At 41.6% G+C, this 288,358-nt stretch overlaps 11 protein-coding genes and 4 non-coding genes across 18 annotated transcripts; 5 read left to right on the top strand and 10 right to left on the bottom strand.

The window, feature by feature from the left end:
* Positions 1–62,471: 62,471 nt before the first annotated feature.
* On the bottom strand, positions 62,472–64,839 carry nkx6.1 (NK6 homeobox 1). The gene is made up of 3 exons (XM_033646309.2): positions 63,963–64,839; positions 63,609–63,781; positions 62,472–63,206 (listed from the first exon to the last, which is right to left on the bottom strand). The coding sequence occupies exons 1-3, from the start codon at positions 64,528–64,530 to the stop codon at positions 62,961–62,963; spliced, it is 987 nt and encodes a 328-aa protein (XP_033502200.2). The 5' UTR covers positions 64,531–64,839; the 3' UTR covers positions 62,472–62,960.
* Positions 64,840–72,931: 8,092 nt separating this feature from the next.
* Positions 72,932–78,502, bottom strand: rpl17 (ribosomal protein L17). Its single transcript, XM_033646169.2, has 7 exons — positions 78,436–78,502; positions 77,934–77,983; positions 77,707–77,747; positions 75,637–75,771; positions 75,341–75,439; positions 73,207–73,398; positions 72,932–73,008 (listed from the first exon to the last, which is right to left on the bottom strand). Exons 2-7 carry the CDS (start codon positions 77,971–77,973, stop codon positions 72,961–72,963), a joined length of 555 nt encoding a protein of 184 aa, XP_033502060.1. The 5' UTR covers positions 77,974–77,983; positions 78,436–78,502; the 3' UTR covers positions 72,932–72,960.
* On the bottom strand, positions 73,076–73,143 carry LOC117270248 (small nucleolar RNA SNORD58). The gene has a single exon (XR_004502786.1). It is a non-coding gene; the product is annotated as a small nucleolar RNA SNORD58 (small nucleolar RNA).
* Positions 75,061–75,127, bottom strand: LOC117270252 (small nucleolar RNA SNORD58). Its single transcript, XR_004502789.1, has one exon. It is a non-coding gene; the product is annotated as a small nucleolar RNA SNORD58 (small nucleolar RNA).
* On the bottom strand, positions 75,531–75,597 carry LOC117270251 (small nucleolar RNA SNORD58). Its single transcript, XR_004502788.1, has one exon. It is a non-coding gene; the product is annotated as a small nucleolar RNA SNORD58 (small nucleolar RNA).
* Positions 77,827–77,894, bottom strand: LOC117270249 (small nucleolar RNA SNORD58). The gene has a single exon (XR_004502787.1). It is a non-coding gene; the product is annotated as a small nucleolar RNA SNORD58 (small nucleolar RNA).
* A 2,962-nt stretch (positions 78,503–81,464) lies between the features above and the next one.
* On the bottom strand, positions 81,465–116,259 carry mfhas1 (multifunctional ROCO family signaling regulator 1). Its single transcript, XM_033647077.2, has 3 exons — positions 113,168–116,259; positions 84,624–84,897; positions 81,465–82,794 (listed from the first exon to the last, which is right to left on the bottom strand). Exons 1-2 carry the CDS (start codon positions 116,118–116,120, stop codon positions 84,767–84,769), a joined length of 3,084 nt encoding a protein of 1,027 aa, XP_033502968.2. The 5' UTR covers positions 116,121–116,259; the 3' UTR covers positions 81,465–82,794; positions 84,624–84,766.
* Positions 116,260–124,185: 7,926 nt separating this feature from the next.
* On the bottom strand, positions 124,186–128,577 carry ppp1r3b (protein phosphatase 1, regulatory subunit 3B). 3 transcript variants are annotated; one of them, XM_078161905.1, is made up of 3 exons: positions 128,443–128,577; positions 128,367–128,402; positions 124,186–125,214 (listed from the first exon to the last, which is right to left on the bottom strand). In XM_078161905.1, exon 3 carries the CDS (start codon positions 125,181–125,183, stop codon positions 124,332–124,334), a length of 852 nt encoding a protein of 283 aa, XP_078018031.1. In that variant the 5' UTR covers positions 125,184–125,214; positions 128,367–128,402; positions 128,443–128,577; the 3' UTR covers positions 124,186–124,331. The 3 variants fall into 3 exon arrangements, with proteins under 3 accessions (XP_078018031.1, XP_078018032.1, XP_033503537.1); XM_078161906.1 differs by having other exon boundaries at positions 128,367–128,392; XM_033647646.2 differs by lacking the exons at positions 128,367–128,402; positions 128,443–128,577 and adding an exon at positions 127,985–128,358.
* Positions 128,578–139,916: 11,339 nt separating this feature from the next.
* lmbrd2b (LMBR1 domain containing 2b) lies at positions 139,917–156,683 on the top strand. The gene is made up of 18 exons (XM_033647410.2): positions 139,917–140,099; positions 145,020–145,227; positions 145,307–145,419; positions 145,629–145,727; positions 145,803–145,970; positions 146,619–146,829; positions 146,915–146,989; positions 147,073–147,186; positions 148,255–148,438; positions 148,836–149,017; positions 149,360–149,493; positions 151,427–151,532; positions 151,715–151,812; positions 152,265–152,368; positions 152,455–152,501; positions 153,484–153,598; positions 153,721–153,847; positions 154,561–156,683. The coding sequence occupies exons 2-18, from the start codon at positions 145,054–145,056 to the stop codon at positions 154,622–154,624; spliced, it is 2,115 nt and encodes a 704-aa protein (XP_033503301.1). The 5' UTR covers positions 139,917–140,099; positions 145,020–145,053; the 3' UTR covers positions 154,625–156,683.
* A 2,196-nt stretch (positions 156,684–158,879) lies between these two features.
* Positions 158,880–162,800, top strand: LOC117269812 (uncharacterized). The gene is made up of 3 exons (XM_033647145.2): positions 158,880–158,980; positions 159,635–159,692; positions 160,336–162,800. Exons 2-3 carry the CDS (start codon positions 159,685–159,687, stop codon positions 162,302–162,304), a joined length of 1,977 nt encoding a protein of 658 aa, XP_033503036.2. The 5' UTR covers positions 158,880–158,980; positions 159,635–159,684; the 3' UTR covers positions 162,305–162,800.
* Positions 162,801–167,321: 4,521 nt separating this feature from the next.
* Positions 167,322–176,382, bottom strand: actr1b (actin related protein 1B). Its single transcript, XM_033647146.2, has 11 exons — positions 176,189–176,382; positions 173,099–173,163; positions 172,589–172,664; positions 171,526–171,651; positions 171,298–171,422; positions 170,114–170,330; positions 169,936–170,028; positions 169,677–169,851; positions 169,519–169,580; positions 169,049–169,089; positions 167,322–168,956 (listed from the first exon to the last, which is right to left on the bottom strand). Exons 1-11 carry the CDS (start codon positions 176,234–176,236, stop codon positions 168,854–168,856), a joined length of 1,131 nt encoding a protein of 376 aa, XP_033503037.1. The 5' UTR covers positions 176,237–176,382; the 3' UTR covers positions 167,322–168,853.
* A 3,714-nt stretch (positions 176,383–180,096) lies between these two features.
* Positions 180,097–189,818, top strand: marchf5l (membrane-associated ring finger (C3HC4) 5, like). 2 transcript variants are annotated; one of them, XM_033646421.2, is made up of 7 exons: positions 180,097–180,250; positions 181,401–181,491; positions 182,149–182,351; positions 182,951–183,081; positions 183,169–183,340; positions 183,412–183,578; positions 185,368–189,818. In XM_033646421.2, the coding sequence occupies exons 2-7, from the start codon at positions 181,463–181,465 to the stop codon at positions 185,530–185,532; spliced, it is 867 nt and encodes a 288-aa protein (XP_033502312.1). In that variant the 5' UTR covers positions 180,097–180,250; positions 181,401–181,462; the 3' UTR covers positions 185,533–189,818. The 2 variants fall into 2 exon arrangements, with proteins under 2 accessions (XP_033502312.1, XP_078018059.1); XM_078161933.1 differs by having other exon boundaries at positions 180,120–180,250; positions 181,387–181,491.
* A 501-nt stretch (positions 189,819–190,319) lies between these two features.
* On the top strand, positions 190,320–196,156 carry LOC144458734 (BTB/POZ domain-containing protein KCTD9-like). Its single transcript, XM_078161970.1, has 12 exons — positions 190,320–190,483; positions 190,664–190,785; positions 192,302–192,345; positions 192,726–192,819; positions 193,267–193,325; positions 193,412–193,540; positions 193,624–193,691; positions 193,768–193,863; positions 193,946–194,095; positions 194,742–194,847; positions 194,972–195,105; positions 195,202–196,156. Exons 1-12 carry the CDS (start codon positions 190,436–190,438, stop codon positions 195,316–195,318), a joined length of 1,167 nt encoding a protein of 388 aa, XP_078018096.1. The 5' UTR covers positions 190,320–190,435; the 3' UTR covers positions 195,319–196,156.
* A 27,681-nt stretch (positions 196,157–223,837) lies between these two features.
* On the top strand, positions 223,838–253,406 carry LOC117269626 (fibroblast growth factor receptor 1-A-like). Its single transcript, XM_078161965.1, has 17 exons — positions 223,838–224,264; positions 235,310–235,464; positions 240,802–240,903; positions 240,987–241,165; positions 241,252–241,375; positions 241,563–241,753; positions 246,361–246,505; positions 246,587–246,777; positions 247,866–248,011; positions 248,471–248,592; positions 249,949–250,059; positions 250,141–250,331; positions 250,804–250,926; positions 251,011–251,081; positions 251,888–252,025; positions 252,120–252,225; positions 252,842–253,406. Exons 2-17 carry the CDS (start codon positions 235,341–235,343, stop codon positions 252,914–252,916), a joined length of 2,139 nt encoding a protein of 712 aa, XP_078018091.1. The 5' UTR covers positions 223,838–224,264; positions 235,310–235,340; the 3' UTR covers positions 252,917–253,406.
* Positions 253,407–261,509: 8,103 nt separating this feature from the next.
* Positions 261,510–264,741, bottom strand: LOC117269458 (stanniocalcin-like). Its single transcript, XM_033646480.2, has 5 exons — positions 264,510–264,741; positions 262,889–263,031; positions 262,697–262,804; positions 262,505–262,608; positions 261,510–262,293 (listed from the first exon to the last, which is right to left on the bottom strand). The coding sequence occupies exons 1-5, from the start codon at positions 264,724–264,726 to the stop codon at positions 261,999–262,001; spliced, it is 867 nt and encodes a 288-aa protein (XP_033502371.2). The 5' UTR covers positions 264,727–264,741; the 3' UTR covers positions 261,510–261,998.
* Positions 264,742–288,358: the final 23,617 nt, after the last annotated feature.

Below are 288,358 nucleotides of genomic sequence, written 5' to 3'. Positions count from 1 at the left end.
ATTAGTTGAAATATATATATATATTTAATTATTGATTTAAGAAAATAGAGCTACAACAAAATAAGTGATAGTTTTACAGTTTGCTTCAATCTTGAGAGCTTCAATATTAATAGTTCAACTAAATAATCAATGGTAAACTTTAGTTGCGTTTTGGCCAATCGTTTACACGACAGCAGCGTTTTGGGGCATGAAAACACAATGTTTTGAAAACGGGTTCCAGAGTACAATTTCTTTGGAAACAGCACCGTCTCCGTTGTCGTGTAAACTTGCAATATGCAGTCCCTCTGAAAACAAAGATTTTTCGCACATGCTATTACAGTTCCAGTCACTAGGCATGCACGAGAAAGTCGACTATCACAACAACAATGGTGGACTCCCGAGCTCTGTTTGTGCTGCTTCCCCAGCAAAGTGTAGATTTATTGTTGCAACTCCACCTCGTCATCCATCCAGACAAACGTTTGTGCGGTTGCCATTTTGTTTGTTTATACATTGCTGCTGTGTAGAAGGAAGCACATGTCTGTAAGCATGTGTGGTTTCACTACAAAGTCACACCGCCAACTACTGGCCTGGGTGGTGTACTACAGTGTTTTTGGTCATTTTTACAGATCTGTGTGCACAGTGAATGTTATCAAAACTTTTTTTAAACGAAAATGAGAAACGATTCAGTTTTCAGCGGATTGTTGTCGTGTAAACTCGGCCTCAGACTACAGACTGTACGTCCTCACTTTTTAATATTCATCACCACAGACACAAAGAGGATACAGAGTTCCTACAGCTTAAAGCTCCAGTGTGAAGGACTCAGGGGGATATATTGAACATAATATAATCAGACTGTTTTCTTTAGTGTATAATCACCTGAAATAAGAACCGTTGTGTTTTCGTTACCTTAAAATGAACCGTTTATATCCACACAGGGATATAAACGGCTGTGACATATCATCTTATTCACGATAGTACCACTTTAATTTTTAATATGATATAAAAACTTCATATCGTGATACTTGCGATATTTCAACTTGTTGACATATTGACGTCATACTGTTACCCACGGCAACAACAAACATGGCTGAAAGTGACATTATTAGCGACTCTGTGGTGGTTCCAAAAAGAGGAGGAGCTTCATTTATCATGACGGCCCTACAGCATATGGAGACATGAAATATGATACTTTTCAATTTATGATATTCATTCATTGTGTAAAATAAGAAAAAGCATGTTGGCTGATTCTGATTTATTTTAAAGCCGATGCCAATGATGTATTAATATTATCAGCATTTTGAGGTGATTCAGAGAGCTCTGCTCGTCATAGTTAACTAATTATTAATTATTATTATTATTATTATCATTATTAGTATTATTATTATCATAAACATTAATATTAACGTATTTATTTAGTTTATTATTTACTTTCATTTTTTATTCTGTGTTGTTTGATGGATTTCCTGTTTGTCTGTAAAACATTTCTGTGTTCTCTTTGTATTTAGTGTTTGTCAATAAAGTTTAAGTTAAACGCCTTCACTGATCCCCGACCAGCTGCAGGCTGCTGCTCTGTGACCTTTGACCCTTCTGTGGCGCTGAACAATTTACTTACTCCTTCTGGAGATGAATAATTAAAGTGATAAATTTAAATGTTTGTATCTTTTACCAGGAGCTCAGCTGATCTGATCTCTCAGACTCTTCTTCTGCTTTTTATTTTCTAACCTTCAGCGGTCTGGCTGCTAAAAGCTCAGCGCTCAGCTCTCTACACACGGCGGCGGCAGCGGCCGGCCCCCACAGCCGCGGATCAATGGGAAAAAAGTGGAATTAGTCATTCTAAATCATGCAGCTGTGGTCGAAGAGAGCTCCTCCAAAAATCATTAAACAATCATGTATTCCCATTGATTTATTCTAAATACCTGAGGAGGGAGCAGATTAAAGCAGGAAGAGGCGGCTAATGCAGATGAAGCAGCTGAAGGATGGCGGCTCCTCGGGGAACGCTTCTGTCCTAATCAGAAGGAAACAATACTGCTGCAATTACCAGCCTAAGCAGGTCTATTAAGGCTCCTTCACTTGACATATTTATGTATTTCAGATACTGCGGCCGCATTAAACCCACTTTATTCAGGCACTTTTACATTTGTGCAGTAAACAGCGGGTCCACCGGGGACGAGGTGAACCACCCATCTGCTCCTCAAACACATCAAACCACACGGCGAGGCTTTGTTTCACACACAATGACATCACAGCCGCCCACGACTCTTTGCTTTATCAATCAATCTGCTGATTATTGTCTCCGTTAATCAAATAACTGTTCCAGGAATTTTACTTTCACATCACAGAGGAAAAACGACTTTAATCAGAATAGCTGCTGATTTATTTCCTGTTAATCAGCTCTGTTTGTTTATGACCCTTTAAAAGGAAGCTTCGTCTGCTCGTGACTCCTCCTCCTCGTCACTGTTCAGCTGCAGCCTCATGTTCTGACCTCAGATCAGTTTCAGTTTGGTTCCACAGTCTGATGATAAACTCTATAAAAAAAAAAGAAAAAAGATGATGCTCCCTCGCAGCTCTTTAAGGTTCAGGTTCAGGTTTTAAAGATCAGACGCTACACGTGTGTGAAACAGCCTGTTAGAGCTGAGCTGATCGATTCGACCTCAAATCAATATCGCCATTAATTGAACAGGGTCGGAGCCTATTTTGGTCGTTTTTGAATACTTTTGATTTTGCCTTTATATGCTACATGAAAACTGTTTACCATACCCATGTTTGGTATCTTTTTCTTCAGCACAACTTCACCTATATGACCTGACAATTATTTTTTCACTTTAAACTACTTTATTAACATATTGGGCCCCAAAATACACCAAAACCATCAAATCCAAATTAAAACAATATGCTATTTATTACAATAAAAAGCACAAACATGCTCAACGAACTGTTTTACAGCTTGAAAAAGTAAACATGGGTTGCAAATGTGAACATATGAAGGTAAAACTGAAATACAGTAAAACTATATACAAATATTTCCCATAAAGAACATGTATATTTACCTTGACAGCTGCAACTCTTCAATACAAAATATGTGCAAAATGACACTCTCGCTGCTAACTCCCGCTGCAGTTGACTTCAGGTGCGCCGATTTTGGCCCCGCCCCCGATCCACATCCTCTCTGGTATATTCACCACGTAGATTAGAACCAGCTGATTCGACCACTTTTTTCCATTTTGTAAAATCACAAAAAATGACAAATATATCGAAAGAAATGCAACACCTGCCCGTCTCATTCCAATTTTGCGCACGGATAAATATTTTTGTTCTATCAAATTAAAGCTATCATATCTCTGGTTCTACATGGTCTATCAGCGTGAAACAAAAACTGAGAGAGCGTTTCAAATCTTTAGGACAGAATTTCATAAAGCACTAAACAAGATACTCAACACTGCTCTTCCTTTGCAGCTTTCTACATTATTTTTAGGATTTTAAGGCAAAGCGTTCTGACAAACACGTGTTTGGTGTTTAGATATCTGGCCTCACAAGGCGCTGGTTGCTTCCTGAAGCCCCCACATTAGAGGAGTGGGTAGATATTGTACGTGATATTTATGTTATGGAAAAGATTACTTCTTCTCTCCATCTTCAGTAAAATGTGTTCGTTAAATTCTGGGCGAAGTAGGGTAAATACGTGAGACCCTTACGACCTAACTTTGTGAAGGTATCGTACAAAGACGGCGATGTTTAGTCGAGCAAACCTCACCTTTTTTTCTTCTCTTTAATCGCTCCTCCTCAAGTCTCCCCGACACTATATCTTATATATACGTACACGTAATCTCTCCCACAACGTTCAACAAAGTTCTTAAATTGTGAAAAAATTTAAACAGCAGGAGAAATTACTTTGTTTATCATGATTTATGTTTTTCTTTGTAAACTGCTGTCGAGAAAAGCCCCAAAAAACTGAAATCCTGTTTGTCAGCCCGAAAACCAAAAGAACAATGCTGCTTAATAATCTGATAATTTAACTCTTTGGATTAAATATGAGGTGACGAGTCTTGGTGTGATCCTCGATTCAGATCTGAGTTTTAGGTCCCACATTAACAAGGTGATGACATCATCATGTTTGTCATCATGTGTTTCTAAATATAAAAGATGCAGAGAAATGATTCATGCCTCTATTTTAAGGCGACCCGAGGACTGTCACAAACTTTTTACTGAGAGACTTCAGCTCGTTTAAAACTCTGCAGCTCGACTATGAACCAGAACCAAGAGGAGAGAAAATCCTTCATGTGCAGATGTATTTGTTTTCTACTTTGCCAGAGTGTCAAACTCCGAATGGAGGACCGAAGCAGCACGAAAATGAACGACACTATGACATGAATATCTTGGAACAAACATTTCCCCATTAGTGTGGCTAAACTGACTTAATTTCGGCCCCTGATGGTGCATCTAAACAAATTTATTTTCCTTATTCGTTGTGTTTCTGTCAGTCGTTTGCGACGTGTTGATTACACATTTTATATCCCGACGATTAAAACAGGATTTACTGTTCAGCACAGGTATTAACTATTAATAAATCCATTACATCTCATAAACCTTCATTAAAAAGTAGCTCTGGTAGTTTTTAGAGGCAGGAGAAGAGAAAACTGTGGTGTTTGATAACAAAGACATGAAGTGTAACAGAATGAATGTAAATCATCTGCGGACCCCTCCGCTTCATCCTGTGACCCAGCGGGGGAGCTCGACCCTCAGGTTGAGACTCACTACATTAGACAAACAGCAGGCTGAGAATCATTTCATGACTCTCAGAGATTATCCCCAAAACCACTAAAGGTATTCATGACACTGGCTATATAGATGTAAAGTGATTAATTCGTCCATTGCAGCCAATTGTCTAATAAAATATAGATTAATAGAAAGTATCATTCAGAGGCATGAATATGACGGGAGGGCAGATCTCTCAAAGTATAAATTGCAAAGATTTAAATGAGTCTGACAAGTTGTTCCTTATGAGACTTTAAAGCCTTGTAACTTATTCCCTCAGAGGAAATATTAATCAGGGCAGATTAAGCGTTCAGCACATTTGCTTAATGTCTCTGAGGAGATGTTTGAAATTACACATCATGACAAAGCTTTTACATCTCAGCTGAAGTCAGGGAGCTTTAAATCCTGCCACAGAAATAATGAGCGAGATGCAGAACACTTTCAGGATTTACAGAGATTAAAACTGATTTAAGTGCCGCAGTCACACTCGCAGTGAACACTGAGCTTCTCACAAACACTGCATTCAAAAGTCGAGGTTTTTGTTTCCCTGTGTGGTCACTGTGGAGCGTACTGAGCTGTCGGTCTGTGGACGGCACGTTAACGCAAAGCGAGGGCTGAGCCAAGAGTCATTGTTACAGTGAGGAGACAATGTGTTGTTTAAACTGTTTAAACACTCTGCAACTCCTGCACTTCCTCTCAGGACTGAAGAGACAAATAATCACGTCTTTATTTGGCAACGGAGGAAAAAAGACTGTGAGGAAATGTCCTCAACAGCAATCCAGTCACCAGAACACATGTTGACACTGTACGTTTCTGTAAACCACACTCACGGTACATTTAAATGTTAAGTAGAGGATACGCTGAAACTTTTTTCCTCAATAACACTGTGGTTTAGGCACAAACACCACTTGAAATGATTGTGTTTCAGCTGAAAAGATTCAGTTTTGGTGCAACAATCACAGCTGGAAATTCCGCTATGTCTCGCTAAAGAACACCAAGTTTGGGTGGCACCATTACCGCAGGAAATGCCACAGACGGTTTGCTAAAAACATCCAGTTTTAGTTTCACAGTAGCTGTTGGACATACTGCAGATGTCACGTCAAAACACACCAAGTTATAGTGGCCAAACGAGGCTGGAAATGCTACTACAACATACTCAATACTGGTGGCAGCACTGATGCTGGAAATGCTGCTGGTGTCTCGTTAAAAACACCAAGTTTCGTTGGCACAACTTTTGCTTGAAATGCCATTAATAAACACCGTTTTTGGTGGCACAATCACTGCTGGAAATGTGCCACGTTTTGCTAAAAAACACCCAGTTTTGGTGGCACAGTCGCTGCTAGAAATTCTGCTGATGTTTTACTAAGAAACACCAAGTTTTGGTGGTGCAATGGCTGCTGGAAATGCCACTAAAATCAACCTGCTTATGGTGGCACTATTTTCGCTTGAAATTCCACTAAAAAACTACCTGTTCTTGGTGGCACCATCACTGCAGGAAATGCCACAGATGTCACATCAAAACACACCAAGTTATAGTGGCCAAACGAGGCTGGAAATGCTACTACAACATACTCAATACTGGTGGCAGCACTGATGCTGGAAATGCTGCTGGTGTCTCGTTAAAAACACCAAGTTTCGTTGGCACAACTTTTGCTTGAAATGCCATTAATAAACACCCGCTTTTGGTGGCACAATCACTGCTGGAAATGTGCCACATGTTTTGCTAAAAAACACCCAGTTTTGGTGACACAGTTGCTGCTAGAAATGCCACTAAAAACACCTGCTTTTGGTGGCATAATTGCTGTTGGTAATGCTGCTGATGTTTTAATAAAAAACACCTGGTTTTGGTGGCACAGTTGCCGCTGGGAATGTGCCACATATTTTGCTAAAAAACACCTGGTTTTGGTGGCACAGTTGCTGCTAGAAATGCCACTAAAAACATCAGTTTTTGGTGGCACAATCGCTGCTGGAAATGCCACTACAGAACATTCAGTTCTAGTGGTACTGTGCCTTTTAGAGATGCCACTAAAAAACACCTGCATTTGGTAGCAAAATTGCCACTGAGAATGCCACTAAAAACACCTGCTTTTGGCGCCCAATCAGTGCTAGAAATGTGAGTTAAAAACACCTTTTGGTGGCACAATTGCCACTGAAAATGCCCTTGCTTAACCATGCCATGCTTAAAGATTGGGGCAATTAATGCAGGGTAACTTATGTATTTTCTCAACCTGGAGCCTGTAGGGATCCTTTCATAATGCAGTCAGACACTTAGAATAACAATCTGAGCCTGTCAGTGACAAAAACAAACACTGTTAGTGGACGGACACTGACGGTGCACAAATGCTTATCAATGTTAAACTGCAGCCTGTTCTGTTGCTAAATGTCAGTGAAACACGACTTTGCCTGGCAGAACAATTACGATTCGTTGTCAATAAATTACGGCATTTTATTTGTTGTGTGTGTTTATTTTATTAAATGTTGTGCCTACCAACGTTCCTCAGCTGCTGTAAAATCTCTGTGAACCCCGGCCTCGTGTGGCTCACTGTTTACATCTACAGTGCAGGTGTGTATAGCAGGGCCGCCATGAAACGAGTATAAACCCGACTTAGATAATTATAGTTCTCAGATCAATATATTATGTAATCAGGTTCATTATGTTTCATCAGTTCAAACTCTCATCTCACAGTTCAACTCTGACAGGCTACAAGAAAACAAAAAGTCAATTCAACTTTGATGAAATCTCAGAGAAACTGTGTGTGTGTGTGTGTGTGTGTGTGTGTGTGTGTGTGTGTGTGTGCGCGCGCAGATCGACTGGCCTCAGACTTGTTGAGCCGCTCGATATTTCTTCAGCACAAACAGAGAAAATGAAAGCACTTTTAAAGGCTGAGGCGACTGTTCTGCCACAGCAATCTGCATCCAGCGCAGGATCGACTGCTGCAGCGGCTTTACTGTGTGTGGGATCAATGAGGGTAGGGGTTGGGATGTAATGATTAACTCTATATGGGGGGTTCCTTAGGCTGCCTGGAGGATGACCGCCGACACGCACAAGCCCAGGAAGACAAAAGATCCATACCTGCACATTAGTCACCATTTAACACATTATAATATTACTGTTGGGTGTGCAGCCTCCTCACAGCTGAACACACCTCACACTGAGCCAACCATGTTTATTATATGAGGATACACTCCTGCAGGTGGGCTGTGTCAGGGGCCGTACACATGCTGCGCTTTATGTACCATTAAATTGTAGACGCAAAAAATGTAGACGCACAGCAGGCGCTCAAATGTCACAGCGCCACTGTCACAGCGAGCACGACTTCCATAGCGCCTATTTTTCAGGGCTGTTTTTAAGTGTTCAAGCCTCCTACACACTGAGAGATTTTAGCAATCTAAGGTCCTGTTTATATGACAACGATTTCACCTGAAAACGGTAAACTTTAGTTGCGTTTTGGCCGATCGTTTACACGACAGCGGCGTTTTGGGTGCCTGAAAACGCAATGTTTTGAGAACAGGTTCCAGAGTGCATTTTTTGGAAATGGCACCATCTCCGTTGTCATGTAAACGCACATGCTCATTACACTTCCAGTCACTAGGCATGCACAAGAAAGTTGACCATCACAACAACAATGGTGGACTCCCGAGCTCTGCTTGTGCTGCTCACCCTGTTGAATTTATCAACGCTTCCCCATCATAGTGTAGATTTACTGTAGCAACTCCACCTCATCATCCGTCCAGACAAACATTCGTGCGGTTGCCATTTTGTTTGTTTATACATCACCGCTCTGTAGAAGGAAACGTAAGCATCACACCGCCGGCTACTGGCCTGGCATGTATACTGCAGCATTATTGGTCGTTTTTGTGGATCCGTGTGCACAGCGATTGTTATCAAAACGTTGTCGTCTAAACGCAGAACTTTCGAGAAACGATTCTGTTTTCAGTGGATCGTTTTCGTGTAAACATGGCCTAAGTTTAGTGCATCGACACTGTGTGACATGGATCTAATAAACTCGGGTACAACATCCAGTTTGATGTTTGCAGACTGTACGATGACAGCGCCTACTGAATCACAGGCTACGACGTACATCCATTGACGTCACACGCAAGAACAAAATGTCATCCTTCTACGCCGCTGTAGCGCTAAGAGAAAAAAGAAAACATGAATCAAGTCTGAGGAGGAGGAGAATGTGGACGTGGTCATGGCCGAGGAAGAGAGGCCAACTTGGCTAATTTCACAGCGAGAGCTCAAAGTGTATTTATTAGCATCTACTAGCATTTAGCATTGTCGCACTGATCATTTAATGCTGCATTTCTATTGGCTGGTTAGTAGACGTAGGTGGTGACAGCAGTCACACCGTCAATATTTTATCCCAGACTGTTGTTGATCGCAGACCGTGACATCGGCCACGACTACAGATATCGCCACGTTTCTTTACCGCTGGTCATCTTTTCTCTGGGACAGCCCACAATCGCACAGTGTCACCGGGCTTTATAGACCAAATGAGTCATCGAGACAATGCTCAGCAGATTAATCAATAATCAGTCGCTGTCCTGAAATATATTTTCAGTTTCTTTAGTGAAACGACTCAAATATTTGTCTGTCAGAACATTAAATCAGACCCAAGTACACTCAGAGACAGGTGAGGGAACAGAAACACAGGTATGCTGTATGATGGGATGTGAAGGTAACATTGAAATATGCAGCAGATATATATCTATGTGTGTGTGTGTGTGTGTGTGTGTGTGTGTGCAGCTATAATGTGTCTCTGGTGGCCTGGTGTTGACAAAAGCTAACTGATGAGCAGACACAGCGCTCGGCCATACTGTGGGGGGGGGGGTGCAGTGTTGACCCTGCTTAGATTGGATTTACCGCGCGGCTGGATCCAGCCACTGGTAGACATGATGGATTATTGTAATGGCCACCTCCATGGCCTCTTTGTCATGTTTAAATGGCAATACATTTTAGCCTGAAGGGGGGAATTTAACACGCCGAGGCTGAGGAGGCAAATGATGTGTTTGAGGTGTAAATAAAAATGTGTCACAGGTTGACTGTGCGCTGACGAGCTGCAGGTGGGACGACATGTTCGACCGCAGGTTATTGCTATTGATCCTGTTTCATTATGTGCATTAATCAGCAGCCATTAAAAGCCATTATTATATCTGGCTGGACCGGGGCCAGACTCCAGTTGCTCTGACGCTGGTGGCATTTTCTCAGCGTCCATCTCTCCAGCTGCTGCCACTTTAATTTAGTTTGGGTTATTGACAAATATATTTATGAAATACATCAGAACTTAGACAGTCAGGGGCAGAGCCATCGAGGGTAGATGATGCATATGAACAAAAACATGCATACACTGGGATATTATGACATATTGTGCCTGTGTGGGGCTCATGTATTGGCACAGCTCAGTGCACGCAGAATACAACGTCTGTAGAGTGATGCACGTAATGTGGAACCAAAGTTCACCTGCTCTGGTTCCACCTGGAAGCTTTTAAGTCTGGTACACGCTGGGCGACTTTGGGCTGTCCCAAACAAAAGATCAGCGGTAAAGAAATGTGGCGATATCTGTGGTGGAGGCTCTAAAACGACGGTCCTGCGTCACACAGTCAGAGAGGTTCAAGGATGGTCGTCGATGGTCTTGACACACCTGCTGAATCTGTGACATCACAGCTAGACTGGAGCCAATCAGGGTCCACATCTTGTGTCCAGATGTTCAACTTTAGAAATGAAGTCTGTTTGAGTATTTATAGACTCTGGAGTTTACGTGATTTGATTTTTTTAACTGTGTCAGTGAAGTTATTTCATGGGGAGAGAAACGTGCTTATTATTGGTATGTGTCTTTGAACGTGTCTTTAAGAGACAAAAGTTCAGTGTGAAACTAACGTGTTGACTTTACGCTGGACTTTTTCCACCATTGTCCCTCACGTCCACCAACCTTCATCAAGACAGAGACACACATTCAAACATTTAACTAGACAGCAGACGGCGAGGTGACGCTCGAGGCTCCTCCAGATAAGCCCGTGGTGAGAAACTGTGCACCTGTTGCTGGTGAAGACGCTGACAGAGTCTCTAACTGGTTTCCAGCTGCTTTATCTGCAGCCTCTTCTCAGCCACCAGTGATTAAGTGTGTGACTCTTTAAACTCTCAGGGCCGATCATTACACTGTTATCAGCAGCAGCAGCAGCAGCTCTGTGTGACGCTCTGTTCATCCAACACGGCTGCAACATGTGAACCGCCGTCTCCAACAGGCAGAGAGCTCTCACATTTGTTTGGAGTCTCGTTCTTTGGTATCAGGGATGTCTCTAACACACCCGACACACATTAAGCTCTAACTTGTTAAGAAGAAAAGCAAAAATGAGTGACAAACAAGAGGCCTGTGCTTTGAGTCCGGAGCTCCACTGACTGAATCATCGTCGACTAAATCTATGAAGGATAAAATGACTCAAATGTGACTAAAGCTAATAAACATTTTCGTCTCAAGACTGAAGGTCTTTGCACACTGAGTCCATTTTCTTTGTCAGACACCTCACGTTGTGTTAATCACGTTTGCACACTGAGTCCAAAACTTTCGTCTGTCATTAAAATTTTCATTACAGGTTTAATTTCTGCGTTTTTCACCTCCGTCAGAGCCTTTAGAGACATTTGACCAAGAATCAGTGAAGAAAATGTGGCGGTGGGACACAGCTGAGACAAGACAGAGGAACAATGTGCACAGAATCATATATTTATATGATCATATATTCAGATGGATGATGATGAAGAGGAGGAGGCTGTGGAGACGAGGACAGCTCCGCCCCTTCATGCAGCTGCGGTGCCAAATGAAGGACACAGGGAGGAAGTGATGTCAGTCAGATAGGTAACTCCAGTGGAGAGAAGCAGAGGAGGAAATGTGGCTTTTCTTTTTGTCACGTGTTGCGATTTTCCCAACGAACAGAAGAATAAAACGCATCAGAATCAGTGTGAGAGGTTTCTGTTTCTGGTGTAAGGCCCAATCCCAATACCCCCCTTGCCCACTACCCCTTGGCCCTCAAAATGAACAAGGAGTAGGGATAAAAATCTTTCCCTAGGAATTGGGACACCACTCACTACGTCACCGCGTTGGTTACATTCGCGCATACGTAACTATTTTAAACAGGAAGCTGCGAGCCATCTACATTTCCAACCGGCATCTACAATGGAGTCTCCGGTCAAGTTCATCCTACCGATCACATTTGCCGCATTCGTCATGCTTCGTTTGATGAACGACAGACGACAGGGGACTTCTGCTAGCTAGCTAACCAGCTAACATTACGAGGCAGCATAGGGGGTACTGGAACGGGCCCTTGATCTAAAAATAGCTGTCAAAATAACAGTTTTCTTGTTCCTTGTTTGTTCATTTTTTGTTTCTGCTGATTCATAAAGAGTTACAAGAATAATATGTGAACTAATCTCATCTCATTACGTCGATGACTGAGACCAAGATTTTACAAAGAAAGACATACTGCAGGTCCTGCTGCTGTCCCTCTACACTGCTATTCTTAAATATGTGGTTTTCTGTCTCTAACATTTCTTTTAATTTCTTCAAATTCTTTTGTTAATTTCATTTAATCTTATTTTATTATCATTTATTTGATTTAGTTTTTTATTGTCTGTTAATGTCCATGTTTTAGCTCCTTGGAGACGAGACGCTGCATCATACAGGACATTAAAACAAATAAAATAACACGTCTTTGTTTCTTTGAGCGACTCTGACTCATTTCAGGAGTGTGTGTGGAGGCGGCCTCCGCCCAGCAGAACAACCTGTGCTTTAACCAACAGGAGGGCCGTATGTGGAGCTTTGAGGAGTTTTCTTTGGAGGCGACATGACTGGATGACAGCGAAAAGGAGTGAGCAGGACAGGTTCATCTATTTGGAGATAGACAGAGCTCCCACGCTGGGGCAAACAGTCTATAACAGAATGTAAATGAAGTAGCCTGTGCCAACACAACACTACTTTCTCTCTATCATGAATAAATATTAGTGGTTCTCACTCTCCGGCCCGGCCCTGCTTGTTCTCCCACAAAGCCCCGTGTGTGGCGTCACATTCCTCGCTTCCTGTTGCTACACCGCGCGTCTTCATTGTCCTCGGCGGTGGAGACACGGAAGGAGGGGAAGGCCGGCGTGTTATCAAAGAGCCCGTTGGATGGTAAACACAAAGTCATTAACCTGCGACCCGGCTGGATGTTTGGAGAGCAGATTCCCTGGAGTCTCAGGGAGGTGTCAGGAGGAGATGGGCTCATCAAACTGGCTTTACCATCACAGTGATGATACCGAGGAGATCGCCATTCATGTCTATGATGTCCTCTGGAGACGCCGCTCTCAGGGTGAACACCTAGAAGAAGAATCAGGTCCTGTCTACACACATACGGACATTTGAGATATATTTTTCTCCTCTGTTGGAAAGGTAGAAACTGTCTCAGGCTGGGCGACGAAAATTCACGGGCGATACACGATATATATCCTGGGATATTTTTTTTTTTAAATGAAATGAGCTCCATCTTTTCAGTTCCAAGTCAGAGCCACATTTGAGATGTCACAAGCACTTTTATAAAAACAGACTGTGATCAAAATAAGATTTTTTTAAGCTGTTTGAAAATAAACAGCTGCACAACATGTAAACCAAAATCAAATTAAATAAACAGCAGGGCTGTACGTTAACTTTGTGCACACAGCACTGGAGCTACAGAGGTTTAATTTGCAGCACAAGACACTGAACTATAACATGACTGTAAAAGGATCAGGTAGGTTTGAAATAACTAAAAATCTTTGTGGGCGGAGTTAAAAAGTCAAGTTAGAATATTTGAGTCTTATTTCTGCACAGAGCATCAACAGAGAGGCCGAGGGAGGGACGGAGACAAGAGACACTTTGTCCTCCAAAGTCCTACTCCCCCCTCCTCCATTACGTCCTCATCATGTCTATGATAGACATAGGCGTTGGCATGGTAACGTTAGATACACGGAAGAGGAGAGCAAGTGTAACGTTACAAATGCAACCCCGAAATTTTAAAACTCAACCACAGTCAGTGATGACTGATGAGTTTTAGAATAAGGTTACAGTGCTAACGTTAGATAGTAGCCTTAATGTTACTAGTGAGTGGAAACACACAAGGAAAATAACATTAATGTTTCAGAGACTACGCTACAGTAGGCTAACGTTAGCCATTAGCAACTGGATGTTGTGTTGTCATTTAAGGTTATATGTTTGAAGCAACTAAACATAACGTTAGCTGTCCTGCACAGTCAAACGCAACCCCGGAGTTTTGAAACTTATGACTGATGAGTTTTAGAATAAGGTCAAGGTGCTAACGTTAGATAGTAGCGTTAACGTTACTAGTAAGTGGAAACGCACAAGGAGGATAACGTTAATGTTTCAGAGGCTACGCTACAGTAGGCTAACGTTAGATAGTAGCATTAACGTTACTAGTAAGTGGAAACGCACAAGGAGGATAACGTTAATGTTTCAGAGGCTACGCTACAGTAGGATAACGTTAGCCATTAGCAACTGGATGCTGTGTTGTCATATAACGTTATAAACATATAAACATAAACATAACGTTAGCTGTCCTGCACAGTCGAACGCAACCCCTGAGTTTTGAAACTTATGACTGATGAGTTTTATAATATAATGTAAACGCTAACGTTAGATAGCACTGGTGACTGGCAACAAACAAGGAAGATAATACTGAGGCTCAGGCTATGTTAGGCTACAGTAGGCTAACCGTTAGCAACTGGATGCTGTGTTGTCATATATAATGTTATAGCCTATGTTACATTAGAGGCAAACTAAAAATGCGTGTCCAGCAGAAACTCTGCGACCATCTCGTCCCTTTTTAGCTCAGGATGAAGCTGCATCAGTCTTTGCCATCACTCGAAAGCAGAGCCAAAGACCAAAGGGAAGAGATGTTACGCGAGCGGTTCCGTCAGTCGGAGGCCTCCAGTCCGTGTGGAAGACAGACAGGACGCTCGGCCAATCATTGTATTTGGTCCGAATCCAATGATTGGCCGGAGTTTTCTTAGAACCATATGAGAATTGTATAATTTTGAGTTTTTATCTCTGGTGGAATTCACTTACATTTCAGTGTGCCATCAGCTTATTAACAGCATTTTAACCTAAACAAAGACATTTCCAAAAAGTGTTGCCTTAAGTTTAACTTTCAAAATAACCCCACCAAAAAATGTCTTCCTTCCTCTGAACTTTTGTCAGTCGCACATCCTTCCGAAAGGAAATCCAACACTCGCCGCTGCAACAACATCAATCCATGTCGACTGCGTGAGTCTCACAGTTGATGCGTGACAGTTGTCCTCAAAAGCATAACGTCTGTACCAACGTACGTACACTAGAGTGCAGCTCAGGCCACATATTTCTGTCCACACCCAAAGCGAGCCCAACACAGTTACTGTAACGTCACTGAAGCACTGAGTTTGTACCTGTCACGTTATTATCGTTGCCATGGTGTGATTACACACATGCTAGCCTAGCCTAGGCCACAAGCCTATGTGTTGCATTCAGGTGTTGTCAGATAAATAACAAACATGGCACTGAACAGGAAGTAGCCCAACAATGACAGCAGCTCTGTCATTTTTAGTCCAAATCCAAGTATCATATGTAGCGATCTATCTGAACCTAGCCATCCGGTCAGGTCCCGTCGGGCTCAGGTATCCACACCTCAACATACACATAGAGCTAAGACTTACCTTCATGACTCAAATTTCCACTGCTGCAGAGCATGAGCACCGTGCCTGGGAGGACAGAATCACACACACAGTGACAGAGCTAACTGTTAGCATCACACAGCTAACATTATCCTACGTTTATCAACAGGTTTAACAACAGAGTCAAGCTGTTTTAGTGTCAGTGTGAGCTTCACGGCTCAGTGTCGGATGTTACCTGCTGCTGAGGGGCTTCGGCTCAAGCTGCAAGAAATGACGAGTAGGGACAAGATCACGTTGTGTTGTGTTAGCTCGCACTAGCTGGGCAGAGAGCGGGAGGAGAGAGGCTCAAGGAGTTGTCGGGAGTCACTGAATGCTCATGATAATTATCTTCGAATTTAAGACAGCATCACAACTATTTTTGCAATTTTTCTTTGCCCCCGAAATTCAACTTCAAAAACACCTGTAGACATCATAACATACATGCATAGAAAAGCTGATGTGAAATCAGACATTTCAGGTCGCAACGATCCAAAACCAGCTGGAGGGACTGATTGATGCTCAATGTGTTGTTCACAACACTACGCTCCAAAGCGAATATCAACCTAGCTTCAGAGTCTCGAGTCTGCTCGGACAACCACTCAGTTTTTAACTCGAGCATCAGTCAGGTTTTATATTCCCACATTTCCCAAACTCTAGAGCCTGACTTCCTTTGTAAATATTGCAGAGACGTTATCAATCCTCTGTAATCACAGCAGAGTGAGTGTTTGTCGTCCAGCAGCAGAAACTGAGAGGTCTCATGTTCCAGAGCTGCTGAAGCCACAGAGCCCAGAGGGACAAGACTTAAAGCCTCTGTGTGATGTCCGTCACATCTTTGATAGATTGGAAGTGTGACATTAAAATGGAAATGACTCAGGGGAGAGCTGACAGGGGGACGGAGGGTGACCTCTGACCTCTGGCTGAGACCACAGAGTGTGAAATCCCTCAGAGAGACGGAGTGACAGGACGGATGGAGAACAACTGATGTGTGATAATTATATCAACCTGTGGGCTTCAATCAAGAGCACGTCCCAAATATCCTGCTCCTCATCTCACTCATCAAACCTCACACTGACGGCTCTTTACCTGTAAATAAGGGTCAAGTTCTCCTGACTGCGCCCAAAACACCTGCAGCAATATTAACATCACATCATAAAAACATTTTCCTAATCTAGCATGGAGGTCACGTCACATCTCACTTCTTTCTCTTTCTCAAAAAATATTCGTTGCACCATTCATCCAAAAACAACACCAAAAATCTGGTACATGAAAATGTGTGTGTCTGAGCCCTGAGTCTCTTCTTCTTCTTCTTCTTCTTCTTCTTGTCTTTTATTCATCCATATTACATTAGTCACAGGTGTGTTTTATTCAACGTAAACTGCCGTAACTTTTGAATGCACTGTACAGCTGCAGCATGATCAGTTTGCACAACCTCAGCATGCGTCTGATCAGGTGTGTATTTTGATCTTGATAAAGACACAGAATTGAACTTTCCAGACATTTTATAACGGTGAACATACAGATGTAAAAGATAAACATCCTGTGGTGGTTTGAGTCTGCTTTTGGTAAAGTGTATTTTTTTTCTCTAGAAAAAAAAATGTATGTTTTTCTGGCTTCTTTGAGATGTGTTTTTTATGTGATTCTTCCTTGGTCAGGTTAGCAGAGCGGGATGGGTGTAATCTGTGTAATGGCAGCAACAGAAAGTTTGTTGATTCGGCGAGGAGTTTGGCTGACTGAACTTCAGTAGCAACGTGAGCAGCAGACGGTCCATCCTCAGACCGTCCGCTATTTTCTGCTTTTTCATTTCACTTCTTTGTTTTCCTGAAACAAACTTGCTGATTACCACAATAAAAGCAGCAACTCTTTTCCAGCTCCCCAGTGTAATTATTAGAACTGGAACGATTTGCTTATCTCCCGATTCAATACTATCAGTATACCTGTGTGCTGATTCAATATGTATTGTGATTTTTAGAGTGGTTTGGCTACTACACGTGTTGATTCAATATTTATTGAGATTTTTATTTGCTTTTTTAACACTCGATTCAGGCATTAAAAATTTGATTTCAAAAATCCTAAAAAAAAAAAAAATCGTGATACTTAAGTGAATCAATTTTTTGTTCCCACCCCCACTTCATCCTAAAATCACGCGGTTCATTGAGCTGCAGCGTCTTTATTCTCTGTCCTGTCTGCATGAAGACAACATGGATCACAATCAATATTTTCTCTTTTAAATGGTGAAAATTCTGATTGTAAAACTGACTCAGGGTCAGAATCAGCTCCACTGCTGTGACTTAATGATCAGTTTCATTTGAGAGGTTCAGACTGTTTCAGCTCTGGTGGCTTTATTCTGATTTGTTATTCCTCCAGCAACAAAGACGACGTCAGTTCTGATTTGTTATTGGTTGAATGTGTTGTGGATGTTTCACCTTTTTAAGACTCGGTTGTTCAGACGGAGGATGAATGAAGACAAGAAGCAGCTGAGGACTTAAAGTTCATTAGCTGAGAGGCAGGGAAAGAGACAGAATATAAAAGAGAGATAAAGAGCGTAAAGATGGAGCTGGAGATAGATTGTGGGACCAAGCAATTCCCTAAACTCTGATGATTCCTACTCTTACATCTGTCACAGGAGGAGAAGGAGGAGGAGGAGGAGGAGGAGGAGGAGGAGGAGGAGGAGGCGGCTCCTGGACCCTCCATACATAATTAATGACATCATTTCAACTACACTATTGACTAAACAAATGCATAAATCACAGCGGCCCGAGTCAATAGACGCGGAAACATTTAATCATGTTGTAAATAATGACTACTGTTCCCATAATGCCGTAATTATTGGGAGCTGTCAGAGGAGACGCGGAGCGGCAGCAAGCAGGAGGCCTCGCGGTGACGGACGGCCTCGCAGGAGGAGTGGCAGCTGAAAAGTGGCTGTCACAAAATGCACTGGATATTTGCTGTTTTGTTTATCAGCTGGCGGGCGCTGAATAAAAGTGGGGGAACATGTCGAGGCTGTCCGTCCGCCTTTTCATCTGCTGCCTAAATGGGTCTGGGGATTGGAGAGTGCAGTTTATCCCCTCCATTCTGCCCGACAGAGAAACCATTTAAAGCTCAGCGCCGAGGAGACAGCAGTCTGTCACCAGAGACACACTCAAATCAACTCTTCACATGCTGCTGCTCCAACTTTCTGCTTCCTGCCTCCACATCAGCCGCTTTAACCCCGTTTCTGCCCCGCAGAGCCCCTTCACACCTGCTGCTCCTCATCATCACCATCATCATCACCACCACCATCATCATCATCATCATCATCATCACACAAGGAAACACTTTCATCCAAGAGTCATAATCTGAGTGGAAATGCTGCTAATTTATTCTCTGATTTTGAGAGTTGGGACGTTCCGCGATAACTGCTAGTATCGCCATCCTGACAGCGTTGCTATGACAACACTGCGCCAACCATCCACTCGCCCAGGTGAGTCAGCAGCTATATTTTGAGCAGCAAAGCAGCTTGCATTGTTAGCTCCGTTAGCAGTGTCAGCACGGCTAATGGTGCTAACAATGCTAAAGAAGTATTAGCGCTCAAAATGAAGCCGCGTACTGTCTGAGGTGACCAGAGGGCGGCCATCATGTTTCTGTAGCAACGCCGTCAAGGTGGCGGGATGCACCAACCCAGTTGGGTGATGTGCAGTACAGGACAGCAGCTCGCTAACCAGTGGAGGTTAGTGGGCTGGGCTAAGTATCAGTACTGAGTACCTTTAAAGGTCCAGACGCACCAAACTGACTTCAGAGAACTAGTGCTGACGAAGACCCCGGTTGCGACACCCGACATTGCTGTGTCTCAGCCAAAAAGTTGCACATGAACACACCACAAAGACTATAGCTGACAGTCAACTAGCACATACGTTCTGCGCCATGGTTTGGGGGCATGCCCTCCGGGGAAGAAATCTTTTTAAGCTTTAAGATTTGGATTTCCAGTCATTTTCAGCAGAAGGCAATCAGGAAAAACTAGAATTAATGTAATCTTGGTGCTACTAAAGTAACGTAAGGGCGACATCAGTTCAGGGCACAGAGAGCACACAGCCACCTCCAATACTGTATTAAAGTACACTGTATGACATTGTAGCTGTAAAAATGTGTCTGGTTTTTGCTCTTCGCAGTCGTTTGTTCAGTTAAAGACAGAGCTTATATATGAAGTTTAGAAACTGATTTCACGACCACTACAACAAACAGAAAATCTGTCAGGAGGTCATTTCAGTTTAGCTTCTGTTGTTTCCAGTGAGCTCAACATTTGTCTCTTTTTTTGGCGACATAATTAAACTAAACATTCTGTTACACAAGTAACGCAGGTCCATTTGGCTAATTCTCAGCATTTTTTTATTTCTACTAGGGATGGACGTCTGTGAAATTCTGCACTGATACCGAAACAGATGTTTTTTGTGGTTGTTTATTTTGTTGTTATTTATTCCCCCTTTTGTGCCAGGACAACAAAGAAATTATTATCAAAAAAATAACTGAACTGTTTTAAGGTCATTCAGTCACATTACACCACCTTTGAGTGAGCACAAATCCAAATCAGACACATTAATGAAACAACCTTGAACATAAACTTTTATCACATAAAAACATGGTTTTTAATAACTGCTTCAAAAATCTTTTTACTATTTATAATATCTCATAACTCCCTCTCTAAGATCTACTTTATATGTCTGTGAAGACACAAAAATTTCTCCTTCAAACAGCTGACTAACCCAAAGCTACATTTTACAATATGACACAGGAACACAACGTGAGACTGTCATAATCAACCTTCACCCAATGATCATTTTTACTGAGTAGAGCCTGAATGCATCATGTAACTCAGTGTAACCTCAGTCAGTTAGATTGGGCCGACAGCTCCCAGCAGTTAACTGGCGCTCCTCCTGATGATGTCAGCACTGATTCATTGTTCACAATGTGACATCATCAGAGACAGTCACTGATTGGCTCTTTTGAAACTATTGAGAATGAGTATCTGTCAATAATCATCTGCAGCAAATTGATTGGAGCACCTTTATCCAGGGGTGTTGTATCTATAAACCGTGCTCGTGCCTGACTCTGGCTGCTTAAAGTGCAGATGGTAAGTTTTGTGTATGTGCAGATTTTATAGCAGCGGCGTGAGGGGAGACACTGACCAGCGTTCACTAATCAAAACAGCTCAACCCAGTCAGGCTAATTAACTGTCCCAGTCTGACACATCATCATATAAACCAAGTGAGGTTATCGTAACACTGCTGTAAGAGATTCTTACCTTAAGGCAGATAAAAACTGACCTCATTTAACGCTCCATGACTCACAGACCCAGACACCTCCCATCCGCCCTTTCAAAAAATCATCGGATCTACACGAATCTCACAGGTGACATATTTTGTTTTGAAAACGCAGCCTTTGCTTTACTTCACTCCACTTTTAAAACTCCAGTACGTTGGCAGGCCTACGCATCAGTGTGGACTCAACACTCATCTATACCACCTTTATGTACGAAAACAGATTCAAATGTTGTCAATGTCACTGTCCTCTATGTTGGCACAGATCCAGCCAATAGATGGCACCAGAGGGCAACAAACAAACAAGGCGATGGTGGAGGAGGTCGTAATATTGTTCCTTTAAACAGAGGCAGCGTTGAAAACGTGGTCTGTGAGATCATTTAATACATTGAGACACGTGGACGAAGAATTGACCTATGGCTAAGCCACGCCCCCTCCACTAACTCGGACAAACTATCAACATTCAGTGAGCGGCGCTATGGCAGGTGTCACAGTACACGGCATTTCACAGGAGGCAACTGATGATTTTTGGGGACATAACGATCAGATGTCATTGAGAAGTAACCAAAAGGGCCTAAACTACGCATTGGAGGGATATATTCATCATTTTATTGTTGAGAAGGTCGATGAAAAGCTTAAATTACAAGCCAACATTTACAGGTCACAGTGTACGCTTGTGAACCGCATCTGGTTGCCGTCACCATCAAAGACAACAAGTTAAAGTGCCACTGAAGTTAAGGTTTTTGGCTCAGAATATGAGAAAAGGATAACGGCCTTTTTACCATCTTTACCAAGAGTGTCTCTCCGTTAGTTTGGTGCTACAGTATTTACACTGAATCATTCAGCATAACGTTTGCCAACCTTTGTTATCTCTGCCATTACAGATAAGTTAATGAAGCTAAGCTCCAGAAGTTAACGTTAGCTTAACTAGAGCCCTTTGGACAACAGCTAACAATGATGTACGATCACCAAAGTACAAAACTAGAACAAAATAGGCTAATGAACTCCCAGCAAACAAGGTGACATGATGAACAACGCAGCTAGGAGCTAACGTTAGGCTAACTTTAGCTAACGTTAGCTAGAGATGTTAAAGATAACTTTATATTTCTTTCCAGCAAAGTGACAATATGTTGCCTCAAACACAATGTTGACTTACCTTAGAACAGATGTAGACATCATTGTTAATCTTATTCACATTGAGTTGATGTTGTGGTCTAACGTTACCACACAACTTTATCCAAAGGAGACACTTTTCTCGCTTGAGATGTGGTTTAAAGTGTAAAAAATACACCTGGTCGCCCAGCCTCTCAGGATACCTTGTGTCAGAGTTGCATGTACCCCATGCACACCGTTTGACCATTTTTAAACTTCAAATCTCCGAAAAAGGGACTTAGCCATAGGTCAGTTCTTTTCACTACATTGCTGATTCATTCTGTTTTGTCATTACGATGTCTTCGTCATCTCCTATGGTCGTATCTGACTTGAACTACGCTACACTGCCTCCACGACCTCCAGTGGTTCAGCTCCGTTTCGTCCGTATCCGTAAGCTTTCAGCAAACATGCACAAATACAGACGCAATGAACACAGAGTAGAAACAGGAGGCTCCATATGTCTCCGTCTCTGTATCTAATGTTGAGCATAAATGAGCCTTTAAATTGACGCTAGAGTCCGGCATTGGTCTCTTGTGATTGGTCAGGCTAAAGGTGGAAATAGAGCGCTAGATAGAATAGAGCGATATGGCGCAAATTATATAATTCAATAAAGTGTAGTGTAGTGTGGGATACATGATACAGTATAAGGTGTTACGTGTAGATAAACTGGAGTATATGTTCCCCCTGTGATGTTCACGTTAGACGATAAAATCTTTCTCACAATCACAGCAGTAATCTGTATTATTCTGTATCAAAGCTGTAAGGACTTTAGGAATACACAGTGTATATCTGTTCGTGTGTGTGTGTGTGTGTGTGTGTGTGTGTGTGTGTGTGTGTGTGTTGGGGGGTCACATGACTGTCTACCTGACCTGCTGACTGGAGATCTGTGGCCTCACACGCCATCACTCCTCCCTGTCAGTGTCTTAACATGTAATGTAGATCTTTCACAAACAGAATGATGTTTTCCACATTGTGAGAGATGGCTGGTTCCAGTCGCTGCGCTCCCCTCATGCCTGACTCGGGATATTAATGCGCTCCAGTAACTGTTAATTTCACTTTGGAGAAGTGATTTATGGGTAGACGGAGAGCAGAGGCAGAATCTAATTGAGATCAGAATGGCTGTTTCTCACACAGTCACGCCTGCACCTTCCAGATGGGGCACCATGATTAATGCATAATGAGCAAATAATCCATGAAATTAATAAAAAACTATTCTTCAGCTCTTCATGGAGACGATGAGAATAAATACAAATAGGAATCAAAGTGTTTCTGTTTTCTGAGGGGAGCGCAGCAGCACGATCAATCTGAGTCTGGACTGTCTGTCTTTATAAAGAGGACGAGCTCTCTGGATCATTAATGTCTCCATCCCTCAGATCATAGGACAGGACGGAGCACCGCACCACCAGCTGACGAACCAGAGCTCAGACGTGTTTGTTATCCACCGCTGTGACACGCTCGGGGCGTTACAAGAATCTGAGAAGGAAACTGGGGTTCGGAGGATCAATAAAGTAGGACGCATCAGGAAATTTTGGGAACCTGACCCACTCACAGCTCCTCGTCCTCTGCTAGTAAATACCAAAAAATGTCTGGTGATCACAAAGGAGTTCATTGTACAAGTGTGAACTCGTATAATTTATGGTTAATGAAATTGCAAACACGATGCTGGGTTCACACTGCACCAAATGTTTGTCCATTCTGACAGCCACATGTCACATTAGGAGATTGTCGAGTCATAAAATGTTGCCTGTTAACTGACAGAGATGGTCAACGACCAATCATCCCCGGTCGTCTTTCACGACATGTGTGTGATGTCATCAGGTTAGTCTTGTCCTATCTTTATTATTATTACTTCAGTCACTGTGTCAGTTCATGCCCCAGCTGTAGCTGTAGTAATGTAAAAAGTGTCACCAGGTGGGCAGAGCTACATTTGAAGTACCGTATGCAAACTATGACTGAAGTCACTGAATCCTCCGCAGGAAGTTCCTGCAAATGTTTCACAATAAAAGCCTTTTTAGAAAATGACTGAAATGAGAACAGGCTTTTAATTTGAAACAGAAACAGGAAGTGTTGAGTTTGATTAAACTCTTTATATCCTCCATCATGAAGAAAGAACATTCTTTGCTAGCTTGATGCTAATGGCAGTACTCAGCGGGTTGATAAAGTGCCTCTGCTGTTTCCTTTTTACTCTGTGTGCTAACATCCCTACAGGAAATATTTAAACGGCTGGGCTGCTTTTGTCATACAGTTTCCACGGCAACAGATCGCTCTGTGTTCCTATTGGTCAAAGTGACGGCTGTGACGGGAGAAGTCGTGAAAGACAAGAAGAAAATCAAACATGTTAGACTTTCTGTTGGGACGTTGTGAGGCGTCTCAGACGTGGCGTCAGTTGTCATCTACTGTGACACACTACAGGAGATGAAACAATGGATTATCACGTAGGACACTCGTTCACCACATCGTCAACATGTACGATGCTGAGTCAGGCTGTAATCGGAGTGATGTCATGTAGTCTGAGCCCTGCATGAAACAAAAATATATATATCAGAGTTCCCCTTTAAACCATTTGTTAAATAGTCAACTGTCGACAAAGTTCATGGATGACTTTTTTTTTAAATGGAGAGTTTAATTTATTAAGTTAAAAGGTTTTTCTGGATGCAGCTTCTAAAACATGAGGATCATCTACTTTTCTTCAGACAGAAGACTTTTGAAGACGTCACAATTTTAGTTTCTCTGATATTTCCCAGAACAGCTGATGAGCTGATTGAATGTAAACGGCCCTAAAAGTGCTCCTTCTAAGCATATGAAACTGCTTAGATCCCCTTGATCAGCAATAAAGCGCTGAGTGTGATTTAGACTCATCATTAGAATATCTAAGGAGAGCACATTAGCCATCTAAGTGTACTTGAGAAGATGGATGCTGCAGGAAAAGGGAAGATGGTGAAAGAAGTGGCCCGTTAATCGATTGACAGAACTATAACGTTTTCATCTTAAAACCAGCAGCTGCTTCTCTGCCACACAGATCCATAACACTAAAACACCTTTCTGCAGAAGCTCCTCTATTGATTTTTACATAAGAATTCATCTTTCTGTATTAGAACAAACTGCGCTGCACATCGGGAACAAAGACCAATCAGCTCTATTTATCAGGATTTGATTGATGCGTCATCGTTGAGCATGTCCGCGGGGTCAGAGTGTCTCCGCAGTAATGAACTATGTGTTTAATGTAGAGGTGAGGGGAGATATGACATCACGGTATTTATTTGCGTAGCATGACTCCGCGCCGCTCTGACCTGCATAGCTTACATTTCACACATAAGCCATTTACACAGCTGGAGCAGAGAGCTGTGAAGCTGTGAAGCTCCCATCGGCCGGCTGAGAGAAGGGCTCAAAGTCCGTCCTATCAGTCATGTGGGAAGTGTCCCACACCCTCACCAGGTTAACCCCCGCTCAGACACACAGGGCCGCAGTGTGGCGACACGTTTATCTGCACCCATCAGCTCAGGATGGAACCGACTATCTCCTGAAAATACTACTTTATATACAAATAATCTGCAGCTGAAACATGATCTGAGTTACATCTCTTAATGCGAGACGTTTCTGCTTTCATCAGTCTGTTACAGCTCTTCATCCACAGAGGGAGGCGGCACTAATGACACCAACGAAGAAGAGGAAGATGTGGAAAACAAACAAACAACACTTCACATTTGTACGTTTCATACGTATCATATCAGCGTTTCTGCTGAGCTGACTTTGTCAACAGGAGGATGGTGGATGGTGTGACACCTGCAGAGCTGCAGACCACTGCTCAGCACCAACCAACAATAACAACAGGTTGTGATTCAGCCGCTGTTTCTGATATGAATGATTAAATGATATATTTTGGTGGTTTGAGTTGAAGGTGTGAGAAAGAATAGTATCAGTAACATTGTTAACACTGCGCTAGGGTTGTGTCACATCATCTCGTTCACGATAATACAGGTAGATTATTAGTGGTAGATTTTATTTAGTTGATCTATTAATATTGTGACAGAATCTGAATCTCACTCTGAGTTACTGCTGTTGTTCACAAAGTAAAGAAATGAAACATCATTTGAGTTTTGTTAAATTAATTCTGTCTTCTTAAATTAAAAATAAAATATTTTCCACTAATTCGCAAAAATATCCTGAAATATTTTGATATTAATTCAGGGCCATATCGCCCACTCTTCACCCCCATTAAGTAGTAATATAAGCTAAAATTTTGAGTGTGTCAAACCACACATTTCAGTTAGTACACATCGATGTGGTACACTACATACTTCTGGCACGTTACAGTCATTTCAACAGAGTAGTGTTGTCTCAAATCACACACTGTTGTTTTGCACTTACCAGAAGTGACAACAGCTTTTTTTTTTTAGCTGCCTCTTCTTTGATATCTTATCTTACTATATAATGACGAAAACTCTGTGTGTGTGTGTTCCACGTTTTTCTCCTCACTGACTTGGTCAGTCCATGTGAAATTTGGCACAGTGGTAGAGGGTCATGGGAGGATGCCAATGAAGCAATATTACATCAATTGGCCAAAGGGGGGCGCTATAGCAACCCATTGAAATGTCAAACTTTGAATGGGCATATCTCATGCCCCGTATGTGGTAGAGACATGAAACTTTGCACAGAGATGCCTCTCCTCATGAGGAACACATTTGCCTCAAGAACCCATAACTTCCGCTTATATAGATTTTCCACCATTTTGAATTTTTTGAAAAACACTTCAAATGGATCTCTTCCTAGGAAGTTTGAGCGATCTGCATGAAACTGGGTGAACATAATCTAGGGACCAATATCTAAAGTTCCCTCTTGGCAAAAGTTGGAAAACTTACTAAAACTGAGCTTCTATAAGGCAATGAATATTGCGGAGGGCGTGGCTCATCACATAAAGGTGTATAACATCTCAAGGGTTTCACCCATCACCACGCAACTTTGTAGGCATATGACCACACATAATCTGAGGGGACCCCTCCATTATTGACCCCATCAAACAAAATGGGGGCGCTAGAGAGCTCATTTCTTATCTAGGCCTAACCGCCATATGGATTTTTACTAAACTTGGTAGATATGTAGAACAGGACGCCTCAAGGTGACTGGAGAAATTTAACTCTAATTGGCAACTGGGTGGCGCTATAACAACAGAAAAATGCTTAAAAATGGCTAAAATGCGACCGATCGCTGTGGCTCCCCCTGTGGACCAATGTTGGTGTTGTTTCTAATGTTTGGTATGACTAAGTCATGGTATGGTATGCTGTACATAATCACGGAAACTGTCAGTGTGTCATTCTGTCAGTCAGTCATTCTGTCTGTCCCACGTTTTTCTACTCACTGACGTGGTCAATCTATGTGAAACTGCACATAGGCATTGAGGACTGGCATAGGTAGAAGGTGACAAAGCTACCAGTGGGTATGGACTAGTCTTCTTTTTAAACGGCGAAATGCAAACAGACGGTGGAGCATTATTGCCAACATTTGACCGTCACTTCCGCTGGCAGAACAGCTAACTTCTGGTTTAGCGCTCTGCTAATTTAAATGGGAATAAAACAATTTAATCTTGTGGCTCTTTCAGACTTCCTAAATGTTATCGGGACCAGTGGGTCAAATCCTGATGCTTGGTTGTGACGTTTAAAAAACTGTGGAGCAGCATTAAAGCTTTACAGCCTCTGCAGGGTGCATGCGTAGCGGCATGACAGCTCTTTAAAAGTGAAGGCTGCTGTTTGTTTAGGAAGTGCTTGATATGATATGTAGTTTTCTATGAGTGTAGCACACATCTTAAAAATCAATACTGCAGATAATCATAAAATTCTGTTTCTGGATGAGAGGCTAAAACGTTGAGGAAAATATCTGTTTCTAAAAATATCTGTGCGTGGAGACAAGGCCTCAGTTACCCTCCTTCTCAGTAAGACATCTATAAGAGCATCACTCTCCATCACACAACTGTCAGAGGTGGAAGAGGTACTCAGATCTTTGACTTAAGTAAAAATACTAATACCAGAGCAGAAATACTGAGTTACGATTAAAAGTCCTGTATTCAAATTTAAGCACAAAAGTCTCAGCATTAAAATATATCTAAAGGTCAAAATGTCTGCCTCTGTCTGAGTTCTGCATGGACTGGGAGAGACGAACATATTTTGCAGAGTGAATTCCTTCAGAATATATTTGTCTCAATAACTGAGTAGTTTATAAAGCTGCTGTTACACATGCACATGTCTTTATAGACAGACTGAACTGTAATAAACTCATCAGCGATGGATAAATATGCTCATACTCCTCAGTAAATGTGCTGGAGTCCACTCGGGGTCTCTCAGTCCCCCCTCATGATGCTGGACCCGGGCTGAAATGAAGTCCCACGGGAGGGCAGCAATTTCAATTTACTTAGAGAGCGGGTGTGCACTTCTCTCTCAATAAATACCTGAGGATTGGATTGGACACACTTAAAGTCATTGGCTGTAAATGAGCGAGAGCGTGAGGTCACCAGACTTTATAGACCCATTATAATGTGCCTGGGAGCGACCCAGTGGACACAGTGCAGCGTTCAGCTTTAACACCGTAAACATGTTCAACCACACTGAATTATTCACACACGCTATCACATGCAGGAAACCAGCCGCCGCACCAAAACAGGCCGCTCTGAGCCGATCCAGCTCATCGATCCAACGATTGATTCTGAGTATCTGTGCGATCCCTCACAACGCTGACGCATCGACACCCCTCATGTGTTCGACTCTGGAGAAGAGACGGGTTAAATATCTCATTATTTCTCTGTCTGACTGTGTATGGAACGTGTTCATGTGTAAAAATGGGAATCACAAGACGGGTCATCTGTTAAAGGATCTGTGCAGTTTGTGAGCCAGACGCCAGAAAAAATGTTGGCGTTGTACATTTCTGCAAATCACAGATACGTTACCTCTGTGCATGTTCATTTAGTTAATGTGTCGTGGTTAGGTTTAGGCACAAAACCCACTTGGTTATGGTTCAGAATAAGACCATAATCTGGCTTAAAATACCTGGTTTTTGTGGCACTATCCCAGCAGGAAACACAGCAATGTCTCAGTAAAGCATTATTACCACCCTGCAGCTGTATGACTCCGCCCACCAGTCCACCCTGTGGTTGTATGACCCCGCCCACCAGTCCACCCTGTGGTTGTATGACTCCGCCCACCAGTCCAGTGTCTCTGACAGTCTCCATCCATGTCAGTGAAAACATGGATGCTTCACACACAGAAGAGCTATACAATCAGCACAGTTTCAAGATTAGAGTCACCAATTCAGTATCTGACCAAATGTCTCCCCTTCTGTTCCTGAGATATGATGTTAAAACATGATGATGTCACAGTCAAGCTGACCTTTGACCTTTTGACCTTCATTATTTTATCCTGTTAGACATTTGTGTCAAGTTTGGTCAGAATTAGTGAATGAATTCTTGAGTTATTTTTAATTTGATAATTAGTTGTTTTCCTTTGACTTTTGACCACAAAATACTAATCAGTTCATTCTTCGGTCCAAGTGGACGTTTGTGCCAAATTTAAAGAAATCTTATGTCTCTGGTTACATTCACATACAAATCAAATGTATATTCCCACATTAATATGCACCATAATTTAATTCACAAGCAGCTAAATAGTTCTCAGACACGTTAAAGGTGAGCAGTATCATGAACATGGTGTGCACTCTCTTTCAAAATTTTTGTTTAGTAAATAAATCAGAATATTTGATTCACTTCCTGTCATTTAATTTCCTGTGGAATGACTGTTGAATCAGCTCTGGTTGTAACTCTGACCTCAGTAATGCTACTGAAGCAGTGAGTTTGTGATTGGACCAGCAGACGGACGCCGACTGCTGCTGCCAGCTGATTCCCAGAGCCTCTTTGTTCCTCTGACCCCCCCACCAGTCTCTGACCCCCCCTCAGTCTCAGTCTCTGGTCCATGGAGACGCCCCAGCGGGGCCCCTTTGTAATCCTGTAAAGTGGAAAAATACCACTTTGTACCGATTTGTCTCACAGCAGTGTTTAATGTTCAAAGTGTGCTTTGCTCTCTTTAACAAGCCACCATGACAGTTACCCAGCATGCACCACTGCTGGACAGCTATATCAGTATCAGTGCTTGTGACCTGTTGTGACCACTGGGGTTGGAATGGTACGATGATAAATTCTCAGAATATATTGCACATTCATATTGCAGACTTATATAATATTATCATCAGTCAGAATGACCCTTGAAGAAAAGAAAACAGTTTTTTCAGTTTTCAGTGTTTAGTTTTTTCGGCTAAACAAATGTTTAATTACTATAAACTGAAATTTGAAATATTTTTTTAAATGGAAATATGTGTAAAAAGTCTCATTTTTTGACAATAACTAATATAAAAGTGAGATTCTCCATCCAGTTGCATTTTTTCTTCAATATCATAGATGAGCAAATGCACACAGTATGGTAACCATCAACTTTCATATCACAGTATACCTTAAAACCAGTATATCACTGCAAACCTAAGTGTGTCTGAATAAAATTAAACACTAAGAAAATCAGAGACTCGCTCCAAAACAAGAATTTATCAAGTCACAAGACGATTGAAGGATCTTGTGAAGTATTTTCAGTATTTTCATGATAAAATCCAGGAGGGAAAATTTACTCCCAAGTTTTGTAAAATTTAACACTTTGACCTAAGACTTTTTAAGAACTCAACAAATATAATTTAAGACCCAAACAATATTTTAAAAATTTCTTTGATAGAAGAGAGAGAAAATTTACTGAGTCCTGATTTGCACACTGAATTTACTGGATTAAAACATCTGCTGCCAAAAACAGATCTTCTATTTTCTATTTTTGGAGCAGGGCCGTTCATTAGGACACTTTTAGAATATGTATTATGTTTGGTTATCTATAGAACCACATAGACAGAGCTCAGCCTGTGCTGCATTCAAAGACCCACAAAAACCTCCAACTTTAGAGGGTGGGGGGGGGACAGACTGATACAAACGGACACACAGGGATTTAAAAGGAAAAAAAAGAAACAGAAGAAGATGAAAAAGAAAAAAGAACTAGTAGAAGAAGAAAAAACAGCAAAAGCAGAAGAGAAACACGGAAAGAAAAATAAGAGGAAGAAGAAAAACAAGTAAAAGAAAAAAAGAGTAAGAAAAATAATGCTTATCGGAAAACTGAAGATCAAATCAATGGTCACACAACGCTTGATTTTAAACACAATGTATTTCACCTAATGTTGGACATGTTTTGGTTACTTTATGCACAGAATTTAAACAACAGCCAAAACTATGGGGCGCAAATTGCTAGAATATCATATAAACCATTCTACAAAAATACGTTTAAAAAGTAGAAGAAGAAGAAGAAGGATCAGGAATGTCGCGCAAAAATAGACTTTCGCCCAGGATTTATTTTACTTTGAATCATTTTAAGGTATGTCCTCACCATATTTCTTTTCCTAAACCTAGCCACAGTAACTTTATGATAATTACGTAACCGAACATTAAGAACACATTGTCATTCGTAGGGTGCAAATTCATAGGATATCGTACGGACCGTTCTATGACAATACACTGAAATAGTAGAAGATGACAAAGAAAAAGAATCGGGTGTGTAACAAAAAATTGGACTTATGCCCGCAAGTTTGTGCTGGAGTCGCATTTTCAGACCCGTGTGAATTCTGAGTGAACTTTTAATCATTTCAAAATACATTCTCACCATGTATCTTTTCCTAATCCTAACCACAGTAACTATACTCATGTAAACCAAACACCCAACCATGTTTCTTCTCCTAAACATAACCTCCGTAACTTTACGATAATCACGTAACTGTGCTTTAAAGGAAATGGCCACTTTAGAGTGAAAATACAGACAGTACTTACTGACCCTCATGCCGACAAGAAGTCCAGTGTAGTTTCTGAATCCACAAAACTCGTTCGGGGTATCAGAGGATAACAGCTAGCTGGAATAACAGCTACACTTGAAGTGCACAGAACCCACATTTTGAAAATGTAAGAAAACTCCGCTAATGCATTTCAAAAACGTCAGAACAGCTCGTCATCGTCATCGTAATCCAAGTGTCCTGAAGCCGCGACAGGCAAAACTGACTTGAAAAGACGTAATTTACTCCACTTTTATAGCATCATTTCTCACCGTGGTCAGTTAGCCTGTCCTGCAGGAGTGCTGTGTTTACATGGCAACTCACGCGAGACTCGAGAACTAGCACCACCACTAGCCATCAGCTAGTCACGCGCTTGTTGCCATGTAAACACAGCATGTTATTCCAGCTAGCTGTTATCCTCTGATACTCCGAACAAGTTTTGTGGATTAAAAAACTACACTGGACTTCTTGTCGGCATGAGGGTCAGTAAGTACTGTCTGTACTTTCATTCTAAAGTGGACATTTCTTTTAAGGACGTACTGTCATTTTGGGCTGCAAATTCGTAGGATATCCTACGAATGTTTCTATGACAATACATTGAAAAAGTAGAAGATGAAAAAGAAAAAGACTTGGGCGTGTCACAAAAAAACAGACTTTCTGCTGGAGTCGCATTTTCAGATCTGTGTAAATTCGGAGGAAACTTTGAGTCATTTCAAGGTTCGTCCTCACCATGTTTTTTTCCTTAAACCTAACCTCCTTAACTTAACAATAATTACGTAACTGCGTGTTAAAGACGTAATGTTATTTGTGGGGTGCTAACTCGTAGGATATCATGCAAACTGTTTTATGAGAATATGTTGAAAAAAAGAAAAATATGGTGCGTCTCTTCAGACGTCTCTACTTAAACACCTGGAAACACAGAGTGTCACAGAGTCCCAGGTTTGTTTGTTGTGTGTTTGTGGAGCTCGACGGTCTGAATGTTGCGGCAGTGAATTCAGAGCAGCTCGGAGATATAAAACAGGTTAGAAGTCACAAAGAATAAAGAGTGAGATGTGGAGTGAACGGGGCAGGACTGCATTTGTAGGATTAGAAATCAGATTACCGAATCATCTTAAAGACAGATGAAGAATTTATAATTTAATGATAAACAAATTCTAATGATAATGGCTCCGGGAGCAACAAGACGGACATTCTTAAAGGAAACCATCATTGAATTAAATACTTAAAGATCGATCCATTTTCCCTCCAGAGGAGCCGCCATCAAACACACACACACACACACACATAAATATATATATTCCTTCTTTTTTATAAACACTGAACCAAAAATAAACTAAAGCAAAGTGATGTTTACAGTCAGGATTCTACAGACTTTATTAGAGGATAAGAAAATAAGAGTGATTCTGTATTTGTCTCATGTTTCTTCATCACACTGTAGTTTATTCAGTCCCACATACACCGTCCTGCTGACACACACACCCTCTAGACTTGAGTTTACAGAGAAGTATCTTGGGTTTTTCCTCGAGAAGAAAGAGATGAAAGAGCGTCCTTTATACATGACACTTCAGTCATAGCAGACTCTGCAACCAAAGCACTGGGAGGTGTGATGGGTAAAGTAAAAACACTGAAAGATAAAGGGCATTTGCCATCTTTCACACTGTATGAAACATGTGCATGTCCTGTTTTAGATGATGTGTCAGTATGTAATATGAGGTTACAAAAGTGTCTAGAATCAGGCAGCTCGATTCTTTTGAGATGTTGATGCCTTGTAGGAGACATGAGGTGGGACTGCTGTGAAGTAAGATGGAAGGTTCAGCATGTTGATCCTCTCGGACAGGCTGCTGCGTTAACCAACCAACAGGAAGGTTAGTGAAATATCTGATTGGCACCCGTCTGTTCGAGATGAATGAAATTATTTTGAGCAGCTTTCCAGTGCATGCTGGAGGTGACGGGGTTAACAGGATCCTTCAGCCCCTGAGCGAAGCGCCTCCTGAGCTGCTCAGGGTGACATAACTAAAGAGGCATTAACGCCCAGTTGCGACATCACTAAACAAACGGCGGGGCCTTGGCGAGCATGGGAAACCAGCATTATAGTCCTGCGGTGAATTGACCGAGAAAACAAGAAACAATTTGAGCCTTGTGCTGAGCGGCTCGTCTCCACCTCCATCTGCACGCAGCCGACAACTTTCTATCATGTATACCAACTTTCCCAGGCGGCGGCAACTCCATAAAAGGGCCTTTTCCTGCGCCGCACATCATAAATCACAGCAGCAGGGTCTCTCCCATAGACACAACATGTTGACACTGGTTCTTACACCTCTGCAGTGCGGAAACCACTCTGCTGCGTATCTGATCGGCTCAGAGACGCTCATTCACCGCCTCAAACCGATTTCACAAAAGATCTGAGCCGAGGAGAGCACGATGATCAGTGTTCACATTTATCAAAAACAATTCAACCGTCACAGCTCGACTGCTTCATAGGAAAATCACTTTCAATAAAGACTGTGGTTCATTTTTAATCAGTTCAACACAATATTTTTAGTCCTGAAAATGTCTACAGACAAAAAACTGTGAGGTGAGACAGAATCAGTGGTGTCAAACTCATTTTAGTTAGGGAGCCATAGATCGGTGCATACAGTATGCATATCATAAAGAAATACAACGAAAGGCTAAATACTGAAGAATAGAAAAATTACAATATTTTTAAAAACTTCTATGGAAACATTAACAAAATAACAAAAATATACAAGAGTAGAACATTCATGCTAACAACATTTTTTAAAAAAAAATACTACGGAAAATATAATAACAAATATTTACAATAATGGAAAATTACAAAAAAATATTTTTTTAAAATACTATGGGAAATATAATAATAATAACAATGTACAAGACTTGCACTAGAATTATTTTTTTTAAAGTACTATGGAAAATATAATAAAATGAATATGTACAATAATGAAAAAATACAATAAAATATATTTTTAAAGAATACAATGGAAAATATAATAAATGAGAAATAGGTACTAAAATAAAAAAAATAATAATAATAATTTACAAGACTTGCACTAGAATTATTTTTTAAATACTATGAAAAATGTAAAAAAAAATTATGTACAAGAATAAAAAAATACAAAAAACATTTTCAAAAAATACTATGGAAAACATGATAAAATAACAAAAATGTACAAGATTAGAAAAACTACAATCAAAATATTTTTTTAAAATACTATGGAAAATATAATGACAAATATGTACAACAATAGAATAATTATGATAACAAAATTAAAAAATACTATGAAAAATATGCTAAAATAATAAATATGTACTAGACTAGAAAAATGACAATAAAAATATTTTTAAAAGGTACTGTGGAAAATATAATAAAATAATATGTACAATAAAAAATACAATAAAAATATTTTCTAAAAAGTACTATGGAAAATATGATAAAATAAATATGTACAAGAAAAGAAAAAGTACAAAAAATATTTTTTTAAATGCTATGGAAAATATAATAATGAAACAAATATGTACAAGAATAGAAAAATCACAATAAAATATGAAAATGATAACTAAACTAAACTAAAGTAAAAATATTAGAATATAAAATTATTATTAGGAGTCATTTCAGCATAATGCTATACTGTATAGTTAACTGAATATGTGTACTTATACAAATATGGAGTTCTGATACTAAAAAAGCAGTACTCTTAAGACGGAAGTTTTTCTTGCAGGCTTGGGACAGGACAGGAATTTTTGTTTTGACCGTCATGGGTTGGGACAGGAGTGTGTCTCCCTCTAAAGACTGTTGACGCACCTGAGGAAAGATTCTGCGTCTGTTTCTGACCTCAGGTGGATCATTTCTCTGGATGTCTGTCTGTCAGTCCAGCACTGAAATATCTCTTCAATAGGCAGATTGATTACCATGACATTCATGATCACTGGCAGATGTATCAGGGCTCTACAGGTGAGTGAATTTACAGGTGTAAAACTCAGAGCAGCGTCACATTCATGGTCACAGCGGAGGCGTTTAATTCCTTACACCCATTAAAAGAAGCTGCTGACGCTCTGACGGACGGACGGCACCGCTGCCATTACCATCACAGATTTGGAGAGTTATCAATATCCACATGTATTGATGGGCGCTCTCAGTTTTAGTGCAGACGAGTCCAGGAGCATGAACTCATTCCACCCAGCGCTAATATCCCAAATGCTTCTTATGACCTACTTATGAAGTCAACCTCGGAGAATCTATTGATCCCAGAGCCGGGTGATTTGATGCGTCTGTGCCGAACCGGAGAGGACCCACAGCAGAGAGGGGCTAAGTGCATGGGGGTGTGTACCTCCCTTCACTCCCCTGATGACCAGACGCCCCCCCGGGTCAAAGCTCAGAGGTCATTCACCCACCCAAGGTCACAGCGCATTAACATTGCACCAGAGTTAATTCAATTTCCACACAACACAGCTTATACACAAAAATGAAATCCTTTTAAACAGCGGTTGATTGTGAGCGGCGGCGGGTTGAGGCTAATCGAATCAACGTCTGATTTAACTGCCAAAGTATTTTCCTCTGCGTATTTAATCAATACTTAAGACTCATAATGCCCCGGGTCAGCGGCGGAGACATTTCCATAATCGATGAGAAGAGGTTCTCAAGTTCAGCAGGTTATTGTGCTCTCCCTCCCTCCTCATCTTTCATACACTTATTTATTGTCAGGGTGTCTGTCAGAGGGTGGAGACAGAGCCGCAGCTCAGGGGGGACGCCGGCCCAGTCCAGTCCCTCCGTCTGAGGGACCTGGTCTGATCCCTGCTGGGGACTCTGGTGGATCTGCTATGACCTGACCCACATGTCAAATACTTTCACTTCCCTCTCACAGGGTTAGAGGGAGACATTATGGGTGAAAACAGGTTTTTCATGCTCTGCTCAGTATTGAGTTTTGGGCTATTTTGCTTCCATAACATGTCGTCTTTCAGGCCCTGTCTGCAGGTATACAGATATTTTGGTAACTGACATTTTGCCCTCAACTTTATGCTGCAAAAAGAATGAATGCTCTAACTCTTATTTTAGATCAATTCTAAACAGGATCATAAAAACAACAACCCTTCACGGCCGCCCGCCGCAGGTCTGAGTGTTAAGGGGCTGTATACATGCTGCGCATTTTGCTCACTCAAAACTATTGTTTTCAATGTAGACGCACAGCAGGTGCACTCAAGCCCCAGAGCAACGCATTCCCGAGCGCCTATTTTTTTAGGCTGGGCTCTGAGATAAACAGACTTCAACTTTTGGAACGCAGCAGCATGCATCGTATGTCACGTGACGAGGACCAACCAATCACAGCTGACAGATATCTTTCCCTTCATCTGTAAAGCTCAGTCTGTGCGAAATATGGAGAAGAAGTTGATCATGCATCACATCTGTCCCACAGACAATAGTTGGCCCAATACACACTTACAAAACAACGGCTGGAAGAAGATCAGCTCGATGAGTCCAGTGTCACTCCAAAGTCGTCGCAATCCGCCACTTAGACTGTGACTTGGGGTGTCAAATATCAATGAAAAAAGGCGTCCTTTAACGTCGGCACGACATGCAGCCAGTTGCCTTTATAGTTTAATGGTGCCCGGTGGCGTCAGGGGGAAACATGGTGGGACAGGGACGAAATTTAAGGCAGCAAAAGTCCAACTGGGTGTGGGTTAGAGAGGTGATGGATGGGTCCAACAAACACTGACTTTCACCTGACAGAGTGGCGTTCATGTCCCGTAAGATTCTAAAGCCAAACCCTGTTCTTTTTCCCTAAATCTAACCACGTGTGTTTGTTGTTGAAGGAAAAAAAACATCAGCTGGTGGTGTTGTACTGACGTAGTGCTTTTATTTTGAAAGAGACTGTATCAAACTGTACATTTCCTGTGAAAACAGAAGTGCATTTTGAAAACAGACAATGCATGTAACAGGCTGAAGTTGACACGGCGTCCCAGAACGTCAACAACCAACACACCCAGGGTACCTTGGACGTCATATGTGGACGTGGAAAGTCCATGACCAAACGTGGACATGTGACGAGGTCACAGTGAGGATGAGTTGGCTCTGATACGGTGCTGGTTATGGTCGGTTAGCAACCTCAGATGCAACCTGCCTCCGCACCTTTGAAAATTGGCATAGAGTAGGCACAAGAATAGCGCCCTGTGCCCGACCTCGCTTTTTCCAGGCGGTTAGAGATGTGGCATGTGTATGGCCCCTAAGACTTTTTAAAGATCAGCAGGAACGGTGAATAACAAAAAACAGAAAATAACCTTACAACAAAAAACATTCAAATTTCACCTCCTCTAAACGGACAGCACTTTGAAACGTGGCGCTGAAGTTCACTGAGTCAGTGGAGTGCCAGAGTTAAAGGAAAGGCCTCGTCTGTTTCACGTCATTTCACAATTCTTCTTAGAAAAGAAACTTAAACTTAAAAAAATTAAAAAAATAACTGGTTGGTTCCCAGTTAATGAGTATCCGAAACAGACATCCCTAATAAATACACCAAGTTGTGACAAACGTAACATTTGGTTGCGGTTATTGAAACTCACATAGCTCCACTCAGGAGGACAGGTATCAGCGGAGGTCTACAGGTAACCTCTGCAGCTTCACCACAGCTAACACTGCTCTGGTCTGTTTGTCTTGTTGTGTAATTACTTTAACGAGGATGAATAAGCACCACATATACACACCTTCTTCTAAATCCTCTCCTTGTTTGTGCTGAGCGCAGCCGGCTGCACGTCTGCTTTTCATTCGATTTCATTTTGTTTGATTTTACAGCTGCCAGTAAAACACGTTGTGATACCCCAGGCTGTTAAAGTGTAAAGAGCCTCGGCAAAACAACCCGTCACCGGCCTGCCAATAAAAAATGAAAACCCATTTAAGCCGATGGAGGTGCAGCAGTGTGTCTGCGGTCAGTCAATAAACCAAACAGCAGGCCGGCAGGTCGGATCAGGCTGAGCCAGCGTCCGTCCACTGGAGACGACAAGGTCACCGCAGAAACGTGAAGCTCCAACAGACACAAAGAACAATCGGATTTAAATATCAATACGCTCTGTGCTATTTGTTAAAGTTACAATCAGGACCTCTGATTGGCTCACTGCAAACGCGTGGACACAAAAACTTTGGACATACTTTGGATTTAAAGGCACAGTTCACCCAAATGACACAAAAACAATCATTTAAATTATAATGCTCCAGATTTTCACTTTTAATATTACTGAGATGTTTTTTTAACAGCCTTTTAATGTAATTTGAAAAGAGTCATATGAACCATATTCTCAGAATATTTATAATGCTGCAATGACTCATAGCCTTTAAGAAAACAGTTTAAATCTAATTAAACTCCAGTGTGCACCGGTCAGTCACTTACTTTCATTAACAGTAACCTCATGACATGTGCAGGACATTTTCTGTGCATCATGACTGTGGGCTGTTGTTCTGAGCACCTGTTTATATAAAGTGTTTGTGGATTTGGTCTAGGGCTGAACGATATGGAGAAAATTTCATATCTCGATATTTATGCCAGATATCTTGATACCGATATGATACGATATGACTATGGGTTCAGTGAAAACTAAGCATTCTTTATAAAAAATTAAAAAAAAAAAAAACGAGTCCGAACCATTTTCTGGAAGCCCTCTTTAGTGACTGAATACACGGGAATCATGTGTAGCAATATGGTACGTTATAGCATTTGTAATGTCTTTGTGCCTGCTGGACGTCAATTGGTATGGCATTATGCTACTGAATGCATCGGCAATCCGACCTTGCTTGGGCTTGACACAGGAGGACCCAGATGTCCCTGCCGTGTCTTTTAATGCAAGGCACTGTTCATACAGTCCTTGGTAGCGTTGTCACGGTACCAAAATTGGGACCCACGGTACGATACCAGTGAAAGTATCACGGTTCTGAGTAGTATCACGATACCACAGCCAAAATGAGGCAGATGTGCCTTCTGTCATTTATAAAAAGATAAATCACTTTTCTATAATACATCAATGATATTTCAATGGAATAAATTACTTATTGACTTATTCATACTTCAAAAACAGCATCAATCAGTGATTAACATAGGGGAGATCAAAATAAAATAAATAAATAAAATAAAATAAAAATCAACCAGCCACCCTCCTCCCCTGACAAGTAAAGAACAGTCCCTTCATAAGTAAAGAACAGTCCCTAAAGTGCGGTGAGGTTTGTGGAAATGTTAACGGCTCGTTTCTCCTCTGACACGTCACGTACCTGTGTGCCGCTACGGCTCGGCTGTTCCGGTACTACTGGGCAGTCATGACACCAACTTATTCACCTGGAGCCGGGCTTCTCGGTCGCCGGTAGCCTCGCGTCACCAGGCTCTTTACATACGGCGAAACGCCGGTAAACCACGTTATCTTGCGGCGGCCATAGCGCTCCGCCGTATTCCCATCTGTGACCCCTGTTCAACCCACAACCGGTAAGTTTCACCTTTCGTTTCTGCTGCTGGTTGAAATCTGTACTCACACAGCGTGCTGAATGATTTAATTTCCTCGAACAAAACTATTTTTAGTCGCAAATGTGTTGTGTGTACTAGCAAGTTGCTAGCAGCAGCACGTCTCCCTCGCTCAAGGGGATGTTTGTGATTGGCTGGCTTTGTTGTCGATCCAAGGCAAGCAGGAAATGAGGTTTGTGATTGGCTGGCCGTAGCTGTACATTTAGGGCAAGCGTAAAAAGGATGTTTGTGATTGGCTGAGCTGTACATGCAGGTCAAGCTGGGGAAACTCATGGGGAAATTATATCATCAATATCGTTGCCTTTTGGGATATTAATATCTTGCATGTTCATATCTCGGTATAGATACGATAACGATATATTGTTCAGCCCTAATTTGGTCCATGCAGCGCTGACTATCAGTGAGGCCACAGACGCTAAATAACGGAAACACAGTCTCAACACAAACTGAACACTCAAACCTTTATGGAGGATTAATGACAGGACTGTTGACCTGACATCAGTTTTAACTAGCTGTACCTAATAAACTGGACACTGTATGTATGGTGTTATTTTTGTAATACATGATATATACTTCAAAATATTAAAAGCCCCCTCAAACTACAATAGACAACTAAAATACATAACGACTAAATAAACTACTGTTACAGTAAAGTTAAATTAGGTACCGTTATAATAAAGTTAAAGGTCGTAAAGATACAATCAGAGTACTTTGCTCCACAACCCGGCCCTACCAGGCCTAAACAGCAGCTTTTAATCTTTACCGTTAATTATCCATTGTTTTGTATTTTATTGTAAATATGATATGACGTGTACTGACCTTACTGTGCTGCCTTCTTGACCACAGACATATTAATTATTTCAGTTAGTTTTATCTGGTTCAATAAATGATGAGCTGCATGTTGTAAAATGGTGCCAGATAATGCTGACCTGCTGCTTTATTACCATTAATAATCTATTTTCTTTTTGCTCATAAATTCTATCAGTAACTTTGTGATTTCAATCTTTATTCAGTTTTTAATGTGACCTTGTGACATCTGTTCAGACACATTTAACCTTACAGCATGTTTATTAACGCATTTTTTTTTTTCTCAACACACAACAGGTGGTTCAGTGATGCTAAAATATTATTTATCAGATTAATAAAATAATAATAAAATATTAAACTCACAGTTTGAGTGCAGGAGTCTGAGCTGGTGACGCAAAGGGAGCCGGAGCTGTTTCCGGTCAACAATGGCGCTGACTGTCATAACGCTGAACTTGTAGCATCTGAAAAGTCCAAATCTTCATCTTCATCTGTGAAGACCGTCACAGTTTCCACCGGGTCACCGGGAGGTCCGTCCGTCTGTCCGTGTGTCTGTCTGTCTGTCCGTGGACGCACCGTCCGGCCGGTTCACACAAGCTAACCTTAACTGCCGCTAGCCGATGATGCTAATAGCGGTTAGCATCCCGTTAGCTTAGCGGCTAACAAACAGAGTTTCATGAACAAGCTGCTGCTCTCTCACACACACACACACTCACACACACACACACACACCAGGATCCGGTAAAATTAACCGAAATTAAGACATAATAACGCGGTAGCTGCTCCACCGGCTGCTGCTTGTGTGTTCTCCGGTTACCGGAAGTTGAATCGGCTGGTCGGCCATGGTTGTTTCTCCCCGCCTCCTTCACCTGCAGCCAATCACAACACAGGAGGAATTAATATAATATATTTTTTATTTTAATTAAACGCAACTGTTCATTATTAAGAACTGCATTAGCATTTATTTAATATTAATTCACGAGATGTAATTATAATTTATTTTAATCCCTCATATCATATTTATGTCAAACTTTATGAGGTATCCAGCCTACAGATAAACAGGACTGTAACTAGGCTGAGTATATTCATCAGTTACTGTGCTTAAAGACAAATTTGACGTATTTTAGTTGAGTATTTCCATTTAATGCTGCTGGCTGCTTTAATGCAAATCTGCCCAAATCCCCCCTCTCATCTCACAAATAGCTCAGAGTCCTGCGCGGGTCCATTTATGAAAACCTGCACCCACCCGTACCCGTAAAGCTCAGTAGCAGAACTGACCTATTGCTCGCCATTATGTCTCAGTCCAAGCCACACCTGCTGATAAAAGTCCTGTGATTAAACCCACCCAGGCTCCAGTCCCTCGCATTAAGATGGGTTCTCTGTTCTTGAATTATAAATCCAGTGGCGGAGACGTCTCTTTCACTGGATGGTGAAAATTCTCTTCAGTGGCTTCAGCTTCAGCGATGGGTCAGATATAGACACTGAGGGGGAGACGGGCTGTTGAATTCATATGCCGAATTTATGCAAACAGATCATGACCTCCCCCTCAGCCCATTCTCATTCTGAAGTCGTTGAATACTGTCGCTTCGACAGTGATTTCAACGTCAGACACCTGACGCCAAAAGTCACCTTTTTGCAGCAGTATGTAACGCAGCCGAGTGATGTCAGTATGTAAGAGTGCGTCTTGAAGCGTCAACAGCAGATGCAGAAGGTTACCTAACACGTCATGTGTGAACGTAAAAGGCCGCTGACAAAGCAGTGGTATATGTACGCAAAAGGGTTTTTGATATGTAAAGCAGTCACTCTAGAGTATGGCAGGGCGTTCTAGTGGCAATGGAGTTTTATAAACGTCAATAACTTAGGAGGTGTTTTGATGACTGCACAGGAGACTGTCAATATGGTCTTAATATGGTCAATAAATGGTCAATACAACACATGATCCCACCTTCATAATCCTGACCGACCATAAAACACATTTTTTCACCTGCTGTTTCGCAAACATTGTAAAAATAATGATTGATTATTTCAACGGGTTACTGGTGACAGTATAGTTTTTCTAATCCTTTACTGTGAATATTTGTACATTCAGTCCTCTTTATTTCATATTTGACATTTTAAAGCAGGTATTTTTCATATTTTTAAATATATTTTACATGTTTTATATTTGTGATTCTTGACTTTCATAGTACTTTCTTCTCTACTATGTACCAAAGCATCAAGGTATGTAAAAACATATCTAACCTGGTTCTGAATATTAAACTCTCAGTGACTCAGTGACAGTTTGTCTTGTTTTTATCTGTGAGATGGTTAACAGAACAAATCATCTCTTTTATTTCAGCTAAAAACTAAAATGTTGTGTTTTTTTCAGCTGACTCGTGAACGTGGTGCAGACGCTCATGTTTCCTCTGATGGTTTTAATTTATCATTTACAGCAAAAGAACCCAAAGAACCAGTTTAACATGTTCACCTTTTCCTATAAACGCCTCTTAAATGTCACTTCCTCCTGCAACATAATGTGGCGTCCTGTGAAGGATGCTGAGCCCTGCGTCATTTTTCATCTCCGTACGTTATATTTAATGTTGTTTCCCCCCAGATGCTCGTCGATGGTCACATGTGTCAAACGGTCTCTGCAGTAAGTGAGCCCCTCTCTCTGTAATGGAGTGACGGACACCCCCTAAAACACATTTGGGTAATGTGAGGGGGCTCTCCCTGTTTATCATGTGATGCATTCAGTGGTGGGCTGGAGGAGGAGGAGGAGGAGGAAGCACATTGTGTGCATAATTCACCAGCTGCATTCGTCAAAACAGAGATCTGTGTGGAGGCTAATGATCCACAGGAAATTAATGACTCCATAAAATAGAAAAATCCACCGTTCACACGAGCGTGACAGGATCCTGTGACTTTGATAAACCGTCAAATGACAGATAATCAGGAGGGCGGGGGCTCATCAGTCCTGCTGCTGCACTTCACCAGTGTCTCTATGTGCTCAGCACAGGGAGGGTGTGTAACACCACAGGACCTCAACGACATACTGCCATATAATATGTTGCTCTGCCTTTATTATGGAGCCAAAGAAGAAGGATTCAAGTCTTTGATTTACAGGTTCAGATTTTGACTTTTTGTAGTTCCTAGCCTGGGGCTCAGGGCCCCATAAGAGGCCCCAAGATAAACCTGAGGGTCACAATATTTCTACTTTTCTACAAATCATAAATCAGTTTGTTTCAAGTGTTTTCAAAGTTGAATTTTTCTGTGAGCAGCAACCTGAAAGCAGCAAATCAGAACCAGCTCTGTCGGCCTGGTCTGTGTGCTCGTACAAGGAGTCTGACTCGCGCGAGAAAAAATCTTAGCATTGTGCGATTCTGCAAACCACAGATATGTTACATTAGCACAACATTATGCAGAGGATATGTTGGAACTTTATGTTTAAACAATGCTGTGGTAAACGTGTGGTTTGGTTTAGGCACAAAAACCACTTGGTTAAGAAAAGATCATGTTTTGGCTGAAAGTACCTGCTCTATAAACACAGCAATATCTCTCAAAGCCGCTGGAATAACAGCCACACGTCGCTAAAAACACCCTCATTTGCAAACTAAAAACTCTTATGTTTGGGGGCTAAAAAACACGCTGGAAACACAGCCAAGGGTCACTTATAAAACCAAAACCACCCATGTTATTGGACTAAAAGCCTACAGGAAACACAGCCGTGGGTTGCTGAAAAGCATTTACTTTAGGGGCTAAAAAGCAGCTGGGAAAACACACAGGTTGCTAAAAACACACAATTAGGGGCTGAAAGACCACTGCAAAAACAGCCATGGGTTGCAAAAAATGTACCCACATTTCGGGACCAGAAGCCGCTGGAAACACAGCCACAGGTTACTAAAAACACCTCCATTTGCAGGCTAAAAAGTTGCTGTAAAAACAGCCACATGTCAACAAAACACAAGTTTTGTTTTCTGTTGGATTTGAATAGTGGTCTGAAGCTTTGCAGCTGTCTCTCCTAGGTGTCACACCATCCACCATCCCCTCCACGTCTCAATGACAAAGTCAGCTCATATACTGCGTCAATTCGCCATCACTTGAAAGCAGAGCCGGAGACCGAAGGGAAGAGATGTTACGCGAGCAGTTACGTTAGTCAGAGGCCTCCACGTGTGGAAGACAGACAGGACGCTCGGCCAATCATTGTATTTGGTCTGAATGCAATGATTGGCCAGAGTTTTCTTAGAATCATATGAGAATGGTATAATTATGAGTTTTTATCTCTGGTGGAATTCACTTACATTTCAGTGTGCCATCAGCTTATTAATAGCATTTTAACCTAAACAAAGAAAAGCGTAAAATTTCCAGAGAGGTAAGTGTTGCTTTAAACAACCTCTTGAAAAAGTTCATTTTTATGGAAAACATTCAAACTCAAATGAGGATTTTAGGTTTAATCAGTGACTTAATGAGATGGAGATTCTGACTGCAAACACATAATCTGTGACGAGGGGTCGCCAGGTAGACATGGCTTTATTTCAAAGGGTCAGGTTAAGGCTGGGAACAGCTGTGCTGGAGCACCAATCTGCTCCCCAACAAATGCACTTCTTCCTCCTGTTTGATAAAAGCCACAAAAAATGTAGACAGAGAGTTATAATCCTGAAGATCTCAGTGAACGCGTCTACTACCTGATCTTTACTGCCGTTTGTTTTTTATTCTTATTTATTTGACATATTTAATGAGCATTGTTGGAGGGAGCCTAAGAGCTAACGATGCTTCTCTGTAACTGTGCTTATGGTGATAAATAAATACCTTTAAGTTTCTGTCAGAGCGTATTTTCTGTTTTAAATGAGCCGTATGTGTGACTGTAGGTAGATGTGGCGTCTTACAGTCCTGTCTGCTGTGAACACTGTTTCTGTTCGAGGGTCATGAAAACATAACTGCACATAACACCGCAGTATATTCACAGTGAGTTGTGTAACATACAGTAGAGCAGCCGCAGCACGTCTCCTCATCAGTGAATGAATCCGTCTCCATTGTTTTAATTTCATTAATGCAGTTTATTACCTTTTTAGTGTCGTCTCAATTTACGACACAGCAACACAGCGTGATGGCACTAATGCCAGCTCTGGAGAGGGTGGAGGAGGTGCAGGTGAGGTGAGGCGGGGGGGTATACCAGGGAGCCCCCACCCAAATGAATGTATAATCAGGCTTTGATTTCCAGCCTGAGCCCAATCTATTACTTCACTGCCATTTCCTAAGTGTTTGCTCCCCACCCTGACCCTGCCACTTTATCTGTTGCTTTTTATTTGCAGAGTGCATGCTGTCCATATGTTAGCCTAATAGTCGCTATAATTCTTGTGCAGCGGGGCTCGTGTTTTATAAGTCCTGAGCAGGAAGAGAGCGGGGACGGATGCATTTTAATAAAACCCCTGTAGCAACACACTAATGGGCTGACACCCACATATTTGCATAGAGATGAATTACGGCGGGCCGCCTTGACGTGACTTTTAAAATATGATTGAGGAGGTTATTATTGCTGCACTATGATACGTGTTAACAGGTTATTTTAGCGTGGCTAGTGCTAATAAAATTCAGAACAAAAGACTCGGGTGATGAGGGCAGGGTGTTTCATTGCCAGAGTCTACTGAAGGTGCTCATTTTGTCATTACTTAGCCCAGCCTCGCCACCAGCCCCCCCGCCTCCTCCTCACTCCCCAGCAGCAGAAATAACCGGCAGTATTTCACAGGCGTCCATCCTTCAGGAGGCCGCGACCGACCTCAGCCTTATAATTAATCACAACACTTTGTGTCTGTTTTATTCGGCGACACTGAAGCTTCAAACTGCTCGTCAGATGGTGGAACGGCGTTTTAATCCTGAAACTGATGGGGGGGGGGGGGCTGCAGTGTGCAACAGTTCCTCTAAGTTTCTGACATCACACCCACCTCACGTTGCGATTGGCCACAGAAAGTAGGCGGGGACAGAACAGACAGAATTTTGAACTCGTCACACTGTTTCCATCTTCAGTCTGACCCTGCGTCCACAAGGGGAGGAGAGATTTGATTTGATTTCATACTCACCTGAATCTTGCATCATTTTAAGTCCTCACTGATGCTTTGCCATGCAAACACACTGGTGTTGCCGGGGTTTTAAGAGTGGAGTGAAGTAAAAACAAACTACAGTGTTGGATATTTACGGACAAAACAATTCTGGGGAGCTCCTCCAGGAACTACACACCTTCAAGGACTTCTTTACCTGTTAACATTCACACCGCCAGCAGGAACCGTCTCGGTGCCAAAATTTGTATATGTCACTCATAATGATGAGCCAACAATTCATACATATCCTTCATATTTTGGAAAGCTGCGATCATGTGACCAATACATTGACGGGAGTAAAGAAGGAAGCAGTCCAGCGCGGTCCAGATAGGAGGCAGGTCGAGGCGGCAGATGGCTCCCAAAACACAGCCCCTCAAAGAACTATGATTGTTCCTTGTTCTTAGAGTGCAGACACTTTACAATAAGGCTGGTTTTTACAACTATGAAAAAATCCCTTTAGCCCGAAAACATCTATTGACAGACATGTCGATGTAGATCAGCCTCCATAGCAGCTTCTGTCTCATCTGTAGCGGCTAATTCGGATCTGTGAATTGTCAACCAAAAAAACAAAATCAGTCAACTGGGTTAAGTGGGCAGAGTCAAAGGTCTGAACCCAATGAAAGGCAGGGGTTGAACTTCTCTCAGAGCTTTCTTTTGCTAGTGTAGGAAAAAGTATTCAGATCCTTCACTGCAGTAAAAGTACTAATATCACCTTGTGAAAATACTCCATTACAAGTTAAAGTGCTGAATTCATCCTGTTTGTTCCTCTCTTCTCCTGTCTTTCTGCAGCTTTTATGTTTCAAAGACATGACTGCTCGCTGGACTTGTGATGCGCTCAGCTTGTCAGTCTTCACAGATTTCACACCTACACTAGCTACCAGACCTGACACGTGGTTAGGTTTAGGAGAAAAGAACAGGGTTTGGCTTAAAGGTACGGACACACCAAACTGACATCAAAGAACTAGCGGCGACGAAAGCCAACTGTCTACGTCGTCTACGTCGCCTCACGTCGCCCTGTGTCAGTTGCATTTGAACACGCTACACGGACTACATCCGACGGCCAAGTAGCACGTACGTTCTGCGCCTGCGTGAGAGAGAGCGGAGTGAGAGAGTGGTACATCCTGTCAGCCGAGGGGTTTCCTATCTGTGCAGCCGAGCACCGCAGCACCTCCACGGACTATTACATCCAGACGGTCCCGGTGTTTCCTCCGCAGGCTCCACTTCACTCAGCTGCCCGATAAACCCGCTGCTTCTTCCCACTTTAACCTGAATAACAAACCAGGGCTCGGTGCTCCGGTTGGATCCAAACGGAGAGCCGGGGCTAGCTCAGAGACTAGCGGAGGCTAACTGGCTGTGCTTCCCTCCGGTCATGCTGCGGCTAACGCTCCGCTAGCCGCTCCCAGCTAGCTCCGGTTTGTTATTCAGGTTAAAGTGTGAAGAAGCAGCGGGTCTGTGGGGCAGCTGAGTGAAGTGGAGCCTGAGGAGGAAGCACCGGTTAGCCCCGGTTTCACTACAGGCAGATTCACTCGCTACAGGGGCGAGGAAATAAAACCTGAACAGCCAATCAGAGTGATCTCTCTCACCGACAAGCTCCGCCGCCGATTCAACATGCTCAGTCGGCCGAAAAGACGCCGACGCTGAAGTGCCGACGGTGTGGGACACACTGCAAAAACTAGGGCGACAGACGCTCACCGATGGCCGACCGCCGACTTGGTGTGTCAGGGCCTTCACAGTCTTACAGGAAGCAAACAGTGGCCTCACGGGTGAAAGTCGGTGGTTGTCGGACCCGTCCGCCACCCCTTTCACCTGCCCTTTTTGATGACTTCAGAGTGAGAACAGGTTTCAGAGATGAGTTGCATTTTTTAGGGCACATAGCCAATAGCAAATGGCACCATTTTAGCGGCAGAAGGGGAGAGGTAAGGCAGGAGACACCTCTTTATAGGTGGGGTAGCCCCAAAGGTGAACGTAGGGGAACAGAAACTGAGGATCAGAGGTTTCACATACTGACTATGGAGGCCTGAGAGGGTCAGGTAATAACAACTGAAACAAATTTTGTGTCATTGTAATACTTAATATTACAAATGTACATTTGACTTTGTCACACGTTACTGCTGTATAATTGACCCTGTTATATTTACACCCTGGTGTAGAGAAAAACAGCCTGTTTTCAGCTCTGTGACGACGACTTTTTCACCTGATCCAACAGGAGAACTTTCTCACAAACATTCAACATCAACACATCTGGAGATTCATAGTTTTCACTGGACAGGAAGTAACTAAAGCTGTGAGACAAATGTTGTAAAAAGTTAATTTATCTCTGAGATGGAGGAGAAGGAGAAAGTTGCATAAAGTGGAAATAATCAAGGTGAGTACCTGGAGTTTGTACTTAAGCACAGTACTCTAGTAACACTGTGTAAGAGAGATGTTGGAGGGTGAAGCTGCGCTGTAATCATGCCGCACGCTGCCTGGATTATGTGTTAACGTGTCGTTCTTGTGTTTGTGATGCGAGGACACCTGTTCATAAGCCAGTGTACAGCAGACAGAGGGAGAGAGGTGAAACATCATTAAAGGAGATTATCTCTGAATAAATACCTGACTGAGGTGAGCACCCAGAGCTGATAACAGATTATATCTCCTCCATCAGATGATCCATGTGTTCAGACGGCAGCAGGTGAGCTCTTCCTCCACCTGCTTCAAAGCCCCACACAGCCTCCCTCAGTTAATGATTCACATAAGTTGTCATTAAGTTGCTCAAGCAGACAGAGCAATTAACACTGACTTTATTTCCGTACCCTATGGGCCGCTGATTATTGCACTCAGTGAGCAGCGCCATGCTGCAGGAATGAATTACATCCTGTCAGAAGGTGGTGCACAATGTTTCCACTCAACCATGAATGTGTGTGTAAAGCGAGGGCGGAGTTTCTTTTTTAACATTTAGGGGGAAACATATGAAGCAGGAGATCTGGGGTTTTATCCCAAGACATTAGTGCCAAACACTTAGTTTCCTGCATTCAGGTGAATTTGTATATATTAATTTATGGTGGAAATGTCGCTGTACGTCCTGCTTTAACTGTGCTCAGGTAATCGCTCCATGCTCTTCAGTTTCATGGCAGATTGTAACTGTTATTTTTGAGGTTTCATCCTGTCACCACCTACTTTACATTGCTGTGTCTGTAAGTCATGTCTTGCAGTTTGCCAAGAGAGTCCACTGCTACTGCAACATTGGGCAATATGGCCTGAAAATAATATGACAACATTGTAATACTGTGCTGTGATACACGATACATATCTCAATATTTTGAAATCCCCTCTACACGTCTTCAGACTACTAAAATATTAAAATATAAAGCACTGTTACAGTAAAGTTAAATAAAGTACAGTAATGAAAAAGTTATTGTATAATAAAGTTTAATAAAGTTCTGTTATAATAAAGTCAAAATAACATATAATAAAGATAAAGTACTGTTACAATAAAATGAATTAAATTACTGTTATAATAAACTTAAATAAATACTATCACAATAAAGTTGAAGTATTGTTATGACAATCTTAAATATAGTAATTTTATAATTAAGTTAAATGAAGCACTATTATAATAAAAATAAAGTACTATTACAATAAAATTAAATAAATTAGTGTTACAAGAAAGTTAGATAAAATACTATTAAAATAAAGTTAAATAAATATTATCACAGTTAAAGTACTGTTATGACAAACTTAATTCAAGTACTGGTATAATAAAGATAAAATACTGTTGCGATAGAATTAAATGAATTACTGTGATAATAAAGTTAGATACTACTACAATACAGTTGAATAAAGTACTGTCTCAATAAAGTTAAATAAAGTATAATACAGATAAATAAAAAATTAATTACTGTTAAATAATAAAGTTGAATAAATACTGTCAATATAAAGTTAAATAAAGTAGTTATAATAAAGTTTCATAAAGTAATGTTATGATAAAGTTAAATAAAGCACTGTTAAATAATAAAGTTAAACAAGTTACTGTTATAATAAAGCTGAATAAATTCTGTCAATATAAAGTTAAATAAAGTAATTATAATAAAGTTTCATAAAGTAATGTTATAATAAAGTTAAATAAAGCACTGTTAAATAATAAAGTTAAACAAGTTACTGTTATAATAAAGTTAAATAAATTCTGTCAATATAAAGTTAAATAAAGTAATTATAATAAAGTTTCATAAAGTAATGTTATAATAAAGTTAAATAAAGCACTGTTAAATAATAAAGTTAAACAAGTTACTGTTATAATAAAGTTAAATAAATTCTGTCAATATAAAGTTAAATAAAGTAATTATAATAAAGTTTCATAAAGTAATGTTATAATAAAGTTAAATAAAGCACTGTTAAATAATAAAGTTAAACAAGTTACTGTTAAATAATAAAGTTAAACCACTTGTGCTTTTATTTTTGGGCAGAAATGATTTGTGTTTGCTGTGAATTTCAAGCTTATAGTCAACAGTTAGCGTTAACGTGTTAATTTATTCTCTGTGAGCTGGAAACAAACTGACAGCTCTCCAGTTCATATATCAGTAATATCTGCAGGTCACAGTGGTGCTCCATGGTTGCAAAATGCCGCTAAACAGTCGCAGTCTGGAGCACTGCAGATACAAAAACACACACCTCGCCTGCTCACACACTGCGGCCTATAGGAGAGAGAGGTCTGGATGGACAGGTGAGTGTTTGTGACGTATCGGATTTATAAGTCTAATTTTTATTTTTGTGACTGTGAGAGGGGGAGAGCCGTCGGAGGGAGCAGAACTGAAAAGCCAAAATGAGTCTCATGTCGGAGGCTAACAAAAAAAAAATGACGTAACGTGTTTTTATTGAGGGGCAGAAATGCAAGTGATCTAAATACTGAGGTGCACGTGTGTCCCATATTGTCCCCAAAATCTACACCTATGTTTTGAAGGAAGAAAGCAGCGAGGAGGCGGAGGAGGAGGAGGCGGAGGAGGAGGAGGCTGCTGCTCCTTCTGCTGCTGCTGCTGCTGCTGCTGTGTGGCCCACTGGCTCCTCATAATGGAGGCTCCCAAGGCGCTCCTTATCAGAGGAGTCCAGGCGGGTTACTGGGAGATAAGACCACCATTCATGTCTGTGGGAGCCGCAGCCCCCCGTGACACATGTCCTTGTGTGTAATCTCTTGTAGTACACGGTCAACTGAGAGCCTGTCAATGGGCTCTTTATAACGCTGACACATTAGTCACAGCCAGCAAACAGGAACAGATTTAGTGTGGAGTCAACAGGTAGAGCCAGAGCTGCTAACAGGTGGGAGTCAGTTTGTGTTCGTCACAGCAGCGGCTGACACACAGCCGACTGAGGGCCGATCTTACACTGCTTCTCTTTTAAACTTCTACATAAACATCCCCTTCACTTTCACTCCGACATGCACTCTGCTGCTGTATCCTCATCTGTCACCTGCTAACTCACATCTGATGGGATGTTAAACCATTTCCCCTTTAATATTTATATATTTATTTAATTATATAAAGTATTTTATCTGATCGATTTTCCTAAACAAACACTTTTTAGTTCCATCCTCTCAAATCTGACAATTTGCTTCTTTTTCTGTGTTTTCTTAAACACAATATGATCTAGTTTTAATCACAACCTAACTTCATGTATTGATGTAAAACCACATCTCATTACATTTTATAAATAAAGCCAACATATTTCAAACCTCTGTAGGAGTAAAAGGGCCGATTCATGTTGACGCTTGTTTTCGTCCGAGCTCTATCTCTGTCTCTTTTAGCTTTCTTTGTTCTTTTTCTCTTCGTTGATCCCGACCCAGTATCAGCCATAACCACAAAACACACTGTCAAATATAAAATTCTCTGAATATATGACTCACTACTAAACTTTGCCTCAGAACATGGGAACGAATCAGGCTCCTCGGGTCTGTGTGGTGTAAATCGTTTAATTTGATTCAACCAATCATCAGAAAAATGTTGGCGTTATAGGTTTCTGCAAACCTTGGGTAAGTTACATTTCTATGTTATTATGTCGTGGATACTTTGACTGTTAATGTTTCCTTATGTTTCGGCAATGCTGTGGGTAAGGTGTGGTTAGGTTTACACACAAAAATCACTTGGTAATGGTGAGGAAAAGATCGCATTTCAGTTGAAACGAGCTGTTTTCCGTGGCGCTATCCTGGCAGGAAACGCAGCGATGTCTCTAAAAAAAACAGCCATTTTTCATGGAACTATCCTCGGCAGGAAACGTAGAGATGCCTGGGTAAAAACAACAGCTTCTTGTGGCACTATCCCAGCACTAAACACAGCAATGTCTCAATAAAACCAATCACTTTTCATGGCACTATCCTGGCAGGAAACGCAGCCATGTCTCAGTTAGAAAACTGCCACTTTTGAAACTTTATGTTTCTTTAGGTTTCAACAGTGCTGCGGTAACATGTGGTTGGGTTTAGGCACAAAAGTCACTTGGTGATGGTTGGGAAAAGATTGTGTTTCAGCTCAAACTTCCCTTTTATCGTGGCAAAGAGCTGGTTTTCGTGGCAGCCATGTCTCATTTTTCGTGACACTATTCCAGCAGGAAACACAGCAATGCTTTCATAAAAAAAACCAAACAGCTCAAACAGGGGTCTGCAGCTCAGCAGGTCCCTGTCTAGGTGTCAAAACATCCACCATCCTCTATAGATCCTGATGACAAAGTCAGCTCACATACTATGACGGTTTAGAAATGTTGACATGAAACAAATGAAACGTACAAATGTAACATTCGTGGTTTGCAGAGACGTACAATAAGAACAGGACCTGGAGACAGGCATCTATGGTGCTTATTTCGCTCATATCGAGACATCAGTATTTAACTGAGACTGGTTCAGAACCAGTTAAAAACTCTCTGTAGCTGCTTTAATCAGGTCATGTGACCCAGACTGTGATGTCATGTGAACACACCTGTCCTCCAGCTCTCTGCAGGACATCAGACCCCTCCATCCTCCTGCAGTAGCATCAGTATCTGGTGTTGAGAGCTGCACTGTGTCCAGATAACGGCAGTGCTGGGCGGTGTAGAGCGAGCTCAGGCTGGTGATGGCACAGGAAGTGAGTGAACAGATGCTGCAGTGGGTCCCTGAGGGATCAGGGCGGTGGGTGGGGGGGTGGGGTGCTACATGTTCACCACACCTGGAACACATAAAAGCAATGTTCCTCCATCCTCCAACACCTGGAGCCCACAGAGAGCTTGTTAACTCCACCTGGATCCTCACAGTGCTGACACCATCAAACTTCACTGTTAACCGTTAACTGTTAACCGTTAACGCTGACATCACCGCCCTCCTCCAAATATACAGCGACATAGGTCGTTTGTACAAGAAGCTTATTACGACCCATATTCATCTTTATTGTTCGCCGGCGACCTCTAGTGGTTTAGTTATTATGAGGGGAGCAAAGCAGTAAGTCCGGTCACGTAGTACGAAGAACGACAAAATCTGTGTACAGAGGTGGTCGGGTTGAATGGAAGGGTCAAACAAACTCAGGACTTTCACACAGTAGACTGCTGTTAATTTCACCTTCAGGAAAACAAAAGTCACCGATGACTTATTCAGATTTGTAATACTGTGTCGTTATGAAGTTCAGTAAGTAACGTAACAAACACACTTGACTGTGATCTATTTTTAAAACAAACCATGTAGTTTTGGTGTACCTCTCTACTTGCACGATGTAGTGTGACGTATCTGTTTTACAAACTGCACGTCTTTTTACAACTGTCAACTCTATACTTCCCTTTGCCTTCAACCTTAACACCGTCAGTTACTTTACTTTAGTTACCTTTGTACAGATTGTTAATAGTTTGTTTTTGATCATTTTAATTGCGAGGCTAGCCAGTCAGCTAGCCTAGCTGGCTAGTTAAATGTTAACGGGTTGGACGGGGTGGGTTTTAAAAAACCCTGACCTGCACGTCACTATTAGCTAGCCAGCTAGCCTAGTTGGCTACTAAGAAAAACACTGCCAAGTTTATGTGAAGGTGATCAGTAACAGACACTTAGTGTAAAACAAAACCATAGTGACCTTACGTTAGCTAAGCTCAGAAAGTCAGGCTAAGGCCCCGTTCAGATGTAGCGTATAAAAGCGCGTGGAAAACGCCAGCTGTGCCATTTCCATCCTTTTATCCAAGGCGCTTCGGAGGTTGCGCTACTGTCGCGCCTGCCGTTACTAAGCAACCAAAACCGCCTGTCACTCACAGGGGGAGTAAAAAGTGACACAGAAATAGCATAGCATCACGCTCACCAGTTATCCCAAGCTCCGAGCTGATAATTCTCGAGGCATTGTTCCTTCTGTTGGAGTCAAAGTAGTACGACTCTGGATATCCCTGGACAAGAATGATCAGTCGCTCCTCCGTTGCTTGCTGCCTTTCACACCACCGGATGTTGTGAAGTCCGGTGGATGGAAAGGAAGAAGCAGGTCCGTGGAGCTGATTGGTTAATTCTTATCACATGACATGCAGTGCGCTTGCTGCATTCGAAAAAGTTGAGATTTTTCCATTTCTGTGCGCCGCGGACGCACACGAAAAAACAGGCGTGTCGCACCAAATGCGCGCCGCTACGGCGTCGCTTTGGATTGTGAGCGCGCTTGACGCACGTCTACATTGAAACTAATGGATTTGTGCGCGCAAAAGACGCTACATCTGAACAGCCCCTAACAATGGTTCCACACCAAGTGACTAGCTAACTTTGCTAAAAGTGATCTGAGACACTGCATACTGACAAAAAGCTAACTTTAAAAAGTGAAGTAATTTACTTAAAGATGAAAAGCACTGGAGGTGAATTGAACGTTAGCCAACTTAGCTGACAGTTACTTAAATAAACAACACTTTTCACATTTAGCTTTGTACATATTAGTAATAGTAGTTAACATTCATTTTGTATGTAGTGTTTTTGATCATTTTAATAGTGAGGTTAGCCAGTTAGTTAGCTTAGCTGGCAACAACGGGAGCGTATCTATGTTTCCCGGGTTCTACGTTTTCCGGGTTCTATGTTCCCCGCTCAACCAAGCCGGAAACATAGAACCTTTTTTGGTTGAGCAGGGAACATAGAACCCGGGAAATGTAGAACCCGGGAAAACATAGGGGTGACCCCGCAACAAAGATGAAGTAACGTTAATGCACTGTCAAATTTATAAAGAGCGTGGTCAGCTCTATGGAGTTTTACTGATCACTTTCATAAGATGGTGTACATCAGCCACTTTAATTTTTGGCAGCAAAAACAATAGATATAGAAACATATCTAAGGTGAAAGAGAGCCATTGGGACCTAGCGTTAACTAAACTCTGAAAGCCAGGCTAACATTGGTGCTACACCGAGTGACTAGCTAACGTTAATAATTGTTATCTAAAACACTGAGGTGATTATCCAAATGCTCAAAACAGTATAAAAAGGTACGGTAAACTTTTAACAAAATGTGTCAAGCCCATTGTGAAAGGTGAAGAAACTAACTTAATCATAAGATAAACAGATGACAGTTTTGACAGTTAGCTTTGTAACGTTACATAGCCTATATTTACTGTTCATTTTTGTGTAGCAAAATGTTTTTGATCATTTTGATAATCACCTCAGTGTCTTAGATAACCGTTACGCTGCATTCACACTACAAGCAACACAGCAACAGGCTACAAATCAATTTTCAATGGAAGGTGGTGACATGAAGCTACTGATGGGCGTGGCGTACTAAAAACAAAAGTTGAGCTGGCCTCAACTTTCTCAGCGCTTCTGTGACGTGGTGAAGCGTCAATTAATCATATGGTTTGTTTTTCAGCAACTGTACTGTGTTAACTTGTGTTAGCTAACCCTATGCTAGCTTTCTGCACATTGCGGTGCACACAGGGATGCTGTGGGGTGGCGAAATGTGATGTTAAAATGGGGCTCAGACACTGATTGTAAGCACAGATATTTTAATAACCATATACAAACTTTAAATGACGTTCAGTTGAAATGTTTTGTGGCCAGTAGACACACATACAAGCCTGTGACGACGTAGCTATGGTAATGAGCACTTGGGCAGCACTTCATGGCCACTTAGCGAAAATGTCGCTGGTAACATTCTTGCTGTGTGTCTCATAGTGTGAACGCAACATTAGCAATGTTAGCTAGTCAGTGTAGAAACAATGTTAGCTTGATTTTTCGAGCTTAGCTAACGTTTATTTTTTACACTTTGTGCTTTGACGATCTTGCAGAAGTGAGCAGTAAAGCTTCATAGACCTGACCGCTCTCCTTATCAACTGAACAATGCTTTTCTTTGTTTTTAAAGCCAGCTAGGCTAGCTCTGGCTAATCTAAGCTATTGACAGTAACTGAGGTGATTATCAAAATGATCAAAAACACTTTATACAAAAGGAATGGTAAATACTATTAACAGCATACGTAGCTAACTGTGAAAAGTAAAGTAACTGTAGGATGAAATTAGCACTAGAATCTCGAGAAATAATCCAGAAGCAACATAAACGATGTTGTTCGCTAAGGTTGGAGGCCGAGGTAACGTTACTGTTGGGTTGACAGGAAGTAAACAAATATGCAGTTCATAAAACGAATAGCCTCTGCCACACTACATTGAGCAAGCAGTCAACTGCGACCGTTTCACAATGTTAACCACGTGTTTAACCTGCCACAGTTAACGGTCATATGAAACTTATGCTGTTTATACTCAAAGTTAGATGCAGACACGGACAGATCCCTCTGTTTGAACTCAAACAACCACTAACTTTGACCCAGGAGGTTGGTGTTCACTTCTAAAGCCAAACCCTGCTCTGTTTTCCTAAACCCAACCATGTGTCTTTATTGTTGAAGGAAAAAAAACGTCAATTCACAGTGTTGTACCGATGTAGTGCTTTTATTTTGAAAGAGACTGTATGCAAACTGTACATTTCCTGTGAAAACGGAAGTGTATTTTGAAAAGACCCAACGTCAATATGTGTGAGTGAGAATGTGTTGGCTGTTCTGTGAATATCAAGTCATGGATGGAGACAGTTCAGAGACAGGGGGCCCCTGAGCAGAGATATACAAAGGGTCCCACCAGCTCTCCTACACAGGAGCAAGACATATGGACTATGTGGTGGTTTGGGGTCTCTTTGTAGATATGTATCTTTGTGGTTTTGTGTTTCCTTGTTTTGCGTCTCTTTGGGGTGAGTTTGCGTCTCTTCCTGATCAGTATGTATTAATTCATTCTGCTCTCATGCACTGTTTGTACGTTTTCCTACGAAAAGTAATACATCAAAATCCTTACATACCCTCTGTAATGATGAAGCAGTAATTCATGCATAACCATTGTATTTTGGAAGGGTGCGATCATGTGACCAATGTGCTGATGGGAGTAAAGAAGGCAGTGGTCCAGTTAGTGGGCAGGTTGGGGTGGTGGAAGGGTCACAGAACAAGCCTGGTCTTACTCAGAAGTCATCAAAATCAGAAACGACGAAAAAGGCATCCTTTCACGTTGGCATGATATGCTGTCGGTTGCTGTTATGGTTTAACGGTGCCCCGCAGTGTCAGGGGGAAACATGACGGGACAAGGACGACAGCTAACGCGGCGAAGGATCGACAAAGGCAGGCGGCAGGAGAGGCAGATGGATCCAGTAACGACCAGCTTTCACCAAGTGGTGCTCGCGTCACATAAGGTTCTAAAGCCAAACCCTGTTCCTTTTTCCAATACTCAACCACAAAACATGAATTTGCGGTGTTGTACTGATGTAGTGCTTTTATTTTGAAAGAGACTGTATGCAAACTGTACATTTCCTGTGAAAACAGAAGTGTATTTTGAAAACAGACAATGCATGTAACAGGCTGAAGTTGACACGGCGTCCCAGAACGTCAACAACCAACACACCCAGGGTACCTTGGACGTCATATGTGGACGTGGAAAGTCCATGACCAAACGTGGACATGTGACGAGGTCACAGTGAGGATGTGCTGAGTGTTCAGAAACATTTGAACATTGAATCTTTTTTTTTTTCTTTTTTCAAACCAAACCTCCGTATCTTTACGTTAAGGACGGAGCATCATCCGTAGGACACTATTTTGTTGGACATGTTACGAACTGTAGGTTGGCATTTTTGCAGGATATCAGACGAACCATAGTGCGAGGACACATTGGTTAATTTGATGTTTGACATTTTACAAATGAAGGCCAGGGGCCCCCTGACACTTTGGGCCCCTGGGCTGATCCCCAGTAGACCTGTTCAGTAATCCATCCACGGCAGACACATAAACTTCACCAGATGTAATAATATGATACCGAACACTGTCAGACACGGTACTAAATATCAGAGGAAACTATCAGAGGACACAGGAGATACAGCTGTGTTTCGTTGGCAAAATATAAAATAGAATTTAAAATAATATATGTGATTAACCCAGCGACACACAGAGGCTCTGGCTCAGGGGCCCCTGACCTGTCGGGCCCTCTTAAGGCCGTGTCAGTAATCCATCCATGCTGCAGATAAACAAAGTCTTGGTTCAGGTTGTTAATAACTCGTTCACAGTGCAGGAGCTCAAAATGCTCAGCTAAGAGTGAAATAATGCAGAATAATCTGTATTATTGGATTATAATTATTGACGCATTCATTTTTTGTCCTGATGTTCTGATTTGTGATTTTATTGGTTTTATTCTTTCGACTGATTTCTCCTGTTTGTTTTTACATCATGACCTGATGGCCTCACTCTCACTGTGTCAAATATTTCTCATTAAATGTTTTTGTTTCTATAAAAAGGCAGAAGAAGGTGAAAACGTTTGTTATGAGTCTTCAGATGTCTCATTTTACCCTCAGACGTTCAGCTCACTGAGACAGACACCAGAGAAAATCACAGAATCAGCTCAATGTTTCACATTTCTGTCCGAAGGCTGACGGAGTGTAACGTGTGCAGAGCAGCCGAGATGAGGTGGTGAATCTCATAAAGGAGGACAGATTATTTTTTCATTCTAAGTCCTGTTGTGCCTAAATTCAAATAAATCAGTTAGGACCAACGACTGTCTTTCTAAATGTAATAAAACTATTTTTATCATCAACATTTAGAGCCCAACGTGACGTCTTCAGATGTCTCCTTCTGTCTGACAAAAAGATTTTCAGAGATTTAAAACAAAAAAAAGTTTTTTTCAGCTCTGTTTTATGATTTTTGGTTTTTCTTGGTGTCACTATATTTAAAATGAAAGAATAAATTTAACACATTTTTTGTTGTATTCCTCTATGCAGGACGAAGGTTCCCAACCTGAGGGTCAGGAGCCTGTGAGGGGCCACAGGATGACCCTCAGGGGTCGTCATGTTGCAGCTCCTCAGCTCTGAGACAATTATTCACATCTGAAAATCTACAGCGATGATGTCGAGGTGAAAACACTGTGAAGCAGCAGCAGATTATGTTCTCAGCTCAGACGGCTGCCTCTGACTCTGCTCTGCACGGCACACTAATAAAACAACTTAACTTTAAACCATCCTTTAAAAAAGCTGCTGTTTGATTTCAGCTCAAATAAAGAAGAAGAAAAACGTCGGGTCATAAACAAACTGCTGAGTCACAGTTTGAAGATGAAGCTTGAGGACGACAAGAAAATGTGCTTTAATTTAATTACTATTTAATTTGAATTCATTATTTAGATTAAATGAATTATAAATTGAATTAACAGGATTTACATGCTGCATGTGAAGGAATAATTTATATTATTCAACTGTCATGTTGGTCTGTTTTATCTCCTTTCTGTCTAAGCTGCATTTCTTGCATGAAGGGTGTTGTATATATTATTATTATTATTATTATTATTATTATTATTACATTGAGCCTGTAGCATGTTGTTTGTGTGTATGGTGAATTGTGGAATATTATTTCTGTTCACATTAACCTGATAATAAATGCCATTAAAAACATTTTAGAAAGACAATAAAATAAAAACCATGAAGGTCTAAATGTTTCGCAGCTTCAGAACAAAATAACAGCTGAATAAAACACGACTGAAATTCTAAATTATGAATTAATAAAAAAACAATCAGGCAGAATAAATCTTATGAACCCTGGTGTTCTTTAAAATATCAGAGAACAAATTCAGGATTTTGTTAATTTCATGACACATGATTTTACACGTCTTCTGTTTGAGTTAAATAAATCAAATATATCTGTGATAAATGTTTTAAGGCGACATTAAACCTCTAAAATCATGATTATATTTCTGTTAATACAACAGTTTGTGCATTAAAGGTGAGCGGGGAGGTTAGAAATGTCTCATTAAAACATATTTGTTCATATCAAACATGAGATATTTCGTTATTCTGTGTTATAATAAAAATATTTGTTTGTGTTTTGTGCAGTTTGAGTGAACAGTCATCACTTTGATTTCCGCATTTTGGGTTTTAGCGAAGCCAAGAAAAGAAAAAGATTTTTTTAAGAAGACAAATTATTTTTTCGATATTAATATTATTCCATCATCGTGGTGTGTGAGAGGAAACGCGTCACAAAGAGTTAAAACAGCCATCACGTGTCATCAATGTTTGATCGCAGCTGATAAAGTCTCCAGGTCATTAAAGCTCCAGACCCCGAGGAGAGGAGCTGATCGCAGCCGGCACAGAGGCGCCTGTTCCCGGCTCAGACAGCGCGCACACCCCGGTCTATCACAACCCAAATCATCCGCACATCATTTCATTTATAACTTTAATATCTTTCGTTCCTAAATATTATTTTCAGAGTGGTGTTGTGATGAGACACGTGACCCGCAGCAGCAGTTACATCCGGATCCACATGTGATGAATTAAAGATCAGCTGGCTGCAGGTCGCTTCACTGACTTTCAATTTGGGAGAAAACGAGCTGCTGATGAAACCGTGAAGCTTCACACCGACAACTTATTGGCTTTTTTTTTTTTTTTTTTACTCCTCCTCTTCTCAACATTTAATTTAAATTGTCGCGATTTTTATTTTTAAAATAAATAAAATCTGGATGTTTTTTCGTTTGAGCGCAAATTTCCGCTTTTTTAAAACCTGTGCTTTAAAGTCCTCTCAGCAATGTTTCAGAGTTTAAAAAATATCTGTAAAATAAATTAAAAAACAAAAAGAAAATTAAATAAAACAGAAAAGGCCTGACATGATCTCAGCAGCGAGTCCCATAATAATAATAATAATAATAATAACAATAATAATAATTAGATATGTGATGGCAGCATCGCGTAATAATCTAACGGGGGTTAAATAATTAATATTGATTAAAATATTCGATTAAAGCAGATGATTTATCGACCGCTCTGCCCGTTAAATGAATTCATTAATCAATGCCGTCATTAATGAATTAAACACGTGTATTAATTAAAATGTTCCGGCTGAAAACAACAAGCAAACATTTGAGTTTTTATTAAATAAAAGTGCATTACATTGACCCGCCATGATACACAGCTGCAGGCTTCACTCACAACTTCAGACATATAAATAAAAATGTGAGGAAATATTCGGCTGTATGTACAGGTGCGTGTGGTGCGTTCAGGGGCGGGTGAAGAGGCCTTCGCGGACCTGTCGAAGGTTTTTTTGTTTGTTTGTTTCTGTGAATACAAAACGAACTAAAAGTGTTTGTTTGTTTTCTTTAGCTGATCTGTACAAAATCTGTCTTTACACATGAATGATTCACAGCAGGATAATTTCTATCGGACACAACTCACGTTTCTATTTACAACTTTCTGACTTTCTCGTTTTGAAGGGGCCACAAAGTGTTCGTCCCGACAGGAAGTCCTCCGTCCGCGTGCACAAAAGGAAAAAGAGACAGAAAAAAAATCATCTTGAGCTGTGACTCCGGGAGTTCAGTGTCATTTCCCACAAACGGAAACCAAGAATTAGGAGCTGTCGTTCTCCGACGTGTGCAGCAGCAGCGCCGAGCCCGGCTTGTGTTTCTTCAGCAGCTGTGTGATCTTCTCGTCGTCCGAGTTCGGGTCCAGAGGTTTGTTGTAGTCGTCGTCTTCGTCCTCGTTGTCCGAGGTGCCCTTCAGCCGCTCGGTCTCAGAGTCCTGCTTCTTCTTGGCGGTGGCCATCTCCGCCGCGTGCTTTTTCCTCCACTTGGTCCGTCTGTTCTGGAACCAGACCTGCGACACACACCCGCAGAGCGCCGGTCACTTTCCACCTCAACAGACTCACACACACTCACACACACACCTTCATTTTATGTGTCAAGCTGCTGGGATTCACTCTGCGTTATGAAATAATTATAAATATTAACATGTTTTAAATGAAATGCTGCAGTGAATATGGAGCAGCTCGTGCACGCGGCCTCCTGCGTCACATTAGACCCTGAGAAATAAACTCAATCACATGCAGCAGAAAAATATCACACATAAATGTTTAAAAATAAAAAGCGTTCATTTGCATTTACACATTTATTTTTTCTAACGTGGAATTAAAACAGGTTTTAAAAAGGACACATGCACGCGGAGGGAAATTATAATTGATCATGTGTAATGTGTGTGTGTGTGTGTGTGCAGGTTTACCTTGACCTGGCTCTCGGTCATGCCCAGAGAGTAGGCCAGGCGCGCTCTCTCCGGCCCCGCCAGATATTTAGTTTGTTCAAAAGTCTTTTCCAGAGCGAATATCTGCTGCCCAGAGAACGTGGGTCGCGTGTGTTTCCGTTTCCCGTCTTTATCCAGTAACACGGAGTTCTGATCTGAAACAACACAAACACAGTTATTGATTAATGTTATTTATTAATGAGCAGATAAATTCAGATTATTGCGGCTCGGCCTCAGAGACGCTCCACACGGGCCTGACCTCGGCCCGCAGCGAGTCTCACTTTATTCTGCTTATTTTAATTATTGTGATTAAGACGTGTCCGCGCGCGCACTCACGGGGTGAACACGCGAATCTGGCGTCCCTCCAGTGCGGGCTCTGCATGACTCCCGGCCAGAAGATCGGCGTCCTGCCCGGGAGGTCCGCCAGGGGTTTCGGGTACCGGGCCACCGCCACCGCGGCGGCGCTGGGGCTGAAGTAAAGTCCGGGAGGCGGCGGCGGGCTGAGGCTGCTGAACCGGGGCAGCCCCGACAGGATCCCCGCCGAGGAGGAGGCGGCGGCGGCGGCGGCGGCCACAGCCACCGTGGCGCCGGTGCTGGCGGCGGTGGGCCGGCTCAGGATGTCGTTTATTCCGTGAGGGGTGGCGGAGGAGCACTGCTGCGGGGAGCCGAGCCCCGAGGACAGCCCCGTGGAGCTCTTGATCCCCGGGGAGGACACGGCCATGCCGCCCGGGTTCGGAGAGGTGGTGGCCGGTGAGGTAGAGGAGTTGGGGCCGGTGGAGGAGAGCGGGTACGCCGGGTACAGCGGGGTCTTCATCTCGGTCATGCTGTGCAGAGCTGCTAACGGAGGGGTGCTGAGGAGGAAGGCGCTCTGTCGGGACCCGTCCATCTGACCCACCGCTAACATCAGGACCACTTCTGTGCAGGATCCGGGGCCGGCTGGAGCAGGTCTCTGCGGGTCTTTGGGGCCCTGCGCACCTGACAGAGTCCAGACTACAACTAAAGCACGACCCGCTGCTCTCTGGAGTCACAGTCAAAGTCCATCTCAGGCTCGAGCTCACAGCAAAATCCAAAATCCTAACTTGCAGAAAGAAGCCCCGGGAAGAGGCGCGTGCACCGCGGGAGGAGCTGACAGAGATCCGGATCGGGTCCAGGTCCGGACCAGGAGCACAGAGAGACACTTTGTGTGCTGAGTTGAAGAAGTTGTGTGAGATAATAAAACATGATCATCTGTTGTGTCTATTAGCTCTCAGCCCAAACTTTAGAGGAGAGCAGAGCTGGGGGGGGTGTCTCTGCTCTCATTGGCTGAGCTGACCGTGACGTAGGGCCGTCTGGTTTTCGGAGAGGATCCTGATTGGCTCAGCAGCTCCGCTCCGGTTTACAGGATTAAATAATGTTTAATAAGGTTTTTATAAAAGAAGCTTTAAAAGTCAGCAGATGTTTTAAATTGTTATAACAAAGATAATAATTTATTTAATATATAATAGTGCTCATTAAGTATAATAAATAATTAGAAGTTAAAAGTAATTTGACACATTAATGTAGCTACTTTAAATGTTTTTGACAAAAAAATCATGCATTTTTTATAATTTAAAAGAAAAAAGTCTATTTGAATTTAATTTTCATTAATATTCAACCTGTAACATTAATCATCTTCAGTTTGATTTTCTTTCATTTCATCAAAATATGACAATCTTTATTTAAAAAAAAAAAAATCTGATGTTAAATTGACTTTTTTGTTTTTATAAAAGATTTAAAAGTCAGCAGATGTTTTTAAGTTGTTATAACCAAAACTATAATTAAAACGATATATATAATCAAGTGCTTATTGATGAGTAAAATAAATCATTAGAAGTTAAATGTAATTTAAATATTACTTTAATTAACTTTAATGAACTTTAGAGGTTTAAAATAAGATGAAAAAAATGCAATTTTTTATATTTTAAAGTAAAAAGTCTATTTATATTTAATTTTCATTTATACTCAATATGTAAATAATCAGTCATCATCTGCATACACGTTTATTTTCTGTCCTTTCATCAAATCATGACAAAATCTCTTTTTAAAAATAACAATATCTGTGTCTTTTATTATTTTTCACACATCAATAAAACTGCAGAGAAACACGTGACTATAACTGTGGCGCAGTTCATCTCCAGACCAGCAGGGGGCGTCCTGCTTTGCATTTAAAAGAAAAATCAGATTTTTAAAAAATAATTTTCCACGTGAAGTTGAATATTTACTTTTAGTTTCAAAAAGCTCGACAGCTTCGCGGTAAAATATTTGGGTACGACATGAGAAGAAATATAATCTACAAAAATTTACATCAGATCACACAGAACATTACACAGTGTACGTAAACACGTACGTGTATGTCGTCTGTCAGGTTTAATATTCTTGAGGTGTTTCACTTTTAATATCAGAGCAGATCATCTTGTTTACAAACAATCCTCTGGAGTAAAATTGGTTTAATAATTTCAGACATTTATTCTGAAACAGATCCTTTAAATGTGAAAACATACGGGGTCCTCAGGATGCCAAAAGTTCAAATGTTTATTATTGTTTTTAATTTTACCGTAGTAGCATCAAACGTAATTAATTAAATAATAACATCTGTCTGAAATTTTTTTTTGTCTCAAACATTATTGGATCCTCTGAAGAATGAAGTCTTTTTGTTACGATACGTCAGTAGTTTTTTGGAGCATCTGTACTTTACTTGAGTTTTTACATTTCTGTCAACTTTCATTTTTACTCCGGTACACTTCAACACATTTTGGTAAAAGTATTTACTCCATGTATTTCTATGTCGTAGGCATTTTCGTCATGTCGTTACAAATAAATTAAAAGGTTTGGCCGGTGGTGTAAGGAAGTTACGACTTGTTTTAGTGCACGCTACTGTGCACGTATTGTCTCAGAGATTTGACTTGTGACAACATCAACATGCCCTAAAACATCGATTAAAAGCTTCGTCCCATGAAACACCCAGTCCCTTTTACCGACCCGCTGCGGCTACACATTCAGACAAATTAAGGCCCGTCTCAAATAGAAGCCTGGTCTGGTTACCAAGCAGTTTGTTTTCTGTCGGAGCTCAATCAAATGAATAATTCATGATTGATTTATTATCTGAAGCCTTATTTTTCTACAGTAATATTCATATCAACAATTTGACTGTATGTCCTGATCTTTGCTGAGCAAGTGTTTTGTGTGAAAGGAATTAAAGGCCTGTCTCAAATATAGGCTCATCACTGCGTATCTGACAAACATATCAAAGAAAGTAAGAAATGAATCATTTAATTGTTCATTTTTATAGTATATTAATAGATTGTATAGCTTATGTAGAAAAAGCATATAGTTTTGTTTTATATAATTACTGACTATTTAAAAAAAGAAGACAGAAAGCCATGACACGGATTGGTTCGACTTTTTCAGGACATATATAGCAAATGTTTTTAAATGAATAATATATATATTTTATCATTTATCTTTGAACACAGGTTTATTTCCGAGGTGGCAATCTGGATCACTTGCAGGGGCCCGCTCTCTCTACGGGCCCCCCCACCCCAGGGGCCCCAGAGCAGTCGCACTGCCTGAACTGTCCTTATCTACGCCCCTGCGTCTGCCCAGTGTCTTTCTTCAGGTGTAGCATACGCTCCAGTCTTAAGGTGGTGGTCATGTTACAAAGAAAAACAAATAGTTTTTCAATACTTGATTGAATTTGATGTAATAAAAAGACTCTTAAGTGCAGTAAATATCAGACACTCAAGTAATACTCTAATACTTTCACCTGGAGGCCACCAAAGCCATTTCCTGGTGAGATATCTGTACTTGTACTCAAGTGTGGCGTTCAGGTGCTTCATCCACCGCTGGAAAAATGCACAAGGACTCACAAGACAAAGGTCATGTGACCGACAGACAGAGGCTAGTTTCAGTAGCTTCACCAGCTCGTGTGTTTGTTGAAGGTCCATCAGTAAAACCACAAGACAAATATGCAGTAAAGACATGTTTCCCATGTTCTTTGACTTGTTTCAAGTTTTGACAAATTGTGATATTAACAAAGCAAAAATGTGAAATATAAAAAAGAGAGAAAAATAACATTAACATCATTACATTTTTTAAATGTTCTGTCACTTCATGTTCAGGTTTGTCTCAGTGACCATCAGCTCTTATTCCAGCTCACTGTTTCTCTCTGTTGTCAGTTGTTTTCTGCTGTTAAACACGTGAGTCAGTCACAGTATATGTTTCAATTATTTAATAGTTTTTTCACTGTATTGTCTTTCAGGTAGTTTATTTCCCAGAGAGCACTGTGTATTTATAACAGATTTTTATTTACAGAGTGTTTCAGACAACACATCCTCACTGCGACCTCCTCACATATCCACACACACACACACATAGGCTATAGATATATCAGTATATATAAATGTATGAATGTAGGGAGTATATATATATATATATATATATATATATATAAAGGTAAAGGTAAAAAGTATTTGAATATATAAATATATAAAGGTGAGCAGTGTATATGTTGTGCCGTGCAGAGCTTGACTTTATTTGACATAAAGACATTAAAAGGCAGATCAGTTAAATAAGAAAAATGTTTGTGGTTAAAACTTCACAAATTTAAATTTAAAACTATTGAATGACGTTTAAGGCTGTTTATATTTACACAGTTTAATTCAAAGAGTATTTCAGGAGCTGTAAACACCCTGTTGGTTCCTTCTCATGATGTCAGGTAGTAATTAAAGATAACATGTTACTGTGACACACTACAGTGTAAATACCAGTGCAACCAGTCCAGGTGTGTCCTGAGTCACCTGAGGACAGGTAGAGCAGGAGGACGAGGCCTCCAGCTGGACATCTGAGTGTCTTTTAGAGTCTATATCCTGTCTGTGATGTGTGACACGTACAAACATGAGACATAAATAATCCATTCATTGATCGACAGGAAAATAGTCTCTGATAATTCTGATGATTTATAAATCAATTCATTTGTAATTCTCAGGTTTAATGTGAAGATTTTCTTTTTCATTTCAGACTGAATCTCTGAATTTATCTCCTGATGAGACGAAACAATTAATAAAAATAATGTCATAATAAAAATCATGAGAGAAACAGTCGTGAACACTCGACTCAAATGTTTCCAAACTAAATTTTAATTACTTTTTACACCTGTTGTCTTCAATGAAATAAAATAATTTCCTTTAACGCCAGACTTCAGCTACAATATTATATTTTCCATATAAATAAGTTTCTGTGTAAATATTTGACTTATTCTGCTGATATCCAGACCTGTCTGTGAACACAGTGGTGCAGCAGCGCCCCCTTGTGTCCATCATACATCACTACACTCAGATCAGCTGCTGCAGTTTGGACGGTTTGACTTAAATATTTGAAGTTTGATTCTCCACATTTACACACATCAGTTTGTCAAAGTAAAGTTTACTCCAATTACACAGAATAAAAATACTCCATTACAAGTTAAAGTCCTGCATTAAGGGAACAAGTCTCAGCTTAAAGTTTAATATTTACCATATTTACATTATTTCAGATTCACATTCAGATTCAGAATACTTTATTAATCCCCGGGGGGAAATTGTTTTTGTTCCAATGCTCCGTGCAAAGTAGAAATAGAAATACAGCATGAATGGAAACAAGAGATAAAGATGAAGATATAAATAAAATACTAAAATAGACAATGAAATAAATAAAATAAAATATTAAAGTAGACATTAAAATAAAATAAAATAAAATATTAAAGTAGACAATAAAATAAAAAAATAATAAAATAGTAGACAATCTGAAATATATACAATATACAATGAAATGGTTGTAGCGTTATAAATGAAATAAGAATGAGAAATTATATTGTGTGTTTTGTTTTATAAATAGCCAAATGAGTCTGATCATCATTTGACTGTTTAATATTAATCTAATACACCTAAACATTTAATGTTGCTGCGCCCACATAATAAATACAATTATTCTGTTGGGTAAAATATTTTTATTTGAAGCTCAGTCGAGAAAAAAGTTGAGTTTCCTGAAAACTTTCTTACAGAAAGAATTGTTGCTACAAACGTTTGTAAAGTTGCACAACAAAACATTAATGGGAGAAAATTTGCTCCAGTGAAAAGTGGAACTCTATATTAGTATTATTAACTTTATTTAGTTTACTATTAACTTATTTAAAATGCTGATTGTATGCTACTAAATTTATGTCTTTCCTTAAATCCACTCTGGTCTGTGAAAGTCTGACTTTTGTTTCTCTTTGTGAGACCTGAGTCATGTTGTGAAAACACTGCTGTAAATTCACTGACTGCATTACGTGCTATATTTAAATACATGTCAAGGTACTTTACTCACATATAAACAACAGGTGCACTTTGTGATTGTGACAGGGAAACTGTGGAGCGTGTGTTCATGTCACTTCTTTATTATAATTTAATATAAAATAACCTACTAACTATTGGAGTCAAATGTACCTCTTTCTCTTTCACTGAAATGTTTGAATAGCTCCAGAGATCAGGTCAAATGCAGGTAGATTTTATCAGACATAGCAAACATTTCTGGCATATATGAAAACACTAAGCTGTGTGATGTTTCATTATTGATTCTTACTCAGAGCAAACTACAACTCAGATTGGCTCTATCCTCCTGAGACCCTGTGTCCTCTTATGAGGACGTCATATTTTGGGTTTCCTGCACCTGACACTTCATTCTGCTCCACTCTGACCTGCTGTCATTTGTGGACACGTTAATGCTCAGTCTGCAGCTGATCCCAACATAAACGTCGACAAGTACAAAACCTGATCACATTCTGTGGTTGAAACTTCATCTGTGCTGAATAACGTCTGTAGTTTGATACGGCAACAAATTTGACCAATTTTAGTGACAGTAACGAGGTAAGACAGTTAACTAGGAGGTACTCGTTTGAGGACAATAGGACTTGTTAACTTTTGATTTTGCACAACGATGTTCAAGTATTTAAATAATTGGAACTATTTTGTAATTTATTACACACTTGAGATTATTAAAAATAAACCCATCGTCTCCATGTGAGGACATCTTTTTCCTCAAAGACAGTGTTTAGTTTTTAACTAGTCCATACCCACTGAGTGCACAGTTGCCCACATACAGTTTCACATGGTGTGTGTTTGGGATACAGGTCATAGGAAATTGCAGATTAAATAGTCAAATGAACCCATTAAGAAGAGCAATGTATTCAGACAGAGTGTTTGTGAATTTGATAGTACGATTGCTTTATTGAAAGTACAGTAGTACCATTGGCAATAGTGGGATAGTTAGTGGGCTAAAACTGTACATTAGTAGTTGAGGTAGCACGTTGAAAGGCAGATAGTTAAAGTGTTTATATGTTGTATTGACTTAAAAGTGGGGCGCACTGGTAGTTCACATGGGAAAGGTGCGGCTAGCCCTTGTTGCAGCAGCATACCATACCATGACTTAGTCATACCAAACATTAGAAAACAACACCAACATTGGTCCACAGGGGGAGCCACAGCGATCGGTCACATTTTAGCCATTTTGAAGCATTTTTCTGTTGTTATAGCGCCACCCAGTTGCCAATTAGAGTTAAATTTCTCCAGTCACCTTGAGGCGTCCTGTTCTACATATCTACCAAGTTTAGTAAAAATCCATATGGCGGTTAGGCCTAGATAAGAAATGAGCTCTCTAGCGCCCCCATTTTGTTTGATGGGCTCAATAATGGAGGGGTCCCCTCAGATTATGTGTGGTCATATGCCTACAAAGTTGCGTGGTGATGGGTGAAACCCTTGAGATGTTATACACCTTTATGTGATGAGCCACGCCCTCCGCAATATTCATTGCCTTATAGAAGCTCAGTTTTAGTAAGTTTTCCAACTTTTGCCAAGAGGGAACTTTAGATATTGGTCCCTAGATTATGTTCACCCAGTTTCATGCAGATCGCTCAAACTTCCTAGGAAGAGATCCATTTGAAGTGTTTTTCAAAAAATTCAAAATGGCGGAAAATCTATATAAGCGGAAGTTATGGGTTCTTGAGGCAAATGTGTTCCTCATGAGGAGAGGCATCTCTGTGCAAAGTTTCATGTCTCTACCACATACGGGGCATGAGATATGCCCATTCAAAGTTTGACATTTCAGTGGGTTGCTATAGCGCCCCCCTTTGGCCAATTGATGTAATATTGCTTCATTGGCATCCTCCCATGACCCTCTACCACTGTGCCAAATTTCACATGGATTGACCAAGTCAGTGAGGAGAAAAACGTGGAACACACACACACACACACAGTTTTCGTCATTATATAGTCAGATACTGATCAGGCTCAACTTTTCCAAACAGATCACAGAAATCACACCAAACTGATGCTTTTTGGATAAATTGTAAATTCTCTCTCGAGAAACAGTTTTGAAGAACAAAGGAGAAAATACTGAAAAAGAAAAACACACCTGTGACTCTGCTGAGTGAACCTGGAGACGCCACATGTGCGAAACACGCTCAATAAAATCAGTGTCTCAGGTCAGTGTGCCGTGGTTTGTGATTTTATCTATAAGTTGTATTTTCATACATTATTTGAGTAAATGTACTTAGTTACGTTCCACCACTGCAGCAGTATTATTGTGAAATGGGCCAGTCTGTGTGATGAAGTACCAAAAGTACTCAAGTACATGTTAATACTCAGAGTTCTGTACTTTTACTCAAACGCAGGATTTTTACTTGTAACAGTATTTATAAGACCGTTGTTTTAGTACTTCTTCCACTGCTGGTCTGTTCCCAGTTAGTTACTGGTGACAGACGTGTGAACATTTGAGTTTGATGGTACAAGTATAAACTGATCCCAGCAAGCAGTAGTCGTGATTTAAATGTATTGGCTATATTTAGCTCTGATTTAGTCTAGCCACATGTCACCCAAATCTAGCTGATTTAATTTTGAAATTGATTAAATGTAATTTTCGCCATTGCAGATGGCGTGCGGTATGATATTCAATCACATATAGAGAGTCAACAGTAATTAAAATATATGTTTATCTCCATTTTTTGGACGTGGTTTCTACATAGCTGTATAATTGATGACGTCTACACTTTGGCTATGGTTAGACGTCTACCAAATTTTCACTGACAGCCCAAATCAGTCGTGATTTAGCCTAGACGTCAGGTCTTCATGTAGACGGCTATTAGACGTTTTTTAAACCAAAAAATGCTTGCTGGGATATTAAGGGATGATGAAGTAAAAGTGAAACCTTCAGTCATTTGTTACAAACTGAAAATATGAACTCTGATGGAGTGAAAACAAAGACGACAGAGACTCAACTTATATAACGAGTTCAGTTTTATTCATATTCACTCCCGTGACATGAGCTTCTGCTTCTTCAGCTTCTTCTGTGAAACCTGCAGGACAAAACTCAGGGTTAGAAATGCGCCCGTCAAACAGGAAGTCAGCGTGTGTTAAAGGTCAGCTGCTCAGGTTGTAACAGTTTGTTTTCATGGTTCATCCAAAGGTGTCCTAAGATGTCATCACTGCAGCCATGCTGTATCACAGGGTGTGTGTGTGTGTGTGTGTGTGTGTGTGTGTGTGTGTGTGTGTACCTTCTTCTTCTGGGCCACTTCCTCCTCTGGTTTGGGGACGATCTGCTCCTTCTCAGTCAGGATCATCTCGATGTGGCAGGGGGAGCTCATGTAGGGGTTGATGCGGCCGTGGGCGCGGTAGGTGCGCCTCCTCATCTTGGGGGCCTTGTTGACCTGGATGTGCTCGATGACCAGAGAGTCCACGTCCAGACCCTGAGACCAGAACAGACCGGGAGACGGGTCAGAGACACCTGAACATGTCAGTCACTCAGTACACAGCTACAGTGATGAAACAACACCAGCATCAGATGGACTGTATTCGTAATTCATCAGTCAGTGAGAATGTGTGTGTGTGTGTGTGTGTGTGTGTGTGTGTGTGTGTGGGCGGGGCATAAGCACATACAGCCAGCAGCAGCAGCGACCCACCGTCTGACACCGGCACACTGTGAGAAACAGGGCTCTGTGGGGACGGAGCACCTGCTGCAGCAAGCCAACACGCCGTCTGTGGTCATTTTGACTTCACTACAAGCTGATCGGCTGTTGAAACAGGTGATGTGCTTTAAAACCAGCTGCCGCCCATTTGACCAGCTGAGTGTCAGGTGACGCCATCAGTTGGCTTGAGTTGAGCTCAGACCGGCCAGTTCACACCACTGACACTTTTCTCTGACGTTCTAAAACAGTTTCAAATCTTGGGTCTGAGCTGGGCTTGAACACAGAGACCACCGTCAGTCCTTCAGTGTCTCGTCCTCTGAACGCCACAGGATGGAGACCGCCATCATCTCACATCCTGTCTGCTGTTCACCTCACTTTGTTCTTTAACAGTCAGTCAGGTTATATTTACTGTTCATCACCTGTATGCAGTGTTACTGCCTCTGAATCTAAACGAGTGTGAGACTTGTTCGTCAGTGACAACGCTCTGACAACTGTTGTTCACTTGACAGTTAACTGTGACTCTTGCTAGCGTGACGTTAGCTTTCTGGCTAACAGCTGGGCAGAAAGTCACATCTAAAGTTCGTCCTATTTACTGGAGCAGTGCGTAACATTTCCACTGCAGAAGAATCCTGTGAGGTGACAGATTGTTCCAGGTGTTACTTAAACCCTCAGGTATTACCATGGAAACTTGACTTGTCAATAAAACGTCACATTTTGACTGCGAAACACATGAAAATCTAAATTAATCATCTTAATGTTTTTACTTTGAAAGTGACCAGTGTGAGCAAGATGGTGCCCAACACGAGGTGTTCAGGATCAGGAACTGATGTGTAATGGTTCACGCCTCCATGTCGGCCATCAATTCTGATCCTGAACACCTCGTGTCCTTTCGCTTCATGAGACCTTCCTGATGACGTGAGCTCGACATTGTGTTTCTCTCAGTGCCGCCCTAAACACCTTGAGCACTCGTCTTGACAAACTCCTTCAGCCAAGCAGCAGAACAAAACAACGGGAACATTTTTGTCACCAACGCAGCCAGATGTTCAAACTTGTGACAAATCCAGTCTGAAGAACAGTGAAACAACCTTTTCCTCAAAGAAACTCAGTGAGGTCGTTTTAGCAAAATATTACACATATAAAAATGATTTGTCTCAGAGGACGCTCCAATATGTTTTTAAAAGATACTGATTTTAAAAAACTTAAGTCAAAAACTATAAATCAGATTCACACATTTAATTTCTGGACTGTTTGAAACAGCAGTGAGTCCAGACTGACCTCACCTGTCACACTCAGTGTGTGTTCAGCAGAACTGTGTCACCTTCACTGCCGTCAGACACAGTATGAAATCTAACAACTAAACATTTGTGTATTGGTTATAAACACTGACGCAGGACGACACGAGCGTCACGTTCCTGACATTAAGTGTGACTCAGTGACGATCAGATCGCTCAGATTCAACGTTTTATTTTCATGGTTAATACAAAGGTGTCCTAAATGGTCATCACTGCGATCTGCATCACCTGAGTCACATGATCCAAATACAGGAAGTCCTTCGCTCTGCTGCTGCACGACCACACTTTGTTTTAGTCAGACCTCACAACCCTGCTTCATTATATCTGAACTGTCCCTTTAAGCTGTAACTGGAGGTGATGTAACAGGTGCAGACATCCGGCGTCTCAGCATCATGCAGAAACAGAGCTACATGAAGTCATGTGGAGCGTACCTTGAGCTCAGCGTTGCTCTCAGCGTTCTTGAGCATGTGCAGGAGGAACTCAGCACTCTTCTTGGGCCAGCGTCCCTGAGTCCAGCCGAACTGTTTGGCCTGTAAACAACAACAACAACAACAACAACAACAACAAGTCAGAAGAGGTGTTTCTCCCTCCAGATAAACTCCACTGAGTTCATGCATCAAAGCTGCTCAGATCAAAAGATTAGTTTCATCTTGAATCCAAAGGTGTCCTAAAATGGTCATCACGGCAGCTCTAAACACCAACGTGTGGCTCTGTGGTCACAGCTCACCTGGGCGCACCGTCCGACGCCTCCGTTGTAGCGACGGAAAGGGACACACTGGTGCTTGACGATGACGTCCCTCAGGTACTTGTTAGCCTTGCGGATGTGCATGCCCTTGATGGCCTGGGCTGTCTCACGGGTGTTCTGGTGACAAAAACAAGCACACACAAACCATCAGCACCCAGATAATAGTAGAGACACCTGAGACCCAAGTACTGCTCAAAGGTTCAAGGAAAACCTTTTAAAAACCGTATTTTGATGCGAAGATGCAAAATGACACGCAGCTCAAACTGTTCCACATGATGCATAATATGTCAGTGCACGTGAACAGGAACATTAGTGGAACAGTAATTTTCATTTGTGACGTTAACAGTTTAGTAGGAATTAGGGTTGACATGGTATGAGACTTTCATGGTTCGATAACCATCTCAAAATCTGTTTGATGGTGTCACAGTATTATTATCATTCAGAATTTAAACAAAAGGGTCATTTTTGATTAAACTTTTTATTCTTGTATTTGAAACTTGAAACAGTTTTTCTGACGAGTTGCATTTTCCCCCGGATCAGATACGCAAATGTACACAGTGCAATAACTGTCAATTTTAATTCCACAGTACTTCCAGTAATTAGCCAGACCCTTATTTCCTAAAGGTGCGGACACACCAAACCGACATCAAAGAACTAGTGGCGAAGAAAGCCAACTGTTGCGTCGTCTACGTCGCCTCACGTCGCCCTGTGTCAGTTGCATTTGAACACACTACACGGACTACATCCGACGGCCAAGTAGCACGTACGTTCTGCGCCTGCGTGAGAGAGAGCAGAGTGAGAGAGTGGTACATCCTGTCAGCCGAGGGGTTTCCTATCTGTGCAGCCGAGCACCGCAGCACCTCCACGGACTATTACATCCAGACGGTCCCGGTGTTTCCTCCTCAGGCTCCACTTCACTCAGCTGCCCGATAAACCCGCTGCTTCTTCCCACTTTAACCTGAATAACAAACCAGGGCTCGGTGCTCCGGTTGGATCCAAACGGAGAGCCGGGGCTAGCTCAGAGACTAGCGGAGGCTAACTGGCTGTGCTTCCCTCCGGTCATGCTGCGGCTAACGCTCCGCTAGCCGCTCCCAGCTAGCTCCGGTTTGTTATTCAGGTTAAAGTGTGAAGAAGCAGCGGGTCTGTGGGGCAGCTGAGTGAAGTGGAGCCTGAGGAGGAAGCACCGGTTAGCCCCGGTTTCACTACAGGCAGATTCACTCGCTACAGGGGCGAGGAAATAAAACCTGAACAGCCAATCAGAGTGATCTCTCTCACCGACAAGCTCCGCCGCAGATTCAACATGCTCAATCGGCTGAAAAGATGCCGACGCCAAAGTGCTGATGGACACCGCAAAAACTAGGGCGACAGACGCTCACTGACGGCCCGACTTTGGCCGACGGCCGACCGTCGGCTTGGTGTGTCAGGGCCTTAAAGGACACTGCATCAATGGATTTCAGCACCACAGTTAAAGAGTCTCCATCAGATCACTCATTTAAGTTAAGAAACGACTTGTTGTGAACACTGAGACATTATTCACCTGTAACATGTGACAGTAAGGTTTGTCTGTAACAGTATTATATGATGTGTCTGTTGCTGTAATATAATGTTTCAACTTGTTTTACACGATGTATTTTACTATATTTTTATTTTTCCAGAATGCTTTTAGCAGCTGGCAAAGGGAGTGCCGACGAAAACTTGCCTTTCAGCTCATTCTGGTGCATTTACATTTGTTAAAATGTCCTTTAATGCACACTGTACCTATTCTTATCAACCCTTATAAATATACTGCTTTCTCTGATTAAGGGCAAAAACTGAATATTTGGAGCGTGTAAATGTGGTCAGTGTCTTCAGATGTGAGAGGGCTTCACATGTTGATCTTTAAGTGTCACCAAAGTCTTCAAGTGTTAAAGTTTCTGACACTAACCTGAGCTGCAGTATGAAGCATCATAATTATAAAGACATGATTCTATCAGAGCAGCTGGTGCATTAATCTCCAGCCACATACGCTGGTCTGTTAGTGACACATGTGACAGTTTAATTCAGACTTCTTACCTTGAAGTGAACCCGGAGGTTGGAGCCCCTCGACTTGCATGCTGCAAACACAACACAGACCTCATTAATCTCAGATCCTTTAGATATAAATATATATATTGAATATATTGAATCAATGCAGCAGCTCAGATCTTTCTGAGTTATTTTCATGTGTAATCCAAAGGTGTCCTAAGAAGTCATCACAGCCGCCATGTTGTTCAACACCCAAACATTTCCATATTACTCACATTTAGTCGGGTTCTCGGGGTCGAGAGAGTAGCGGACCATTTTCAGATATCTGTGAAATCAGAAACACATTAAATTAATATAAAGTCAGTGACTTAAACCCCCCTCATGACTGCTGTTAGCATTAGCTCATGCTAGCTTCAGGTTCGGCTCTGATAACAGCCATTAATACTCCGATAATTACGACAAACTTCAGGTAACGCTATAAAACACACACGACACATGTTCTGTGGAGAAATGAGCGTTTTAACTCTGCAGTTTGGTGCAGTTATATTAACACACACAACCAACATGGCGGACCGCTTCAGTCACAGCGACCAAACCGGCATCCTCACTAACATTAGATTAACACAGAATTCCCGCCTCCAAACTCAGAAATCTAACTTCATCTGAAGTGTTTAAGGTTTGTTAATAAAGCGCAGCGAGTTATAAAAGCAGGATGGTGAAGTTTTAATTAAGATTTAAAGCAGATTGTTGTCTTCATATGCGGGACTGGTCTCCTACCTCTGAGGCCGCGGAAGGAAGAGGAAGAGCCGGGGCCAGAGCTCCTCTTCTTCTGCCTCTGCACAGGTTTACCGCCCCCTGCCGGTCAGGAGGAGGAGCTACATGAGTGCGTCACTGCGGTGATGCTGTGATCACACAGCAGGTGGCGCTGTTTCTACTTTTTGTTATTTTTTTAATATACTATGCTATACTTGTTCTTTTAAAATTTAATACATTTATCTATTTATTTTACTAAAACTATGCTGTACTAGTTTATTTATTTATTTATTTATTTTTACGAACAGCAGAATAAATGAAAATGTAAACATATATAATTCATACGAATAATACCTACATTTTTTCCTTCTTTTTTTCTACATTTACATGTATTTATTTATTTTATGATTAATTTTATTATTTATCATTGTATTTATTCGATTTTTTTATTTATTTTTTTTATCTATTTTATTATTTTTTATTTTTTAATGTAATGTCAACATGTAAACATTGTCCCACATTTTATTTAAGTTATTGATGTTATTTGTTATTGTTTATTTAAAAAATAATGAACAAATATAATAAGTCTGATAATATAATGAATGAATATTTGCTTCATATTCAAATAAAACATTATTACAACAGTTTCATTTAAATCCAGGTGTGTGCAGTGTGTGTCCATTATACTGTTGTGACACAGTGTTGATTCACAGAGTGACTGCAGGTGAACTGAGGACCTGACTGAAGCCTGAAGATGTCTCTAGTAATCTGTGTTAACAATATACAGTCTGTGCAGACTGATCTGTTAAACTACTGTTGCTGCAGTTAATATACAAGAAACAAACACACTTAAAGAGGCTTTATATTTAGATGATTAATAATTCATTATGTGTTTATATTAGAACTAAAAATCAATCAACAGAACATTAATTTCAAGACATTTTTAAAGCCAAAGCACCAAAAACTCTCCTGTTTTAACTTTTATAAATGTCTCAGGTTTTTTCTTTTTCCTGTTTTGATGGTTGGACAAACTTAGAAAATCCTAACAAAGTTCAGTGTTTTCTGACATTTTATAGGCTGTAAAATTAAAACTATCCTGGCAGGAAACACTGTGATATCTCAGTGGAAAAAAAAAAAATAATAAAAAAAATAAAATAAAATAAATAAATAAAATTAATGTTACATAGCACTATCCTGGCAGGAAACACAGTGTTACCTCAGTGAAAAAAAAAGAAATAAAATAAAATAATTTTGTCATGGCACTATCCTGGCAGGAAACACAGCCATATCTCTGTAAAATAAATAAATAAAAAAAAATATTATTATTATTTTATTTTTTTTAAATGAATGTTTCATAGCACTGTCGTGGCAGGAGACACAGCAATATCACTGTAAAATAAAAATAAAAAATTAAAATAAAAAAAATATAGCACTGTCCTGGCAGGAGACACAGTGATATCACCGTTAGAAAAAAAATAAATAAAAAATTAAAATAAAATAAATAAAAATAAAATAATTTTTTTCGTGGCACTATCCTGGCAGGAAACACAGTGTTACCTCAGTGAAAAAAAAAAGAAATAAAATAAAATAATTTTGTCATGGCACTATCCTGGCAGGAAACACAGCCATATCTCCGTAAAAAAAAAAAAAAAAAAATTATTATTATTTAATTTTTTTTTTAAATGAATGTTACATAGCACTGTCCTGGCAGGAGACACAGTGATATCACCGTAAAATAAAAATAAAAAATTAAAATAAAATAAATTTAAAATAAAATAAATTTGTCGTGGCACTATGCTGGCAGGAAACACAGCCGAATCACCATATACAAAAAAAGGAAAAAAAAATTAAAATAAATGTTTCATAACATTATCCTGGCAGGAGACACAGTGATAGCACCGTAAAAAATAAATAAATAAAATAATACAAAGTTTCCGTGGCACTGTCCTGGCATCGATGTTGTAAAAAAACAAACAAAAGAAAAACAAAAACCAAAAAACCCCAACTCTCTTCATGGCACTATCCTGGCAGGAAACGCAGCGATGTCTACATATAAAAACAACCACTTGTGTTGTTGGTGTTGACCAGCGGTCTGCAGCTTGGCAGGTGTCTCTCCTCGCTGTCACACCGTCCTCCATCACCTCCACCTCCTGATGACAGTCACTTTAGAAACATTGATGTATGAAACGTATGAAACGTACCTGTGTTTTACAGAGACGTATAGTGGCAACATTTCCATGTGTTCAGATGCACTTTGTAAAATAAAGACAGCAGAGTTCAGTGGTACTAAAGCCAGTTATTGGTTTATTTGGTATTTCATGTTGTCCTGTGAGATGTTGGAACCAGCTACATATAAAACCCCATGTGCACTCTCACAGTGAGTCATGCACAACATTGCACTGTAAATAAAGTCAAAGCTCAAAGAGTGGCGACACCTCGCGTCAACATACAAAAATAAAGATATTATTTACATCGGACAAAAAAAATCCCCTCGACACAGTTCAGTGAAAAAAACATCCAGAAATGAATCTGAAGAGACGGGGTGAGGTGAAGCTAACACCTGATGCTCTTTGCCTTCTCGTCCTTCTATGTACAGTTGATAGACCTGCGGGACGCTGTGGATAAATATCTGATCTCATCTCCACTCAGCTCCCACATCCTTGGCATTAAAGTTCATCTCATGCTCCACCAAACTTCTTCACAGAGAAGTGATTTTCTGCTGCAGGAACATCGCACCTCTCTCCTGTTATAATGGAGCTGGAGCTGTGTCACTTTGCATCTGGTTAGCTTAGCTCGGCTAAACAGCAGCTGTCTGTCTATGTTATTGTTTTATGTTTAATTTAGTTTAAATGTCCCCATTTTCTGTCTTTATGCTAAACTAAGCTAACCAGCTGCTGGCTGAAGAAAGTCACAAAACTCCCTTCAAAAAACTGGGATTTTAATTTTCCTCATTCTGTCTCAACATTACATATTGATACTGAAATGTCATTTTAACTCATTCACATTTGTCATTGTTTTATGTTTAATTCAGTTACACAGTCCCCCTGGGTCCAGTCTACATGCTAAGCTAAACTAAGCTAACCAGCTGCTGGCTGAAGAAAGTCACAAAACTCCCTTCAAAAATCTGTGATTTTAATTTTCCCCACTGTGTCTGGACATTACATATTGATACTGAACACTCATCTTAACTCATTCATATTTGTTATTGCTTTATGTTTAATTCGGCTAAACTTTCTCTGTTTCATGTCTTTATGCTAAGCTAACCAGCTGCTGGATGAAGAAATAGCAATACTCCCTTCAAAAATCTGCAATTTTAATTTTCCTCGCTGTCTCTGGACATTACACGATGATACTGAAATGTCATTTTAACTTATACATATTTGTTATTGTTTTATGTTTAATTGGGCTACAATTTGCCCTGGTTACAGTCTATATGCTAAGCCAAGCTAACCAGCTGCTGGCTGAAGAAAGTCACATATCTCCCTTTAAAAATGTGTGATTTTAATTTTCCTCGCTGTGTCTTCACATTAAACAATGACACTTAATCATCATTTTAACTTATTTATATTTGTTTACATTTCATGTTTAATTTGGCTACAGTTTCCCTCTGTTTACAGTCATTATGCTAAGCTAAGCTAATCACCTGCTGGCTGTAGCCTCATATTGACTGTACAGATGTGAAACTTAGAATCCCTTAAGCCAGTCACACTGTCTCTGGACATTACATATTGATACTGAAACCTTATCTTATTTATATGTGTCACATTTTGTGTTTAATTCGGCTAAAGTTTCCCTCTGTTTCCAGTCTTTATGCTAAGCTAAGCTAACCAGCTACTGGCTGTAGCTTCATATATAGCATGCAGACATTGGAGTGGTGTCTATCTGAACAGCTGGGATTTAAACCTCTCAATAAATCTGAAATCACAGCTAAGCTCCCGACACAGCCCCACCTCCAAACCTGAAATGTAGGCCCAGAGAAATATTTACACATCGTTGCAGTTCCTCTTCTTGCACTGAAATTCAACACATTTTCATGCTGTCACACTTTACACAAAGAGCCGGGGTCACACATTTAAACATACTGCAGATTATTTCAGTCCAGTAAAAAGCTCCGAGGTGACACTTGGCAGAAATCTGGCCCACGATTAAACAAGTTTCTCAGCGTTAAAAACAAGTTTGTACTTTTGCTTCATCGTGTAGAAATGATTCAAAGAGTCTTTTCAGAGTTCAAAATAAAAAATCATCTTATTGTCCAGAGACTGAGAGACGTGTGAACCATGGTGGGTCAGTAAAGGGACGAGGCCTCGCTGATGCTACAGTTTGTGCTCCTTAAATACTGTTCGATGTCCACGTGATGACACATCAGAGACACAGCCGAACAACCTGCAACATGAGAAGACATATTAAATTAATATACGAAGAAATTAACAGCACACAAGGTATTACACATAATCAGTCCCGCTGGAGATATTCAGGATTTCTCACAAATAAAATGACTATAAGTATGTAATTTTACATTTTACATTGTGTTCATAACATGACAACGTCCAACCATGTTTCTTTGACTAAACTTAACCAACGTAACTTTACATTACGTACATAACGTGATGACATCCAACCATGCCTCTTTTCCTAAAACTAACATACATAACTTTACCATGTACGTAACTTTATGTTCAGTATGTTACGTTATAATGTCCAACTATTTTCCCTTCCAAAATCTAGCCTATGTAACTTTATGTAAAGTACATAACGTAACGTTTTTTGCCTAAACTTAACCCACAAAACTTTTCTTTCCTGAACGTAACCTAACTTTACTTTCGTAAACCTAACTAAAGTATCTTTATGTTATGTTATTTCATGTTAAGTCCATAATGTGACAACATTCAACCGTTTTTCTTTTCCTAAACCGAAACTACGTAACTTTGCATTCAGAACATAATTTTAAGTGCGTAACATGATGATGTCCAACCATGTTTCTTTTCCAAAACCTAACCTCTGTAACTTTATGTTAAGTACGTAACTTTACATTACGTACATAATGTGATGACATCCAACCATGTTTCTTTTCCTAAACGTAACCTTGGTAACTTTACTTTTATAAATCTAACCTATGAAACCTTTCTTTCTTAAACCTAAGTAATTTTACGTTAAATATTAGATTTTATGTTACGTACAAAACATGATCGTGTCCAACCAATTTTTCGTTTCCGAAACCTAACCTACATAACTTTATGTTAAGTATGTAACTTTATGTTAAGTCCATAATGTGATGAGGTCTCACCATTTTTCTTTTCTGAAACCTAACCTATGTAAATTTACATTAAGTATGTAACTTCACATTAAGTACATAACTTTGCGTAAAGTACATAACATGACGATGCCCAGCCGGGTTTCTTTGCCTAAATTTAACCTGTGTAACTTTTCCTTTCGAAACCGAACCTACGTCACTTTCTGTTAAGTACGTAACTATGTTATGTACGCAACGTGATAGCGTCCAACCATGTTGCTTGTCCTAAACTAAACTACGTAACTTTACATGAAGAACATAATTTTAAGTTAAGTACATAACATGACGATGCTCAACCATGTTCCTTTGCCTAAACTTAACCTATGTAACTTTTCTTTCCTAAACCTTACCAACGTAACTTTATGTTAAGTATGTATCTTACGTTACATACGTAACATGTTAACGTCCAATCATATTTCTTTTCCTACACCTAAGCTATGTAACTTTATGTTAAGTACATAACGTGATAATGTCCAAGCATGTTTCTTTTCCTAACTCTTAACAGACTGGCAGGAGCACTAACCTGTGAGCTGCTAATCCATTAGCTATCATATGTCTGTATGTATGGGGATACACTGCAGATGTAGGTTAAATTCTTGTCTCTGATTGGCTGCACCTGCTCTGATATCTCATGTGATTAATCATGTGGTCACTCAGAGCTGCTGTTAAATGTGTCTGCATGAACTTGTCTCAAATATTTTAGTCCTCAGCTGCGTGTTTGCTGAGATTTGTCGTTCTCGTATGAATGACAAATATTTAAAAAGTATAAATAACATTTCTGTTTCTTTGTTTATATTATTATTATTGCCATTGTTATAATTTGTTATTCAGTTATTCCTCTAAGATAAGTGTGGATTATACCACATGTTCATCTGGCAGCAGAGTAAAAAGTTAAAGTGTGAATGTGTTACAGAGTACGTACATGTGAGGCAGTGATCCAGCGTGCTGCCTTCAGGAGGTTCAGTTCAGTGTGGTGGGGGCATGAAGCAGGCTGACAGAGGGGGGGTGCACAGGTGGAGGTGGAGGCTCTGGTGAAACAGTGAGATGAGCCGGCCCCCCCTTGGATCACTTGAGACAGGGGCTGAGCACGGTGGGTGTCGGAGGGTAAACCAGAGCCACGTTGACCCGCTCCGAGCCGTTCTTTGGACAGATGATCTCGGTCAGACCGTCGGGCCTCGGCTGGCTCAGCAGCTCACCTGGAACACAACCACACCAACAGGTCATCAGGATGTTTTACCATCTCAGCATCAGTGAACATGAACACTTCACTCTGACTTAGTGCTGCAGAGTCACAGGAGGCCCAGCAGGGGGCGCAGAGTCCTTCTGTTTAAACAACAGGGGTTTGGCTTCACCACAAAAAATAATACAGAGCAAATAATGAAATAAAGTCTAAATAATTTTATATTTATACAAAATAAAAGTGTTTATTTCTGTGTAACATACAATAACTGTTCTCAGAACGGGAAGAAAGTTTAATTGAAACCATTGTGAAGATGATGTGTATTTTAATTTGTGGGGTAAATTTAAGGAAAAGTTTAAAGAATTCAAACAAAAAAAAAAATTAAAAAAGGAGTAGTGATAAGGACGGGTTGGCAGAATGAACGTGAGGTAATTTGTCTTATTATTTAGGTTATATCTAAATAATATATATAACATTTTTATTTCATTTTTTAATTTAATTTCTTTTCTTTTTCTTTTTTATTTTTTGTTGTGTGGGCACATCATTATCTCATACTAGAATCTGTTTGTTTCCCTGGGGGTGAAAAAAAAAGTGTATACAGGTTTTCTTAAATGTGAAACTAATAAACAAGGTGGGAAAATAAATAAATACAATTAAAAAAAATATATATATATATAAAATAAACAAATAAAATAATATATAATTGTTTGTATCATAATATATTTTACAGGAAAATGATTTAAAATTAATAGTAAAATATATGAGATTGTAAAGAATGAGTAGGGCGATATGACTATTTCCTGCTCATATTCAGAGACATGTAAATATTAAATAATATTTAATTATGTTATTTATTACTAATAATAAAATAAAATGCTGTTAGAAGGAGGAGGAGGTGTGTTTAGGAAAAAGCCTAACTTAATCTTGCTGTCTGTAAAAGACTGTGTGATATTTTTAGCTTCCTGTTTAACACTGTTTCTGTACGTGTGTCTGTTTCCACCGTGTCCCTGCTGAGGTCATGTTTCAATGGGAAAATTTCACATACACACATTCACCAACACACCCTGAGTAACTGTGCACACAGCCGGGAAACACGCTAACCCTTTCATAGAGCCACAGCTAACACAGTCTCCAGGACTTAGACACCCCCAAAATCAGGAAATAGGCAAAGAAAATCAGTGCAGACCATCACACCCAGGACGTACAGAGTTTCATCTTCTCCACACTGGGAGGCGCTGACGAGTGAACGTCAACAAACCAGACTGAGAAAGATCTGAGATCAATAAAGTTCAAATTCATAGTTAAACTTTAGTTAGTAGTTATTCAACTGTTAACACATAATGTAAACCTATAAATAGTTGATCATTTGGGTGTAAACCATCTATTTTTTTTTAATGATTAACATTTTATTAAGTTTTTGGGAGACATGAAAATACCAACAAACAGAGAGCAAGAAATAAATTACAAATAAGCAAATCTGTAAAGGCCCCTAAACACTGCAACACCCCTCTGCATCCAATCCCTCCAATAAAAGGAGCATTTACCGATTTGAATGTGATTATAAAGCTGCAACTAATGCTTGTGATAATTATTTAATAATCAATCGTGTGTTCAAGTGTTCACACACCTACACCATCATTTACACCATCTCAGACACAACTGGATCACACAGACTGAACACCGGACACACTGATCTACAGCCTCGGGATTATCCTGCGTTTAATACCTCCTTTTATCAGATCAATAATACCCTGAATTTGTTTATTATCTCTGCAGATTTACACAGATTCAGATGATGAAATCAAATGTTGTTGTGGCAGCTGTTTATGGTGACCTGCCATATTTTGGAGTAGATCAATGCAGAGACTCCAAAGTAATTCTTTTATAATCTCACTGTGATCCCAGATTAACAGGCCACATGCTCATTTATAATATCACAAGTCTAATTTGTTATCAGGTATATTCAATTTGTTTTGTTGTGTCAACAACAATAATAATAATAATAATGACATGTGACTAAAAACAAATGTATCAGGCCTTAATAATAACCTGAATTCAGTTTTTAATTTCCATACACCAAAGCACGTTAGCTACCTAGCTACATATTTTGTCAAAATTGGGTTAATACAATAATCCGACTTTTAGGCATCTGTTATAAAAATATTAAACATTTTAAAATATTATACAAAGAACATTTCAATGGAAAAAGACTAAAATAATCGCAAACAGCTAAAGCAAGAGAGCTAGCATACATCAAGATAGTGTGAGTTAGCCTCGGCTAGCCTTAGCTAAAGCTAAAGCTAAAGCTAAATTTACTTGGTGATTTTCCCTCGCTGTTAAATGTAACTGAACCATTTTATAAATCAACATCTGCAGATGTTTCTTACACATAACTAAATTAGGCTAAATCAAGTTTTAATAGATAAAAAACCTCCTGCTAAACAAGTTCTGCTACAAGCTAATACTTAGCACAGCATCAGTAACAGCCATACTAGCTTTGGCGTTATTTGTGTAATTTGGTGGTTAAACTACCTTTAAATATTACATTTATTAATTAATATTGATTTTAATGTAGCTGTTGAGTTAGTCATGGCTAGCCTTAATTTTCATCTGCTTATATACGTAACTAAACAATTTTAATAAAACATCTACAGTTGGTTTTACGACTAAATTAGACAAAATTAAGTTAAAAGTGAAAAGAAAACTCCTGCTAAACTAGTTCTGCTACAAGCTAACGTTACTAGCTAAGCATTCTGTTTTTTTAGCTTAGCTTTGATGGTGTGATCTGGTGGTTAAGATAAAGTCAAACATTTAAATTTATTCAACTGTAGATTAATATTGATTTTAATATGAGTATTGTTAGATGCATTGACAGGCAGCTGAACAGAGTTATGTATAATCCCTATGAATTATAGGCCGTAATTCAGATTTTGTAGATTCTGTTTTATCCAGTGCAGTTTCTGTATTTAATATTTTATGTAGGTTTCACAGCAGTAAAAACTTTTTATTAATACATTATTAGCCTATCAGAGCCAAAAGGAGCCTGCGAGTAATGAATTCTGCATAGTGGGTTTTCTTCTTTTCTTTTTTGTTTGTAATGTGACAGATGATAGAAAACATTCTTGGCTTAATATGACTTAAATACATATGATTGCACATTGTCTTGTTCAGTAGAACCAAGGCTGTTTGAATGTGAAGGAACACTTGATGTGAATAAAGGTTTATGATGGATTATATCACCTACATGTGGAATAGTTGATGTTTGGCCCATCCATTCACTCCAATGGCAACATTAACGTTTTTTGGCAATTTACTGAAATGACAACGTTAAGATTTTTTTGGGAGGTCAGTCCCAATGGGCAGGTGACACCCAAACCTGATGCCTCATTTTGTTCGTAGAGACCAGGACTACTGATACGTTGACTTATCAGTGTGATACACAGCACATAAATACTTAAAACAGGTCAAAGAGTTGGACGTACTGCGCCTCTGTACACACTTAGAAGTGACGTCATCTGTTATTATCCTCTGAATAAAGACATTACTAAAGCCTTATCATCCTGTCGCTGTCATGTGACTCAGACAGGTGTTGCACAGGTCAAGAACCTGCTGTGAGAAATGTCTGACTGTTTGCTCTCTGCTAAACCAACAAGATAAGAAGCAGGTTTGTTTCAGGTGGGATAAATAAAGGCTCTCTTTCAGTCTGCAGCAGCTCTTAAACCATCAGGATTATGGATCCTCGCTGTTCTCTCTGCACGTCTGAGGTCTGTCTGTCACTGCATTACCTCAGGCTGATGATCAGCTCGTGCATCTTTAGAGGAGAACTTTTTGTGTCTAATATTTTCACCTGGGTGACTTTTTTCAGCCCTGAATAAGTACATGTAGGGATGTTTATTTTTACAATAGAATTTATAAGAAACTAATACTTTTACTTAAAAGTACAGAGTGACTTTTTTGACAACATTATGAAAGGATCCCTACAGAGATAGAGCTTTGTGTTAAAGAGTAAGATCCTTTTTGTTTAACCAGAAACAGCCCTGAAATCACCGTCACCAAACCCACCAGACTCCATAATGTCAGTGACAAAAACCTTTCATTGACGGTGTGAACGCGCCCTGAGTGGTTACGTTGCAGCCTGGTTCACTGATTTCTTGCTCAAATCTGGATCAATTTAAAAACTATTATTCTCATTAGTCACAAAGACACAAAAACATCAAATATGGTTCAGGTTGAAAAATACCAAAGTTGCCCTTTAAAGTATCTTTTGGCTCCAAATCTCTTGGACATCTTGATAAAAAGAAGATCAGCTTGTAAGAACTAAAAGAGTTTTAGATTAACTTTAAAGCCATAAAGAGCTGAGTTATGGTGCACATGTAACACTTAAAAGAGCACACTGACCATCTGAAATAAAGCAGGGTTTAAAATTGAAAGTTACAGAGTGTACCTTTAAGATTCTGAACGCAGCACTTTAAATTTTTACTTCCTATCAGAGTATTTTTAGACTGTTGTGAAATATGTGAATATTTCTTCCCCTGCTGGAAATCAGATGTGTTTTTCATTAGTGGAAGCAGCTGAGGGCTCAAACATCCAGCTGTGTGTCCTGAATTAGGTCAAAGCCTGATAACTCCTCCTCCTCCTCCTCCTCCTCCTCACGGTGACTGAAAGGAGTCGCACAGTAACCCACAATAACCTGACATCAGGAAGCAGGAATGTCCCCCCCCGTCCAGCACCATCAGCAGGTAGAGGAATCATTTACATTCCTGCTCCGCCGGCTCATTTCCCCGCCAACTAAAGGTCGTTCACACACGGCCATAAAAGGAAGCGACTCCTCTCTGGGAGCGGGAGAAGTTTTCCTGTCTCCAGGAAACTCTCGCTGAGCGTTCAGGCTCCGCTGCTCACAAACTGTTTCCAAACACAGCTCAGACATCCGACTTCACTTCCTGTTCTATTGTGAGCCTCAAATATGTGAACTGAGGAGGAACTGAGGGACTTTGAGGATTTCTGGGCACGAGCCAAGCGGGCTAGTAGGCTAACACGTATCCTGCTAGAGAAGCCATTAATCAACGAGTCAATAAACAGAACGTTGCAGCTGAGGGCAGAAATCTGGAGAAGGCAAAAAAAGAAACGTCAAAATCTGAAAGTGCCCCCCTCCTCCTGCAGCTCTTTCCTCTCTGTCCTAAGCCCCTCCCACCAGACGACCTTGGGCATGTGCACGGGTTTCATACAGTAACTCAGTGTTTCCATACAGTGATTTATTTGATCTTATTTCATTGGCTCAGCGCTTCCTCACCCTGCTCTCCCTATCTCTGTCTGTTTATCTGATCGCACCCCACGATCCCTCCGCTTTGCTCCCCGCCACTGTGGACTGTTTCCCCAGGAGGAGAGCGGCCAGCAGCTCTGGAGACAGAGCTTTGGTTGCTACAGCTGCTTCAATTTGGCTGGTACGCCTCCCCCAGCTCCAGGTGTCACAGCAGGCTGGTGGCCAGAAGCAGGGCTGTGTCTAACCTGTGTAAAGGCAGCAACAGAAAGTTTGCTGATCTGGTGGGAATCTGAGCTGTCCGTTCCCCCAAAGCTGGGGTCTGCATTTGCTGGATTTGGGTCGCTGCAGCGGCTAACAGTCTGTGGAGCTGCTGCCTGCTCTCCGTCCAGTGAGGTGGTCTATAGCGATCTTTGAGGCTCTAGCTAACGTTAGCTACATAAACACGAACTTAAAGCTGCAGCCATGAGCCTTTCACTCTGGTCAGCAGAAGGCTAAACTATTAGCAACATTTTGGAGCCTATCCCAGCTGACATTGGGCGAGAGGCAGGGTTCACCCTGGACAGGTCATCAGACTATCAGTGACGTACTCCGAGGGAAGCCGCGGCTGGTCAGTCCTTCGGTGATTCTCTCGTAAGTCGGCCCGTTCTTCACCGTCCCCGTCATCTGACGGTTAATGGCCTCTTCGTTTGCGAGGACAAGGAGGGCGCGCAATTCCTTGTCTCCCCAGTTGCTCATCTTTACAGTGTCTGTCAGGTTTGTGTTTCCCTCTTGCTACTAGCTGCTCGCTAATTCCTGCTATCAGCTGTTTCCTGTTTATTCACCGCCAGTGGCTCGCACGTGCAGCGTCATCAACAGCTCCTCCCACAAGTCATCAACAGCCCCTCCCGTTGCAGAAGGCATCCTCTGTCTGTTTAAACCAAAAGGTTCCGCCAATATGTCTACCCTATGAGGCGGAAAATTGGGCACCTCGGATCAACTCGCCAATCCGGCTCCGTGTGTCTAAACGCTCACAGCTTGCCGGCAAAACGGCCCAACATTTGCGGAAAATCTGGCAGTGTAAAAGGGAATTTAGAGACAGACAACCATTCATGTGGGAGGAGGAAGCTGGAGCACCTGGAGGAAACCCACGCTGACACAGGGAGAACATGCAAACTCCACACAGAGGGGCTCCCCCACTCTGGGTTTGAACCAGTAACCCTTTTGCTGTGAGGCGACAGTGCTAACCACTGCACCACCGTGCCGTATGCAATCATTATAATACAATAATGAGCATTGGGACACAGCACGCTGTACAGTTCTGTGTGTGTAATTATATGTTGTGAATAGTTTTGGAATCTTTATCATGAGTCCTTTAAAAGTTTAGAAATTTTTCCATGAAAACGTGTCGGGACTCTGTGGAGAAAATAATCAGCTGCAGCCTTCGATTCTTCATCTATCAAAGATTATATTTCCACTTCATGTCAACAACAGCGCTGATCAAACTTCAAGCACCACCTGATGAATCTGTCTGTTTAACAACACTTATTAGACGAGATCTGCCAACCTAATTCTGATTCCTGCCGTCCGTAATCACATAACTGTTCCTAATACGTAATAAAGCAAAGTAGCACGCTGCATGAAAACACAGAGAGTTCAGATTAACGACACAGAGACCGACAGTTATGAAAGTCCTGCTGTTTCACCAGTGAACCAGATTAAGGCCACAATCAGACCATCACACACACACACACACACATTCCTGATGGATGACTTTGTAACACGAGCGCTGTGTTTGTGTTTACCTCGAGGTCAACTGGACACAAGATAAAATACTCTGCGCCATAACAACTTTCCTGAGTTGTAAAATCCTGTCAGAGTTTTACAAACCTCTGCAGTGTCTTTAAAACTGTGACTGAACTTCCTGGATCATATTTCATCGTCTCACCTGTAACCTGAAACAGCATGTACACTGTAAAAAGTTCCACTACAGCACAATATTCTTTAACCCTCTGAGACCCACCATGGACACACTGTTGTCCTTTTTAAAGGGGGACGGGGACCTTTAGGAGGAGACAGCAGGTCAACAGTAGATGCCACGTGGAAGTGTACGGCCTTGATCACACTGCACTGCTTATTTTACTGAATGCCAGTCGTAGAAAAATGCTTGCTGCACCTTTTTATTGTTGCCAGGCAACCACCTCATAACCTCCTTACCTGGTTGAGGGTGAGAGGCTGTCAGCAGATAAACAGAGATCTGTGTGGGTACATGAGACCCTAAAAAAGAGGCTGGATCATGGGGAGTACCATCAGTTGGTCCAGGAGCTTCTCCTCCAAAACGCCAGGCTCCTAGAGCGCAGAAACACGCAGCATGTAGCAACGCAAAAACAGCGAGCAAAACGCTTCATTCTCATTAGAAACTTGCAGGTGACATCATCAGCCAACTTGAGTCCAGCTCAGACCAGCTCTGGCCAGTTCACACCGCTGACACTTTTCTCTGTGACATTCTAAAACAGTTTCATCTCATCACGAATGCGGGTTCAGGACCAGATTTAAGGATCGTTATCGAACATGTTTGTTTCTGTGTTTGTGTTAATCTGATGTTTTAAACTGAAACATTTATTCCTGTGAATATCATCAATAAAAAGCTGCTCGACTGTCATCATGTGTATCATGTCTTCCTCCTCCCTGTGTCACTCATCCTGCGCTCACTCCTGCTCTTTAAATATTTACGATCTCAAACCTAAAATAGAAATCTGTCTCCGTCCAGGAGCTGCACACGGAGCTGCGAGGAGACGACCAGGGAACGAGGAGGAGACAATCAAACCCCGTAATAACAGAGGCAGTGTTGTCATCAGTCTGCAGAGTCACTCTCGCTCCATATTTATGATGCTTCTCCTCATCACATGACCACACACACACACACACACACACACACACACACACACGGCTATAACCAGGTCACACTGAGGATTCAACAGAGAACAAAAGATCATATGTGAGCTGAAATCTGCTTAAAAACACGGACTAATCCACCTCAGCCGACCCACTGAGCGCTCTGCTGCTCCCATGATGCACTGGGCTGCAGACACTGGCGGCTGGTGGTCGACTTAGCCGAAAACATCTCTCTCTCACACACACACACACACACACACTCCTGGAATCAATAAATGAACATCCATAACCAAACACACTCCTGATAGTCATCATCATCATCATCATCATCATCATCGTGTTTCTTCAGCATCAACAGCTATTTCTCTCCTGTTTCCATGGTTACACTGCTAACAGCTAATTCAACCTGTCTCCCACAGCTGACTCCATGGCAACACTACACCCCAAAGCATTATGGGAACTGAAGTTTTGAAACAGTTTACCCCCAACAGAAGTCAGGAAGAGAAAAACAACACTGATTAACCCTTTAAACTGCAACAGAAATGCTCCACCAGTGCCTGTGCTGGTATGTTTGCTCGCTGTGATGTCATTTCCTGGAGTATCTTCAAATGCTTCATATCCCTAAAATCTGTACAACCTGAGCTCAAAGGTTATGTCAGTCAATAAAGCATAATAATTGATTAAAGTGTTGAAATTGTTGCATTAAAAAAAACAGATTTTACAAAATAAAAACACAAAACATTTTGATTCAAAAGATTTTTAAATGTAGAAACATAAACAAAATATTTTCTAACACTCTATAAGTTATTTTGAACTATGTTCATTATTTAGTTTTTGAGATAAGAACATTTTTATGAGCAGAGTGAAAAGACGTTCATCATTTATTTCTCAGGTGTCACCAAGTGTTTTCACATAACGTAGCCAAATGAGATGACTACACGCGTACAATGTGATGACATAAAGACAGAAGCCTTAGGTTTCTGCTGCAAAAAGAATGAATGCTGTTATAGTTTTTATTTTAAATTGATATATATATATATGTGTAGGATTATGCAAACAATCTTCTGCAGCCATTACGGGAAAATCCTGGTGTAATTTCAGCAAATTTATAGTTTGAATATTTCTGCTCTGTTCTTGAGAGTTAAAATAAAAACTGAACTTCAAACATCCAGAAGTGACGTTCTGACATATAGACAGTCATCTGCATATACGTCATCCACTACAACAGCTCAGCCTGTTCTACAGTGACGTAGTAAATGAGCTGAGTGTCATCAGGAGGTGGAGGGGATGGTGGATGGTGAGACACCTACAGTAGAGAGACGCCTGCCAAGCTGCAGAGCACTGCTCCACACCAACAAACAACAAAACTGCCTGTTTTTTAGAAAGTCATAGAAAGTCATAGAAAGTCAAAGATATAGTGCCACAAAACCAGTTGTTTTCTTACCAAGACATTGCTGCGTTTCCAGCTGGGTCAGTGTCACGAAAAGCGGACGTATTTTACAGACATTGCAGCATTGCCTTCCAGGAGAGTGCCACGAAAAGCAGTTGTTTTTTTTACTGTGACACAGATTTCCAGCAGGATTAAGCTATCAAAAGTGGTTGTTTTTTTACAGAGACATCACTGGGTTTCTAGCGGGAACCTTGCCACAAAAAGCAGTTGTTTTTGTACAGACTTGTTGCTGTGTTTCTAGCGGCTTTTTAGACAACAAACATGAGTGTTTTTAAGTGACCTGTCATTACTTTTCCTGCTCGAATAGCGCCACAAAAAGCGGATGTTTTTTACCATGACATTGCTGCATTTCCAACGCATATTTTGCTGTTTTTTACCGACTTGTTGCTGTGTTTCCAGCAGCTTTGTAACCACCAAATATGAGTGTTTCTTAGAGACCTGTAAGTTCTTCCTGCAGGGACAGTGCCACCAAAAGCAGGTATTTTAAGCAAAAACATTGTATAACCACACGTTGACCACAATGTTGAAATGTATAGAAATGTTCTGCCTTAGCAGTGCCACATAAAGTGTTTTCTTACCGAGACTATCCCTGCGTTTCCTGCCGGGACAGTGCCACAGAAAGGGGTTCTTTTCACCCAGATATCACTATTTTTCCAGCAGGGATTGTGCCTGAAAAAACAGGTACTTTAAGCCAAAAACTGATGTTTTCCTGACCGTAACCAAGTGTTTTTTGTGCCTACACCTCACCACACTGTGTGACCTTTCAACCAGGGTCTGACCAGATCTCTGTTCCACAAATACACCTCAGCTCAGGGTCCAGGTGACCCCACGCTGACTGAGGTGAAACTGAGAATCAGGAGCGTTTAAACGAGCTGATGAGCTTCATGATGCAGCAGACAGTGAGTCCAGTGTGGCAGGCAGTGAGCAGTGTGTGAATGAATCAGCTGAGAGGCCATCAGCTCAGCCCGAGGATTAACACTCCAACCACACACACACACACACACACACACACACACAGCTAACTCTGAAGACCAGAAAAAGACCAACACACTCAGTCCGTTCAGCTTCTTACATCATGAGTGTGTGTGTCGACGCGTGTACACAGACAGCTGGTGATCAGCTGTGTGTCGACTGATGAACAACAGGCCTGTGTTCACTTCACACTACAACACATCTGATGTGTGTCTGCAGACAACACAGAACAATAAACCACACCGGCTCCCTGCAGACGCTGCAGACTTCATCACACTCGCAGAGCTGCTGGAGATCTGCCGCCAGAGAAAAACCAGGATATGTGAAATGGAGCAGAATGAGCCGGCAGGATGAAGCTCAGAGACTCGGCCTCCGTCAGTGAATAACAGTCAGATATCGTGACCAGATCAGACTAATCCTGTGTGATCAGCAGCTGCACTGACAGAGAGATCCTCAGGAATGTGTGGCCTACTTCCACAGCAGAGGAAACACACTGAAAATAACTCTGCTCACTCAGCAGGCCTCAGGGACACAGTAGTCCTGGGTACCTGTGGTTTCAGATGGCTGCCGGCGTCTGGCACCATCCAAACTTTAATTCCAACAGAGGCGAGTGGATCTCTGCAGAATTACTCCTGGACAGATGGTCTGAGATACGCTGTGATTAAAAAACTATGAATCTGATTGGCTGCAGTCGGATGTGTGAGAGGACGCCTCTAAATGTCTGAAACGTCTCTGATGCTTTTAGGTTAGAGAACTGCTCTTATAAACAGATGACATTTAGCATGAAGGGATTGTTTTGTACAGCGAGAACAAAACGCTGCTCGATGCTTCAACCAGACTGACAGAGACAAAGATCGCTCTGAGCAACAGCCGAATAACAAGAGAAGAGAATCAGCCGTCGTTGGTAAAAGAGACTGAACGCTGAGCGTCAAAATGTGTGAAGATTTAAACAGGAACAACTTCCTGTTTCACTGTTAACTGCACAATAATGTCTGTGACAAGCTGGAATTACAGAAAATGTCACATGTTTGTACAAACCATCAATATAAGTAACATTTGCATGTTTTATATAAACATCACTGATGTGATGTAACTTGAGGTGGAGAGGATGGAAGATAGTGAGATACCTCGGTGAGACATCTGACCACCGTTAAAGATAGATCCTTTTTTTGCAACCTGTCACTGTGTTTCCAGCAGCGTTTCTGCCTTTAATGTGGATGTTTTTAAACCACCCATGGGTGTTTCCAGCAGCTTTTCAGACCTCAAACATGTGTGTTTTCTAGGGACTCATCACTGTGTTTCCAGCAGCTTTTCAGCCCATAAAAGTTGGTGTGTTCAACAGCCCCCAAATGTGTGGGTTTTTTAGGGACCCGTCACTGTGTTTGCAGCGTATTTTCCGCCCTCAAATGTGGGTGTCTGTTAGTGACTCACCACTGATTTCTGCTGCTTTTTAGCCCCAAAACATTGGTGGGTTTTTTTGCCCTGTCGCTGGTTTTCCAGGAGCTTTGTAGCCCCAAACTGTTGTCGTTTATAAGCTGCTCATCACTGTGTTTGCAGCAAGTTTTCTGCCCACAAATGTGGGTGTTCTTTAGGGACCCCAGGGCTCACATTTGCGACTAAAAATAGGTGTGTGCGAACTGTAAAAAATATTTAGGGGCACATGTGCGCATAAAAAAATCAGCCGAAGCAGCCTATATTTTTGTCAATAAAAAAATATGATAATCTAACCGCAAATGTTGGAGGAACTCCAGCCGCCTTCCCTCTTTCCTCTTCCTCATGTGACACAGTTATGGGCGGTGTTTCAAGCCACTGTCGGCACAATGAAAAGTCCCACTGTTGGCAGGGTGGAAATAAGTCAAAGTGTGGAGGAAGCGGCGGACCTACGTACGAGGAAGCCTGCTCCGTTCTCCCCGCACTTAGGGACCGTTCGCCACGGTACCGCTGCTGGGCAGGGTGGAAATAAAGCCCTTTTCACACAGAGCGCGTGAAGTGTCAAAAGTCGGCGCCTAGAAGTGGGCCTGTAGGCTCCCGACCTTGAACCTCTTGTCTCTTGTCAGTTGTCCTCAGATGTCGATTTTGATATCTTAGGTTCAGCTGGTAAATACTTAAAGAAACACTGGAAACAGGCAAAGTCCGATGCAATCAAGTTTAATGTGTCAACAGGCTTTAACACATACAACTTAGCGAGTCAGACTCCGGAGTGTGACTGAAAACCTGCTCTCAGAACCCTGGCTTATATGCTGGTGGAGATTCAAATGAGTCTCCACCTCTTTTTGCTAATCCTTCCCACTCAAGTCCAATTCTATTGGTGGAAAACTTTTCTTTGTGTCCAATTCTGATTGGGCCCATTTTTAATGGTGTAATGCAGCCTGGAATTTCCCAAATCTTCTACCCTTAGGTCTGGTTTCGCTTTCACTCTATTTTTAAAAAACGTGAATTTTGGGGACTTTTTATACAGTCCTCAGTGCTCTCATTCTTATACAAAGTGAACCTTTAGAATACAATATGTGAATGTGTGTGTATATTAAAACATTTGAGTATGTGTTTCATCATTAAACAAGACATAGTGTGTTCTTTCAGTAGGTGCATACAACATGATTCCATAGTCTGGTGCTATGAGTACTTTGACATATACAACAATGTTTTATCATATTCAGATGCAGATCAAGGAGTCTTATAATGCCTTGTACATGAAACATGATTATATGATCTTTTTGTCTCTTAATCAACTTATGTATCTTAACTTTGCTACTTGATTTGTTGAACACGAACTTTTACACTACACACGCAAAGCGCAGACCTCCGCCGACAAACCCATTCATTGTGTATGTGCTACCACGGCGCAAGAGCGCACCGCTCTGCTGCCGAGCTGAGCGGCACGCGCCGCCAGCCTGCACTCGAATTGAATTTTTTTTTTATTTCACCGCAACGTGCTGTGACGACACCTCGGCGCCGCGCGTCCAATAGCAGAGAAGAGCCTGAAGTAGACCCGGAAGCGGTCACCATGGAGCTGTAGCTCCTGAATGAGCCTGTACTCCCCCAAATCCTGTCCTCTGCGCCCTACCCCGCGGTGGGCGCCGCGAAAGCTCTGTGTGAAAGAGGCTTAAGCTTAAGTCCTGCAGAGTTTCAGAGGACCTGGAGAATGTTTTAGGATAGTAATAACATTATATAAGATAATCATATTGCAAAGATAATATATATATAAGATAATAACATTAAAGACAAAATTAAATTGCAATACTTTTTCAAAACTTGATGAGTTTACCTTTCTGTACATTTTGTATACAAATTCATTAAATAATTTTGCTTGTAAATGTCTATTTGCATCACGTTTATTACAGAAAACACATTATTTGATCAATTTACATTGTGCCCCTAAAGTTCTTTGTGCGCTCCTTACTTTTTCAACTTAGGAGCACATGTGCTCCTTGGGAAAAAGTTAGCGTCAAGCCCTGGACCCATTGCTGTGTTTCCAGCTGCTTTTTAGCCCCCCAAACACAGGTGTTTTTTTTTTGGGACCAATCACTGTTTTTTCATCATGTTTTCCGCCCTTGTCTTTTAGTGACTTGTCAGTGTGTTTCCAGTGGCTATTTAGCCTTCAAATGTGGGCATTTGTTAGCAACCCATTGCTGTGTTCTCTGGTGCTTTTTAGCCGTCAAACATGGGTGTTGTTTAGAGACCAATCACTGTATTTACTGTGGCTTTTCCTCGCCGCTGATAGTGCTCTGAAAAGCAGTGATTTTTTACAGAAACATAACACGTCAACATGTATTCTGGCGACTGGGTTGGGGATTAACAGGCTAAGTGTTGCTTTAGTAAAACTCTAATTCAAACTTCACAATAAGAACAGAGGCGCAGTCGTTCCGACTGTTTGAATATCAGCTGAACAGACTGAGGACTGACAAATCACAGTTTAAACCTCGTTAATCAAACCACTCAGCAGACGGCCCAAAGAAAACCAAATTTAAGAACTGAAACTGCTGATGATGACTGATCTCACTGTGGATCAAATTTTCACTTCTATTATTCAGAAAAGTCTGACTCACTCCTGACGTCTGCTGCTGATTCAAAGCTGCTGGGATTCCCCTGAAAACTGATGCTAATGTGTGTGTGTGTGTGTGTTCCAGCTGCTAACATCTGCAGTGTAATGAGATAAACCGCCCGCTGATCTTTTACACACTAAGACTGTCTGAGTACATTTACAGCAGAAACCCAAAAGCAGATCAAGTGAGGAAAAAGGCTGCGTTCATGTTAGTTTCACTGCTTCTGAAAATATGTTTTCATCATTAAACTTTTTATAACACTATTAAGTGTGTGTGTATGTGTGTGTGTGTGTGTGTGTGTGATGGTTTACATTCTCCAAATGGTTCATGAACAGTTTGGATCTGCTTTGGAGAGAGGTTTTAAAATAGAAAGTGGAAGTTGTGAGTCTGAAGGTCAAAGCCCTGCAGTGAGGGTCGCTGTAACTCTGACAATAACCAGAATGCATGAGTTATAATTATCAGCCTTATTTATGGTGATTAACGGCTGCTGGCTCACAGTTACACTGCTACTGTATCACATGACCAACGCGCTGTCGGGGATCTTCCTGCACGTATCTCTGTGATGTACTGACACACATTTCAACAGATGATCTCTGTGACAGCAGCTGGACCTTCAGTCCTGCTGACAGCGACAACTCGTCCTCACATTCACGCCGGCTCATGTTCACGATGGAAACTGTGTCAGTGTGACACGTCGGGGATATTTCAGTCTGAGGGACCACTAAAGATAAAGAGCAACTCAGGACGAGACCTTGAGCTTCCTACACCTGTACATGAGCCAAAGTTCTCCCTTCACAGAATGTGTGAGGCCTTTCCTTCCCAACACTGGGCCTAAAACAAAAAGATTCATATGCTCTTTGGTTTTTAATGTCATCTTTTTAGTGTTGGAAGTACATGGTGCATTTATGTGCAGCCATGTTAGAACAATAATTTCCCTTCGCAGTACGTGAATGTAACGTTTATGTTGGATTTATAAATAAAACTGTCACCTTATACAAATGACATCAACACAAACCACTAGCAGAGGGACGTGTTGCATTCAGGTACTACTGAAACATGAAATATGTAGTTTACAAACTGAAAAAAGATGAAGAAGAGGTTTGTCTGTATTTACGTTGTCTGATTGTGGATGTCCCTATTTAGCACCTTACTGTTAGCTTGTTTTTATATTTCGCACCTTATTGTTAGTTTGTTTTTATATTTCGCACCTTATTGTTAGCTAGTTTTTATATTTTGCACTCTACTGTTAGCTAGTTTTTATATTTCGCACCTTATTGTTAGCTAGTTTTTATATTTTGCACCTTATTGTTTGCTTGTTTTTATATTTTGCACCTTATTGTTAGCTAGTTTTTATATTTTGCACTCTACTGTTAGCTAGTTTTTATATTTTGCACCTTATTGTTAGCTTGTTTTTATATTTTGCACCTTATTGTTAGCTAGTTTTTATATTTTGCTCCTTACTGTTAGCTAGTTTTTATATTTTGCACCTTATTGTTAGCTAGTTTTTATATTTCGCACCTTATTGTTAGCTTGTTTTTATATTTTGCACCTTATTGTTAGCTAGTTTTTATATTTTGCTCCTTACTGTTAGCTAGTTTTTATATTTTGCACCTTATTGTTAGCTAGTTTTTATATTTTGCTCCTTACTGTTAGCTAGTTTTTATATTTTGCACCTTATTGTTAGCTAGTTTTTATATTTTGCTCCTTACTGTTAGCTAGTTTTTATATTTTGCACCTTATTGTTAGCTAGTTTTTATATTTCGCACCTTATTGTTAGCTTGTTTTTATATTTTGCACCTTATTGTTAGCTAGTTTTTATATTTTGCTCCTTACTGTTAGCTAGTTTTTATATTTTGCACCTTATTGTTAGCTAGTTTTTATATTTTGCACTCTACTGTTAGCTAGTTTTTATATTTCGCACCTTATTGTTAGCTAGTTTTTATATTTTGCTCCTTCCTGTTAGCTTTGTTTTTATATAAATTTCCACCTTATTGTTAGCTAGTTTTTATATTTTGCACTTTACTGTTAGCTAGTTTTTATATTTTGCACTCTGTTAGCTAGTTTTTATATTTTGCACCTTACTGTTAGCTAGTTTTTATATTTTGCACCTTACTGTTAGCTTTGTTTTTATATAAATTTCCACCTTATTGTTAGCTAGTTTTTATATTTTGCACCTTACTGTTAGCTAGTTTTTATATTTTGCACCTGTTAGCTAGTTTTTATATTTCGCACCTTATTGTTAGCTTGTTCTTATATTTCGCAACTTATTTTATACTTTTATATTACTTTTTATATTTTGAACATGTCATTAGCTAGTTTTTCATGCACCTTAAAGTTAGCTGGGGGGTTTTCCCCCGCACCTTTCTGTTGGCTAGTTTTATTTTTAGCTTATATTTTCTTTACATTTGCTTTTTCTGCTTAGTTTTTTTATCCTTGTATATTGCACGCTTTATATCTGCACTCCTCTACCTTTGTATTGTAACCCGCTGCACAGTAGTTCCATTCAGGATAAATGAAGTTCTATCTTATCTTATCTGTGTGGACACACATTGTAAAACAACATTTTAAAAAGATTCCAGTGTCACATACCCGTAGACGCAGCCTGCACACTGCTGTGTTATAAAGTGCAGAAGTGGATCTTTCTGCACTTGACAGGACGACTGAAGCCCTCACAGAACTTTGGGTCTGGCTTGAGGTTTTCATCCTGAAGCTGTTCACTACAATCATCTAACCACTCTGCAGACTCTCCAGAATCTAAAGGAAGATCTATTTAGAGTATGTGGAGTGAAGATAGTACGTCTGTCACAGGCTGTTGATTTACTGCGCTGTGTGCTGCTGACACTCTGTTGGCTGCTTGTGGTGAGCAGACATGCATTCAGCAGCCAAACAGCTCGTCGTGGTCTCTCTGCTGCCGTCTGGACTCAGAGCTCAGGAAACCTCCCGACTTTAAATTCAAATCCTGCTTGTGCAGTCAGGACGACACAAACACTTCCTGTTTTCAAGAAGACGGAGATTTGTGAGGAATTTTTCAGTATCTAAAGACATAAAGGAGCACACACACACACACACACACACACACACACGACTATTTCTTGTTTGGTTTGATCAGTTGAACATCCCTCGTTTCAGACAGTTGTCATTTTCACAGCCAGCGCCCAAGTTCATGTTGCCTAGGTAGCAAATGTGCTTGCACCCATCTGTGCGCCCATGGGTGTGTAGGTCTTAAAATGAGGTGCGGTCAGACACATTGTTGGCATGGTGCTATTCTGAGGCAGCAGAGAGCGACTGCACCATGAACCAATAAAAAGCTGCTCTAAAGTCAGAATGGCGAAGTATTTTCCTGCTATTTAAAGGGCGCATTATTCAGATAGTAGACGCGCGTACATAGGTGGGTTCACAACATGTGTGCACTCTGCTTGTTACACACACAGGGACGTGTGGATGGGTTGCGTGTGGGTGAAATAATACATCATTGGTGAGGAAAGTATGAATGACAGTCTGTAAAATGTGAACGTAGCAGAGATCAGAGCAGAGCTGCCGTCCCATAACTTTGAGCAGAAAACCCCATTTATGTTTTTAACTGTTAGCTCTGTTAGCGCCTTTGACAGTGTCAGTATTGCTAGTGGTGCTAACATAGCTAACAAATCAAAATCAAATCAAATCAACTTTATTTATATGGCACTTTTCATACAACAGTAACACAAAGTGCCTCACAGAGGTTAAAAACAACAAAGATCCAAACAGAAAACAAAAAGAAAAGAGAAAACCCAACCCTCCCACCCAACAAAAAGCTATTTAGCTCATAAAATTGAGTTAGTAGCTAGGTAAGAATGATCTAAAACAGAGACATAAAATGCATCAAAACTAAAACCTATAGGCTAACTAAAATAACAAAAGATAATGGTTAAATGAGATAAGAACGTAAAAAGAGGAAGGGTAAGAATACAAAAAATAAATAAAAAACAGATAATAGATGGATAAATCGGTTATAAGAGGAATTTAAAATAGATAAATAAAGAGATCAGTTAAAAGCCTGATTAAAAAGATGAGTCTTGAGCCTCTTTTTAAAAACATCAACAGTCTCTGCAGCTCTGAGGTTCTCCGGCAGGCTGTTCCACAACTGGGGGCCATAATAATGAAATGCCGCCCCCCCCCCCGTGTGTTTTAGTCCTAACTTGTGGTGTGGTTAAAAGGCCGGTGCCGGAGGACCTCAGGGTCCGCGAGGGTTGATATGGTAAAAGCAGGTAAGATAAATAAGAAGGCCCAAGACCGTTAAGACATTTAAAAACTAATAAAAGAACCTTAAAATCGATCCTGAAGCGCACGGGGAGCCAATGAAGCCATTTTAAAACTGGTGTAATGGCTAAAGGGGTTTTGCAACTCAAAATGAAGCTGCTTACTCACCGGGCGACGTGGGGTGGGGGGGCCAGAGGGTGAGCAGAATGTTTCCACAGCAATACTGTCTCTCTACCGAGATGGCGTTCCCAGTGGTAATCACCGAATGAGCAACAGAGCAGCTGACCAGATAAGACCGGAGGGCGGGCAGTGGGAACCATGTTTCCACTTGTTAACGCAGCTAGCTGTCTGTCTAGTTAAAAATCAGCTGGTTCGTTACCAGGTAATGTGTGTCGGGCTTTCGAAAGCATAATGAACCTAAGCTGACATCCCTACCTGAGATCCATCTGCTGTGATGTTTATTGTTTGTCAGCGTACACCATGTTTTGCTTTTGTTGATGTGTTCTTGAGGGTTTTAAGATGCTCTCAGCTTGAGTCCTGTGTGCGGTTGACTTAATTAAAATGACTGATTCACAAACCTGACCGGCACCCTGAACAACCAGTAATACCTCGACAGTATCTTGGTGAAATGAGCCAACAAAACTAACTTTGCATCCACAGTTTAAGTTGATCTCATCTGTGACCGAGTTTTAGTTTGAGTGTCAACATAAACCAGACGAGTGCGGAGCTGTCTTTTCCTTGTGACATCACGGCTGAGGATGTCCCCACAGACGTGTCCACATGTACCTGTATGCTGACGTGCCTCCACCACAGCGTTGGTCACATGTCTGAGATAATACAGCAGCTTACTGCAGGGTGATGTAACAGGATCGTCTTCCTGTCCAGCAGATTACTCACCGACACAACTCACTCACAACAACACAGAAACAATCACAGCTCCTCTTCGTCTCCACCATGTTTCTCATCATGTTGTCACTTCCTGTCTGAGGTGAGTCAAACTGAAGCAGCTCTGGTGGAATGACACAGACATGTTTCAACAGGCCGCTCAGCACTGACGGATTACTGACGGCTTTTAGTCAAACAAACACTCAGAGCCTGATTCAAACAATCTGTACTCCACTGTCTACACGGCATGGTGCACGTGCAGCAAAGGGCGTGTCCAGCTCCACTTTTACGAGGGAATGGCGCATAATCTGGGTGCAAAGTGAGGCGCAAGGTGCAAAAGAGTTGTAGTTGTAATATGAATTCATCCAATCAGACAGTCATCTACCATTTACTTGAAAAACCAGGTGCACCTCACACACTTTTATTTACATGGCAAAACCGACAAACAACAACAACAACAACAACAACAACAACAACAAAACCGGTTGTGATTTACAGAGCCGTCACTGTGTTTCCAGCAGATTTTTAGGCACCAAATGTGGGTGTTTTTTTAGTGAACCGCAGCTCTTTTTCCTACAGCTATTAAGCCCCCAATCATCTGTGATTTTGAGCACCCAGTGGCTCTTTTTTTTGCAGATTTTTAGGTACCAAATGTGGATGTTTTTTAGCAGTCTGTGGCTGTATTTCTAGCTGCTTTTCAGGTACCAAACGTGGACAATAGCTGTTTTTCCTGTGGCTTTTCAGCCCCTAATTGTAGCTGATTTTACTGACCTGCAGCTGCTTTTCCAGCAATGTTTTAGGTACCACACGAGATTTTTTTCCCTAAACTTGGGTGTTTTTCTAGAAACCTTTTCCTGCTTATTTTTCATCCTCAAACTTAGGTGTTTTTTAGTGACCCGTGGTTGTTTTCTGGTGGCGCTTTAGCCTCCCAGTGTAGGTTGTTTTTAGTGACTTGTGGCTGTTTTTCTAGCATTTTGTTAGCCCCAAACATGGGTGTTTTTTTTAGCAACCTGTCACCCTTTTTCAGGGGCTTTTTAGCCTCCCAGCTTGGTTTGGTTTTAGTGACTCCTGGCTGTTTTTCCAGTGCCTTTTAGCCCCCAAACGTGAGTGTTGTGGCTGTTTTTCTGAAGTTTTTTTAGCCCCAAAATGTGGGTGTTTTCTAACGACTTGTGGCTGTTTTTCTAGCATTTTGTTAGCCCTAAAATGTGGGCCTCCCAGTTTGGGTTGGTTTTAGAGACTCCTGGCTGTTAACATGAGCGTTTTTAGCAACCTGTGGATGTTTTCCAGCATTTTTCATCCCCCAAACATGGGTGTTTTTTAGCAATCTGTGTCTTTTTCCTGCTGCTTTTTGCCTCCAAATGTTGGTGTTTTTAACAACTTGTCACCACTTTAAGACTGCAGATAGTTCCACAAAAAATGTTTTGGTTTCTTTACCGAGACAAGGTTGTCATTGTGCCTTCTTTTCTGGTGATTGGGTTGATCAATAACATTCTTTAATCTAAAATACTAACTCAACAACCCACCAGCTACTCTCCTGAAGATAAATCTCTTCATGTTGAACTGCAGTGTGTCACTACGGGGCAGACAGCAGTAACCTGCCATAAAGAACTGATTTAATATTTGCTAAAGGTGCAATAAATGTCTGATAGACTGCTGCTCAGCTGACGGTTCAGTGTTAGAGTGAAGCTGGAGTCTTCAGGGTTACTTTGAGTCACGACATGTTCAAACTGATACCTTCATAATACAACTGCATGCAGAACAAATGTTGGCAGCAGCCGGAAGCCTGCAGGTAAAACTACAGGAAGTCAAAGAGACACCTGAGGGACAGGTGAGTCCACTCCTCTTCTTCTTTTATCAAATAAGCTGCGCTGCGTTTCACAGCCTCCCGCTTCATGTACTGAGTCTGTAACTTTAATCCCGACTTTAATCCTGTAACTGGATTAGGAGGAGCAGCAGGGAGTCAAACTGAGAGGAGATCCACAGCAAGAGTGAAAGTGCTGCGACGCTCCAGACTCAACTCAACCCCAACAACTACACAAGTTAATTCATATATTAGATGATCAACAGAAAATGAAGTGAGAATGTTTGCTTTGTCTTAACGTTAAAATAAACTGAATCTCTGTTGGTCCGGCAGCTTTTGATCCACCAAACACAATTATCCACCAAACACGGGTGTTTTTTAGCACCTGTTGCTGTTTATCCACCAGGAATAGTGCAGGTAATTTTTTACTGAGACGTCGCTGCGTTTCCTGTCGGGATATATCAGTGAAAGCAGTTGTTTTTAACCAAGATATTGCAGCGAGGGCAGGAAGGTTTGGGCAGGATTGGCACTGGATTTATTAATCTAATTATTAAGTTACTCAAGAGAACTATTGTTCAGTCACTCTAAGGCTGCAGCTTCTCCACATAAATAGTTTGTTTCATATCTCAGTGAATCTCAGAGTGTTGGTTGAAGACGTCACTTCAGAATCTTTGGACGTATTGATGGACATTTTTTTCACAAACCAAACGCTGAGTCAACTAATCAGGAAAGCAAGCAGCAGATTTATGAGTAATAAAAACAATCAGTGGTATCAGCATAAACAAATACTGAAGGTTATGTGTATTTCGAGCCTGGTCTCACTCCGAAGTCGCCAAAGTCCAGAGCTTGGCCAGTGACTTGTGGCGTCAGACAGCAACGAAAATAGGCGTCTTTAACTTCCCTAATGTCAGCATGACACGCAGCCTGTTGCTGTTATAGTTTAACGGTGCTCAGTGGCGTCAGGGGAAAATGGACGAAAGTTAAGGCAGCAAAAGTCCGGCACTGACTTTCACCCAGGAGAGCGGTGTTCACGTCCCGTAAGATTCTAAAGCTAAACACGTGTGCGTTTATTTTGAAAGAGACTCTATGTAAATGTGAATTTCCTGTGAAAACGGATGTGCAACAACCAACACACCCAGGGTACCTTGAACGTCATATGTGTACATGGAAAGTTCATGACCAAACGTGACACAGCGCGTCCGGAAAACTAAAGCTAATCAACACGTGTAACACAAAGTGACTCTGCGAACATCTCTCACTGACAAAAACCCTGAGTGTCTTTGTCTCTCCACTTTAAATCGGCAGATGACACCTTGGGCCACCGATTTTGGTTTTGCTCTAAGCTATGCAACTTCTGGTGCTTTTCACACATATACAACTGTGGTTATTACACCAGACGCACGCACTGCCACCCTGGGTGGAACCTGACATCTATCAGCTCTATCTCACCTGCAATATAGGACCAAACAATACGGCATGGTTGTGGTAAAAGGGGATATTTTAACTCTGGAAACTGAGGATGTTCCTTCTTTAAAGACCAACTTGTTGCACATGGACAGAGTTAGATTCAGCGTTTCCTTCAGCTCTGTAATCTCTGATAAAACATGGCGACCGTTCATGTCCTATTTATGGAGAATGGCCTGAAGTGTTTGCATGTGTGTACCGATACTTGTTCATAGCGGGTTGGACAAACAACATATGTGTACTTGTACTACATGCACACTATGAAATGGATCAATCAAAACGTGTCTCGACTCATCGGGAGAAGTCGTCATCATAACGTCTGCTGAGTGTGAAAATGAAGGAAGGTATTTAAATCTCTCTGAGTGACGAAGAACATGTTCACAGCCGACCTGCTGCTCCACACTGGAGAACCAACAACAGTCTGAACAATCGAACTGACTCCAGGTCGCGTCTCTAAAAACCTAAAACTGTGTTTAGTCTGCTCGGCTCTGCAGCCAGAGTCTCATGTCCATAAAAGGACAAACACAGAGCTCTGCGTGCAAAGGTGTGTGTGTGTGTGTGTGTGTGTACTCAAAGAAATAACACAAAGGATTACTGAGAGATGTGAGCGTACCTGCATGTCTTGTCTTGTGAACTCTGATATTAACCCTTTCTACCTTTGTCATATTTGTATTTTCAGATTCTTCTTCTGTGTGATAACTGGACCTGATTAAATGTGTGTTTGTGTTTGCAAACTCTCTCGTCACCGTGGGACGATATGATTTTGCCACACAAAAATATCACGATACTGTGCTGGATCGATTTTTCCCGCTCCTACAAACACTACAGTGGAGTGAAACTCAAGTTAAGGTCAAAATTTTACTTAAGTACAAAAGTATCAGCATCAAATGTACTTAAAGGACAAAAAGTAAAAGTATTCATTGTGCAGAATATATAACTATATATTCTATATTATAGTTATTGATGCATAAATGAGTTCTGGTAAAGATGGAGCTCGTTTTAATGACTTTATAAACTGCTGGGTAGATTCATCGATAAAAATATTAAGGCCGCCCCCTGACAGTCGACCAAATGTTAGTCGACCAGAAAGGTCATTAGTCGGCAAGATTTCATTGGTCGCTTAGTCGCAGAGAAAAAAACAAAACATGAAACTCTATCAGGAGCTGCTCCTCTTAAAAATAAATCCAAACCTATATGACTGGAGCATGTGTGACTTTACTTTGAAAGGACAGACACAGGAAGTGTCCTCGTCAGGTTAATTTCCAGGGCTGGTACCTGCGGTTATTCCACAGGCTAGTTAATAACATGTCGGGCAGGAAATCCAAAGTGTGGGATCATTTTGAGAAGGTGAAGGACGAACCCAAGGTGATATGTAAACTCATCTTCATTGGTCGACTACAAACATGACGTATCATCTGAAACATGGAAGTAGCTACATGCCCATTAGCCCACAGCGTCATTAACAGGCGGCTCGCTCAGTGTGTGACGTGCCCTAAAAAATACATCATCATTTATTAGTTGATTATATTTTGTGTTAATAATCTGAATCTGTACAGTAACTACAGATGAATGCGGTAACAAGTACAGTATAACCAAAAACCTCTCAAGTGCTTCTAAACATTTTCACTGGTGCGCCCGACATTTAACAGGTTTTTATTACTTTTGACTTGACTTAGAGTAAATCAATGCCAGGAGCCGTTGTACACTGAGAACTTCCATGCTTGACTTTCTAATCATCAACAAACCTTCTTCCTCCGACGCTCTGAACACTGAGCACGTTTCCTATCTCTGCAGTTTAAACTTCATTCTGGAAGTCGACGTTTCTAAACTCTGAGCGTCCGACTTCCATGAACACAGCGAGGAAACTCCTCCACAGCTGCAGCCTGGGAACAAAACCTGATAAGAATCTGTTTGCTTTCTTCGCCCCCTCCTGAGAGGAACAACAAAGTGCTTCCTGATCCTGCCGGAGCAGAGAGAGTTCCTCTGTTATCAGGCGGCAGATCTGAGTCCAGTTATAAAATGATTCATTACACATCGCGGCTGTTATCACACTCAGGCTATTTTATCACGTCGAGGGTCAGACGCCAACACAGTGACACGCTTTGCACCATTTTCTGCCTGGCACCAGAAACACCCCACATGTTGATGGTTTGAAAATAAGACATAAGATTGTTAGTTTAAGGCGAACAGAAATCAGCTCGAACATCCCTCATATGTTCGTTTTATCTCCAAAGGTGCATAAAAACTCCATCAGATCCCCGCAGAGCTCAGAGGCTGCTGCAGACTGACTCTGATGTTGTGTTATAGATTAGCTATCAGTGTAATCACATCAGCTCGCCACAATAAAAGCTCTTAAAAAACCTGAGTGCCTCGACAACGACTCTGCAGACAGGAAGTAACCCGCAGAGAGAGGACGGACGGAGACACTGTGTGGAACAAAAATACATCAACAGCAAAATAAAATTAATCAGAGGAATCCTGCAGAGAGCTCCGGAGCACTTTACTGAACTTTCACGACCTTCATCGTGTCATCATCTTCTTTTCTTCCTCTCTGAGAGTTCAGACTTATACCACTCTGCAGCTGGTTAGCTTAGCTTAGCATAAAGACTGCAAACAGATGGAAACTGCTAGCCTGGATCTGTCCAGAGGTGTTTTTATGTGTCCTAAAAAAAGGCTAAATGAGTGTACAAAATGTCCTCACGCCATCACGGCTTTACGGCCTCGTCGTGGAGACGTGAAGTCATGTGACCGTGGGGTTTATAACTTAATGTTAATTTTTTATTCTGGCATTTTCATCTCGACTTTAAAACTCATCAAACTGTGTTAGTGAAGATTATCTTGCAACAACTCACGTAACCTGAAGTTGCCTGAGCTGATCACTGTCGGGGAACATCAGTCGTTTTTTAAGGACGGTGAAAACAGCAGAAAACAGGCTGCTCTTGAAAAACTTTATGTTTACCACTGAGTTTATTTTCTGATCCAAAATGACGTGAAAAAATCATTTTGGATTTTTGACGAGGGAACCAGGGCGACGCCAACTTCCAGGTCAGCTGACAGATAAACGTCATCCCTGCAGCGCTCTGATGCATCACATGACATCATACTGTTACAGAGCACTTACACGTCCTCACTACTGTCTGAGACAAACAGTGAAAGCAGGTCAAGCTGCCATGACGACCTCATCCATCACAACCAGCACCGAGGATTATCTCTGTTTACTCCTGTATCATCCTCCTCCTCCTCCTCTTCCTCCTCCTCCTCCTCCTCCTCTTCCTCCACCCTGTCTGATCTCATATCAGCAGCAGCGGTCTTTGTTCAGCCTGCACACACACACTGACACTGACCGGGCTTCCCGGCAGAAGGACTCATCCTCTGCATCTTTTATGAACGCTTGTTTTGAGTCAGTGTGATTGGATCTGATCGATAAGAGCTGATGACGCTCGTTTCAACAGTCAAAACACAAACGTGGCTCAGAGTCACAACAGTCAGCTCATTTTAAGGAATTAAGATGCTTCTATACTTACGTCTGGTAGACATGACTAACACTCTGACGGTCATGTGCTGAGCTGTGTATGAACAGAGTTTACTCCCTATGTCTCACAAGGAAACTGGAAAATTTGATTTAAAATTCATAATAAAACTGCAACTTTTAAACGCACACACTGAAAAGAAGTTTTGAACAAAATACAAATGTTGATTTTGAGTATGCTGACATATTTTGTCATCAGGAGGTGGAGGGGATGGTGGATGGTATGACATCTTGGCGAGACGCCTGCCAAACTGCAGACCACTGGTCAACACCAAGAAACAACAAAAGCAGTTGGTTTTTAGCGACACATCATCACTGAGTTTCCAGCCAGGATTGTGCCACAAAAAGCAGCTGATTTTTACCGACTTGTTGCTGTGTTTCCAGCTGCTTTTCAGCCACCAAACATGAGTGTGTTTTAGCCACCTGTCTGTTTTTCCAGCCAGGACTGTACCAACAAAATCACAAAATTTCCTGCCCGGATAGTGTCATAAAAAATGTAATTTTTTTAGCCGAGACATTGCTGTATTTCCTGCTGGGACAGTGTCAAGAAAAGCTGTTGTATTTTACCGTGACATCGCTTGATTTCCAGCGGAGACTTTGCTACAAGAAGTGCTTGTTTTTTACCGACCTGTTGCTGTGTTTCCGGCGACTTTTTAGCCACCAAACATGAGTGTTTTTAGCAATCTGTTACTGTGTTTCCTGCAGGGATAGTGCCACGAAGAGCAGTTGTTTTTTACAAAGATATTGCTGCATTTCCTGACTGGATAGAACTACAGAAAGCAGTGTTTTTTTACTGTGACATAGCTGAATTTCTGGCGGATATGCTGACACAAAAAGTTAAAGAGACATCGCTGCATTTCTTGACAGAATTTTGCTACAAGAAGTGGTTGTTTTTTTACTGACTTGTTGCTGTGTTTGCAGCAGCTTTTTAGCAACCTGTCGCTGGTTTTCCTGCCTAGATAGTGCCATGAAAAGAAGTCATTGTTATGTTTCCAGCAGAAACATCACATAACTACACGTTAACCACAATGTTTCTGAAATGTATAGAAATGTAAAGTTACAACGTGTCTGCTACATAATGACGCACAGCTGTGACGTTTTGTTTCTGTGGTTTGCAGAAATGTACGATCAAACATTTGTTCTGGTCGGCTCATTTGCTCAGAGCAGAGCTGGACGAAGCTCCTCAGACGTCATAAATTACCTTCAGCACTAAACTGACGTTTGGGTACAAAACAGAGGTGTCACATTTTATATTTAACGAGTAAATCAAAGCGATGATACTGCAATGATTTCCTGTCGAGGGCTTTTGTCAAATTACAGTCATTACTCACACACACACACACACACACACACACACACACACACAGGTTCAGACCAGTGTGAGCTTCAATACCAGTTAATCAACTTTAAACTCTCCTCAACCAGTTTCAGGTTTCTTTATATTGTACACGGCGCGTTCATCCGTCATGTGACCTGCAGATCACCATAGATACAAACACACAAAACAACATCATCACCATCCTTCTTTAAAATCCACCTTCTCTGAGAGGAAACAAATATTCTGACAATTTATAGGCAAAATAATGAATCCAGAGAATAAAAATAGAAAATAATAATTAAAATCTTTCCTGTCAGATAGTTTGCACCCACAGAGCGTTGATGATTTGTTTTGTTTTGTGTTCTTGGTAAATTTATATTCAGTAAAGACCCAGCCTGATGAAGAGCAGACAGACAAAGCAGGAGATGGAGAAGAAGAAGAGTTAAAGGTGTTTTACCTGGAAAGGCGTGTGGGTTGGACGACCCTCTCTTCAGGCACTTGGAACAGAGAATATGTACAGAGTAGTGCAGGCCGGGCCACTCCTGCAGCAGCACGTTCAGCTCCTCCACCAGCGGAGTGATGGCCTGCCACGCCGTCCAGATGTTGGGCAGCGAGGCGTGGCTGGCGATGGACAGAGTCTCCACCTGCAGCTTCCCTTTGGAGGGCCGGTGGCTGATCACCACGGGGACTTTACCTCTGTAGGCGAAGATCTGATGCCTGCCGTCCGACCTCTGCACCACGTGGCTGTTTATCTGCACACTGAAGCGTGCAAACAGTCCGGGAGGAAACAGGAAGGGGAAGCTGTACTGGATGTGCAGCTGCTCCACGGAGAAGAAGTGACACAGCGGCAGAGAGCTCCCGCCGGCCAAGGCCTCCGCCCGGGGCTCCTCGCTGCTGACGTAGCTGGGGAACTTGTACCAGGCCGTGGCTCCGTTCAGGGGCTTGCTGCGGGGTTTGTTGATGCAGTAGCAGATCCCCATCTTCTCCAGCAGCTCCATGATGAGGTGGAGGTCCTGCTGGGTCTGGATGAGCGGCCTGAGGAGCAGGCGGATGACGTTGGAGGGCAGAAGGCCGTGTTGGAGGAAGCCCTCCACGTGGTGCTGCAGATGGGTCACCCTGAGGTTCTCTCCCTTCTCGTCCTCTATGACCAGACTCACCCTCCCTTTGTCCCCCCTCTCCCCCTCCGACAGGAGCCTGTCCAGCAGCGAGGACTCGTCCCTCTGGAAGAAGACGTTGAGAATTGCAATGAATCGTGGAAGATTGTGGAAAACATATTCCTTCAGAGTGATGCTGTCCTCAAAGTACAGCAGCTTCCCGCTCTCGTGCAGGTAGGATAAGGCGCTCTGCAGCCGGTCCTCCGTGAGCCCCGCCTGCAGGCCCAGACGGGCTGAGTCCCACCACGACAGCCACAGGTCTTTGGGCTTAAAGTGCAGCTCCTCCAGCATCTGCCAGGACTTTGGCAGCACGCGGTGGAGGTTGGGGAAGATGTCCCTGTGGTCAGCAACGGACATGAGCTTCTCCCTCAGCCTCTGGATGTTCCTCTGGGTCTCCGTGCAGCTGACGCTCAGCACAGGAGACAGGATCTGCAGCCGGTGGTTCAGCATGTACTGCAGCTGGGACTTCCTCCGCCTCAGGTTCCTGTCTGAGACGGCGTAGAAGAGGACGTGAGGGCTAAAGGAGCGGACGTTGTAGCCCTGCTCCAGCGCCTGGTCCACCTGCAGAGCCAGGCTCCTCAGGACCTGGATGTCCCTCTTCTCCTGCAGGCCGATCTGCCTGTGAATGTCCAGACTCTTCTCCTCCAGCTCCACCTCCCCACACAGGTCTGCATGCGTGCCCACCAAGCACACAACGGCGTGGGGTACTTTGGCACTGAGGAGGTGGAGGAAATACCCAACATGGGCGTAAAAGTTCTTGGGTGAGTATGCTTTGAGATTGATGACGAGGACGTAGAGAGCACCAGGGGAGAGAAAAAAGGGTTTGATGAGGTCGTAGTTTTGCTTCCCTGACAGATCATACACGAGAAACGTGAGACAGCGATCAGCGTCCGCCACCCAGTTAGTCACTTCGATTCCTTTGTTCCCCTGGACGCCTTTAGCGTCCTGCTGATTGCTCACCACGCTCTGCCTCAGCCGGGTCTTCCCAGCGTTTTTTGTCCCCATCAGGACCAGTTTCAACCGCGGCTTCACAGCGAGCTGCGAATGAGCCAGCTCCTTCTGATAGGCTGCGATGTACGGGATCCCCTTCATGCACACCTCGTACGGAGGCTGGATGAGAGGGTTGTCCTTCACCTTCCAAATGCTGACTTTGGACAGCTTCCCAAAGTTATCTGGAAGTATGGCTATTTGGTTACCCTGTAAAACGAGCTCCTCCAGCTTCTCCAGCTCCACGATGGAGTCAGGCAGGTAGTTGATGCTGTTGTTGTCCAGCCAGAGGTTGGCCAGCTTCACCAGCTGCCCCACTTCCTCTGGGATATGAGTCAGTTTGTTCCTGCTCAGGTAAATTTCCTCTAACCCTGTGATGCTCAAAATAACCTGGGGGAAGTTCTCAAACTCATTAGAGGACAAATTAATCATCTTGAGTCTCTGCAGGCGGCTGAAAGCAGCAGGCAGCGCCGTGAGCTCGTTCCCGTCCAGCATCAGGCTCTCCAGGTGCTGCAGCTGACAGAACGTGTCCGGTAACGTGGACATGTGAAGACTGCTGAGCCACAGGATCTTGATGGACTGCAGCTTCATGACGTCGGCTGGTAACACCTCAAACTTGTTCCCGGAGCAGTCCAGCTCCTCCAGCTCGCTGAGAGCCAGGATCTCAGGGGGGAACTGGTTCAGCTTGTTGTGATCCGCATCCAGAGTCCGCAGCTTGGTGAGGCTGGAGAAAGACCCGGGGAAGTCGTACAGGTCGTTGAAGCTGATGTCGAGCTCCTCCAGGACCTGAAGCGCCCCGATCTGAGCGGGCAGGCTCTGGATTTTATTGTGACTGATGCATAGCTTCTTGAGCCCCTTCAGCTGCCCCACACCCTCAGACAGGCTCCTCAGGCAGTTGTGGCTCATGTCCAGCTCCACCAGCTGCCCCAGCTCAAACACCACCCGCGGGACAGAGGTGAACTTGTTCCTGCGGAGGACGAGGATGCGCAGGTTGTTGAGGGAGGATCCCAGCCCGTCTGGCAGCTCCTGGAGGGAGTTGTTGCCCAGGTTGAGCACCTCTATCTCGGCTATATCCTCCGGCAGTATGATCTGGTTGTCTTTGGAGCAGAGGGTGAGCTGGCGCAGGTTGCTCCGCAGCTTCCTGGAGCGGAGGGCGGCATCCCTCCACAACCTGGCCGTCCTCAGATTGTTCTCCTTGTCCTCCATGGCGCTGCAGCCGGAACCCTCCTCCTCCTCCTCTTCCTCCCTGTTATCATGGAGAGTTTTCATGGAGACGGAGCGGGCAGCATGGTGGACGGTGTGCTTCACAAATCAGCGCGCTCCTCAGCAGCAGAGCCTCCGTCACAGAGGAGACAAAGGACAGTTTGTGTCGGGCAATAATGAATCTAGTCGACGGGAGCAGGAGGAGTGTCTGCGGCCGCGGAGGCATCCTTTTCTCCTGCGCCACTCTGCACACAATGACAACAAACCTCCGCGGTTACAGCTCCGGCTCCGTGCCCCGATCCGAGCTCCGGTGCCGCGGCTGCGCTCCGTGCCTCACCGGGGTCCTCATGGCCTCCACAGCCCGACCTCTGGAGCTCTGTGCCCGGGTTTATCCGAGTGTTTGTGGGAGCTTCCCGAGCCGCTGGGTCTCTTCCTGGGAGCGGGGAGTGGAAGTGAAGCAGCCGCTCACACTGCGTCAGATCTCTGAGCCCTCCTCCTCCCTTTCTCCTCCCTGTCTCCTCCCTGCTGCTGAGAGAGGAGGAGGAGGAGGAGGAGGAGGAGGAAGCACAGAGGGGAAAGTGATTGTTCTGACCAGGTCAAACTTGGTTTTTAAATCAGCAAAGAGATGCAGCAGTAAATTAAAGAAACACATTCATGGCTTTAAAGACTCTCTCATAGCGCCAGGTATTGATTTTATTAAAATATAAATATAACTTTAGACTTTAAAGAGGTTCAACATGTATAAACAAATGCTCCAGGTAAATTAAAGGGTTATTATAACCCGAGTTACACAGTAAAGAAAGAAAAATAAAAAACTAATGTGACTTATTTTTCTGTTTCTGCTCAGACACCAGAGAGAGGACTCTGTCTCCATCTGCAGGACGTGACGTGCAAATGAGCAGGAAGTCGAATAAATATATAAAAGATTTGATTTAAGTTTATTGGGCAGATTTAAAGAAACACGTTTAAGTAGTAAAAAGTACTAAAAAGGAAAAATACTAATAAATAGGAAAAAGAAAAAAGTACTATTAAAAATAATAAACAAGAAAAAATCCTAACAATAATGAGAATAAATTTAAAAAAAAGAAAAATAAATACTAAAAAATACGAAAAACCAAAAAATACTATTAAAATAATAATTGAGAAAATAGAAAGAAACTTCTAAAAAACAATGATGAATAAGAAAAAAGAAAAACAAATACTAAAAAATATGAAAAAGGAAAAAGTACTATTAAAACTAACAATAAACAAGAAAAATACTACTAAAAATAATAATAAATAAGAAACAATACTAATAAAATAACAATAAAAACGATAATAAAGGGAAGAAAGTCTATTAAACCTAATACTACCTTTACCCTGTTACCACTGATACCAAAAGTTAAATAATAATTAATAATAATAAATAATAAAGTCAGGGGGTCCATATCTCCAGAGAGTTACTGACAATATAATGATAATAATAATGCATTTTATTTATAGGCGCCTTTCAGGACACTCAAGGTCACCTTACAAGACACAGTAAACAAAACAAATAGCAATGTATCCATAGATCATAAAATCAAACAACTCAGTAATATACAAGAAAAGTTAATAAAATGACTCGACAAAATCATTGTTATAAACAGCAGGTATAGAATAATCATGATAGTACGCCAGCTTGAAAAGGTGTGTTTTCAGATGGGATTTGAAAGTGGAAAGGGAGTCAATACTGGGAATGTCCTGGGGGAGAGAGATCCAGAGGAGGGGAGCAGAGCGGCTGAAGGCTCTAGTACCCATGGTAGTCAGGCGGGCAGATGGTGATGTGGGTTGGAGCGCAGAAGAGGAGTTCAGACGGGTATGAAGGGGCTTGGAGGTGAGAAGCGGAATCTTGAAATCGATCCAATATTCAACAGGAAGCCAGTGAAGTTGCCAGAGAACAGGATGTGGGCCTCACAGGACAATGTACTGTCCAGGATGACTGGACTTTGGAGTTGTCAGTGGTTAGAGTGAAACTGTGCAGTTTAGCCAGAGTAGAGTTGGTACCCATAAGGAGAACCTCAGTTTTATCACTGTTAAGTTTGAGAAAGTTGCATGAAAGCCATGATTTAATATCCAGTAAGCAGTCAGAAAGTGATTTGGGGGGAGAGTGGAGGTAGGCCTGGTGGACAGGTAGAGCTGGGTGTCATCGGCATAACAGTGATATAATATATTGATTGTTGAAACACAAACGTTTCCCCAAACCTTTTACCGTCTGCCATGTGCCATGAGTTCTGTTACAACCTCCTCGGCTGCTGTAAGAAGTGTCTCTTTTTCCTGCTCGTCACAGTCTCTGGCCCCAACGATGGCCAACAGCTGGTCCCTGGGCTGAAATCCAAATGTTTTGTTGAGTAAATCACATACAGTGTCTTCCAAAAGGATTCATACCCCTTGAACTTTTCCACATTTTGTCACGTTACAAACACAAACTTAAATGTATTTTATTGGGATTTTATGTGAAAGACCAACACAAAGTAGCGCATGATTATGAAGTGGAAAGAAAATGATACGTGGTGGTATAAAAATCTGAATAGTGTGGAGTGCATATGTGCTCAGCCCCCCCTGAGTCAATACTTTGTCGAGCCACCTTTCGCTGTAATTACAGGTGCAAATCTTCTGGGGTATGTCTCTACCAGCTTTGCACAGCTAGAGACTGCAACCTTTGCCCATTCGTCTTTGCAAAACAGCTCCAGTTCAGTCAGATTGGATGAAGAGCGTGTGTGAACAGCAATTTTCAAGTCTTGCCACAGACTTTGACTGGGCCATTGCCTGATTCATGCTCTCCTTGCCTGGCCTGTCAGTTTAGGTGGATGGCCATGTCTTGGTAGGTTTGCAGTTGTGCCATACGCTTTCCATTTTCGGATGATTGACTGAGCAGTGCTCCGTGAGATGTTCAAAGCCTGGGATATGTTTTTATAACTTAACCCTGCTTTAAACTTCTCCACAACTGTATCTCTGACCTGTCTGGTGTGTTCCTTGGTCTGCATGATGCTGTTTGTTCACTAATGTTCTCTAACAAACCTCTGAGGCCTTCACACAACAGCTGTGTTTGTACTGAGAATGAAGGACACACAGGTGGACTCTAAATCTTGAACACCACGTATCATTTTCCTTCCACTTCACAATTGGTCTATCACATAAAATCCCAATAAGTTAAGTTTGTGCTTGTAACGTGACAAAATGTGGAAAAGTTCAAGGGGTATGAATTCTTTTGGAAGGCACTGTACCTCCCTCCAGAAATGATCTACAAGACGACACTTCCAAAATGCGTGTCCATGGTTTGCAGACTCCTCTCCACATTTCCTCATGCACTTGTTTGACTGATAACTATTTTAGAAAGGATGTGAGAGTTTCTTAAAATAAATCTGTTTGCGAGGTACAACTTCTGGATGGTTCTGGTGATCCATGGTTTTTGGCTGTGGGATAATTGAACTGTCCACAGATCCCGACCTCAACATGACGGCCGTATAGTCGTTCCTTCTGAACGGTGAAATGTTACAGCTGTTACCCACAGCAGGAACAGGACAGCACCTCACATTCCCGCTGACACACACCAGTCCTCATTCACCGTGCAGCACACTCCTCCTCTTCTGTCACCAAAGTGAAGGACAAGACCTGCACCTGTACCCTCACCTGCGCCGATCCAGGTGTACCTGTATGCCTGCACCTGCACCTGTAGCTATAGTTGTACCTATACCTGGTTCCCTTTACCTGCACCTGTACAGCTGTCCTGTTTCCCTGTACTTGTACCTGCAATGTTTCCTTTGTCCACACCTGTACGCCTCTACTTGCACCTGCACCTGTTTCCTTTACCTGCACCTGCACCTGTACACCCCCACCATGTACCTGCACCTCTACAGCTGCACCTGTACCTCTACCTGCTCTCTTGTCAGTTTTTGCATCACCATTTTACCCGTACGTCACTGCTGTCTGCCTGGTTTATCTGAATTCTGGTTCTTTTCCTTGTCGTCTTCTGTAATCGTACTGAAACATGGACGCCACTTTACACTTTAGATTTTACTGCTGTATACGACTGTTGTATTCATGAATCTCAGCACAAGTTCGATCAGGAGGACTCTCTGTCAGCTCTCATTCATTCACAAATATCCCTCTGGCTCCTACTGTCTCAGGTGAGTACTGAAAAAAAAAGAATTTGAACTTTGCAGCCTCGTTCTCACCTGCTTAGTAAATCAGAAAATATCAGATGCTGTTTTTCATAAAGTGTCTGAAAATACGTCTTAAATTTGATCATGTTTTTTTCCCCCCCAGATCCAGGATCAGATAGAGGAATATAGGAACTTCCTGTCAGCTCTGCTCACACAGCTCAGTCTGATTACATAAGTGAACCTGTTTAACCTGCAGAGCAAACACAGCAGCTTCAGAACCACGTTCACAGGAGACTGTCCTACTTTCTCAGGGTCATACAAGCGGAGGCATGCAGGGTAGACATGCAGGTTAAATACACAGACGACATGGTGACAGTGGGCTCGCTTATTGTGGAACAAGGAGAAACGGGAAAACAGCTAAACACATTACATCAGCAGCCCGGTCGCCACAACAAAATGTTAACATTGTACATTTGTGTAAACCACAGATTCGTCACATTTGCATGTTTATACGTGTCACATCAGCGTTTCTAAAGTGACGTCACATATGAGCTGATGAACGTTGAAACACGAGGTGAGGCGTTCGCAGAGCTGCAGACCGACCAACAAACCAGGTGTGATTTAGCGAGTCATTGATGTTTAAAGCAGCTTTTTAGACACCAAATATGTTTGTTTTTTTGGCAACCTGTCACTGATTATCCTGCCGGGATAGTGCCACGAAAAGTGGTCGCTCTTTAGAGGGACATCGCTGCGTTTCCTGCTGAAATAGTGCCAAGAAAAGTGGCTTGTTCACCAAGACATCACTGCGTTTTTTGCAGGTATAGTGTCACGAAATGTGGTTGATTTTTTACAGAGGCATCATTGGCAAGATAGTGGCAAGAAACAGTTTTCTTTACAAAGGCATCACCACGTTCCCTGCCGATATCAGGGCAAGAAAAGCGTTTTCTTTACCGTGAAATCGCCGCGTGAGATAGTGCCACAAAAAGTGGTTGCTTTTTATCAAGGGGCAGCTGTGACTCAGAGGTAAAGCAGGTCATCTACCAATCAGATGCTCAGCAGTTCGATCTGCATGTCAAAGCACCCGTGGGCAAGACACTGAACTCCAAATTATGCCCAATGGTGTGAATAGTTACTGAGTAGCAGGTGGCACCATGTATGGTAGCCTCGGCCACCAGTGTGTGTGAATGTGCCGTGTGTTGCAAAAGTACTTGGAGTGGTCCGATGACTAGAAAGGCGCAGTATAAGTGCTGCCCATTAACTGAGGCGTCGCTGTGTTTCCTGGGGAAATGGCGATTGTTCTTTACCAAGACATTGTTGCGCTTTCTGCAGGAACAGTGTCACGAAAAGTGGTTGTTTTTTACAGAGACATCGCTGCATTGCCCGCCAAGGTAGTGGCAGTTACAGCAGTTGTTCTTTACCAAGACATTTCTACATTCCCACTCAAGATTGCGCCATCAAAACCGGTATTTCAAGCCAAAATATGAACTTTTCCTCGTCATAACAAAGTGGTTTTTGAACATAAATGTAACCACACATTTAACAGTGTTGTTTAGACAGGAAGCAAATATAACAAACATTTGTTTAGCATATAAGTACAACGCCATCATTTATTCTGGCGATTGGGGTTGAAATAAAAGGACTATGAAACCCAAACCTTTTTCCTTTGGGGCCAAAATAAAGAGTTTGAAACCAAATAAAATGGTTTGTTTTCAGCTGTGAGATCCTTCATAAACACACAGAATGTTTACAGAATATTTATTTGTAAATACAATATGAATTTAAGTTTTAAATTATTTAATCAAAAGTAATCAATAAGCCCCTTTAAGACGTTTCTCCCATCCTCCTGTATATTTTCACTGTTGGTATTAATTTTGTTAAATTGTGCAAATGAACATAATAATGATCTTAGATTATAAAAATATGTAATTTTATTGTTTTTTTCGGACAGCAGATTGTACAGTTGAACAACACACAAACATTTAAAAACGTATAATGAGAACTTTAAATGTAAGAACTTTAAATGTAAGAACTTTAAATGTATGGCTTTACTGACCAGCATTTCTGAGATTACACCTACTTAAAAAATCCCATTCAGACACATTCGATCCCTCAACACTGATGTTAAAATACACACAAAAAGAAGTTTAAAACAAAAAAAATAATCAATGCTCTGGCTAAACTAATGTTTTACATGAGCAAACCTTGTTTCTCTTTAGTGTTCTCTTGTGCAAACAAAACCAGCACATCAGCTTGTTCAAATAAAAGCTGCTGAAGGTTCAACTTTAGAGTCGCTGCAGTGAAACATTCCTCAAAGTTCAGATCTCATTCAAATCAATAACATGATGCAGATTTAACCTGAGAATTCCACAGTGATTTCATGACGGTAAACATTTGTTTAAACGCCTTTAAAAAATAATCATACATTGACAGAAATTGCACATTTGATTCAAACTGGACTGAAACTCATTTGATGCATTTTATGGTGGAACAACTTCAGCTGTTGTGTTGAGAAACCACCTGAGACGACGAAGCAGCATCTTCCAGGGCTAAGAAATAAACTGCAGTTCCTCTAATGTCCACTAGAGGCTGGCTCCAAGAGCGAGTCAGTCCCCAGACTCACGTTAAAATGTCTTTACAGCAGAAATAAACATGTTTACAGCAGTTTAGATAATTTCAACATTCATTACAACTGTACAGAGGGTGAATTTTGATATAACTCTGTCGTTTAGATTTTATTACAGCTTAATGTCATGCATAATTAAGGACGTGGCCACTTTGATTTAGAGGTGGGTGCCATCCATTGCCAAGTCCCAACCACGGTTCGGGTGTAGCTGAAGCTAAATTTTTACTGTGACGTTTTGGTCACCTAAAAACACCTTGTTCAGCATTTGGTATAACTGAAAAATTCGGCTGTCGGCTGTTCTGTGTTTACATAAAGTGCATTTTGTTTCAATGGTTTTAAGCCTGTTTTTCAGTAGCAAAAATTAGCATCATTACTGTTAACCATAGCTTCAAAAGCACTGCGCTAACCAAGCTAGCAGCTATTATTAGGGTTGGCTATGGTCACTTCTAGCTCCAAAAATCCAAGATGGTGTCGGCCAAAATGCCAAACTTGAGGCTTAAAAATCGGAGTCCACAAACCAATGGCTGATGTCACAGTGGCTACATCTACCTGGATGTTCAGTTCTTCTGGCAAGTAAATTTTGTTTTAATGGTTTTAAGCTTGATTTATGCTTGCTATAATTAGCATTAGCTGATTATGGTTAGCTCCACCCTTTCGTCCAAATATGGCCACTTCTAGCTCCAAAAATCAAAGACCCTCAGCTAGCATTAGAGTTAGCACCATGCGTACGGTCACTTGTGGCTCCAAAAATCCAAGATGGCAACGACCAATTTGGCAAACTCGAGGCAGGAGATGTCAACGTGGCTACTTCGGAAGTTTCTGGGTGTTTTCCAGGCAAAAATTAGCATTAGCACTGTTAACCATAGCTGTAAGTGCACCATTCTAACCAAGCTAACAGCTAGCATTTTGAATAGCTTATGGTCACTTCTGGCTCCAAAAATCCAAGATGGCGTCAGCTAAAATGCAAGACGGGAGTCCATGATGTCACTGTGGCTACGTCCATTATTTCAAACCATCTATAGAGGCAGCAACTGGTGGGAAATATAACCGTTACTTTGAGGTAAGGCTGTGTGGAGATAAAATTATTGGTCGGTTAAATGATTAGGCGACTGACTGAAAATTAATTTGCAACTATTTAATAATTTATTTATGGTTTCTTTTTCTTTCTTTTTTTAAAGTCAAAAATGCCAAACATATTCAGTTTTTCTCTGTTTTATATCACAATAAACTGAATATGTGAGTTTTGGACCTCTGCTTGCACAAAACAAGATCTCTGAAACTTAGAATAAATGAAGAAATTAATAAAATGATGAACTGAAAATGAAAAGAACCATCAGCAGGTCGAGCAGCAATGACATAACAGGAACAGGAAGGTTACATAATATTTTCGCGTTGAGGTAACCCCAGGTAACCCCTGACAAAGACAAAAATAATTCAGAAGTTTGTCCACATTTTGGCGAGTCAGCAGGTGTGTGATGTGCAACATCAACAGAAGCTCAACGTGGGATGTAAACACCACAAACGTCCTGTTCAGTAGTACGGGCCGCTATTCTCATATCCTGCGTAACTCGACCAATCAGGGAAGATCCCGTGTGAGCAGGTGGGGCTGCCGTATTGGTCAAAATGAATCCCAAAGTCAGAGTGGCGGCTGCAGGCGCTCTGCTGGCTCCTCTTCATGGAGGACCAGATGATCCTGTAGTTGCTCCCATTATTGCTGTCCCAGTACTCACGTCCATCAACCTTGTAACAGACGGCGAACTCGACCCGCTCGTGAGGCATCAGCTGATCCGGCAGAGACACGGTGAAGGAGAAGGTGTCGCTGTACGAGCTGGGATACGTGTCCTTCATGTACTCACAGTCTACGTCCGTGTGGCTCCTCCAGCTGTCGAATGTCACCCGCAGCTTCACAGACTTCTCAAAGGACACGTTTTTGACTTTAACGGTTCCCGCCAAGGACTTCTCCTTCAACACGCAGTACTCCAGACAGACAAAGTTCTTCTCCAGGCTCTGACGGAAGTGCAGGTAGTCTGAGGAGGGCTGAGTGAAGTCCAGCACCAGTTTGTCCTCCCCAGCCGTCAGAGACAGAGCAGAGCTGAGCATCTCCTGGATGTTCACGGGAATATCGATGGGATCGGTGAACTGGGAGAAGAGCTTCACTCTGGTTAGAGACAGCCCCTTGTGGTCGGCAAACGTCACCTGCTTCTTGGCTTTTCTCGAGTCTTTCCTGGAGGACCTTCCATCCGCGGGCTCCATCTGCTCCACGCAGGGCGAGGGCTGGAACCTCAGGCAGGAGTTCAGGGCAGGTTTGCATGTTTTAGGAGACGTCCTGTAGACAAACTCCTCTTTGGACAGGTACAGAGGTAATGCCATGTCGATCGGCATGGTGGGCTCGGGAGGAAACAGGAACAGTGCACTGAAACACAGAGAGGACAGATGATTGTTAGGGTGTTTTAAAGCTCTGAGTTGGTTTGATGAAATGTCCCCGGGGTCCTATCTCTCAAGATATAAACTAATATTGAGACAGACTGGTGAGAGATAGCTTCACGGGTCAAATTGCAAAAGAGTGAAGGGAGATTGATTTTTCAAATGCAGTTTTAATAGTAACAATCTGTTCTGCCACTGTGGAGAAACCAAGTCTAAAGTCAAGTCAAATTTGAGGGCGTAGTTTCACAGTATAACATCAGTAGGATATAAGCTGCAGGTGATTTTAGCATGTCGACCTGCAACGAGACAAAAAACGAAACATCTGACCGAGGGAAACATCTCTGAGAACATTTAACCCTTTGAAGGGTCTCTTTAATGTGTCATATCAAGAGCATATCGACCTGAGGAACACAGATACGCTCCTGATCAAAGTCCAGTGAGGTCATGAACCGGATACAGAAGCCCCAAGAGGCAAGTGAGAAACAACTTCTGGTGATCCATTTTCTAAGTTTGATCTAAACTGTTTCTTAATCTGTTAATTAACACGTGGGAAAAAAGGTTTTAGAAAAAAAATCTGTTGTTAATGTAATGTTTGTGTCATGTCATGCCAATAAATATATTTCTAGCTGAAAGAAAGAGATGACAGTTAAGCCCCGTCTCCATCGAGCAGTACGGTTCAGTTCGCTCTTTTTCCATTCCCACAGTGAAAGTTGTGGATGGTCCCAACAGAAGCGTTCCTTAGCGTCCCCATGTTTGGTCCCCCCTCTGTTGGGGTACCTAGCACACAGATCTGGTACTAAAAGGTGGAGCTAGAAACCCTGCAGTCTGATTGGTCAGTAGAGGACACTCACTCTGGTTTTATGTAACCTCTGTTCATACATCAGTAAACTACAACTATAAAATGAAAGAGAAAAAATAACTTCATTCACTGGGCCGACTGCCGGCAACTTTTAAGGTGGAACGTTAACTTGTAATGTTACTCAATGCATGAGTTGATGACGTGAATCCATCAGCACACCTTAAATTTCACTGTGACAACTTTGACCATCACTTTAGTTTTTATATGACACACACTTTTAGTAATGACTTTAAAAATATAGATTAATTTGGAGCGGATTATGTGAAGGTCATATATTCTAATCCTCACTTCCTGTGGGCTACAGCAACACTAAACCCCTGAGCTTGCCTGAGAAGGACTAAATGCACAAAGCTGCTATTTTTAAATATCCCATGGAGAGAGACTCTCACTGCAGCCTGTTCTATTTTGTTGTGAAAATGTGGGCGTGCAGCCTCGTTCTGTGGACGATAAACCAGGTGCAGACTTCCATCTGTGTCACCGCTGATGAGGAAATACAGCGAGTGCTGGACGGAGCAGTGAGTGACAACAACCCCGCCCACATTTAAGAGGACTGTCTGAACACACCGAGGGTCTAGGTACCATGTCTGAAGGCTTACTGCTGGTTCCAAAGGTACTGGACTGAAATTATTAAAACTATTAAATGAGTTTAATCCTATTGGCCTGAACGATGACGAATAGTGCATCCAAACTCACACCTGTTCTTCTCTATGGATTTTCTCTGCGACCGTTCGTCATAGTGAGAATCCACGCATATCACGTGAAACAGCGGAACCTGACAAGACATTGGACTACCGACAAAACTGACTTGAAAAGACGTAATCTACTCTAGCTGATGGCTAGTGGTGGTGATAGTTCTCGAGTCTAGCGCACGTTGCCATGTAAACACAGCAGCCTGCAGCTTCAGAGCACTTGGATTACAACGGACGAGCCGTTCTGATGTTTTTGAAATGCATTAGCGGAGTTTTATTACATTTTCAAAATGTGGGTTCCGTGCACTTCAGGGGTAGCTGTTATTCCGGCTAGCTGTTATCCTCTGATACCCCGAACGAGTTTTGTGGATTAAAAACTACACTGGACTTCTTGTCGGCATGAGGGTCAGTAAGTACTGTCTGTGTTTTCCTTCTAAAGTGGTCATTTCCTTTAAGCAGAATGTATTATAAGGTCCAGTAAACCCAAAATGTGACGTCCTCATGAGGACACAGGGTCTGAGAGATTATCCAGCCAAGACGTTTTTGTTCCACTTGTTCTTTAACATGAACACAGGAGAGAAAACGATTTAAAATCACACTCACACAGTGTAATTTATTTCCCCACTCACGGCCACTGTAACCGGATCAAAACTGGTACAGGTGTGTCAATAGCTGGTATTTATAGCCATCACATGACATTCACATCACATTCTTCTTTCCTAAGTCACATACACGGGAATCAAATGTTTAAAAACACATTTGTCTTGGGGTTGAGCAGCGTGCCAGGACAGGCTCAGGGAACGCCGCTCCTCAGAGGAAGTGATTTCTGTTGTGATGTTTTAGTGGAAAGTCAAAGTACAACAGGATAAATCAGACTCTGATCACGCTGCAGGAGGTGTGTGTGAGTTTGTTTTGATAAAGTTTTGACCTTGATAACTTTAATTCCTGTTTTGGACCCTGTGCTCGCTGTACACACGACAGAGTCACTGAGCTGCTCATTTTGTGGGTGAAGTTTTCCTTTAACATAACTAATAACTTTAATGACCTGATTCTCCCAAAGAAATGAGCTGCGATCAGGTGCATCATGTAAACTACAACACGGACACACATTTAGAGCAAAGTAAGAGGAGAAAGCAGCACCTCTGGTCAAAGTCCAGCAGGACGGAGAGACAGAAATGACTTTACTCAAAAGTTAAAATCCTGCAGCCTACCTGCTGCTGAGTGACGTCAGAAACTCTGGAGTCTTTAATATCTGTGACCTTGTTTTCAAGCGTTTTTCATATGTCGTAGGAGTCTTTTAATCCTCACACAGGTAGTGCGGAAGTCTCTCCACAACCTGTCCACTGTAAAAAATGTTGGTGCTGCAGACAGCACACACCCCTCTGCACGCTGCGCAGGTTTTAATAATGACACGGTGTCATTTCTGCACCTCTGTCCCTGCTGGTCAGCCTCACACACCTGTGGGACGCGACGTCACGCACATGATATTGATTTTTAATTGGCTGCTCAGATATTACAGAAATAAAACTAAGTCACTGTTAAAGCAAACCGGCTGAAACTCATGAGCTCATTAAAATAGAGTGCAGCAGGTACCTGGAGCTGGAGTCACCTGGAGACACCTGGAGTCACCTGGAGACACCTGGAGACACCTGGAGTCACCTGGAGTCACCTGGACGGTTATTCTCCGTTGACGTCACGCGGCAGCTCTCCGGTGTGTGGGAACCATCGCTCCGGTGTTGATGGTGTCGGTGTGGCCGCTCTGGTCTCGAGCTCCTGTCTCCTCACATTTTAAACTCGTTGCACACTTTTGTCTCCCTGCAGCGAAACCCACGCCAGGTTCACGTGAACAGCTGCACACAGCCAATCAGAGAGCGCGCTGACGGAGTGATCGACGAGTCAGCGGAGGCCTGAGCGGCGTGGATCCTCCCTTTGTTTCAGGAGGCATGTTTCATGTGTCAGGTATGGAGGCTCGCTCGGGTTTTAAAGGTTTGACTTAATTACAGTTTTAGCTTAGGCGCTTCTTTCTTCGCCCAGTAGCTCATCATTTAGAGTCCTAAAAATGTGACTTAATTAGAATTAACGAACTCAATATGTATGGAATCTTATTTGGGTCAAAATGTCAAATAACCTACGATGATTACTTTGACGTACAAGTATCTTATATTGACTTTATGGCTAAGGCTCATTTTTATTTATTAGCTCATCATTTTGAGTCTCTTCACTTGACTTAGCTAAAATTAATTATCTCAAGAAGTTATGGAAGCTCATTAGTGTCAAAAAGGTCACTTAGCCTACCATGATTATTTTGATTTGCAAGTATCTCATTTTGACGTTCATTATGAGTTTCAAAAATTTGACTTAAAAATTATATCGCAGCACCAGTCAGCACAGTCATATTTTAATTTATTGTACTAAGTTTATTTTTATGTTGATTTTTTTACTTTCTTATAATGTAATATCTCATGATTTGACCTGATAAGTCCAAATCTTTATTCAAAAAAGACGTCTGTTTCATAATTTGGTGTTGCAAAAATTTCACTTTTTCCCGCACATCTGTCAATTTATAACTGTGACTACATTTTTTATATTTATCATGCACAACTGTTATTTTATTTTCCTGGTAGAGATGGGCCCGTATTGTACTGGTAGTTAAACTTTAGGAAATTAATAAATTAGCATTCAAAGCCAGAGTAAACTGCCGCTGCTTTCAGAGACACTTCCATAGAATTAATTTAATAATGCTATGGACAAACCCAAAATCACATCCATCAGGAAGTGTGATGTTAGTGAGTAATTATAGCTGCAGGAATCTGCCGGTACGACTTCACTCTCACATTTCAAATTCCATTCACTCACATTTACTACAAACACAGCAGCACACAGAGAAGAAATGTTGTTACTCATGAATCCAGGTGCAGTAAAGACCATGAAGCAAACGAGACGTTCAACATGAACACGACAACATTAAAGTGTAATAAAGTGCATTGAGAATACTCATACAAATAAAAATAGGTGAGTGGAGAGGAGTGAATATTATACAGACCCTTTTAGGGCTGATGTCACGATGACATCATGTTATCAGCTGGAGGTGCAGCTGCCTCTCCCCCACAGGGCTGTAGGCTCCATAGGAGTGTTAAAATGTGTTTGTCTTGTTGTGTTATTGGGAGCCAGAATAGAAGGAGTCATGGCTCAAAACCAGCCGCCACTGCCCGTCAACAAAAACAAAGACAACTATGGTTAAATGTGATAAGACCAAAGGACTGGACAGAGGCCATCATCAAAAATGCTCACATGTGCAGCGCACACTTCATATCAGGTTAGGGAAAAAGTATTTCCTGTTGTAGGGATGAATAAGGTTATGTGTATTAAGGGTTATCATGTCCACCTCATCAGAAACTGGGGAGGGATTAAGAGGAATATTGGATTTCTCTGCAACGCTAACTTTTTAGCACATTAGCTAACGTTAGCTTCCATAGCAAAACAAACAAGTGTGGTCCTCCTTTGTAAGATTGGCTTCCTGTGACATCATCCATCCACTGAGTGAGAGCATACGGGTCGGCCAGTCTGGTCCCGTTGGTCAGTGTTTACTTATTCAAGTAGCACTGGCGGTCCCGGAGAGTGAGTGACCTGACATGGTGCGTACAACACACCTTTACAGATCTGAAACAGCTCTTAAACTCGACCAAATCTAAAATTATGTCTGTCTCACTCTGTCCTTGTCACATATTGACATTTGCTCATGGACTTTCCACGTCCACATATGGCGTCCAAGGTACCCTGGGTGTGTTGGTTGTTGACGTTCTGGGATGCCGTGTCAACTTCAGCCTGTTATATGCATTGTCTGTTTTCAAAATACACTTCTGTTATCACAGGAAATGTACAGTTTGCATACAGTCTCTTTCAAAATAAAAGCACTACATTGGTACAACACCGCCAACTGGCATTATTTTTCCTCCATCAACAAACACACGTGGTTGGGTTTATAATCTTATGAACCCATCCACCACCATTCCCTCCCGGTCTACTTGAACTTTCGCCACCTTAACTTCCATTATTGTCTCGCTGCGTTTCTCCCTGATGCTGCTAAGCACTGTTAAACTATAACGGTGACCGACCACTTATCGTGCCGACATTAAAGGACGGCTTTTTTCGTCGGTGTCTGACGCAAGTCACTACCCAAGCACCGGATTTTGACGACTTTGGAGTGAGACCAGGATGATACAAAAAGACTTGATGAGAGAAACTTTGACTCATGCCTACGAACATTTTGTAAACGGGAAATTGGTGACGCAGATGGTGAGGTGGAAGCCTGAACTTTTTTGGGGGCTGTTGTCCGTACGTACATTTTTAGTATGGATCCTACACATTGTTTTATAAACGAGACCCCAGCTCACGTCCAGGAGCTCCTGATCACATGCCGTCCTCCTGAAGTCCACCACTATCTCTTTTGTTTTTGTCCTCATTGACAGAAAGGTCATTTTCTCTGCACCAGCTCACCAGTAAATTTAATGACGTGATTAGTTTGTTGATTGTTGAGTTTGATTGGAGTTTGTTGGCAGTGCAGTCATGAGTTAGCAGCATAAACAGCTGCGGGCCGAGCACACAGCCTTGGGGGGTTCCTGCACTCAGCGTGACGGTGCCTGATGTCCCGTTGCTAATATGCACTGACTGTGTTCCCTCCATCAGAGAGTCCAAACTCCAGTCACAGAGGGATGTGTTGATGCCAAGCATGGAGAGTTTACCTGCCAGCTCTCCTGAGGGATGACTGTGCTACGTGCTGAGCTAAAGTCAATAAATAGTGTTGTGGTGTAGCTGTTTGTGTTGTCCGGGTGAGACAGCGAGGGTGCAGGGTTGAAGCGAGGCCAGTGAGGTGGGGAGGGAAGATCTGATATGTCCCATTACTGTCCGTTGACTTCATCATGATGGGAGTGAGTGCGATAGTGTCACAGTCTGCTTTTTTGGGGGTGATGGTGGCCTCTTGGAAGCCTGGCTCGGGGAGATGTTGAAGAGAGGACGTCAGCTGGCTGGGCATCTGAGCACATGCCCTGGGGTGCTGTCTGGTCCTGCAGCCATGTGTGGGCTGACTCTGGATAGGGTCGTCCTCATGTCGCCTCGGTCCAGATGAAGTGGGCAGGGTGCCAGATGCCAGTGTGTCATTCTGGGCTTCAAATCATGCTATTTAATGCATCCATGTCACTGTTGTTAACCTGTCCAGATGTTCTGTGGTCCATTAGGGCCTGAATGTCCTGCCACATACGCCTGATTCCCCTGATCTGAAGGCAGCGTCCGGTGCCCTCAGCAGTTTACGGACCTCAGCTGTAAGCCATGGTTTCTGCTTGGCTCATGGAGTGACAGGCTTTAAACAGGTGACATCCTCAATTCACCTCTCTGTGTATCCAGTCACAGAATCTGTGTCCTCCTCTACACGTGTGTGTGTGTGTGCTGCCTCCCTGAACATACTCCTCGTCTGTGGTCTCAAAGTGGTCCTGCAGGTTGGAGTAGCTCCTTCCAACCAGTTTCTGGTGGTGCTGTGTGCTGGCTTGGAGCACCTTAACAGTGGTCTGTATGCTGGGAGCAGCATGAATGACAAGTGGTCCAACTGGCTGAAGTGGGGGGGGCGGCTTCATATGCTTCACAGATGTGAGTGTATACCAGGTCCAGTGTGTTTTCTACCCCTGTGGCTTGTTGAATATTAGCTCCAGGACAGAGGAAAGGGTCTGGACACTAAAGAAGACGATCACCAAATCACTGTCACCAAACTCACCAGACTCCATTTAAATACACAGTCATGTTAGTGTGTATAGAGGCAGCATGTTGTCACATCTAACTGGTGAATTAAGGGTTAATTTCAACCAAACCAGAGCTGGTGATTGTTGGAACAGTGGAAACATGAACCAAGATGGTTTCTGTGAGTTTTATTTTGTTTGTGTTGACTTTGAATGAAGTGTGTTTAATGATGATTAAATCACAGTTTATTTAAACTGTGTGTGTTTGGTGATGGTGATTTTGGGGATCTTACTCTTTAACACAAAGCTCTATCAGTGCAGGAATCCTTTGCTTTTTTTTTTAACACCTAGAATAACAGTCCGAGCCTGTCAGTGACTGAAACAAACATTTTTAGTGGACGTACACTGATGGTGCTCAGCTGCTCACAGAGGTTTCCTTGCCTGTTTGTCTCTTAATATCAGACCATTTCAGAAATAGTTGTTTCCATTACATAACCAAAAACATGAGAAAATAGTCCAGGTTGAAAAGACCAAAGTTACCCTTTAAGAGATATTGATAATCACTTCATGTTGTCAGAGCCGCTGCTGATACTGCTGATACTGCTGATACTGATATCTCTACATGCTGGATTTGGCAAATGTTGTCCAAAAAATCTCTGGCATGTGAATGATTGTCATGCTGCCAATCTGATTTGGGATCAGTCAACAAATGCAGGCGGTGGTCAGCTGATAAATTCCAGAGTCCATAGCTGTGTCCCAATGTCGGAGCTGCAGAGTCCAACGGACGGAGCAGTACGTAGCGTAACTGACCCTCCTGCTCCTCGTCCTCCACCACAGAGACGATGTGTCCTCACAAAGAGCCCCGGAGGCTGACGACATGTAAACACCTGCTGTGATCTGGGACTAAACGAACTTCACAGGATGTACGACAAGCTCACAGTCAAACAAAATCCTGGCCTGAAACACGTATTAAGATTAATGGATTCATTTTGACTGATTATTCATTGGAATCATTTTTCTAGATTTATATATTCTTATATTTTGGACTGAAGATATTTGAACCGTCATCTTGGACTCTGGAAACTCTCAGTAATGTTTGATATTTAATGCTCTTAATGATTAATCAAGCAATTGAGAAAATGATTTGCAGAGTACATGATAAAACTGTTTTCACTAATAAAGTAATCATGATTATTTACATGCTTTTTTCATTCTTGTAATTAATTAGTGCATTTAGTTTATCATATCAGATCTCCCTGCTGCACAACGTCCACACTGTCGTCTGCTTCCAGGCTTGTAGGTTTTGTTTCAACACTGAGAGGGACACATAGGACTTTGGGGGTTTGGGGCATGGATGGATTACTGAGCGGGCTAACTGGACACAGGTCCAGGGGGCCTAAAGTTTCCAGGGGCCCCTGGCCTTCATCTGCAAAATCTCAAATTAAGACATGCCAAAGAGACACAAAAAAAGATGCAAAGAAAGGGGTAAAACAATCACAAGGAGACACAAATTTACCTCAAAGAGACATAAATGTATCTCAAACAGACCCAAACAACTACAACAAGACACAAAACAACCACAAAGACACATGCAATGACTACAAAGACACAAAATGACTACAAACAGAGCCAAACAACTACGAAAAGACACAAAACAACCACAAAAAGACACAAAATGACTACAGAGACATGCAATGACCGCAAAGAGACACAAAATGACTACAAAGAGACACAAAATGACTACAGAGACAGGCAATGACCGCAAAGAGACACAAAATGACTACAAAGAGACACAAAATGACTACAAAGAGACACAAAATGACTACAGAGACATGCAATGACCGCAAAGAGACACAAAATGACTACAAAGAGACACAAAATGACTGCAAAGAGACACAAAATGACTACAAAGAGACACAAAATGACTACAAGGAGACACAAAACAACCACAAAGAGACACAAATGAGCCCAAAAGAGAGACAAAAAATAGAAATCTTTCTAAGAGAAATGAAACCATAAAGAGACACAAAATGACTACAAAGACACGCAATGACCGCAAAGAGACACAAAATGACTACAGAGACATGCAATGACTACAAAGAGACACAAAATGACGACAGAGACATGCGATGACCGCAAAGAGACACAAAATGACTACAGAGACATGCAATGACTACAAAGAGACACAAAATGACTACAGAGACATGCGATGACCGCAAAGAGACACAAAATGACTACAGAGACATGCAATGACTACAAAGAGACACAAAATGACTACAAAGAGACACAAAATGACTGCAAAGAGACACAAAATGACTACAAAGAGACACAAAATGACTGCAAAGAGACACAAAATGACTACAGAGACATGCAATGACTACAAAGAGACACAAAATGACTACAGAGACACGCAATGACTGCAAAGAGACACAAAATGACTACAGACATGCAATGACTACAAAGAGACACAAAATGACTACAGACATGCAATGACTGCAAAGAGACACAAAATGACTACAAAGAGACACAAAATGACTACAGAGACACGCAATGACTGCAAAGAGACACAAAATGACTACAAAGAGACACAAAATGACTACAGAGACATGCAATGACTACAAAGAGACACAAAATGACTACAGAGACATGCGATGACCACAAAGAGACACAAAATGACAACAGAGACATGCAATGACTGCAAAGAGACACAAAATGACTACAAAGAGACACAAAATGACTACAGAGACATGCAATGACTACAAAGAGACACAAAATGACTACAGAGACATGCGATGACCACAAAGAGACACAAAATGACTACAGAGACATGCAATGACTACAAAGAGACACAAAATGACTACAAAGAGACACAAAATGACTGCAAAGAGACACAAAATGACTACAGAGACATGCAATGACTACAAAGAGACACAAAATGACTACAGAGACGCGCAATGACTGCAAAGAGACACAAAATGACTACAGACATGCAATGACTACAAAGAGACACAAAATGACTACAAAGACACGCAATGACTGCAAAGAGACACAAAATGACTACAGACATGCAATGACTACAAAGAGACACAAAATGACTACAGACATGCAATGACTGCAAAGAGACACAAAATGACTACAAAGAGACACAAAATGACTACAGAGACACGCAATGACTGCAAAGAGACACAAAACGACTACAAAGAGACACAGAATGACTACAGAGACATGCAATGACTACAAAGAGACACAAAATGACGACAGAGAGACACAAAATGACTGCAAAGAGACACAAAATGACTACAAAGAGACACAAAATGACTGCAAAGAGACACAAAATGACTACAGAGACATGCAATGACCGCAAAGAGACACAAAATGACTACAAAGAGACACAAAATGACTACAGAGACATGCAATGACTACAAAGAGACACAAAATGACTACAGAGACACGCAATGACCGCAAAGAGACACACAATGACTACAAAGAGACACAAAATGACTACAAAGAGACACAAAACAACCACAAAGAGACACAAATGAGCCCAAAAGAGAGACAAAAAATAGAAATCTTTCTAAGGGAAATGAACCCATAAAGAGCAGAGAAATAAAGACGTGGCAGGAGGGTGAGAGTGTTCATGATGAGTGTTACAGGAGCAGGACATCACAGTTTTGAATCGTAGCCTGTGTAAAGTTGGTGTCTGATCTCTGGAGGTTTGCAGCTGTCTGTGCTGCTCGGTGACTGAACGCTCCATGTTCAGCAAGCGGCCCGGTGACCTGATGACCTGAGAGGCCCGCAGGGTTCAGATGGTCAAACACAGTCAGCCACTGAGACATTTATAGACAGACAACATTCTCAAACTGTTCAGGTTTCTTTGTGAATGAGCTGAGATGTCTGAGAGGAGCTAAACACTCAAACCTGAGCTGATACAACTAAAAAGAAATGGTGAAACTGATTACATCAAATATTTTACCTTTCAGTAACTTCATTTTGTAAGTTAAACAAATATTCTTAATTTAAAAGCTTTACTTTGTTATTTTAAGGGACTCTAACTTGATTTTGAAAGATCAACAAACATTCTCACTCAGACCTCGGCCCTCCCGCCCCAGTCGGATTAACTCCTGCTAAATTAAACTATAGCGGCAACAGACTGTGTATCACGCCAACGTTACAGGACGCCTTTTTTCATTGGTGTCTGACGCCGCAGGTCACTGCTCAAGCACCAGATACTGTTGACTTCAGAGTGCGACTGGGCTCCAAATATATCAAGTACTTTTTACCAGGTACTTTGTTTTCACAGTACAAATAAAATCAAGTATAGTTAGCTTCCATAATTCAATTAGCTGTGACATAAATCTCTGTAAGGTATTGTTGACTTTGTGTTAACTTAACTTTCTGAAGTTCAATAAAGCTGTACAAACATACCTGTTATTAAAACTTTGCTTAATTTGAATTTAAAACTGCATGTTAGAGTACATACGCTATAAACTGATACATAAAATGTTTGAAATAGTTTTAACTCAAAATCTCTCTCTCTCTTTCTCGATTCAAGATGCAAATATGAATGCTGTTGAATTATCAACAAGCTGCTACAAAATGTAAAACTACCAGTTTAATTTAAATGTAATCCACTACACTGGTCATGGCACTGCATGGACAGAACGACACATGGACAGGTTTAGGCATGACATCAAGTTATGCAAATGCATCGGTACCAGGAAGGCTTATTTTGGCCTCTGTGGGACAAAGCAGCCACCCGCTAAGTCTGATCCTGTAAATATTTGTTCAGGGATATTGAACGATGTCGACGACAGGAGGAAGAGTGGGTTTATTCAGAGCTAATATGTGCTGTCTCTGCTCAGGACTCTGTCCCTGACTGCACCACCATATGTGGAGCTGTGACCTGAAAATAGGCTCTGAGCGACTGAAACAAGCCGCTGTGATAAATGTGAAAGGCAGGTCAGTCCCAGCTGCACAGTGTGTTTTGTACAGGCTCAGCTCCCGTCTGTACGTGCTGATACAGCCGATGTTGACTGAAGGTGTGTGGATTCACTTTGACCTGACGAGGCCAAAAACAGAAACACAGGAGGACTGAATTACATGGTGTTTGAGGATTACTACATGGAAACCATTTAATTGTTTACTTTTATAAAAAATAAAGAGGAACTGCCTGCAATGACTCACTGATTCATAATCAGTTTTGTTTGTTGGTCTTGAACCTTGAACAGTGGTCTGCAGCTCTGCAGGCGTCTCAGGTGACACGCAATCCCTTCAACCTACCTGTCCTCCGTATACATATATGTACACTCACCAGCCACTTTATTAGGTACACCTTGCTAGTACCAGGTGGGACCCCCTTTTTAATTCTTGGTGTCACAGACTCAACAAGGTGCTGGAAACATTCCTCAGAGATGTTGGTCCATATTGACATGATGACATCACACAGCTGATCCATGATGAGAATCTCCCGTTCCAGCACATCCCAAAGGTGCTCTATTGGACTGAGATCTGGTGACTGTGGAGGCCATTGGAGTACAGTGAAGTCATTGTCATGTTTGAGATGATGTGAGCTTTGTGACATGGTGCGTTATCCTGCTGGAAGTAGCCATCAGAAGATGGGTACACTGTGGTCATAAAGGGATGGACACGCTCAGCAACAATACTCAGGTAGGCTGTGGTGTTTAAACCATGCTCAGTTGGTACTAAGAAAATCTCCCCCACACCATTACACCAGCAGCAGCAGCCTGAAGCGTTGATACAAGGCAGGATGGATCCATGCTTCCATGTTGTTTACACCAAATTCAAACCAGAACCAAGAGGAGAGAGAGCACATCAGGCCAGTCTGAGCTGCTCTGCACCGACTTCCTGTTACATTTACAGTTGATTTTAAGCTCCTCCTCCTGTGTTGCCATGTCGAACTACAAACATTATTAATCATAAATAAACAAGTGTCAACCATTAAATGTGATCAGGTTTTATCCACTTTTGTATCAGGATCAGCTGCAGACTGACTTGGCAGAGATGGCTGCCATCTTGTTTTTACATGGACTAGTGTATTGTGCTCTTACAGGTGCATGTTTATTACTTACTTTATTAAAAGTTTCCATCAAATGACACAGGGAAGTTGCAGCAGCATACAATTCAAATGTGTAGCAGAGGTTATTGTGTTGAAGATCAAGTGAAAAAGAATCAGGATAACATTTCTGGAATTTCTTTGCAAAGCTATACAGGACTTAGATGTGGGCAGGGCCGTGTCTGTGGTCACTGTGGTGCATATAACTGGGCAATGCTCACTGATAGAGTGTTTGTGTGGCAGAGATGTTTTCAATGGACTCTAGTAATTATTAACAGCATGACCTGTGATGGTAGTGACTCATTTGTCCTCCTGTAGGGGGCAGTAGACACTCTGTAACTGTTAAAAACCTTAGAAGGCAGAAGACATAGGCCCAATCCCAAACCGGCCCCTATCCCCTCGCCCTATTCACTCCCCCTCCGTTTGCGCGGTCACGCTGAGCTTCGCTGTCCCAAACCAATTATCGCTGAGTGCGAGTGGACTGCTCAGCCCTTAGATAGCGAGTGTGCATCAGTGCAGGCTTCTGATGAGCCCAGCAGGAAGCGCAACATAACAATGGAGGAAACAACGTACAAATGTAACAGTTCCGTCTTTCTGCTTTGTAAAATATTTTAGGTCAAACACACATATTTGTTTTCCTCACCCTTACTTTACAGTCTCAAACAAACACACAGAATGTTTGGTGTCAAAAGATGAAAACCTTCACGTCCATATGCTTAAATAAACGATTTAAAACTGTCTAAAAAATTCCTCATCCAATTCTCATGATTTTTTTAAAAAAAATATATATAATTCTGTGTTCACAGGGACGGAAGAAAAAACAAAGCAGTTAATCGATCTACGGATTAAAAATGAGAGTCTCTTCACTAAAAAGAGGAATGGGATGGAGGTGAGATTGCCCAGATGAATTAATCTGTAAATGTGTAAACTGTGTCTAGAAAATATGAACAAGTTAATTACTTTGATTACACTGCACTGTATCTCTTATCTGACTTATCTAAATTTATTTATAATGTATCTCATTTTAATTAATATTTAAATGTTGTTGTTTTTTTATAGCCTGTTTTCACAAAGCGTCTGTCGGTATCCATGGTTACATCTGCTTCCTTCTTCCGGTAGAGTGGCGAGGGCGTCCCATCTGTTTGGCTTCTCTTTCATACACTTCCCCTTAATCAGGAGTGCCCTCCACAGCTGCGAGTGTAACTTGATTTGGAGTGACACTCGGTAGTGAAGTGGTAGTGGGTAGGGAGTGGTTTGGGAATGGGCCATAGGTGAAGACAACTGAAACTACTGCGCATGCGCTGGGATTCGGCTTGCCTGGCTCTGACGTCATCGTCCTCTCCTCTGAATTCCTCCCGGTGTAGAGAACCCGGATGTGACTGGTGTTTCCAGCCATCGACCCAGCAGCAGGAAACGGCTGGTGTTAATGGTAAAACACGGCGGAATATAACCACACAGGCACCGGGAGAGTTCACCGACCGTCTTAACGTCAGCTCAGAGGGGCCGGAAACACTCACGGTAATCACGGTAAGACACAGCGCGTCATTGTTTTGCTAGCTAACATGAGCTAGCTGTGTTTTTAAGCTAGCTGACGTTGGTGTGGTGATCTGGGCGGAGAGCAGGCAGATCTGTGATGTTTCCTCTGATACAGACACATCCTCTGTGTTCATGATGAATCACCGCTAATAATGTGGTGACGTGTGTGTGTGTGTGTGTGTGTGTGTGTGTGTGTGTGTGAGAGAGAGACAGGCTGCTGCGGGTTTATCTGACTGTCCGGGTGATTACTGAGGTCAGCATCATCAGCACTAACCAGCAGGTCACATCATGAGGAGTAATCACATTACTATCATTACATTATCACAGGGTGTGGAGGAAGAAGCACTCACATCCTCTACTGCAGCAAAAGTACTAATACTACACTGTGAAAATACTCCATTCAGTACAAATATATATCAGCAAATTAAAAGTACTAATTGTGCAGTAAAAGTGCTGATACTACTGTGAGAGAATACTCCATTACATGTAAACAAATCCTGCATCCAAAACCATCCTAAACTACAAGTATGTGTAAACAGAATGTACTTAAAGCAAAAGTACCAATACCACACTGTGAAAATACTCCATTCAGTACAAATATATATCAGCAAATTAAAAGTACTAATTGTGCAGTAAAAGTGCTGATACTACTGTGAGAGAATACTCCATTACATGTAAACAAATCCTGCATCCTAAACTACAAGTATGTGTAAACAAAGTGTACTTACAGCAAAAGTACCAATACCACACTGTGAAAATACTCCATTACAAGTCAAAATCCTGCACTCAGAGCCTTAAGTACTAGCAAAATGTACTTAAAGTAAAAGTATTGACCGAGCAGTAAAAGAACAAATACCACTGTGTGAAAATACTCCATTACAAGTACAAGTCATGCATCCAAAACTGTCCTGAAGTACAAGTATGTATCAGCAAAATGTACTTAAAGTAAAAGTACTCAGTGTTCCTATGCTGGTGTTTTTGGATTCATATTCCTGCTGCATCACTGTGTCATTTTCCTGCTCTAGATGTTTCAGGTTGAGCTCATTCTAACTCCTTTATATCCTGTTTTGTAGTTTAATCTACAGCGATGCATCATGGTCTATAAGATCATCATGTGTTTGTAGCTTGGCTGTCCCATGAGAAGCATGTAGCTGTAAAAAGTCACACAAACAGCCTGTTTTCAGCTTTGTGACGACGACTTTTCCAGCTGATCCCAGAGGGTTTTAAAGAGCTCATTCATCTCAACATGTTTATCACAAACAGTCAACATCTGCACATCTGGAGATACATGGTTTTCAATGGACAGGAAGTAACTGAAGCTATGAGACAAATGTAGCGCCGTAAAATGTGCAGTATTTACCTCTGAGATGTCGTGGAGGAGGAGGAGGAGGAGGGAGCATAAAATGGAAATACTCAAAGTACAAGTGACTTAAATTTGTACCTGAGTAAATGTACTTTAATACATTTATTGGTAAGTTTACTTCAGTTTTGTACTTGAGTGCGTTACTGTGTCATGAAGTGTGTAGTTTCATGCACAGTCAGGTTCTGTATCAGTCTGAATCAGACCTCCATATGTCGCCTCTGCTCTGTGGGTCGAGTTGATGAATGAAGGTTGTATCTGTAGGTGGCGTTAATATTATCTGACACACGTCTGAGCAAATTTGTGCATCAGTTGTAGAGTAATATTCTGATTCACATCTCTGCAGAGATTTGTAAGATAGAACTTTATATATCTCGAGTGCAATACAAAGTAGAAAAGAGTGCAAATGAAAATAAAAACAACGTACAAATCTTAAGCAGACAATATAGTTGCAAGCAGCAGTTCCTGGTTTTAAGTCAGCATGAACCGTTTGAAGAGCTTTGACGGTTCACAACAAATAACAGGTTTTATGGCAATCATACCGTTCTGTCCAAATCTGCACCGCTCTTATTTAGCAACACTGTTCCTACCTATTGATTGGTTGCAGAAACATTTTGGGGACATACCTCAGTAGTGTAACTCAAAAAATCCTAATGAGTTTGGTGATGTTTGGATGAACTGTCAGTAGCCCTTTTTAAACAGGAGTTGTGCAAATTTGCAGGAAAGCCCAATCAGTGTTTTTTCAGCATTGGCAGTATAAAAACAAAATTGGGGAGTGCAGCAAAATGCCGCCTACCTACTTTTGTTTATACAGAATGTGCCTTTTTCGGGGCAATGGGGGGCGTGAGCAAGTAACAAAACGTGTAGCTCAGCGTGTGACGTAAACAGTGACGTGGGAGGGAAGCCGCGGCTGGTCAGTCCTTCAGCGATTCTCTCGTAAGTCGGCCCATTCTTCACCGTCCCCGTCATCTGACGGTTAATGGCCTCTTCGTTTGCGAGGACAAGGAGGGCGCACAATTCCTTGTCTCCCCAGTTGCTCATCTTTACAGTGTCTGTCAGGTTTGTGTTTCCCTCTTGCTACTAGCTGCTCGCTAATTCCTGCTATCAGCTGTTTCCTGTTTATCCACCGCCAGTGGCTCGCATGTGCGGCGTCATCAACAGCTCCTCCCACAAGTCATCAACAGCCCCTCCCGTTGTGGAAGGCCACCTCGGTCTGTTTAAACTAAAAGGATTCCATCAATATGTCTACCCTATGAGGCGGGAAATTCGGCACCTCGGATCAACTCGCCAATCCGGCTCTGTGTGTCTAAACGCTTGCAGCTTGCCGGCAAAGCGGCCCAACATTCGTGGAAAATCTGGCAGTGTAAAAGAGGCTATTGATTTATGGCTAAATTTTGCGCAAGGCCAGAGCACATGTTTGGAACTGGTGGCGCCCCCTATTGACCTATTGAACATGTGCTTCAAATTTATGAATGAACGTATCCTGTGAGTTTTGTAATGATTAGACAAACAAGGTCTGATTTATAGTCTGATTTGTGTTATGCCACACCCACTTTTTGCCTTGGTGGCGCCCCCTAGTGGTCGATTTGAATTAAACTTTCAGGATATGTTTAAGTTACTTATGTGGACATTTCCTGCAAGTTTGGTGATAATTGGCTCAACGGTTATGAAGTAAGGTCTGTTTATGTGCTGAGCCATGCCCCCTCTAACATTCATCGGTTAATATGATTAAAACACAGTGAGATATCAACAAGCTTTTAATGTCTTTTCATAAGCTTGGTTTAGTGATGATCCACAGAAACGTTGGTACAAATGAGACTTAAGGTTCACGAGGTAATGTTAATTTTTTTTTTCCAAAACAGTCAAAATGGTGGACCTTAGTGGTTTTTAGGCGTTTTTGTAGAGCACATTGAACTTGTGTGTTAAATTTAATTTAATTATAGCGTCCCCTTCTGGTCGATTGGGGTCATGTTTCTTGAGCAGCATTTGCTCACGACTTCCACCAGATACTGGAGAAATGTTCATGTTTATTAATAGGTTAGCAGTATGGGCTATAAATATACGTTCATGATGTTGCTGGTCTGTAAGTGTGTAGCATTCCTTCCTCAGTAACGAGTGGTCACAGTAGAATATGAGCAGCTTCTCTGGGTCACTGATCTCAGACCAGTGTGAGTCTCAACAGCAAATATTTAAAGACATTTGTTTCCCCTGTGAACGACACAAAAGAGCCTTTCAGCTCCTGTTGGAGAGTCCCGTGTCTTTAATAACAGCACTAATTATTATTATCATGTAGAGCAGCAGTAATGGATGAAGAATAGCTGTGTTTGTCTCATCATCATCATCATCATCATCATCACTGCAGTCAGCCAGTTTCACAAACAGTATTTTTTATTGTGGTGTGGTCACATGATTTAAACCAGTGGGTCCCAGAGTTGGTATTTAATTTGTCATGTGCTCGTGGTTCATGTCTTTCTGTAGATATGTTTATGAATACTCAACATTATTACTAATGTTTTTTCTTCAGTGCACCTCACATTTGATTTATAAGAAATATATTATAAATATATAATTCAGTCCAGCTCACCTGCAGCTACATCACTCATATTTTACCTGTAACACTCACGTTTTAATGACTTGTTCATCGTCTATGATGTGAAAACTTTGCACAGTTGGTAAAATAAAATGTGTGTGTGTCCTGCTCCTGCTTCATAAAGTGTATAAAATCCTGTCTCCTGACTGGCTGCTGTCTGCGGGAGAGTCAGTAACAAAGTAGCTGGTGAGCTCCTGAAAGACGAGCATCCGAAGTCGTCAAAATCCGGCGCTTGGGCAGTGACTTACAGTGTCAAGTCCAACGAAAAAAGGCGTCCTTTAATGTCGACATGATACGCGGCCTGTAGCCATTATAGTTTAACAGTGCCTGATGGATGTGGAAAGTCGATGACCAAACGTGGACATGTGACGAGGTCGGAGCTTGAGAATGAGTTGAAAAGACATAATTTTAGTTTTGGTAGAAGCAGTTTCAGATCCAAAAGGCTGTGTTGTAGGGTGTTAACATCGGTTTCTACTTAAGTATTTGAACCTATCACAGATATTTTAAACTTTGGAGTTTATATAATATTTATAATATTTAATATAAACTTAAAAAGCAATGGTCCCAAAACTGATCCTTGTGGGATACCCTTCTTCACAATGACTTTGTAGGACATGACATTTTCAACAGTCTGTGAACAATCAGTCAGATTACTGTGGAACCACTTTGTCGCTTTGCATCCAGCACCAGCACTCAGTGAGCTGTTCATGAGTAGTTGGTGGTCCACAGTACAAAAAAGGTTTTTTGTTTATTACAACATTTTATATTTAAGACTTCTGAATCAGCAGCGAAGATACTCGAATCTGATGACAGAGTTGAGTATAATTTTCCTCTCTGGGTACTTACCTGTCAGTCTGTGTGTTTCCTCTTCCTGGTTCATCAGTGTGAACATGATCTGGATCAGATGAACTGGTGTGACGGAGCCCTGAAGCGTGTTGAACTGGAGTTTCATGTCTTTCAGGTTTCTGCGGGGCTGCTGAGCGGAGTGCAGCGGGATGAGCGGAGCTGCTCTGGGCATCGAGATCGTGGTGGTGTTTTTCCTGGCGCTGTTCCTGCTGCACCGATATGGAGACTTCAAGAAGCAGCAGCGCATGGTGCTGTTCGGCACGCTGCTGGCCTGGTACCTGTGCTTCCTCATCGTCTTCATATTACCTCTGGACGTCAGCACGGTCAGTATGAACGGAGACGTCACACTTCTGTCCCTCAGATTCATGAGACACTACTGAAACCTTTATTGTGTCTTTACAGACCATCTACAAGCAGTGTAAGATAGACCATGAGGAACACGCCGCTGTCCCCACTGCCAGCCTGTTACCATCCAATCACACCACGGCTAACACATCTGTTACACCCACCAAGAGGTCAGTGTTAAACATGTGTCTCATTAAATTATTTCTGCATCTTCATGTCCCAACAGACACAATGTACAGATTTTTGTTTCAGTTTGAAATCATCCCAAACTGTGGACACTTTCTGTTGTTTCCTGCGGTCTGTCTCTTCTCTTTGAATGTGAATGTGTGGTAAACCCTGATCACCGCTCATACCCTGTCCTCCTTCTTCTCTCTGACAGCGTCCCGAAGCCGTGCTACAAGCCATGGAGCTACATCCCTGACGGCATCATGCCTGTGTTCTGGAGGGTGGTGTACTGGACGTCTCAGTGTCTCACATGGTCCGTATGATCAACACATGATGTGGTTTGTTGTACTGAAGTCACTACCGTGCTGATGTGCGTCTGTGTTTCCAGGCTGCTGCTGCCCTTCATGCAGTCCTACGCCCGCTCTGGAGGCTTCTCCATCACCGGGAAAATAAAAACTGCCCTGATAGAGAACGCCATTTATTACGGGACCTACCTGCTCATCTTCGGCTCTCTGCTCATATACGTGGCTGTGCACCCTCAGTGGCACCTGTCCTGGTGAGTGGACGCAGAGGAAGGAGCTGCTGTTACTGTTTCATGGCATCAGTCCTGTTTCTGGTCTTTTTGGTGTCCCAGTCTTGCAGAAATCCACTGGTGTCCTGAGGGGACCAAAATTATGAGACCACATAATTTGATATTTTACTTTATAAGACATTAGCGGTGGGAATAGCTAGGCACATAACGATTCGATTTAGGTGCACAAACTGACTATAGAATGATAATTTTTTTATTTCTATACATGAGTTATTTTTTTCTCACTTTGTGGCTTAGGGGTCACAGGGGCTGGAGCCTATTCCAGCTGACACTGGGTGAGAGGCAGGGTTCACCCTGGACAGGTCACCAGACTATCACAGGGCTGACACATAGAGACAAACAACCATTCACACGTACGGACAATTTAGAGTCACCAATTAATCTCTATGCTCTGTGGAAACTAACTGATAGCTGCTGACTTCGCATCTTTTGCTCAGTATTGTTAAAAATAATTTTCATCCTGCCGTTTCCGTTAACTTTTTTCTTGTCCCAAGGTTCCAGAAAAAAGTCAGCCTCTAATGTTAACAACGGGTTGATACCTGCCACAGATGGTTTAGGAGACAGGAAACTGTCCGTGTGTCCTCATGTGGTTCTGTCCTCCGTGTGCTTCAGGTATGAGCTGCAGACCATCGGCATCACAGCGGCTAACACCTGGGGCCTGTTCCTGCTGGTGCTGCTGCTCGGTTACGGTCTGGTGGAGATCCCTCGCTCCTACTGGAACGCTTCACGACACGGACACTTGCTCATCAAGACCTACTTCAAGGCCTCCAAGCTGATGACGGAGAAGGCGGACGCAGAGGAGAACCTGGAGGACATCATGGAGGTGGGCATCAGGTGGTGGACGTCACTTTCATGCGTGATGTTTGGCTCATTTCAGTGTTTTTACTGTGATGTCTGGTTTTCTGCAGGAGGTGAGAAAAGTCAGTGAATCCATCAAGTATAACCATCCACTGAGGAAATACATTGACACGATCCTCAGAAAGGTACGTGGAATACAACGTTAACAGCACCCAGTGTTGTGATTGATAGATCAGATATATTGATCTGACGTGACGTGTTCCCTCAGTGTCCGGTGGATTACCAAGAGAAGATGGGCAGGAACATGGACGACTATGAGGACTTTGACGACAAACAAAACACCTATCCCAGCGAGAAGAGTCTGGTGAAGCTTCATAAACAGGTACGAGAGGAAGAAAGGTACAGACAGGCTTACAACAGCTGGAAACATGGGCATGTAGCTACTTCCATGTTTCAGATGATACGTCATGTTTGTAGTCGACCAATGAAGATGAGTTTACATATCACCTTGGGTTCGTCCTTCACCTTCTCAAAATGATCCCACACTTTGGATTTCCTGCCCGACATGTTATTAACTAGCCTGTGGAATAACCGCAGGTACCAGCCCTGGGGATTAACCTGAGTCCTGTCTGACTGCTGAGCGTGGACACTTCCTGTGTCTGTCCTTTCAAATTAAAGTCACACATGGTCCAGTCATATAGGTTTGGAATTATTTTTAAGAGGAGCAGCTCCTGATAGAGTTTCACATTTCTTTTTTTTTTCTGTGACTAAGCGACCAATGAAATCTTGCCGACTAATGACCTTTCTGGTCGACTAACATTTAGTGGACCACTACGAGCAGCCCTACTTGATACCATGTAGCTAATCTTTTTAAAGAAGAGTTTGAAGATATAGATGACAGTTGTCAGAGCATGAAACCAGTGACCTGTTGATTTTAATGAATCAACACTTGATCATCTAAAATTCGTATAGCCGTCAGTGCTGAAAAAAAAGCTTAAATCAAAACTTTAATTCAATTGTGACCTTAAAAATCCAATCACATCTTGGATTTGGAGAATCGTAATGCCCCTTGTAAATGTGAAAATTTCCTTAAATGGATGAATGTTGAATGATGAATGAAAATAGTAGAAGACCTTAAACGGAGCCTTGTGGCACACCACAGGTGAGGTGGGCAGTAGAAGGATAAAGAACGTTCTGTGGTTGAAAAAGGACTTTAATGGCAGTATCGGACATGCCTTCCATCTTGAGATTAATGACTATGCTGTGGTCAACTGTATCAAAGGCAGCACTAAGCTGCAGTAAAACCATGTCACCAGAATCAGCGTTTTATCCGCCATGATTCAATCTAAATCCAGATTAAAATAGTCCTAAAATGTCATTTTAAGAATGTTGTAAAAGTTCATCACAGTTGAGTTTTCCTGGTGTACCATGTATGTGATTCTGTATCCAGGTGATCTATGCGGTCCAGAGACACAACAGGACTCGTGTCCAGTGGCAGATCCTCCTGAAGCAGGCCATCCACCTGGAGGACATAGCCAAGAACGAGACCAGTTCAACCCACCAGTTCGTCCACAGCTTCCCGTCCTCTGAGCCAGCCGGCTGGTTCAGCAGATACGTATACACGCCGACTGTAGGTGGGTTTGAGTCCCTGTCAGGTGGTCTGTCGTTTCAACAAAACATTTTGTACTTTCCATTTGACTATGAACCAGAAACTCAAAGAAGATGTGGCAAAGGTTTCATTTTTGACCACTTGTCGAGCTATGGGGAAATGTTTTTGAGAGTGTATCCCAGTTTCCTTTCATTCTCACTATTTTTTTTACAAAGTGTTCCCTTCTGAAATGTGGTGGTACGTGTCGTGGTATGTACCTCGAATTTGTAGCTAAGTGCAGTGTATGAGTAAATGTACTTAGTTACATTTCACAGATGTAAGTACACACATTACTGCCCACATGAAACAGTGATAACATAGTGTAGTGAAGCTCTGCCTCAGTGCCTCTGAGCCCTGCAGTCATGTCCTGTGTGTTTGTACAGAGTGGTACTGGGAGTGTCTCCTGAAGCGCTGGTTCTATCGGCTGCTGTCGGTGGTCCTGACCCTGTTCAGTGTGGCCGTGGTCTGGTCTGAGTGCACCTTCTTCAGCACCCGGCCCGTCCTCTCTCTGTTCGCTGTGTTCATCCAGCTGGCTGAGAGAGACTACAACTACCTGTACATCGAGGTGAGACACACACACACACACACACACACACACACACACACACAGGTCAGCTCATAGTGCAGCTAAAGTCACTGTATGGGACACAACGCAGGGGAGTTGTTGAACAGATTGGATGTCAACACACTGATGAAGAAAACTGAATCACAATCAAATTATAGTTCAAATATAAAACTTAATTTGAAAGTTTGTGAAGTTCTGAATTCGTGTATGTATCACTGACAGCTCTGCTCACTCAGTGTCTGTAATACTGAAACATGTGATCACACATTCAGAGCGGAAGTCCAGCTGAGACATGGCCTCATTATCTGACTGACTTGTGACAATGCCTCTTGTCTCCACCAGATGGCGTGCTTCATCACAATCTTCTTCCTGTGCACCTGCGTTTACTCCACCGTGTTCCGTATCCGGGTTTTCAACTACTACTACCTGGCCTCCCATCACCAGACTGACGCCTACAGCCTCCAGTTCAGTGGCATGTAAGTGACAGGATACGTGCATCACAAAACAATGAAAAATAGTAATTAAGTAAAAATGAAACACCTTTCAATAGCAGAGAATCAAAAAATGAAACTTTCTAAACAACTAAATCATTTGAAAAATCAAGAGGTACAGAACATTTATAGTCGGACTAAAGTGATACCTTTTCTACACCTGTAGAAACATCACCTATTCCATGCAAATCAGCCTCTAATGTCAGTATTAAACGATAACTTTGATCCAGTGTGTCAGCATCTTAACCAACCTCCAGCGACCATTACTCAGTCATTTTGGATTTTCCTGAGTGTGATTCAGGTTTTTGAAAACTTTTTTTTACATGTGTGACAAGACCCGTGGTTACACTTGTCTTCTCAATGCAACTTTTGTCATCCGATCCTGCCAGGACGCATTAGCTGTCAAGTCTGTGCGCCCCGAGTTTGGATCTTGCTCGCATTTTGATGCAATCAGCCAGACCACATGCCACCTGCTATCTCCTACATTTGTACTTTATATTCAGAAACACACATTTTATATGTGCTGTTCACGGACAAGGACCAGGTATTACATGCAGTCACTATCTGATGTGGCAGGTGGCATTGAAGTGTCAGGTGTGGACACAGCTGAGTCTTGATCTGACACATCCGATCCTTAAAGGGATAGTGCACCCAAAAATTTAAATTCAGCCATTATCTACTCACCCATATGCCGAGGGGGGCTCAGGTGAAGTTTTAGAGTCCTCACATCACTTGCAGAGATCCAAGGGGAGAGGAGGTAGCAACACAACTCCACCTAATGGAGGCTGACGGCGCCCCAGATTCAAACGTCCAAAAACACATCATTGAAACCACAAAATATCTCCATACTGCTCGTCCGTAGTGATCCAAGTGTCCTGAAGCCCCGACATAAAAAGTTGTTTGGACAAACGCCATTTGAACTCTGTTTTTAGCCTCATTGTAGCCTGTAGCTCTGACTGCCTCTCTGGGCACCGCGCTCACGTGACCAGCGAAAGCTTGGAACACATATGAACGCAGGCCCATGTCTCACGGTCTAATGCAAGCGCACACGTGAGCGCGGTGCCCAGAGAGGCAGTCAGAGCTACAGGCTACAATGAGGCTAAAAACAGAGTTCAAATGAGGTTTTTCCAAACAACTTTTTATGTCGGGGCTTCAGGACACTTGGATCACTACGGACGAGCAGTATGGAGATATTTTGTGGTTTCAATGATGTGTTTTTGGACGTTTGAATCTGGGGCGCCGTCAGCCTCCATTAGGTGGAGTTGTGTTGCTACCTCCTCTCCCCTTGGATCTCTGCAAGTGATGTGAGGACTCTAAAACTTCACCTGAGCCTCCCTCGGCATATGGGTGAGTAGATAATGGCTGAATTTTCATGTTTGGGTGCACTATCCCTTTAAAGACACACTGAAAAGACAAGTCCAACCACGGCCAAATTCATAATCCCAGAGGCAGGTTTTCATTGTGTGATGTGAGTCCCTCTGGAGCTCAATCTGACGCTGTGGCCTCTGAAGTTGGAAAAGCTTCAAAACGCTTCTCAGGGCTCGGTCATATTAATCCTGGACGACTCTAAAATGTCTCTTCTTAAAGAAATCTCACTGAATGTGACCTGTATCTGATAAACGACGGCCTCGTAGAATCAATTTAAATTATATTTTTCTTTTTCCTTGTGACGATGTGTTTTTGTGGGATGGGATACAAGAACTTGGAGCTTTGAAATGATATGTGAACGTCTGAAAACACAATAAAAACATACGAATATAAGTTCAGGACAGATCTACTCAGCATCATTGACATCCTGCTGCTTCAGAGAGGAGCGCAAAAAGAGCAGGAATGACAGATGACGTGTGATTAATAAACAGACTTCCATGAAGGGTTATGGTTGAGAAATGATATTTGATGCAAACTCTTTACTGTGCAGGTTGTTCTGTCGTCTGACGCCTCCTCTGTGTCTCAACTTCCTGGGTCTGATCCACATGGACTCGGCCATCTCCCACCAGCAGAAGGAACAGACTGCGTACACCTCCGTAAGTCACCAGTGAAATTCTATGATTCTTGATATCCAATTGGGAGCCAGAAAAGAAGGAGTCATGGTACCTATGTCACTGAAGAAAAGTGGGTCACGTTTTCAGAATGTTAGCATCGACTTGGTACCGTCTGTGACACACACTGCACAGGATCAACTGTCTGACTGCTGTTTGTGTTTCAGATCATGGGATCGATGCGTGTTCTCTCTTTCATCGCTAACGGCTTCTACATCTACTACCCCATGCTGATAGTGATCCTCTGTATCGCCACCTACTTCAGGTCAGTTTGAACACTCTCAATACTTTAGGTTTTTCCTCATTAGCAGATTCACGGCTCTGTGTTCATGCAGTAACCAGCACTCTGACTGTTTGTTTTTTATTCTGAAATGTGTCTGTGAGGTATTTTGGTGCTCAGATGTGAGGAGAGAACAGCTGCAACGATCAGTCAACTTTCAAACTCTTTATATATCATGATGCAACAGTTAGCGTGGAGCAGTTGTTGTTCTCAGGGCTCCAATTATTCTGCTATAATATGTATGAAAGGAAAACATGCAGGTAAAGCTGATGTGTTTATCGATGGTTTATTGGATAAAGACAGATGCAGCAGACATAATCAAACTGAAACAGGTCCTGATACAAAGAGGGAAAATATGTGTTTCTGATTTTGGGGTGAACTGTCCCTTTAAGACCTGCTGTGACGAGTTAACATAAGTGAATAACCTGTTTCCTCAGTTTGGGGACTCGCTGCCTGAACCTTCTGGGCTTCCAGCAGTTTGTGGGTGACAGCGAAATGACGTCGGACCTGATCGACGAGGGCAAGGAGCTGATTCGCCGCGGTAACGACACTCACTGTCACACGGCACAGCAGCATGTGGCGTGGTCAGTGGTGATGGCTAAACTCTGAATATGTTTGTTCTTACAGAGAAAAGGAAGCGGCAAAGGATTGAAGATGGCGAGAACAGACGGAGGGTGAGTAAGGATCCAGCACAGACCTCCCCTGAAGCTCCAGCAGACTTTTATTTAAATAAATCAACGTGTTTGGAAAGTTTTTATCTTCGTGCAGATCTTCCAAAGGTTGTTTAAAACCTAAACAAAAACTTCAGCCATCTAAATCATCTAAAACTGACACACAAACTGCAAACAGAAGTATAAATGTACTTTATATTTTCTCTGAGCGTGTCACAAAATACCTCCCATAATAATTATTTAGCTCAGTCGGAAGTTATTTTTTATTTTATTGATTCACGGCATGTGTCAAGTCTTTATTTATCATATGCACAACATTAACAGTGGAGCAGTCATTGGCAATGAAGTTTGTACATCTCAAAAAACCTCCAACAATAATTTTTTTCATCATCATAACCAAGTAATATTTACAGGGCAGGTACCGCATGTATCCAAGACAAATCTCCTTCGGGACAATAAAGTCTTCTCTTCTCTTCTCTTCTCTTCTCTTCTCTCATCCTATTTTGATTTAACTAGAAAAGAGCCTTCAATATCAAAGTGAAAACTGATCTAAATTAATTCAAAATCCAATAATAATAAACTATAAACAAAAACGACAGTTGGTTATAAAATATCTAAGTGAAGGTATAAAGAATAGAGACCAGTCAGAGTCGTAAAAATGAGAGCATTAAAAAATAAAAATAATAATAAGTAAGTAATAATATGACTTAAATTAAAATTAAAGTAAAATGTGTGTAGGTTGCTATTTTGTCCTGTAGGGGTCACTGTACTGTCATGGGTGTCTGTTGATATAGGTAGGAACCATTCATAGACAAACAAGTGTTGTTAGAGGTGCAGTCAGACACACCTGAATCATCACTGCTGCAGACAAATTCTTTTAGAAGTCACATGATGAGTTAAAGGGACGATCACCTGTGTGCAGCTGGTGTGTTTCAGGTCAGCGTCAACGTGTGTGTGTGTGTGTGTGTGTGTGTGTGTGTTGTAGGAGTGGAAGGAGCGTTATGGAAACCAGAGAGAAGACTACACAGCGAGGAACAGGAGCAGTCATGAGATGAAGGAGACCAGTTACTCCGACACCGTGACGCCCAGCAACAACAGGCGTAAGTCTGACGTCATCAGGAAGCTCAACAAGAGCTGTTTAAAGTTCTAAAGTCTTAATCGAGTCTTGTTTTGTTGCGTAGAGAAATGACACAGTGCTAATTACGTGTCGTCTGTTGAACAGAGGCGAAATATTCTCGCTCTGGGAATCGCTCAGAGAGAGACTGTATCGAGCTGCTGCAGGACGCCGAACCTTTAGACTTCAATGCCGAGTCTCTGACAGACGATCCTCTGGACACAGAGTCTGGCAGGTAAACACCACCTCCAAAAATATTCACTGCTGTCACATTGACCTTTTATTGTGACCATGCCAAGACACAGGGTTGTTGTCACTCACTGCTCCGTCCAGCACTCGCTGTATTTCCTCATCAGCGGTGACACAGATGGAAGTCTGCACCTGGTTTATCGTCCACAGAACGAGGCTGCACGCCCACATTTTCACAACAAAATAGAACAGGCTGCAGTGAGAGTCTCTCTCCATGGGATATTTAAAAATAGCAGCTTTGTGCATTTAGTCCTTCTCAGGCAAGCTCAGGGGTAAAAGTACCCTGAAATATCCTGATATTATTTTAGGGCCATGTCGCCAACCTCTACTGTGGCTCAAGGACTTTCTAACAAACAAACCCCAGCAGTCGGTGGGCCGCCCCACCTCCTCCACCATTATCCTCAACTCTGGTGTCCCCCAAGGCTGCGTCCTCAGCCCACTTCATTACCCTCTTTTCACCAGTGACTGCAGTCCCACCCACAACTGAACACCTTCAGTTTGTAGACGACACGACCAGAGTGGGTTTGATATCAAATGACAACGGAAAACCTTATTTAGTCGATGTCCCCAGAGAGTCCGGTCCTTCTGACTCTCTCAGCTTCCATTTAAAAACTGAAGGTGTGTCTGCAGGTGTGATGTCGGCAACAGTGTTCTCTGTGTGACTTGTGTGTTTTCAGTTGTGCATTTTGTATTTTTCAGACACGCAGGAGGACGATATCTGTCCATGTCGTCGTCTCGGAGCCGAATATTCGACGACGTCTGAAGGGGAGCTGTTAACCGAACGTCGCCGTCAACAGGAAGTGAATGTACAACATGACCTCCATCTCACAGCTCAGTGGCTGTCTCATCTCCCAGGATGCATGGTAAATAAACACAGGTCACGTGTTATCAGTGACGTCATCTGGAAATGTCTTTGCGTCAGGTTTCACGTCCGGCTTGTCTGCAGGTAAATGAAGGCACTTTTGAAGGAATATTAATGATGTAACAGTTCCATAAACCCTCTGATATGAATGCACACTGACTGATATCACTCTCCTGAGTTTACTGTGTGAGCTGCATGTCACGACCAGGAGTCCGAGCATGAGCGTGCAGCAGCTGCATGTCGACACGTCACTTTAATGAAAGGTTCAGTGAAGGTCCACCAAGTCACCGACTTTATTTATGTTTGTTATTCTTTAAATGTTTATGTTGTAGATTTATTTATCTGTACATCATGATAGAAACAGTCATTGATTAACCTGAGTTATACCTGATCGATAGCTGCATCTGATGAGCTGCTGGTTTATTTATAATAATAATAATCTTCACGTTATCTGAAGGTCTCAACTCATTTAATCCTAATCATATGCGAAGCAGCTCCAACATGGCGGCTAATAAAGTCTATGCTCTAATAATCTAAATCTCAAAATCAACTGAATTTAATCACAATTTATACTTTAAAAAAATCTTGTATTTTACTTTGAAAACCATCTGTCAAAATTTATGTGGTTTGAATTTTCATATATGTATGTACGTGTGTGTATATATACATATATATATATATATATATATATATATATATATATATATATACATAAACAAGATCTCCAGTTAAATTACTCTTAAGATTTTAATCAGAATTTGACACGTTGAATACAAACAACTTAATTATTTTTATTTGTGAACTCTATTAAATATTAACCACAGAGTGTAAATTCAGACAGATGGCTTTCAAAGTAAAATACACTAAGTTATATTTAAGTTTCAATATAAAGTATGTAGAAGTGATTATAGTTTAACAACAATCAGTTGCCTCTTAGATTAAAATAGTTTGGTCATTGTTTGCCTCTAATTTAATTTGATTTCCTTTGTGTTTGAAAGTGATGTGATTATTATTTGTCTCATGTGCAGCTGTTGAGTCCTCAACGGTTTTAATTTCTCTGTTTTCTGTTCGAATGGTTCCAGATGTGCCATTTTTAAAACCTGTCACCTTGAAAATGTCTCTGTCACCCCTCCATGAACTGTAAATATAAAACAAGACCAAGAGAAGTGACCTTTAAAGGACCATACCTGTGTTTTAGTTCAACTTTACATCACTGCTGAACTTTGTTTTAAAGCTGTAGAGTTTAAAAATGTCTTTGACCTTAAAGGAACGGTTCAACATTTAAATATATCTTCGTCTCATAGAGTCCGATGTTCAGATTGTCTGTACAGTAAATATGAAGCTACAGCAGCTGTTAGCCTAGCTTAGCATAAAGACTGGAAACAGTTAGCCTGGCTCTGTCCAAACGTACAGCCAGGAGCTGGTGGGTGGCCATATGAGCACTGAGGTGTGCCTTTGAAAACCAGTCAGCACGTTTGAATCGTAGTAAATATGTTAAACTACATAAAAACACAGGTCTGGCCCTTTAAATGTGTTTAGCATGTAGCAAGGTTAGCTGTGGTGCAGATGAAGAGATCCTGCTGGCAGGTTCAGCTGAGCTTCAGCTCCTTTAAATAAACTTCATGACCTGAGAACAGTGAGTGTATGTGTACATATGTATGATATCTTTTTGTATTATATGGGCTAATTAATGATCCACAGATGGTGTTAAAGTGACTTTGTATTTATTGTGTTCCTGCAGCCTGGTAACTCTTCCTCACACTGTATGTTTCCTGATCTCAGTCATGTCTGATGGGACTGCTGATTCTGCTGATCAACTATTTTATGTTCTCAGTATATTTATTGATCTCAGCACAGAGTAGATATAACTTGTTGATCTTTGTTGTAGTGAATTATTAGGACAAAACAAGGTGGTGTGTTGCCAGTGTTGTGTCAATAAAAATGATGATAGTGTTACAGACTGTGTGGTCCTCTTTATTATCAGAAGCACTGTAAATGTGAGAGTCTCTCACAGGTGCGGCCTGGCCATCGGCAAGTTTGGGGGTTTTCCTGGTGAGCCGGTCTTGTGGTTATGCATCAACAGCAGCCTGAGACACGACTGGTGCAATCTGCCATCACAACTGAAACTGAAAGGATGTGATATGACTCAGGCTGTGGCAGTTAGTATCCAGCACCCATTAACATGGACAGAGGGAGAAAACCAGCAGCAACAAAAGGACAAGGCTCTGCTGGCTGACGCTGTCAGTGTCCAAATACATTTCTTTAAAGGTCCAGTGTGGAGGATTCAGGGGGATACACTGTTGTGGTCACCTCAGAATGAGACATTTGTATCTACACAGGCAGCAGGTCCTCCTCTACAGAGATCACCATGTTGCACTGCCATGTTTCTACGGTAGAGATACTGATGTTTTCACGTTGGCCAAAGTAGTTAGCAGCCCCTCTACAATGAGCCAAACAGCATTGGAAAAACACTGTTTCGTAACATTAAAGGTCCTTATTGAGTGTTTCTACTGGTGTAAATCAGCTGGTCTGTTTGTTTTGGAGATGAAGAGACCTCTGTGGATAATTCAGCTCCTCATAGTGGCCGTTAATGGTATTGCAGCTAAAAAAATCCCCTGCAGCCCAAAAAGCACTTTCCCCATAGACCACCATGATAAAGAGATGTCTGTAAAATGGTTCACAGGACACCTCGCACTGCAAACAAGATCAATAATGACCCTGTCTATCGTGGTTATTTTTATCCATGGAAGTTTTATATTTGTGAAACTTTCCTCAAGCCGAAAAAAGCGAGTCAAATATCTGTGACATCAAAACAATGTAAAGTCTACAAGCCCAGTGGGAAATCATGGGGCAACAGTAACTTGTATAATCAGTCATACTGTGGAAGTAAACCAGGAAGCTAGAAATGTGATAACTATCACATAAAACTTGATAATCCCAAAACAAAATACAAACAAGACTTGTCTTGTCTCAGTGTGGCTGGGACCAGCAGACCATTCTGGTTACACTGGTTATTTGAATTATTGTGGTGTATTTATAATGAACACTGTCGATCTGAAGCTCGGGTCATTTTGTTTTGGTTTTCACTGGTTCATCACTACGAGAGATTCAGCTGTAGCCAGTATCTCACTGTCACTATCCTCATTCAGATTTGAAGAAGCTACAATTTATATTCAGCCTCAAAATAAGTCTGAAAAGCTGAAAGTTAGAATTTAAGTACAGAGAGTTGTTGCGATAGAAACGATACACCATCTTGTCTTGTATTGGTGTAAACTGGCAGTTTTTCAAAACATTGCAGATCAGTGTGTTGCAAGATTCAATTTGTCTGGTTGCAAATTTTTGGTCTGAACTGGACTTCAGACAAGAAGAGACCACATCAGTGCAGGTCCCAGGTCTTTGCTCTGGCTTCCTGTTTGTGACAGAATTTATTTTATACTATTGTTGGTTTACAAAGCACTGCATTTTTCCTGATCTGCTGTCGTGTTGTGAAGCATTCAGACATCTCAGATAGTCTGGATCAGGTCTGCTTTATGACCTCAGTGTCCGAACTGAAACTGGAGAAGCAGCATTCAGTTTTTATGCTCCACAAATCTGGTAAAAAGAAAAAACTCCCAGAAAAGCTGATATCTCTTTCAATACTTAGTTCTTTGAAATCTGGGCTGAAAACTTTTTTCTTTTATTAGGATCATTGGACTATTCATTTCTTTCTGCAGTGTAACAGTATTGTACCCTTTGTGTTATTCAATTTTATTTTATTTTTTTATATTTTCTTTTATCTTACTTAACTCTTGTTTTAAATTCTATTTGTGTATTTTAATATTGTCTGTTTTTTAACTTGTCTGGTGTTTTATACCTTTACTTAATGCATTTCTGTCTTATGGAAGGCACATTGAATTACCTTGTTGTTGTCACGTGATTTCAGAGAAATGGTCTGACTTCAAACTGTCAGAAACACAGAACGTGAAGGGAGGGAGGAGAGATCTCAGTTTGATACTCATGTGATGTAGTATGCACTACATGCTGACACTGCTGACAATGAACCCTTCTGACAGAATACAAGAACATCTTTACTGATGCAAACGTGTTTATTTCTGTCCTCGTAACTTCAGATCACTTGGTCAGTAGAGTGACTCAGCTGTTTGTTTCTGAGACTGTTTCTGTGAAATCATGTGACCACAGAGTCTCCACCCCTCTGCTGATATAAAAGCTGAGCACCTGTCCTCTCTGCCTCCTCAGTACCCGGGACCATCAACACAGGTAAGAAGACTTTAAGACAGTAATTATGAAATACTTTAAAATGTTAAGATCAGGAGTTAATACCAGATAAAAAAAATGCATAATTATACATTATCTTGATGCATTTTATGCACATAACTGATAACTGAACATACTATCTGACATTCATAAGTCATTCATATCTTATATTAGAATGACATTTAAATGATAAGAGCTTTGAATGAACTAAGATCTTCTACAAGACAGAAAGACAATATTTCAGCAGTAACTGCAGCAGATCTTTGGAACAATTTTAACTCTGAACTCCCACATGTCCTGAAAGTGTCTGATGTGTTACGAGCCACGTCAAACTGCTTTGATGCCTTTACTTTCACTTTGTTTCAATTGTGCTTTGAGTGCATTTGGTGATTAAAACATTTTGTTGATGTCTGTGTCTGTGTAGGGTAAAAACAAAATTATTATTAAAAAATAAAAAACTTAATGTGACCAGTGAGCTGGTAAATATTTGGGTTATGAAACTGACTGTGGCTGATTTTAAACTGTGTGTAGGAGGTGGACACAGGCTGAAGAACTGTGTTTCCACTCTTTAATCATGTCAGTTATGATACAGTATCTTATGACAACAGTACAGCTGACAGGACGTGTACGTTACTGACTTTATCTTCTTTCATCCAGAGAACTCATATGAAGGTGCTCCATCCTTATCCTCCTGTGAAACTGTTACCATGGCAACGTGAGTAATACTACTGTCTCTAATGTTGCATTCACTCTTGGAGCGACACAACAACAGGCTACAAGTCATTTTCAATAGAAGCTGGTGACATAAAGATACAAACTGACGTCTGACACTGCTGACGGTTGTGACGCGCAACAAATTGAAGTTGGGTTGACCTCAACTTTTTCAACTCTCCAATGATGCAGTGACGTGTCAACCAATCATATGGTTTGTTTCTAAATGTGGTGCTATGTTATTTAGCTGACACAATGCCAGCTGTATGTGCATTGCGCTGCACACAGGGATGCAATGTGGCTGCAAATTGTAATGTTAAAATGGAGCTCAGACACTGATCAAAAGCACAGATATGTTGCTGACCAAATACAACATTTAGATGATGTTCAGTGGAGGTGCTTTGTGGCAGGTAGCAGACACACACAACATTATTTGGTGATGAGGCTGTAAGTTTTAAATGCTGAACATATCAACCTAATATCAGATACTGTGTAACTGCTCGGCCTGTAGATGATTAGTTTGTATATACTGTGTAGACTCATAGGCTAAAAGGCTTTTACTAAAAGATCCCAGCAAGTACAGTTATTTTATTTATTTAATTCCATGTTCAGTATTTTTTTACCTCATATCTTTACTTTTTCTACAGGAAAACCTCATCCAAATATGAGCACATCACCTGCAAAGTTCTGATCCGACCAGGATCTCCTAATGTTTACCAGCTGAAACCAAAGAAAGAGAATATTGGAACTCTGACAAGAATGACTCTCGGTGAAAAGGATCCAAACAAGTTAAACAAAACCATCTTGCTTGTGGGTGAAACAGGAGCAGGAAAATCTGCTCTGGTCAACGCTCTGGTCAACTACACCATGGGAGTGAAGTGGGAGGACAATGTCTGGTTTCAGATCGTAGAGGACGAGGAGAAAAGTCAATCAGAAAGTCCAACATCAGATGTGACTGACTTTGAGGGTGAGGAGAAAAGTCAGTGTGAAAGTCAGACAACAGATGTGATCGTGTACGAGATTTTTGGTTTTGAAGGTCAAACTCTGCCCTACTCTCTGACCATCATCGATACTCCTGGATATGGGAGCACTGCAGGAACTGAACATGATGTCATCATCAGTGAAAGGTTATTAGACTTGTTCCGCTCAAACGATGGAGTTCGTGAGATTGATGCAGTGGGTCTGGTGATGAAAGCAAGTGAGAATCGACTGGATGACCGACTGAGGTACATCTTTGATTCAGTTGTGTCTCTGTTTGGAAAAAACATGGAGAAGAACATTGTTGCCCTCATCACACACTCAAATGGAAGAACTCCTAAAAATGTTCTGAAAGCCATCGAGACTGCAGAGATTAGATGTGCCAAAAATGAGAAGAATCAGCCTGTTCACTTCCTGTTTGATAACTGCCAGCATGAAGACAGGACAGAGGAGACAGAAGCTCTTCAACAAGCAGATAAAAGAACAATGAAAGGACTGAGTCAGTTCACAAACTTCCTCGAAAAAACTGAATCTCAAAAGCTGAAGGAAACTGTGGAGGTTCTGAAGGAGCGGATTAGACTAGCAGCCTGCATCCACAACCTGCAAGAGAGAATTGAGTTTATTGAAAAGAAACAGAGTGCAATCAAGCAGAATCAGGAAGCTCTGAAGAAATATGAAAAGAAGATGAAGAACAATGAAAAGTTCACTGTAGAAGTTGAGGAGGTCTACAAAGTTAAAGAACCTGTCAGTGAGAGGAGATGGTGGGCACTTGGGTTAAATTATGGAGGAGCTGTCTGCTGCACTGTCTGCAAGGAGAACTGTCACTATCCATGCACACTGGCCTGGTCTCCAAAACACTGTGAGGTCATGAAAAAAATATGCACTTTATGTAAGGATAAATGTTTTGTAGCAGATCATGAGAAAGGCAAACCATGCACTGAATGTGAGGGAAAGTGTTGTGTATCATTTCATGTTAAAGGAAAACAATGTCCTGTATGTGAGGATAAATATCGTGAATCGGATCATGAAAAAAAATTATATTGTACTGTCTGTACTGGGAGGTGTCCTGTATCAGTTCATGTGAAAGAAAAACAGTGCACTGTATGTGAGGATGACTGTTGTGCATTAGGTCATGAGGAAGGCAAACAATGTCCTGTATGTGAGGGTAAAACAAAGAAATCAGATCATGTTAAAAAAATGTGGAAGTATGTGAGCACAACAAGGACAGTACGAAAGACCAAACAGGACATGAAAGACAAGTTTGTAAAGGGTAAAGCAGGCTGTGAGGAGTCAACAAGTCTTCTGGAAACTCTTCAGAAGAACATAGAGAAACTTGAGAAAGAAAAAGATCAGTGGCTGGAAGAGTCGTTCCAGCATGTTGAGAGGCTGGAGCAGCTCGCCCTGAATGTGAAGTCACTGTCCACTTTTGTCCATTTGGACTTCCTGATTGAGAAGATGAAGGAGAAAGGAGACACAGAGAAAGTCAAGAAACTGGAAGAGATGAAAGATGAAATGGATAAAAATGAAGGAGTCAAAGCAGCACTGAGGTACGGGTTTGGTAGAGTAACAGCAGCTGGTAAAGCAGCAAAGAACCAAGTTGTAGATGAACAGAAAGATAATGGGGGGTCAGCTATGTAGAAAACACAGTCTACAATGTTGGTGAAATGTGTTTCATTCTGTATATATTAAGTGTGATGTTGATGTAATAACTACATAAGAACATTCAAATGTAATCACCTTTTAAATATCAGATGTGTAATTCCTCAAACAGCGCCCTCTGTGATATTTAATGGCTGTTTGTTTTTGTTGTTACAGTTTAACTTCACTGTACAGATTAGAAAACTGTTTGGATCAACAGCTCTGGTTTTAAATGGAGTGAGGACGCCCCCTGCTGTTTGATGTTGAGTACAGCAGCTCCCCTCCTCTATCTTTAAACAAGACATTTATTTTTCTTTAGTTTCTTTGTGTAGGTTCATTGTTTTTAAGGTTTTCTAATGTGTTTTTCAGTCAGTACAAGGCTGTGATTCAATCTGATGTTGACAGAAGTCTCATTAAACTGGTGGTGGGACAGTAACACAACACTGAGACATATATAATATAAACTGTACTGAACATATAAAGTAGTTAACCATGATGTTTCCTTCTCATGTTAATCAGTTTGTACAGAGGATGTCACAGAATTTAGACACAATGTCTGATGTATTTACATTTGATTTATATTCTGATCAATGTTATTATATACTATATATCCTGGTGTGTTGATGTGTATTCATGCACATCTATATATCCTGGTGTGTTGATGTGTATTCATGCACATCTATATATCCTGGTGTGTTGATGTGTGTTCATGCACATCTATATATCCTGGTGTGTTGATGTGTATTCATGCACATCTATATATCCTGGTGTGTTGATGTGTGTTCATGCACATCTATATATCCTGGTGTGTTGATGTGTGTTCATGCACATCTATGTATCCTGGTGTGTTGATGTGTGTTCATGCACATCTATATATCCTGGTGTGTTGATGTGTATTCATGCACATCTATATATCCTGGTGTGTTGATGTGTGTTCATGCACATCTATATATCCTGGTGTGTTGATGTGTATTCATGCACATCTATGTATCCTGGTGTGTTGATGTGTGTTCATGCACATCTATATATCCTGGTGTGTTGATGTGTATTCATGCACATCTATATATCCTGGTGTGTTGGTGTGTATTCATGCTTGAGATGACTAGTTAAAATGTTTCAGATGACACAGGTCATTTATGTTACACTGTGTCTTTAACAAGCCATATTATCAGTGATTGATATATATTCTGATGTTCTACATGAAATCATCCTGACTGGAGCCGTTTTCTGTGAATCATTAATAAAACCTCTGCTTGATGAAGTCAGTTTGCTCTGAGTGTCTTTACTGGATCATCAGCAGGTTTTTGAGTCTGAACTTTCCTCAATAAATGTCTGTTTCTCTTTGTTACTGAAACAGTTGCAGTTTAATTTGAGCAGCAAATCCAACAACAGAGAAACACACACCACCATCATAACTGACGGATCATCAAAGTGCACGTAGAATATGAGACAAACTCTGTTGTTGGTGATTTCTGCACTGACTGCTAGAGAGAGTCAACTCAGCTGCATCACTGAGGGGATTATGTGGACTGATGAGACTCTACTGAACTGAAACACACAAACCTGGCAACACTGCAGACGGTCTACAGGTTAACTTCATGTGGAGTTCACATGACCAGAGTTTACATTTCAATAAATATTGGTAGGGACAGACCTACAGTTGTTGGTCTCTAAATAATTTGTTCTCAGGTCTCTTTTGCAAAAGGCATCTTGAGTCCAACGAGATTTCCTGAAATGAACTAACTTAAAGACAAAATGTAGTTTATTCTGTTTGATTATACGACTTAATTATACAGACCTGCTCCTTGCCTAGCATTACATTGTGATTTAAATGTGTGTGTGTGTGTGTGTGTGTGTGTGTGTACATATACACTGATCAGCCAAAAAGTTAGAACCACTGTCAGGTGAAGTGAACATGAACATTTTTCATCTTGTTACAATACAATGTTCTCCTGGGAAACTTTTGGTCCACAAATTGATGAAGATGCCTCTTGATGTGCTCCACCCACCCAAACACCCCTGCAGATGGAGTATCTCTCCTCATGGCAGCAGCACTCCCTGATGGCCGTGGCCTCCCAGCAGGAAAATGCCTCACACTACACTGCAGAAACTGCTCAGGAATGGCCCGAGGAACATGACAAAAAGCTAAAGGCATCGACCCGGCCTCTAAATTCCCCAGATCCAAATCTGACGTGCTGGTACCCCAGATCCACAGTGGGGCCTCCTTGGATCAGACTTGTCTCTGACATGTCAAGGCATGGACACATGACCTCTGGAAGGTGTCCTGTGGTGTCTGGCACCAGGGTGCTGGCTTCGGATCACTTGAGACCTGTCAGTTGTGAGGTTGGGTACCAGCACATCCCAAGATGCTTAATCAGATTGGTGTGTGACAGATTTGGAGGCCAGAACAGGTTGATTGCTTGGAGCTTTCTCAACAGTTACAGATTTATTATGATGTTTAGATATGAAAAATATCTAATTATGTTGCTAGTCTGACTCACTGTACCCTGAAATAACAAACAAAAGGCTCTTAAAGCACCAAAAAATTAGCTCTTGAATTTGTATACTTCTTACTGTGTGCTTCTACTTCAGTTTCATGTCTGCTGGCTGCAGAGCTCTCGCTCAACGCTGGACTAGTTTGAGGAAATGTTGCTGATAATAAAAATAAAATAAAAATAAAAAATAGAAGAAAACCCAAGTGGATGCAGCACGTAGATTTCAGATTCAGAGTTACTAAAATAAATTAACAAAACAAAAATAGAATTATTGTGTTGCGGTTGTTTGCAGAGCTGCACTTTTATTTATTTCATTTAACCTTTATTTTACCAGGCAGATTTGCTTACAGTCTCCATCCATGTCAGTGAGCTTTGACCACCAGTATCTAATCAGTTCATTCTTCAGTCCAACTGGGTACAGCATGTACATTTCAAATGTAATGTGTTTTAATAAATTTGCCACAAAATTCAAATACAAATATTTTCACGTCGTCATTCTGGGTCAGTGTTGTGCAGAATCAATTGACTCAAAGTGTGGTTTCACTACTTCTGTAATATCTTCTGAAGTCTTCTGTTTGTTTTTGTTACCGAGTCTTTTTCACGACCCTGAAAGTCTGAAAACAGCTGATAAATCAATGAGGAGACACCGAGCAGCAGCCATTAACTTATTTATTATATTGAATTTACGAAAAGTAAAAGCAAACACTTGAATAAACAGTATTGTACATTTTTAGTCTGTTATCCTATGGTTTTTTGTTTGTGGTGGTTGTTTTTGAAAAGCATTCCACTGTACACAAGGCTGATGATATTTTACAACCTTTTTTTTTTGTAACCTTTTTTAAAAACACCCAAAAGCAGACGATGTGGACGCTCCAGCGCAGACGCACCGGAGTAAGGCGGACACAGGTGAGGACACGACCCCTTCACTGTCACCGAGATGCAGGTAAATCATAAGATCCAGACTTTTACTAGTACATAGAGACGGGGTGAGGAGGAGAATACAAAAACTAATGTTGGCTTTCTCAGTGTTTCGCCGTCCAGACTCCAGTGCCTGGCGTCATGTCTCTGTGGAGATCTTTAACTGTACACGATTAACTGACATGCATCTGAGTAAAGCCTCAAATAGACAAGTGGGGAACAGCTACTTGTTTATCCTATCAGCTGAATGTTACACGTAAAACATTTAAAGGAAAAAATACAGAGATTTTCAGCCTGGGTTTTAATCTGAGGACTGACTCTGAGTCTTTAACACTTTTCATCTGTTGTAGGTTCAAGAAGCTCCCCAAAAAATCATGCTGGGACACACAGCACGAGCCTCCTACGCTCTCCAAATAAACTTCAATTATTCAGAAATATTTCAAACACTTTTTGAGTCCAAACTATTCTCTTTGACTTGGCTGAAGTACAGTCATGTCACATAGGGAGGCAAAGTCCCTCCCCTTTCCGCAGACCATCATGGGACCCTTTTACAGGAATAAACTTGTACAATAGTCAATGACAAGACAATTTTTTGATCCCGTTTGGATTGCGCCATGAATTACACACGACTGCCAATTTAAAAGATAAGTTTTCCAAGTCAAATAAGTTGCAGTTTGTCGTACAACTGTTAAAGAATGACGAAGAAAGATGACACAAGATGCGTAAGTGACGTCATAACTTTCTAACTGAAGCTACCATGCCTGTGTGTTTCATACCAGGACGTACTCCGACGAACATCGACAGGTTTTGGTCGTTCTTTTGCTTCCCGGCTGATAAAAACACCGGGAGTCTCTGGATAAATCGCATCAGGTAAGATAAGTTTACATTTGTGCCAAGGTAACATCCGTGTTGGTGACATGCATCATGTGAGATCAGAGATGTGGATCACTGAGCCGTTTGACATAAAACTAAATAGTACTGGGACAAACTGCGACTTTCTTGGCTTGCAAAATTATTTTCTAAATTTACAAACGTGTAATGTAAAGCAAAATTCAAGCAGGATCAAAAAACTGATTACTGTGCATATTTTTTTCCCAAAACAAGGTCCCATGGGGGAAATGAAACGGCATAGATCTGTTTTTACATCTGTCATTTTAATTTTAATTTTTCAATGATAATCAAACATATTTAACAGCATTTAATTTTCATTCATTCATTTTCTAAAATTAATACATACAAAACAGGCTTTGTGATTCTGCATTCATAACCAGGATGTGGTGCTATTGGTTAAATGCACCTATGCTGCACACACATGGTCAAACTGTGGCTCGTTTTCGAAGGTTATACAACTGCTGTTTCTACAGTGGCAAGTTTACATTTATTAGTCGACTGTAACTATAAATAAAAGGATGTTTGGCTGCCGTTTCATCTTTAATAGTTCACGTTAGCAGCTATAGACTAAGAAAAATTAATTTAACTCACTGCGCCACTCAAAGCCTACTGCCAGAAGCTACCGACAACTTTTAAGGTCGAATGTTTTCCTGCGTGTTACTCAGTGCATGAGTTGACGTCGTGAATCAATCAACACACCTTAAATGTCAATATGACAACGCTGACCATTGGTTTTTATTTTCTCTTGCATGACAGACACTTCAGTGATGACTGGATCTTCAAACACTTAAAAAATGAAGTTCAACCAGATTATGCAAACTGCGAAAAGTCTGTTTCCTCCCCTTCAGCTGCACTGTGGCAGCACTACACCTGTTTATAAGGGCATGGACATTGACCCTGCAAAGAGACTTAAGACACTGTGACATTTTGCGATGGTATGTAGCGACACAGCCAATCAATGGCTAAAGCCAGCAAGACAACGAGGTCATGCACGTGAGTTTAAAGACACGACTAGAAAATAGCTAATTAATATTCATACGCCACCAACTGGACGACAGGTGTGAGTTACATCAAATTAAAGCAGACCGCTCTGTGCACTAATCGGCAGATTTTTCTGTCATTGAAAAAATTTAAACAATGACAGAAAATAAACTGGACTCCTGGAACAGGCAGCTCTTCAGCCATTACTGTCTTTAATCTGAACTCTGAGACGAGTGTTTCAAATGACTTTTGTGACTTTAAAGTTTATACAGAAAGCATTCGGAGCTTTGTGCTGTTCCCCCCCAACACACGTCAGAATTATGAGAATAAGACCCAGACTGAAAAATACCAGATTTCTCCTTTAAGTGCGTCCTGGCTGCTGTAAACGTGGAACCCAGTGATGGATTAAAAAAAGAAAAATTAATAAAGTCAAGGCATTTTTCTACTCTTTGTTTTAATCCCGTCAGCCGAGACAAAAGGCTGACACTTGTCCTCAACACAAACACGTGACGTCATGTTCATGTAGAAACATTTCATTGGTAATAATGACAGAAAAGAACAATAAGTCGAATGATAAATTAACCGCGTTAACTTTTAGCTCCGAGGTGGAAACTGTGCAGTTTAGGCCAGATATATAATACAGTGGTTATCTTCGCCTTTTCACCTGCTCACCGTCACTACCACTATATTCACACAGCACTGCTATCAAACCTTTGTTCTGTACGAGCTAATCCAGGTCAGAAACAGAAAATAAAGTCTACAAAATGGACATCAAATAAAAATCTAAACCTTCGGTCTGGAATGGAAATTTCAACAGTAGCAAAAAAAGAAAAACATTCAGGTTTATTGACATTTCATGATATTCTACACCTTGCAGAGCTTTGTAGGCAAGAGAGCGATACCAATACTTCAAAGTGGACTAAATTATAGAATAGCATGGCCTGTAGTAAGAGTCCACAGTGCTAACCCTCTCTGATACCCTGACGGCCCTCTGGATGTGAATGTTTGGAGGGTGGTGTCACCCTACAGCAGGAGGATGGAGGAGGAGGTAAATATGGAAACTAGCACACATGATCGTGTGCGTCTCTCTGGGTGGAGGTGAGAGAGGGTAAAGCAGGAGGCTGACAGGGATTTAGAAGCAGAGGGAGGGGTTGATAAAGGATGATGCAGAGGTACCCGGAGATGACAGGTGCAGGAGTCTCCGACAGTATGACGGGGGAGATTGAGGGCAGTTCTGGGGGCGATCGCAGGGCGACGGCCCCGACTAGAAGGTCTTCCTGTGGATGGCACGTGCTCTGTCTTCTTCATATTCTCGCTTCGACACCCACATCTTCTTAAAGGTGTCCAACGATGCCAGGATAGAGCCACTGCCGGGACAGGAGCACGTTCAAATTACAAACTTTTATCAAATGTCACCAATTTTCCAACACAGTCGGTACCCTGAAATCTGAATTCTTACCCGATCCATGTGGAGTACAGCCTCTCCTGGGGAGCAGAAATCTGGACAGAACAAAAGCAACCACAGGTCACATGAACACATTTTTACACAGCATAAAAAATAAGACGGTGATGTTTACAAAGAATGGAATAAAATATATTAAATAAAATAATTTCTTGTTTGTTATTTTATCTTATTTTTCTAGTGACTGTCTCGATCATCCATGTTTTCTCCATACTTAACATCCGGTTGTAAATTCTGTTGTGGAGGACGGCAATTTTTTTTATATTTTCACTTCGAACGGCAGTGCTGCGTACTGTTTCTGTTGCTGGTATTCTCTGCCAGCCTCCTCTTATTTTACCGTCCTGCTCTCTACCGATAAAATGATATCTGCTTTGCTGTCTACCGTCTGCCCGATTCCATGTGAACGCAGCATTAGTCATCGACAGCTGCAACATGAACACCAACATCAACAAAGAACCTGGACGCACCTTGATCTTCACGTCTTTGGGTGCGAGCTTCTTGACTTCAGTTAGTAGTCGTTCCCCAAAGCCTAAAAGAAAAGAGACGGAATCAGCGAGTGCAGCGCGTGTCACAGTGAAGTACGTCCATGAAGTTCAACTGTCTGCTCTCATCACTTGACACCAACCTTTGATCAAGGTTGAACCTCCACACAATACTATGGTGGAGAAGAGTGTGCGTCGGAGGTCCATGTCAGACTTCTGGATGGCGTACGCCAGGACCTCGTGGATCCCCGAGCTCTCGTCTCCGATCAGGTCGGGTCTGAACAGCAGCTCTGGAGCGCGGAACCTGGCTGGACCGATCTGAAAAGGAGGTCACATGTCAGGGGGTGTGGTCAGGAGGGGAGGAGGTTTTCACAGAGGAAAATATGGAAAGATTTAACTCACGTTTAAAGTGCTTCCATCAGGCAGTGGATACTGCGCCTTCTCTGTTTCTAAAGTCTCGTCCTTTTGCGGGTTGAGAGACAGATAACAGACTCTCTGCAGGGTTGGAAACACATACGATTAGACGAAAATCATTGAAAGTATTTAATGTTTCAAAATCAACTCATGCCGACCGCCTTACCTCTTTGACAGTGCGAACAACCTCGAACTCTGCCGAGGTGTTGAAGTTGTAGCCTTCCTTACGGAGCAGCAGGCGGAGGTACCGTGAAACGTCTCTCCCGGCGATGTCCACGCGCATGATGGAGTGTGGGATGGCAAAGCCCTCGTAGATGGGCACGACGTGGGTCACACCATCCCCTGAGTCCAACACAACACCAGTGGTGCGACCTGTGGCATACCTGCACGAAACAAAGGCTCATCACATTTACAGACTGCGCCGTGGTGAGCATTTATACTTGTGCTGTAGTGTGTCTGTGTCACTCTGCAGTTACACCTCCAAAACACTAGTTTGCGGCAGAGTTTCTGTGCAGTGCTGTAAAGTTTAGTTGATTCAAAACACACATTAAACACATATTAAACACACATTAAACACATATTAAACACACATTAAACACACATTAAACATGGCTTAATAGAGACATTTTCAAACACAAATCAGCTTCACTATAACTCGCAGCATTCACAGACAAACACTTGTCTTTATCTGGACACATTTTCCCCACAAATACAACATGCTAACGTTATTAGCACAAGCCTATGGCATTTTACATTGTATAAATTAGCCTAGCAGCTAGCAGAGATTTCCTCTGCTCATATTTCAGCCAGGATAAATCACACACAGTGTGTGGAGGCTTTATTGTCTTCACAATTTGTTGTTTCTTATCTGTGAAATTAAAGTAAATCAAAGCTTTGTTTCCACTGAGGGAAATGGTTTCAGCTTACAGAGACAGACAGGAGGTCTGCATCACTGTGACACTGTGGAGTTACATTTCTGGGGAGGTGCACGTCAGGCTACATCGTAGGGTACGGCTCTACTTTGACGCAGAGCCTTCGCCTTGGGTATGGCATCAATTTGATACAGAAGTATAAATCCCGCTTAGCTCCTAAAGTTAAGTTGTTAAAAAAAGTGCAATATATCACATTACTTTGAATTGTAACACGTATTGTAACGCCAGATTCTTGCCGACAGACAGCCATATTAACCTCATGCTTATTTAGCACCACTCACACATTCTACACCTCACAGCCTCTCTGTAATTGAGTATCAAGTCAGCAGTCATGTGACAGAGATGAACTTGACTAAAGAGTTGCAGCTCATGAACTGAGAGCGTGCACAGATACACAGTCGGAGTAAGATGTACTCACAAGCTGAGGACAGCCTGCATGGAGATGAAGAGAGCAGGGACATTGAAGGTCTCAAAGAAAACCTCTGCAGCCTTCTCCCTGTTCTTACTGGGGTTGAGAGGAGCTTCAGTCAGCAGGACCGGATGCTGCCAAAGATAAAGACACAGGTGCATAAAGACGTTTGGATATCAGAGCTGATGAACATGCTGCAGGAAGAAGAGGAGGGGGAAGAGGAGAAGAGGAGCTCACCTCCTCAGAGAAAGTCTGCAGCTGCTCCTTGGAATAAACGTACTGCCAGATCCTCTCCATGTCATTCCAGTCATTCACGATCCCGTGCTCCATCGGATACCGAACTGACAACAAGCCCCTGTGCTCCTGGTGGTCAGAAGGTGGAAATCAACACACTGTCAACCACCTCAAACAACTCAAGTTAACATGTGTCTGTCAGTCTGCATTTCTTCACCACCACCGAGTGTGTTTCCTCCTCTGTACACAAGGCCCTGTATTTGTCTTGTAATAAACTGAACTACAGCAGCTGTCGCTTGCATCACCGCCTTTATGGCAGAAGGAGAGGTAAAAAAAACTCTCACATGACATCTCAGTTAGTGTTGCCTCGAGGTTTATGAGACACACAGGAGAAGAAGGTTACGTGATCTAACATTAAGTGCTAGAACGACTGAAGTAATCCAATCAGAGCACATCAGCTCCACACCGTCCCCAACATGGAGCCTGCTGAGGGCAGCATCAGGATGTGGGGATGCTTCTCTCGCCATTGTGTTTGTGTTTGTCACTGACAGGCTCAGATTGTTATTCTAAGTGTCTGACAACATTATGAAAGGATCCCTACAGAGATAGAGCTTTGTGTTAAAGAGTAAGTGACTTTATTCAAATGCAGTCTGGTGGGTTTGGTGACGGTGATTTCAGGGCTGTTTCTGGTTAAACAAAAAGGATCTTACTCTTTAACACAAAGCTCTATCTCTGTAGGGATCATTTCATAATGTTGTCAGACACTTAGAATAACAACGTGAGCCTGTCAGTGACAAAAACAAACACTGTTAGTGGACGGACACTGGTGTTACACTGCAGCCTGTTCCACAGCTGCTGGCTGCAGCGCTCTCTCTCATCACTGGACCAGTTTCAAAAATTGTTGTTTCCATCAGTTGCTTAGACACAAAAACATGAGAAAATCTGTAGCTGTATTTCTGAACACAAGTACACATTGTGCACTCTGATTTTATCTGGAATAATCTTTACTGTGTGATTCTGGTGTTTGCTGGCTAAATGGCACAAACAGATGCAGTGTGTGTGTTACCTCTGCCTTGGGTCCGATGAACAGGTCTCCCTCCAGGGCTCCTGCCATCACGCGCACATGCTTGGGACGCCCCACACTGTACCACACACACACACACACACACACACACACACACACACAGAAAAGCAAAGTGAATGTAACACAGACAAACATGCAGAGCTGAGTAAAACACAAAATGTGTGACACTGTGTTACGGGACAGAAAAACTTTTTGACTGTCAAATAATTGTTTGAGTCAGTTTTTAAGCAAATATGCAAACATTTGTTGAGACCAGCATCTTTGAATGTGAGTGTTATTTACTTTTCTTTGTTTTACATCATTATAAACTATATAACTTTTGAGATTTAGACAATATATACAGTCTGAATATGTCATCTCAGGCTGTGGGAGAGTGTGAGGTGTATTTTTCACAAATTTCTGACATTTCAGAGTAAAAGAAATTAAAAATAATCAGCAGATGAGTTGATAAAGTTACGTGAGAGATGCAGAATGAGGTCCAGGAACACTTACTAGTTAGGGAAGCAGTATTTGGGGATCTGGTCACCTGCAAAGCCAGCTTTGATAACCCCTGAACCCTAGAGGAAAGGATATGACATCTGAGCCCAGCATCACAGGGTTATGGTTGAACTGAGAGCTGCAGTATTTAAATCTCCGAGCAGAGAGGAAGGTCATAAGATACAGCCTGAAGCCACCAGCAGTCACACACTCAGAAACACTGTGCCCCACATCGCTTCTGACTCAAGAGCTACTTTGTCCTGTGCTGTCACAACTAGCAAGGCAAAGTTAGAACAGCTGGTGTTGTGTCAAAGTCTGTTTCTGTTGCCTTCATTTCCTTTCTTATTTTAACCCAGACCAAAGAGAGCAGACGACAGGAGAGAGAGTCACATTTGGAGGAGGGAGAAAACTGGTGTTACAACAAATTCTGTGGTTCAAAGTTTGCAGCGTACTGCATCATAGTTTGATCTGTCAGTATTTACACAGGATCACACTTTCACCAGTCACTGTTAGGTGAGGTGTCGGTGCTCTTACCGACAGACACACCTGTGTCGTTAGAGGCTCATCATGTTAGCAGATCTGTATACTAACAGAGGGGCACCATCTGTGGTAACACCTGACAAAATACAGCCTGTAACGTTAACATGACATATGGCAAACATCTGCAGTGGACAGTGACTTAGTACGAGGGGTAGAAATCGCTTTTGCGCTGGGTATTACCATAAAATATATTGCGATTTCTTTCCTATTTTCAACTGCAAATTACGGAAAAACTTTGTCAACATCTGTTTTTATCTAATAAGACAAAGTTTTCCATCTGTTCATCTCACTTAAGTCAGTTTTATTGCAGCAACATAGATCTAAATGAACTGATGAAGCAAATTATTTTATTATTCTAGTAGGCTACTAGAAGTTTAATTTGTATTTGGAATATTTATATATATTTTTAATAAATGGATACTTGGTGTCTTTGTATCAGCATGCAACATATTTTCCTCCAGTCATTCTTAAATATAAATTTAAGGTACTTGTACTTTGAGTATTTCCATTTGCACACAACTTTATACTTCTCCTCCATCTCAGAGGTAAATGTCGCGCTTCTTACTGCACGACATTTGTCCAGTGAGAAGCATATATCTCCAGATGTGTTGATGTTGAATGTTTGTGATAAACTGAAGGATGAAGTGTTGCTTTATAAGTTGCTTTTTAAGTTTCCGTTCAAAGTTGTCGTCACAAAGCTGAAAACAGGCTGTTTTTATGACTTTTTAGAGAAACACGTGGTTCTCACAGGACAGCCACGCTACAAACATGTGATGATCTTATAGAATATGAGGCATCGCTGTTGATTAATCGACCCAACAGGATGTAAAGCAGTTCAGATGAGCACAACTTTATAGGTCCAGTGTGTCAGATTCAGTGGCGTTTAGCGGTGAGGATTGCAGATTGGCTCCTGGTTTGAATTCCTTCAGAGTTCATTGTTCAGGAGCTGAATTATCCACAGAGTCTCCAAAACAAACAGACCAGCTGATTTAAACCAGTAAAAACACTGAATGAAGATGTTCTATATTAAAAACAGTCTGTTTTTCTGATGCTGTCATCACAGAGGAGCTGATAACTATGGTGGCCGATGCGAAAATGCGAATGGCTCAATCTTAACCCAGGAGCCACAGTTCCAGCTGGACGAGGACATCTAACTGGCCTACTGTCCTTGTCCCAGTATACCAGCACGGGAGGGGAATCCATTTATTGAGCCAAGTATGTGCGACTCCTCTACGATAGGTGGAGATATGCCCCCTTTCAGCTTGTTAGTATTGGACCTTTTTCCTGTTGACCTATTACGTCACAGACCAAACAATGGACAAACAAGTTAGCTACGGTTAGCTAGCAGCTAACTGGTACCATGGTGGACAACTTTACAGCTCTGTACATTTGGTCTGTCCAGAAAGTCACGGCTCTGGATGTAGATTTCTCCATGTTGTTACCGGCTTCTTCTTCTCTTACACATTTAATGCTATTGGACTTTAGAGTCAAAGCCTGGGGCGGAAACTGTGGAGCATGCTCAGAGCGCCTTGGCCAGATTGGGTCTGATTGACTGTATACATGCAGGAGGAGTTCGACTCTCAGTCACATTATCAGACTGTGAGAAATTCAATTTAGTACGATTTCAGTCAGACTAACACAATAAATCCATTTTCTCTAATGTCATGTGAATATACTGATAGTTTGGTTTGTCTGCTCTGGGCTACTGTAGAGACATGGACCTGCTCCCTGTGTAGATATAAACGTCTCATTTTAAGCTAACGAAAACACAATGATTCTTATTTCCAGGTGATTACACACTAATGAAAACATACTGATTATATTTTTTGTGCCATTATGTCCTCCTGGATCCTTCACACTGGAGCTTTAACACATCCACAGCAGTAAAATACAACACACACATTAATACAAACACATCAGACAGAATAAAACCTGCATCATAACGTTACATACTTATATTTAAGTCAGGTTATGAATACAGGGCTGTTACATGTAGTGGAGTATGTTCATGGTGTTATTAGCACTTTAACCGCAGTAAAGGATCTGAATACTTCTTCCATCTCTGATAAAATCATTAGCAGTGATCTGTGGTGACGTGCTGTTTGAATACAAAGCTAACAGCCGTCATGCAAACCTACAGTTGGTGCTACAGACACACAGGTAGTGGTTAAGCTGTAGATGACTCTGCAGACAGCTCAGCCTCATATGCTAACTATGTTACCATTAATAAAATGTGTAGTGATACAGCGGTAGCACCACGTTTAGCTAACATTTAGGATCTGCTGGCAAACCGGAGCTTAGCTAGCCGGTAAGCTAGCTGCAGGTTTAGCTAGCGCTTTCTGTGTGGCCGGTAAATGAAGGCACGCTATTATGCTAGGTAACAACACTGCAAGTAAAACACCGTCAGACACCGTTAATAACGGCAGCACACTGAGCAGATGTGACCGGGACCAGCCACCTTTACCTGTTAGCTATAGCACAATAGTTAACGAAGCTAACAGTTAGCCGCCGCTCCCAGCCAGCGGCCTCGGTTAGGGTGTGGATGAATGACATCATCATACTTACATTATCAATCACAACGGGCTGGTTAGCTAAAATGTCATAGGACTCCATGACGGACTGTGTGTTAAAGATGTGTTTCTATCGATCCGTGCGCGTGTTCCTCTCCGTGTAGTGTTTTAATCATGTAAAAGAGCAGAGAAAGGCGCTGTCACTCCGTCTCCTCTGCGCTACTGCTGCTGCTGCTGCTGCCGGGGGCTGGACCGCCTGCTGCCACCACAACAACACCACCGCGGCGGGGGCGTGACTGACAGCACGGCCAGCCAATCAGATTCACCAGAACCATGACTGACAGGAGGGGTAACCAATCACAGCGTCTCACCCGAAGAGCCATGCGCTTCAGGCTTGCTAGCTGTCAACGGGAGGGAGCAGCATCTTTCTGTCGGACCTGTGGAAACCTCATCATCTCTTTGTGACGCACACGGCCCAGTTTAACTGCACTGGTTTATTCTGCTCCTCTGGTTCAGCTTTATAAATACAAGCACAAAAATATCTGAATCAAAATACACTTAAAGTACCAAAAGTAAAAGTACTGATTGTGCAGAGTGTCCCATTTAATAATATACCATCAAACGTCAATTAATAACAATATAATAATGTGTATATGTATAGCACGTATCTAAACAATGTCACAAAGTGCTTCACAGAAATAAGACAAAAACAATACAAAGGAAATAAAACAAAAAAAGTTACACTGGGACGATGCACGTCCAGGATGCTCCCTGTCGTCTGTGGTGTTCCGCAGGGGTCAGTTCTTGGCCCCTTCATTTTCATCACTTAAGGCCCGTTTCCACTGAAGAAGTTCCTGGTACTATTTGGGGGGCAGGAACTTTACAGGAACGTCCTCTCACTCGGCCCTCTCAACCGCCGTGTCTCCACTGAGAGAGTGGAGTAGGAGGAAGGTTCCTGTAAAGTTACCGGGCTCTGGATGTGACGTAATCGTTGCGCGACCATTTTGACCGGGGCGACGCGGCAAAGAAACAAACAAAGAAGAACAACAACAAAGAAGAAGAAGCAGACTCCTTTTAAAAATGCGACTCCTCATCTGCTGAGTTTTAAAAATGCTGGCTATTTTGTCGCTTTCTGTTGACGTCACATCCCGCCTTGAGTATATCCAATCAGCACCAAGTAAACCCCAACTCTGTCCTTTGAGGATGGTTCCTGCGGTGGAGACACGCACCAACGGCCCAGGCCCCGTAAAATTACCCCGAAGTTCCTGCGGTGGAAACGGGCCTACTTACATGCTCTCCCTCGGTCGTGTCATCAGCAGACATGGGATGTCTGTCCATTGCTATGCTGATGACACACAACTCTACATCAAAACTGCCCCAAACCCCTCTGCAGCCCTGTCATCCCTCACCACCTGTCTCAAGGAGATAAAGGCATGGATGAACAATAACTTTCTCCAACTGAACAGCAATAAAACAGAGGCACTTCTCATTGGCACCCCACACCAGGTTCAGTCTTCACCCATATCCCAACTTACCTTCAATGACCATATAAAACACCTCATTCTACCATCTTCGCAACATCTCCGGACTCCGCCCCACTTTAACCCTCCCAGATGCAGAGAAGTTAGTCCATGCCTTTATCTCCTTGAGACTGGACTACTGCAACAGACTCTTCATCGGGATTCCTGGCAAGAACATCCAGAAGCTGCAGTACATTCAGAACAACGCTGCCAAGGTCCTGATGAGAGTCCGTAAACATGAGCACATAACCCCCATTCTGCACTCACTGCACTGGCTCCCTGTCTCATCTTGGATCAATTACAAAATCCTGCTGCTCACCCACAAATGCATCAATGGACACGCACCCTCTCTACCTACAAGAACTAATCACTCCACAATCCTCCACCCGCACCCTCAGATCTACAGGCAGCCTACTCCTCCGAGTCCCCAGCACCAAGCTCTGCACCATGGGAGACCGAGCCTTTTGCTCGGCCGCACCACATTTGTGGAACAGCCCCCTCTCCAGCTGAGGGCTGCACAGAGCCTGGACTCTTTTAAATCAGGCCTGAAAACCTTTTGATTCAAAAAGACCTTTGACTGTTGATTTGAGCTAATTAGAGTGTTTTTTTCATATGTTTTTATACTATGCTTTTAAACTGCAGCACTCTGAGATCCAAGGATGAAAAATGCACTACAAATAAAATATATTATTATTATTATTATTATTATTATTAATATTATGAAAAGCGAAATCTTTCCTATAGAAATATGTTTTAAGCAGTGATTTAAACACAAGTCTGATCCCCTCAGGCAGAGACTTCCAGAGCCTCTGAGCTGTGACGGCAAAACCATCAGCATTGATCTAGGGACGACTGGTGAGGGCAGGCCTGAGGATCTCAGGTCACGACTTGGGACTTGGAGCACAGGTAGTCAGGAGCTCAGCTATATAACTTGGTGCTAAACTATGTTGAGCTTTAAAGGTTATCAAAACAATCTTAAAATCAGTTCTAAAGTTAACTGACAACCAGTGGAGGGAGGTGAGAACTGGGGTGAGATGTGACGTATGATTTGTCCCCAGCTGAAGCTGAGTTACTGAAGAGTTGCTAGTTTACAAATAGCCCCGGCTTTTGTTTGCTTAAATCACTGTAATCAATAGGCCTATATTTGGGACAGGCCTTTAATTCCTGTCGCACAAAACTGTTGCTCAGCAAAGATCAGGAAATACAATCAAACTGTTTATTTAAACCAGTATGAATTTTTTAATTTATAAAAAATAAGGCTTCAGATAGCATATCAATTAAGAATCATTCATTTGATCTAACTCTGACAGACAGAGCATGACAGAGAGAGTGAGTTACGACACTTGACACACAGACACGACACCACGTTATCCTGTTAAAACAAAACTCACAACTTGGATTAATTTTTATGAAAAACCCTTTTGATTCTTTTAATCTGAGGACTTTACAGACTGGATCATTTACAGGGTAATCAAGGAATGGACACATAATCTGAGGCAGCCATCAACCTGCTTTTATCCATCCAAAGAACTTCTATTAAAGAAATAAACTGCTTGGCAACCAGACCAGGCCTCTATTTGAGACAGGCCTTTATCTGTCAACATGTGTAGCCATAATTTAATTATTCTAAACATCCGAATGAATATCTGTTACCTTAATTCCTGAATGACCATTTATATCTAGTTTTTTATTTTGTTTGTATCCTTCAGTTACTGTCATATTGTAACCTGTATTTAAATACCATATGACGAGCCTTTTTGACTGTAGGGCTGCAATGGTATGAGACTTCCCTGCTGTTTCCCTGTATTACAGAATTGATCTTATTACCAGTCTGAATGACCCTGAAAGGAATTAAAACAGAAAGGTTATTTTTGGTTTTATTACTATAATTAAAACTTGAAACCATGTTGTTAATGGAAATTTGTGTAAAAAGTCTCCCCTTAGGAAATAACTAAAATAAAGGGGAGAGTCACCGTTCAGTTTATTTTTTTTTCTCCAATATCATAGATGAGCAAATGTACACGGTATAACCATCAACTTTTATATTGTACGTCAAAATGTCCCTTAGATTTAGTTTTAGTACATCCTCTCTGTAAATATATATATTTAAGGAGTATTTATATTTATATTTAATTTATTTTTTCTTTGTTTTTTGCCTCTTTTCTTTTGTTTTTGGATAAGTATTTCTGTAATTTTCTTTTTAAAATAATATTTTTAAATGCACGAATGGAAACCTGACACATATTTTGTTAATAAAAACAAACATTTGCAAAAAACAAACAAATGAAAAAGTAATGAGGACATATTAAAGTAAAATCCACGTGTTTCACAATAATAATACTGAAATACTGAACCACAGTTTTTGTCTTCAAAAGATTTATTTAATATGGTGTTATCAACCGGAAGTTGAATGTCGTAGTTTCCTACACGCGCTGAATACAGCAAGCACCGTCACAGCCGCTGACCAATCAGAGCGCTGCTAACACTGTAGCTAGCCTGCTGTAGAGTTAGCATAAATTCATGATTAAAATACAGCACGTAAATACGGTTTAAACAGCTGAAACATCATATTATCTGGATTTATTGCTGTTTATCAGGTAGGTCGTGTTTGAATATTAATATCACACAGCTGTTTAACAAACTGACAGATATACTAAAGGTTAACTTAACCTAGTTATCGGTTACTAGCTTAATGTGAAAGCTCTGAGCTAAAGTTCACTCCTGTTAGCATTAGCATGAGAGTTAGAGAGATTTGTTAAAAGACCAAACGACATGAAGTCAGTTAAATGGAGACACGGAGACTTTAGCTGAGTGGACATGATAGTTTTATTTAAGTTACATTCGTAGCTGAGTTATTTGTCAGGAATATTTGTAGTGTTGGTTTCAGTTTGTGGTGTCTGCTGTGTCACAGGTCACATTTGGGCACAAACTTTGGACTGGAATTTGGCTGGGGACAAAATTAGTCTCAACATGGTGGTTTCACGTTCAGGATGGTGTGTGTCCTCACTGGGCTCAGACAAAGTCAAGTGTTGGACAAAGCACTGTGATCTTTGCAGTAACAGGAGCTAATATTTAATCACTTTAAATCCTGTCGGGTTTCTGCAGCTGTGAATCATCGTTTATTATCTGATCAAATATTTTACATTTCTAATTAATGTCTTCAAAGTAACCAGTAGTCAGTGGTGGAGGAAGTACTTGTGTATTGTGCTGTTACTGTTTAAGTAAACGTGGTAACTCCCACAGTGTAATAATCCTTGGTTACTACTCAAGGACTGTTCTTTATTTATGTATGCCTAAACAGAAAACATATGTCCCTCCCCGGTGCTTGAAAAAGTACTTGACATGTCTTCCCTTTTTGCAGCAAACAGTTCCTTACTGAAGTGAAAGTACAAATCGCATCAGTTACTTTAAGTACCCAAAGTAAAAGTACTCATTGATGCAGAATCACACGTTTCAGAATAATATTATTGTTTTATAATTATTAGTCCTTTAATATGTCAACATCACTAATGTTGCAGCTTTATATGGTCGTTTCAACTTCTCTTTGTGCTGCAGGAAGCTTGAAGCATAAACATGCGTCATAATCTATTAACTGATTTATATTTTGTATTAATAATCTGAAGCTGTCAAATTAATGTCCTGGACAGAATATTCGACCAGGTGGACACACAGTACTTGACTAAACGTATTCTGGCAAGTGTAAACTTTGTGTGTGTGTGTGAGAGTTAATGAGTGTGTCTGTCGTAGGTCCTGTCTGCAGTCTGATGGGTTCATGATAACATCCAGGAGAGCAGAGCCCGTTCAGTACCATGGCCCTCGCTGAGGAACAGCCTGAGAAGTAAGACCATGTCTCCTGAGTGCACGTCATGTCAGGCATATTGAACCATCTGATTACTCGTTGGGGTGGCAGTAACTCAGTCCATAGGGGCTTGGCTTAGGAACTCAAGTCCGCGTATGGACCAAGCGAATAGTGTGGACTGGCAGCTGGAGAGGTGCCAGTCCACCTCTTGGGCACTGCGGAGGTGGGTGAGGCACAGAACCTCTAACTGCTCAGGGCGCCCCCTCACTCTGACACCTCCCTATGTAATGCATGTCCTATTTGTGCACGTGTGTGTATTTTGGGCCTGTGTGTCTATGACAACAGAGTGAAAAAGATAATTTACTTTCAGGGATTAATAAAGTATATCTTCTTCATCCTAATTCTGCCATGAGTTTTTTTTAATGAAAAAGACATTATAATTCATAAGTCAGTTTGTGGAGACAGAGCAGGTCTGGAACATTTGTGAATTTCATTCATCATACCAAAGAAGAAATTCGAAATACAAGAAAATTGGTGACACTTAAGAACAAACCTGCTCTTCACAAGTGGTTTTTGCACGAGGCCCAGAGTGTTGGTGAAGTTTCATAATTTTAACGACATAATCAGAGATCTTTATTGACAGTAACACTGTGTGTGTGTGTGTGTGTGTGTGTGTGTGTGTGTGTGTGTGTCCAGACACTGCTGGGTGTGTTTTGCCACTGAGAGGGACGACCACAGTGCAGAGTGGGTGAGCCCCTGCAGATGTAAAGGCTGCACTAAATGGATCCACCAGTCATGTCTGCAGCGCTGGCTGGACGAGAAGCAGAAAGGAAACAGTGAGGGAGCTGTCAGCTGCCCGCAGTGTGGCACTGAATACCACATCACCTTCCCCAAGATGGGTGAGACATGAACGACGGCTCACAGAAAAAAGAAACGTTGACTGACCTCTAATTGAAAAGATATATTAGACGTCTTTATGTACTCAGACATGTTTAACTCTGTACAATCTTCATCAAGGTGGACAGAGTGAAAAAGCTCCTGAAGAGGTCAAATAAAATGATAATAAAAGCTTTTAATATCCACGTTCACACTGACGAATGTGTCGCAACATATCCGTGCATAGACACACCTATGTGGACACGTTTTTGGACAACATCTGAACCTTAAGAGTTCCTAAAGAACGTCTTCTTTCTGTGATGAAATTACACTTTGTCTTCTGCTCTTTGATCACAGCCACCGCACAACATGGACGTGAAAGCAGAGCTCTGTTTATTTAGATGTGACACTGCAATACAGATATTAACAATCAATAATCATGAGCTCAGTACTGATCAGAATAATTGTGATTAACATCATGGACCCAGTCGTGCAGCCCAGGTGTGTGTGTGTGTTTGTGGTGATTAAGTGTGTAAATCAGGATGTAGACACACACACACACACTGTTGGTTTGAGTCAGAGTCTTTGTCCTCTCAGTGTGTGTGTTGCTGCCTCTCCTCAGGCCCGTTGGTGTATTTCCTCCAGCAGGTGGACAGAGCTCTGTCCCGGGCGAGCCCCTTCGCCGCCGTCGGGGTGGTGGTGGGGACCGTGTACTGGTCAGCCGTCACATACGGAGCCGTGACCGTCATGCAGGTCGGATAACGACACACCGCACAGAGAGAGTATAAAGACCAGAGAGCGTTCAGGTGTCCTCACCTCTGTCATCGTGTGTGCGTGCAGGTGGTGGGACATAAGAAGGGTCTGAACGTGATGGAGCGAGCTGACCCGCTCTTCCTGCTGATGGGGCTGCCCACCATCCCCGTGGTGCTGGTGCTGGGCAAGATGATCCGCTGGGAGGATTATATAGTGAGGCTGTGGCAGAGGTACTCCTGCAGGGGGAAGCTCCAGCCAGGTACACACACACACACACACACGGTTGGTTGATATCATGGAAGCTGTTGAACTGAATCTGTGTTACGACAGGTGGCAGCCGTTACCTGCCCAGAGTCCCTGCTGACGGGCTGGGAGCAGGAGATCACCTGTCTGTGTCCAGGACTCTGTGCGGAGCGCTCATCTTTCCCTCCATCGCCAGTCTGATGGGACGGCTGCTGTTCAGACGGATGCCCTCTGACCTTCAGCGCACTGTGCTGGTGAATATACACCTCATGTTTATTTAAGAATATATGGAGAGTCTTTTATGTAGACCAGACGTCACTTAGTTTCATTATTGTTTGGTTTAAATTGTGTTTTTTCTCTGAAGTTTTTATATCAGTCTGTTGCTCCCCAGCAGTGTTCCTTTTACATTGAAATCCAAACACTCAGATACTAAAGTATATTTTAGCGTCTAAATGTTAATTTCCCAGGCCTTTCCAGAAATGTTTTCTCACATGACCTGACGTAGGTTTCTACATGGTGACACTGCTATGTATAAACCTCCCCAACCCGCCCAGTGTGCCTCTTTGTGACTCAGTCGTGTGTTGTCAATCTTCCACATTAGCTATATTTCTCTAACCCACTAACCCACAATGTGCAGCTGTAGCCACCATGTTACTTTAGATCTGAAAAGTTTTTTGGTGGGCGGGGCTTAACTTGAGGCTCTCATTTTAGTCTAGAGCGTCAGACTGAATTTACCAACGCACCATGTCAGGTCACTCACTCTCCGGGACCGCCAGTGTTACTTGAATAAGTAAACACTGACCAACGGGACCAGACTGGCCGACCCGTATGCTCTCACTCAGTGGATGGATGATGTCACAGGAAGCCAATCTTACAAAGGAGGACCACACTTGTTTGTTTTGCTATGGAAGCTAACGTTAGCTAATGTGCTAAAAAGTTAGCGTTGCAGAGAACTCCAATATTCCTCTTAATCCCTCCCCAGTTTCTGATGAGGTGGACATGATAACCCTTAATACACATAACCTTATTCATCCCTACAACAGGAAATACTTTTTCCCTAACCTGATATGAAGTGTGCGCTGCACATGTGAGCATTTTTGATGATGGCCTCCGTCCAGTCCTTTGGTCTTATCACATTTAACCATAGTTGTCTTTGTTTTTGTTGACGGGCAGTGGCGGCTGGTTTTGAGCCATGACTCCTTCTATTCTGGCTCCCAATAACACAACAAGACAAACACATTTTAACACTCCTATGGAGCCTACAGCCCTGTGGGGGAGAGGCAGCTGCACCTCCAGCTGATAACATGATGTCACCGTGACGTTGACCCTAAAAGGGTATATATGTCAGTGGAGTCTGATGGTTATGAAGAGAGCGATATAATTGCTTTAGTTCCCCAACTGAAAGAGCTGTCTGACAATAAGGTAAAGCAGTGACAATATTACACTAGCCTCTTTTACACCGCCTGTTCAAGGCAGGAATATCACACCGTTATGCTGATCGTGGCATTGGGAGACAGAGTTGTCTCGCCTTTAATCCACCATGGGAGGTAACAACGGCGTGGAAATGATGTGTGCATAAACAGGACAGATTGAGGGATGGGGTCATAGGTGCCAAGGGTGTGACGTTTGATGAGGTGTTATTATGTGCAACCCACCGCGGGACATTTAAAAAATAGCTGTTAGCAATTAGCGGCTAACTCAAAGAAGAAGAACATCAGCTGTAAATGTTGAAAAATGAAACTAATTTTGAAAACAACAAGGTCTGGGAGCTCCTTACCCTCTGAGCAGAGGACGAGATACAGCCCTACTTCAAAAAAATCCATACTATCCCTTTTAGTTATTATTATTATTATTATTATTATTATTATTATTATTATTATTGTTGTTATTATTATTATAATTGTCATTATCATCATCAGAGCTCTAAACTGTCACTGCTGTTTTTTGGCTAAGTGGGCATTACCATTTAAAAAAACCTGGAGAAGAACCCGACCTTTAAATGTTGCCCAGCTGACGCCTCTCTGTCCTCGTCTGTCTCCACAGGGCGGCATCGCGTTTGTGTTGATCAAGGGAGCGTTGAAGGTGTATTTCAAACACCAGCAGTGTATCATTCAGGCCAGTCGACACATCCTCAACTACCCAGAGGGAGACAGAGACGGACAGAATGAAGATGGAGACGAGGACACAGAGGACAGTGGGAACGAATAGTTTCACTTAATGTGGAGAGAGGCTGACAAACTGTGACGATGGTACAAAAACAAGATGTTTGTCACCATAAAACACAATGCAGAGCTTTAATGAGGTGAGTCTGGGTAAGAGGCTTCACCTGTGACCAGAGTGACATCAATTCAGAGTTTCTGCCTCCAACATCTGCATCACAAACACATCTACGCAGCCTACGCGCTTCTCACCATGAGTACTAACACTGATTACATACTGGTGATGTCGTGTGTCCCTCTCAGCCTTTAATTTTGCTCTCAGTGATGAAAAATACTTGAAGATATTTATAAAATATGATTTGTTGCCTTATCTTTTAATATGGTGCCCAAACAAAGAGACTTACAGGAGTCAGCTCAGGTGATTCAGTGTGTTTACGTGCACCCAGGTCATGGCATTAAGCAGGATTTATACTTGTGTGTGTCAACTCTATGCAGAGCCTACAGTGCAGCCTACGCCGCTGTGAGCATTTATACCTGTGCAGTGGTGTGTCTGTGTCACTCTGCAGTTACACCTCCAAAACACTAGTTGGTGTCAGGGTTTCTGTGAAGTGCTGTAGTTTAGTTGATTCAAAACACACATTAAACACACATTAAACATGGCTTAATAGAGACAGTGTCAAACACAAATCAGCTTCACTATAACTCGCAGCATTCACAGACAAACACTTGTCTTTATCTGGACACATTTTCAATACATGCTAACGTTATTAGCACAAGCCTATGGCATTTTACATTGTATAAATTAGCCTAGCAGCTAGCAGAGTTTTCCTCTGCTCATATGAAGCCAGGATAAATCACACACAGTGTGTGGAGGCTTTATTGTCTTCACAATTTATTGTTTCTTATCTGTGAAATTAAAGTAAATCAAAGCTTTGTTTCCACTGAGGGAAATGGTTTCAGCTTCTGGGGAGGTGCACGTCAGGCTACGGCGTCGATTTGACACAGAAGTATAAATCCTGCATCACAGCCAGTCCTCTGCAGTTATCTGTTCCTTAAACAGCAAACAAGAAGCATGGTGTAATTGGGGAATCAGAGAAAGCTGATGTGCAGGGACAGAGGGACTGCAGGGCGACTGAATAAAAGGAAAGGTGATTAAAATCACATGCAGAGACACATCCTCATATTCAAAGTAACTTCCACCCAAAGTCAAACTGAAACTAACAAGAGAAGTCTAAAGTAGTCGTTTCCACCTCTGAACTTCTGTTTGGTAACTCCACAGATGCGTTCATATAAAGCAGCGTTTTGTGTCACATAAACAGTTAAATAAGTAAACAGGAAGGAAACCCAGGCCTTCTGAAACATATGAACCAGTTGACATGCAGGTTAATTGGTGACTCTAAATTGTCCGTAGGTGTGAATGTGAGTGTGAATGGTTGTCTGTCTCTATGTGTCAGTCCTGTGATAGTCTGGTGACCTGTCCAGGGTGAACCCTGCCTCTCACCCAGTGTCAGCTGGGATAGGCTCCACCCCCCTGAGTAATTTATGTACAAATTATTATTTGGGGTTGAGGTATTTTTAAAATATTTTTCTATATTTTGGAGTGCCTTGATTGCCTTCCTGTTCATCCTATTTTTTTGTATGGTTGAGTATACAGAGCAACCAGTTGACGCTTTCTCCTAATTGAAATGAGTCATTCTTACAGAACAAAAGTCAGAATCTGAACACTGATCTGCTGCACGTAGACAGATTTAGTAACCTGACAGGTGCATGTAAACACACGAGTCTGATATGAACTGTCAAGTAGATGGACGCTGTGCTCATTACTCCACATCATTCTCACTTAAAGAGCCTTAACACACTCAGTACGTTTCCATGACATCAGAGGAAATCGATTTATTGTGTCCGTCCGACTAAAACTGGACTTTAAAATTCATGAAAACATGTTGGAGGCCGTTCACATGCTGCGTCTGGAAAACACGAGGCACCTTTTTTTTCTGTGCCAGCTTCCAAGAGCGCAGCGGCAGGTTGCGTCTGAGGTTGCGAAGCAGCCTTAGCCAGCACCATATCTTAGCCTAGTTACCTGAAACCCTGAGTGCAGAGCTGATCATCTTCCAGGAGCTGTTTATAAGTGTGTAGGCCTATCGTCTGTGGGACAGATGCAAAGCTCTGGGTATGTGCGGATGAAGGGAAAGATATCTGTCAGCTGTGATTGGTTGGTCCTTGTTACGTGACGTGCGGTGTGCGCTGCTGCATGTGCACAGCCCCTCAGTCCAACTGAAATGGTCCTAAAGTGAATTTGTCACAGTGGGACTAACACACCCAGATCATGTGACTCCTGCATGTATACAGTCAGTCAGACCCAAAGTGGCCAAGGTGCTCTGAGCATGCTTCACAGTTTCTCGATTAGCATTAAATGTGTAAGAGAAGAAGAAGCCGGTAACAACATGGAGAAATCTACATCCAGAGCCGTGACTTTTTGGACTGACCAAATGTACAGAGCTGTAAAGTTGTCCACCATGGTAGCAGTTAGCTGCTAGCTAACCGTAGCTAACTTGTTTGTCCATTGTTTGGTCTGTGACGTAATAGGTCAACAGGAAAAAGGTCCAATACTAACAAGCTGAAAGGGGGCATATCTCCACCTATCGTAGAGGAGTTGCACATACTTGGCTCAATAAATGGATTCCTCTCCCGTGCTGGTATACTGGGACAAGGACAGTAGGCCAGTTAGATGTCCTCGTCCAGCTGGGACTGTAGCTCCACTTCACTGTGACTGGAAACGTACTGAGTGCACACTGATGTCTTCCTCTTCTGTGCCTTATTTGAAGCACTTTTCCACATTAACAGCTTCATGACATCACCTCTCTGCCACATGCTGCTCTGTAACACCAGGTCACGCTCACAGTTCAGATTTTATTCTGATCTAATGTGTAGAAATCTGCCGCTGACTGTTTCCCTACTAACTTATTTGAATCCTTGCGTGGCCTCTAAACGTATTGAGTTTTGTCCTGTTTGAATAAAGGCTGCTGCTGCTGCTGCTGCAAACACAATCAGGCGACCTGCTGCACTTTGAACTTTGACCCCTCTTATACTTAATGCAGCTGATTAAATGAACTTAACGCTCACACGCAGTTCACAGTGTGACAGTATGTTTAATGACCTGCTGAATCATAGTTGCCTGCAGGCTGAGGTATTGGATGCTGTAGAGACGCAGCCAGTGGAATGTAAAATGCTCCCACAGCTCCCAGTACTGACAGGGGACTGAAACCCATCAAAGCATCTCATGGTCGTGTTGCACGGGTCTGTTGAGGTTACTGGGTGATTGTTTGCACTTCCTGTTGCTGTGCAGAGATTTTGGGAATGTTTCCACAAAGAATAAAAGGTTGAGATTTATTATGGGTTTGAAGCGCTTCATGCTGTTTAACATAAAGTATAAAAAAATATAACTCTTTTATTGTTGGGGTTAAAACAGGAGTTCCTGGTCTTGAAAAGGCTGAGGAATCCTTTTATAAAGTGTTTGTTTTCTTTGAGAATTATGTCCTCTGCTTTTGCCAAATGAACATGCTCTGGGATTTTAATTGCACATTTTCCCTGCCGTCACTTTGTAAAATTAGCTTTTATTTTATGTCTCGGTGATTTGTTAAATAAACGTTTGTAAAACAAGTGTGTCATTTTTTTTTAGTTGGGGGAAGAGCATCTTTCTTGAGGTGGGCTATAATGGGTTGCCAGATCTGGTAGAGTTTGTTTTCACTTTTCCAAATGCAGGTGCTGCGTCACATCCTTCACGAGGGCAGAGCGGCCAGGCGTCTGTGTTTGCTCCCAATTTAATAACATCACTCTACAGTATGTGTAAGTAGGGTGACATATAACACCATATATGTTGGGAGCTGGTTCACACAAGATCAGGACGGCGCTCAGTGGGTCAGGATCCACAGGTTGACTCAGGACGTCTCAGCATGACTGAAATGTTTCATCCCAGCATGTTGTGACTCTCGGACAGCGCCAGAACATTTGGGCTTGTGAGGCTGGTGACGGCCCGCAGCAGTCACACGCTGCACTGATATTTGAATACGTTTTACAGAGCTTATTTTTGATGATGAAGTGAACTCTATGCAATATTTTAAAATCAGATATTTTAGTAAAGTAAAAGCAGAGATACCACAGGGCAGAGAAACAGTGTTTCAGAATAATACATATTTTGATATAGGGTTATAGTTATTGATGCATTAATGTGCTTATATTATTTTAATGTTGCAGCTGCTGAAGGAGGAGCTCATTTTAATGACACTGTATACGGCTGTGGATCAATAAAGTTTTATTTTAACCAAAAATAATAAATTATATTGTTTGATTATGTTTTCTATTATTTCTTTAAATCTGCAAAGCAACTTAAGTTATCAGATAAATGTAGGGCAGTAAAAAGTACAATTTTTCATGTTTTTGTTTTTCACTTTATTTTGAACTTGTAAAAAACAAGAATAACAAAATAAAAAAAAATGAAAACAAAAAACGAAACGAAATTAAAAAAAACAACTTTCAACATTCAAATTCAAATAAATTCTAATGAATAAAATAATACATAATAAATATTTACATGTCTGAAACAACAGGAAGTCCACACTTACTCAATGTAGTTTAAGTATAAAATTGCTTAAAATAAAAACACTTAAGTAAAAGTACTTATAAATTAATTTCAGTCGTTGATTAAATGTATTTCGTGAAAATAAAAATAAAAATGAAAAAATATTAAATCGACTGATCCTGTGCGGAGATATGGAGATCCCGCCCACTCGGCTAACTGATTGGCTGTTGCTTCTCGATCTGAGTCGCTGATTGGTTGATTCCGCTTCCCAGGGCTAGAGCGGAAAAGAAACAGGAAGTAGGTTGTAAACCAAAGAATGTGTGTTAATGGATGAAACTCGGAGCTGCGGACAGTTTGAGTTGATTTTTCCGCCATGAGAAGAGTCACTCTGTTCGTTAACGGAACCTCCTCTAACGGAAAGGTAAGCCGGGACACGTTAACCCGGGAAACAGCAGCGTTAGTTAGCATCGTGCTAACAAAACACAAACGGCTATGTTAGCCGACGTTAGCTGTTTGCGCTAAAAGCTGAAGTCTGACATGTTTAATTTCCGGTGCCGTTAACGGGAGCTGAGGTGTGCTGTGTGTCGGTGTCGTCACACAGGTGGTGGCCGTGTACGGGTCCCTGGAGGACCTGCTGTCTGCGGCCAGCTCCAAACTGGGAATAAGAGCCTCTAGTGTTTATAACGGGAACGGCGGCCTCATAGATGACATCACGTTAATCAGGTGAGAGCTCAGCCATCAGCATCATCACCATCATCATCACCATCATCATCACCATCACCATCATCATCATCATCATCGAGTGCCTCACAGTGATCCTGAAACAGGGGCGGTCACAGGATCAGAGGACACTGGGGCCTCTGTAGGCCTGTGGGATCCTCACTAATTTTATTTCAGTCACAGACGTTTGAAGAAACAAAGATTAGTTCACACACATTTTTTAAAATTCAGACAGGAAGGTTTTTGTTGACAACTCAAAACAGTATCTCCAGTGTCTTACAGTACACAGTGTCTGGACATTTTAAGGTAAGGCATGCTGTAAACCAGAGGTGTCAAACATACGGCCCACCAAAGGGTCCAGTCTGGCCACATGATAAATTTGCTAAGTGTAAAAATTGCAGATACGTCATCATCATCATGCTGGGTTGTGCTCACAGCATCTTTCAGTGAAATAACATCAAAGTCAAAACAGATGTCGTCATCATTAGTTTTGTAAATGCAGGGTTTTTCCTGCCTATCTAAGACAAAGGTGGGCCGCCTGGGTGATTTTGGCCACTGCCTTATGCCGGAATTCCACTGGGTGCGTGTTCGTTACAGAACAGCAGTGCTGGTTATCCGCTGCGTGCTCTGCCGTCCGTCAACACCCACCAGCTGCATTTGCTGTGCGGAGCGGTGCAGCTCCACCAGACAGCGGGAGTCACGAGGACCCACGAGATCTCATGAATTCACGCATAATCGCGCGATATAACAAGATGTAGTTTCTATAAACAGAACCACAAAACCAGAGGAGTAGTAGGAAGACATCTGGGTGCACCTCCATGATTAACATCTCCTCGTCCATGGTGTCAACGGGGTGAAATAATGTCTGGAAACCTGTTGACTTCAGGCCTGCCTCCGCCCATTATGACATTTTCAAGGTGTAGTGCAGGGAAATATGATCCGCCGTGAACACTGTGTATTTTATTTTGAAAATTAACAGCATGTCTTATTTTGTTTCTGTGGACGCTTTCCTGCCCTGCATGGGTTAGGGTTAGGGTTAGTTGGGTTAGGGTTAGGGTTAGGGTTAGTTGATTAGTAGATTCATGATAAGCAGCTTGCTGTGTCGTTCTCAGAGCTCTTTTCTGAAGTTTAGGGCTCTATATTTGTGTTTTTACTGATTAGATTTTTAAAACTGACCTTTTGATGTCTGAAAGTTAAAAGTTGAAAATCCTGGAGTTTAAAAAAGCCCCTTTTTTCAATTTGATTAAATATCACTAATTTAAACTCAGATTTGGTAGTGCTGTTTTTTTTTCCTGATGGAAGCGTTCGTCACATGTGATGTGTCCAAGGACTGTCAGAAATTTAAAAATCCAACAATACTTTCTGTTTTTACAGTTTTTGACTGATAAATGGTGTAAATTTGTCTAATTTTTTAAATATTAAACATGTGTTTTGAAACAAACATCACCAGTAAAATAATACAATAACAAACAGTTTCTTACTGAGCGTCACAACATGCTGTGTGTATGTGTGTCTGCAGAGATGATGACGTGCTCTACGTATCAGAGGGAGATTCAATTGAAGGTAAGTCTGAGGCAGAGAAACAGGTGTTTATATACTGAGAAGGAGAAGAAACTAAGTTCAGATCAGTGGTCATTTTCACTGACTCAAAGATGACAAAGATGCTTATTTTAGTCACATTTTAGTCATTTTTATCCTTCATAGTTTTAGTGGAGGAAAATTCAAAATGTTTTAGTTGACGAAATCCTGTTGGCTGTGGCTCAGAGATCGGCTGCTCGATCCCCGGCTCCTCCGGTCCACATGTCCAAGTTTCCTTGGGCGAGACACTGAACCCCAAATTGCTCCTGATGGCTGTTCCACCACTGTGTGTGTGTGTGTGTGTGTGACACGTAATGATCAAAAGACTAGAAACATGTCATCCATTCACCTTCACCTGTGCTCAGACCCTCAGGACGACCTCCCAGGCCCTGAGAAGGATCAGACTCACACTGATTGGCTGACGCTCAACGTCGGTGGACGCTGCTTCACCACCACCAGGTAAATATGACCGCCAGGATTGAGACATCGAGGCCTGTGAGTGAGCAGGTGTCCTTTTAGAGTCAACGCTGCTTGGGTGTTTTGGAACCCCTTAAAACAGAGACCTTAGTCGGGATGTGTGGAGATGAAGACCCCCCTTTCACGCTTAAGCTGCCCTGTTAATTAAAGGCTAAAACGCCCAAAAAATATCATAAAAAAAAAATATTGTTATTATTAATATTGTCCCTGGTGTTTATTTTGTTGTTTTGTACTGTTTGTTTATCGATTTTTTTGTCTTGCAATATTTCATTTATTTATTCAGTTTTACATGTTTGTTTGAAAGGTGTAGACATGTTTATAGTTTGAACAACAACCTGCAGACACACTGTGCGTCAGTGTGTGATTGGAGCTCAGCTGCCTCACAGAACTGTGTAGATTCAGTGTGAACTGTTTCTGTGTGTTCTCCAGGAGCACGCTGGTCAGCAAGGAGCCGGAGAGCATGTTGGCCCACATGTTCAGAGACAAAGGTGACGTCACGTTTTATTTTAAACACAAATGTTTGACGTCTTTATCTGACTTCCTGTTATACAATGTCTGATGTGACTGCATGCAGACGTGTGGGGGAACAAGCAGGACTCTCAGGGGGCGTACCTGATAGACCGCAGTCCGGACTACTTTGAACCCATCCTGAATTATCTGAGACACGGACAGCTCATCATCAACGAAGGCATCAACCCTCTGGGTACAACACACACACACACGCACACACATATGTTAACACATGTAGGTGACAGGACTTCCTGATCGTCAGTGTCTCCGCTGCAGGTGTTCTGGAAGAGGCTCGATTCTTTGGTATCGAACAGCTGGCCGAGCAGCTGGAGACGCTCATAAAGGTGTGTACAGCAGACATGTAGTAGAGTGAAGTGTGTGTTCAGTGGTGTGACCTCCACATGTGTGTCTGCTCTTCAGTCCTCTCAGCCTCCTGATGACCACTCGCCTCTGAGCCGCAAGGAGTTCATCAGGTACCTGCTGGCGACGACGACCAAGTCAGAGCTGCGGTGTCAGGTAGACGGAGACGCACACACATTCGTACACTGTAGACATGAACACAGTCCCTCTGATGCTCTGTGTGTCTGTGGTCCATCAGGGTCTGAACTTCACCGGGGCAGATCTGTCTCGTCTGGATCTGCGCTACATCAACTTCAAGATGGCTAACCTGAGAGGAGCCAACCTGACCCACGCCAACCTGAGCGGGGCCAACCTGGAGAGAGCAGACCTGTCCATGGCCTGTCTCGATGTGAGTGCTGTCTTCTTCTTCCACAGTCAGACACGTCCAGTGTTAAACGAGTCCTCTTAAATGTGGGCGGGGTTGTTGTCACTCACTGCTCCGTCCAGCACTCGCTGTATTTCCTCATCAGCGGTGACACAGATGGAAGTCTGCACCTGGTTTATCGTCCACAGAACGAGGCTGCACGCCCACATTTTCACAACAAAACAGGACTGTGATCTCACTGCTGTGTGATGAGCTGGATTGTAGCAGCCGGCGTCCCTTCGTCCCGGGACAAGGGTGTTTGGGACACAGAGATCTTTCCTGTGATGCCTTTTGAGATGAAAGAACGCAGTAAACTCACCATGTTGTGTCAGAGGACGCACCTTGTTGTTTCCCTGATGATGTGAACAGCAGATCTGTGTTGACATCAGCAGGAGCAGAGCTGGTTAGCTGAGAGCTGTTAGCTGTTAGCTGTTTGCAGCAGGTGTTACATTAAAATTAAGGCTGTCAAAATAACACGTTCATGTCAGTCAATATTCACTGCAGTCGTCAGTCTGGTTTTGATCCTGTCACATGACGAAGACACATTCATTCAGCTTTTACTGAGGAAGTTCACTTGATAGACACATGTTCATGGTGTGTGTGTGTGTGTGTGTGTGTGTGTGTGTCCCAGGCAGCCAACCTTCAGGGTGTGAAGATGCTGTGCACCAACGCTGAGGGAGCGTCACTGAGAGGCTGTAACTTTGAAGATCCTGCAGGAATCAAAGCCAACCTGGAGGGTGAAGCAGCCAATCACACGTGCTCCTCACACACACCTGAGCAGGTGAGGTGTGTACTGAACTCATACGTGTGTATGTGTGTATGTGTGTGTGTGTGTGTGTGTGTGTGTGTGTGTGTGTGCAGGAGCCAACCTGAAGGGTGTGGACATGGAGGGGAGCCAGATGACGGGGATCAACCTGAGGGTCGCCACGCTGAAAAATGCCAAACTGAAGAACTGCAACCTGAGAGGAGCGACGCTGGCGGGGACCGACCTGGAGGTGAGCACACACACCTACACACACGCACACTCAACCTGCAACTGTGAGACAAACTGTAAATCCATGATACATTCAGGTGTTGTATGTTTGTACCAGAACTGTGACCTGTCAGGATGTGACCTTCAGGAGGCGAACCTGAGAGGCTCCAACGTGAAGGGCGCCATCTTCGAGGAGATGCTGACTCCTCTGCACATGTCTCAGAGTGTGCGGTAAAACAAAAACACCACCTTGAGTCCTCCACATCGTGCTTTAAATCACCACATACACTCCCAGCGAGTGTGTTTCATGATCCGACAAACGAGACGAAGTGCGAGTGAATTGTGGGTTCACAAACAAATATGGTGTTGAACGATCTCATGGTGTCGCCTGAGGCCAGTCAGGAGTCGCATCTGTTCGTGTAAACATAATTTTCTCACAAATTGTTGTACACATTTATTAATCTTGTCTTTTTTATTGTTGTTTATTCTTTTTTTCAAAAATTATTTTTCCGGCATTTCTGCTTTTGTTAAAGGGATAGTGCACCCAAAAATGAAATGACGGCGCCCCAGATTCAAACGTCCAAAAACACATCATTGAAACCACAAAATATCTCCATACTGCTCGTCCGTAGTGATCCAAGTGTCCTGAAGCCCCGACATAAAAAGTTGTTTGGAAAAACCTCATTTGAACTCTCTGTGCACCGCGCTCACGTGTGTGCGCTTGCGCAAGACCGTGAGACATGGGCACCGCCTTCATGTGTGTTCATGTGCTTTCGCTGGTCTCGTGTGCAGTTGTGTTGCTACCTCCTCTCCCCTTGGATCTCCACAAGTGATGTGAGGACTCTAAAACTTCACCTGAGCCTCCCTCGGCATATGGGTGAGTAGATAATGGCTGAATTTTTATTTTTGGGTGCACTGTCCCTTTAAGGCCAAAACACACCGCAGGCAAATCGCGTGCGTCAAAAAACACTGCCCTTATTTTCAAGACAGCAGAGCACGTTGGCGCTCCTGGACACGCCACCCCACGGCACTTAACATCAATGTCCTATTTCCAACCTCACCGCCCCCCTAATTACATGCATTATTCGCCCCACTCATTCTCTGCTGCTCTTCTTCTCTGCTCCTATAGCAGCTCGACTCCTCTCCTCACCACGGATGTAAGAGAACTCTGTTGCTGTGTCTCAAACGACCCACAGTCCCGTCATTGTAAAGACAGTGGTCAAAAAGATCCTTCCTGTGGAGTCACATCTCTGGAGATCGGCTCTTAGGTTAGAAATCAAGTTTAATTATAGCTGCAGCGCAGCAGTGGGTCGGGTCCGGGCATTTTTAGGCAATTCTGAGCAACCTCTGGAACCTAAGACGGTCATCTACCGCTCTGAACTAATGGGCAAGTAGCAACTCAACAGTGGCTTCACAAATTGAGTAAGCCATTCACTGTTGTGTAGGAAAGCAGCCGTCCGTGCATGGAAAGGCAGATTTGAAACCACTGTAAAAAATTCAGTTATTAAGACAAAAATCTGAAAATACACATATTGCATCTAGACAGCATGGAGATGTTGGTAATTTGTTTGTAACAATGACTGATTTGCTCCATAAGTGAAAAACTGATGTTTAAAATTGCCATTTTTACATTTGGCAATTTACAATTCTGAAATTTGCCACACATCATCTACCATGACTCTAGAATTTTTTCATTTTTTTCATGAACATTGAAGATTTATTTAGCAAGAATTTGCATGTATATGTACATACACAGTACCGTTTACAGTCAAACATTTTGATGCACTGTAGGCTCAATTTTTGATAAATCAAAAATCTGAGAAACACAGTTTGTGTAGGACAGTCTGAAGATGCTCTGTAGCAAGTTTGGTGTCAACTGAGCAAAAATTGTGGGAGGAGATAGGTTTAAGAACTTTAACAGTTTCTTCAGTATTGGGGCTACAGTTTGATGAAAGTTGTGAAGTTGTAGCACGTATGGTTGATTTGTTATGAATTTTCAAAGTTTTGAACTTCAGACGCTTGCTGTAGCGCCACCATCAGGACTATTGGCTTGAGTTTACAGCTGAGGATATCTGGCATGAGACTGGACCTTTGTGCAAAGTTTGGTGAGTTTTCAGCCATGGGAAGTATGATTTCCTCAGAAGAAGAAGAAGAAGAAGAAGAAGAAGAATACCTAGGATTACAAATTAGGGGCAGTCCACACTAACCTGGAAATCCAGATGCCCCGCCCCTAGCAAATTCGAATTTGCACTGTACGGGGATCTGTCCCCGACGAGCAGAGCCCGCTGAATCACCATCGGACCAATCAGGTCAGTCTATCGGACAGAGGCGGGCTCTGGGCAGGCGTCATATGATGAGGACAGTGCTGCGCCGTAGGAATCGAAAAGTAAACAGCCAAGATGGCAGCTGCTGAAGGACCGCGTCCATTCAATTTAGCTTTGGAATAAACGCTAAGCCAACTACACTTATCTTTTTCCTTGAGAGAGGAACGGAAGACTGCTCTAGACGCCTTCTCTTCCAGGAAGGACGTTTTTGCCGACAGGATACGTCAAAAGCATAATATATCAGTTAGCCCCACTGGTTGGCAAACAAATGGGGCTTAGTGCAATGAATACGTCACCTTGTTTTTGCTCTGATTGGCCATCGTGCTATCCAATTGTGTGCGGCGGCATTTGAGATGCCTCAGTTAGTGCCGCCTCTGGCTAGGAAGGGGGAATCGTTGGCGAGGACACAGCCTTCGTACACAGGGTGTCTGCTCTCTGCAGCGAGCTAGTGAGCGCCCTTATTAATCTTGTTTTTATTTTCTGGATCATGAAACACACTCGTCAGCAGTGTGCTCTCTGCACACACTCCTCTCTGATGACGACCAGTGAATGCCAAACTTTGTTTTTCGCTCTGAACCAAACGCCATCAAGTGTCAAACTGCTTCGATTTTCTGCATGTCTGTTTGTTTGCAGAGGTCGAAGCGTCGTGTGTAACAGAGTCACAAACATGTCTGAGTGCACAGCGATGACAGAAAAGGGGTTTTGTACATTAACCAGGAAGTTAGTGACGCGCTTCTGAATGTAGTTTTAGATTGTTTATAAAAAGAATCTCTGTTCAACACAAGTTTCTGACACTCATCACTTCTCTGATGAGTCTTGTTTAAATATGGAATCAGTGAAACGCTGAAACGTCTGAAATACTGAATGCTTCTTCAGCTTCAAGCTAAAAATCTCTTGTATAACTGCAGCGAGCAGCAAATATTAAAGTTGACTGTGATGAGATGACGGAGAGACGTTGTCACAGAGGGACCAGTTTAGTTTCTGATCGTTTGTTTTGTAATTTTTTGAAATGCCTTTTTTTTTGCGGCTCGAATACATTTCAAATAGATGTAAAAGTTTTGTTAAATATTATTTTGTTTTCATAGAAACACTCTCAGTGGTTCATTTTTTACATTTTGAAACTTGTTAATTTCCTTCATCATATCAGTGCCTGCTGCCGGCGAGGGAACGGCTCGGTCGCCACACAAAATGTCGCCGCTGTACATTTCTGCAAACCATTAAAATGTTCTATTTGTACGTTTCATATTTATCGTATCAGTGTTTGTGACGTGACGCAGTACATGAGCTGGCTGTCATCTGTCCACAGTTTCCAGCAGCTTCTCCGCACCATAAGAGGTATTTTAATCCAGTGGTTCCCAGCTGGAGGTCACAGGTCCACTCTGAGTGTCTCGCTAACGTGTCAAGCTTGTAAAAAAACACACTTTATTTCACAGTGAATTTTGGGCACAGAGCTTTTATTTATTTTATTGTGAAGTGCCATTTCCTGCTGTAGCGTGACTGACTAACGCACAGCTGATCTGCAGTAAATAAACCTGTGAGTCAGATGTTTATTAGAAGATCATAGAGATTAATATTTTGTGTGTGGTCGTGATGGTGACTCATTAAACTGCTGTTTTTACACATGATGTTCGGCGTGCCAACAGGACGTGTGTATTTTAGTTAATGTCACACCCTACTGAACGGTGGTGTTCACATACTGTGTGTGTGTGTGTGTGTGTGTGTGTGTGTGTGTGTGTGTGTTGTCTTTAAGTTACAAGAGTCAACGCACGTTACATGTTAACTGGTGTGAAATGTGAAACCACCGAGGTGCTAAACCTGAACCGTCCTCTCTGCTGTGCTGTGGTGACGTTATCATGTTCAATAAATGTTTTTCCTAAAACTTTCTTCTTCTCTTCTTTTGTATTTTGTGTCATGTTTATTCACATCAACAGAATCTGACACTTGGAAAACATGAAGAGAGTAACCGTTAATGGAGAACAATTAATTTTCACATCAGAGTGACTGTAAGGGACATTAAATAAATATATATAAAAATGCAAATATAAATAAATAGTCAGCATAGTTCAACAGATATTTAAAAAAAAATTCTTAACAAAAATAAACGTGGAATTATGTTAAAAAAAAGAAAAACGTCTTTTAAAAAAGTCTGTTTATTGGACTATGACTCATTTAAATATTTTTTGCCAATTTATTTATTTCAGGATTTATTTGATATCCATATTTATTTATTTACATGGCATTCCATAGAGCATGGATCTTAAACAGTAGATCCTCAGAGTTACACATCACTTCACTGACTTCTGTTTTGATGCCTTTAATTTGGCATTGGGGTCGCCATCTTGGTTTTTTAGAGCCAGACATGACCATGTTTGGGTGAGAGCTTGGGGCTCTTGAGTGTCATGAACGTTGAAATTAGCTACAGAGAACAAAACTGTTTTTGGACCAGGCTGTAAACACGTTTACTTCTGCTGTACAGTTTTAACATGGGGGTCTATAGGGACTGACTCACTCTTGGAGCCAGCCTCAAGTGGACGTTAGAGGAACTGCAGTTTTTGGCACCTCTGCTTTGGCTTCATTTTTCAGCCCTGGAAGCTGCTGCTTGGTTTGAACATGGCACTTTAGGCTGGTTTTCACAATGTTTAACATGCAGCTCCATCTTTATATACTTAGTAGGGACATGAGACAGTGGGTCCTGGGTATAAATATGCAAAGGGCCCCAGCACCTAGGAGCATGGTTGTTTTGTCCGCTTTTATAGTTATTTTATTTATCTAGTTTTTACAGTTCCTTTGCATCTGTTTGTGCTCATTTTGAACCTCTTTCTGGTCAGTTTGTGTTAATCTGAGAGACATTTCACAGATGAGGGCCTGGGGTCCCCCCTGACACTGTTGGCCCCTGGGCCTGTGCCCCATTAGGCCCATTCAGTAGTCCATCCACGAGTGGGCGATCCCTGCTCCGTCTCACTTTCAGACTCCTGCTATAGATGTCTGCTGGATGTTGTACCTGTGTGTACCAGCAGAGGGCAGCATTGTCTCAGTGTCACTGACTTCTTCACTGACAGATGGAAGTGTTTCCATCCCAACATGAGCATGATTACAACATTCAGGCAGACGCACTTATGTAAAACTAGTCATACCACAGTGTAAAAATACTGCAAGTAAAAATCTGATTTAAAAAACACAAATCTACAGTTTGATCAGTGATTTCCTCAAACAGCTGCTCACCATAGTTTTATCAAACAAACTGGAGGAAATAGAGACTTTGTTGGGGACTATTTTCAGTGGCGGATTGAGACACATTTAGAGCTGTAGTGAGTCTGTGGCAGCAGGACGGGGTTGTTGTTTGTTAGAGTTTAAAAAAGTTACAGTGTGTGTGTTCATGGTACTCGAGCTGGTACCTCACGGCAAAAAGACGTCTGACATGCGTCATATTTTGGTTGGAATAAAAATCGAGTTGAAACAGGTTTTAAATGTCTAATAATGTTAGAATTCCACATTGCGTCAACATTATGACCTTTTTGTTCTCTGTGCATGACTAAACGTTATTCTACGTTCAGTACTGTGGGCGCCTTCTGACCAGACCATCAGCAGCTCCTGGCAGAATACAAACAACATAAACGCTGCATACTGTCTATTCAGCGCAATACACACGTTGACCAGTAGGCGTCAGTAACACCCCCGAGAGCCCACATACATGTCAAAACAACATTTACATCATCCGTCATCAGTAGTCTACGTCAAAGTGACAATGGCTTCAGATGTTGACACTGAATTTTGGTCATCTGACGTCACAACCTGCATTCAGCCAAATATCAGTAGCTCTTTTTACCCAGAGATGGCGCTACAGAGCTGCAACAAAGTCCCGTCTTTATGTTGCCTTTGCATTTTTACACCAAACCAAAAGACAGCAGCATCACGTCGCTCCAGTGTGTGATTTTAGACAACATGCCGACATCCTGGAAGCAAAAGAGGCGTGACATGTAGCCCAACAGCGTCGGCCTCTAGTGTGACTTACAACACGTCTCTTTATTAACAATAACAATGACATCACATGTCAATAACATTCATTTAGCGTCCCTGTTATTTGGCGGCTGATCTCGTCCTCTGCTCGGAGGATAAGGAGCTTCTGGACATCTTTGTTTTCCCTATTTGCTGACATTTTCGGCCGCTGTTCTTTTTCTTTGAGTTAGCTGCTAACTGCTACTTTTGAAATCTACCTCAGTGGGTCAGTGGTAGCACGATATTCCAATCTTGAACAGGCAGCGTAAAAGGGACTAATGTTCAATGACGTTGGTGGCCAGAGGGATGGAACATGTCACCCAGTGCAACAGTCAGTATGTTTGTAATGACATTAGAGAAAATCAATTAATTGTGTCATTGCGACTAAAACCACACGTTTAAAATCCATGTACGTTAGTGTGAGTGAAATGGTCCTAAAGTGAGTTTGTCACAGTGAGACGAACACACCCAGATCATGTGACTCCTGCATGTATACAGTCAATCAGACCCAAACAGGCCGAGGCGCTCTGAGCATGCTCCACAGTTTCCGCCCCGGGCTTTGACCCGGAAGTCCAATAGCATTAAATGTGTAAGAGAAGAAGAAGCCGGTAACAACATGGAGAAATCTACATCCAGAGCCGTGACTTTTTGGACGCACCAAATGTACAGAGCTGTAAAGTTGTCCACCATGGTACCAGTTATCACAAACTGATGCTACGTACCTGGCAGGTCCTGTTTTTGTCCCGGTAATGTTCCAAGCGAATATTCCAAACTACTAGATGGCAAAAAATGGACAAAATTAGCCCCTCCCCCAGGGCTGCAGGTAGTTTCTATTAAGTTTCTATCCATGTGTAAAGAAATGCACTTCCTTGCATTGGACACTAGAGGCATCATCCGTATATTTACGGATCTACAGACACCAGTCACACGTAAGTGGAAACGAGGCGTAAGCTTTCAGAAAATGTGCACTAATACAGATGAGTTGAAGGCAGAGTATGGACAGAAGGCTCTGTCTCCATCTCAGTATCTGACATTGATTATGAATGAGCCCTTCAGAGAAACACTGACTGTGAGTCTGACTCTATTCATGTTGAGGTAAAACAAAACATCAGACTTGTCCTTAACGTGGCCGCGCTCTTCCGCTCTGTGCTGTTGATAGAAAGCATCGTGTCGGGCTTCAGGCCAAACCTCCAGATCCGGGCCCCGACCCCTCCGACCCTCTGGCGTCTTGTTTGCAGATGTTGATTTGGCTGCAGTTACAGTTTACATCTGTGGTTTATTTGTGTCCTCATGCATCGAGGCGTGAGTGTAAACACAGCAAAATGTAAACAGCACGGTCAACCTGAGTTCTGTGCTGCAGGAACCTGATGGAGCTGCTGAGTTCCTCCATCCGACCGCTGCAGCATCATGTGGCGGTGTGTTTACAGCAGGGAAACGAGGCTGTGGGTGGAGGGGCTTGATTGGTGGTTTGTGGTTTTGTTAAGAGACAACACCAGTGGGCAACTGGTCCATTCATAGTCCAGTGTTTGTCATCTGTCACATCAAGAACGCTGAGAGAATTCAGCTCCTTAAAGCTGCATAAAAAGATTTCTGGGCCAAAAGAAGCTGTGAACACAATGCTGATGTGTTCCTTCTAACAGTTTGTCTTTATGGTTGATTTGTTCACAAACATTTGCTTATTTACACCCTTACCTGCAGACGTAGAAATGATCACATCATAATCTAAGATTAGTTCCAATCAGAGTTCAGTTAAACCAGGTTTAAAATGATTAAATCCAGATTTAAAATTAAGCAGAGCTTTGTTGCACCAATAAAAATTAATCCTGGTTTAGTAAAGTCAAGTTTATCTATTCAAAAAGAATTTAAACTGACTTTAATCAATAAGGGCATAATATCCAAATAATAATAATTTGTTTAAATGGCTGCTTATTCTTCAAATTAAACATTGCATTGTTGCTAGCTAAAAAGTTGCGATCTTATGGATGACCTGGGGTGGTTTGCAACTGAGTGTGAGGTGGTCGGGATGAGAGTCAGCACCTCCAAATCTGAGGTCATGGTCCTCTGCCAGAAACCGGTGGATTGCTCCTTCTGGGTTTGGAGAGAGTTTCTGCCTCAAGTGAGGAAGTTCAAGTATCTCGGGGTCTTGTTCACAAGTGAGGGTAGAATGAAGCGTGAGATGGATCTGTGGTTTGGTGCAGCGTCTGCAGTGATACAGGCGCTACGCTGGACCATCGTGGTGAAGAGGGAGCTGAGCTGGAAGGCAAAGCTTTCGGTTTACTGGTGCATCTACGTCCCAACCCTCACCTATGGTCATGAGCTCTGGGTAGTGATGAAAAGAATGAAGTTGTGGATACAAGTGGCTGAAATGAGTTTCCTCTGTAGGGTGTCTGGGCTCAGCCTTAGAGATAGGGGGAGGAGCTTGGATGTTTAAAGGGAGCTCGGAGTAGAGCCGCTGCTCCTTCACATTGAAAGGCATCAGTTGAGGTGGTTCAACATCTGATCAGGATCCTCCTGGGCGCCTCCTGTTAGAGGTGTTCTGGGCACGTCCCACTGGTAGGAGGCCCCGGGGCAGACCCAGAACACACTGGACACCTCGGGGTCCTCCAGGAGGAGCTGGAAAGTGTTGCTGGGGAGAGGGACGTCTAGGGTGCTTTGCTCAGCCTGCTGCCCCTGGGACTCAGCTTCAGATAAGCAGTTGAAAATGGATGGATGTTCGTTCACCATATCATCTTTGTGAGGTGATGATATGTCAGTGTTGAGTTCACAACTTGTGTCCTCTTAAAACAGGTGGACATAAAATCAGTTATTACAAGTTTAAAGACAAAGTACCTTCACTTTATGTTTGCTGCGTATAATCACAGTTTTGATCAGCAGACTTTTTCCCGTCATCGCTGGTTCATCTGAAATGTAGACTGATGTCATATTTTGCGGCTCTGACATCATGTCATGGTTTTTAATGTACCCAGTATCAGTCATGTGGTGGCCTGGCGGGTATAAAACATCCTGACAGCTGCCAACACAACCCTCCCCCATGCTTTACTCACTGGGTGTTATAGGAAACTGGTGGGTGTGTTTCTGAGCCCTGCAGAGTTGCTTCACTTCGTGTTTGGTCAGACTCCACTGAGTTCCTGGCTCTTAAGAAAGGAATAAAATGCCTGACTGTGGGCAGGAAGTATTTATGTTGAAGTGGCTGGTCTCTGCACACCTGATAGGGCTGAGTGTGCTCGTTAAAGTTTGGTCAACAGCAGACCCTGCGGTGTATGCAGACTGCTGTTTGTACTGCGGGGACAGAGGATCTTTCTATAGGAAGCTCCAAACCAGCAAAATACACAACCTGGGTCAAACATGTCCACAAACATTTGGCTAAAAGTGTATTTACTCACTCGTAAGGGTTTATGCTTGTTCCCTGGTGGAAACAGTCTTTATGTGTGGTTTGTCTTTTTGTAGGTTTCAGCTTGTCTTTAGCTTTGCTCAGACTTACCTGGGATTATCAGCAGTGTTGGTTCATCAGCTCCTAGAAAACCACAAAAAATGTTTCCTGTGGTGTCGGGATGAGTCACAGAGAGGGCGGAAACCTGCTTTAGCATTGCAGGGAGGAACAGTCATCACGAGTAGAGACCCTCACCTGCACTGATTTAAAACCACTTCACAGGATTATTTCATAATAACAATTAAGTAATTAAGTGAAAAATGCTGAAAGCTGGGGTAGACAGGTTCATTTTGGTGTCCCATGATCCCATAATGGACTTTGAGCGTGTTGTAAATCAAGTGGTCGGAGAGAAAACCAGACTCCTGCTCCTCCTCTTGGCTCTGTGTTCAGGCTTTAGAAAATCGAACATGCGACGGGACTGTTACCGGCTCACCCTTTTACCCTTTAAGGGCAGCAGCCTTGTCGGTAACCTGAGAGGGTGTAATGTGTACTTCAGTGTGTGTATGGAGGCAAGCAGCTCTCTCAGGGTGTCATGATGAAGACAGCCGGCGGCAAAGAGTGATGATTGGCAGAATTAAGTATCAAGATAAGCTCAGGGCCTTGTTTGTTGTTTTGCGGTGAAGACTGCAATAAAGCCATTGTTGGTGAACGCCTCACCATCCGTCTGTCTGCAGAGTGGTCCAGACCGCTAGAAGCTAGTTGGCAGCTAATAACAAGCCAAACTAAAATGAACGTTAATAAGACAGCTTGTTCTCAACTACGGATTGGAGCCTGTAGGCTGTTGCTGAGAGAGAGAGAGAGGTAACAGGAGACTTTGGCCAATTTCAGAGAGAGGGCGTTCCTATTGATTGTTCTACAGATGCAAATGTGCGTGCATGTCCCTTCAGTCAGTAAATGTCTGATTCAGTGACAGGGAATCCTTCAGAGAAATGTCCAGCACTGACAACACACTGTGAAGCAACCCAAAAAAGGAAGATGGACCGATCAAAGAGAATCTGACAATACACTAAATAAAACACGTGTCAGTATCTGCAAAGCGTTTTGGAGATGGGGAGAAAATGTTGCTAATAGATTAGCCCTCTGCTAACCGGCGCTAAAAGCTCACAGCTTCAGTTTTTGTTAATGTAACTAACATTAGCTGGAGCACTCGAATCACAGTGTGTCCTCTGCCTCACTCGCCGCCGCTACAGACCACCGTGCCAGGTGGAGGTGCCAGGAGTGAGCAACAGGTTTGGAGATGAACAACAAGTCAGCAGCCACAGCAACCTGAATCCAGCCAGTGCAAACCCAAGCTCTGGAGACCAGACAGCCCTGACTCCCTGCTGGATCAGCAAACTTTCTGTTGCTGCCGTTACACAGGTTAGGGGCGGGGGTATTGTTGTTTACATGAGCCTGTTTAAATCAATCTAAAATAAAAAAGTATTAAAGCTAGATCATTCATTCTTTTGCAACAGAAAGCTAAGACATCTGTCTTTCATGCCATCATAATCTCTGTATGTGATGACGTCATTATGTTAAGCTACAAGCGGTCCAAAAGACGGCGAAAATTCAAGGTGATGCCACAATATTGTCCCGTAATGGCTGCAGGAGATTGTTGATTACATGAACCTGTTTGAAATCCATCTAAGATAAAAACTATAATATATAAGATATATTATATAATATCCTCTCTTCAGGCCAGCAATCCTGATTCACTGACTTTTTCAGTGAGTGTGTGCAACTTCATTTCAGTCTCCTGGAGCTTGTTTACCGTAGCAGCTAATAAACCGTCCATTGTGGACACTCAGTGCTCGGCTTCGTCCAGTCTTTTAGTTTTGCTGTCCACCCGGGTTGTCATAACTTTCAGTGCATTTGCAAATTTGGCTAGCTTCTCCTCAGTAATCCTGCTGACGCTCTCAGTAACTTCACCAGCTAGCTGCAATGACTAACCACAGTCACCTGAGCGGTCATCTTGCACCTCTGTATCACCTTAGTTCCTCAGATTTCTTTGTGGTTGGTTTGCTTTTTCAGACAGCGTTGTGTTTTGTCCTTTGCCCTTCATTCTCAAGAAGTACACATGACAGTCTGTTATCAGGAAAAATGTGAATTACAATTGACAGTTGTGGAAGCTTGGTGCAAATCCGCCCTCTCAGCTCAGTGACGTCATCCCTGCCCTGTAATGGAGTCGTCTAGTTTCACAAGCTGTGACAGGAAGGTATATTCGTGTGTCGCCAGCATAGAAATGATCATTTATGATTATATGTTTTTCTGAAGATGTGACCAAGCATCTACATGCAGAACAAAAGTAGTCTAAGTATTGATCCCTGTGGAACGCCACATTCAACCTGAGACCAGGAACATACAGCGACAAGACTACATGAATGGAATCAGACCAGCTGCTTTGAGACCAGTAAGGTTTCCGAGCTGGCATAAACATAGACATAAAGACACATTGTTGTGGTCCTACATGGGAAATATGTTCATGTCCGGGTCCAGGGACAGAAGTCTCCAACGAGTTTCATCTTCATCTCTCCCACTCTGCGCACACTTATTGACCTAAAAACAAATTAAACTAACGAGGCTTACTCACTGTCAGCTGTTTAAACCTCGTCCATCCACATCTGTCTTGGTGCTGTAATGACAGCAGCCCACTCAGATATGAGCTCACATGAATAAATGAGTGAGTCACGGTCACGTCTTTTCCACTGACATCACTGGAACCTTCATCTCTGACACTGTCTGTTTTATTAATACGACCAGATGTGTTATTATTGGAGAGGAAACCACTGACTTTATATAAATAACAACATTAAAGCCCTGCTAGAGTTTTTATTTCACTCCACAACACGAGGGTGGTCGATGGCAGACAACAAGGTCACAGAGGGTGGAGGGGTTCATCCTCATATATTTTGATACTAATCTTGCACACTCACCTGTAGTGTCCTTCAGCCCCTCCCATCTGCCCTGCAGTAACCCCTTTATGTACCTGAGCTTCCCGCCCACCTGCTCACCTGTTCTTCATTTCAGCCATTAGTCTGGCAGTATATATACCAGCCCATTTCCACCCACACTCGGCCACAGTGTCCAGTTTGCATTCGCCCAGCTTTCCAGCCTTTGTTTCTACCTGCCGACCCCCATCACCTGCAGATTCATGATCCTCTGCCTGAAGTTTGCCTGTTCTGCCTGCCTGGTTCCTGGTTGAAGCTTGCTGTTATTTCTGAGGTTAAGGATTTTTGTAGCCTCAGTGACATCATTTTAATCAGCCCTGTATGTGTGAAGTCTTGAGGTAGCTGTTTGTTGAAATAACGGGCAGATGAAAGTAAGCTAATTGAGTGCTTCGGTGTCAGATTCTATCTGGATCTCTCAGTAAAGATGTGCACCTTCCCAACACATAATTCACTGCTCACACATTGCATGTTTTATGTCTAAATGTGACTGTTGAATGTATGTGTTGAATCTATCTGCTGCAAACCAAATCGCCCTCCAAGGGACAAATTAATAAAGTGAAGTGAAGTGAACACGTAATTCACTCCCAGCTCGTCAAATACTGATGCTTGGTCAGTGGACCTACACCTCAAACTATGATGCTCTAGATACCCCTCCTGTGTCAGTTTTTTGACCCTCAGAGACAGCCTGTCATTTTACGCTCATTACATCATGTCTTTTCAAAATAAACTCACATTTTCACAGGTTATGTTCAGTTAAATGCCTTCAGTCGCTTTTCAAAAGCTTAAGTGTAACTTCATTTTTAGGTTTATATCCTCAGGTTTAAACAACAAAACCATGTGGTTAGGTTGAGAAAAAAACATCATGGTTTAGCTTAAAATATGTATGTTTATAATATAACATCATGTGTCACATGTCGCATACAGGCAGCTTTGGATCAGGAGGTAGAGCCACTAATCAGAACACTGTTTCTTTGATCCCCAGCTCCTCCAGTCTGCATGTTGAAGTACCCCTCAGAAACATACTGAACCCCAACTCAGTCCTTGTGTGGTGAGTCACCAGTGTATGGGTGTGTTTGTGAATGAGTGAATGTGACAAGTCGTGCTAAAGCACTTCTAGTGGACTAGAAAGAGACTGTGCAAGTTGTTTAAATATCTGTTGGTGAAAGTCTAGAGTTTCGTGGATCTACATCCAGAGCCGTGACTTTTTGGACGGACCAAATGTACAGAGCTGTAAAGTTGTCCACCATGGTAGCAGTTAGCTGCTAGCTAACCGTAGCTAACTTGTTTGTCCATTGTTTGGTCTGTGACGTAATAGGTCAACAGGAAAAAGGTCCAATACTAACAAGCTGAAAGGGGGCATATCTCCACCTATCGTAGAGGAGTCGCACATACTTGGCTCAATAAATGGATTCCCCTCCCGTGCTTGTGTACTGGGACAAGGACAGGAGTCGAGCTGGGACTGTAGCTCCACTTCACTGTGCATGGAAACGTACTGACTAATCTTGGGTGTCCACCTTGAAACTGTGCTGATTGTACAGATCTTCTGCGCTGTCGGGGGGAAAACATCTGTGAAGCATCCATGTCTCAGTAAATGTAGCTTCTTTGCAGCAACAGTCTGCACAGACATGGATGTAAACTGTAATTGGTTAGTGAAGGCTTTCAGCTGCGAGGTGGTTGTTCTAGTTTAAATGTGTCTCTTGTGAATCTCACAAGTGTTTGAAAGTGATCCCCTCTAACACCTCTTTACATGGTGCAAACTACAACTCTATTTCATACCAGTGACTGTGCAGCTCGATCCGTCCACTCCTGAGTTTATGAGGACAGCGTCTCTCTGCCAGGTCGCAGGCTGACACTGTGATGATTTGTTGTGATGACGCCATACGTCCATAAATCCATTCAGCCTGCCTTCGTGTGCGCAGCACATTATAAGTAACTGCTCAGTCCCTGTGAAGAGGCTTCAGGCTTTCCTCTGCAGCTGATCAGGTACCTGCAGACTCTCGACACTCCCAGCATGCTCTCTGCTCAGCCCTCCACAACCAGTGATGACACTTAAAGAGAAACAGTAAATGTTAATAACAGATGGAACTTTATTTTACTTTGTGCGTGGGTGTTTTTAAAGCTAGATTCTTTATGTGGGTGGGTGTGGATGTGTGTGTGTGTGTGTGTGTGTGTGTGTGTGTGTGGGATGTGGCTTTCTGAGCTCAATGAGGGAACATTTTCTTCAGGCCAAATAAAGCTGCCCATGTAAACTCCACATTCCTGAGCTTGCGGTGTGTCTGTCTCAAACTCTCTTTCTTCATGGAGGGAGGAGGCTGCGTGTGTGTGTGTGTGTGTGTGTGTGTTTGTTTGACTTTCGGAGATCTGCACAAGTCTGACTTTGAGTTTCACACACTTTCTGCTTACTGTCACAAAACGTTTCTCTGCAGTTTGTGCACTGAACTGAATTTGGGCTGTTGGGGAGCTGATGTCACATTAGTGAATTTAAAGCTGCGGTTGGATCTTTCATAAACTCAACATCTGTATTATGAACAGAAATCACTCCCCACTGTTGGCAACCGTGTTGGAAAATAAGTAAAAGGTTCCATGTGTGAGATTTTGGGGGTTCACTGCCGTCTAGCGGTGAGGACTGCAGATTGCAATCAGCTGAAACTTCTCCTGGTTTGAATTCCTTCAGTGTTCGTTGTTCAGAAGGTTTTAAGCAGGAGCTGAATTATCCTCAGAGGTCTCTTCCTCTCCTAAAGAAACAATTTTCGTCCCCCCCAATGTTTAACCCAAGTCGGCACTGTTGTCTCCTCCTTGTTACAGATGAAATGATTTGCTATCAGTTCTTCCGAAGAGACATTTCCTCTCTAAACTTCTCACTTCTCTTAAAATAAAAAGAAAATTCATCAACATGTGCACATAAGAATATAAATGTATTAAGTCTTTGGTGATTAGCATTGATAAGGTATGATTTAAGGAGGGTTATGAATTCATAGTCGAATAGGGAATAGAAAAAATACCCTTTTTTTTGTTTTTTACAAAAAACATAAATTAAAAAAGTCATTGTTCTGCAACTCACAGGTAAGTCTCAAGTGTTCGCACTCTAGTCCAGTTTCCAATTCCGTTGATGAAAACTATGAGGAAAATTTTTCATCGACTACCTTTTTCCATGACGAAAACGAGACGATGACTCGCTAAAAATTAATCTTGATACCAAAAACTAAGACGAAATCTATGTTTCATTTTCGTTGAAATGTGGTGGACTATCGTACATTAAAAGCCAAGAACGGCAGTGCTTGTAATTGTCTTCAAGTGCTGCATGAGTGACAGGCTGGTAAACAGTAAATATTCTGCACCAGGATGTTTCAGTAGCCAACAGAAACAGTCAAGTGCAAATTGTGAGCTGTAATCTGTCGACTGCTACTGCAGAGCTACAGACTCTGTGGACAACATGTTCTCATTATGAAGTTGTCAAATACCGCCGCTTGCTCATTGATTCATGTGTCGGACACCAATGAAAAACAGGCAGCAGTATGATACGCCACCAGACAGCTTCAGTTTGAAATGTCACGGGACAACAACATAATTTAAGGAGCTGGAAAGTCTCAATAGGGCGGGTAAGAAGGAAGGTAGATGGGTCCAACAACAGCGGACTTTCACCCAGGAGGCCAGTGTTTGTTTCCTGTTTGAATGTAGAGCCAAACAATTGTGTTTTTGTCTAAACCTAACCACGTGGAAATAAACATAAATACGAATTATTTTACTGATGTTGTGAGTTTACTTTTAAAAAAAGACTGTTTTTATCTAACAAGCAGAAACTGTACATTTCCTGTCTAAATAGAAGTGCATTATATGAAGACATGACGCATAAACAGGCATAAACTGACACGCTGTCCTGGAGCATTGACCACAGACACACCCAGAATGCCTAGCATGTCATATGTGGACGTGAAAGTCGACTACCAAACGGCGATATGTGACGAGTTGGTGGTGAGAATGTGTCGCTGTGGTGGAGGACCTGCTCTCTATGTAGATATAAACAACTCAGTGTAAGAAGACTTAGGGTGCTCTCACACCTGCCCTGTTTGGTTCGGTTCAGTCAAACTCCAGTTGGTTTGCCCCCTCAGTGTGGTTCATTTGGGCAGGTGTGAACACACCAAAACAACCGGACGAGACCTTCTTGAAGAGGTGGTCTCAGTCCGGTTACAAACGAACTCTGGTGCGGTTGGTTTGTGGTGAGAACAATTGCAGCAATGTCTTAATAACAATTATACAACTTTGGAACAACATGAGTCCCTGATTCAAACCAAAGGAGACGACTCTAGGTCTGACAGCAGCCTGACTTACATGAAAGGTCCAGTGTGTGGGATTTGGTAGTATCTAGCACTAAGGTTGCAAAACTAAAACCAGTGTTTGATTTGTGAGTATCATATACCAGTAGATGCAGCTGAACTCTTCACACTGGAGCTCTAAGTAAAGGATCTGTGAACTGTCCTTGGCAGCGTCAGTGTGACAGACAGGATGGAAACATTTAGATGGAGTCTTTGTCCCACCCAAGAACCAAAAACCAGCTCCACAACAATCTGCCTGCGGCTGCAGCCTCCGTGACCTCAGGAGGAGATGCTCCTCGAAAGAACCGCACACACAAACGTGTGCATGCAGACACACGTTCACAGCTGAATTACAGGCAGATAACGACCACACACAGCGTTATCACCCTGACAGCTTTAAAACTCTCTCCACTTGATTTAAGACGCGTCTGTAAATACACACTATCAGTCACACACATGTAGCATTACTGTGCGTTATCACACAGCCCGGCCCTGCAGCAGGACTCTGTCATTAGAGACGAGCTCAGCATCCACGTTAAATTACACACTCTCCTCTCTGAACCTCAGAAAGCCTTCAGGACGTCCCCGCTGAGCAGCACGCTATGCTGACAGAGACCCAGAGAGGACGGGAGGGCGTGACTGAACTCATGCGGCTCGGCCTTCGAGGTCAGTGCAGCTTTAATTTGCATAAATGGTTTTTGGGCTTTCCACAGCTGGAGTGGACCTGAAAAAAACCCTAAACACTAAACCGCTGAAACACTTCAGACTTTCCAGGAGTGACTGACAGAGAGAGAGAGAGAGAGCGATGAACAGGATCAGGGACTGAACTGAGACGTTGTCAGCTAGAAAGTTTCGATACAGTCAGCCATGTTGGAGAAGATGCCGTTCAATAAATGTGGATCATACCTGTGTGTTTTGGCTTTGTCCTGAAATTGTACAATTTTGAGTAGTCTGGGCTATACCTAGATCATGCATGGTATTGTACTTGCACTGAACTGTGTTAAGGGAAGACAGATGAAAATTCAGCCATTATCTACTCACCCATATGCCGAGGGAGGCTCAGGTGAAGTTTTAGAGTCCTCACATCACTTGCAGAGATCCAAGGGGAGAGGAGGTAGCAACACAACTCCACCTAATGGAGGCTGACGGCGCCCCAGATTCAGACGTCCAAAAACACATAATTGAAACCACAAAATATCTCCATACTGCTCGTCCGTAGTGATCCAAGTGTCCTGAAGCCCCGACATAAAAAGTTGTTTGGAAAAACCTCATTTGAATTCTGTTTTTAGCCTCATTGTAGCCTGTAGCTCTGACTGCCTCTCTGGGCACCGCGCTCACGTGAGCGCGAGACCAGCGAAAGCACGTGAACATGCTACCTCCTCTCCCCTTGGATCTCCGCAAGTGATGTGAGGACTCTGTAACTTCACCTGAGCCTCCCTTGGCATATGGGTGAGTAGATAATGGCTGAATTTTCATTTTTGGGTGCTCTGCCACTCTGAGAGTGCAAGGAGTAAAAGGGTGTGTTGCACTATTATGACCTGGATGACCTGAATCTTCGCCACCATGACTAGAGAAAGACTAGTCGTTCTCTGGGAGGAGTCTGAGTGCAGAAAACAGTCACATCTTTAAACCTCATTTGTTTTCTTTGGCTTTCTCTTGATTTTATAACTTAAACTTTATGGGTTGTGAACTTATATCTCCCTCTTCTCCTTCTCTTCTTCCTGTGAAGCTGTTTCAAACGTCTGTTTGGACGAGTGTTTGTTGGAGGACTCTGATGAGAAGAGCACCTGTGTTTGTCTCTGAACGCTGCAGGAGTGCAGGAAAAGTCCTGAGGACGAGTTTGGTGAAGAGGAATGTGTTTTTTTACTGGCCTGGTACGTCCTGGCTCTGCGCCGCTCCGCTCTGTCCAGAGTCTGGGGTTTGGCTCCGGCTCCAGGTCTGGGTGGGTCCAGACTGGTCTGGCTGTGTGGTTTAACAGGGTTAGCGGTTAGTGCAGGGCTGGGGCCGGGGCTGCTGCTGAGCTCACAGACATCTGCTCCACACTCTTACAGGGAATGTCCAAAATAATATAACTCTGCTCTGCTGGCAGACGACGCAGGATCATCACCTCAGAGTCACACACATTACACAGATCACAGTACCTGTGCTTGACTCTCTGTAGTAAAACGACACGCTTGAATGCAGCAGTGATATTAATCCAAGAACATTTTACTGCATCACACATTCTTTGACTACTTTAGGAACATTTTGCTGATACATACTCTGACTTGTAGTGGAGTATTTTCAGACTGTGGTATTTCCACTTCTTCTTGAGTAAAAGATCTGAGTATTTCCTCACACGTGGACAAACAGACCTACAGCCCACAGAACAATATAATGTGCTGCACTGTGTGTTCTGTCTGTCCTGTTTGTTTTGACTGAGACCCAGTTTAGACACCGCCACATACACTCAGACACATGCAATGTATTTACCGTACACATCCAGTGTCAGAGCAGTCGTCAGATGGAAGTGTTGGTGTTATATGTTTCTACAAAGCATGAATATGTTTGTACGTTTTATACGAATCATATCAGCGTTTCTAAGGTGACATCACTGTGTCTCCTGATTGGACAGTGCTACAAAAACCATCTGTTTTATTGAGATAATCCTGCGTTTCCTAGAGCGATGGTGCCACAAAAGGGGGCTGTTGCTACTAAGACATTGCTACATTTCCTGCCATAATAGTGCCATAAAAAGCAGTCGGTTATTAATGAGACATTGCAGTGTTTCCTGCCGCGATTGTTCCCCTTAAACCACATATTTCAAGCCAAATGTGATCTTTTCCGAACCATAGCCAGGTAAGTGGAGCTATGGTTATAGCTTGTGGGTACATGGGTGTTTTTTAATGACCCATCGCTGCATTTCCTGCTGTTAGTGCCGTGTAAAACAAACAACTAAACTGGACGTGATTTAGCGAGTCACAGCTGTGTTTCCAGCAGCTTTTAGGAACAAAACGTGGGTGTTTTGTAGCCACCCATGGCTATGTTTCCTGTCTGAATCGAGCAGCAATAAGTGGTTGTTTTTATCGAGACATCGTTGTTTTTCCTGTGGGAATAGTGCCACAAAAAGCTGGTATTTTAAGCCAAACATGATCTTTTCTGAACCATAAACAAGTGGATTTTGTGCCTAAATCTAACCATGTTAACCACAGTGTTGCTGAAACATGAAGTTTAACATATTCATGACGTACAAATGTAACACATCCGGGGTTTGCAGAAACATACAACGCACTTATTAAGGGTTGATTAAACATACTGGATTACATCATCAGTCTGGCTGTTAGTTGATGAGATGTGAGACAGACACTCTGTGGGGTTGACTACATAAGGAATAAGGAAATGTACAGTTTGCATACAGTCCCTTTCAAAATAAAAGCACTACATTGGTACAACACTGCAAATTGATTCCCTCAACAACTAAAGCATGTGGTGGGGTTTAGGAAAAAAGAACAGGGTTTGGCTTTATCCTCTTATGGGACGTGAACACCGCTCTCCTGGCTAAAGGTTGGTGTTTGTTGGACCCATCCACCCCTCTAACCCGCCCTACTTGGACTTTTGCCGCCCTAACTTTCATACTTGTCCCATCGCGTTTCCCCCTGACGCCACCAAGCACCATCTTACTATATAATGACCAAAACTGTGTGTGTGTGTGTGTGTGTGTGTGTTCCATGTTTTTCTCCTCACTGACTTGGTCAATCCATGTGAAATTTGGCACAGTGGTAGAGGGTCATGGGAGGATGCCAATGAAGCAATATTACATCAATTGGCCAAAGGGGGGCGCTATAGCAACCCATTGAAATGTCAAACTTTGAATGGGCATATCTCATGCCCCGTATGTGGTAGAGACATGAAACTTTGCACAGAGATGCCTCTCCTCATGAGGAACACATTTGCCTCAAGAACCCATAACTTCCGCTTATATAGATTTTCCACCATTTTGAATTTTTTGAAAAACACTTCAAATGGATCTCTTCCTAGGAAGTTTGAGCGATCTGCATGAAACTGGGTGAACATAATCTAGGGACCAATATCTAAAGTTCCCTCTTGGCAAAAGTTGGAAAACTTACTAAAACTGAGCTTCTATAAGGCAATGAATATTGTGGAGGGCGTGGCTCATCACATAAAGGTGTATAACATCTCAAGGGTTTCACCCATCACCACGCAACTTTGTAGGCATATGACCACACATAATCTGAGGGGACCCCTCCATTATTGACCCCATCAAACAAAATGGGGGCGCTAGAGAGCTCATTTCTTATCTAGGCCTAACCGCCATATGGATTTTTACTAAACTTGGTAGATATGTAGAACAGGACGCCTCAAGGTGACTGGAGAAATTTAACTCTAATTGGCAACGTTTTTCAAACACTCTGTCTGAATACATTGCTCTTCTTAATGGGTTCAGTTGACTATTTAATCTGCAGTTTCCTATGACCTGTATCCCAAACACACACTGTGTGAAACTATACGTGGGCAACTGTGCACTCAGTGGGTATGGACTAGTTAAACTATAACAGCGACCAGCTGCGTATCGTGCCGATGTTAAAGGACTGCTTTTTCGTCAGTGTTTGACGCCACAGGGCTCAAGCACTGGATTTCGTCAACTGCTGAGTGAGACCAGGTTGGTTTAAGCGTTAAAATGTTATATCTCCAATCTTTATGTATGTTTCTGTGTGATGACGCTGCTACAGATAAACACCTCGCCTGCCAACTAAACCATCTTTGAGAGTTGTTTGTCATCGATCTTCCAAATTAGCTATATTCTTCTAACCTGCTAAGAGGCACAGAAGCTAAGCAACGTTCTGCTGTGGACGCCACGTTAATTTAGGTCCTTAAGTCACACAATAACACAAACAAACAAACTGATGGAGGCGGCCGTAGACCAGCAGCTCCTGTGTTCTGTGAGGTAAAATTACTGTTTCTGTCAGTGGAGTCTGGTGGATTAAAGAAGTGAGATAATGACTTCAGTTCCCCTTCAGTTGGAAAGAGCTCTCTGATGGTGAGGTAAAGCAGTGACAATATCACACTGACTATGGAGAAGTACTTCAAACAACCCCACTTCAAAAAATCAAAACCAACCCTTTCAGTTATTATTTTGATCAGCACTCGCTGCTTTAACTCACACCACTGCTTTTCACAAACAGCTGAGTGAACGTTTCCATCTGTAAAACCCAGAAAAGACCACACTGTTTGTGATGTGTCAGCCGGACCCTGAGATTTATGAATGAGGCGAGTTTCAGTGAAATCTTCAGTGAAAATGTTATTTTTAGCACGAAGGGAACACATGAAGCAGAATCAATATTTTCCTTGGACTTTATGCGTCTGTTAATGCTTGTGGACTTTAATAAACCGTCCTGTGGAGGATGAAAATGTGCTGCGGTCCACGAGTCTGAGGATGTGGGTTTGGTTCCTGTTGAATTGTGGGTTGTGAAGTGTCACTGTGTTTCTGAACAGGATTTATTGTCTGTGTATCTTTGTGGTTACAGTGTGTTGCAGTTTTGGAGGTCTTAATGTAGCCGTTCCTCTGCACCTGTTAGAAACACACAGGAAATAATGTGACTGTTCAACTGTTGGTTAATGAAGAACCGCTCAGGATCTGAAGATGGAGGTCAAATACAGATTTACAGTGTGAGTGAGTCGCAGATACAAAAACCTTTCCTGCTCGGTGAATGAAAAACTTTTGCTTCTTTAACTTTTAATGTTATTCAGGGAATTTTAAGTCCTTGTTGGACAGCAGTGGAGAGAATCGAAAAATATAATTATATTCTGTAAAGAGGGGTAACTTAAAGAGACACATTCTGTCTGAATTATGGATCTAAAATACTTAATAATCCACCACGCTGAACAAACTGCATCTCTGAGGCTCGTTAGCTGAGGTATAACATGTGAACAGGTCCACTAGTGTGATGGATGAACTGTGAGGGAAGCACGGACTGTTATTTCCTGTTTTTCTCCAGCATTCATTAACCCAACATGCAGTCTCCACAAACCTTTATTTATAGGCTGCCACAGGCCTTTCCAACATGGCTGCCTTTTTGTCTTTGTCCGTGGACAGTGGCCCTCCACCAGTCTGCGAGTATCTTGGGGTCTTGTTCATGAGTGAGGGTAGGATGGAGCGTGAGATCGACAAATCGGCGGTTTGGTGCGGCATCTGCAGTGATGTGGGCGCTGTGCTGGACTGTCGTGGTGAAGAGGAAGTTGAAGCTTTCAATTTCCTGGTCTATCTCCGTCCCAACCCTCACCTATGGTCATGAGCTCTGGGTAGTGACTGAAAAAATGAGATCGTGGATACAAGCGTGTGAAATGAGTTTCCTCTGTAGGGTGTCTGGGCTCAGCCTTAGAGATAGGGGGAGGAGTCAGACATCTGGAGGGAGCTCGGAGTAGAACTGCTGCTCCTTCATGTTGAGGTGGTTCAACATCTGATCAGGATCCTCCTGGGCGCCTCCTGTTAGAGGTGTTCTGGGCACGTCCCACTGGTAGGAGGCCCCGGGGCAGACCCAGAACACACTGGAGGGATTATATATCTCATCTGGTCTGGGAACACCTCGGGGTCCTCCAGGAGGAGCTGGAAAGTGTTGCTGGGGAGAGGGACGTCTGGAGTGTTTTGCTCAGCCTGCTGGCCCCGCGACCCGGCCTTGGATAAGTGGATGAAAATGGATGGATGGATAGAGACAGTAGCTGTGTTCGAAATCACTCCCTATCATGGATATAGTGCACTATATAGTGTGTTCGCCATTTTGTAGTGTTGTTCGAACTCTCCGTGGTTAATTTCATTCACTATATAGTGGACTATAAAATACCCACAATACACAGCAAATGTGAGTGAACAAACGATGTACCCTACATTTTACTCCCGTATACCACAATGCAATGCGGCCGTCTTTTGCCAGAGGAGAAGAAGAAAGGTGCAACAAGCCAGTAGTTTGCTTATATCCGCTGGCATGTTAGCTTAGTTTTTTTTAGGCTAATTACCAGTTGACGTCGGCGCATCAACAAAAGGCGCCTTAAACGCCAAAGATACGTTTGCCTTCACCTCTGTCTTTGCCTGAGGAGCAGGACTTCGGTCAGCAGCATCCAAACAATCACCGGAATCATTATTTTAATACACAAAAAGAAAAGAAACGAATCGGATGCTAGCCGGTAACGAGCTAGCAATAGCCACTTAGCTTGCACGAGCCAGGTAGCTTGTATCTTGTGCACTATCGTGGGCTATTACAGCTCACAATGCAGACACACAACCATAGCTGACAAAACCAAACGTCCACACCGTTGACATTTCAACAATTTATTGACAAAAAGTACAACTGCCATACAGTTCGATCATCCTCAAAGTGCCCGGTTTGTTTACATGATGCTCAGCGCGTCCACTTGCGTCACAGGAGTATGCAGCGCAGCTACTGATGCAATGACGTTCAGAAAATTTCAGTTAGTGTCCGAAATCTCGTTCAGTCATTCCCCATGAAGTGCACTATATAGTAAACACGAAATAGGGAATAGTGAGTGAGTGAGAGGACGGTTTCGAACACAGCTAGTGGCAACCCAATCGCCAGAAAAGATATGTAGGCTTTGTACGTTCCTACAAACCACAGATACATTACATTTGTACTTTATTATGTAGCCGATATGTTGAAACTTCACATTTCAACAAGGCTGTGGTTAATGTGGTTGGATTTAGACACAAAAAACACTTGGTCATGGTTCAGAAAAGTTCATGTTTTGGCTTAAAATACCAGCTTTTCTTGGCACTATCCTGGCAGGAAACGCAGCGATAGCTCAGCAAAATACAACTGCTTTTCAACACGGTGATGTCTCTGTATAAAAACTATATTTTTTGCTGTGGTTAGATTTTGGAAAAAGAACAGGGTTTGGTTTTAAAATCTTACAGTACGCAAACACCGCTCTCTCAGGTGAAAGTCAGTATTCGTTGGACCCGTCCACCCGCCCTTCGTCGCCTTAGCCTTCGTCGTTGTCCTGACGCGTTTCCCCCTGATGCCACCAGGCGCCGTTAAACTATGACAGCAACAGACTAACAGCAAGTCACTGCCCAAGCACTGGATTTCAACAATTTCGGAGTGAGACCGAGCTCCCAGAACACAATAAGTGACATCTCATGATGTTTCAGAAGGAGACTTATTGAGGCAATAACAAACAGACCGGGTCAAATGAAAGTTAAACAGACACTTATAATCAAAAATATCATTGATAACCACTTATAATGGACATACAGTGACAATGTTTAATTGCCCTGTGTGCTTCCATTACAGCTCGTTGTACTACTGGACCAATTTCAAAAACCGTTGTTCCCATGAGTCTCTTTGACCAGTTTACACGAGGAAGTATGGTCCAGGTTGAAAAATGCCAACGTTATCCTTTGCAGAAACGTACAGTAACAACTTTATTAATCTGGCTGACAAACCGTTGTCCTCAGAAGATCATTCCTGAGGAATACAGTGACCTCCTGACCTTTCATCTAGCGCCACCATCAGGCCACAACCATCACTCTCACAGAGGACATATTATAATCTAATGGGCACAGAAACATCGACTCCTCTGAAGGATGACTGTTTTCCATGATTCCTTCGTCACTCAGAGGCCAAATGTCTCAGAGCATGACTTTCTGTAATGTTTGTGGGCGTACGAGACTCTCGCAGCATTTGTACACTTACTGGATATTCAGCCGAATGAAAGATCAGCCGTGCAGAAGTGTGTGTGTGGTGGGACGGATCACACAATACGCTCTCTGTCTGGGCGCTGAGCTCTGCTGTGCACTCACAAACACCCGCAAAGAAACACTCACAGCCATTGTTCACAGCCTGACACTCTCAAACACACATTATGCCAATCTGCCAATGAATCCACAATGGAGTCCATCTGTGTGTGTGTGTGTGTGTGTGTGTGTGTGCGTGTGTGCTGGGTGGTGATGTAACCAGGCTTCGTCTAAACAGCTGATTATGATCACAGGAAAGTGATACAGAAACTTTCTCCTCATGTTTTCCGCCCACAGACTGACTTCAGCTTCATCATTCATCTCTGTAGTTTTTATATGAGTAACTATTTATTACGTCACAAGTTACTCAAGTACTGTACTTAAATACAAGTCTGAGGTAATTTACTTGAGTATTTCCATCTTCCACTACTTTATACTTCTCCTCAGAGGGAAATATTGTCCTTTTTCCGCACTACATTTGTGTGACGGGATCTAAAGTAAGAATTCAAATACATCAGTGGTGGAGGAAGAACTTTGTTTAGGTAAAAGTATTAATAGAAGAAAGCATATATCTACTGCTAACTCACCTAGCACCACTGAGCTAGCTAACGTTACAGCTCAGCCGAGGAGGACGCCAATAACATTTATATCTTGTGATGTCATGAGCCTCTCGTCCTACTGCGCAGTGATTTGCTTGGCGGATGTAGTTCGGTAGAAAGAAAATAGTTCCTACATTAAACTGCTCACAACAATGTCTGTGGATTATCTTGAGTAACCAGGTCATGATTTCTGTAACGAGATGCTGCTTCATGTATGATAATACATTTTAATTCATGTGTTGATTATATTTGGTATTTCGACTGTGCGTCTGCAAGCTTTCAGATCATTTTAGTGCAGTAAAAAGTGCAAAATTTCTCTCTGAGATGTGTGGAAATATAAAGTAGCATAAAGTAAGTAAATATGTCAAAGTTGTGCTTTAGTATGGCTACTTGAGTAAATGTGCTTAGTTCCTATTCAGCACTAAAAGATGTAATAAAAGACACTTGTTTTCACATGTGTAATGTACGACCTTTAGTGATTTTGTGTTTTTTGCATTAATGTGTTTTGATATATATGTAGGCCTGTAAATCTCATCTTACTATATAATGATGAAAACTCTGTGTGTGTGTGTGTTCCACGTTTTTCTCCTCACTGACTTGGTCAATCCATGTGAAATTTGGCACAGTGGTAGAGGGTCATGGGAGGATGCCAATGAAGCAATATTACATCAACTGGCCAAAGGGGGGCGCTATAGCAACCCATTGAAATGTCAAACTTTGAATGGGCATATCTCATGCCCCGTATGTCGTAGAGACATGAAACAAGAGTGAGACATGTCTCCAGTATGAAGCTAGGGCTGACCTGCCTGCAGCCCGTGAGCGCGGGCTATATTAAATAATAGGGCACTCAGACAGCGTCAAACAACGTCAAAATACGTCCACTAAAAGTGCATTTTTTTCACACAGATAGGCTCGGATTGTTAGTATAATTATCTGACAACATAACGGAAAGGAGAAATGAACGTGTGTGTTTACCTTTAGCTGGATTCAGACATGTTCCTCTGCCTGTTGCTGCTCCCTCTCTCTCCTCGTCCGCTCTTCAGTTTCAATGAGCTCTGCGTCCGTGTACGTCCGTGTACTCCGTGTTCAAATAAACACGGGCGCTCATCAAATTCAAATGGCTCATCCAGATCCAGTTGGTCAAAATCAGGTAAATATTCGGACATGTTTGTTGTGGCAAGTCAAAACACTCAGAGAGTGAAAGTCTGGCTCTGAAATCTGACGTCTCGCGAGATTTGAGTTGTTGCAGGAAGTTACCGCTGGAGTGACCTCACAAGCGTGAGGAGTTCCTCTGTTTGGAGTAGTCATGGCTGAATTTTACCCGATTTTGACCAACTGGATCTGGATGAGCCATTTGAATTTGATGAGCGCCCGTGTTTATTTGAACACGGAGTACACGGACGTACACGGACGCAGAGCTCATTGAAACTGAAGAGCGGACGAGGAGAGAGAGGGAGCAGCAACAGGCAGAGGAACATGTCTGAATCCAGCTAAAGGTAAACACACACGTTCATTTCTCCTTTCCGTTATGTTGTCAGATAATTATACTAAAAATCCGAGCCTATCTGTGTGGAAAAAATGCACTTTTAGTGGACGTATTTTGACGTTGTTTGACGCTGTCTGAGTGCCCTATTATTTAATATAGCGCGCGCTCACGGGCTGCAGGCAGGTCAGCCCTAGCTTCATACTGGAGACATGTCACATATTGAACATCCTATCACTCATTTAGACAAAAGGAGATCTGAACATAGGGCCCAGGTTGAAAACATTAGTTCCCCTTTAAGTACATTGTGTTTTGCTAAATGTGTTTAACTACTATCCACCACTGAAAAGTAGAATAATATATTTATGTGTATATTTCATACAGTATTTTCCTTATTGTAAAAACTTTTAATGAGTAACTTTTCTTAACTTTCCTTTATGTTTTTGTTTTTCTTGGCATTAATGTGTTTCCGTACATTGACCTGTGAATAAGTTTTTTAACCCCATACAAAACCTCAGGGACCAAATGAAGTTTAAAAAGTAGAATATTTTCCTCTGAGATGCAGAAATATAAAGTTTTATTTTAAAAAAGTAAAAACGTCAAAATTGTATTTAAGCAACATTACTTGATTAAATGTGTGTAGTTACTATTCACCAAAGAAAATATAATATATGTAGGTTTTATATGCAGCATTTTTATAAATGTAAAAACTCTGCCTGTCACCAGGAGTCATTTACAACCTTCCATATGTTGGCATGAATGAGCCTCCATACCTCAGAGAGTAATGATTAAATACAGATCAATAGTTAATCTGTGCTCAGATCGGGCACAGCAGGAGTTTGAAGCAGAGAAAATGTTTCCTCCTGCAGCTCCTGGAGGAGAAACAAAGACAGAGGGGGAGGAGAGCACACTGTTCCCGGGGGAGGAGGAGGAGGAGGAGGAGGAGGAGGAGGGAGGTCCGTGCGTGAGGCCGGATTGCGCCACTGTGAAAATGGAGTCAATGAATAGATGGCACCGGGGTATTAATGGAGTGGGGGGTGAACTGGTGTGTTACTGGTGTGTGGGAGGAAACTCCCACTGAAGGCGTTTCTGCTCTGGACTGTAGATTGAGACAATACCGTCAATGAGATCAGCGGTTCCCACGTTTTGTGTCCCGGAGCTGTGGAGCTGTGGAGCTGTGGAGTTACACCGAGACATGAGCTCACTGTGAAGCGTTAATCTGAGAGCTCCACGTCTGCTGCAGGAAGTTCAGCTCTTTAATGAGCTTCACTGGAGGACAATATTCAGACGGATCTAACCGCTGCCTCCAGCTTTGACTGCGCGTCCCCGGGTTTACCAGAGAGCTGTGCGCCGACTCTCACAGGTAAAATCCACCTTAAAACACAGTGCAGGCTGTGTGTGAGACATGTCCTCTGCTTAATGCTTTACCTCTGTGTGTGTGTGTGTGTGTGTGTGTGTGTGTGTGTGTGTGTGTGTTGAGACAATTCAGCTGTGGTTTACAGATGTGACACAAACATTCAGACGCTTCACACTGCAGCAGTTAAAGTAAAGTCCAAATACAGAAACATGTCCAGAGTCAGACAGCTTAGCAGAGAGGATTTACTGGAGGAAAAGTAACAAACACTGCACTAAAAATACTTAATTACAGGTCAAAGTCCTGCACTGGAAGGTACAGAGAGTACATACATACAGATGTTGCATGAAAAATATTATATCAGAGTATCAAAGTCAAACAGAAAATGTCTCGTGTGTTGTTTAAACTAATGTGTAACAAACATCAAACCTCAGCTTCAAATCTCAGTTTGTAAAATGACCAGTGTTGAAGAGACGAACTGCAGGGTGACAATGCTCCTTCACAAGTCCGAGTGCTGCACTGAAAGTATTGTTACAGGTAAAAGTACCAATGTAATGTTAACAAAATGAACTTAAAGTATCAAAAATAAAAGTACTTGATGTTAAAGTAGTCGTACAACTGTAAAAATACTCAAGTAAAAGTCCTGCACTGAAAGTATTTTTACAGGTAAAAGTACCGATGTACTATCAGCTTCCTTAAGTATTCACACAACACTGTAAAAATACTTTAATTACAAGTTAAAGTCCTGCACTGAAAGCACTGTTTAAAAGAACATAATATTATTTTTGTAAGCGAAAAATTTAAATGTGTAAAGTGACCAGTGTTGGAAGAGAAGAACTGCAGAGTAAAAATACTCTATTACAAGTCAAAGTCCTGCACTGAAAGCACTGTTTGAGTAAAAGTACACAAGTATTATCAGCCCAGTTTACTCACAACATCAAAAGTGAAGGTAAACTGCAGAGAATGCCTTCAGGAAATACTCCACTACAAGTCAAAGACCAAGACTGACTAAAGCATTGTTCAGGAGGTAAAAGTACATATCATCAGTAAAATGCACTTTAAGGTTTAAAAGTAGGAGGTACATATTCCAAAACAAGCCATACACCACTGTGAGAATACTCTATTACAAATAAAAGTGCTGCACTGATTGTTTATAGTGTTAACAAAATGACAAACTGAGATTTTTCGTGCAACACAAATGATCAGCTGGTTTGATCCTCTGTTACAGAATAAAGGCTCCGACAGTTTATAAGAAAGATAAAATGAGCTCCAGCTCGACTCACTAGCAGCTGAATGCCTCTAATGTAAAATAAATTGTCATTAAAACACGTAACAGCAGGAACAACTCTCACAGGACTCATTTTACAGCAGTAGACGATCACTTTATTAAGTACGTTTTGTTCATAGTAATCACAGACTTTACTTGTGCAACATTAATGCAGGACTGTAACTTGTAACAGAGTATTTTTACAGTGTTGTACAGCTCCCTTTACATCATGTACCTCTACTGTTGATATATACTGTTATATTTTTTAATACCACATGTGCACTTTTACATGAAAATGGTGCTTTGTCACAGATTAAACTGCTCAACAGTTTGTAAAACTGTTAAATGAGTCTTTTCTGCATCATGTAGCTTTTTCTGATGATACTTTTCCTTGTACAGGAGTATTTTTACCCGGCAACACTGGCTACTTTACAAACAGAGATTCTTCTTTAAAAAACATGATGACTTTTCTTTTAAAAACTTTTTGACACTTAAAGTACATTTTGTTCAGATTAACCACGTTTAGAATTGTTTGGGGAGAAAAGCACAAGTATTAAAAGCAAAGTTTACGTAAAACAACACAAATCAAATGTCTGGTGAATGTTCATGCATCAGTGAATAAAATATTTTATATTTTACTGAAGTTAAAGCTCCAGTGTGAACGATTTAGGGCCATATATTGACAGAAATATAATATAATCAGTGTGTTTTCTTTAGTGTTTAAGCACCTGAAAATAAGAATCGTTGTGTTTTAATTACTTCAGAATGAGCTGTTTATATCTACACAGGGAGCAGGCCCTCGTCTACAGAAGTCACCATGTTGCACCACCATGTTTCTACAGTAGCCCAGAACGGACAAACCAAACTGTGGCTCTAGATAGAGACATTGGTGTTTTTACATCAGCCACCATAGTTAGCAGCTCCTCTACGACATGTGGCATCAGAACAACATGGATTTTTTTTAAATGTGAAACATCTTTATTTAGTGTTTTTCCTGGTGTTAATCACCTGGTCTGTTTGTTTTGGACATGAATAATTCAGCTCCTGGTAAAAACTCCCTGAACAACGAGGTGACCTCTGCCTTACATGTTTACACAAAAACGATCCACTGAGAACAGAATAATTTCTCATTTTTGTTTTGAAAGAAGTTCCGCGTTTAGACGACAACATTTTGAAAAATGACCAAAAACGCTGCAGTATACATGCCAGGCCAGTAGTTGGCGGTGTGACGCTTCCTTCTACAGAGCGACGATGTATAAACAAACAAAATGGCAACCGCAGGAACGTTTGTCTGGACAGATGACGAGGTGGAGCTGCTACAGTAAATCAACACTTTGCTGGAGAAGCAGCACAAGCAGAGCTCAGGAGTCCGCCGTTGTTGTTGTGATGGTCGACTTTCTCACACATGCCTAGTGACTGGAACTGTAATGAGCATGTGCGAAAGTCTCCGTTTTCAGAGGAACTGCATATTGCAAGTTTACATGACAATGGAGACAGTGCCGTTTCCAAAAAATTGCACTCTGGAACCTGTTTTCAAAACATTGTGTTTTCAGGCACCCAGAACGCTGCTGTTGTGTAAACGATCGGCCAAAACGCAACTAAAGTTTTAGACTGAGCCTTTTGCAGTGGTGCAGGTTTGATTCCAACCTGCGGGCCTTTGTTACATGTTATCCCCCAACTTTCCCAAATTTGCTGTGGTGTCATTAAAGCAAAAATCTGCCAAAAGATAATCTTAAAAAAACCTCCTGAACAATGAACACTGAAGGAATTCAAACCATGAGAAGTTTCAGCTGGTTGTAATCTGCAGTCCTCACCACTAGATGGTACTAAACCTCCTAAATCTGACGCACTGGACCTTTAAAGTCTTGAAGTATAATTACTAATATGTACACAGCAGTAGTTGTAGTATAATGCTGTGAAATAATTATTCTGGCATCAGACATTAACATGACATCGTAAAGACACTGAACGTTCACATTTTGTTTGGAATGAAAATCAGGTAAACGTGTAACAATGTTAGCATTTCACACTGTGTGAAAGTTAACGAAAGTTAACGTTATGACTTTTGCAGACGTTGGGTTTGTTCTCTGTAGCTTACAACTAAACGTTGTTATTCTGCGTCAAGATTACGTTGAGACGTTTGAAAGAGATTTAGGTTACATAAAAACACAACTTCAAACCCACAAACTATCGTCATCGTCCGTTGTCAGTTTCCTACGTCATGTTGACGCTGACAGTAGATGTCCTGACGTTTTGATCACCTGATGTCACACGCTAAGGTCAGCTAAATGTGAACATTGAGAGATGTCGCTGAGCAGCTGGACAAAGTACAGAAGAGTACTGATTGTAAATGATATGAGTATAAACTGATAAACGTGAGCAGCATTTTGATGTTGTCACTTTAATTACACTTAGCTGACGATACTTTAGTATTTTTATGTAAAAGTTTGGATGCAGGACTGAACCCCTGCAGGCAGCGTTAAATACTGAAGATGGTTCATTTTAAACACGTTTTATGCAGTTGGATAGTTTACCTCATAAAAACATGTATTATATTTTATTTGTTTCTGTGTGTAAAACCTCCAAAGTAACAGGTAACTGAAGCTGTGAGATAAATGTAGTGCTGTAAAAAGTCCAGTATTTCCCTCTGAGATGTCGTTGAGTAGAAATATAAAGTCTAAGTACCTGCACGTATCCCATAATGACTAGTTATTTACTCTCCTCAGCGTATTTTTTACAGTGTACTGTTACATTTATCAAAGGAAATGATCAGACGACGTGTGTCGCTGCTGTAAACAGCCTCTGGTGAGTTAAATATGGTCTGAGAGCAGTAAAACAGCTTCATCATGTAGTAAACGCTCAGTTGGAGGTTAATGAGACAGTTAATGTGACAGTCGCAGTGATGTGAGAGCGATCTGTCTCTGCTCGACTGCGAGAGGCTGAAATATGTTGAGCGTCCACCAAGAGTCTGACTCACTGTCCCACTCCTCACAGCAAGGTGTTCAAACCAGCAACTCATCCTCCAGACCTCCCACTCCTTCTTCTTCTTCTTCTTCTTCACACATCAGCTCCCGACCTTCTTCTTCTTCTGTATCCTCTGTGTGTCCGTTAACTTCCTGCGACCTGCGTCCTCATGAGGACCCAAAAAACCTACTTACTGTATCATGATACTAATATTACGGCGATATTAAAGATGTCGCGATATGCTGAGTATTGTGATAAAATATATTGTGATTTAACTCTAAATTATGTCCCAAAAGAAAAACTTGTCAACATCTTTTTATCTAGTTAGATATAAAGTTTTCAGTCTGCTCATCTCACTTTAAAGATTTTTACTGCAACAAAATGTTTCTAGTGAACTGAAAAACTAATTGATTTTATTATTCTAGACGGCCTCCAAAAGTTATGTTTGTACTTTAAATATTAATAATTTTCTACAGTAAAAAAAATGGATACTCGGCGTCCTTGTATCAGTACCATCTTGCTGCACAAAAATATCGTTAAGGTGTACAAAACACCTTAAGATTTCTCTCAATGTCTGAGTTAAGGCTGCCTTGTCATAAAAAACACAATATTCTTTAATCTTCTCCGTCAGGTTTCCTTAAAATACTCTTTTTACACTTAATTTTTTTACACTTAATATTTATTATAATGATTTTTGTTGAGTCATTTTATTAACTTTTATTGTATATTACTGAATGATCTATGGACACATTGCTGCTTTAAAGAGTCTTGTAAGGTGTCTCGAGTGCTCTGAAAGGTGCCTGTAAATAAAATGCATTGTTATTATTATTTTTATACTTAAGAAATCCCTTAAAGTTAGTTAAACTGTTGCATAAAAGACCTTAGGTATCACATGCATGATTGCAAACAGTCCACACTGAAACTGAAATCTCTTTTAATGCACTGAATGTTTTAATGTTTTTCCTTAACTAAGGGAATGTTTTAAGGGATTCCCTGCGACAACTTTGAGAAAATCTCTTTGCTAAGGGAAAATTAAGCCTTAAAGGGATAGTGCACCCAAAAATGAAAATTCAGCCATTATCTACTCACCCATATGCCGAGGTAGGCTCAGGTGAAGTTTTAGAGTCCTCACATCACTTGCAGAGATCCAAGGGGAGAGGAGGTAGCAACACAACTCCACCTAATGGAGGCTGACGGCGCCCCAGATTCAAACGTCCAAAAACACATCATTGAAACCACAAAATATCTCCATACTGCTCGTCCGTAGTGCTAACTGCCTCTCTGTGCACCGTACTCACGTGTTCATGTGAGACCAGCGAAAGCACGTGAACACACGAACATGTGAGCGCGGTGCCCAGAGAGGCAGTCAGAGCTACAGGCTACAAAGAGGCTAAAAACAGAGTTCAAATGAGGTTTTTCCAAACAACTTTTTATGTCGGGGCTTCAGGACACTTGGATCACTACGGACGAGCAGTATGGAGATATTTTGTGGTTTCAGTGATGTGTTTTTGGACGTTTGAATCTGGGGCGCCGTCAGCCTCCATTAGGTGGAGTTGTGTTGCTACCTCCTCTCCCCTTGGATCTCTGCAAGTGATGTGAGGACTCTAAAACTTCACCTGAGCCTCCCTTGGCATATGGGTGAGTAGATAAGATTCATTTTTGGGTGCACTATTCCTTTAAGTGTCATAGGATAAAAACTTTTCATCCCAAACAGCTCAGAGAAATTAAAAATGCACTCTAAACGACGGCTCAGAGGAGGTGTGATGAACTCTCCCTGAGGTCTCCAGTCTTCAGCTCGGGTCTCTGTCTGCGTGTTGTTGTCCAGCTCAGACGGACGGCGGGCATCAGGCATCAGGCATCAGGAGTTGGTGTCAGTATGACAAATATTCAGAGCTGCCAGCCTGCTGCAGAATGTGGTGTGTAGGTGACGGCTTCAGCACGGGAAGTTCAGCAGGAGGAACGTTATTAAAGGCTGAGGAAGAGACGGAGAGAGAGAGAGAGAGAGAGAGAGAGAGATGGAGAGGAGGATCGTTTACCCTCAGACAGAATATTAACCTCTGAAATACCTTAATGTTCACTTCCTGTCAGTGAGAGCCTGTGACTCTGATTGTATTCAGTCACTTCCTGTGATTTTGTGAATAGTTCAAGTGTAAAAGAAGCATCCAAGATGGATGAGATCTGATGGTTGACGCCACCTCTGGAGGAAGTTTATGTCCAGATGTTGCAAAGGTGTAAATGCGTCAGTGTGACTACGTCAGCAATCACTGTGTAAATATGCACTCAGTTTGATTTAATACGTCCATCGGCCATCTCCTCGTGATCACAGCAAAACTTGACACAAATGTCTAACAGGATAAAATAATGAAGATCAAAAGGTCAAAGGTCAGCTTGACTGTGACATCATCATGTTTGGACTGGTGGGCGGAGTCGTACAACCACAGGGTGGACTGGTGGGCGGAGGTGGTAATTCTAGTTTACAAAACAATCTGTTGAAATAATTGAACTTGGGATTTTGGACATTTTTAATGAGCATGCTTTACTGTTTGTTGTGGCTGCTCTCTGGTGGACAAACCGTCTCTAAATGTCCTCGGACATCTTTTCTGCGCTGACGTTCCTTTGTGTGTGTGATGAGATAAAATCGTCTCTGAACAGTTTTCATGTTGGAGCATGACGGTGTGTTTATCTCTCTGTGTCTTTGTGTTGATGTGAGGGAGGGGAGTCTGCCGTGTTTCCCAGAATGCCTCTGGAGAAGCTGCTCACAACACAAAGTTGTCACCATGATGTTTCAGTGAGGAGCACTCGTGAGCAGAAGCTCCACAGAGAGCAGTGTATTCTTCTGTCTCCATAAAGCTGCACACGCTGCTGCGGCTGAAGGACAGATACAGTAATGAGACAGTGGTGTCTCGGTGTCCTCTGTGATGTCAGAGCTGCAGAGAGCCGAGGGCTCGGTGATGGCAGCCAACTGGTGTTCGTCTACTTTATGAGGCTCATAAGATGATGATGATGCGTTCACTGTCCTCCACTCCTTCAGTGTTCATGTTAACTTCCTCTCTGGAGCCAGGCTGATAAATACTCTGCTCTTCATGAGTTCACTGTGGGAATGTAGACGTGTCGTCCCTCTATGATGCCATGATGGTTTATAAATGGACCTGGTCAGTGTTTAGAAGGAAATGACACTTTAGAGGCAGATTTATGATCTTAGACATCAGTCAGTTTAGGCTAACTAACTTACTGATCATCATCTGAAAAGCTCAACATGTCTCTATTTATGCTCTCAACAAATAACTAATGTGAGCCAACTAGGATTTGTCCCCAGGTTCATTGTAAACTCTGACTTATCCATGTGACTGTTAAGAAGCAGAAACATAACTTGTTTCTTCATGTGCAACATGTTAGTCTGGAGGTTTAAACTGGTGTCCTCTCACAGAGTTGGTGATTCAAACTAAACTTTCATCTGAGTTCAGACTGTTTACTTACAGCACAGCTACACTCACAGATAACTGAGCCTCCTACCTGCCTGTCAAACACCATCAACCCACAAACCTTCTCCAGTCCGGACTGAGTGGAGTCCTGCGGGGTGAAGCTGTGAAGGCTGCGACCGGAGCTAGCTGCTAACTGCTAACAGCCACCGCTGCAACTAACAAACTCCACAAATGCTGAGTGCTGCTGAGTTACAGCTCACAACTCGCACCAACCCAAACATCCTGGTGCAGACTATTTACTGGAGTTTACCAGCCTGTCGCTCATCAGGCATCTGAAGATCATTACAAGCACGGCGGTTCTGCTTTCAACGTCCGATAGTCCACCACTGTTGGGCTCGTTACTCTAAAAATGTAATATATTACTCATTACTGGATACTCTTTTCAAAAGTAATATCATTACTTAACTTACTACTCCCTGCAAACAGTAATTTGTTGAACTCTTTGTTTGATTACTTTCCATTGCACCCCATGAAATTGGTAATTGCGTTTCTCCCCAGAACTGAGATGTGTGTCTCTGTGTGAATGTCAGGGCTCACCGCTAAGTGAAGCTAATGCTGGGCAGCTTCTATTTACCTGGGGGGTGTCTGTTACCTGTGAGTGGTAATTTCTCAAAAGATCTGCCCAAAACATGGAGAATCACTCATGGAGCAACATTTCATCCACCACACATCCAACAACCTTCATCACTTCTCTGTGTCTGCAGCTGTCTGCGATTAAAATCCAGTTTTGGTTGTTTAGCCAGCGCAGAGCTGCAGCCGACCTCTGCAGCCGAGGAGGGCTCACCTTTGGTGGGGTGTATTTCCTGGAGCTTCATGTTGTTGTGTTGTCAGTCGTAGAAGCCGAGGTGTTTCAGATCGGAGGATTGAGGACGTGTTATTTGCCAAAGTTACAAAACCAGTGACGGGAATATTTCCAGCTGCTAAGGTAAAGGCCCTGACACACCAAAGTCGACGGTCGGCCGTCGACTAAAGTCGGGCCATCGGTGAGCGTCTGTCGCCCTAGTTTTTGCAGTGTGTCCTGCACCGTCGGCACTTTGGCGGCGGCGGCTTTTCGGCCGATTGAGCATGTTGAATCGGCGGCGGAGCTTGTCGGTGAGAGAGATCACTCTGATTGGCTGTTCAGGTTTTATTTCCTCGCCCCTGTAGCGAGTGAATCTGCCTGTAGTGAAACTGGGGCTAACCGGTGCTTCCTCCTCAGGCTCCACTTCACTCAGCTGCCCCACAGACCCGCTGCTTCTTCACACTTTAACCTGAATAACAAACTGGAGCTAGCTGGGAGCGGCTAGCGGAGCGTTAGCCGCAGCATGACCGGAGGGAAGCACAGCCAGTTAGCCTCCGCTAGTCTCTGAGCTAGCCCCGGCTCTCCGTTTGGATCCAACCGGAGCACCGAGCCCTGGTTTGTTATTCAGGTTAAAGTGGGAAGAAGCAGCGGGTTTATCGGGCAGCTGAGTGAAGTGGAGCCTGAGGAGGAAACACCGGGACCGTCTGGATGTAATAGTCCGTGGAGGTGCTGCGGTGCTCGGCTGCACAGATAGGAAACCCCTCGGCTGACAGGATGTACCACTCTCTCACTCCGCTCTCTCTCACGCAGGCGCAGAACGTACGTGCTACTTGGCCGTCGGATGTAGTCCGTGTAGCGTGTTCAAATGCAACTGACACAGGGCGACGTGAGGCGACGTAGACGACGCAACAGTTGGCTTTCGTCACTGCTAGTTCTTTGATGTCAGTTTGGTGTGTCTGCACCTTTAGAGTTAACAACCAACTTGCAAAAATGAGTCCGCTGATGTGATTGTTGTGTTTAAAGTCAGTAGTGATGTGATAACAAAAGTAATGTAATTAGTTGTTTGGTTTTGGAGTAACTGTAATATTATGACTGAAATTTAATCAGTAATAAGTTACTTTTTCCAGTAATGAGTAGTGTAATATTATTATTATAACGCCTTAGTGCCCCAAACTGTTCACCACATCAATTGCGTCTTATTTTTTATTTTACAGATCTATTTTTAGCTCGTCATCATCTCGATCTTGTCACAGAGGAAAGGTTTTAATAGTTTTTGTCAACATAATTAACACTGGTGCTCACCACTGATGGGCTCCACAGTCGCTGACGCCGATTCAATATGCTGAACCAGCGGAAGAATGAGCACTGATGAAGACCATGGACGCTCGCCGACAGCGACTGTTGGCCTGGTGTGTCAGGGCCTTAATAAGAAACCAAACTCCGCTCTGCCTTTTTGACACGTCGCGTCTCGGTGCCCCACGTACTGCAGCCATCACTGGAAATTATATTTTAACAGACACTACAGAAGCACTGATGTCGCCTTCCTTCGTGAAACAAAGCCACGTTTTGGATCGTTTCTTTCTCTTAACATGAATCTGTCTGGTTGCAAGTTTCCAGCAGTGTCGACGCAGGAGTTTGACGTCACTGTTTTGCAATGCACAGCTGTCATAACACAAACAAACAAGAAAACAACAACATGCCAAGTTGATAGAAGGACTGGTGAAGCTTTGAGTCGTACGATTCTAAAGGATCAGATGATTCAGAACTGGTTCTCGATTCCCATCTGTAGTTTGAAAGGAGATGATTTTCTAACATTTAAAGTCCAACATTAATCGATTTATTGAGGAAATAACCTGCAGATTTACTGATAATTAAAGTTGTCTTTAAATGCAGCGTCAGTTGTGTGAATATGAAGAAAAGAGCACTTTGAGGAGGAGGAGGAGGAGGAGGAGGAGCGTTCACACCTTCATGGTGACACAGGCAGCAAATGGTGCTGCTGTCCATCTGTTTGTTTTAGCCTCTCTGTGTGTGATTTATTGCTGCCGTGTTTAGTTTGACACTCGACAGATATGTAGTCGTCACAGGTGAGCTGGTGTCAGAGGGTTATGGGTGCGCGTCATCGTGTCTTCACCTCCTCTGAGAAACAGCTGCACAGGTGTGAGCAGCCTGGGAAATAAACCACACGGTGCAGCTGCAGTCCACGCTGCTGGGTTCCCGTGTTGAAGTTCAGTTTCCCAGCAGCCACTGGGGCTCAGTGTGAACGGGCAGAGACCCACATTATTGGGCCTGGATTTATTCTCATTTCTCATTGTTTGTAGAAGAGTAAGTCATTATTCAGAGAGAGTTTCTCGTTATAATGACTCACAGGATCTTGTTCTGTCATCACACTGGCAGTAACGGGCTTCCATACCATAATGAGCAAAGCACCAGTGATGTAACACAAACCCAATTTGCAGTAAATTGCTGAAACCTTGGAAAAAGCAGTCAGGACTCTGAGCGTCTCATCGTCTTGTGAATCTGATGTAATAAAGTTGTGTGTGTCTCTGTTCTCTGGCTGCAGTGTGTCTCAGTCTGGACGTGGACGTGAGTTGATGTGCGAGGACAACATGTCTTCGCCCCGCTGCTTCCAGCTGCTGCTGTCCTGCATCCTGCTGCTGCTGCTGGTCCAGTTCCCTCAGGCTCGCTCCAGACCGGCCACAGAGGACACGGACACAGGTAGGATACTTCACAGATGTCACCTGTCTACTGAAGACTTCAGTCTGTGGTGGTTTCTCCTGATCGATATCCTTTAATTCTTATGTTTTTTTTTAAATCAAATTAAACTCCAGACATGTGTTTGTGGTCTACGTAGTGTTAAACACAGAACAGCAACTGTTTCAACATGAACAGATAAAACACAGCTGTTGCTTTTTGTTTTGTGTAATCAGAAAGTCCTGAAACAATTAGCTGAATAACTGGTAAATTAACAGTTAAAGAATCTGCAACTGTTTTGGTAATAAAGCAAAAGTGCAAAACTCTTGATTAAATCTCTAACTCTTCTTCTTAAACATGACATTTTATTTCACAGTGTAAATTAAACTGAATTTCTTTTTTTCTTTTTTTTTGCTTAATTAATTTTTTAAAGACATTTGAAGATGTCACTTGATGAGACATGCACTGTGTTGGTGTTTTTGGACAGTGGAGGCAAAACTAAACCTAGTTCTGGTTGCAAATTCTTAGCTGAAATGTGATATATTGCTGAAAACCACCAAGTTTTGGTTACACAAGTGACTGGAAATGCTGCAATGTGTTTCTAAAAACAACTGGTTTTGGCATTTGTACAGTATTCTGAAGCAGATATGTTGAAACTTTGTGTTTCTTTACCTTTTAACAATGCTCTGACTAACATGTGGTGAGGTTGAGACACAAAAACAACTGGTTATGGTTGGGAAAAGATCATGGTTTGGTTTAAAGGTGCAGACACACCAAACCGACATCAAAGAACTAGCGGCAACGAAAGCCAACTGTTGCGTCGTCTACGTCGCCTCACGTCGCCCTGTGTCAGTTGCATTTGAACACACTACACGGACTACATCCGACGGCCAAGTAGCACGTACGTTCTGCGCCTGCGTGAGAGAGAGCGGAGTGAGAGAGTGGTACATCCTGTCAGCCGAGGGGTTTCCTATCTGTGCAGCCGAGCACCGCAGCACCTCCAAGGGACTATTACATCCAGACGGTCCCGGTGTTTCCTCCTCAGGCTCCACTTCACTCAGCTGCCCGATAAACCCGCTGCTTCTTCCCACTTTAACCTGAATAACAAACCAGGGCTCGGTGCTCCGGTTGGATCCAAACGGAGAGCCGGGGCTAGCTCAGAGACTAGCGGAGGCTAACTGGCTGTGCTTCCCTCCCGTCATGCTGCAGCTAACGCTCCGCTAGCCGCTCCCAGCTAGCTCCGGTTTGTTATTCAGGTTAAAGTGTGAAGAAGCAGCGGGTCTGTGGGGCAGCTGAGTGAAGTGGAGCCTGAGGAGGAAGCACTGGTTAGCCCCGGTTTCACTACAGGCAGATTCACTCGCTACAGGGGCGAGGAAATAAAACCTGAACAGCCAATCAGAGTGATCTCTCTCACCGACAAGCTCCGCTCCCAATTCAACATGCTCAATCGGCCAAAAAGCCGCCAACACCGAAGTGCCGATGGTGCGGGACAGATGCTAGGGTGACAGACGCTCACTGACGGCCCGACTTTGATCGAAGGCCGACCGTCAGCTTGGTGTGTCAGGGCCTTTAAACAACAGCTGCTGGAAATGGTGCGTTCATCAAAAAACAACTATTTCTAGTCCCTCATGTACAACTCAAAATACTATAATGTGTCTCTTAAAAACAAGTTTTGGCAGCAGAATTGCTGCTGGAAATGTTGCAATGTGTTGCTGAAAAATAACCCGTCCTATCATTTGTACATATTTGTACGTCAAACCTTTATGTTTCTTTGCATTTCAGCAACACGATGTGATTCATGTGTGGTTATGTTTAGGCACAAAAATCACTTGGTTAAGGTTGGAAAGATCATGGTGTTGCTTAAAATAACAGCTGCTGGTAGTGCTGTAATGTGTCAGCAAAGAGCACTCAGTTTTGGTGCCAAAGTTGCCTCTTGAAATACTTTCATGTGTCTCTAACAGACAAAGCAAAATTCCGCTGGAAATGCTGATAAACTACCAGGTTTGGTGACACTAATGCAGCTTAGAATGTTGTGATGTGTCACTAATAACCAACCAGATTCGATGACACAAATGTTTCTGGAAATGCACAATGTGGTGCTAAAAAGCACACAGTTTCAGTGCCATAGTTGCCTCTGGATATGCTGTAATGTGTCTCTAAATCACAACCATTTTAGCAGCACATTTGCTGCTGGAAATGCTGCTGTGTGTCACTGATAAACTACCGTATTTGGTGACACAAATGCAGCAGGAAGTGCTGGCATGCTTTGCTAATAAACAACCAGATTGGGTGATGTAAATGCACAATGTGGTGCTAAAAAGCTCTCAGTATTGGTGACACAGTTGCCTCTGGAAAAACCTCAGTGTGTCTTCAGAACTACCAGATTTGGTGCCACGGTTGCTGCTCGAAATGCTGCAACGTGTCGCTGAAAAACAACTGGTTGTGTTGTGTCTTGAGCAGTGAGCATGGCAGCTGCTTCACTGTGGTGAAACTCAGCTCATACAGCCTGACGTTAATGCATATTAACATACAGGTCTAACGTGTCTGTTTGCAGAAATGTACAATGCAACGTTTTCCTCTGACGACTGGGCTGTGAATTCCCAGTTACTGCTGCTGGTGTTTTGCAGCCTGTTTCCACTTGGTGTGTGTTGTTTGCTCGTCTCTTTTGTTTGAGAACTCTTTCATGAGTCTGTTCCCAGCCGCGGTCTGCGTGTTTAAAACTGTATTAAATATAAAAGCTTATAAAAGTTTCCAGTGAGAGAATTTCTTTAATAAGAAAGTGACTTTTCTTAAAGCTTTGGCTGTTTTTGGCTTCGAAGCATCTGAAACTGGTTAGAGTGATTTTTCATGGTGTAACCGAGGCTTGGCTCTCAGGGTGCTGGTTATGGTCTGTGTATCCTGTCCAGACACAGTAACACAGGAACAGATGCACACAGTCTGCAGCGTTACACACAGACACAAAACATGCCAGTGTTTGTCTGTGTGTGCATTTGCATGTATATACCTTCAGTGTGTGTGTTTGTGTCTTCTCGTCCAACCATCTGGACCCCAGCTGACTGCCAGTCTATGTGATACTGTTGTTTTTAAGCTCGTCGTAAACTCTTGTTTTTCTCTGCGTGGAGAGCACATCAAATTTAGCCTCTCTGCTGCGTCTCCTTTCATAAACAAAGCCTGCTTTCAATTTCCCACCTCGCCCGGTTGTATTCTCCCAAATGAAGGTTTAGTGTTTGGAAACCACTTCCCTCCACTTCCCTCCTCTCCCCTCCTCTCTGTCTCTGCTCTCTGAGAGTGAAATATTCCTGTAAGTGCCGTGAACTCTCCTCGAGCCCTGTAAAAAAAGCCTCCCTGAAGCCCAGCCCTGTCTAACCAGGAACGCTGCTCTTTTTATAAACTCTTTGATGTGTTTCACAGAAGCTGCACATTTACCATAATCTATATTTTCAGCACCACAACACAGGGTTTCACAGAGATTCCCAGCTTCACACACGTGTCTGAGTGGGTTGTTTTCTGCAGCCGGGGCTTCTCCCGTCCACCTTCAACAGAAACACAGAAGTATCATGGATATAAGTTCTGCATTATTATTATTTTTTACGCCAAAGGGAGAGCAGGAGAACGTCTTTTATTTTCTTCCTCACTCCAGAGTTATATTTTTTACAGATTAATTGTTTTAAAAAAGGATGACATGAGCACAAATGATGGCTCGTATGCAGACAACAGTCCCGTCTTATCTTCCAGTCACTCTCTAATAGGATCAATATGTCGGGTGGAGAAACAAAACGCTGACAGGCGAACACACGAAAGGATTGTGCAGCTTTTTCGGCTGCTAGACCTGCACAAAGAAGGCAAAAAGAAAATGTGTAATTCTTTTGCCTTTTATTTGATGGGACAGATATCACGTGAAAAGGCAGATTTATACTTGTGTGTCAGCTCTACGCAGAGCCTACGCCGCTGTGAGCATTTATACTTGTGTGGTGGTGTGTCTGTGTCACTCTGCAGTTACACCTCCAAAACACTAGCTGGCAGCAGAGTTTCTGTGAAGTGCTGTAAAGTTAAGTTGATTCAAAATACACATTAAACACACATTAAACATGGTTTAATAGAGACAGTTTCAAACACAAATCAGCTTCACTATAACTCGCAGCATTCACAGACAAACACTTGTCTTTATCTGGACACGTTTTCCCCACAAATACAACATGCTAACGTTATTAGCACAAGCCTATGGCATTTTACATTGTATAAATTAGCCTAGCAGCTAGCAGACTTTTCCTCTGCTCATATGAAACCAGGGACAAAAGCAAAATTTAACAAAGGTAACGTTACTAAATTCAGCTCCATTACAGCTCACAAGGTTCACTGACAAAACAACTGTCTTATACTAAACACACTTTCCAAACAAATGCAACATGCTAACGTTATTAGCACAAGTCTATGGCATTTTACATTGTATAAATTAGCCTAGCAGCTAGCAGAGATTTCCTCTGCTCATATGAAGCCAGGATAAATCACACACACGACTTAATGCTATTAAGTCAAGCATCCACTAAAATGCTATTTTTGTGGAGGCTTTATTGTCTTCACAATTTATTGTTTCTTATCTGTGAAATTAAAGTAAATGATATTTTTGTTGTGCGGCGGCGTGAGAGAAAAATATTTTCTTCACAAATTCAACACAACACAGTGTGTGTAACTGATAACTGTAACTGGGTGAATTATTCCTTTAACTGATAATGTAAATAATGATTAATTTCAGCCACAGTTTGCCATAAATTTGAGTCATTTCATTTATGAATGTGAGCCAGCAGCTGTTGTTGGCACATTTTCACTGTGTGTGTTGATGAAAATTGTTTATGCTTCAACTCTTTTGGTTTTTAATGATGAAACAAGTTTGACCAGTTTAACTTCTTATTTTAAGATAACAGGAGGGAAGGGTTGTAGTGTTTCTTAAAGTCAAAGAGGTCAAAGGAAATTTTAGTAACCCCCCCGGTCTCCATTAACTGTGGTACAGTCTGTCAGCAGTGGTGTGTGTGTGTGTGTGTGTGTGTGTGTGTGTGTGTGTGTGTGTGTGTGTGTGTGGCTGTTAATGGCCGGGGGGGAGAGGGAGGAGGTCTCTGAAGTTCAGGAAGTGGTCGGGTGCAGCACTGAGCTGTGGCGACAGCTCCTGTCTGCCCGCCTGTGCAGGAAGAGGAAGGCTTAGAGCCTCGTTCAGTGAGCTAGGGTCAGAGGTCAGAGGTCAGAGGTTAATCCACTAACTGCTTTCATTGTCTGTCAGAGGGAACATCTGAGACTCCCAGAGAGCAGCCTTAAAATCTGCACCAACACGCCGACAGTTTCTGAACAGCTTTTAAACTTGTTTTGCAGGCGACGCGGTAAAATCCTCTGAAGACGAAGAAGACGATGAGTCATCCTCAGAGGAAAACAAACTGTCCAACGAGCTGTCAACAAGCAACGAGAAGCTCCAAAGTAAGCCTCAAACTCTTCTCTGTTGCTTTGTTTTTTGTTTTTTTTTAAAATCAGTGCAGATGATTGTGATGTTTGTGTCTCAGTGTCGGCGCTGGCGCCACAGTGGGTGATGCCGGACAAGATGGAGAAGCAGCTCCACGCCGTCCCCGCCAGCAAGACCGTGAAGTTCAGGTGCCAGGCGACCGGAAACCCCGTCCCCACTCTGCGCTGGTACAAGAACGGGAAAGAGTTCAGGAAGGACCAAAGAATCGGAGGCTTCAAGGTGACGGAGAGAAAACGTCAGAACTCCGACTGGTTGTTTTAATGAGTTTATTTTATTTATTCACTGATGTGTCGTCCATCTTTCAGATCAGAGACCACATGTGGACTCTCATAATGGAGTCAGTGGTTCCATCTGATAAAGGGAACTACACCTGTGTGGTGGAGAACGAATACGGGAGTCTCAAACACACCTACCTGCTGGATGTAGTCGGTAAGAGAACCTGCGTCTGTGCGTCCACATCAGCGTCTCCAGGTTGTTTTTAATAAAGATCTCCGTCCACTCTGAACGACAGGAAATGTCTCGAGTTTAACGCAGCTGAGTTCACAGTTTTGTTGTCCTTGTGTGAGACGTGTTGCTGGTTCACCTCTAACGTTCTCTGATCTCTGGTCTGCTGCAGAGCGCTCCCCTCACAGACCCATCCTGCAGGCCGGGCTGCCCGCCAACCAAACCGCAGTCGTCGGTCATGACGTGGAGTTTGTGTGTCGAGTGTTCAGCGACCCGCAGCCTCACATCCAGTGGCTCAAACACATCACTGTCAACGGCAGCAGAGAGGCGCCAGACGGACACCCGTACGTCCTCGTTCTCAAGGTTTGTGTGCACGATACGCAGCTGCACCACAAGTGCTCAGATTCACACAGTGTTGTAGACTCGATCACACAGAAAGTGTTTTGCAAGTTGGGAAACACGAGGCACACCACGCTGCCTTTTTTTAAATAAACTGAATGCCACTGTGCCTTTTTATTGTTGCCAGGCAACCACAGACTCACCTTCTCACTTTAACCTTCCTGTGTATCAACCATTTATTTATTGTATGTATCCTGCAGTAATGAATGTGTAGCTGCTGCCATGTTGAGGCAGAGGGTGCTGTCTGTAGCTCTGGTTGAGGGTGAGAGGCTGTCAGCAGATAAACAGAGATCTGTGTGGGTACATGAGACCCTAAAAAAGAGGCTGGATCATGGGGAGTACCACCAGTTGGTCCAGGAGCTTCTCCTCCATCATGGACGTTTGATGGCGCTGCTAATGTTGGTGTAAATGGGTATGAAGCTGTTTTTATGGTGATACCGCAGCAGTTTTTAAATTTGGCACAAACATCCACTTGGACTGAGTAATAATCTGAATTCAATCATCTTGAGAGAAAAGAATATTTATTTACATGTGTCCATGAGTAGGAGAAATGTGTGAAGTCTCTGGTGGATTAGGGAACCTTGATAGTCGAAGGTCAAAGTTCAGTGTGACCTCACAAAATGTGTTTTTGGCCATAACTCAGGAATTCTTACACTAATTATAACCAAGTTTAACACAAAAGGAAGCCACTGTGACATCATCATGTTTTAACGTCATATCTCAGGAACAGAAGAGGAGACATTTGGTCAGATACTGAATTGGTGACTCTAATCTTGAAACTGTGCTGATTGTATAGATCTTCTGTGTGTGAAGCATCCATGTTTTCACTGACATGGATGGAGACTGTCAGAGAAACCTGAACAGTTTGTGGAGGAGTTCAACCACAAAGCGGTAATTCTAGTATTTTGTTCCAGCTTGTGATGCTGCAGCGACTTCCTGTTGATTGAGTTTGATTGGACATTTGCACTTCACAAAGTCTGAACTCGATATTCCTTCAGTTTAAATGGTTGGAAAAGACGTGCGTCTCTATGCTGGGCCTGTGATTTGAAAAAGCAGCATTTAAATCTGGTCCTAAGGGAGAGCACGATGGAAACAACACCAGGTTTGTTATTTGAATTTAATTGTTGGGACCTCAGAGGTTTTTTCCTCTGTGTGTATAAAACTGTGCGGCAGCAGCGTGTCAGGATGACTACATGTACGAGCTCTGCTGTGATTCATGACCATAAAGTGACGTGTGTTTGTTACCTTCACTCGTGGTGATCCAGTCGGTCTTTATGCTGCGTGACGCTGAGTACATGTCTGTGTGACACAGCAGAGTGAAACCACATCTGTGATGTGCTGTGGACTCCTGTGGTGAACACGTAACCAGCAGCTCTGCACAGATTATTATTATGTTCCTTTTACAGGCACAAGAAAGGCTGAAGACAATGAAAAGAGCAGGTTTAAAACCAGGTTATTTACTGAAACATGTCAGGAGCATCAGTCAGAGAGAGAGAGCTCAGCTATCCCCAGAGAAATCGCTCGGTCAGGGTCCTGTAGGGATGCACAATGGCAGCAGGAAAAGAACGTTGGATGTTGTCAGAGGATCATGTAGACATGTGTCTGCCTGCTCAGGCCAACTATACAAACTTTTTATTTTATGCACAGCTGCTCAACATGGACACTTTGATTAATCATCTTCCTAATCTCCAAACATCAGACATAAAGGTGTCCTGTGGAGTTTTCTTGTAAACAAGTAAAAGTTTTGTTTTACAGTCGTGTTGAATGAATTTCCTTCTCCAGAAAACATTTGCAGAGCAGAGTTTTACGAGTGTTTTAAATCCTGCATTGTTTACATCCATGTTTACCAGGCCTGCAGGAAGTGCGTCCGACTTTGACGCCAGTTTTCACAGAGGTCAAACAGTGGAAATGTGTCCGTCATATGACGCCCTGTGGCCCAGAAAGGTTTGGCAAAAGACACGTTTGTAAATCATCCGAGGCCTGGTCTCGGGGGCAGCGGGCTGAGCAAAGCACCCCAGACGTCCCTCTCCCTTAGCGACGCTTCCCAGCTCCTCCTGGAGGACCCGAGGTGTTCCCAGACCAGATGAGATATATAATCCCTCCAGTGTGTTCTGGGTCTGCCCCGGGGCCTCCTACCGGTGGGACGTGCCCAGAACACCTCTAACAGGAGGCGCCCAGGAGGATCCTGATCAGATGTTGAACCACCTCAACATGAAGGAGCAGCGGCTCTACTCCGAGCTCCCTCCAGATGTCTGACTCCTCCCCCTATCTCTAAGACTGAGCCCAGACACCCTACAGAGGAAACTCATTTCAGCCGCTTGTATCTGTGATCTCGATTCTTTTGGTCACTACCCAGAGCTCATGACCATAGGTGAGGGTTGGGACGTATCCCGCCTCTCATTGGCTGATGCTCTTTGTCAGTCGTGTCTCCAGTTTTCTAGCATGCCAGATATCCAGTCCCAGTCACAGACGAGGGGGCGACTTGCTCGTAGGCTTGTTCGCACATGAGGACTCGTCGTGGCAGACTATCTGCCGACTCACCTCCGACCCAAGGTGGCTCTCAAGATCCTCTGCGACGTCAAAATTGCGGTGAAAATCGTGTAATGTGAACTAGGCTTAATGTCCACTAGGGGCTGGCTCCAAGAGCGAGTCAGTCCCCACAGACCACTGGTCCCAACTGGTCCATTCATGGGGTCCAGATTTCTCCTCAGTCATCAGTTCAAGGTCCACACAGTTGAATATATTCGGCATCATACATGCGTTTGGCCGTGTCACTGAGTTAGTTTGCTGTCTCTGTCAAGTTGCTGTGTGTCAGTCACTCACTCTACAGCAGGAAACAGCCCTACAAAATAAAAGCTCTGTGCAAAGTGTGTTTTTTACACACTTGATCGCGAGTCAGTTGTGGTCCATTTTCACAAATCCCCAGTGTTCACTAGCTTGCAATCTTCTTCTTCGTTGCCTTTATAGTTTGTTACTGCCCTTCTTTGTTACCGCCACCAACTGTCAGTCAGTGGATCAGTGAAAAACTGACGACAGGAATGTGAATCGTTCCGTTTTCATGCTCAAAAACACACAGCACCAGGGCTACAATTATTATCTTTTATTATCGATTAATCTGCCCGTTATTTTCTCCATCAGTCGTTATGTCAATCAAATGTTAAGGTGCTGTCTTCAAATGATGTTTTATCTGACCAGCAGTCCAAAAATCCAATTTATTTAGATACATTAAATGAGTCTGGTGATATTTTATTTGTCTTCTTGTCAACGAATGCTGTGAAACAACTGTGTTTATTAACCATGACACACACACACTGACACACACCGTCCTGCTGACACAAATCTTACTATATAATGATGAAAACTCTGTGTGTGTGTGTGTGTGTGTGTGTGTGTGTGTGTGTCTGTTCCACGTTTTTCTCCTCACTGACTTGGTCAATCCATGTGAAATTTGGCACAGTGGTAGAGGGTCATGGGAGGATGCCAATGAAGCAATATTACATCAATTGGCCAAAGGGGGGCGCTATAGCAACCCATTGAAATGTCAAACTTTGAATGGGCATATCTCATGCCCCGTATGTGGTAGAGACATGAAACTTTGCACAGAGATGCCTCTCCTCATGAGGAACACATTTGCCTCAAGAACCCATAACTTCCGCTTATATAGATTTTCCGCCATTTTGAATTTTTTAAAAAACACTTCAAATGGATCTCTTCCTAGGAAGTTTGAGCGATCTGCATGAAACTGGGTGAACATAATCTAGGGACCAATATCTAAAGTTCCCTCTTGGCAAAAGTTGGAAAACTTACTAAAACTGAGCTTCTATAAGGCAATGAATATTGCGGAGGGCGTGGCTCATCACATAAAGGTGTATAACATCTCAAGGGTTTCACCCATCACCACGCAACTTTGTAGGCATATGACCACACATAATCTGAGGGGACTCCTCCATTATTGACCCCATCAAACAAAATGGGGGCGCTAGAGAGCTCATTTCTTATCTAGGCCTAACCGCCATATGGATTTTTACTAAACTTGGTAGATATGTAGAACAGGACGCCTCAAGGTGACTGGAGAAATTTAACTCTAATTGGCAACTGGGTGGCGCTATAACAACAGAAAAATGCTTCAAAATGGCTAAAATGCGACGGATCGCTGTGGCTCCCCCTGTGGACCAATGTTGGTGTTGTTTTCTAATGTTTGGTATGACTAAGTCATGGTATGGTATGCTGTACATAATCACGGAAACTGTCAGTGTGTCATTCTGTCAGTCAGTCATTCTGTCTGTCCCACGTTTTTCTACTCACTGACGTGGTCAATCTATGTGAAACTGCACATAGGCATTGAGGACTGGCATAGGTAGAAGGGGACAAAGCTACCAATGGCTATGGAGTAGTACTCTCTAAATTTGGATTATTCCGCTGCTGAAAATAGTCCCCAACAAAGTCACCTTTTCCTCCAGTCTTAGTTATGAATCAGTAAACATGTGTACTGCTGTTTTTTAAAGATTTAGTTCTCAGTATGAACCGACATCTCATTCTTATCTCACATCACATCTCTGTCTCTCCTCCAGACGGCAGGTTTAAACACCACAGATAAAGAAATGGAGGTTTTGACTCTGAGGAACGTGACTCTGAACGACGCAGGAGAGTACACCTGCCTGGCGGGAAACTCCATCGGCGTCTCTCATCACTCTGCGTGGCTCACTGTCGTCGATGGTACGTCACAAAGCCTCGTGCAGTTCATCCTGCAGAAATGATCCACCGTGCTGATCTGATATTTGTGCTGTGTCATCTCAGACCTGCCGCCTGCCCCGCTGCCCTCTCAGACGTACCTGGAGATCTTCATCTACTGCCTGGGGTTTTTCATCATCGTCATCCTCACAGCCATGGCGGTCATCTGCAGACTCTGCTGCGCCCCGAAGAAGAGCGACTTCAACGGCCAGTTAGCCGTCCAGAAACTGGCAAAGAGCATTCCTCTGAGGAGACAGGTGACATGTCTCTCTTTTTGTCATTTCCTGTTTAGTCTCTGAACTTCCTGTTGCTGCCTATGTTAAATACAAGTTTGGTTCACAGTCTGCAGTGCATTCATACAGTTTTTTAACAATGTTCTGGTGTCAATATATTTAGAAAGGTTTTAAAAAATTGATTTTTCATCTGAAGTTTTCTCTGAGGTTTGTAAGAGTGTCACATTTTTTATTCATGGTTTGCTGGATGTAAGACAGTTGTTTTGTCGGTGAGCCTTGTGAGTTGTAACGGAGCCGAATTTTGTAACGTTACCTTTGTTAGTCTCTGCATCGAGCCAAAGTACATCTGTAAATCAGCCTTAATGGATCAGGATCAGCCCTTGGTCAGGGGATAGGACCTGAACATATTTCATTATGGATACTGATCAAGCGGGGCCTCTTCCATGGAGCCCGCCATATTTCTACAGTAACCGAGAACAGACAAACCCAACGCTGGCTGTAGATAGGGCTGTTTGCGTTGTTATGTTACCTGAAGGCCACTGTAGGTTCTCCTTCATGCTCGGAAAGGCAGCGGCAATAGTTGCAATCTGCAGCCTCACCGCCAGACGCCATTAAACCTTTAACCTTTGTTCCTTTAAAAGACGAAAAACAGGGAAAGATTTTTCTTGTTGTTGCCATCTCAAAGATCTCTGTTTCATTCTCTTTGGCGGCACCTGTAGTGATAAGCGGTAACTACAGGTGTGTGTTTGAATCTGACTTCCCAGAGATCCAAACTGTCGCCTGTGTGACGTCTGTAGTCATCGCTCCTGTCTTTGTTCGTAACCGTTTGCTTCTGATGCTTAGCTCTGCCAACCCTCATCGGTGGACCAACCACTGATGAGTGATGGGAAACGTGTCACTAACTGTGCGCCACTTGTGATTTTTCCTGGGAATGTCGCCACAGACCAGTTTTTTAACCTGCAGGTGTAAAGGGCTTTACCACCCTGTTACCTCGCTCAGCAACAGTTGGCATCATAACAGATGAGAGATTATTTATTCATCAGTTATTTGTCCAGGACACTTTATGGTCATATAATCCAGAGACTCTGACGGCGTCTGTCCTCCCTCTGCAGGTGTCCGTTGAGTCCTCGTCCTCCCTCCAGTCGGGGATGTGTTTGATGCGTCAGTCTCGTCTCTCCAGTGCAGCCACCACCATCCTGACGGGCGTGTCAGAGTACGAACTTCCCTACGATCCCGTCTGGGAGCTTCCCCGTGACAGGTATGACCGCTTGCGGCGACCCGTCTCGCTGCTTCTCACTCGTTGTACGTCCTCCACAACTCTCCAGGAGCTGATTATTAAAAGATTTAACAGTTCCTCACTGTGGCCTGTCGGTGGTCCAACCTTCACTGAACGCTTCACCCTTCATTATTTCCCTGTTAAATCGTTTTCTTTCTTGTTTTTGAGAGCTGACTTTTTGCAGCATACTGCTCTGATGTGTTTAACTACATACAGAATGTCATTTAAGAATCATTCTCCTGTACAGGTGTGAGTATGTTGCACATGTCAGTCTTATATTCCCCTGAAAGCATCAATAAAATAAAGCTGCAGATGTTTCATTTGTGCTCCGTCAAGTCTTGTAAAGCACTTTGGATTACCTGCATCTGATGATCTGTAGCTTACCTGTATCTCAAGTGAATCAAGCACGTTGTACAGTGACGTGTTGTGTGTCGTCCTCAGGCTGACGCTGGGGAAACCTCTGGGCGAGGGATGTTTCGGTCAGGTTGTTCTGGCCGAGGCTGTTGGCATCGACAGAAATAAACCGACGCGCCTCACGAAGGTGGCGGTGAAGATGCTGAAAGGTGAGAGCTGCTTTCTGAACTGGATGACTTCTTTCTGCAACAACAACAAATAGAGTAGAATGGTAGCCAGCTGGTTTCAGCACATGCCAAATAACTGCAACATCCCAGGTTTGAATCTGACCTTGCAACCTTTTATGAATGTCAAAACCCTCTGTCTGTGTCCCACATTTCTACACTGCCCCGTCAAATAAAGGTAAAAAAAAAGTCCCCCAAAAAGAAACATCAATCAATTTTCTCTGACAGTTTCCATCCATGTCTGATGAGATGTTGGTGGTAAAAGGTCAAGGTCATTGTGACCTTACGTCTGTCCCATTCTTGGAAATGTTGTATCTTAATAAGGCCTTAAATTAAGTCCTTAAATTAAACACAAACATCTACTTGGAGTCAACAATAAACTGATAAGATATTGGTAGTTGTAGGTCAAAGGTCAAGGTCACTGTAACCCTCGTCTGTCCACTTCTTGTAAACGTGATATCTCAAGAATGCCTTGGAGGATTTCTTTTCAAATTTGGAACAAACGTCCACTTGGATGCAAGAATGAACTGATGACAGTCTGATGGTTAAAGGTCACTGTGTCCTCACAAAATATGTTTTTGGTCATAAATCAAGAACTCACAGAATTAGACCAGAAAGTAGTAGTAGCCAAGATTTCATTGGTAGCACAGTCGCAGAAAAAACAAACAAACATGAAACTCTATCAGGAGCTGCACCTTGTCTAAATAAATCCAAACCTATATGACTGGAGCATGTGTGACTTTACTTTGAAAGGACAGACACAGGAAGTGTCCTCGTCAGGTTAATCTCCAGGGCTGGTACCTGCGGTTATTCCACAGGCTAGTTAATAACATGTCGGGCAGGAAATCCAAAGTGTGGGATCATTTTGAGAAGGTGAAGGACGAACCCAAGGTGATATGTAAACTCATCTTCATTGGTCGACTACAAACATGACGTATCATCTGAAACATGGAAGTAGCTACATGCCCATTAGCCCACAGCGTCATTAACAGGCGGCTCGCTCAGTGTGTGACGTGCACTTGGAGATAAAATATAGGCCTATATTAATGAAGGTTCATTAGTGTATGTGTGAAGTATCCATGGTTTTACAGACAAGTGCAACTTGTCTGGTTTGCAGAGGCCTGCAACCAACAGATGGTTACTCTGGTTACGCAAACATTTTTCCAGTAGTTCATTAATCTGAGTTTGTCTTTATCAAGTTGTGACTGGTTATTGACCTACATCCTAAAACTTTATCCGACTTCTCACTTTCACCCTTTGCCTTATCCTGATTCATATTAAAATTAAAATGATCCGAACTCTAACATGAAGCTGACGTCATGTTGTTGTTGTTGTGTGCAGCGGACGCCACAGAGAAGGATCTGTCTGACCTGATCTCTGAGATGGAAATGATGAAGATGATCGGCAAACACAAGAACATCATCAACCTGCTGGGAGCGTGCACTCAGGACGGTGAGTGGGTTTGTTCCGTGTGACGCCCGTCAGTGGTGATGTGTGTCGTACACATGTTAACACCTCCCCCTCCTCCGACAGGCCCTCTGTATGTGGTGGTGGAGTACGCCTCGCAGGGGAATCTGAGGGAGTATCTCCGTGCCCGTCGCCCGGTCGGGTTGGAGTACTGGAGCGGGTCGAGGCAGGCGTCTCTGGGCAGTTTGGAGATCAGGGAGCTGGTTTCTGCTGCGTACCAGGTGGCCAGAGGAATGGCGTACCTCGCCTCAAAGAAGGTCAGATTTACAGGCTAAAGATCTTATTGGATGCATGAGTTAAGTCCTGTGGCAGGAGTGACTGTAACAGAGAATAATGTCATTCTTTAACCATGAAAAATCATAATTAAGGCTTCTAAACACAACCAGACATGTTCCAGCAGGAATACGATCCGAAATCAGGGAGAAATTCACAACACTGATGACCATGAGTACATGTTTCCTTGACGTTAGCATGTAGCTACAAGTAGCAGTGTACTTGCAGCTGGGAATTACCATATGTAGTAGCCCTGTTCCCCACTAAAAATCACCAATAAAAGCTTACACAACCATTCATGCTCCAGCAAGAAAATGATCCACAATCGAGGAGAAATTAACATCAGCAGCCAATATTATATGTTTCTGTGACATTAGCCGTGTAGCTACATGTAACAGTGTACTTGTATTTGTACTTGTACTTTGTACTGTGGTGAACCCTGCCGTCTCCTCTCAGTGTATCCACAGAGACCTGGCAGCCAGGAACGTGTTGGTCACTGAAGATAACGTGATGAAGATCGCAGACTTCGGTCTGGCCCGAGACGTCCACCACATCGACTACTACAAGAAGACCACTAACGTGAGGCTCCGTTAACAGACTGAATATGAGTATCAGGGTGACGTGATGAGACGTGTTCTTACTGATGTGTTAATGATCCTGCAGGGTCGTCTGCCGGTGAAGTGGATGGCACCAGAAGCTTTATTCGACCGCATCTACACACACCAAAGTGACGTGTGAGTTTAAACTTCAGAGACCTGATGTTGATGTTTTGTTGTTTTTCTTTCAGGCTGAATTTCATACGAAAATGCAACAATTTTATTATAATTTTATTTTCTCATGTTTGTTTTTATACTTACACTGGCGATTGCTGGAGACGTTGTGTTCTTTGTCTGTCAGTCCGTCCGTCACATTCCTGGAACGTGATATCTCATGAATGCCTCTAGGGAGGTTTTTTTTTCAAGTTTGGCACAAACGTCCACTTGGACTCAAGAATGAACTGATTAGATGTTGGCTGGTCAAAGGTCAAGGTCTTTGTGACCTTGCATCCATCTTATGTTCGTTAACGCGCTATCTCACGAATGCCTGGGGAAGTTTTTTGTAATTTGGCACAAACGTCCACTTGGAAACAAGAATAAACTGTTTAGATTTTGGCTGGTCAAATATCAAGGTCTTTGTGACCTTGCATCCATCTCATTCTTGTAAATGTGACATCTCAAGAACACAGCGAGGGTATTTCTCCAAATTTGGCACAAACAACCACTTTCGAGCCAAGATGAACTGATGAGATTTTGGTTATAAAAGGTCAGGATCACTGTGACCTCACATGCATCTCATTCTCGTGAATGCGATGTCTCACAAATACCTTGGGGGAGTTTCTTCAAATATGGCACAAACGTCCACTTGGACTCAAGGATGAACTGGTTAGATTTCAGTGGTTGGAGGTCAAGGTCACTGTGACAGCGCTAATAAGGTATTAAATGTGGCAGCTACATGAGGTCGGCCATGTTGACAGGTCTCTGTGATGCTTCCTCTGCTGCAGGTGGTCGTTTGGAGTCCTGCTGTGGGAGATCTTCACCCTTGGGGGGTCTCCGTACCCCGGCGTCCCTGTGGAGGAGCTCTTCAAGCTGCTGAAGGAGGGACACCGCATGGAGAAACCTTCAGCGTGCACTCAGGAGCTGTGAGTTAAATCCCAAATCTGTGTTCAGGCTCCAAATGACATCGACTTAAAAACAGCTTGTGTTTGTCTAAACGTTGGTTTTCTGTTTTATCAGGTACCTGATGATGAGAGACTGCTGGCACGCCGTCCCGTCCCGCAGACCGACTTTCCAACAGCTGGTAGAAGATTTAGACCGCACACTTTCTCTCATGGCAAACCAGGTAACGTGTTTATCTGTCAGTAAAATATAAACAAATATTCATTATTAATCAGCCTTATTTTTTCTCATGGATACATCATCCTCACATCTGATCATCTGTTCAGACTGTCGGCAACATCTTATACCATAGAAATAAATTCAGAGTTTGGCACATTCAAGCACAGTGGGATATCGCATCGTCGTCCGCAGAGAGCTCAGCTTGTTTTCAGCACTTACACTCAAACCAGCTCTTTAACTTCTGTCACGGCCTCCACATTAATTAACTCTTAACATTAAACTTAACATTTCACATGCAGAAATTTGAACAGACATTTGAATCTGTTTATTTGCACCCGAGAACGCTTCAGAGTAACTTTCCACTAAATCCTGTATTTAGAGTTTCAGTTGCACTTGGGACAATAAACCATAATAAACCATATAAAACTGAACATTATCTTTGTAAAGGCAGAATTTATGGTTGAGCTGTTTGGATTGGATCACATAAGATGTTCCTAATAACGTAGCAACTGCGTGCATGTCCGAGGTTCCTTTAATTTGCAGCCATTGCAGTCCCAAAATATTTTAATCCTAGTTCAACCGTGTATCTATGATCTAACCCTCTGCTGGTGTCTCTGCAGGAGTACCTGGACCTGGCCCTTCCTCTGGTCCAGTACTCTCCGGTCATCACGTCTTATTCCTGTAACTCCACATAGGGAGTTCTGGGATCTTTTCCCTTCCTGGATCACCTTCATCCTGTTTCCTCTGCTGCGCGGGCTGGCGGTGATGGTGGCGGCGGCGGCAGCGGTCCCAGACGAGGCCCGGACGGAGGAGCTCAGACAAAGCCGCTTCGCTGTCGTCTATCAGCAGCAGCAGCCTGATGTGAAGAACAGCTGGACTGAGCCGGACTCCCCAGCAGGGCCTCAGGAAGCAGCGTCTCGTTCATACAGCGGGCAGAGACTGAGGGGAGAGCTGCTCCTGAGCTGCCCATTGCATCAGTGCTCTGGTTATATTAATAATCATCATGTTCTCAGTGTAAATACTGTAAATAATAGTTTGTGTTATATGGAAGTACAAACTGGAATTATCAGAGAAATATGAACTGAAAGGGTAAATAAATAAAGGGAGAAATACAAACAAAAAAATAACTGAATGAATAAAAAACAAAATGTGTAAATCTATAAATGTGTAAAAGAAAAAAATAAATCTAATTTGACTTTTTATTTGTCCACCGTCCGCCTCCCTAACCCACATGGAAACACTTTACTACTCATTTATAGATTTTCTTTGTGCATCTTTTATTCATTAATTTATTTTGCCCCAGTATTTATGTTTGTCTCCGCAGTGACGTCGTGTTGCCAAAGATGATGTCTGCCAGTGTTACACTTCAGCGTTGCACTTAACCTCCAGCTGATCGCAGCCTGACATGTACAGAGAACGCTTCTAGTTGAATGTGTAAAATAACTGATTAACAACAGTATTAAAATCATTTCTGAATTCATTCTCATGTTGAGACATTGTCGTGATTTCGACGACCATCTGTCCCGTTCTCCTGAACAAGATATCTCAAGAACAGCTCAAGAGAATTTGTCAAGTTTGGCACAAACGTCCACTTTAAGTCAAGGATGAACTGATTAAAATTTGGTGTTCAAATGTCAAGGTCACTGTGACCTTGCATCCATCTCAGTCTTATGACTATGATATCTCAAGAACATGGCAAGGGTTTTTCTCCAAACACAAACAAACATCTTGGACTCAGCGATGAACTGATTAATATTTGGTGGTCAAAGGTCACTGTGACCTCAACTGTCTTATTCTTGTGAACACAATATCTTGAGGGGGTTTCTTTAAATTTGGCACAAACGTCTTCTTGGACTGGACGATGCACTGATTAGATTCTGGTGATAAAAGGTCAAAGTTACTGAGACTTGGTGTTCATCTCATTTGCGAGAACACAATGTCTCAAGTACACCTTGACGCAATATGTTTCAGTGAATGAATGTATAAATAATTTAATTTCAGTTCGAACATCTGGAGACACAAATTTTCTCACAGTCAGTAACTGAAAAAGGACGAGGCCCAGGGTTATGTTTGCCTGTCCTGTATCAACCAAAGGAAAACCCGGAATATCAACAACACCAAACAAAGGAAATAAATAAATTAATAATTAAATAGATTATACTCTAAATTATAATCCACAATTCTTACATTTTTATCACTTTACATTATATTCCATAATCATTTTGCATTTTAAGGCTTTTTTAAAACTCAACAGAGAGCAACACTAACTGCGCTTCCATCCAAATGTATCGCAAATCTTAAGCGAATTTTGTGAAAATGCAAATTTATGCATGTTTCCATTCATTATTGTTTTGCGAGTACTGGGAGTCAACAGGTTGAGCAGTAGGTGGCGCTTCTCCTGAAAAATAAAAAATGCGAAAGAGCACCCGTAGAAGAAGAGGGCGCCGTGAGATGACGTCATTGAGAGCGTCTCATGCCCACAACTGATGTAAACAACTACCGGCACATCCAGACTACGACGAGATGCAGAGATTCCTTGGGAACTTCTTGGCTATTGTGAGAGCTCTCATCACACTCATATCAGCGTCGTCAGCGTACAAAGTGTCCTGAAAAAGAAATGAGAAAAACTAGACTCACGGACTCGTGAGTAGGATCCGGCAGCCTACATCATCGTTTATTCCCTAAATCTGTTTCCACTGCCAAAAGTCACATTTTCCTAATATTGATACGCTGACTTTTCCACCCCCTCCAGACGTAAAAACTTTTTTGCGATATTTCCTTTTTTCAAATTTCTGGTGTTTCAATTCAAGTTTTTTTTCGCAGTTGTTGAAAATGCGAATAATAATATGTGGATGGAAACCTGACTACTGTTTCAAATCAGCACTGAGTCCATTCCAAAACTTGACTCCCAAAACAGACCACCTCTTCAAGAAGGTCTCGGTCTAGTTGTCTTGTGGGATTGCTGTGTTCACACCTGGCCAAACGAACCGCACTGAGGGGGCGATTCAACTTAAGTTTGACTGAACCAAACCAAACAGAGCAGGTGTGAAAGCAGCCTTAGTGAAGCTGTAACACAGGTGAGCTATGTGGTATGTCACAACATTTCTAAATGTAGGAAGTCGTTAAGTGACGGAGAGTTTTTGTGGGACTGCTTGGTGAAAGTTACCGACACCGTATGTCCTGAAGCTGTGTGAACACTCAGTGATAATCTGGCTCTCTAAACTGGCACCAAGTCATCGAAACTTTGAGAGCCTCTGCTGAAGGAGGAAAACTTCACGTCATCTCTAACTTTCTCACTGATTTTAAATGTCATCGCAGGTTGTTTGCCAATTCGAAGAAAAGACTTTGCTGTGTTCAATGTGGAAACACTCGCGTGAACGCTTGTTACTTTCGTCTTTCAAATTAGACTGTGTGTTTGTTCAGAGGTGATCATCAGATGGTCGAACAGCTTCAGCAGCCTCCTCCTCCTCCCACACCTTTCTGAAATCAGATCCAACATCCAACAAATACAACGTTGTGAATGTGTTTCGGGAGAGACTGTGAAAATGTCCACTGTTATCCTCTTTTTTTAAACAATACCTCCCTTCCTCCTTCTATGATGAACAACTTTTTGTGCTTGACAACAGCGACCTTGGAGAGGACGATAAAACATGAGTCCAGGTGACTCCAACAGGAAGCATCCCCTCGGTGGATATATGTGTATGTTGGACAAAAAGAGATGAATTGTGGGAAGAGAAGCCTGTTCAGGACCTCTGCATCATCCATCACACACACACACACACAGCCCCAGGCAGTGTTTTCTTCCCGCAGAGAGGAAGCGCTGTGTTACATACGACAGGAAGTGAACGTACATCATGCAGTTGATGTCTGTGACATCTTCTTCCATCTGTAGCCTCTGGCTGACACTTTACAAACACATAACACAGCGTTCTGTTACAGCCTCGTCCTGAGGTGAATCAGAACAGCCTCTGGCTCCCTTCATCCCTCTCTTTCCTGTGTCCAGCAGTAAAAACACCCATTTCCTCCTCAGAGATCTTCGAAAGTCTGAATCATTTCCAGAGAGATGTTCTTGTTCTCTGTAGAAACGATGCTGCTGCAGGTCTTCACCAAACAGCTGTGTGTAAATCTTGTGTGACTCATGTGGACACAAACTACCTCAAGAGCTGAGATGTGTAGCTGCAGACACATTCAGTTTGTAGCGTTCATGACACGTCCCTACAAACTGCGTCCATCCACCAATACGAGACCAAGTGTAGCAACTATCACGTTTATAAATCATAAAACACAAAGACGTGATTCACTTTTTAAGTGATGAGACGCAGCCTTCACATTTAGTAAAGTAAAATGTATTTACACAGCGCTTTTCACAAACATAGGTCACAAAGTGCTTCACAACGGCGTTATACAACAAGAAAGACCAACCAAAAACCCATTGACTTCAAGACGAGGGAACAGGAAGTGCTAAAATGCTAACTCATTTCCAGGTTTTCGGACTTATACTCAGAGCACTCTGTAAATGCTTGAACATGTTAATGAACACTGTATCCTCACATACGATATCCTACAAGAATGCACATACAAGTTTGTATGATCCTACAAATTAGCGCCCCACGAGTACCTTAAAATGACTCAAAGTTTACACGGTTCAGAACACGCATCTCTACTCACCGTCTTCGACATGATGACGCTCTGTTGTCTCATTTGGCTACTTTGTTAAGACACATAAAAGCTTCAAAATTAACGAGTGAGGTCTTTACAGACGTATTTTATGTCGTAGAACGAAAGATAAAAGTCTCTTAAACTTGTTATAAGCACAGACCTCATTTCAGACATCTGACCAAAACACATTCCTAAAAAAATCAACTGACTTCAAGACGAGGGAACAGGAAGTGCTAAAATGCTAACTCATTTCCAGAGCTCATTCTTGAAGCACCCTATTAATGCTTCTGGCAGTGTCGGCCACTTACAGCATAGAGCCAACACACAACTATAAATCTGCCTTTACTTTACACTTTTACTCCTAAATATTCTCCTCAGGATGAACTGTAGGAACTTTGGTTGTGACTTCTGCTGTAGAAATAAAGTTTACCTCTGTAGTTGTAGTTTCTTGTAAACAGATCTCTTCAGTAAACACAGTGAGCGGTGTGTTTTCTTACAGCTGCTGTTAACAGCTCTGATTCGTGGAAATGAGGGTCGTTAGCCTCCGTCCGTCCTGCTGTCAGCTGTGACACCTCACAGGACAGAGGACAGAGGACAGAGCTCCTAGCTGTGCTGCTGCCGGAGGTGAAGAGGGGGAGGCTGGTTGTGTCTCTGCTGCCCCGCCTGATGGAGGTTAATGGGCCATAACACTGAGGTGAGGAGCCATTATGGGTCAGCCATTACCTGCTGTGACAGATGGCCAAGTGAGAGCCATTGTGGAGCCGCTCAACACTTTGAGCAGCGAGTCAACGATGCTGGACAAACACTGAGGAGTGATGGAGTCTGTTTGTCTCAGAGGACTCACGTGTCACTTGTCACCTGTCGTGTCCTAAAGGAGCAGTGTGTAAGACTTAGGGAGATTTAGTGAATTTGGCATCACTGCTTTGTTTATTTAACAGATATTTAGATAACATTAATTTTTCTAAAATGTCTTTGTGGAGCTCTAGCACATGTTGCACTGTCTGCGGCTCTACCAACCAGACTAAAGGGGATTTATACTTGTGTGGCAGACCCTACGCCATAGCCTACACACACAGCCTACACTGTTGTGAGCATTTACACTTGTGCGGTGGTGTGTCTGTGTCACTCTGCAGTTACACCTCCAGAACACTAGTCAGCGCTGGAGGTTTCTGTGAAGTGCTGTAAAGTTTAGTTGATTCAAAACATACATTAAACATACATTAAACACACATTAAACACACGTTAAACACACATTAAACATGGCTTAATAGAGACAGTTTCAAACACAAATGAGCTTCACTATAACTCGCAGCATTCACAGACAAACACTTGTCTTTATCTGGACACATTTTCCCCACAAATACAACATGCTAACGTTATTAGCACAAGCCTATGGCATTTTACATTGTATAAATTAGCCTAGCAGCTAGCAGAGATTTGCTCTGCTCATATTTCAGCCAGGATAAATCACACACAGTGTGTGGAGGCTTTATTGTCTTCACTATTTATTGTTTCAGTATATAGTGCACTACTATACATATTTAGATTTTAGTTTTTATAGATGTTATATTTTATATTTTATTTTATTGTTTCTTACTTTTAGTATTACTAAATGTCTTTAACTGTTCTGCCCTACAAAGCCTAAGCACTGTAACTACATTTTTGGTCAAAATTGAGTTATAAGTAAAAATTAACTCCTTGATATCTGTTTTATCTTGTGATAAAGTTTCAGAGTTCAATTTTGCTTAGTTTTAGAGAAAAAACTGTATAAAATTTGCAGTAACTACAAAATCTGTCTCAAAACCAAGGCAGACCGCAGTAAGTGAAGTTACTGAGGTCTGCCTTGGGATTCTGCGGCTGATTTTCGCGGGCTATCTATCCTCACACGAGTGCTTTGGAATTCTGACAGCTGATTTCATCCTCTAAGCATCTAACTTCAGACAACAAATCTGAGATGGCACTATCCAGGGGAAAGGAGATGGTGGAACTGGCGTTGAAAAGAAAATACCCAGAGTATCATACTTATGTAAAAACAAGGATAATGGAAATTATTAATGTGATTGTCATAAAGGCAACAAACAGTGGTGATGGTGAAAACGATGATGAAAATGAAAATGGTGATGCAAAGTTTAATTGATAGGAAAATTATTATCTAGATAGGTGTAAACAAGTAAAAAAAGTGAAATTAAATGATGAAATTAAGAGTAAAATATGACATTACTTTATAATATTGTCTAAAATTCTTAATTTGTCCAGACATAATTAAACATGATCCGTAAGAGTTGTTAAATACAATTATAGCAAAATCAATGTCAAAATAGTTTTTGTTCACTGAAAACACAATATAAAAACTGAAAGAAAACAACAACATTGTAGTTACTGCACTTTGCTTTTGTATTGCTATTAGAATCATTTAAGGCAATGCAAAGGCAGAGTGCAGTAACTACATTTTTGGGGTCAAAGGTCGAATCAGCAATCATGGTTTTTGGGCATAAAAATTATCCTATGGATACATGTATAATTAGTGTAATATCACTCATATAGCTATAACGCATAAGGCATTTTTCTCAGTTTTACCCTTTGCGTAGTTACTGCACTTAGGCTTTGTAGGGCAGTGTTGTGCTTGTGCATTTTACCCTGTCACCGTGGGATAGAGAGAAATGTCTTCTTGATTCCTCTGTATGTCTGGTACATGTGGAGAAATTGACAATAAAGCTGATTTTGACTTTCTTATCTGTGAAATTAAAGTAAATCAAAGCTTTGTTTCCACTGAGGGAAAAAACAGAGTGTTTAGAAAATGATGATGTCATCTTCTCAAATCGCACATGACCCGTTTGCTAATGTTTTGTTAGCACTGCTTGGTCTAATGACGACTTGACTTTACACTTAAACTCATCACTTCACCAACAAACGGAGGCGTCTGCTGCACCCAGTGTTTTTGGATCAGGACCAGTAAAACCAGCAGATAGTGGGACACAGACATGCACAGGCATTTTGTGGGCCAGTAAAAAATAAAGGGCACTCCTGGAAGGTGGGTGCTGAGGGTGCTGCAGCACCCCCTACTGAGAAGGGTTGGAACAGCACAGTCTGGAAACAGTTAGCTATTTTACCAAAACACATGGCTGAACATTTGTTTCACGTTGTAAACAACATGACAAGATGTTTGTCAGAATATATTGAGCGGATTTAATTAATTCCTTGATCTGACATGACACCATCAGATCCAGCTGCTTTTAATATCTTTAAAATATCTTGGATGAGGGGCTGCTGCTGTGGGGGACGTATCCATCAGGATGGAGTTTCATAACAGTTCATGATGGAGCAAACGTAATAGAGGACATGAAGCAAACAGATACCTGCATGTCCGCAACCACTCAAAGGAAATATTAGAAATTTTGGCACATGCAGTCCAGAGACAAACTGTCTGAGGTGAGAGAGCGCTCGTTCTTTGTGCTTACTGAGCCAGTGATGTGAGTGCATCTGAGCTGTTTTCCTGACATCTCATTTAAGTGTGAGATTAAATGGTAAATGAATTATATGTTTCTGCAAACCACAGATATGTAACATTAACATATTTGCCTTATTATCGAGCAAGTGTGTTGAAACATTAGGTTCTAACAATGCTGTGGTTAATGTGGTCCGGCTTAGGCACAAAAAACACTTGGCAACAACAGCCAGTAGAGCATGCTGGCTATCAGACTGCAAAATCAGAGCAGAAGAAGTCGAACATCCTCGTATTTTTGGCACACTGCATTTGACGGTCTATGTGTCGGGACGCACAGATGGAACGACACTTCCTCAACAAGGGGAGTTGAGCAACTGATAAAACACAGACTAAAGGTGTCATGTCTGCCCATGCTTTCCCCAGAACTCTCTGGACGTGCCATTCTCCATCCATCCACCAGATGTCCTCAGACCTTCCCTCCTGTCCCAGTCACATGACTCTCTCATTCACCTGCACACCTGTGTCCACTTCCTCTCATCAGCACTGTCAGCACACACACCAGCTTCCTTCTCCCAGCAGCTGTCAGCCAGTGATGCTCATGGATTCACTCTCCGGCCATCTGCTCCTGATTCTGTGTCCTGTTACCTGGTCCTGGTTCGCTCACCTGCTGTGCCCTCCTGGGTTTATTTGTTTGGACTTACTTTCTGTTGCCGACCTGTAAGCCTGTTACTGATCCTTCAACTCAACTGTGTTTGAGTCCCTCTGTTGTTGGAATTCAAGTATCTCAAACCTACTTAAAGAGTAACTTTGGTATTTTCAACCTGGACTCTATTTTCTAATGTTTTTGTGTCTAAGTCACTAAAGAGAAGAAGAAGTTTTGAAGTTGATCCAGTTTTGAGAGGAAAACACTGGCAGTATTGTAACTGCTCTGGGCATTTGTGCACCGTCAGTGTCCGTCCACTAACAGTGTTTGTTTTTGTCACTGACAGGCTCAGATTGTTATTCTAAGTGTCTGACAACATTATGAAAGGATCCCTACAGAGATAGAGCTTTGTGTTAAAGAGTAAGATCCTTTTTGTTTAACCAGAAACAGCCCTGAAATCACCGTCACCAAACCCACCAGACTCATCTTCATGATTTCAGGTTTCGATCCGATATAATGTAAAAAATCACACGAGTCAAAATCAGTCATATAACATCGTTTATTTCTTCCATCTCAGGCTTTACGTTTCACAACCTCTCGTATAAACATCACGTACAACTTTAACTTATAAAGTGATCTCAGACCAGCAGAGTGGCCCCTAACAGGAGCCGTGAGGAGCCTCACGACCAGCATGGAAGCATCCTCCGAGCTCCACAGCCTCTTTTCCTCTCACACTACATTAAATATAACAGCCTCATAAATTAACTTGTTTACGAAAATAAATATCAATTACAATCACTGGAATCGGCCTCTTTTCAGATGTCTGTGCCACAGGCTTGTTGTCAGGTGGTCGGACCGAGCACATCACCCCAATGATCACACATTTATTCGTCGTTATCACCCTGAATCACCATCTAAAGCTCAAAGGTAAATAATCTGAGGAGAAAGCTGCAGGTTTGTGTCGGTGTGCACGTGTGGAAACAATATTCAGGATTGCATGTGAGTGTGCGTGATAGCGAGTGTGTGTTCTCTACTGCTCGGCTTTAACTCCTCCCTCCAGGTTGTCCACAGACCTCTTCCTGGCGAACAGGTGGGTGGGGTCTCGGCCTCTGAAGCCTGGCTGGATGTTGAACACCGGCATGTTCCTCCAGCTGGACGGGTTGTTGAAGGTCGGGGAGGTGGAGCCGGTGGTGCAGGGTTTGTTCTGGACCAGCTGGAGGAAAGTCTCCATGTCGGGGCCTAAGCGGGCTACGAGGCCGGCCCTCACCGCCGCCACCGTCTGCTCGTCGCAGGCCTGCAGGGTCTGCAGCAGAGTGCTGTAGTATCTGGACAACAATAGCAGACAGGAAGTCAGGAACAAAATGTGCAGGTAACACTTTACTGTCCTTTAAGTCAGCGTATCCTCCTTTACCATGAGACTGCTATACTATACAGTGTGCTCTGTAGTTCTACTGACTTTAAAGCTGTTAATGCTCCTCTCTTATATTTTTCTATATCTGCAGGTGAGACAGGTGTGTGTGTGTCATCAGTGTTCACCTGTTGGGGAAGTGAGTGGGCACCTGCACCACCTCTCCAATGGCGTCCGGGTTGGTTCGAGCCACAGTGCAGATGTCAAGACTGGTGTAACACTCCTCTTGCACCTTTTTGAGAAAGAGACACAAACTCAGTGAGCGATCAGCAGCAGAGAGGAGCATCGTCGTCTCTGTGTGTGAGGCGGAGCTCACAAACCTCAGCGATCATCCTCTGGAAGATGTTACAGCGGCGGATAGTTTGGAAAACCTTGGCTGAGATTCCCTGAGAGATGCAGTGCAGACTTTTCTTGACGAAGGTTTTACCCTGCAGAGAAAAACACAGGTGAGTCAGACATACGGATGGATGGATGGATGGATGGATGGATGGATGGACAGAACCAAGACTGACCTCTGTGTTGAAGGTAGCAGCTGAGTGGAGGAAGAGTTCACAGATTTCGTGCATCCCGTCGGTGTCACAGGTGGAGTTCTCCAGACAGGAGAAGAATCCACAGCCCACAGCGACGGCGCCGTTCAAACACCTGGCCACATCGGCTGCAAGCAGATGCACACAGGTACCGGTTTACACACATACACACACAAGTGCTGCCTCTAAAGGGGGATTCATACTTGTGCTGCAGACCCTTAGCCGTTGTGAGCATTTGTACTTATGCAGTGGTGTGTCTGTGTCACTCTGCAGTTACACGTCCAAAACACTAGTTGGCGGCGGAGGTTTCTGTGAAGTTTGGTTGATTCAAAAAACACCCAAAACACACATTAAACACACATTAAATATGGCTTAAGAGAGACAATTTCAAACACAAATCAACTTCACTATTACAAACACAACATGCTAATGTTTTTAGCACAAGCCTATGGCATTTTACATTGTATAAATTAGCCTAGCAGCGAGTGGAGATTTCCTCTGCTCATATGAAGCCAGGATAAATCACACACAAGACTTAAAATGCTATTTTTGTGGAGGCTTTATTGTCTTCACAATTTATTGTTTCTTATCTGTGAAATTAAAGTAAATAAGAGCTTTGTGTGTGTTTAAAAAGTAGCTATTAGCTAATAGCAGTTAGCAGCTAACTCTTTGTCCACAAATTGTAAAAGCAACGAGGTCCTTACCCTCCGCGCAGAGTACGAGATCAGCCGCCATATAACAGGGACGATAAACGATTGTTATTGACTTGTGATGTCATTGTTGCTGTTTATAAAAAGCTGCAGATGTGTATGCTGTGTGTCACACGCTTCTTTTTTGCCTCTTTTCAGTATGTTACCTCTCAAAGCAACTTCATACCATAATGAAAAAAGAAGTTTATTTTATTTCATTTTTTTATACAGTACTCATGGAAAATATTTGGTAAACTTTAAGTTTAAACTTCATGCCATTTGAATTGCAAATATTAATAATTAACTCTTTTCATGAGTAAAAAAATTTGTGTTTTGTGTTTATTTTACCGCAATTTTTTAAAGAAAACATGCAGGTCAAATTATCACGGCCAGAAACTGTAACACCTGAAATTATCATTGGATTATCAAAATTTCCTATGGACACTTCACGTGCGACAAACATTTCCGTCAGAAAAAAAAACAAAACCAAATCTGAATTTAAAATAGCCATGTGATATTTTATCAAAATCACTTCACTCTGTGTCTCATTTAAAATTAGAATAAAGCCTTTGCATAAATTAACCAGCACCACAAGGCTTTTTGTTTTAATTAAGTTTTTCATCTTCAGCTTTTAACTTTTAGACATCAAAGGTTTAAGTTTAAAAGTTTAAAAAATCTAATAACTTATTTATGGTGAAGGGAGGATCATGCTTTCCTCCCCCCAAAGTCACTCAGGGAGGCTGAAGGAAAAATATTTGTAGCTCCAGGACTTAGTCACACCCCCCCCCCCTCCTGTGAGAATAGAGAACAGTCCCTAACGCCCAGCTCGAGTTGCAACAAAGCACCAAAGCAAACAGTTCACGGCTCAGATCTAAACCATGACCCGGAGTCTGCTGAGGAAAAGAACCGTGACTCACTCGGACTGTTTGCGGAGAACCGTGCCCGGCGGGGAGCAGCTTCCTCCGGCAGCAGCTCGAAGCAGGCGGCGGAGCTGAGGCCGAGGAGCAGGAGCAGAGCGGAGGCGGACAGCATGTTGTCTCCCGGTGAGGATGAGGATGGTGAGGAGGAGGAGGAGGAGGAGGCTTGATCTGGATCTGAAGGTTTCTTTTCTGTCCTGCCTCTCCGGCCACACATGGTATTTATACCGGCTCCGCCTGGGACCGACCAATCAGAGCGCACCGGGGGCTGTTAATGGTTTATTCATGAGTGTAATTAACTCCCACGGCTAATTAAATATTTCCACGCATACCATGAGATTCACGGAATTTCCGAGCAGGAGTGAACTCACGGGATAATTACTGGCTCTGTCTTTATTTGAAAGCACAGTGACAGGAAGCTGCTCATATCATCAGCTGATCAGCTCCGTTCACTGCACAGTTATTATTATCAATAATATTATTCTCTGCAACAGCAAAGTGCTGACACAGAGGTGACATATCACAAGGTGATCACGTGACGTGTGTCTGTCTGTCTGCAGCCACAGCAGCTTTCATCATTAACAGACCAGGTGGTGTGAGATGTGTTTTGAGTGACACGCGGCTGATTGTTATCTGTAATAACTTTCTATAAATAGCAGGAGAAGGAAACAGGAAGCGTGAGTTTCTTATTCCAGTCACGTCTGTTTGGTTTCCTGTGAAGCGGCTCAGTCAATTGGACAGAAGCTGATCAGTGACTGTGAACGCAGCAGGACTCTTAATGTCCCCTGAAGGTCTCACAGCCTGAGAAGGGACACAACCTGATGCACCTTAGTTTGGGCTGAAAGTTATTAAAACTGTTTGAGATGAATTATTTTGTTTTATTCTGACAACATGCACATCTCTGCTTCAAATACACAGTTATTGTTTTTAGATCTTACCTTTATTCTACAGCTGCACGGAGAAGAGGTGGAGGTGATGTGTTACAACATGGGTGGGGTTCATTGTGACAGGCAGAGGGGTACATGTGACACTTGCTGGGACAGTCTGCTGTTTCAAGCTACTCATCAAACACTTTGTTCTGAATCTGATAAATTTACTGTTTCAACCACCAGTGAGACAAGAATCACACACCCACAGCACCCTGCGGTCCCTCTGCATCACTCCCTGCTGATGGAAACTAAATTCGCCAGCAAATAGAGTCCTCTGAGATAAATAAACATGGCTCAAAAGTCCTTTGAAATAAAAATGTTGAATTATGACATAAAAGTCCCCTGAAATAAATAAATAAGTAAATAAATGTGGCATTATGACATAAAAGTCCTTTAAAATAAGTGTTGAAGTATGACCATTGTGAAATAAAAGTCCCCAAAATGAATGAATGTAGAATTATGACATAAAAGTCCCCTGAAATAAATAAATAAGTAAATAAATGTGGCATTATGACATAAAAGTCCTTTAAAATAAGTGTTGAAGTATGACCATTGTGAAATAAAAGTCCCCAAAATGAATGAATGTAGAATTATGACATAAAAGTCCCCTGAAATAAATAAATAAGTAAATAAATGTGGCATTATGACATAAAAGTCCTTTAAAATAAGTGTTGAAGTATGACCATTGTGAAATAAAAGTCCCCAAAATGAATGAATGTAGAATTATGACATAAAAGTCCCCTGAAATAAATAAAAGTGGCATTGTGACATAAAAGTCCTCCAAAATGACCAATTATGAAATAAAAAGTCATCTGAAATAGAATAAACGTGGCATTATGTAATAAAAGTACCCATTAATAAAAACGTTGGATTATAAAATTCCCCTGAAATACATAAAAGTGGCATAGTGACATAAAAGTCAGCCAATAAAAATGGGGAATTATGAAATAAAAGCACCCTGAAAAAAAAAAACAACAATTATAAAATAAAAGTCAGCTGAAATACATAAAAGTCGTCCTATGTAGAACATCTTTTTTTAAAAAAAAAAAGAAAAGAAAAGAAAAGCAAAGCTCCAAGATGGCGCCGACTCATTACATGCTGTTACTGTTTTATTATATGCTGCAGCAGCATTTAATAAAACATTGCTATTGTCATACGTCTATGTTGCTATTGTTTTATTCTCAGGGTGTGTATTTTTATTTATTGTATTATTTATAGGTTTGAAGGGCTGACAGAGAGCCAGGGTTTCATTACATTGAATATATACTGCACTATTTTAATGTATATGACAATAAACGTCAACTTTTACTTGATCTATTTATTAAGATTTACATTTATTCATTTATTTATATATTTGTTTCCTATTTATTTATTTATTTCACAGTCTTATTGTTCATTTGACAGGCATCTATATGTATTTAACATGAACTAAAATGGCTGTCCATAGTAAAAAGCTGAGTTGACAAAAACTGACAGTTCAAAGCCAGTTTGAACTGGTTTTAAACTGGGAAAAAAGTTAATAAAATGTCAGAAAAATAGTAATTAAATGTCAGCAAAAAAATCACTAAATGTTTTTTTTTTCTTTATTGATAAAATGTCAGGAAAACAAGTTATTAAATGTCCAATAAAAAATGTTAATTAAATGTCAGGGGAAAAAAAGTTATTAAATGTCCAATAAAAAATGTTAATTAAATGTCAGGGAAAAAAAGTTGCAATTTTAATTTTATTTTAATAAAATGTCAGGAAAACAAGTTATTAAATGTCCAAAAATATTTTAATTAAATGTTAGGAAAAAAGTCACTAAAATGTCCGAAAAGATATTAATAAAGGTGTTAGCAGTTAGCAGCTAGTTATCGTTACTTCTAAGCAGCTGGCGGCAACAAAGGGCTCATGGAAGTTGCGCTGATTCACATTGTGAAGCGTTCAAGTTCTATTCAGTAAAAATGGGTACCAACGTTTTCATGATGTGTTCATTTTGTAAAATGTAGGTGTTGGTGAGAAACTTGAATAAATCAGCTGGTTGAAGGAGAAATGCATCGATGTTTTCACAGCACTACAAGATAAATATTAGAGAGGGATCGTAAACAGTAAAAAGACTTTTTGCTCATTTTTTTAAAGATGTTTTTCACGTGAGAGAAAGTTATGTTAAAGGTTGTTTCATAAATGTATATTATTGCATTTGTGCTCATTCAAAGGCAGTGTAATGAAGGACTGAGTGACTCTAAAATTCAATTTTCAATTTCAATTCAATTCAATTTTATTTATAAAGCCCAATATCACAAATCACAATTTGCCTCACAGGGCTTTACAGCATACGACATCCCTCTGTCCTTATGACCCTCACAGCTGATCAGGAAAAACTCCCCCAAAAAACCCTTTAACGGGGAAAAAAAAACGGTAGAAACCTCAGGAAGAGCAACTGAGGAGGGATCCCTCTTCCAGGACGGACAGATGTGCAATAGATGTCGTACAGAACAGATCAACATGATAAATTAACAGTAATCCATATGACACAATGAGACAGAGAGAGAGAGAGATGCAGGTAATGACAGTAGCTTACAATAACATTAATGAAAGTAATAATATTATAGTTATAGTTCTGACTACTGTGGTACAATATGTTGAAAGTATGTATTAATATCTGGCAGTATACATGTGTGACAATAGTCATATGTGTATAATAACAGTAGAAGTATGACTAATGACTAATGATGGCAGCAGCAGCAGGAGGCATCTGGCAGGACCACGGCAGCAGCACAACCACACACGTCACGCTGTCCAGGCACCGCTGTGATATGAGTTAATCTGAGAGACAGTGGAGCACAAAGGCTCCGGAGAAGAAGCCGAGTTAGTGACAAAACTGTTCATTTATTCATTTATTTTTTATAGTGTACATTTCTGTGTTTCCCTGGAAACAAAAGAAGAATAAATAACAACAACGAATAAATATTAATAAAATAAACACCAATATAAACACATCGGTATCGATTACAGGCCAAATTGTTATTTTAAACATTAGTATTAGAATTTCAAAATGTTTAATTTGTACATTTTATTATTATTTGACAATGTCACATATTATTTTACTGTTTATTCTTCTGAACTAGTTGCCTTGAAATGATTTTTTATTGATTATTTATTTATATGATTATTATAACACATGTGCGACGTGTTACTGCAGCGGTCATACACATGTATAGGTGTATGAAGTAGCATGTTTCCCTCTGCATGGTGGAGTATAAAGAGCTGCTGTAAAGACGGAGCAGCATTTTCATGTCAGAATAATAATTGTGTTCACGTTACTGTCAGATGTTCCAGCAGACTGTTCTGTGTGATTTCTGAATGGAGTCTGGATTTAGAGGTTCCTCTGAGTCTGATCCCTCGATCCTCTTAATCCCTCCGAGGTCCTGTTGTTCATCTTTTAGCGTTTCAAAGCTCATTTCAAGTTAATCTTATTTAAAGTCCCAGAACTCAAACAAATGTGCCGAACTGTGAGCTGGATCATTGGCAACATGAATCCCAAACATGAACTCCTCTTCAGGTTTAAAAAGTTTGTTTGTTTTGTCATGTCTCTGGGGAAGTTTTCAGGGCTCCTTTAATACATTTTATATTTATTGATATTAAGCTATTCTTTTGTATTTATAGTTGCTTATGTGCATTCATTTATAACTCTGCATCCTTTAGTTCCTCATTTAAAGTTTTTCTCTGTTGTTTCCAGTCCTGGCTCTGCTCCAGTACCACACACCTTTTTTAAGCTGTCTAAGATTTTTGGAGTTTGGAGTGTGCACTGTTATTTCTCATCAAAAGACATTTTCCCCAGAGGAAGGTTAAGAGATTCTGGTCTGAATCGTTTCAGCGTGACTGTCTCACTGCCTGGCACACAAACTACCAGAACAACCACTGCTGGTTGGAGACTTTTATTGGTTTCCAAAAAATCCACACCAGCTTTCAGCTTAAACTTTATTTTTGAACCTGCAGGAAATTTGACGATCAACACTCAGGAACACACTGATGAAAGTGAGCCACAACAATCTATAATCAAAGACGTACTAACAGCTAAAATATAAAATGTATTAAAACAGTGGAAATGTAACTGAATAATTTAGCAGGTATAGAAACACACTGATGACAATGAGCAGCATAGATCTTCAGTCAAAGACATATAAACAGAAGGAATTGGATTAATTCCAGGAACAGATAATAAGCACACAGTTCAGGTGGCAGATACACAGACATTTTAACTAATTAGTGTTTCAAGTATGATAGAAATAGTTCAGCAGTCTTTCCCAAAATGTCAAACTATATTTTTAAGAAATGTAATTGTTCAACTGCTTTGAAGTTTTTCACTGTGCAGTGTTTAACTCTGTGTTATTATCGCGTGTGAACTTTTTGTTTCTTCTAAAACAACAAAGATTTTATTAAAGTGTCTGAATAACTTGAGTCGTCCACCTGCAGTCAGTGCTGTAACCCAGCTGCAGTGTTGTTGTCAAAGATGTGGATAGAAACAGAGCAGCCGAAAAAGGTGCTGGACTAAATTAATAAAACTGAAAAGACAAAGAGAAGTCTGCACACTTCAGCTCCCTTTACCAGTCTGAAGAAGGGCACCTGTGGCCCGAAACGTCACTCCAGGTTGGTGGAATAAATGCACCTAAAGGGAGCTGAAGTGTCAAAGATGTGGAAAAATCTGTGTGTCTTATCTGTGAGTCAGTCATCAGAGGGTCGTTAGTGGAGGCGGCTGCGTTTCCATCATGGCCCCCCTTTTTTTTAACACCACAGGAACCAGTGAACCTTGCATCACGTTAACCTGGAGGTCAGCAGGCTGATAAACATCTCTCTCACACTTTAGTTTTCATTAACTCCCCCTCCAGCACGTTTACAGCCTGGTACAAAGAACTGTCTTGGTTTCTATAATTTCACCATTTATAATTTTAGTCTCTTTGTGGTTGTTTTGCATCTCTTTGTAGTTATTTTGAGTCTCTTCGTAATTGTTTGTGTCTCTTTGTAGTTATATTGAGTCACTTGGTATTTGTTTTGAGTCTCTTTGTAGTTGTTTTGAGTCTTTTTGTGGTTGTTTTGTGTCTCTTTGTAGTTATTTTGAATCTCTTCGTATTTGTTTTGGGTCTCTTTGTAGTTATTTTGAATCTCTTCGTATTTGTTTTGAGTCTTTTTGTGGTTGTTTTGCATCTCTTTGTAGTTGTTTTCTTTTGCACAAAGGTCCAGTCTCATGCCAGATTTGCTCAGCGGCAAACACAAGTCAATAGTCCTGATGGTGGCGCTACAGCAAGCGTCTAAAGTTCAAAACTTTGAAAAATCAAGTCCATCACTCTGTTTAAAAAAAAAAAAAAAAAAAAAAACAACTGTAAAACTTCTTAAACCTATCTCCTCCCACAGGTTTTGCTCAATTGACACCAAACTTCCTACAGAGCATCTTCAGACTGTCCTACACAAACTGTCCTCACAGAGTTTTGATTTGTGAAAAATTGAGCCTACAGTGCATCAAAATGTTTGACTGTAAACAGCACTGTAAATGTGTACTTGCAAATTCTTGCTAAATAAGTTTTCAATGTTCATGAAAAAATGGACAAAATTTTGGAGTCATGGTAGATGATGTGTGGCAAATATCAGAATTTTCTATCAAGAACTGAACTTTTGACAGCATTTTGAATTCTGTCCTCATGTGAACCATTGCTGTCAATGGGAAGAGAGCATCTTTACACATCAGTTTTTCAATTATGGAGCAAATCAATCATTGTAAAAAACAAACTAACAACATCTCCATGTTGTCTAGATGCAATATGTGTATTTTCAGATTTTTGTCTGGGTAACTGAATTTATGACAGCAGTTTGAAACCTGCCTTGACAGCTGCTGTCAACCTGGTGGCTGGGTTAGTCAATATGTGAAGCCATAGAAAAGCTGTCTCTCACTAATTAGCTCAGTCAGATAGAAGATGCTCCTTGGTGTCAGAGGTTGTGGGTTCAATCCTCAACTGATGCAAAATGTACATTGTAATGGCAACTTTGCCTAAAATTGCCCAGACCATTTTTTCAACACACTATACTTCTTCTTTGACACATTGTACTATCGATTTTTTTAACAGTTTTTAGACATGCCATATCATGACCTTTTTTCAACATACTCTATTATGACTGTTTTTTTTTTTGCTGTACTATGACTTTTTAACAGTTAATTCATCATGCTATACCATTACTCTTATACTACACTGTGACTTTTAAGAATTGTTTAAACATATATAAATCATGACACTGTAATTCGTTTTCAACTTACTGTATTATGATGTTTTGCTATATTTTGCCTTTTTTCGACATGACTATGACTTTTTTTTCCACAACCAATACTGTGACTATTTTTTTAATGACATACTATACCATGGCTGTTTAACAGTTTTTTCCAACAAGTTGTACAATGAGTTTTGACATAGCCCACTATAACTGTTTTTAGAAATACTATGCAATGTCTTTTTTTTTACATACTTTACTATGACTTTTTAATGATTTCTTTTTTTTGAATGATACTATGACTATTTTCTATTTATTTGAAGAATAAATTGTATATAGTACTATGCTATGACTGCTGAAACAGCTTGTTAAACGTACAGTACCTCTTTGACTAAGCCCTCTTGTGCCATCTATTGGCTGCATCTATGTCATCATAAAGGATGCATGGACGTATGAGGGCAGAGACTTTTACAGAATTTGAAAAGGATGTATCTATTGTCGTAGGTTAAGGGAGTGCTTATGAGAAGTGAAATAGCACCAAACCAATAGGAACAGTATTTGACTGGACCGTGGCCGAGGCTCCCAATCAGTGCCCAGACTGACACCTGTGTTAGATTATTGGCAGAACAAGATCAAATGTGAACTAACTCACTGTTGCTCTGTGTCTTGCATTCCAGCCATCTGAACCTGAACTGGATCCTGACATCTGAACACTTTACCCTGAAACCTGAACCTGCCTGCCTACCTGAGCTTACGCCTGTTCGGACTTCGTTCCAGGTTTGGACCCTTGGCTGTCCTATGATTCAGTAAGCTCCATTTTGTTAATTAATTAGTCAATGAATTAATGAATTTATCCCTGAACTGTTTGTGTCTGCTCAGTTTCCTGTGTGTGGGTTGTAGAAATCGTCCTCAGGGTGTGTTTGTGTGTCAGAGCAGCTTCAGGATATTTCCTCACCTCTTCTACCTGCTACCCAAAATCCACAAGCCTCCGGACACGTGGACGGTCCCCTCTGTTGTTCCCTCCGGCTGGACAGCTGAAGTCCAACTGGAGCTGGACCACCGTTCAGTGGTGGGCAGCACAGAGTGAATGGATCCACCGAATTCACACTACTGATCCACTTGGACGGAATGAAAGATACACTAGGATATTAATGAAATATAAAGATCCCTTCTCTTAGTATTTTAATATATTACTTAGTACTAACAGTCCTGATTTTCCACAGCTCCACTTCAACCCTGCCTGCAGCACAGCAGTGCTGCTCCATTTATTTGATTTAAAATGCAGAGTTTTAATATATTCTCATGTGTTTTACTAACAGTGTGTGGTTTTACTTTTCTATGTTGTCATTGTCCAGCTGTCTTAATTTATGTTTAGTATTATTATTTTAATTAACCAAATGATGGTTTCATGAAAAATCATTTAAAAGTAAATTTTTACATTTATCTGGAATGTTACACGTTTAACTCTACAATAACCTTTTTCAACATGATTTACTATGAGGTTTTTTTTCCAACACACTATACTATGATCACTATGAATATTTTTTTTCATCATACTTTACTGTGACTTTTGTTTTTACACAAAAGTGTAGTATGTTTTTTGACATACTATGACTTTTTTAAAACATACTTCACTCCAACTTGTCTGTGACTATACTATAATTTTGAACAGTTTTAAAAAATGCAATACTAAAAAATGTTTTCAACATACACGACTATTGCTATTACCATGACTTTTCAACATGCTATGCTATGATTTTTTTGACACACTCTACAAGGACTTTATATGTTTTCGACATGCTATGGTATGACTTTTTTCTGCATATTTTACAATGACGTTCACTATGAGTTTTTTTCGGCATACAGTACTTGACTTAGTTCAACATGCAAGACTATGACTTTTTTCGACGTGTATTTTAAGTTTTTTTCAACAGACTCTTCTGCTGTACTATGACTTCTTTTTTTAATTCTTTCAACATGCTCTGCTCTGACGTTTATAAGTTATATAAGTGGAATTTCTCAGTTATGGGATCAATAAAGGTGTATCTTATACAACATGCTTTATTATGATTTTCCCCCCCAAATACTCTACTATGACTTTTTCCAGTTCTTTTCTTTATTTCGACTCACGGCAGCATGACTTTTTTAGCAATTTTGTTTTTACATATTATACTGTGACTTTTTTTTTTATCATACTGTAATATGATTTTTTGTGGTTGCTCTACTGTAACTTTTTAATAATTTTTTTCAACATGCTATGCTATGAGGGTTTTTTTTTTACATCCTGCACGATGACATTTTAAACAGTTTTTTGACATGCCATGCTATGACTTTTCTCAACATACTCTTTTATGACTTTTTTGACACACGACACACTTACTTTTTTTTTTTAACATTTTTTACATGTTATACTATGACTTTTTTGAGTATTCCCCACACATTACTTTTTTCAACAAACTTTGGTGTGACTTTTTAACAGTTTTGTTATACAGGGACTTTTTTTCAACATACTCTACTATTATATATACCATGACATTTTCAACATACTATATTATGACATCTTCAACAATTATTTTAACATACACTATCATGACTTTTTCAACTGTTTATTTGACATTCCATACTAAGATTTTTGTCGACATCCTCTTGTATGATTTTTTTTTTGACATACTACACTAGTTTTTTCCTCACATGCTACACTTTTACTTTTTAACACTTTTTTTTTTTTTTTTTTTTAACTTTCTTTACTATGAATTTTCCCCAACATATAATACTTGACTTTTTCAAAATGACTTGTTTTCACAGTTTTTGCTTTAGGATGGCTTTTCTTTTCGATATACTCTACTCCGACTACTATGACTTTTTGACAGTTTTTTTTGGGATGCTGACTCTGATTTTTTTTCTACATACTTCTACTACTCTCTGCATCCTATGATACAACTTTTTTTTGACAAACTCTGCTATTTATACCCAGGGGCATTTTGGAGGGCTTGTATTTATTATGAAGGTTACATTTTGTATATTGTTGCTTTTCTTACACTCCATGTAAACAAATATGTACACATTTTCCAATGTTACCTGCAATATTTGGAAATGTATATTTAACTACTTGACAATAAAGACTAAAGCATTTATTCATAAGCCCTTACTTATCTAATATAAACATTTTGGGGTGTGTTTATAAGTGTCACACTATGCAGTTCTTAATTTTTAATTATGTATTTCTTTGTGTAATATTGTACATTGTCACACAGACTGATGTTTGGTTTTTATGCCTGTCCACTGCACATTGGTAATGTGACTGAGTGCAACCTCACAGCCGCTGCTACATAAGATGACATCTCTTTATTACAACACTGTTTGCTGATGAAGGTCTAGTTACCAAAATGTTGCAGCAATTAAATCATTATTTTTGCAAATAAGTGTGTTGGAGAATTTCTGCAGGTTGTGTTGTGCTCTTCCCTCTCCTAAGTACCTGTTTGAAAATAAATGTGCGTAGTATTCTTTTGCTCTGACGTACACTGCATTGACTTCTTTAGACATGCTAAACTATGAGGTTTTAAACAGCTTTATTTAAAAGGCTTTCCCATGACTTTGTTTCAGCGGACAACACTATATCCATTTGTTTGGACGACATACTATACTATGACTTTTTTTCATGATTTTGGACGACATACTATACTATGACATTTTTTCATGATTTCAAGTGACATGCTATACTATGACTTTTTTTCATGATTTTGGACGACATGCTATACTATGACTTTTTTTCATGATTTCAAGTGACATGCTATACTATGACGTTTTTTCATGATTTTGGACGACATGCTATGACGTTTTTTCATGATTTCAAGCAACATGCTATACGATGACTTTTTTTCATGATTTTGGACGACATGCTATACTATGACGTTTTTTCATGATTTTGGATGACATGCTATACTATGACGTTTTTTCATGATTTTGGATGACATGCTATACTATGACTTTTTTTCATGATTTCAAGTGACATGCTATACTATGACGTTTTTTCATGATTTTGGACGACATGCTATACTATGACTTTTTTCATGATTTCAAGTGACATGCTATACTATGACATTTTTTCATGATTTTGGATGACATGCTATACTATGACTTTTTTTCATGATTTTGGATGACATACTATACTATGACGTTTTTTCATGATTTTGGATGACATGCTATACTATGACTTTTTCATGATTTCAAGTGACATGCTATACTATGACTTTTTTTCATGATTTTGGATGACATACTATACTATGACGTTTTTTCATGATTTTGGACGACATACTATACTATGACATTTTTTCATGATTTCAAGTGACATGCTGTACTATGACTTTTTTTCATGATTTTGGACGACATACTATACTATGACGTTTTTTCATGATTTCAAGCAACATGCTATACGATGACTTTTTTTCATGATTTCAAGCAACATGCTATACTATGACTTTTTTTCATGATTTCAAGTGACATGCTATACTATGACGTTTTTTCATGATTTTGGACGACATGCTATACTATGACTTTTTTCATGATTTCAAGTGACATGTTATACTATGACATTTTTTCATGATTTTGGATGACATGCTATACTATGACTTTTTTTCATGATTTTGGATGACATACTATACTATGACGTTTTTTCATGATTTTGGATGACATGCTATACTATGACTTTTTCATGATTTCAAGTGACATGCTATACTATGACTTTTTTTTCATGATTTTGGATGACATACTATACTATGACGTTTTTTCATGATTTTGGAGGACATACTATACTATGACATTTTTTCATGATTTCAAGTGACATGCTGTACTATGACTTTTTTTCATGATTTTGGACAACATACTATACTATGACGTTTTTTCATGATTTCAAGCAACATGCTATACTATGACTTTTTTTCATGATTTCAAGCAACATGCTATACTATGACTTTTTTCATGATTTCAAGTGACATGCTATACTATGACTTTTTTTCATGATTTTGGATGACATGCTATACTATGACGTTTTTTCATGATTTTGGACGACATACTATACTATGACATTTTTTCATGATTTCAAGTGACATGCTGTACTATGACTTTTTTTCATGATTTTGGACGACATACTATACTATGACTTTTTTTCATGATTTCAAGTGACATGCTATACTATGACGTTTTTTCATGATTTCAAGCAACATGCTGTACTATGACGTTTTTTCATGATTTTGGATGACATGCTATACTATGACTTTTTTTCATGATTTTGGACGACATGCTATACTATGACGTTTTTTCATGATTTCAAGCAACATACTATACTATGACTTTTTTTCATGATTTTGGACGACATGCTATACTATGACGTTTTTTCATGATTTCAAGCAACATACTATACTATGACTTTTTTCATGATTTTGGATGACATGCTATACTATGACTTTTTTTCATGATTTCAAGTGACATGCTAAACTATGACTTTTTTTTCATGATTTTGGACGACATGCTATACTATGACTTTTTTCCCATGATTTTGGACGACATGCTATACTATGACGTTTTTTCATGATTTTGGACGACATGCTATACTATGACGTTTTTTCATGATTTCAAGCAACATGCTATACGATGACTTTTTTTCATGATTTTGGATGACATGCTATACTATGACGTTTTTTCATGATTTCAAGTGACATGCTATACTATGACTTTTTTTTCATGATTTTGGACGACATGCTATACTATGACTTTTTTTTCATGATTTCAAGCGACATGCTATACTATGACGTTTTTTCATGATTTTGGACGACATACTATACTATGACTTCTTTTCATGATTTCAAGTGACATGCTGTACTATGACTTTTTTTCATGATTTTGGACGACATGCTATACTATGACTTTTTTTCATGACTTTGGACGACATGCTATACTATGACTTTTTTTCATGATTTCAAGTGACATGCTATACTATGACTTTTTTTCATGATTTTGGACGACATGCTGTACTATGACGTTTTTTCATGATTTTGGACGACATGCTATACGATGACTTTTTTTCATGATTTCAAGCAACATGCTATACTATGACTTTTTTTCATGATTTCAAGTGACATGCTATACTATGACGTTTTTTCATGATTTTGGACGACATGCTATACTATGACTTTTTTCATGATTTCAAGTGACATGCTATACTATGACATTTTTTCATGATTTTGGATGACATGCTATACTATGACTTTTTTTCATGATTTTGGATGACATACTATACTATGACGTTTTTTCATGATTTTGGATGACATGCTATACTATGACTTTTTCATGATTTCAAGTGACATGCTATACTGTGACTTTTTTTCATGATTTTGGATGACATACTATACTATGACGTTTTTTCATGATTTTGGACGACATACTATACTATGACATTTTTTCATGATTTCAAGTGACATGCTGTACTATGACTTTTTTTCATGATTTTGGACAACATACTATACTATGACGTTTTTTCATGATTTCAAGCAACATGCTATACTATGACTTTTTTTCATGATTTCAAGCAACATGCTATACTATGACTTTTTTCATGATTTCAAGTGACATGCTATACTATGACTTTTTTTCATGATTTTGGATGACATGCTATACTATGACGTTTTTTCATGATTTTGGACGACATACTATACTATGACATTTTTTCATGATTTCAAGTGACATGCTGTACTATGACTTTTTTTCATGATTTTGGACGACATACTATACTATGACTTTTTTTCATGATTTCAAGTGACATGCTATACTATGACGTTTTTTCATGATTTCAAGCAACATGCTGTACTATGACGTTTTTTCATGATTTTGGATGACATGCTATACTATGACTTTTTTTCATGATTTTGGACGACATGCTATACTATGACGTTTTTTCATGATTTCAAGCAACATGCTATACGATGACTTTTTTTCATGATTTTGGATGACATGCTATACTATGACTTTTTTTCATGATTTTGGACGACATGCTATACTATGACTTTTTTTCATGATTTTGGATGACATACTATACTATGACGTTTTTTCACGATTTCAAGTGACATGCTATACTATGACATTTTTTCATGATCTTGGATGACATGCTATACTATGACTTTTTTTCATGATTTTGGATGACATGCTATACTATGACGTTTTTTCATGATTTTGGACGACATGCTATACTATGACGTTTTTTCATGATTTCAAGCAACATACTATACTATGACTTTTTTTCATGATTTTGGACGACATGCTATACTATGACGTTTTTTCATGATTTCAAGCAACATACTATACTATGACTTTTTTCATGATTTTGGATGACATGCTATACTATGACTTTTTTTCATGATTTCAAGTGACATGCTAAACTATGACTTTTTTTTCATGATTTTGGACGACATGCTATACTATGACTTTTTTTCCCATGATTTTGGACGACATGCTATACTATGACGTTTTTTCATGATTTTGGACGACATGCTATACTATGACGTTTTTTCATGATTTCAAGCAACATACTATACTATGACTTTTTTTCATGATTTTGGACGACATGCTATACTATGACGTTTTTTCATGATTTCAAGCAACATACTATACTATGACTTTTTTCATGATTTTGGATGACATGCTATACTATGACTTTTTTTCATGATTTCAAGTGACATGCTAAACTATGACTTTTTTTTCATGATTTTGGACGACATGCTATACTATGACTTTTTTCCCATGATTTTGGACGACATGCTATACTATGACGTTTTTTCATGATTTTGGACGACATGCTATACTATGACGTTTTTTCATGATTTCAAGCAACATGCTATACGATGACTTTTTTTCATGATTTTGGATGACATGCTATACTATGACGTTTTTTCATGATTTCAAGTGACATGCTATACTATGACTTTTTTTTCATGATTTTGGACGACATGCTATACTATGACTTTTTTTTCATGATTTCAAGCGACATGCTATACTATGACGTTTTTTCATGATTTTGGACGACATACTATACTATGACTTCTTTTCATGATTTCAAGTGACATGCTGTACTATGACTTTTTTTCATGATTTTGGACGACATGCTATACTATGACTTTTTTTCATGACTTTGGACGACATGCTATACTATGACTTTTTTTCATGATTTCAAGTGACATGCTATACTATGACTTTTTTTCATGATTTTGGACGACATGCTGTACTATGACGTTTTTTCATGATTTTGGACGACATGCTATACGATGACTTTTTTTCATGATTTCAAGCAACATGCTATACTATGACTTTTTTTCATGATTTCAAGTGACATGCTATACTATGACGTTTTTTCATGATTTTGGACGACATGCTATACTATGACTTTTTTCATGATTTCAAGTGACATGCTATACTATGACATTTTTTCATGATTTTGGATGACATGCTATACTATGACTTTTTTTCATGATTTTGGATGACATACTATACTATGACGTTTTTTCATGATTTTGGATGACATGCTATACTATGACTTTTTCATGATTTCAAGTGACATGCTATACTGTGACTTTTTTTCATGATTTTGGATGACATACTATACTATGACGTTTTTTCATGATTTTGGACGACATACTATACTATGACATTTTTTCATGATTTCAAGTGACATGCTGTACTATGACTTTTTTTCATGATTTTGGACAACATACTATACTATGACGTTTTTTCATGATTTCAAGCAACATGCTATACTATGACTTTTTTTCATGATTTCAAGCAACATGCTATACTATGACTTTTTTCATGATTTCAAGTGACATGCTATACTATGACTTTTTTTCATGATTTTGGATGACATGCTATACTATGACGTTTTTTCATGATTTTGGACGACATACTATACTATGACATTTTTTCATGATTTCAAGTGACATGCTGTACTATGACTTTTTTTCATGATTTTGGACGACATACTATACTATGACTTTTTTTCATGATTTCAAGTGACATGCTATACTATGACGTTTTTTCATGATTTCAAGCAACATGCTGTACTATGACGTTTTTTCATGATTTTGGATGACATGCTATACTATGACTTTTTTTCATGATTTTGGACGACATGCTATACTATGACGTTTTTTCATGATTTCAAGCAACATGCTATACGATGACTTTTTTTCATGATTTTGGATGACATGCTATACTATGACTTTTTTTCATGATTTTGGACGACATGCTATACTATGACTTTTTTTCATGATTTTGGATGACATACTATACTATGACGTTTTTTCACGATTTCAAGTGACATGCTATACTATGACATTTTTTCATGATCTTGGATGACATGCTATACTATGACTTTTTTTCATGATTTTGGATGACATGCTATACTATGACGTTTTTTCATGATTTTGGACGACATGCTATACTATGACGTTTTTTCATGATTTCAAGCAACATACTATACTATGACTTTTTTTCATGATTTTGGACGACATGCTATACTATGACGTTTTTTCATGATTTCAAGCAACATACTATACTATGACTTTTTTCATGATTTTGGATGACATGCTATACTATGACTTTTTTTCATGATTTCAAGTGACATGCTAAACTATGACTTTTTTTTCATGATTTTGGACGACATGCTATACTATGACTTTTTTTCCCATGATTTTGGACGACATGCTATACTATGACGTTTTTTCATGATTTTGGACGACATGCTATACTATGACGTTTTTTCATGATTTCAAGCAACATGCTATACGATGACTTTTTTTCATGATTTTGGATGACATGCTATACTATGACGTTTTTTCATGATTTCAAGTGACATGCTATACTATGACTTTTTTTTCATGATTTTGGACGACATGCTATACTATGACTTTTTTTTCATGATTTCAAGCGACATGCTATACTATGACGTTTTTTCATGATTTTGGACGACATACTATACTATGACTTCTTTTCATGATTTCAAGTGACATGCTGTACTATGACTTTTTTTCATGATTTTGGACGACATGCTATACTATGACTTTTTTTCATGACTTTGGACGACATGCTATACTATGACTTTTTTTCATGATTTCAAGTGACATGCTATACTATGACTTTTTTTCATGATTTTGGACGACATGCTGTACTATGACGTTTTTTCATGATTTTGGACGACATGCTATACTATGACGTTTTTTCATGATTTTGGACGACATACTGTACTATGACTTTTTTTCATGATTTCTAGTGACATGCTATACTATGACGTTTTTTCATGATTTTGGATGACATGCTATACTATGACTTTTTTTCATGATTTTGGACGACATGCTATACTATGACTATTTTTTCATGATTTTGGACGACATGCTATACTATGACGTTTTTTCATGATTTCAAGCGACATGCTATACTATGACATTTTTTCATGATTTCAAGTGACATGCTATACTATGACGTTTTTTCATGATTTTGGACGACATACTATACTATGACTTTTTTTCATGATTTCAAGTGACATGCTATACTATGACGTTTTTTCATGATTTTGGATAACATACTATACTATGACGTTTTTTCATGATTTTGGACGACATACTATACTATGACGTTTTTTCATGATTTTGGATAACATACTATACTATGACGTTTTTTCATGATTTTGGACGACATACTATACTATGACTTTTTTTCATGATTTCAAGTGACATGCTATACTATGACTTTTTTTCATGATTTTGGACAACATACTATACTATGACGTTTTTTCATGATTTCAAGCAACATGCTATACGATGACTTTTTTTCATGATTTCAAGCAACATGCTATACGATGACTTTTTTTCATGATTTCAAGTGACATGCTATACTATGACGTTTTTTCATGATTTTGGACGACATGCTATACTATGACTTTTTTCATGATTTCAAGTGACATGCTATACTATGACATTTTTTCATGATTTTGGATGACATGCTATACTATGACTTTTTTTCATGATTTTGGATGACATACTATACTATGACGTTTTTTCATGATTTTGGATGACATGCTATACTATGACTTTTTCATGATTTCAAGTGACATGCTATACTATGACTATTTTTTCATGATTTTGGACGACATGCTATACTATGACTATTTTTTCATGATTTTGGACGACATGCTATACTATGACGTTTTTTCATGATTTCAAGCGACATGCTATACTATGACGTTTTTTCATGATTTTGGACGACATACTATACTATGACTTTTTTTCATGATTTCAAGCGACATGCTATACTATGACATTTTTTCATGATTTCAAGTGACATGCTATACTATGACGTCTTTTCATGATTTTGGACGACATACTATACTATGACTTTTTTTCATGATTTCAAGTGACATGCTATACTATGACGTTTTTTCATGATTTTGAATAACATACTATACTATGACGTTTTTTCATGATTTTGGACGACATACTATACTATGACGTTTTTTCATGATTTTGGATAACATACTATACTATGACGTTTTTTCATGATTTTGGACGACATACTATACTATGACTTTTTTTCATGATTTCAAGTGACATGCTATACTATGACTTTTTTTCATGATTTTGGACAACATACTATACTATGACGTTTTTTCATGATTTCAAGCAACATGCTATACGATGACTTTTTTTCATGATTTCAAGCAACATGCTATACGATGACTTTTTTTCATGATTTCAAGTGACATGCTATACTATGACGTTTTTTCATGATTTTGGACGACATGCTATACTATGACTTTTTTCATGATTTCAAGTGACATGCTATACTATGACATTTTTTCATGATTTTGGATGACATGCTATACTATGACTTTTTTTCATGATTTTGGATGACATACTATACTATGACGTTTTTTCATGATTTTGGATGACATGCTATACTATGACTTTTTCATGATTTCAAGTGACATGCTATACTATGACTTTTTTTCATGATTTTGGATGACATACTATACTATGACGTTTTTTCATGATTTTGGACGACATACTATACTATGACATTTTTTCATGATTTCAAGTGACATGCTGTACTATGACTTTTTTTCATGATTTTGGACAACATACTATACTATGACGTTTTTTCATGATTTCAAGCAACATGCTATACTATGACTTTTTTTCATGATTTCAAGCAACATGCTATACTATGACTTTTTTCATGATTTCAAGTGACATGCTATACTATGACTTTTTTTCATGATTTTGGATGACATGCTATACTATGACGTTTTTTCATGATTTTGGACGACATACTATACTATGACATTTTTTCATGATTTCAAGTGACATGCTGTACTATGACTTTTTTTCATGATTTTGGACGACATACTATACTATGACTTTTTTTCATGATTTCAAGTGACATGCTATACTATGACGTTTTTTCATGATTTCAAGCAACATGCTGTACTATGACGTTTTTTCATGATTTTGGATGACATGCTATACTATGACTTTTTTTCATGATTTTGGACGACATGCTATACTATGATGTTTTTTCATGATTTCAAGCAACATGCTATACGATGACTTTTTTTCATGATTTTGGATGACATGCTATACTATGACTTTTTTTCATGATTTTGGACGACATGCTATACTATGACTTTTTTTCATGATTTTGGATGACATACTATACTATGACGTTTTTTCACGATTTCAAGTGACATGCTATACTATGACATTTTTTCATGATCTTGGATGACATGCTATACTATGACTTTTTTTCATGATTTTGGATGACATGCTATACTATGACGTTTTTTCATTATTTTGGACGACATACTGTACTATGACGTTTTTTCATGATTTCAAGCAACATACTATACTATGACTTTTTTTCATGATTTTGGACAACATGCTATACTATGACTTTTTTTCATGATTTCAAGTGACATGCTAAACTATGACTTTTTTCCCATGATTTTGGACGACATGCTATACTATGACGTTTTTTCATGATTTTGGACGACATGCTATACTATGACGTTTTTTCATGATTTCAAGCAACATGCTATACGATGACTTTTTTTCATGATTTTGGATGACATGCTATACTATGACGTTTTTTCATGATTTCAAGTGACATGCTATACTATGACTTTTTTTCATGATTTTGGACGACATGCTATACTATGACTTTTTTTTCATGATTTCAAGCGACATGCTATACTATGACGTTTTTTCATGATTTTGGACGACATACTATACTATGACTTCTTTTCATGATTTCAAGTGACATGCTGTACTATGACTTTTTTTCATGATTTTGGACGACATGCTATACTATGACTTTTTTTCATGACTTTGGACGACATGCTATACTATGACTTTTTTTCATGATTTCAAGTGACATGCTATACTATGACTTTTTTTCATGATTTTGGACGACATGCTGTACTATGACGTTTTTTCATGATTTTGGACGACATGCTATACTATGACGTTTTTTCATGATTTTGGACGACATACTGTACTATGACTTTTTTTCATGATTTCTAGTGACATGCTATACTATGACGTTTTTTCATGATTTTGGATGACATGCTATACTATGACTTTTTTTCATGATTTTGGACGACATGCTATACTATGACTATTTTTTCATGATTTTGGACGACATGCTATACTATGACTATTTTTTCATGATTTTGGACGACATGCTATACTATGACGTTTTTTCATGATTTCAAGCGACATGCTATACTATGACTTTTTTTCATGATTTCAAGCGACATGCTATACTATGACGTTTTTTCATGATTTCAAGCGACATGCTATACTATGACGTTTTTTCATGATTTTGGACAATATACTATGTTTTGACTTTTTTTTATTATTTTAAATAATATTAGGTTTTTCATAATTTTGGACGACATTGGGAAGTTACCACAGGTCATTTGTACATTATAGGAGTAAATTCATCTTTACCATATAAAGTACATAGACATGTAATATCCTGCTGTTGAACGAGCATTTTACTTTCTTCTGATGTCTAAGTTTTCAATTTGACTTGAAGTGCTCAAATACTTCATTACATTTATGTGTGTATGAATACTTTGCTTTGTTTCTGTTCTGAAACTCCTCGCCATCCCAATGTCATCATCCTATCAAAATATGTTCCTGTCTTTGTCAGACATCAGCCTGCACTCACTGCTGTAGGAGCTCTGATCCATCAGCTGAAATAGAATTTGAAAGCTATCATTTTTCTGCTTAATAAATAACACAAAAGACGTCTTGATTGTTTCACTCTTTATTTGTTCATTCCTCCACCACTTCTGACACCACACACATACCACCCACACTGTAATGGTACAAAGCTAGTTGAAAATCACCAAAGTTTCCCTATTAGTTTCACTCTGTTCATTTCCCTATCAAACAGAGCTGTCAGTTTGGGAAGTACTGAGCATATGTGTGGAGTTGTGTGAGAGTTTGTAAATGGACATGCTGATACAGTTGTTAAAAATAGTCAAACAAAGTCAAACAGGTGCAGACTAACAACTTATAAACTAGCTGACATCCCCATATGGCCTGCACAATTTGTTTGTGAAATTTAGCTTTATTTCCACCATGCTCACTTTACTCATCCACACATGCTTTACACTTCTGATACCTGACTTTTCCAATTACCTTTGGCAATGAGCTCTTACAGTATGTTTAGCTAAATAAACACCTTTTTGTTACCTTTAATCAGTGTGTAGACTCTTATTTGTCACAAGTCCTGAGCTAGGTTTCTAACAAATGGGGGCTCATCTGGGATTTAAGGGATTTCTGGTGTAGTATGTGTTAGTTGCTTGTGTTTAGTATACAGGGAGGAGGTTATGTACATCCTCAGAGATCGACTACCAGGGTGAGTATTCCCAGGCAGTGATCACTGTTAGTGCCTTCTGTGTATTGTTTTAGCTGCAGCCTGAAGAAAGCATTAGTATGGAGGGGAGTGCCACACTTCGTAAGAGGAGGGTGTAAGTGTCTTAAGTTCAGGACGGACTTAGGTTTAGGCCTGATGCTGGTCCTACCGGCAGGTTAGTGGTAACCTGCGTGAGAAACAGTTTTGTTTTTTTTTTAGTTTGCCTCGTTCCTGTGGGCTACAGCAACACTAAACCCCTGAGCTTGCCTGAGAAGGACTAAATGCACAAAGCTGCTATTTTTAAATATCCCATGGAGAGAGACTCTCACTGCAGCCTGTTCCATTTTGTTGTGAAAATGTGGGCGTGCAGCCTCGTTCTGTGGACGATAAACCAGGTGCAGACTTCCATCTGTGTCACCGCTGATGAGGAAATACAGCGAGTGCTGGACGGAGCAGTGAGTGACAACAACCCCGCCCACATTTAAGAGGACTGTCTGAACACACCGAGGGTCTAGGTACCATGTCTGAAGGCTTACTGCTGGTTCCAGAGGGACTGGACTGAAAGGGTTTGGTGGAGACGGGGCTCATGTTGCAAGATAACATTGCAGAACCCTTGTGTTCTAGTTGCCCCCCCCCCCCCCCCCGTGTGTGTTAGTGAGCAAGAAATGTGTTGAGAAATGCGCCAGCTGCTTTTCAGCAGTTGCTGAATAAGGTGGTGGCGGGGTTAGATGGATGTGCAGTGTATTTAGATGATGCTGTCATCTACAGTGAGAGCATGTACACTGCATCAAAGCACTGTTTGACTGTCTTGCACAGTCTCTCACTGAGTTCCTTCCTCTTCAGTTGACTCTCTTTTAGCTGCAGAAACACCCAGGTTACAGTTATCCAGCCCATAGTTCCCCTTCCTCCTGCTGGCCTGGAAACACATGACAGCACACAGATGTGACTTTCTGCATCACTCCTTTCTTCAGTCCAGTAAACACAGACTGACACCGTGTCCTATCAGAAAGCGAAGGTGCAACTATTGCGCCACATCATGCTCAGGGACGTTAGACTGGAGACCTAAGATGGGTGAGTACTTGTTTCCTACATTTGTACTTTTGAAACAGAGACCATGTTTTATATTGTGACATTTACTGGAGATGTACAATCTAACCAACAGCAAGGAGGTGGTTGTTAACAATGGTCATTAAAAGGACTCTCTAAAATGGCGGTGTTTCGCCTGGGGGCCACGCCTTGCGTCCCGTGTCCCACAGAATGTTGTGTGCCTGATGTGTGTTCTCGTCAGCTTGCACTGGGTTGTCTTGTCATTTATGTTTGATAAGCTGGCAAAGCTGTAACCTAAAAAGTTGTTCATGGATCTAATCTTTGCTTTAACCCAGAGATTAAACCTGTCAATCACACACAAGACTTAAAATGCTATTTTTGTGGAGGCTTTATTGTCTTCACGATTTATTGTTTCTTATCTGTGAAATTAAAGTAAATCAAAGCTTTGTTTCCACTGAGGGAAATGGTTTCAGCTCACAGAGACCGACAGGAGGTTTTTGTTACCGCAAAACATAGTTACATTTGGGGCGTCGGTGGATTAATGGTAGAGCAGGCGCCCCATGTACAAAGCTGTTGCCGCAGCGGCCCGGGTTCGAGTCCAGTCTGTGGCCCTTTGCTGCATGTCATCCACTCTCTCTCTCTCCCCCTTTCACACTTAACTGTCCTGTCCATTAA

The sequence above is a fragment of the Epinephelus lanceolatus genome, chromosome 19, assembly GCF_041903045.1.
Source record: "Epinephelus lanceolatus isolate andai-2023 chromosome 19, ASM4190304v1, whole genome shotgun sequence".
Classification (NCBI taxonomy): domain Eukaryota; kingdom Metazoa; phylum Chordata; class Actinopteri; order Perciformes; family Serranidae; genus Epinephelus; species Epinephelus lanceolatus.
The sequence above is the reverse complement of the archived record's forward strand: the minus strand, read 5'-3'. Positions and strand labels throughout refer to the sequence as shown.

Coding starts and splice junctions, on each gene's coding strand:
- nkx6.1 (XM_033646309.2), bottom strand. CDS start 64,530: ATGTTAGCGGTGGGTCAGATGGACGGGTCCCGACAGAGCGCCTTCCTC. Junction 63,782..63,962: donor CAGATTCGCGTGTTCACCCC/GTGAGTGCGCGC, acceptor GTGTTGTTTCAG/ATCAGAACTCCGTGTTACTG. Junction 63,207..63,608: donor TGACCGAGAGCCAGGTCAAG/GTAAACCTGCAC, acceptor TGTGTGTCGCAG/GTCTGGTTCCAGAACAGACG.
- rpl17 (XM_033646169.2), bottom strand. CDS start 77,973: ATGGTCCGCTACTCTCTCGACCCCGAGAACCCGACTAAAT. Junction 75,440..75,636: donor GCGTCGGACGGTGCGCCCAG/GTGAGCTGTGAC, acceptor TGTTGTTTACAG/GCCAAACAGTTCGGCTGGAC. Junction 73,399..75,340: donor AGAGCAACGCTGAGCTCAAG/GTACGCTCCACA, acceptor TTCTGGTCTCAG/GGTCTGGACGTGGACTCTCT.
- mfhas1 (XM_033647077.2), bottom strand. CDS start 116,120: ATGAAAACTCTCCATGATAACAGGGAGGAAGAGGAGGAGGAGGAGGGT. Junction 84,898..113,167: donor CAACCCACACGCCTTTCCAG/GTAAAACACCTT, acceptor GTTGTGTTCCAG/GTGAGCTGCTGAGCCAGCCG.
- ppp1r3b (XM_078161905.1), bottom strand. CDS start 125,183: ATGCCGATCGACATGGCATTACCTCTGTACCTGTCCAAAGAGGAGTTT.
- lmbrd2b (XM_033647410.2), top strand. CDS start 145,054: ATGAGCGGAGCTGCTCTGGGCATCGAGATCGTGGTGGTGTTTTTCCTG. Junction 145,728..145,802: donor ACGTCTCAGTGTCTCACATG/GTCCGTATGATC, acceptor CTGTGTTTCCAG/GCTGCTGCTGCCCTTCATGC. Junction 149,018..149,359: donor ACAACTACCTGTACATCGAG/GTGAGACACACA, acceptor TGTCTCCACCAG/ATGGCGTGCTTCATCACAAT.
- actr1b (XM_033647146.2), bottom strand. CDS start 176,236: ATGGAGTCCTATGACATTTTAGCTAACCAGCCCGTTGTGATTGATAAT. Junction 171,652..172,588: donor TCATCGGACCCAAGGCAGAG/GTAACACACACA, acceptor TCTGACCACCAG/GAGCACAGGGGCTTGTTGTC. Junction 171,423..171,525: donor TGCAGACTTTCTCTGAGGAG/GTGAGCTCCTCT, acceptor TATCTTTGGCAG/CATCCGGTCCTGCTGACTGA.
- marchf5l (XM_033646421.2), top strand. CDS start 181,463: ATGGCCCTCGCTGAGGAACAGCCTGAGAA. Junction 181,492..182,148: donor GCTGAGGAACAGCCTGAGAA/GTAAGACCATGT, acceptor GTGTGTGTCCAG/ACACTGCTGGGTGTGTTTTG. Junction 182,352..182,950: donor CATCACCTTCCCCAAGATGG/GTGAGACATGAA, acceptor GCCTCTCCTCAG/GCCCGTTGGTGTATTTCCTC.
- LOC144458734 (XM_078161970.1), top strand. CDS start 190,436: ATGAGAAGAGTCACTCTGTTCGTTAACGGAACCTCCTCTAACGGAAAG. Junction 192,346..192,725: donor AGAGGGAGATTCAATTGAAG/GTAAGTCTGAGG, acceptor ACCTGTGCTCAG/ACCCTCAGGACGACCTCCCA. Junction 192,820..193,266: donor CGCTGCTTCACCACCACCAG/GTAAATATGACC, acceptor TGTGTTCTCCAG/GAGCACGCTGGTCAGCAAGG.
- LOC117269626 (XM_078161965.1), top strand. CDS start 235,341: ATGTGCGAGGACAACATGTCTTCGCCCCGCTGCTTCCAGCTGCTGCTG. Junction 241,166..241,251: donor AAAGAATCGGAGGCTTCAAG/GTGACGGAGAGA, acceptor TCCATCTTTCAG/ATCAGAGACCACATGTGGAC. Junction 251,082..251,887: donor TACACACACCAAAGTGACGT/GTGAGTTTAAAC, acceptor CCTCTGCTGCAG/GTGGTCGTTTGGAGTCCTGC.
- LOC117269458 (XM_033646480.2), bottom strand. CDS start 264,726: ATGTGTGGCCGGAGAGGCAGGACAGAAAAGAAACCTTCAGATCCAGAT. Junction 263,032..264,509: donor GTTCTCCGCAAACAGTCCGA/GTGAGTCACGGT, acceptor ATCTGCTTGCAG/CCGATGTGGCCAGGTGTTTG. Junction 262,805..262,888: donor CTGCTACCTTCAACACAGAG/GTCAGTCTTGGT, acceptor TTTTCTCTGCAG/GGTAAAACCTTCGTCAAGAA.